General features: G+C 41.2%; 2 protein-coding genes across 4 annotated transcripts; both read left to right on the top strand.

Moving 5' to 3' along the window:
- The first annotated feature begins 18,043 nt into the window (after positions 1–18,043).
- cacna1eb (calcium channel, voltage-dependent, R type, alpha 1E subunit b) lies at positions 18,044–243,291 on the top strand. 3 transcript variants are annotated; one of them, XM_057334281.1, is made up of 47 exons: positions 18,044–18,235; positions 18,453–18,736; positions 39,821–39,926; positions 40,246–40,385; positions 84,505–84,608; positions 84,716–84,874; positions 85,481–85,671; positions 98,520–98,623; positions 98,803–98,918; positions 108,094–108,147; positions 108,582–108,650; positions 112,569–112,778; positions 115,489–115,601; positions 123,605–123,717; positions 123,796–123,927; positions 128,579–128,648; positions 143,698–143,815; positions 143,999–144,066; positions 144,158–144,225; positions 146,930–147,658; positions 148,131–148,366; positions 155,447–155,561; positions 155,732–155,861; positions 156,063–156,122; positions 161,813–161,919; positions 167,453–167,464; positions 167,694–167,790; positions 169,730–169,890; positions 170,082–170,219; positions 178,619–178,820; positions 179,045–179,209; positions 179,370–179,480; positions 179,586–179,666; positions 181,844–181,963; positions 183,017–183,082; positions 187,063–187,154; positions 197,461–197,635; positions 206,788–206,915; positions 209,895–209,991; positions 210,612–210,717; positions 225,843–225,950; positions 233,031–233,131; positions 233,566–233,612; positions 233,797–233,902; positions 239,155–239,236; positions 239,777–239,916; positions 242,082–243,291. In XM_057334281.1, exons 2-47 carry the CDS (start codon positions 18,498–18,500, stop codon positions 242,601–242,603), a joined length of 6,408 nt encoding a protein of 2,135 aa, XP_057190264.1. In that variant the 5' UTR covers positions 18,044–18,235; positions 18,453–18,497; the 3' UTR covers positions 242,604–243,291. The 3 variants fall into 3 exon arrangements, with proteins under 3 accessions (XP_057190264.1, XP_057190263.1, XP_057190265.1); XM_057334280.1 differs by having other exon boundaries at positions 18,044–18,736; XM_057334282.1 differs by lacking the exon at positions 179,045–179,209 and having other exon boundaries at positions 18,044–18,736.
- Positions 243,292–245,489: 2,198 nt separating this feature from the next.
- polr2d (RNA polymerase II subunit D) lies at positions 245,490–250,514 on the top strand. The gene is made up of 2 exons (XM_057334283.1): positions 245,490–245,681; positions 250,314–250,514. The coding sequence occupies exons 1-2, from the start codon at positions 245,612–245,614 to the stop codon at positions 250,496–250,498; spliced, it is 255 nt and encodes an 84-aa protein (XP_057190266.1). The 5' UTR covers positions 245,490–245,611; the 3' UTR covers positions 250,499–250,514.
- The last annotated feature ends 1,593 nt before the right edge of the window (positions 250,515–252,107 follow it).

The following is a 252,107-nucleotide window of genomic DNA, read 5'->3' as shown; positions in this document are numbered from 1 at the left end:
CTTGAAATGAGTTACAGAATTTATAGGAACTCCCCAGAAGGATAAATATCACATACAACTTTTAAGTGAATTTCTTTGATACTTGCGATAAACTGGAAACTTTAAGTAGGAGGGTTCTAATATGTTTAAGCATTCCTTTGTCAAAGAAAATATCTAAATTCTTTCTTACAGACTTGACATGGTTGAGAGTTTGTCTAATATAAGTTTTAGAACATTTCTCACTTTTAAACTCAGTTGGGCCAAGAAAATGCGATAAAAAAAACGTGAACGCGATCTATTCCTTTGCTGACGTTTCCAGTCGACTCGACAGCGCGGTTTGGGAAGTGTCGGTCTTGCCTGCGCTGTTTTCACTCCTCCCCTTACTGCAGCCGCCTACTCTCGTCTTCTTTTCAGGCGAGGCGAGGTGCATCTCAAACAAGCCTAATGTCTATGGTCGGCTGTCCTGAAATTAGGCTTGTTTGAGATGGCCAAATTCTGCGCAGAATCGATCACCGGTGATCAGCGCAAGATGCATGCCGGTTAGAAATGTGTCCGAGTTACGTCCGCCTTGCTCTGATGTCATGCTGACGCGTGCCTGGCCGAAATCCGCAGTGGAACGCAGTTGCTTCCCCCTGACTGCATTAATGAAAAGCACGATGGGAAACGACTTGCTGACGACAATTGGGCGAGAATGTCAGCTGATATCTTTTTTCTTAAGTGTTCCATTAATAAGTCCATTAACTGAAGTCGTTTTTGTGATTTATATATGTAAAAAACACACCTATGTGAAATATATTGTCTTCATAACCACCTTCATGTAAAAGCAGTGGCAATTCAATTGCATCGATTTCATCAGCGATAAAAAGCGCTTTTTATTTTTTTTCAAGTATAACAGAAACAATACAAACAAGATGGTATACAGGGCTGCGTTCAGCCCCGACAAAACGTTGCGAAACGTTTTTTAAACGGAAACGGTGGTGCGGTTGAACACGCTGTTGTGATGACGCAAGAGTTGAACTATGGCAGCTGAGAAGGCCATTCTTTGTGTTCTTTTTGAAGAATTTTCGAAGCCTGGTGAATTCGGTATTAATACGTGTTGAATACTGCAAAGTACATCTCTTCTAATATCTTCAATTGTTGCGTGTACCGAGCTGCAGTGGACACATTTAAACGACTTTACTTGGACCCATTGTGCGAGCTGTCTCTTTAATACCGCGTGGGTTATACACATGTTGATGCTGATTGGGCCGATATTCTTGACACACCCACCAACGCATCTCAAACCCTGTTGCACACCGTTGCAAACCGTTTCCAGGAAACATGTCGTTCAACCCGGAAACCGTAGCAAAACGTTGCGCACCGGTTTGAGTTTGAACATGCCCCAGTACGCTTTTATGATTATGAAAACTCATACTACTTTACTTGTGTAAACTCAAACATTATATTGGCTAAACCAGCACATGACAACAACTAAAGGGTATGCCATTTTTTTTTTGAGAATTCCAATTCCAGTGGTTTTCACAGCCATGGCTGCGCAGTGTTGTGGCATTCTAGCAAACTGAGTGACGTCAGTGGACCGTTCCAAGATGGCGGACACGTCTACGTGTCTGGAGCGCTTAAATGAGGCACCTAGTTATAGAGGGTATGCATGTGTCGTCACTTTCCCACGTGAGCACGCCCAGAGATGGGCACAAATACATCAAAAAGTATTTAGTTACAAATTACAAATATCTACTCATAAAATGTATTTAAATAAAATACAAAATACTGCTGTGAAAAATGTATTTAATTAAAATACAAGTAACTTGTAATTTGAAAATGCAACATTTTTTACAAGCAATCATTTGAAGTGGGAGAGTAACTGTGGAGTTAGATACAAGAAGAAAGACAGAAAAGTTTTCTAAACAGCAGTCTATCAAACACTCCAGCAACACACTACCATACACATGTAGGCCTTCACGTCATTTTAATATTATCATTATTGATTTATTTCATTCTCCCGTGACCCACCCACAATTAATCAGAATGTTATTTTTTGTTACTTGAACCACCTGCCCGCGAGTATAACTGCCATCCGGCATCACTAGACAACACAAGTCACTCTTTAGCTAGCAGATAAATTCCAGCTATTTGCGCTAATCTTTTGTCCTATGACTTTCAGTGAATGATATCTGATAGTAGATTTTACTAGATACTTTACCTTAAATCACTTTGAGCACAAAATCAGTTTCTTTACTTTCTTTACTTACAGTAAATCAAAGTACCGCGAGAGTGATTGAAAAAAGTTGCTTCTGAAACACTCTCACGACACGTTAATGTCATACGCCGATCGGTCTGCGTGCGCAGCCTCTGAATAAGTCAAATGCACTTAATAACAGACAGGTCTGACTCGGTTGAAAAACCAATCAAAACTTCTTATTCAGCTAGTGGGTGGGTTACCCGCGCTTTGACACTCATCCAGATGCGCTATGATCGTCCGTTCATTATTGCTAGCATTTACAGGAACAACATTGCTGTGTTGTCCTTAAATGAAGACAAAATGCCTTGTTTTTAACACAACTGTTTTAGAGTGTATAGCGTTAAAAGCAAACAGCATAGTATGTTTTATAGACAAATGACCAGTGGTGGAAAGTAACGAATTACAAATACTCAAATTACTGTAATTGAGTAGTTTTTTTCAGGAATTGTACTTTTTTTAAGTAGTTTAAAAACAGTGTACTTTTACTTGAGTACATTTTTAGTGCTGTATGGGTACTTTTACTGCGCTATTTTTCCTCACATTGTCGTCGCTACTTTATATGTTTAATCTTCATGTGATTGGCTAAGGAGAATAATCAGTCCCGTCACGTGACCCCGTCCACTCAAATCGCGCATAGAAAACTTGCATCACACAGATTTCAAGACATCTGCCACCAATTAAGTTAAATCATGGAGGAGGAACGTGTGCGGCAGGCAGGGCGCGTATCAAACGGCGGTTTTGCGCACTTGAAAGTCACTACAGGAAAGGGACACAATACGAAGGCTCGTCCGAGATATGCAGAAATATTGAGTTCCTGTATCACTCCGTTCGCCAAGTTTCATCCAAACGGCTATATCACGAGATCAAATCTCTCTCCAAAGTCTCTATCAAGTGCTCTGCCCTTATAAGTGAGTAGGGAACATATGCGATTGGACGCATGCGAAGCAGTTTCGCAAACTGTGCATTACCAGTTATAATATTGTAAATAACGTTCAGTTTCTTGCACAGTTCGATCGACTCGCTTAAATAAGACGTCATTACATCGAAAGAAACCGCAGGAATTACTTTTATGTTGCCTCTATCTGTATTTTGAACTTTCAAAGACATGAACCATGAAAAACCATGGACCACAACTCCAGGTAAAAATCTTTATTGTTCTACCTAAGAAATAATGTCACATACATCTTGGATGGCTTGAGGTTGAATAATTGATCCGCCAGCTCCTCTACAGATATGACTGTTAATGCTCATCCAATGCAATTTAGGTTACAAATGTTTAGCATTTTTTGCATGCAGTATTTGGGGCTTTTATTGATTAATTTCTGCATTGTGGGGCCTAGTACACATGATTGAACAGTGTTGGAAGTGCATGAATGGTTTTAACTGGAAATCTGTGCTCATGATAGACGGACAGAACAACACATTGAATGGTTATTTTCTCTGAGTTGTATCCAGTTATATGCTTTATCAGTAAGGTAAAGATGTGTTTTGTTATAAGTAGCTATTTTCTATATAAATCTCCAAATTTGATTATTAATAATTATTCTTAATTCATTAAATAACACTGCCTAAAAAGTAACGAGTAACTAGTACTCTGAGTAGTTTTTGAGAAGAGTAATTTTTACTTTTACTCAATTACTTTTTTAACACCAGTACTTTTACTTGTAATTGAGTACAATTTCATCAATGTAACAGTACTTGTACTTAAGTACAAATTTCCAGTACTCTTTCCACCCCTGCAAATGACAGGTGTACATCTACATCTTCTCTCAGACAAAAAGATGATTAAACTCATTTCCCTGGAGACAGTCAGGTATGCATGTAGAATCACTTTAAATCTAGCAATCAATGTCTATCTGTTGTTCTACAGCACATCAATAACTTCTAATTTTTTAAAGGTATACTTAAACATGCCTTAAAATATTATCTTCTGAAATATTTTCAGCAATATAAAAGGGATACTTCACCCAATAATGAAAATTCTGTCATCATTTACCCACCCTCAGATTGTTCCAAACCTGTATAAATGTATTGTTCTGCTGAACACACAGGAAGATTTGGTCTCACGACACCGGCGGGGCCGGTGGCGCGAGTGATAGTGGGAATCAGCTGTGCGCACACCGGTCCCGCATGTCTCACGGAGGAGATCGGGAGCATAAGAGGACGAGCGACAGGACTGCTGACGAGAGAGGACCGGGCCCGGACATGTGTTAAGTTTGTATTTATGTTCTTGTGGCCGGCAGTCGACCGTGAGGTGGCTGAGGAGTTCGGACACCGTGGACGAGGGACGTCCGCCAGCGGCTGCCCGAGGCGGTGGTGCTGTAGCAAGTATGCATCGGCTGGGACGGAGAGCTCGCTGCCGTGCTCCTGGGCCGAGGTGGGGTGGCTGCCGTCTGAGAGGGAGCGGAGGAGTCCTTGCCGTTGCCCGTGGGCTGGAGCCTGCTGCCGTCCGCCGTGAAGGAGCAGGAGACGGGAGACTCCCTGCCGGCTGCCCTCAGCCGGAGAAGCTATCGCCGGCCGCCAGGGGGCGGAGGAGCCGTGCTCCTAGGGTTGAGGTGGGGTGGCTGCCGTCTGAGAGGGAGCGGAGGAGTCCTTGCCATTGCCCATGGGCCGGAGCCTGCTGCCGTCCGCCGTGAAGGAGCAGGAGACGGGAGACTCCCTGCCGGCTGCCCTCAGCCGGAGAAGCCATCGCCGGCCGCCAGGGGGCGGAGAAGCCGTGCTCCTAGGGTTGAGGTGGGGTGGCTGCCGTCTGAGAGGGAGCGGAGGAGTCATCGCCGTTGCCCGTGGGCCGGAGCCTGCTGCCGTCCTCCGTGAAGGGGTGGAGCAGGAGACAGGAGACTCGCTGCCGGCTGCCCTCAGCCGGAGGAGCCATCCTACCATTAAAATGGTTGTCATAGGTACCCCAGAACTGTTTGTTTTCCTAAATTCATCAAAATGTTTTCTTTTGTGTTTAACAGAACAAAAAAATTATACAATAATTATTTCTACTATGGTAGGCAATAGTGCCCCAGAAATTTCAGCTGCAAACATTCTTCCAAATATACAGTATATATTTTTGTGTTCAACCAAACAAATAAATTTATGCAGGTTTGGAGCAACTTCAGGGTAATTCATGACAGAATTTTCATTTTTGGATGAACTGTCCCTTTAAACTGATTATCCATGTTAATGAAAATCCTTAATAAAAGCAGAACTCAGGTTATTCCAAACCTGTACAAATATTGTTAGTTTTTTCTCCGTTCTAATGTGTGTTTATTAAAAGTTACGAAGCAGACACACGCACAAAGTAAAACGGTTAGTGCACCAGCAGGAGATAACCAGTCCCTGTTAAAAACACAAACTAATAATATTTCATTATAATTAATAGATGATAGTTGCTGTTTCAATAAACCAGAGAGTCATAATTCGCTAAGGGAGGTCTATAACAACCAACCAGGGTCAGATAAACATCTTGAGACAGCTCAATTTTTAAAGCCAAAAACTCAAATCCCTTTACTGATCTAAAGCACAGTTATCACCCTGGTATGGAATTTATTCCTTACATCAATTCTGATTCCAGCACCCTTTTTTCCACATGGTCACATCTAAACCCACTTCTATAGTGGGTACGCACATAAAAACATGATGCTTTATTGAATTTGTTGAATTGGGACTGGGTAGATTTTCTTGAAAACTTATATTATAAATAAAAAAGGACGAATATGTAAGTTGTAATGATTAAGGAAATTTGGCAACTGAGAAAAGTCCGATTTCTACACACTATTGCGCACCGATTTTTCAACTGTAATCAAGATTGTATGACGTATCCCTAACACACTGAAGCGTCTGTACTATATCAATATGCAAAAATCATCAAAGAAGGTTAGATCCATCACTAAAAAGTGCAGGACTTGAAGACGTGGCATTTCCCTTGAACCTGCTTTTCTGATGGGCAGTCAGAGGCACTCAGATTCAACCACTTCTAAAGAAATGTTGTCTGACGTCACAATGTAAACGAGGACCTGCAACAACTGCACCAACATCCGTGTCCCACATTAACACAAGAAAGCTGACAGAAAGTCAACACAACATTGCACTTGGGTTTGGACCGCAGCAAACGTGCCCAGTCTGAAAAGTGTCAAATAAGCACTTCCCTTCACAAGACTCAGTGGGCCTGCTGCATCTTCCCTTTGTTTTCCTGTGTGAGTGTTGTTTGTTGATATGTCACTGGAGGCACTCTTACAGTATGTTGTTGTATTTCCATTATGCCGTTTTTTGATGTAAATGTATTTAATATTCAACAGATTTAGGCTGTTTCTCTTCTGTTTGTGTCTTTAGTTTGACAAGATGAAAAACAACTCTAGCCTACGTGTTGCCCACACTGAAGTTTCTGAAAAATATAGTGTAGGCGACAAACGTTCAGGGACTCTTTGGTAAAGCAAGGTCAGTCTTCAAGGTCTTTTGAAAGTCTTGAGTGATGACTCAGAGGAAACTTATAAATGACTGGCCCACATATTGGGTGAGCATAATAGAACAAATCATTTGAGAAAGAACTCTCCCAATCCTAATGGTGGCTACAGATTCTGTCTTCAAAAAGTGACACAATTTTCCTACCAAATCCTTTTCTTATAATACTGCTTTGATACATTTATTGTAATGCAGACTGCAGTTAAAACTCAAGCCGGAGGTTGTAAAATCTTACGAAGGTGTTGGAAGTAGTCCAGGCTGCAGCCCTACACACTGTAAAAAATGATGTGCTCAATAAGTTGTTAATGCATGTTTTTCCTTTGACTTAAGTCATTAAAATAATTTAACGAATTTCAACTTAATTTTCTAATTTGTAATAAATTCAACTATATTTTTTCTGTCAGTTAACATAATTTGAATTTGTTAAGTTGAAGTTGAAGTCGAATAGACATAACATTTTAAGTTGTACTGTAACTAACAGGTTGATCGCATGGCTTATGCAGGGGTTTAATTTTGACAGTATTCAACATAGGAGTCTTTTAAACTTAAGAAACAATAAAAAATACAAAAAAAATACATAAAAATACAAGCGGACCGTGTCCCTAATGCCACAAACAAGGCACATCAAGCGGACTATAACTAACTGAACTAAACTTGAACGGCGGAAGAATACTAAGGCGTACAACCATGGGCGGAAGAACACTTCACGTTACACAGTAGTTGAGGTAAGTGAATTTATAGCTTGTTAGGGAAATAATTGTTCATTTTTGGCAGAAGTAACTTGTAAATATAGAAATAAATCTTTTTTTTAAATCTGTGCATTATTTTTTACGAAGATGCGCTTACCCTGTAACTTAAGTAATGTATTTTACAGTATAGTAGTGTCGACGGTGTGTTATGCTGCACTCGCGCAATCACATTCTTTTTAGTCACAGAAAAGTTGACAAACCAAGTTTCTCTGTCTGCTATACATTATTAAAAAGGCCATGTTGATATATTTTAAGTGTATTGTGTCGTTATAAGCCCGCACCCTGCTTTGTGTAGGGCAGTGGTTGAGGCGCATAAAAACCCGCCTCGCGCCCATTATAAGTGGTCTGTCAGTCATCTTGCCGATGAGTTGGTATTCATTACTGACTTAAAACTACTTGCATGTTAAATGTAATATCAGATAACATGTAAGTTAATTGTATTCATTGTTTTATCGACCATGCATCCCAAGCTAGGCTAACATTATTTACCCACCTAAGATATGATTGTGCTTACGAGCTAATCGTTGCCGCGTAAGTTAACTTTACTGGTAACGTTAAAGATGCTGATCTGTTAGCGAGCATATGAAATAAACGTAATATGATTTCTGAGACCTCATTTTAAATGGTCTCTCTGTTAACTTTGTTAGTTTGTGAACATGCGCCTATGAAGTAATAACAGTTTTACGCTCTTTTCTTTGGAAAGCACTAACTTAACTTTCATTCTTGATTTGAATAGTAAGCTTTGTATCGTTTATTTAGTAGGAACATTCACACGCTTAAACTTTGTTAGCTAATGCTCTAAAATTTTCAAAAGTGCTGAAAAGTGGTCACGTGAGAGCGGTGCTTGCCGAAGAGGGATGGCAGGGCACAAAAACATAATTGGGGAGCTACGTAATTCACTTTAGAATAATGAACTTTAGAAGCTAAATGTGACCTTTTTTATAGGCCAGTAGTTGATGTTTTTGTGTGCTTGTCTCACTATTATTTTTACTGGTAAAGTACTAGTGAGTTACCCCATAATAATAAATGTTCTTTTTTTTACAGATTCACATTGTTGACTGCTAGCCTGTGATCATATGAAGTAAGTTGCAACTTCAAACAATATTTTATTTGTTTGTTTAAAAGAGAAACTGTGAGTTTCCATTTTGTGGATTGCACTTTTAGATCTGGGGTAACCCAAAATCATTAATTTTCTTTTTCTTTTTTACAGATTTACACTGCTGACGGCTAGCCTGTGATATATGAAGTGGACTTGTAAACCATTAAGCTCTCGCACAATCGTTTCTCTTTATGTTCTCGTTATCAGTCCTAACTATCTTCATAACAAAACCGGAATGAAGAAACATTCGTCTTTTGCAATGATGTCTTCAAATGTTATCTCAGGTGAAGGACACCACTAATTAATAAGGTGATTTTAATGATGTGTTAATGATCAGTCTAAATGCTGTAAACATTTAAATGCTGCAGAGACCTTCTTTGGCTTTAATATAATTATAATAATTATTATGAATAATTATAACAATTATTAATTTTGAAATCTCAGTGAATCTCATGTGTGGCCATTTGCAATTTCGTTACGGAGATAAAAGATGGGATCGGGGGTTTTCGGCAGTTTTACATCATTTTTAGTTATTTTTCTATGGCATCTGATAGCGGTTGTGTCATGAATCACGGCGGAAGAACCCAAATGCAGGCAGCGTTCAGGGGTAACAAAAAGGGTATTTATTACAAAAACACAAAACAAGGACCCACGGGGGGGTAAAACTATAATCACAGGTAAACAGAAACAAAGACTAACTAAACACTAAACTAACCAAACACTAGACATGAACTGAACTCAACACTTACTGAAATAAGACAGACTATCACCAACAGGAACACAAGCATATGGACTCTGCTACAAGACCAAGAATAGACATGACATGATGAAGCAGAGTCATGACAGAAGCCCCCCCTTAATGAACACCCCCAGGTGACAGACAAGGGTTCATATGGGGCAGTCCAAAGGGGTTGGGACGGGAAGGGACAGTCTTAGTCCCCGGCTGCGCTCGAAGGCGCGGACTCCTGGGGGACTTAGGGGAAGTCCTGGGGGGGACTGCCGACTTGAGCGTCGGCAGGACAAGGCTGGGACCCGGCTGGAAGGCCGGCTGGACCGGGCTTGACGCCGGCTGGAAGGCCAACTGTACAAGGCTTGACGCCGGCTGGAAGGCCGGCTGGACCGGGCTTGATGCCGGCTGGAAGGCCGGCTGGACAGGGCTTGACGCCGGCTGGATCACCGGCTGGGACGCCGGCTGGATCACCGGACTGGATGCCGGCTGGATCACCGGACTGGACGCCGGCTGGATCACCGGACTGGACGCCGGCTGGATCACCGGTCTGGATGCCGGCTGGATCACCGGACTGGACTCTGGACTGGACACCGAACTGGACTGGGCACCGGCTGCTGCACCGGCTGGGATGGAGTCCGCGCTGCCCGCCGCTGCCTCTTTCTCTTCAGCCGAGCCACCCGCCTGGAGGTCGGCTGAAGAAAAGAGGCAAAAGGCATGGCTGGCTCTGGCTGGGACTCCTCGGACATGGACCCCCAGGACTCACGTCTCCCCCGCTTGCCACCAAGGCTGACTGGTGGCGAGGCTGCAGGGGGTGAGGAGAGCGGTGTGGCGATGCCTATAACCCCGATCTGCAGGGTCTGACCCTCCTGTATGGCGGCCAGCGGAGATGGCTGGTTGTGACATGTTGAGACCCTGGACTCCGGTCGGTTCATGACGTACCGCCACACGACATCGAAGTCCAGCGGTCTCAACGACCCCATCTCCCTGATCCCTGAGACCGGCGTTAAAAAGCACCGCCACCTCCTCCTCCCCGAAGACATCCTCCTCTGCGGCATCCAGGAACCTATCAAGATAGTCCTCGATGTCCGCGTTCCCCTGACGAATGCCGCAGAGGAGGCGAGCCTGGTGGGACCGTCTCGTGCCCATGCTGCCTGCTGGGTCTGATGATGGCTCGGTCATTCTGTCATGAATCACGGCGGAAGAACCCAAATGCAGGCAGCGTTCAGGGGTAACAAAAAGGGTATTTATTACAAAAACACAAAACAAGGACCCACGGGGGGGTAAAACCATAATCACAGGTAAACAGAAACAAAGACTAACTAAACACTAAACTAACCAAACACTAGACATGAACTGAACTCAACACTTACTGAAACAAGACAAAATATCACCAACAGGAACACGAGCATATGGAACAGGTAAACACTGGACGAGCACAAGACAAACTGCATACAATGACCGAGCACAGGACAATGAAACATGAGGGTATTATATAGGGAGACAGACAAAGGATAATTAGCAAGGGTCAGGTGTGGGTAATGAAACACTCAGGGAAAGTTAACGAGGAAACGAGATGGCGGGAACAGAGACGCGGACCGGAGAGAGAGAGTATGGAAGGCCGAAAGGTCAACAATCTCCCTCTCCACATAAAACCTAAGGCTTTGTCATGACTCTGCTACTAGACCAAGAATAGACATGACATGATGAAGCAGAGTCATGACAGGTTGGACCTGGAAACGGTATACGCCCATTATGGCGCGTGACGTCAGGCTTAACAAGCGGATTGGATGCCAGGCTTATTAATATACGAATCAGCATTCATGAGGTGCTTGCATTGAATATTTAAATGCTAAAAATGGGCGTGTACAGGGCGGGATATGAGGCTGATTCACGTATGCACACTTGCAGGTGATCTGTGATTTATAAAGCAAATATTGCTTACAGGTGTGCGTACGCACGGTTTTATAAATCTGAATATTTTTCACAGATTTCATTTATCACGTGAGGAGAGTGAGGCGAGCTAACGGAAAAATGATGGCGGAAGATTTGGTTTTAAAGCGAAATCCAAAAGCACCTATTCGATAGGAGTGTGAATCTTCACTGGTTCCACGATTCGATTCGATTCGATTACGATTATTATGTTAACGATTCGATTCCATTCGATTTCACGATGCATGACGATGTGTTGCATCCTCAGTTTTTAAAATTACTGCACATTGCTATATTTTCATCAATGAATGCAAGAAGTCAGATACAGTATATGAACTCCCTTTTTATTTTATTTTGTGCTCCAAGAAAGTATACTTCCTTCGCAAATTTAAGTACACTTCTTATTAGCAAAGAAGACAAACCTGTTCTGTAAACAGCAGACAACAGGAGCATTTAGAACTAATAAACATTAGGAAAAACTGAAAGTGCATAAAACTGTCAAGTAGTGTACTTAAGTACTTATAAACAGTATAGTACAATGTACTTCTTCATAAAATATTTAAATGTTGACAAATGTATAAACATTCAATTAAATTATAAACCAAAATAAACAAAAACATTCTGCAGATATAATATTCGAAATAAAAGCAATTAACAAATGTAAAATAATAGCACAGGGCACTTCCTGAATGTGCCAAACATCACAAACATGAGTCACACTGACAGTAGCCCCCCCGCAGCGCCACCGGGCGTCCTAGGAGGGGGCTCACCTCGTCACCGGTAGAAGTCCCTGACCAGAGACTGGTCCAGGATGTCCTGTGACGATACCCAACTTCTCTCCTCTGTGCCATAACCCTCCCAGTCCACGAAGTACTGCACGCCCCTGCCACGGTGATGAACGTCCAGTAATCTCCTGACCGTATAGGTAGGACAGCCATCCACAAGACGAGGGGGAGGGGGAGTGGGGCGGTTGCTGGCAGGATGAAGAGGGGAGGAAAAAACAGGCTTGACCCTGGATACATGAAAGACCGGGTGGACCCGACCAAGGGGAGGGGGGAAGTCTGAGCCTGACAGCCACTGGATTAACCACCTTGGTGATGCGGTATGGACCAATGAACTTGGGCGCCAGCTGACGAGAAGGCGCTCAGAGAGGCAAATCCTTGGTGGAGAGCCATACCCGCTGACCACACACATAGGTTGGAGGAGGGGATCGGCCGCTGCTTTGGTCCGTCTTTCGGTTCGGGCCAGAACCTCTCTGGCCTTTTCCCAGGTGCGGCGGTAGCGCTGAACGAAAGCAAGAGCAGACGGGACCGCAGCATCAGGTTCCTGTGATGGAAACAGAGGCGGATTATAACCCAACGAGTTTAAAAAGGGGACATACCTGATAAGGCCGAAGGAAGGGAATTGTGGGCGTATTCTACCCACGAGAGTTGAGAGCACCAAGAGGACATGTTGTTAGATGTCAGACAGCGGAGCATTCTAGCAAGATCCTGGTTGGCCCGCTCATATTGCCCGTTGGTCTGGGGGTGAAAACCAAAAGACAGACTCGCAGAGGCCCCGATCTGTCTACACAACTCTTTCCAGAACCGTGATGAAACCACGTCGACCTGCAAGCAATGGAGCCGGAAAACATGATCCACCAACAGTTGGGCGGTTTCCCGGGCGGAGGGGAGCTTGGGTAAGGGAATGAAGTAAAAACCGCCTTGGAGAAGTGATCCACCACCGTGAGAACCACGGTGTTAACCTTAGAGGAGGGGAGCCCTGTGACGAAATCCAGAGCGACATGAGACCAAGGGTGGGAGAGGATGGGAAGGGGGCGGAGCAGACCAGCGGGAGGGCGATTGAGCGTCTTGCATTGAGCGCACGTCGGGCAGGCCAACACAAACTGTCTGACATCGGTGGCAAGGGATGGCCACCAAAAACGTTGACGAATGGCAGTCAGCGTTCCTCGAATTCCTGTATGCCAGACCAGTCTAGATGAGTGACCCCACTGAAAGACATCAGGATGCAACGCAGCCAGCACCGATAACCGGCCCTCTGGACACTCTGCTGGCGTTTGCACCCCTCGTCCAGCCTCTGCTACTCGCCGCTCGATACCCCAGGAGAGAGCCTCGACCACCATCCTCTTAGGAAGAATGGCTTCGGCCGCACACACTCTCTCTGGGACATCGAACTGCCGCGAGAGAGCATCGGGTTTAAGGTTCTTGGACCCAGGCCGGTACAAGAGAGTGAAATCAAATCTGCCAAAGAAGAGTGCCCAGCGGGCCTGGCGTGAGCACAACCTCTTAGCTGAACGGATGTACTCCAAGTTCTTATGGTCCGTCCAGACCAAGAAGGGCTGCGCTGCTCCCTCCAACCAATGACGCCACTCCCCCAAAGCCAGTCTAACCGCTAACAACTCTCGGTTGCCGATGTCGTAGTTACGTTCAGCGTGGTTGAGGCGGTGGGAGTAAAAGGCGCATGGGTGCACCTTCCCAATTGCAGGGGATCGCTGGGATAGAACTGCGCCGACCCCGACGTCCGACGTATTGACCTCAACAATGAATAGGAGGGCAGGATATGGAACAGACAAAACAGGTACAGAGACAAAATGGAACTTTAATGAATCAAAAGCAACCTGAAGGTCATTGTTCCACCTGAACGTCACCTTAGTGGAAGTCAATGCGGTAAGAGGTCTGGCTATAAGGCCGAAGTTCCTGATGAATCGCCGGTAGAAGTTGGCGAAACCCAGGAAGCCATAAATCCACAAGGCAGAAGAGTCACTCGAAACTGGAATAAATCCACAAGGCAGGTGAAACCACTCAAACTACCAGGAATTCGCCTGGTGAATTCCTTCCACCCACAACTGAAAGCAGACTCTGTAGCGTGCATTGCCAGCGGTAGATGGATCGAAGCTGGTAGCCAGGGAGGCGGTCGCTGGGTAGACAGTGGTAAAAAAGAGGCAGACACCCGGGAGTTTTCTAAACTCTGGAGCCAAGACAGGACAAGACTAGGTGAGCAAACACAACAAGATTACTTTAAGCAAGACAAGACAAGACAAGAATCTAACGTTCGGACAGTCAAAAGGGTATAAACTCTAAAGGTCTGACACGGGACAAGTGAAAACACACGGAATATAAAGGGAGGTAAATTAGGCGGAAACAAGGAACCAGCCGGGAAAGGGGAAGACAGTAAGGGGAACCTGGTGAAAAGAGGAAACCCAAATTAATTAATTAATAAGGTAACGAGAGGGGCGGGGTAGAGCACATGGACTCAGAGCACGTGGCGAGCTGTCAAAACAGAGCCACGTGCTTGACACTACAATGACATAGGACAGGACAGACAAAATAGAGAGTGCTAGACCCGAGACCTGACAGGCAAATGTACCCAAAAAATATCTTTGCGTTTGTGCAACAAGCTGCGCATCCGAGAGAGGGTTCAGCATGATGGGAAACATAATCATCCCCACAAGATCCCTTCTTTAACCAGAGATGGTAAATATGTTGGCTTTTCTGGAAACAAAGCTGATAGAGGTGTAAGTAGCGATATGTAACTATAACCAAAGTTGCAGCTATGACAGCCAAGGCCACAAGAACAATATGTACTGGATGCTCCTGTCACCAAAACAAATTAATTGTATGTGCAAACATACTTGGCAATACAGCTCTTTCTGATTCTGATAAAATGTCACAGGCACAGTCAACTTTGAATAGGTATTTCTCAAAATATCGCCACAGAAATGAAAAATCAGTTCGGACATTTCTGTGCGGCTCAGTCCAAAGATCATACGAGCGGAGCTTAGAAAAAATGAAACCACTTTTGTCAAATGAGCAGCGACAGAAACGTTTTTCACATGCTTTGGGGACCCCCAGTCCGAGGTGTTGATGAAGCGTTGGGTCAACTTTGAAAAGTTAGCGACATCATAATTTTTGAACAACAGCGAAAATCGCAATTCTGTTGGGTCACGTGTGTGCGGCTCAGTCCAAAGATCGTCTGATCCGATTTTCATGACAATTGGTCACAATTTCTAGGACTAGTAAAATGCAATACTGTACTTTTCAAGATGGCCGCTATGGTAATGGGCAGAGTCTTAATGTAACTCATGGAATAAGATGAGTGTGAGAAGTAGATGACATGTGCTGAGTAGAATTTCTGTAGATCAATGGGCTCAAAACTTACAGCCGTTTGAAAAGGGAATTTTTGAACTGCTGGTGGCGCTATAGAGTGAGAGCTAGAGCCTGGTCACATGACTACTGAGGATCACCACTACTAGTGTGCCAAATTTCATCATTTTCCTAGGTATGGTTCATAGGGTGTTGACTGTTGCGTGTTATTGCCAGCTCTGACTGCCCCAGTCTAGCGTGTTCTAGTACTGTTATCTTGTCTTAGTCTTAGTTATCTTGTCCTAGTTTTGTTTGTTTCTTCATATTGCTCCAGTGCCTTTTTTGCTTCTCTGTCATCTACTCCTGTGCCCCTCAGTACCCATTGGTGTCTCGGACCTCTGCTCTCTGCACTACCCGACACCACTTCTCCTGCGATCACCCCTGCTGTTCGTATTCTGCCAGCGGGTCGAGCCTTCTCCCCGCTGAGCGTGCTCCTCGGAGGAGCCAGGATTCCTCGTTCGGATTCTTCTGCTGATTCTCACCATGAGTGCCGCCGGGTTGAGCTAGCTCTCCACGGACTCACGTGTTTCCTGTGCTCAAGGCCAGTGTCGCCTGGTGTTTCTGTTGGACTATTCCTAATAAAATCTGCTTCATTCCCCGCATTTGAGTCTCTGAACCGTTTTTGCCTTCCATGGTCATGACAGCAGGGCTGCACTTCAAAGTTTCTCACGTGGAGCTCACGCACAATAACTCATGCGAGTTATTATTATTTATTGATTATGACATTTCATGAAAATAAGGCCAAATGCCCATACCATTAACAAATGGTTTTAATTAATAAACAGGGAATTAATAAAAATAAATATTTGTTTCTTTACTTAATATTGACATTATTAATTATAAACATAATAACAAACATTTCTTTCATCGTGTTTCTATAAATTCTCATTTCTATAATCAATAAGGGTCTAGTTTGCAAAACTGTGCGAATGGATGGTGAAAGCATTTATGTATTTGTGGTACAGTTTTCAAAAATGAATGGTACTATTTACAAAACTGAGGAAAAGGATTGGAAACTCGTGGGTATGGTTTATTAATCTATGGACATGATTTGTTAAACAGAGTGAAAGAATTACACAACTGTGGCCTCGGATCTGAAGTCCTCATAGGCTCTGTAATACGGAGAGGCTGGTTCTTAAGATGGTGTCCACGCCCAAAAAGGTCACGTGTCTGAAACCCATGATTATTTATGGATTAAACTAAATCAGCAGTCTCCCAGTGAGTAAGCCAGTGACAACGGTGTCAAGGAACCAAAACCCCACTGTAGATGTACTACTGTATATGTGTAGAAGAGTGGAGAATAAGAAAACCTTGGGAGAGGCCAGACTCAACCGGGAGAACCAGTTCTCCTCTGGCATATTAAAATAGCACTGCTGCAAATACAGAGAGAATAATTACTGTAAACTGTAAGATTCGACAGAAATAGTTAGCCGGGCTGGTAAGTGAAATAATAATATTATTAAAGTGACAGTTCACCTAAAAATGAAAATTCTGTCGTCATTTACAGGTTGTTTCAAACCTGCACACATTTCTTTGTTCTGATGAACACAGAGAAAGATATTTGGAAGAATGTCAGCAATTTTTAGTTTTGGGACATTATCCACTACCATAGTAGGAAAACATATATATATAGGTATATATATCTATATATAATTTAGGAAAACAAACAGCTCTGGGTCACCTTTGACTAATAGTCGAGAGTTGAGAATCTGTAACCTAAATGGAATGTGACTGGTGACCCTTTAATCGGGGGGGGGGGAGTTTGGTCTGGGAAGTCTGGGGAAATGATGCAGCCTAGTTCAATTATTATTCATTATTCGAAGAGTCAGGAGATGCAAGGGGGCTAAACACTGCCTTACGGCTTGCTCACACAATCTATCTGAACCGTGCCTGAGCATGTTTGACTTCCACAGTCTGTGTCCAGGCGCGGTGCGCTTAACTGGGCCCTGGCCATGTTGAAAAGTTGGGCTCGAGAGCGGAATGCACTAACGATTAGGTGGATTATTCTATATTTATGTTCATGTTTAATCAACCCAGGTATTTTGACTTTATCCATCCCTTATGTTTTTTCATCACCATGTCCATTCTGGGGATCCGAAGAACACAGACTTAATCAGTGTAACAAGTAGCATATCACATGTGTTAACCCAATAAAGCAAGCCATTGTGACAGTTGCTCTGAGGTAAGATAAAGACAAATCATTTTCACATTTTTCTATATTTGTATATATTGTTAATGCTCTTATTATAACCAATCAGATTTCTCATTTTAGTATAATAATATTGGCAATGACCTCAACATCATTCAAAATAGTCGAGAGTGTCCACTGATGTTTACAGCTTGAAAGTAGTTTTAGTCTGTGGGCTGTCAGTTGTTTTTAGCATATATTGTGTCAAAAACATTTAGTTTTCACAGTGCTTTCATTCATATTTCTGTGAAAGGAACATTTTCTATGGTCAACTAATGATCAGGCAGTTTGAATTCATGATTAGGGTTAGCAATTATTGAAGATAAATTCCTCAGTTCTGTGCTATAAATCTGATTCATTTGATCAACTGACAAACAAAATAAGGCACTCTCATGGGCCTTTTGCATTCAAAATGTAAAATACATTTCCATGGTAACCAATATTTCTATGTCCTGATTTCCCAAAGCATGTGTATGAGTGTGTGTGGGTGGGGGCGCACTGGGGCAGAGAGAGAGAGAGAGAGAGAGAAATGGGGGCGGGTAAGTGCGAGAGACAAGCCAATATGTGATGCTAAAGGACCACATTCACCGTTATACATCAGAGTAACAGAGTAACAGGTATTGCAATCTGGACTGCATTATATTGTTCCTCTGAGCAGTGACCGTTTGACTGGCATTCAAAGAAATGGACTGGGTGTTGCCTGAATTCTCTGGTTTATAGCTTGAGGGAAATTGGTAAGGATTTCAAATTCATTTTCATTGTTGGACAATCGAAACAGGATTTCATAATCTTTGCAAAGACAGAATTGTCCACCAGAACAGTGCCCCAAAATGGATCAAATGTTTTGAAAAAGCAGTTCTCTGTTCATCAGGACTTCTTATCGTTTGATTTTATCACAAAAAAGTTTCTTTGCGGAGTATAACAGGCAGACCTTTTGCGATATTTTCCAAGGCGATTTTCTATAAGAAGAATGGAATAGGCTGGCACGCTTCTCTTATGAAAGCGGGACGTGTTTCTTCGGGAGACATGGCTCAATCTGAAGACATGCCTAAAGAGTTGGGCGCCGAGGGGAAAGGAGAGAGCGAGTCTGTAGGGGATATGAAACGGGCTCGGACCATGGCTATGTACAACCCAGTCCCGGCCAAGCACAACTGCCTCACCGTTAACAGGTCTCTCTTTATCTTTGCCGAGAATAACATCTTAAGAAAATATGCAAAGAAGATCATTGAGTGGCCATATCCTTTATTAAGCTTTTTAGTCTTTTATGAATGACACAGTTACAAATGGGCGTTGTTGTAATTATTTGGTGGTTATTTTCTGACTATGACTCGTTTGTGATGTTGTGAGCAAAGTGTTTACTGACATACTGTATTTAAACGATCATTTCATTTCATTTAATAATTACCTGTTGGCAAGGAATCCATTATCAAGTTTGTGCAACTCGGCATAAGATGTACAAGTAGTTTTTATTTTTTCTACAGAAAGATTATCTATCATTTATGAAAGCAACTCTATCATTAGTGTGTGATCGTTTGTATACTGTTAACATTTACAAGACTGTTATTCCTGATTTTTCACGCAACAGTGTAGTACTACTTATAGTGTGTCCAAGAACTTGTGTTTGTGAGCGTTCTACTTAAATACTTTTAGTGTAATCCGTACAAGCACAGGGTTGTGGTTTTACAAGGACGTTAATTATTTTAGAAGGGTTTTACACTGAACATTTGTTTCTAGTCTGAATCTGAGTGATCTTAATTCTGTCCAACCATGGCGTTTCTGTCATGTGATCCAAACGCACATGGACAACACCCAAATATTTAATATTTCATAAAATTCACTCGTGTCTGTGCGTCCCATTGCATGATAATTCATCAGCTGTCCAGGAAAAGCCAAATCATTGATTATATCGCTCACCCGAGCTTGTGTGCAAGGTGAAGTCATCGCCACTGTCATTCCCCTTGAAATCTCTAGTTATAATCATGGAAGTTAGGGTGAAAGTCATGCACAGACTACTCTAAGTCCTGATGAAGTGCGGATCCGTTTCATTCACTCACAAATTGCACCATAGTTCTGAAATCAGTCCAGCTCCTACAGGTAGTCTCGGGTTTGGCACTGTGGTGCATCCTCTGTTCCAAATGACAGATGTTTTATGTCAACTGCACTCGGTTTTAAACTAAGCTGCTAGTGTGAAAGCCATTAAATGAAGAAAACCAATCCTCAGTTTGAGGTCAGGGCTCAATAGTGAGAGGCAAAAGACCATTTCTGCTGCTAGGCTTGTGTAGCATTTATCTCTGCGTGTTAAAAAAACATACTTTTTGATGATTCTACGAAGACACCTATTTCTTTGTAAATAAACCTATTTTGGACCAAACATACACGCATATAAAAGTGATTTTGAGAAAAATGCACGCAATGTTGGTAAATTAGACAAGGCAAGACATGTTAGAAAACAAAAACTCAAATGAATGCACCTAGTGCATGATGGACTATACAGCAGATAATATACTGCTCAGTGGTGTTAAAAAGTCCACATTCGAACTTTTTGACTTTTTTTAAAATGTAAAACGTTATGTTATGTTATGTTATATGTTGTAAACTAATTCTAATGACATAATGCAACATTTGTAGGTCACTCATAAAAAAAGCAATTCTAGTAAGCAAATTTCTCTCCAAAACATTTTAAATCATGCTGGAATAATGACATACTGTAGGTTTGTTCGTGCCAAGCTTCAGTGATTGCTGTAATTAAGGCTAAACAAGACAGTAAATACAAATGTTTGTGTTCTGTTTAATACGTTTTAAATTGGTATATGCGGAAAAATGCACATAATTAATATTTGTATCATTTTGGCTGTTTCTCACCCGGAAGGCTGCATTCTCCAGAGGTCGCATTTGGAGGCTGTATACGTCATAAAAATGTCTTATTTTAGAATATTAACCATTTTCAATTTGACCATTATTCTTAATTAAGCGCAAGTTGTTGTAATATGCTTATGACTTGCAAATGTAATGCTCGGTTAACTGAAATAAACCAGGCTTGATGAAGTATGCAGCCTGCAAAGGCGACTTTCGCAGGTTTCAGCCAATGCACATAGCAGACGAGAAACGATGTTCCAACACATTTGAAAAGTTATTTCAAATTGTTTTGTCCACACCTTTAGTGACGGTGATAGACAATGAGCAACAATAGATTCAGTATTAGTATGGGTTGCTTTTTGTATATGTTTTGTGTCGTTTCTGATGTGGACACGGTGTAATCCTGAAGAGCTCAATTAGCTGGTTCAGGTGTATTTAATTAGGTTTTGATCTGAGCTTTGCAGGACATTCGATTTCCATGAGCAGGGTTGGGCACGTCTGGTATAAATGGATATAAATGGAAATCTAAGTGGAAATTTATGAATGGACATTTCATTGAGCAGTCCATGCATGGGTAATGAACCGGTACTTTTTACTCCCCAAGAAAGAAAATATTTTAACAGCTGCTAATCAACAAACAACAACCATTTATCAGTAAATAAATAAGTCATGCAACTAAAATACAAATTAGATTGCAATTTAATTTGATCCATCTTTGTAAATTCTATCACACAAGATGAGCAAAACTCGCAGTCAACCTTCTCTGAGTGTAGAATATGAGTTGCCATGGTAATCCATGCTGCTATGAGAGATGCAAAAATAAGAAAGCTGAACATTCTAGGTTAGTGCATCAGTTCATTTGATCATAGCTGCTTTTTTGTATTATCCAACAAAATATTTCTGTGGCTATACACTCAAAAAAATGATTTTTTGATGCTGTTCACACAACTTGAACAAATCACTTTCATTTAACACAATTGTATAGGTTTCTAGCTAAAAAAAGAAGCTCTTTGGTTGAACATAATTCAATCATGGACAGTGGTTCAGTCATGTTTTCGTAACATGAAATTAACATGTAGAGAGAACATGAGTGAAGCAAGTAAACCCAACAAGATACTCTTATGCACAACTCCTAAAACAGACGTCACAAAAACTGTTTAAAATGCCAACGCGACAGAATACTCAACTCTATTAGCCTGATAGCAAGCAACCACTAAATCAATGTTAAAACTGATTGATTTGTCATTGTTAATGGCATTGAATTAAAATAACTTTTGCACCCGCAATTCATGTTCACAAAATTAAATTTCATCAAACCATTATTGTGATCAGTGTTTGTTTTAGTTGGGACCTTGATGCTTGACATTGTTAAGTCAGTTCCTCCATTTCTCTTTCAATGCTTGTGAATGTGTTTAATGAAAGCACATGTAAAGCATTAAAAAGTGATGTCACAAGAGGACAGTTATAGTTGTTTGCTTTTATGGTGTGTTATAAAATGAAGAAGCTGCTTTAAATTTAGAGTTTGATGATTGATTGATGTGTTCTGGTCACAAATGCAAAGTTTCTGGGGCAAAATAGGCGAAGGTTTTTTTGACATGTTTAAACATCAACAGTCATCACACAAACCTCAACAATGGTGACAATCATCAAACTAATTCAGATAAACAGATCAACTGCAATGCATGCCGGGAGTCATGAGTGAGATTTGTACTATGATGTTACCCAACATGCATTGCAGCATGACGCTTTCTTTTGTTGATTGTCACCATTGTTGAGATTCATACACTGATTCTTCATGTCTAATTGATTCAGCAGTACAATTTTCCTCTATATTATCACATATTGTTAACAATAACACAACAACCTCATGAACAACATGCCAGTAACTTCACAATGACTACACTGGATCCTGCTGATCCCTCTTATTCTTCGCCGAAACAAATGTAGAACAAAACTATTTCGATAGGCAAATAAAATCTAACAATAAAAGACAAATCAAGAGCCCAACTAAAGCAGACACTGATCACAATAATGGTGATTTGTTCGTCTACATGTTAATTTCATGTTGAGGTTACTTGATTCATTTATGTTCTTGCTACATGTTCATTTCATGTTGAGAAAACATGACTCAAACATGTGGAACCACTGTTCATGATTTAATTATGTTAAACCAAAGAATCATTTTTTTGAGTAGACATTTTACATCCCAATGTTCAGAAAACGATCTTTGCTCTTTTAGAAAAAGTTTTTGAAATCATAAAATATTGTCCTAAATATAGTAAAAGCATTTATGATTATTTTGATTCGATTTGAGTCATTTTATAAAAGTATTTTCTTTTCTCAAGTAGAACTAGTTCGCTGCAATATAAAGAAAGAAATACAGTCTGTACAATTCCAGTCAGGAAAATTCTCTCAACAAGAATCTACCCTGATTTCATACTCACTTTTTTAAATTAAATAAATGATTCTCTTTATTTTTGTGAAATACGGCTTTTTTCAGTTTAAACTGAGCAGCTTCTGTACAGCTTTATTCACAACAGCTTATTATTATGCGTCCATATTTGCCTAATTTCATTCTATAAAGTATGCAAAAATGAATATTTCTGACAACTTAGCATGAAAAAAATAACTGTAAATTATATAAGACTGGGTAATGCATAAGGAAATCATATTTCTTCAAATATCTTTAAGTATGGCTTTGTTTCCTACTGCATCTGTAAGCAGAATCTAACCCTGAATGAACTACTGTATGCAAAGAGTTCGTGTCTGGAGGTCATAGATACACAGAATTTGTCTGGCCCCAAAGCTGATGATGTATTAAAAATCTGAACTCAATAGATCTGCCATAATTCAAGCCCTTGAAACGTCTTGGAAAAGCTCCCCATCACTTTCCTATAGGTACTGCTGCTCTCTAGGGAAATTAAGTAACCAGTAAGCTTCAAATACATTGTGTAAACACAAATAATTCCATCTAAACATACACTGATTATCTCTTCATCACGGCACCTATTAGTGGGTAGGGTATATTAGGCAGCAAGAGAATATTTTGTCCTGAAAGTTGATGAGTAAGAAGCATGAAAGATGGTGAAGCATACAGATTAAAGCAAGTTTGACAAGGATGACTGGGTCAGAGCATCTCCAAAACTGCAGCTCTTGTGGGGTGTTCCCGGTCTGCAGTTGTCAGTGTCTATCAAAAATGGTCCCAGGAAGGAACATTGTTGAAGCGGCGAGAGAGTCATGGGCGGCCAAGGCTCATTGATACACATGTTCACTCCTTCTGGACAGTTGCAGCAGCTTCAGATTACCAGTACACACTGAACCGAGAGCTGTTTCTTTTGGATACGTCTGATTCAGAACCGATGATACTGCGCATACGTGTAATTTTTAAAGCGGATTAAAAGCTTGTAAATCAGATACTTCATCAAACATCAGAGGTGTGATACTATAAAACACATTGGAAATATGTTTAGGACTTTATTACTGCCTTATCACTGTATGCACACCGATCTGCAGCGCTGTTTACGTTTAAGCCACTGCTAGAGCGGTTCTCGTTCTCGAGTCAAGAACTGGTTGCAACAGCTTTCGGATGAGCAGTACACTGAACCAAGAGCTGTTTCTTTCGGACACGTCTGATTGAGAGCCGATGAGCTGATGATAGAGAGCATGTGTGATTCACTGTGAGGCTCTGAACAGTGTGGACAACTGATGCTGTGCTAATGCTACAAGTGCACGTGAACCTATAGGACTTAAATATATGGAGCAATCTGCCGAAACGTAACAATATAAATCATATTGGATCATATAGTGTCTGTAAAATGCTGATGAAGATTGTTTTATTCACTTCATATTTTTAAAACTTAAAATATCATAGTTTGCACATCACTGTGTCTGTATTTGGGTGCTTTAGTTGCAAAACTTGTATGTCAGAAACGTGTCAGATCATGATGATGACGTGTTAACTGACAGAAGTTATGGTTAATGATTTATATATTTGAATGTGCTGAGTGTATTTTTATCCCAGCCGGCCGGGATGATTAACTTGTTACGTTACCATGTTACGTCATGGCGAGGGACGTCATTAGGTCAGGGCATAAAAGAATCAGTGAACCGATTCATTTAAAAGAACTGTGCGAAAGATCCGGTTCGCAGAAAAGAACTGGACTTTCCATCACTACGATTGTGTTAGACTTGAGAAATTGAAATGTCTGCACTCTGGTTTACCTAAAGTGATAGTTCACCCAAAAATGAAAATTCTGTCATAATTTACTCACACTCCTGTCATTTCAAACCTTTATGACTTTTTTCTGAAAAACACAAAAGAAGCTATTTTAAGGAAAGTTGTTAACCGAACAGCAGCGGCAGCTGTCAGGAAACGATGAGGGAACAAGGACAGAGGACCCAGGCGCAGACAGCGGGTAAGGGGTTAACATAAATGTTTAATAATAAAACACAAAACATGAAACAAAACCCATGAGAGGGTAAAACATCTAACAGCAAGGAAATTAACAAGAAGGGAAAACAGGGGCCTAAACAACTACACTAAACTCAACAAGACTAGATACAATACAAGACATAAACTACCATTAACAAAACTAGATACACAGCAATACAGACCGGGGTGGTGACAAGGTACGGACAAGGCAAAATAATCCAGCACTAGACAGAAGACTCAAGGGCATTAAATAGGGAACTAAATCAAGAGGGGAACAGGTGTAGGGCATGAAATCATAACGAGCACTAACGAGGAAACAAGAGGGCGGGAACAGAGACGAGACAGAAGAGAGTATGGCAAGCCAACAGGGCCAGAATGCCTCTCTTCACATAAAACAAGAGGTTCTGTCATGATCCCGCCACTAGACCAAGATAAACACGACATGATGTGGCAGAATCATGACAGAAGCCCCTCCTTAAGGAGCGACAAACAGGACTGGACCGACAGCGACACCGACAAAACCAAGAACAGGGCAACATGATAACTAATATACAAAAACACAAGAGTCCAAGGGGGTAGTCCAGAAAGGGCAAAACAGGGGAACACAATAGTCCACACACGGACTGGATGCCGGCGGGCACGGACTGGATGCCGGCGGACACGGACTGGATGCCAGCTACGTCTGGGCAGCGCTCTCTGGCGGCTTGGCAGGACTGGATGGCCGGCTGCACCGGACTGGATGACCAGCTGCACCGGACTGGATGCCCGGCTGCACCGGACTGGATGCCGGCGGGAATGCTGGCTGGACGGCCGGCGGGGATCTGTGGCGGGAACGGGACACCGTTGGCCTCGACCCTGGAGGGGAACCCGACGACCTCGACCCTGGAGGGGAACCCGACGACCTCGACCCTGGAGGGGAACCCGGTGGCATCGACGCCGGAGGGGAACCCGGTGGCATCGACCCCTCCCGCTACGATCCCTCTGTCTGCTGGGTCCTATTCTGGCTGGATTATTCTGTCAGGAAACGATGAGGGAACAAGGACAGAGGACCCAGGCGCAGACAGCGGGTAAGGGGTTAACATAAATGTCTAATAACAAAACACAAAACATGAAGCAAAACCCATGAGAGGGTAAAACATCAAACAGCAAGGATTTTAACAAGAAGGGAAAACAGGGGCCTAGACAACTACACTAAACTCAACAAGACTAGATACAATACAAGACATAAACTACTAGGGATGTAACGATTCACCGTGAGCCGGTTGAAAATCGGTTATAATGAGTGACGATTCAATTCGGTTGAGGCTTGAACTGAATCGCAATACATTCTTTGAACAGCAGGGGCCGCTATTTTCACTGCAAACGTGGATGCTGATATTTCTTAAATGCAAAAAATCCAAGAAAAGCACAGACAGTATTAGTTTGTTTACATTAAAGAGACTTTTTCTATTATTAATTTGTTATAAAATCGCAGTTTACTTTTGTTATTTGAAATAAAACATTATTTTATTATGCAAAGAAACGTGACACATTTAAGAAATAATGCAAGGGAAGTTGTTCATTTTTAATTTGTTTCAACTTATTTTGTAAAAATAAATCGTGAGTAAATCGTGAAAAAATCGCATTGTGAGAGCAGAATCGTGAATCGCATCGCATCGTGAGCTGAATGAATCGTTACATCCCTATAAACTACCATTAACAAAACTAGATACACAGCACTACAGACCAGGGTGGTGACAAGGTACAGACAAGGCAAAATTATCCAACACAAGACAGAAGACTCAAGGGCATTAAATAGGGAACTAAATCAATAGGGGAACAGGTGTAGGGCATGAAATCATAACGAGCACTAACGATGAAACAAGAGGGCAGGAACATAGACCAGAGAGAGTATGGCAAGCCAACAGGGCCAGAATGCATATCTCCACATAAAACAAGAGGTTCTGTCATGATCCCGCCACTAGACCAAGATAAACACGACATGATGTGGCGGAATCATGACAGCACCCATACACTTCTATTGTATGGACACAAAACCAATGCAAGTAAATGGGTGTCAGCTAACAACATTCTTCAAAATATATGTTTTGTGTTCTGCGGAAGAAAGTCATACAGGTTTGAAATGACAAGATGGTGAGTAAATGATGACAGCATTTTCATTTTGGGTCAACTATCACTTTAAATCCTTTTACAAGACTTGGGATCCCTTCTTAAATTACTTCGTTTAAAGGTTTACCTTGCTCACCTCCAACTGGTAACAATCCATAACTTTCAACTATTAAAAGGCTGTATTCAGAAGGAATATAAAGTTTATTTTTATATTTTATTATTTTTTTCCAAATTTGAATTATTTTGGGCGATTATTTGGGTGAGGGGAAGGTGTGTGGGAGAGATTAATGTGGACAGTTTCCTTTAGTGTACTGTTTTCTCTATGATGTACCATTCTGTACTGTCATTGAAAGTCCACTGATATTATCCCAAGTTGCTTCAGACTTGGTCAGAATAATGTAGAGATTTGACTGATGTGAAATTGTAAAAGGCTTTGTGATATCTTAAACAGTGTTGCCATGGTAATGCCTCAAAATTTGATGTAATATGTTTGTGTTTTTGGAGCTGTTATCATGCTTATAATGTAATGAAATTTAGCACACGACACTCAATTCAATTCAATTTTATTTTATTTATATAGCGCTTTTAACAATGTGCATTGTTCCAAAGCAGCTTTACAGGATAAAAACAGGAAAACACAGAAAAGGTAAAACTCAGCACAGCGCATGGTGTTTATAACACTAATAAATGCAGTCTCCCGGTGATCAAGCCAACATGGCCCTGTGGCGAGGAACCCAAACTCCAATGATAAATAAATGGAGAAAAAAACCTTGGGAGAAACCAGATTCAGCCGGGATGGCCAGATCTCCTCTGACGTGTCACAGCTGCACTCACTGACTTTGATTTGATTGTGTGCAAAAGCTTAGAGATGGGTGAGGCAGGGGACTCTTCAGCGCCCCATTTTGACTAAATTGTTGGAGTTATTTAATCTGCAGTCACAAAATTTGGTACATATGTTGTTCTCCCCCATCCCAACATTTTTCAAAGTTACAGTCAATGGCTCCGCCCCACAGGAAGTCAGCCATTTTGGAATTAAGGTGGATTATTTGACAATTTGACTAGCGACCTCAATGCCAGTGGTTCTCAAACGTGGAACTGTGGACAAGACAGAAAACTGAAAACTCTATATTTTATTTTACATTTTGTGTTTTAAATACAATTTTAAATGTTTAGCATGTGATAGATACTTTAAATACGGAATACATATCAGCCATGTCCAATTTGAATGTAGTAATTATTCTTTATTTATCATTGGTGGATGTAACTCAGTGTGACAGACAGCTCAAACACAGAGCGGGAGCAGACAGATGCTTGTGCGTCTCTCACTCACTCTCTCTCTTCCGATTAGCTGCGTGTAAATTAATCTTATGTATTACTGCACTTGAACCGCTGTTTAAAGCTATTGTTATTGCTGTAAAGAGCTAATTTAACGCGTCTGCATCTACTCGAGGTTAAATCAATGAAGCACACGTTGTGATTTAGTTTTGATGCGCCGCTGCAGTCTCTGTTTGTTATATACAGCTTTTCTTGATGTTTAAATATATGTTTATTTATTTATCTTCTGTGTTAAATATTCTTTCCACATTGTTTGTCTTTAATACAGGTTTGTAGACTTTCTGCATGTCCCCACAAAGCTAATAAATCCCCCATAGGAGTAATTTACAGAGCCCTGTTTAGAGTGCACTACAGACAAGTGTTTTGTGTATTACTGCTGACTAACTTAATAAACATGAGAAAATAACTTGTTCTTTAGTTTGAAAACAGCAAGTAAACAAAAGGTCTTTTCATTATTAATAGTACATTAGAATTGGAGGACGAGGTTTAAAGATAAAGATTCACAGCTCTACTATTTCATTTGAGTGTTTATTCATATGATTTCCTATGGTGGTCAGTAGGTGGTACTTGGAACTAGAGGTCTTCTCGAGTCCAAAGATCTTTACCTGACCCGAAATGACCAGAATCACTTTTACCCGACGTGCATACATTTTTTTTTTAAATGAAGACCCTGACCCAGCGTAAACATTTTTTGAACCAGACTGGACCCGAATGTAAACGTGTTTGACGTATGTGTGTCTGCAGCCCCGCACACCAGCCAAACCATCGGAGATTGGCAGAAACAAATCCTAGTGGCCTGGTAACCAGTTCGGCTCGCTTTTCCGTTAATTTTTTTAAATTACGCATTAGCCTATATTTTGTGTTATTGTAATTTCAGAATTCGTCTTTCAGTTGTAACCAGTGGATATGAAAAACTAAATGGGTCAATAAAAATGAAATGGCAATAAATCATTGCTCCTCTTGTTACAATTGGCAACTCTGGCAAATGGCTCAAATGGTTTAATCCAGTTTTCTTGATCTGGCTCAACGTAAATTAGCCTACCATGCAGCCACACGATGTCGCAAGGGGGGGGTTGGCAACTGAACGCACACACGAGCGACGCACTCTTTATGTACGGGACAGTTCGTGTCTATTTAGCAAAAACGTATTTATTTTAAATTACCTGAGATCCGAAGACACTAATATTATACCAGACCCGTGTCCAAGGCACCCGTGAATCTTTTAGATCCGAACCCGCTCGTGTCTCGGGTCGGACCTCGGGTTTTCGGTTGTAAGTGGACCGGTGAAGACCTCTAAAAACAGTGTAATCCAACACGTTGAGAAATGCAGTTGACACAAACAAGACTTCGCAATGACAGAATGACAGAACCAGGCTTAGACAGAGGTAATGAGCTAAATACACACAGGTGAGAATGATCAGTAGTAAATGAGTCCAGGCAATAGGTTATGGGAAATGTAGTGAACATTGACAGTCCGGGTGAGAGTCCCCTTTTGTGGAGCACGAGGGCACTGCAGCTGACAAACGTTACAAGATGTAGCAACATGACGTATGTCACTCACATCTGACTTTAAAATCGTCCACTTTTATTTACCTAAATCACTCTAGTCTTAATCAGAATAATGTAGAGACATAGCTGATATTAAATTGTGAAAGAATTTGTGAAATCTTAAATAGTATTGCCATGGTAACTGGTCAAACCTTTACACTATATTTGAGCTCTTGGTATTCTTAGAATGTCATGAACTTTGGCGCGCAATAGATCATTAGGCATAGACAACAGCTTTCACAAGAAGGGAAGATAATAAAAATTTCAAATGCCATGGTGATGCAGTTTATGGCAAAAAAGTGAAGCAGGAAGTGTCTCATATCTACAGTATAAATTAATTGATTTGGATCAGACTTCAACACTTAAATGCACATGCCCACCGTGCATTGTTCTGAGAGCCACCATGTAGAGATGGTACAGTGCTGCTGGGGCCATCATTGTTGAGATATCCTTAATACGTGTTGCCATGGAAATGTGTAAAACCTTAATACCTTAGTTAGTAAGTTAGTTAGTAAGACTTTAGTCCTCGGCGCCCTCCCAGAATATTTTAGATGTGTCTCTATGTAAAACACCCCATTCGACTCATCCACTGGTTAGTGTGTTAATTGGGGAGACTAATTACCATACCAATTAACATTCGGAGTGGGGACTGATGCATTGGATCAGGTGTTTAATATAGAGAGACATTTAAAACATTCTGGGTGGGCAGACCTGAGGACTGGAGTTGGAACACGGCTGTATTTAGAATGTTATGAGGCTCTTAGTATTCTTAAATTGTAATGAAATTTGACATACACAACAATTCCTTATTCCTAGACAGTAAAAAGCACAGACAATGACGTAGAGAAGAAGAAACTAAATTGCAAGCAGATTTTTGAAATCTCAAATGTTGTCACCATAGCGTTGCAATAAGTTTATGGCAGAAAAAAAGGAAACAGGAAGAGTCCCATATCTACAGCATGCAATGGGTCATTTGGATTAAAACTTTAGCGATTAAACACACGTGCATTGTTTTCTGAACACCACCATGTAGTTGTGGCACAGTGGTGCTCCGCCATCACTGCTTGCAGCTATATTTTCAATTTTTTCTCAGAGAAGGAGAAAGAGGGTAACACACAGGTCGAAGACTGTAGGTGACAGCCTGTTTCAAGTGACAGCCCTGTGCTCGCGGCACTGCATTTGTGCCACGGATACTGTTTTGCGAGATCATTGACCACAAATGCACCCTTGCCAGGATGTTTTTCACTTGGAACTTGATGTTCTGCATGTTTGCATTGCACATGCGTGGTGTGTTTATGCACTAAAAAAATTATTCTGATGCTAAAGAGTCAACTGTACAAATTGTAAGATAACTATTGGTGGGATCCAGTGTGTAACAATCATTGATATGCACTAATAATACCTTCCCTTTCAGGACTTTATAATCTGCTATTCTGTGTAATACACACACAATATTCTGACACAACATACTTCTGTGAGACGTCCTTTAACGTCTTGCTTACAGTACAAATGTTCTTCAAACCAACTTGTTTCATTATTTAACTCAGGCTCTAGTTGATAAGGCAGAACTGACGCTATTGTTATTATGATTCATGTAACCGGGTCTGAGCATATGACATAACATGGAAAATGGTGGGCGAATTTAGGTTCTTTTCTGCGAACCGGATCTTTCGGACAGTTCTTTGAAATGAACCGGTTCAAACGACCGGTTCATCTATTCTTTTACGCCCTGACGTAATGACGTCACTTGCCATGATGTAACGCGTCAAGTCTATGATCCCGGCCGGCTGGGATGAAAATACACTCAGCACATTCAAATATATAAATCAGTAATCATAATTTGTGTCAGTTAACACATCATCATCATGATCCGACACGTTTCTTACATATACGTTTTTTCAACTAAAGCACTCAAATACAGTACAGTCATACGTTAGCTCCACGTGCAAACTATGATATTTTAAGTCTTAAAGACATGATGTGAATAAAACAATCTTCATCAGCGTTTTACAGAAATTATATGATCCATGCCTAATCCAATATTATGTATTATGTTATTAAATAAACTGATTGCTCCATATATTGAAGATCTCGGTTCACGCGCGCACTTAGCATTAGAATACCATCAGTTGTCCACACTGTTCAGTAGCCTCACGGTCAATCACACATGCTCACTATCATCAGATCATCGGCGCTCAATCAGATGGGTCTGAAAGAAACAGCTCTCGGTTCAGTGTACTGCTGATCTGAAGCTGCTGCAACCGCTCAGTATCAGCTGCTCGTTCTCATTAGTTCTCTCTTCACCCTATTTCAGTTCACTTCTGTTGGAGTAGCTGAATAATTAAGTGGTTTATTTTGAGTCAGAGGGACTGTCAGACATGCCAGAAAGTGAGTAATTCAAGTAATTGTGATTAAGTGCTCAGTGGAGACACAAATTGTTTAGAAGGATTCAGTCAGATTTGGTGAACCGCATCGACAGGTTCACTGAAAATAACGGTTTCAAAACTGGCCATCCCTAGGTGGGCACAGCAAAATGGTCCTGGTGTCTTCAGGGCGGAGCCATAAGTGGTCTGCAAAGGCAGCAGGGCGGACAGTAATTGTGTCCAGGGAGGAGCAAGAGACCTGGGGCCTTATTTATAACTGTTGTGTACACACAAAACACATGTTACGATTAGCACAGGCACAGAGGTGAGGATCCAAATGCAGTTTATTAAAAGGGGTAATCCTAGGTATAATCTAAAAACATGTACAGGTCAAACACAGATGATCAGTCCAAACAATACAAAAACAGCTGTTACTAAAACTAATACCAAGAAATGAATGAGTGAGTAAACCGGGTTATATAGGCTTTCCGGTGGCTCAGTGGTTAGAGCACGGCACTAGCAACGCCAAGGTCATGGGTTCGATCCCAGGTATTTCACATACTTAAAATCAAATGTATAGTGCAATACAATGCGAGTCGCTTTCAAGCATCTGCCAAATGCGTAATGTAATGATTAACGAGTCCAACGCAAAGGCTTAGTCTGGGAGAAGTGGAGAGTGCTCTCTTGTGGAGCACAAGGGCACTCTGGCTGGTGACTGTTACAACATGCCCTCATAGAGGACTTCGCTACTTCCTACGCCAAAGAAGAACCTGATGGGAAAATGCGTGCACCTGCACATAAATTCTGACCCATGCTTACGGACATTTAATAGACAAGGGGAATTGGTGACACAGATGGGGAGGTGGTGAACTGAAGTCAGATTGCTGCCTCTAAGTATTGATGCCTCACACACATTAATTTCACTCCATATCATACGTTAGATCCACGTTATCATGAAGATTAATCCAGCAGTGTTATTTGCGCTTTTACCGAGTTAAATTTTTTTTCCTAAGTAATAAGAATAATTTTAAACTGTTTTCTATTTTATACACACATTTGATTCAATATTTCACTCTTATTAATGGAGTTAAGCAATCAAGTTACATCTAAAGGTTAAACAAAAGTATAGATATACTTCTAGTGCATGCACTGCTTTTAAACACTTTCCTGTGGCATTTTGCACATTTTAATGTTTTAATTACAGCGAGGAGTGCGAGGTGCATAGTAATTCCTCTTAAACAAATTGCAGAACTTGTGTTCTAATAATTATTTAATGTACATAAAACATTTCTAGCGAGAATCCGGTGGCGGAGCGTTCCATTGGCTCATATCTTACACATGCCTCGTACCGTCACGTGAATAGATATATGCGTTTGTAAATGATGCAGATTATATTATGCATAGTTAAACTAGATGTTGTAGGCTCCATATATGGTTATGTCGGGGAGTAGATGGGGTGGTGATACATGTACGCACAGTCTGAGGGAATTATGCACAGGTTCTGGCGTACGCATGGTTTTATAAATCCGAAAAAGTTCCCGAAAATCTTCCTTTTGTGCGTGCGTCCTTAAATTTAAGGATGAAATCGACGCAAAGTTTTATAAATGAGACCCCAGGGCACTGGGGAGTTTAGGGAGCACAGGGAGCTCAAGAATGGCCACCTTGCTAGTGTCAGGGATTACGACCTCGCCCACCTTTGAAACCATTGAAATTAGGGTCATCAGATCAGGCACAACTGTGCACAAAAGGAGGGGGCTAGGAACAAGGGTAGGACATGTCAGTCCAAGAGAGCCTCAGTCCTTCAGAGTTTAGCCCCAAATCAAACACACCTGAGTAAACTAATCAGCATTTTGAGGATATCTAAGTCTGTTTCTCAATATGCAGTCTTTAGTGGTCTTGCGTCCTTGTGTTCTTGCTCTACGACATCATCAACCATCAAAGTCTGGTTCCAATACTCAAGAACACAAGTACAGAGAACACATGAAAGTACCCGGATGTGTTTTTGATATCAAGGATGCATCGAATGCAGACTTGCACATGCCAAAGCTGCTTGAAGTCCCAGATGTCATTGCGGCTCTCTAGGACTGATGTTTCAGACCACTGGTCTAGAAGTATCCAAGCATTTGAGAGAGGGCATACACTAAATTCAGGGGCTTCAGCACAGCAACGTAGAATGCTTTGTGTGTGCATTTCAAATGCCAAGAGGATGATCAGCTGCAATGGATAATGAAGGACAAAACAGTCATAATTACAATGGATATTTCATCACGAAAATTAACCAAGGTTTTACAATAGTGAAAGTGTATTAACCATAGTTTTGATTACAATTTGTGTAATAAAGCAATTGCCCCCATGAAGCCATGGTTTACAGTGGTTTTATAACAGCTAAGGGGAGTTGTTAGGCACCATCCCAAGCAGAGTTTCTTGGGAGGTTATTCCATATACAGTATGTAGCAAGGTTTCATAAAAAAAACGGCAAATAAAATGTAATTATATGAATACAGTATCAAATATAATTGCCTTGCCAAATAATGTGGTTCCTCAGAAACACTACATTTGGCCTTGCCTTCCACCACGCCGAGAACGGTAAGCCTAGCAATGACCGATAAGGTTGAAGGGTCTGCAGAGCAGTGTAAAAGTTTTGTTTGCCAAATGGAGATCTTTTTGAGCCATCAACAAGATCAATTTGACTCAGACGAGAAGAAGTGTGCTTTTCTGATGTCTCTACTCACTGGTAAAGCTATAAATTGTTCCGTATATCATTCAACTATGACGAGATGTGTTTGAATATCCTGTAGGGGCAAGGATCGTTCTGCGTGGTTAGAATGATGTTGCCTTAAAAGCAGTGTTTCGATGAAGTCTGAAGAGAACTGTACCTTTTCGGAATATGTGTCCATAGCCATTAAGATAGACAATCTGTTGAGAAATGCCTAGCCAGCTTACTCAGATCACATCCAAGTCAACAACCCATTTAACTAGGCTTTCCCAATCTTACTGAAGAGGAAAGAACTCCCAGAAAGCAACTAAATTTGTGCTTGTACTCTGGAGAAACAGGCCACCACAGTATGGAATGCCCTCACAAGGTTCAGCGAACCACCAAAACTTTGCATCGCTTGAGTGTTGAACAATTTTCTCTGCCTACTAAATCACTTACTCTCTCTGTGCAGAACACATGTTGGACTATTTCAGATTTTCACCTCTGGTTCCTGCCGCCCTAAAACAGCTTTGAGAAGCCAAAGTCTAAACCAAGCTTGTTCTTTGAAATTTATACAATCTTATCAGGATTTGCGAAGGGGACGAATGGAAAACGGGCTTTCTCACTACTAGGGGCCATTATGAATATCTAATCATGCCCTTTGGCATTGCCAATGCCCCCGCAGTGTTTCAGTCTGTTATCAATGAAATATTCTGTGACCTCCTGAACCAGTGTGTAATCGACTTACATTGATGACATTCTGATGACAAGTCTGATTCAGAACATATTCACCACGTTAAAACTGTGCTGTCTTATCTTGGGTTACAAAATCAACTACCAGGGAGTAACGCTAAAATTCAAGCAGTCATGGACTGACCTTAACCCACTACTATCGACGAATAGAGATTTCTTGGTTTTGATATTTTCTACAGTTGATTAATTTAAAATTACAGCCTGGTCACTATTAAGATGGAAACCAACCAAACTCAAGTGGACCGAAGATGAGACCGGAGCTTTCTCCCAACTCAAGGAGAGTTTTACCTTAAAACACCCTAATCCAAACCTTCCCTTCGTAGTAGAGGTCAATGCATCCAGCGTAGGAGCTGTACTTTTTCAATGTCACAGACAGCCAGGCAAACTCAACCCATGTGTCTTCTATTGGGCAATAATAAACTGTTATCCATAACAGCTGCCATCGAGGAATGGAGGCACTGGCTAGAGGATGCAGTTTACCCCTTTCGAGTCATCACAGATCATAAGAACTTGGAGTACATTAAGCCTGCTGGTCTCTGTTCTTCACCAGATTCCAGTCCTCCATCGCGTATCGTCCAGGCAGAAAAAACAGTAAGGCCTACACTTTATCCCCTATGATCCTCCCACCACAGATCTCAACCCAGAACCCATTATTCCCTCTTCTGTCATTGTGGCTCCCATCACCTGGCATATCATGGATGAGATACGACAAGGCCAAGAACAAGAACTACCGTCTGTCAATTGTCGAACATTATGTACCCGGTTGCTTCGTCAGAGGGTTATGCAGTGGGTGCACACATTTACATTACATTTAGTAATTTAGCAGATGCTTTTATCCAAAGTGACTTACAAATGAGATAAACAATAGAAGCAGCAGAAGGACAACAAAATGCATAAATGCAGTAAAAAAAGTGAGTACACCCCTAAGTGAAAATGTCCATGAAAAGTAATGTTTTATATAACTTAATAATTGTCATTTTTATCTAATTTTATTAGAACTTTTAATATGTCAAACTCAAAGTCACTTTGGTTAAGCCACTTAAAGGTACGGTAGGCCTACACGTGTGTGTAAAAGATCAGGATGGCACCACCTCCGCCTCATTTTGAGCCAGGAAAAACCCTGTGTATGTTTTCAAATATGGAAAAAAACCCTGTCATTGAATTTCTTTTCACAAGTCATTTTAATAAATTTGATTGTGACATCTCACATGAGGCTTTGACTTGCTAGTAAACATTTATTCCACTTTGTATAAAATATCGATATACATATCGGATATCGCCTTTCATCAAAAAAATACAGAGATATGAATTTTGGTCAATATCGCCCAGCCCTAACACCAACTTCTCCCCATTCACACCTGAGACCTTGTAACACTAAAGAATCACATGACACCGGGGAGGGAAAATTGCTAATTGGGCCCAATTTGGACATTTTCACTTAGGGGTGTACTCACTTTTGTTGCCAGCGGTTTAGACATTAATGGCTGTGTGTTGAGTTATTTTGAGGGGGCAGCAAATTTACACTGTTATACAAGCTGTACACTCACTACTTTACATTGTAGCAAAGTGTCATTTCTTCAGTGTTGTCACATGAAAAGATATGATAAAATATTTACAAAAATGTGAGGGGTGTACTCACTTCTGTGAGATACTGTATATATATAAATACATATGTGGAAAAGAGCAATGGTCCGTGCACTGAGCCTTGACGTACCCCAGTAGTGAGATGTTGAGGCTCAGAGACCTCACCCCTCTAGGATACACTAAAAGACCTACCTGAGAGGTCAGACTTAAACCATTGGAGCGCAATTCCGGAGACTCCGGAGTCTCCGGAATTACGCTCCAATGGAGGATATGCTGATTTGTGGTGTCAAAAGCAGCAGACAGATCCAGTAGGATGAGTACATATGATTTTGAACGGCTCATTGAACGACCGATTTTGACATCCAGATTGGTTTCTGTCCAGGAGGTTATTCTGTGTAAGGAAGGAGGAGAGTTGCTTAAGGGGTGCTTAAGGGGTGGTGTCCTAGACAGGGCTTAAATGTCAGAGGTGTCTTGATCTAAAACAACTTGCACTGGCATATCTTAAAATATATCAATTTGTCTCAACATGCACACAGTATTTTTTTCCCTGTTCGGGAAACCGCCCCTAAGAGTCTTAGCAATGTATGGGAGAAGAGATGCTGGCCTGTAGTTTTCTAGAAGTACAGGAATAAGTGTAGGTTTCTTTAGTGTGAGTGTATACAGGCTGTATTAAAAGCTGTGCGAAATGTACCAGCGATGAGAGAAGAGTTAACGGGTTCATGTGGAGGCAGTGTAGAGAAACGACTGCTGCTGGCTGTAGTTTTATTCACAATAAAACAAAGCAAAATCATCAGCGGTTAAAGCTGACAAAGGTGGGGAGCAGGCAGACAAAGAAGAGTGGAGAAGTTTTTAAAAAGGTTTTAAAAAGAGTAGGAAGGTCAGGTGAGTTGTTGATTTTACAGTAGTAGAATAGTGTTCTTGCAGTGGAGACATCATTGGAGAATGAAGAGAGGAGAGACTGATAAAGACTAAGGTCTTTTTATTTGCTCTCAGCAGCCCTTAGCCTGGAGCGATGCTCACGGATAACCAGGGACGGATAACCTGATAATCAGCGGGTGTGTGCACAGGCGGTTCTAGATAGGAGTGGGCATAAGCTGTCTAAGCAGCATGTTAGAGTGAAGTAGTAGCACTGTTTAAATCCAGTAATGAGAGCTGATTAGGGGGAGGGAGCGTGGATGAAACCACAGAGGATAAGCTTGAGGGGAAAGAGTGAGTGTAGGTAATGCCTAAAGGTGACCAGTGGGGAAGCGTGCGTTGTGTCTAGGGAAGTCAGGTTGAGGTCAGTTAAGCAGTCCAGTTCCTCCACCCCTTCCTGCTGTGCGAGGGACGTGTGTGAAAATGTAATTATTGGAGAGGGCAGCTGATGTGGCATTGTCATCTGGTTTGATCCAGGTTTCAGTAAGGGCTAGAAGATTAAGATCAGAATGATTAGCAATAGCTAATGAAATCTGCTGGTTTACAACATATTGGCAATTCCATAAGTAAATTTACGCATTTGGCAGACGCTTTTATCCAAAGAGACTTACATTACACTTGTTTCTGAGTATGAGCAATCCCTGGGATCGAACCCATGACTTTGGCATTGCTAACACCATGCTCTAACCACTGAGCTACAGGAAAGCTGATGAATGATGAAGTTGTGGACATGGAAAGAGAGCGCAGTTGCCTACAACGTGAGACGTGATTTACGAGTTGTAGTGACCGATTGGATTTACAGACACATAGTCAATAGTAAAGAACAGGAAAGTTAAAAAGAAAAATTGAAAAGTTGAATAATTCAAGTGCAATACTCAAGTGCCTTGTCGGTGTCCTTGCTCGTTGGAGTCACACAAGTATACTCTGCAGACTTGCTGCTACACTGCCTATTGACTGGACTGAGTGCACTTTTTTATTACTGTACCTGGCTTTGGACATGCCTTACCATTTCACACAACAAACGCGTGAAACTAGCACAACACTGAACGAGAACAAACACGACTTCAACACGTGACATGACAGTAGTAAACAAAACCGTGTTTCCTAGCAACAACACTGCGCTTAACGTAATTAGACAAGAATCGAATACAGAAAAAGTGTGGATTTGCATCGGTTGCGCATTAAGCACTGTATCCATTTTAAAATCTTCTTGATTATATAGAAGGCCCTGAATGGCTTAGCTCCTCAGTATCTGACTGAGCTCCTATCACATTACAGTCCTTCACTGCACATTCACTGCAGTCTCAGAATTCTGGACAGATGATTATACCTTGAATTTCAAAATTAAGCATGTAAGGTCGATTCTCATTTAGTGCTTATTTGGTGTTCTGCAGTCATGGCTGCTGAGGTAGGGTGAAATAACTTTGTTCTCATATCTCTAGTCTCAAATCATAGAGCGAGCCATGTTCCTTATACTTAGAGCACCCAGAAATTCACATATAAATATATGTAGCAACATCAGTAAGAACATTTTGGAAAGTGTAAGTATAAGCGGGTGTGTAAGACACGAAGAGCATACTGAATTAAATTCTAGTTAGGACCGACAGCCAAAGAAATGAGCAAGAATGTTCAAGAATGGCTGGAAGTTAATAAATGGAAAGTGTTGAATTATCTTTTGTCCTCATGTACCCAACAAAAATAATATTTACCTTGACCCTTCTGCTATTACTCCATTTGAGTATATGATCTTGGCCACCATTATAGCCAACTGCATTGTCTTAGCCCTGGAACAGCATCTTCCCGGTGAGGACAAGACACCAATGTCAAAACGGCTGGTAAGAAAAAGGCTTAATCATAAAACATATACATAACAGACATTTTTAACATAATTATATGTATAATGTATGAGGAAGAATGCTATGTATAACTTTATATACAGTAATACAACAATAGAAATGCGTGTGTGTTATTTGATTGTTCGAGTCTGTTTAGTTTACAGATATGTTGAAACACACAAATCAGCTATAAAAATTCAAATTGATTGATTGATTAATGACAATGAAATTCGACATTTAGCCCTTTGTAGCTGCATATGATATGAAAATCATCCATATTCAAATTAGCTAATTATTTCTTTATCATTGGCTCCATTAGGAGAAGACAGAGCCCTATTTCATTGGAATCTTCTGTTTTGAGGCTGGTATCAAGCTGGTGGCACTTGGTTTTGTTTTCCATAAGGGCTCCTATCTCAGAAATGGCTGGAATGTAATGGACTTCATTGTTGTGTTAAGTGGGTAAGTGAGTGTGAATTCTTTCCTTGATTTAGTTTAAATCATTTTGAATAGACTGATCTGCACCTTTTTTATTTTAAAGATTTTTTACTGAAAATGACGTTGGCCGCTAGCTGTCACAGCACTGCAATGGAAGAAAACACATGCAAATAGAAAAAACACCAGCAAATACAGAGAGCATCTTCATTAGTTTGGGGACGCGCGTCATTTCAATGTGTTCACATTGAAGAATTTAAAAAAGTAAAAGTTAAAGGCTATTACTCTTCGAAGGGAGTAGGGCATAGAGATGAGCCCGTCTGAATGGAACTGTCACGTGTAGTGGGTATAATAGCACACGACAACGGAGTAGAATCCAAAAAGGGTATCTTTAAAAAATCCACAGGAGTACAAAACAGAACCACACAAAACCATAAACAATAGCCGACAAAGGATAACACAGGGTTTAAAAACACGGGGAAACATAATCAAGGGAAACAGAAACAGGTGTGAACTAATTAACTACAAAGGAAACAGATGAGGGAACACAGGCAAAACAAGAACAAAGAACTAAACCAAAACAGAACAGAACTGTGACAGCTCGGCCCCTCCAGAACGGCGCGTCCTCGCACTGACAAGGACAGTCCGACAGAGGAGGGTGGGCGTTCTGGAGGGTCAAAAACAAAAATGAGTCCGGTCATAAGCCCATGGGGGCGTGGAGGGTGAGAGGAGCCAGGGGAAAGCCAGGAGCAGGAGAAGCTTGATGCTGGTCCAGAGACCAGCCAGAGTGGCGGCCCAAGGTGAATCGAGGCCTTCGGAGGCAGCATTTCAAGCCCGGAATGCATCAAGGCACGTCCGAATACAATGTTTGCTTTACTTTCTGTCTCCTGAGATAGTTTCATCTGATCGATTTTTGAAGGCAGCATAGATGTATCCTTCACTGCCTTCAATGTCCCACAGTGCTATCTGTGTGCGCGTGTAACGAAGGTGATTGGTCGAACAGGATCAAGCTTGAAAGAAAAATAAAATGGCGGCCAAGAAGCCGGTTGGAGCACAGTTTTGCAGATATTTAAGTTTATTTTTTACTTTCAATAACTTTTGATTGCATTTCTAGCAAAAAATGAGTATTGAGGTTTTTAAATATGTGATTAGTAATTGCAAAGATGCTCTCTGTTTAGGATTCAAATAGAATTATGTTACGCTGCCTATAATCAGAATCAGAATCAGAATCAGAAGAGCTTTATTGCCAAGTGTGCTTGCACACACAAGGAATTTTCTTTGGTGTTGGAAGCTTCTAGTACAGACATTTAACACAATGACAATACAATATAATACGATTTACAGTCTAAAATATTCTAAATTGTGCATATATAAAATAAAGACTATTTTACAGAAAATGGGGGATAATAACATATAAGAGACATTGTACAGGGTAGTATATAGTAGAATAATGTAACTCCTTATATGCACGTTCACTTGTGCAAATGGATAATTTAGTAAGTAGAGGTAGTGTTATATACATGTATACATAAGATGTAGATATAATAAGGCACAGTAGTGCACACTATAGGAGTAGTGGAAGTGGAATATTGCTCTTAAGGAGCAGTTATCTGTTTAGGAGGGAGATTGCCTGGGGGAAGAAGCTGCTTCTGTGTCTGGAAGTCCTGGTGTTTGGTGCTCTAAAGCGCCGGCCAGAGGGCAGCAGATCAAAGAGTTTGTGTGCTGGGTGTGTGGAGTCAATGATGATTTTTCTTGCCCTGTTTTTCACTCTGGAATCGTACAGGTCCTGAAGTGTGGGCAGAGGAGCACCAATAATTTTCTCAGCACTACGAACTGTCCGTTGTAGTCTTCGTAGGTCTGATTTGGTGGCCGAGCCATACCAAACAGTAATTGAAGTGCACAGAACAGATTCGATGACCACTGAGTAGAACTGGGTCAGTAGCTCCTGTGGTAGGTTGAACTTCCTCAATTGACGGAGGAAGTATAACCTCTGCTGGGCCTTCTTTACAATGGAGTCTATGTGGGACTCCCACTTCAGGTCCTGAGAGATGGTGGAGCCCAGGAACCTGAATGACTCCACAGTATCCACAGTGCTGTCCAGGATGGTGAGGGGAGGAAGTGATGGAGGGTTCCTTCTGAAATCCACTATCATCTCCACTGTCTTGAATGCATTCAGCTCTAGGTTGTTTTGACTACACCAGGCAGCCAGCTGAGCAACCTCCTTTCTGTAGGCAGATTCATCACCATCTTGAATAAGGCCAATGACTGTGGTGTCATCTGCAAACTTCAGGAGTTTGACAGAAGGGTCTGTAGAGGTGCATTCGTTTGTGTAGAGTGAATATAGCAGTGGAGAAAGAACACATCCTTGAGGAGCTCCGGTGCTGATGGTACATGTGCTGGATTTAAATTTTCCCAACCTCACTAGCTGCTGCCTGTTCGACAGGAAGTTAATAATCCACTGACAGGTAGAGGTTGGCACAGAGAGCTGGGTAAGCTTGGGCAGGAGGAGGTCTGGGATTATGGTGTTGAAGGCCGAGCTGAAGTCTACAAACAGGATCCTGACGTAAGTCCCTGGTCTGTCTAGGTGTTGTAGGATGTAATGCAGTCCCATGTTTACTGCATCGTCCACAGACCTGTTTGCTCGGTAAGCAAACTGGAGGGGATCAAGAAGTGGTCTGGTGATGTCCTTCAGGTGGGCCAGTACAAGTCTCTCAAATGACTTCATGACCACAGATGTTAAAGCAACAGGCCTGTAGTCATTAAGTCCAGATATTTTGGGTTTCTTCTGTACAGGGATGATGGTGGAGCGTTTGAAGCATGAAGGGACTTCACACTGCTCCAAAGATCTGTTAAAAATATTAGTGAAGATGGGCGACAGCTGCTCCGCACAGACTTTCAGGCAGGAGGGTGAGACATTGTCTGGGCCTGGTGCTTTTCTGATCTTTTGTTTGCGGAAAAGCTGGCAAACATCCTCTTCGCAGATCTTAAGTGCAGGTTGAATGTCAAGAGGAGGTGTTAATGGTATAGCAGAGATAGGGTCAGGGCGGGTGTGAAGGGTGAGACTCTGCATTTCAAAACGACAATAGAAGTCGTTCAGGTCGTCAGCCAGTCGTTGATTACCCATAGACTGAGGGGATGATGGCTTGTAGTTGGTAATGTCTTTCAGGCCTTTCCACACTGATGCAGGGTCGTTGGCTGAAAACTGGTTCTTCAGCTTTTCAGAGTAGCTTCTCTTAGCTGCTCTTATCTCCTTTGTCAGTGTGTTTTTGGCCTGATTATACAAGACTTTGTCCCCACTTCTGTAAGCATCTTCTTTGGCCTGACGAAGCTGTCTCAGTTTCATTGTATATAAAGCCTGTCTGAATCCGTTTCTCAGAGTTGCCTTCATGTGCCTCCTAAGTCATTGCCTGATTGGGTAGCAAGGCAACAAGTCAGCTGAATAAGCTTTCGGACGCAGCCTAAATGTGGAGAGCAGTGGGTCCCCAGGAACAGGTATGGGAACCACTGGTCTAGGCAACAGCAGCCACTTCTGTTTTGTGTTAGTATGTCCCAGTGCATGCATACTGTTTTGCTACGCACAAAAAGAATAATTTTCCATAACAAAAACAGTACATACTTTAAGGGCATAGTATAAGTAGGCGAATTGGGACGCAGGATAAGTCTCCCACTACCATGTATATAAGTTGGTTGTCAGGCTCTTTATCTTCTGAAACTGAAAACAGTAGAACGCACTTATGAGATCTTTATTGTGTTTTTGTGGTGTTCTTTAACAGGTGTTCAATCTGACTTATGTGATTTTTGTCACATTCATAATGGTTAGTTATTTTTACTATTTTTTATTTTAACACATTATTTTTATTCATCTCTATTCTCACAAAACGATCAGATTTTTTCCTGTTTCTATAAAGTCCCTCCTTCCAATACGCTCTGATTGGTCAAGTTGGGATTTTTCGTCCCTTCTCATATTCGTGAGTTTCAGCTTTACAGTCAAATTGACTGGTCAAATGCTCAGAGCTTCAGTGGAGAATGTCCCACCTTACCAGGGGCATGTAACAGCATGTCCAGGATTTTATAAATGGGGACAAGAGCACAATGAGGGGTGGCAATCCCTAAACATATAGATTAGATTAGATTCAACTTTATTGTCATTGCACATGTACAAGTACAAGGCAACGAAATGTGACCTCTGCATTTAACCCATCCAGAGAGTAGTGAACACACGCACAGCAAGTGGTGAAAACACGTACCCCCGGAGCAGTGGGCAGCTATCACTGCAGCGCCCGGGGAGCAAGTAGGGGTCAGGTGCCTTGCTCAAGGGGCACCTCAGTTGTTACCCGCCGGCCCTGAGAATCCAACCTGCAACCTTCTGGTCACGAGTCCGACTCTCTAACCATTAGGCCACAACTGCTCTAGTATAAATCTTCATTTTTTGCAGTTGCATTGTCAGAATTAGGAATATTATAGACTTTGAGTCTGGTTAAGATAATTTTCTGATCAGAAAAAATGGGTAAAATCTTTTACCTTTAGCTTGTTTTTGCCTACATTTAAAATGCAGATGGTTTAGATGATGATGATGGTGACTTTAAACATTAGGAAAGGATTACATTGTTTGTGAGAAGACGCATCCCCTAAGATGACTTGTATGGGGGTTTATTAACTTTTGTAGATTTCTACATATACAGTACTGTTTCAATCAATGTATTTGTATAGTGTTTTTCTTGTATACATGTTTTAAAGCAGTTTTACAAAGGTCACAGTGCCTCAAAAGCTCTCCAGTAAACAAGTCATAGACTATGTGAAATTATACATTATAATCCTTCTCTCTGATCTGTTTCCCAGCACAACTCAACCCAAACTTGTGCTAATATTGTTGTTTCTGAAAAACAACTCCAGAAACTTGATACAATTAACACTAACAGTTGTACTAACAGTTTTATAAAGTGAATATGATCTGAAGTCCTGATACAAAATTATTATGTATGTTCCAGGCTACATCATATGCATAAAAATAGACAGAATATGTATAAAGAAAAAGTATGAACATATACACAAACATGCGGACAGAGGAAATAGCTGTATATTGTATATATAGTATATATAATATAATGTATATAGACAGACGGATCTAGAGGTCAGATTGACAGGTGTAGTCTTCTGTCACGAAACATTTTCTTGATGAGCAAACTGACCTAAGAAAATAAGTCTTGTTTTTAGTCAGAAAATATGAAATTTCAGCGAATTTGTGCTTAAAACAAGCAAAAAAATCTGCCAATGGGGTAAGAAAAATAATCTTGAATTGAGTGACTGAGAAAAAGGTAAACCTTAATTCAAGATTCATCACCAGATGCAACACACCCTTCCCCACTGGTCGCATTCCGACGCAACCTACGCACACTTTCTCCCTCCCGCTTATCCTCAGAGGTCTCCTCCATGCTCCCTCCCCCTGAACAGCTCTCTCTACTGATTACAAACAGTGCCACCGACACTCTATGCTCCACTCTAACATCCTGCTTGGACAGTTTATGCCCTCTTACATCTAGACCAGCCCACGCTAGCACATCTGCCCCCTGGTTATCCGATGTTCTCAGAGAGCATCGCGCCAAGCTCAGATCTGCTGAGAGGAAGCTGCGAAAATCAAATGATCCTGCTGACATCTGTCTCTATCAGTCTCTCCTCTCTTCTTTCTCCGCTGATGTCACCTCTGCCAAAACTCAGTACTACCACTCAAAAATCGACAGCTTGCCTGACCCTCGTACCCTCTTCAAAACCTTATTTGCTCTTCTTTGCCCGCCTACCCCCCACCTTCATCGGACTTAATGGCAAACAATTTTGCATCTTTCTTTGTAGAGAAAACTACAATCATCAGCAGTCAGTTCACTGCGCCACCGCCTGAACATGCACAAAGTCCCGAAGCCTGCTCGCTCCCCTCTTTCTCTCTCCTGTCTGAAGCTGACGTTTCCAAGGTCATTACATCTAACCACCCGACTACCTGCCCACTAGATCCTGTTCCAACCCATCTACTTAAGGCCATCTCTCCATCGGTTGTCCCCGCTCTGACCCATATCATCAACTCTTCTCTCACCACTGGTACATTTCCCTCGGCTTTTAAGGAGGCCTGTATAACCCTGCTACTGAAGGATCCCACCCTTGATCCTGCACTGCTAGGAAACTACAGACCAGTGTCTCTCATAAAAACCCTTGAGCGTGTGGTAGCTGACCTCTTGGACTGCAACCAGTCTGGTTTCAAAAGCAGTCATTCCACTGAGACTGCACTGCTCTCTGTCATCGAAGCCCTGAGACTGGTAAGGGCGGCCTCTAAATCATCTGTACTTATCCTACTGGATCTGTCTGCTGCCTTTGACACCGTTAACCACCACATCCTCCTGTCGACCCTCAAGACTATGGGTGTCTGTGGAGCAGCGCTACAGTGGTTCTGGTTATTCAGAGTATCCTGGAGAGGTGAGGTCTCTGAGTCCCAGCATCTCAGTACAGGGGTACACCAGAGCTTGGTTCTTGGACTGCTGCTCTTCTCCATATACGCCACGTTCCTAGGCTCTGTCATTCGGAAACATGGCTTTTCCTATCACTGCTATGCAGATGACACACAGCTCCACCTGTCATTTCAGCCTAATGATCCGACGGTTTCTGAGCGCATCTCGGCATGCCTGAATGACATATCACTCTGGATGAAGGACCATCACCTGCAGCTGAACCTTGCAAAAACTGAACTGCTCGTGATCCCAGCCGACCAGAAAACTCAGCACGACCTTTCCATCCAACTAAGTTCATCAACCATTACTCCTTCCAGAACGGCCAGAAACCTGGGAGTGGTAATTGATGATCAGCTGAACTTTACTGATCATGTTGCCAGCACCACCCGGTCCTGTAGATTCATCCTCTACAATATTAGGAGAATTAGACCTTTCCTGTCTGAGCATGCTACTAAAGTTCTTGTCCTGTCCAGACTGGACTATTGCGATGCTCTACTGGCTGGTCTTCCAGCTTGTACGGCCAGACCTCTTCAGATGATTCAGAATGCAGCGGCAAGAGTGGTCTTCAACGAGCCGAAGAGAGCACACGTCACTCCTCTCTTCGTTAGGTTGCACTGGCTCCCTATAGTCGCTCGCATCCAATTCAAATCTCTGCTCTTGGCCTACAAATCCTCCACTGGTTCGGCACCCCCATATCTTCACTCGTTAATTCAGACTTATGTACCCGTCTGATCCCTGCACTCTGAAATCGAACAGTGTCTTGTGGTGCCGTCCCACAAAGGGAAATAATCACTCATCAGCGGTTTCTGTAGCGGTCTTTAAGAATCGGCTAAAAAAACATCTCTTCCGTCAACATCTGACCCATTTGCGTAAACGTTGACAGCCCTAAATAAAATCTTGAATAATTATCTAGATCGCGTATGCCACCAACAAATGCGACCTCTGGAGGACGCAGACTTCGAAATGAGATGCAGCTAGCTTGTGTCAAAGCACGCAGCCTCAAAAGTCCAAGAAGCGAACTGAAATGAGACGGTCTAGCATTGCGTCACCTGCTGCTCCTGTTGCCTGGTGACAACAGCGGGACACAGCAGAGACGTTTCTGACTTTTTTAAGCAAATAGGGAGCCAGAAAAATGATGATGTAGATTAAAACAGCCCAACAGAAATGTACAGTAAAACACAATAATGCACCATAAATGTTAATGAACAACATCATATATAATATTAAAACACTGACAGTGACCATTTTTGCGAATTACATACTTTTATTTAACTAAAGTTTACAAAGGTTATTTAAAAATTTCCAGCCGTTACCGGCGCACAATGAATCTCGGGATAGCCGAGGCTGTGAAGGATACATTCGTTCTATCCTTAAAAACCTGTGGAATTTTGGTCGCATTTTGAGACTGCATTTAAAGCGATCTTCGAATCGGGACAGCCTTACCAGCCTCAGTCGCTCTGCTGCTGTGATGCAATCGGTCTTAAAATGCAGCCTTCAGAGGACGCAGCCCCGAATTGGGACACAGCTATAGGCGTTTTTGACTTAACACAGCGCTGCGCAAACTGATCGAAGTATAACCACGAAGTCCCGCGAGAGCCGTTCTTATGAACTCTTCTCAAATCACTTTTGCGATATTTTATATGTTCGACGCACAAATTCGAACACACTCACTAAGGTAAGGCAAGTAAATTACCTTATCCAGATATCATTTAATTATTCATAAGTGATTGACCTGCTTGTGATGAAAACGTAACAATTAAGAATGTTTCATTGGGAGCAGCTTTTTCAGCTTCTGTTCCTATTGGTGTAGATGCATGAAATATATGTAAACAAGATAGAAACAAAAAATGACATATACGAACATGCAATTCATAAACTTTATGTACTTTTCACTTCATTGTTTTTTTTTAGTTTTCAGATGTGTTATTTATCTCTTCAAAATTGTATATCTGTTACACTGGAAACATTTATGGTTCTGTTATAGATGCAAATCTGATTGTTAACTATACATTATTTAACTAGAAGGACTCCAAACATAAGACATTACTTGTTTACGGATTTTTGATTTGTTGTGTGTGTTCTATATTGGGTTGGGGGGGGCGCCAAAACTGATCTCGCATACCCAGCAAATGTGCAGTTTCACCCCTGATGGCAGCTGTCAATGTACACTCGTATTTGCCGCGAACAATTCATCAAAGGTAATCTCATGTAAAAACTGGATATATCGATAATTGTATTTTTAGCTATAAATCATATTTACGAAATTTTCTTGCCTAAATTTTGTTATCAAGGACGAGGCAACCAATTGACCCTTCGCAAAGCCCGCCCCATTTTTGCTATGTCCAACATCAACCAAAATGCTCTCACTGCACTAAAAAATATTTATCGTGAAATCATCATTTCTGGAAAAAAAATGATGTGTACTTCTGCCAAAAGCAATTCGATAGTCTGCAATATGCATTTGAAGTACATTATATATTCAGGATGTGATGTGACTCTGAATATGGTAAACAAACTATAATAATAATAATAATAATAATAATTGTTAACTAAAGTTCTGGAATGCAGTGTTAGACGTAATAAATAAACTGAAAATGCAATGATTTGCAAATCTTTTTGCACCTTTATTTGACCATTATATAATACTAATGCCCGGTTTTACAGACAATGCTTAAGACTAGTCCCAGACCAAACTGAAAGTTTGAGCAGTCTTAACATAATATATTGCTCTGACATGTCATAAAACATGTCATTGCCATTGTTCTGTCTCAAGATGCACACCAGTGAATATTTTATCTAAAGCATTTTAATTAAAGCAATTTAAATATCCTAATTTAACTAAGGCATAGTCCTGGTTTAAGATTAGCCTTGTCTGTGAAACCGGGCCTAAGAGTATTAAACTTTTGTTTTCCGACTGAACTTTATTGATATTTATTATAATATAATATAATGTAATACAATACAATAGAATATTAGTATTAATATAATCCTGGTGGTAGTATAAAGTGAGGGATTCTCCACAAAATATATGTAAACATCACAGAAGTGGAGCTTTGAAAGGAATCTGATGATTTTTAGTGACGAAAATACAGCGGCAGGTGCCGTAATGGATCAAAAGTGCACAAAACTTGTACTTGATGTTCATAACTGAGTTTTCATTTCATGGCTTGAAACAGAAGGAAGATTCACCGGCTTGTATCGTGTCTCTGAAGAGCTCAATGTAAGCAGCTGCCAGCCACCCTACTAGGTCACGTGACTGAAAACTATGGATAGAGATGACAGAACGTCTAGATCACATGACGATTCCAGTTTCAGTACCTGAAATCCAGGCACAGCTTTTCAACGTGTTTTTCAACGTGTTTTAACTTTAGGGAATAAGAGAACAAAGTTTTATTAATGTAACAAAATAAAGAGCATGGCAATACAGTGCAAGGCAATAAACAAAATAAATGAAGCATACAATCAGTATAGGAAGCATGTGTATTGTACTACAAAAGATAATTAACTAAAATAGTAGATATAAAACTAAAATAAAATAAAAAATTTACAGGAGGTAAACCTTATATAATGAGCTTAGAGACAGTATTAGTGGCTTCGCTAATAAATAAAGTACAAAGAGAATCATAGGATATTTTTCAATCAATAAAAAAGTCACTTTTAACGTCTCATCCACCTTAATTTACCCCGAGTACCAAATCAGAAATAATACATTCATAATCAATTTAATACATTTGTTATAAGCTCCAAAATTAAGCATCTAAGATATTTATTTCCTAAATTTCTTCTGGTTAACCACCATAGTACGATGCATTGTTAAAAACAATAGTAACTTTGTCGCTCATCTGTCGTTTGAACCATGTTGGTTCAACAATATAGTTGATGCCGTCACATAGGTGGTGGAGTAATTCCGTCTTTTAATTGACCTGTTCAGGGGTGCATTTCCCAAAAGCATCATTAGCCAACTATGGTCGCAAATTCCGTCGTACCAGCATAGTTCAAGGATTTAAGTGTTTCCCAAAACCATCGTTCCAACAATCATTCGCAAGCAGCATCGCAAAGTACGTGGTTGGAACTACAGGTCTACAGCTGTGGTTAGAAGCATCATTCCTTATTATTATGACATGAAGACTTACATGCACCAAGCTTTTGATCAAAGTAAGCAAGCAACACGCAGTGCATTCCATATCCATCATTCTAGATATATACATTACACATTCAATTTTACATCTTTTAGTTTGTCAAGAAAATAGAAGCGCTGTTGTTTGAACAGTATGCATGCGCATGGCCACGCAGGTCTAGGACCCCGGGGAATCCCTGGGCAGAATGACGTAGGAGGACACTTAAAAATGAATTAAATATCCTGAAATAAAACAACAGATAACAAAATAGAATAACAAAAGTAGTCCTTAAAAGCAATGTATGTTATTTACAGCAAGAATTTGACATTAATTCGATGTGTGGCGTCATCAACTAGATTGTTGAACCAACTTGGTTCAAACTATTCATCTCTTTCGGGAAACAGTCGTAAGTACAACGTTAATTTCCCCAACGATGCATCGTACTATGGTGGTTAACCAGTGAGTTATGTCGGGACACGCACCCCAGATTGATTTAATGTCATATTATTGCTCTAAATAACGTACACTGCATCTGAAAACAATTTTTATTGTCGTATTTTTACTCTCTGGAAAATATGGTGATATTATTCCAATTGGCCAGTCAAAACACAGACATATGACTTAGTTTGACTTACCATGTGCAGTTCATGTCCGGCATCTTTTAGCGCTGGGACCGCTTCATCTATCAGTTTCAAACGATCTCCAAATCCAGCGTTATATCCACAGTTTATATAACATTCATCACCCAAATGCAGTGAACAAACAAACACACCTCAACTTCTCTCACTATCACAAGAGTAACGAGCTGCAGCTGCAGGCCCACAGCGCAGCCAATTTTGATAAGCGGGTCTTCCTTGCTCGTCGGTTGGTGCGATGGCGGGCTCTTCCTTTCGCCTTGCCGTGCTTTTCCGGGAGAGTGGCCCAATAAAAGGAATAGGATCCCCGTTGCGAAACAGGGATCCAGACTTATAAAAAACTTTCAGAAACAAGTTGGAGTGCTGTAGGAGAGTATCAAGCACAGAAATTCTACGTCATGCATCCAACTCGTTTTTTAACAAGTTGACCATGTTAAGCATGAGAAGCCAGCACGTTCAGTGTAAAGAAGTCAGAATGAAAGACATAGCATGTTACCCGATCTTTAAGAAACACTGGTGTACAGTAATTATTCTCTCTGTATTTGCAGCAGTGCTATTTTAATATGCCAGAGGAGAACTGGCTCTCCCGGTTGAGTCTGGCCTCTCCCAGGGTTTTTTTCTCCACTCTTACATACATATACTGTATGTTCAGTTATCTTCCCCACGGATTCTGGGAGTTACTCCACACACCTGCGTGTACGTATGCGCTCGTTACCTTGTTCGCTCCATGATGCGATTGCTGCCTGCATGCTAGCCCAGTGCTAACGGGACACGAGTGTTCAGATGCTGGCATCTGTAAACAACAATGCTGGTACTGCTCGCTCGCAAGATCGCAGTATTACGTCCCAATTTGGCAAACAGCATGTCATGCTAGAATTCGCACAAAATGGCTGTATATATATATCGTTCTGTGAAGTTAAACCAATCATCTCGTGTGACGCAATTAATTTAGTTGTTCTGTTCAGTCGCTTTTATCAGCTCGAATTTCAATGTCATTTTGCTGATACTGTTAATATTTTTGTTTTCGTATATGGAAGCATTCATATTAACTGCAGGAGCAGAAGTCGGGTGAGTACAATCTCTCTATTTTTGAAAACTGTTCACTTCACACCGCCATTGCTGCACTCGAGCGTGAGATGTCGCTTGACAGCACGGGCGCACTTTTCTCAGCGTCTGTACTGCTCAGTGAGCGGCAGTGGGCCAACCATAAGCTTACTTGAGAATAGTAAATATAAACGGCGCTTCCAAGAGTGACCGCTGGTGAACTAAAACCTGTCAGTGTCATTTATTCAGCTTGCATAAGTTTTCTACATAGCGTGCCATTCCCACTCACGTCTTGCTCAGATATAACAACTGCTTGAGATAATTTAAGTAAATGTAAACAGCGGAATGTATCAGTATACTATATCTGACCAGTGCTTTAAGCGCAAGATCTCCTTTGTCTCTTGTCTGCACAACCCGAACACAACTGCATCACGTTTATTACCCCTGACATAAATAATAACTCTGTGAATGTAAACCGTGTTTGACACATACAGATGTGCACGGCAATTTGAAGATTTAACAGCATTTTATTGCATACTTGAGAACGTTTGGGTGACGGTGACATGCTCACTCTCCGCGTCTCTCTCTGCTCGCGCATAGAGTAATGCATTATGCACACGCTGGTTGCACTCCATCTGCATAGCCCATGTACCACCTACACAAGAATTACATTTGACCTAGTCTCAGCATCAGACTTCACCCCCACGAATCGTCGTTTAAATGTCTGACGCATTTGGCAATTTGTCCCGGAAACACTTCAGCTAACTCAAAGTGGTTGAATTTAACAAGGCTTCTGGGTGACATTTGTGTTGCGGACCGCCTCGAAACAACACAAAGCCATCCAACTAAATAAAAAGCGTTGCGTCCATAACAGTGACAATGAGAAATCATCACGATCGACTAAACGCTGGATTCTTAAAAGTATGCAAGGTTCATGACATAAACTCGTAATGGTTGTTGTAAACTTTTGAAACCTTAGTGTGGAGAGGTGTGCTGGTTTGAGTGAACGCTGTGCGTGTATGTCTGCCGCTGCTCTCCGGTTTTTATTTATTTTTATATATTTATATAATTCTATGTCTAAACTAGTTTTAAACAAGCTAAGTCTCACTTATCCAATTTTATTATATTTTCGTTGAGTGGCCGATGGATTGCGCTTGATTGAAGTTGCCTCTGAGGAAAACTCTGCGTTTTTTTCAAGACTAACAAGGCACTTGGCTACTTTGAGGAGTGAAGGATTGGATGTGTACTGTCGATTTTCGTCGGATTTGTTTTCGTGCTCGGCACCTGCTTGAGCGGATGAATCGCCGCAGCCTATCTCACCGTGGAGTTGCAGATGTGGTGAGAGTTCCTACGTCTTCGCCATAAAACATCTTTAAGGACTACGCATGGCCATATGGATTAGCATTATAAACCATCAATGGATTTGTATCAGTTTCGGAACCTGGTGGGTGTTCCCTGCGGGGCAATTGTATTATGACTGTGTCACTGTTTGGTGGCTGGAATTTATTGACTGTGTTGGGGGTGTTCATCACTTGGAATAGTGTCCGTTACCCCTTTAATATGTCTTCACCACTGGCTGGTAGCAGTGTGTTAGTCAACTATTCTGCTTCAGAACTCAAGCGTTTAAACTGTCGACAAGGGTTTCGCCTGACGCCAAGCACTTATTTGCGTTGCGTTGAGTTGGGAATTCATCGTCGTTCGAGATATGTTCACCGGGGTTCACGGTAAAGTTGTCCAGCTCCTACTGGCAGTCCTGGATCGATACCTGTTTTATGGCCCACAACGCGTCGGAAAACAATCACAGTGTGGTGCAAATTTGGATTTTCTTGGTTCCTTATCCAAGACTGTTTTTCATGACCCCTCTTTACAGGAAAAGAACGTGATGCCACTTAAAATGGCCTTGATAAATGCCAGATCGGTTACAAATAAAACTTTTCTGTTGAATGAGTTTTTCTCAGCAAATAACTTGGATTTTCTGTTCATTACTGAAACTTGGCTTTCACCAGAGGATCGTGTTTCTCTGTCTGAACTCTGCCCTATGAACTGCAATTATCTCAGTTGCCCTAGAACTTTTAGTCGGGGTGGGGGGGTTGCTGTGATTTCTAAGAATAGGTTTTCATGCAGGCCTTCTCCTGTAGATGTTTATTCCAGTTTTGAGGCTTTAGTTTGTGAAGTAGATTTATCTGAACCTTTGCTTTGCGCCTTGATTTATAGAGCGCCAAAATCCAATAAGGACTTTTAACAGAGTTCTCAGATTTTTTTATCTATTTTGGCTATAAAAGCGGTGATTTCAATGTACATGTGTGCTGTCCGCAAAAGCCACTTGTAAGAGAGTTTACTCAACTTTTAGATTCCTTCAGCCTTACACAATTTATTTCTCGTCCCACACATGTGCAGGGCCACACACTTGACCTTGTTATGTCATCAGGTTTTCCTATAACAAACATTGAGGTACGTGATGCTAGGCTGTCTGATCACCTGCCAATAATATTTGAATGTTCTATTGTGGTTTTAAAACACGAGAGCAGGCCTTCTACATATCTGTCTAGAGTTATTAACTCTTCTACTGCTGTACAGTTTACAAAGGTTTTTTCAGAACTTCCTGCAGGTGTCACGGCACAGTTTTCTGATGTGGATGGTTTGGTTGATAGTTTTAATATATCATGCACTGGGATTTTAAATGAAATTGCCCCCCTCAAGGTCAGGAAGCAAAAATCCAGGAAACAGCCTTGGTTTAATAGAGAAGCTCGTGTTCTAAGGAAAGAGTGTAGAAGGGCAGAAAGAAAATGGAAAAAGGACAAATTACAAATCTCTTATCAGTTATTGCAAAATTCTTTGGTTAAATTTCAAGAGACAGTTGCCCTTGAAAAGGTCTAAATATTTTTCTAACCTGATTTCTCAAAATTCTCATTCTCCAAAGTTTTTGTTTTCTACCATAAATTCTGTATTACATCCTCCTCCTGGGATCGGTATTGGTCATAGCCCGGAGCTGTGTGAGAAGTTTTGCAGCTTTTTCATAAACAAAATTGCTTGGATTTATAACAATCTGTGATTTAATACATCTCAGAAGGTTTGGTATTTACCTATGAATCCTGCTAAATTTTCACATTTTCAACCTATTTCGCACTGCGAGTTGTTGAACATAGTGTCCAGTTTAAGATCAACCACTTGCTCTCTTGACGTTATGTCAACCTCGCTATTAAAGGAAGTGTTGGAGGCAATTGCTCCGAATATTATTTCCGTTGTCAATAGTTCCTTACAGACAAGGTTAGTTCCATCTTATTTTAAACATGCAGTGGTTCATCCGCTGCTTAAGAAAGTAAATCTAGATCCAGCTGATTTGAACAATTATAGACCTATTTCGAAATTGCCATTCTTATCGAAAGTATTGGAGAAAGTTGTATTAAATCAGTTATTTCCTTATTTAATTGAGAATAATATATTGGATCCCTTTCAGTCAGGCTTTAGATCTAAGCATAGCACTGAATCGGCCTTGTGAAGAGTGATAAACGACTTGTTATTATTTGTGGATTCTGGAAATTGTGCAGTCTTGGTACTGTTGGACTTAAGTGCGGCATTCGATACAGTAGTTCACGGCATTCTTTTAAACAGGTTAATATCTGAATATCTGTGATTCAGCCTTAGAGTGGTTTGAATCCTATTTTACTGCGAGGAGTTTCTCTGTCGAGTTAGGTCAGTCTCATTCATCACCTGTTTTGGTTACTGGTGGGTTACCGCAGGGCTCCATCTTGGGTCCAATTTTGTTTGCTTTATATATGCTCCCTCTTCGTTACATTTTTGAGTTTCACAAGGTCCCATATCACATTTATGCGGATGATACCCAATTGTAGATGTCAATTAAACCTGGGTCCAAGTCCTTATTCGGCTTGCTTGCTTGCGTAAACGACATCAAAAGCTGGATGGGTGATAAGTTTCTTCAGTTAAATGAGAACAAGACTGAAGTCATTTTATTTGGCTCCCCTCATTTGGTCAACGCCCTGTCCTCTAGTTTAGGACCCTTGCAAGCAAATATCCGTACTCATGTAAAGAACTTGGGTGTTGTTTTCGATTCAGAGTTAAAATTCAACAAGCAAATAAACTCTGTTGTGAGTGCTAGTTTTTTCCCACTTAGGGGTTTACGTAAACTGAAATCTTTTCTATCTTTTGGTGATTTAGAGACAGTTATTCATGCCTTCATTTCTACAAGGCTTGATTATTGTAATGCTCTGTATGCTGGTGTCAACCAGTTTTCCCTATCACGTTTACAACTGGTTCAAAATGCTGCAGCATTTAATGGGGAAAAAGAAGCGGGAGCATATCACCCCTATTTTAGTACATCTGCATTGGCTACCAGTTAAATTTAGAATTGAGTACAAGGTTTTAACTTTTGTATTTAAAGCCTTGCATGGTGTGGCTCCTGTTTATATTTCAGACCTTATTTGTCCATATTGACCTCGGAGATCTCTTAGATCTTCCTCTGAAAATCTATTAACTGTCCCTTTGTCTCATTTGAAATCTAAAGGTGATAGAGCATTTTCTGTTTTTGCCCCTAAGCTGTGGAACTCGTTACCTCAATCTGTTAGGTTTCCATCTTCCTTATCTGGATTTAAATCATCATTGAAAACGTATCTCTTTTCTCAGGCCTTTTCATAGTTGTTGGATATGTTGGTCTTAGTGAGTGAATTTTTTCGTTTCTGTTTTTACCTGGTTTAATGTTGTTTCTTTTAAATTTTTGTTTCCCTGTATTTTTATTTTATCATTATAGTATGTTACATATAGTATGTGAAGCACTTTGGTTAGCATTTAATGTTATTAAAGGTGCTATATAAATAAAAATGACCTTGACCTTGACCTTAGTGAACGCACAACGGTCTGTTACTGCAGTGACATTTCTACGCTCATAAACATTTTGCCATGCAAAACATCATTGCACTCCTGTCAGTCATACGGCCTCTCGGGCGGTCCCTTGCCAGAACAGCGTACAAAGTTCCCAGATCTTCTTACGACCAAAAAAGAGACAACCTTTGATCAAACCCCTGCTCCTGCCCTCACGAGAAAGGGCCTCTGGTCGCCAGGCTGCAGTAGCAGGCCCTCGGCAAGCCCGGGCTGCACCTCAGATTCAATTAAAATAAATTAAATTTTATTTATATAGCGCTTTTCACAATTTGAATCATTCCAAAGCAGCTTTAAAGTAGAAAATAAGAAAAACTGAAAAACACAGAAAAGGTAAAACACAGCACAGTGCATGGTGTTTATAGAACAAGCAAGATCATTCCATTGAGTGTAGTAGCTCTGTAGACACCACTATCTACGTGTCTACGTATCAACGTTAGCACTTTCTACATGGAAATTAAAATCTCAGACAATCAATACTTTATCAACGTCAACCAAAAGGTCCGATAAGAAGTCTGCCAACTCCTTCAGAAAATCAGTGTAGGGTCCAGGGGGTCTATACACAGTAGCCAATGCAAGAAAAGCAATGGTTTTACTTTTGTTTGGAACAATTATATTCAATGCAAGCACTTAAAATGATTTAAATTCATGCTCTGTTCTCTGAGTTACAGTAAGAAAGTCTCTAAAGATTGTTGTGACACCACCGTTGCTTCCATCTCGTGCTCTGCCACAGCAAACACCACTACTCAAGAAGCCTGTATCGCCGCAGCGACCGCCCCAGGGGCCCGCGCTTCTATCTCTCTCTGCTCCCTTCACTCCCTCAGGAGCCTTTCTATCCATTTCCCACTGCAACTGCAGTACAAGCTCCCCCAGGAGCTCAACCCTCTCCTCAGAGGGCAGAACAACATCTCTCCCATTCGCTCCCACGGAGCCCTACCCGCACTCAGCACTACCGCAGTAGTGTCGCTCCCGCAGGATCCTTTTCCAGACTCCGCATGGCCGCAGTAGTGCCTCGCTCCACATCTTCCTTCCTCACTGCCACAGCAGTGCTCCCTTACGTAATTACGTAAGTGTAATTACCAAAGTTTTAACGTAAGAAGGATAGATGGGAGTGTCAAGGGTCCAGGGGTGAACGGGGGAACTGCCGGCTGCAATTCCGGCTGGAATGCCTGCTGGGCTGCCGGCAGGAACGCTGGCTGGAGAACTGGCTGAAATGCCAGCTGGACCGGACTGGACTCCGGCACTGCTGCCGGACTGGGACCCCTTCTTATGCTTCTTCCTTTTACTGTGACCTACAGCGCTTATGGAAGGCTGCAGGGATGCGGTGGGGGCGTGGCCAGCTCCGCACTAGAGGAGTCCGATGCCGTCCCCCAGGACTCCCTCTGCTCTCTCTTGCCCCGTAGACTGGTAGGAGGGGCAGGACCAGCGGAGCTTGAGGTGGGAGGGGCTGAGTCCCCCAGGGTGACGGTGGCCAGGATGCGGCCCCCTGGCATGGTAGCCAGCGGGAGGGATGCCCAGGATGGTGCTGTGGACTCAGGGTCGTCCCGGCCAGCCAAAATCCAGAGCAGGTTGTCGAACCTGGGGGGGACCTAGCATTGGGGAGAGGGGTTCGGTGAGGCCGCCATTAAAGATGAAGCCGAGTTCCTCCTCACCGAACACCCAATCTGCTGCCGCGTCCAGGAACTCGTCGGCAAAGTCCATTATGCTTCCACGGCTCCCCTGGCTGGTCCCGAAAAGGTGGTGGGTTAGGCAGGATTGCTGGGAGCCGGCCATGCTGTCTGCTGGGTTCGGTCTTTTGGCTGGTTCGTTCTGTCACGGCGTGTGTACAGAACCCAGATGCAGACAGTAAAGGGTTAAAAAACAAAGACTTTTATTAATAACAAAAAAACCCACGAGGGGGCAAACAGAAAATAAACCAAGAACCAAGGGTAGGTCAAATCAGTAAAACAAACACTTCCCGCTAGGGGGCAAAACAATAACAAAAACTGACACTTAACAAGGCTTACTGAATGTCAAAGACTAGGCAGGAATGAGACAGACAAGGTCAGGGAATGAATCAAAACGAACCAGCACTGCTCGAGAAATAAGAGGGCCTTAAGTAGGGGAAACTAACAAGGGTTAATTACAAGAGGCAGATGTGGGGAATGAAACACTGATGGGAAACTAAACGAGGGGGCGGGGTCAGGAGACGGGACAAGCGAGCGCATGGTCAAACAATGACAAAGATAACAAAGGTAACATCTATTATTTTTTCTAACATTCTCTATGTTAGGCCTGGAAGACCTATCGCTTCATACAGTTATGTGACCACGATAATATTGAGACAATTTTGCTATCGCGATAACACAATCGATAATATTGTTACATCCCTAATTTTCTGGTATCTTCACAAAAATCATGCAAGTTCTCTAGAATCTTTGCTTTTTCAGCATTTCTGTATACTTGACTGATGTCCAGCAGGAACTGTATGATGTTGAGATTCATCTGTTTACATTGAGGACAATCAAGAGACTCATACACAACTATTACAATCATAGCCGCGGGAAGTGGGGGTGCTACGGGGGCTGCAGCACCCCCTGGCGTCGAGCGAATGAAAAACTGAAACGGTGTGAAAGATACATAAATAATGGCAGAGACTATTTGCACCATGTCCGCCCACCAATATGTGATTGGAATAGAGAATATGTAAGAACGACTTCATTTTGAACAATGATTCCAGTGGCGTAAGGTGTGAAGTCTGTATAGTGTGACACAGGAGGCCGGGGTTCTAATCAAACTCTCGCATTTGTTTTCAATAAAATTTTTATTCATAAAGTTTAGGGTAAAGTAACGTTATCTGCCACTATTTATAAGTATCAATAGCATCTAACTACTTTTTTTTATTTAATCCAAAGAAAATACAGCTATTTTCGGTTAGAGTAAAAAGCATTGCTGCCTTGGGCGGGCTATTTGTAACATTACTCTGTAAATAGACACTCCGTAAATGAAATGTTTTATCAAAAATAAATATAATACATTTTATTAATGCGTCTATTCACTAAAATCATTTGAAAACATTAATAACGTCACTGTTTTTGTTTTCATAACGTTACTGCTACAATGACAACACAAGTGTCTTATGACGTCACGGCGTTAGTGAAGGTCAAGTGTCATGAGCGGTCTTGTCCAAATGGCACAAAAACGAATTTCGGACTTTTTCACCTCATGCAGGACTTCAGCAGCGTCAACCCAGAAAGAAATGCCACTTTCGGAGTTTTGCAAGCAGGCCAGCAGAAATGTGAGACAGTTATTTCTTGATTTGAGATTGTGGCTAGGTCAGAATGTGTAATGTTATGGGTTGATTTCTGTGCTGTTGCCGTGCAGCACTCAGTTGTGTTTAATCGCGTGACCGGTTTTTGTTTGGGTGGTTAAGCTGCCGCCAAGCAGCTAGTTTTCGTACAACAGATTGTGCTTTGGCTATAGGCGTACATATAACATACATGCGTTTATATGTTTGTTTTTATGCTGCATCCTATAATCACACTGGGATCTTCTTTATTCTCGGCAGCAACTAATTTTTGCCTCCGTTATTTATTAACATTAAACTTAAGCGGCTCGCCCATGGCAGTCATAACACAGTAATAAAAAGAAAAATGACAGCACCCACTCCTCAAAATACGTTCCCGCGGCTATGATTACAATAGATCGAAACATTCAGTGATGCTCATGAAGGCAACACCATTCTTTTAAAGTCAGGTGGGTGTTAACCTCTGGAAACGGTTTTTGGTGTTAATTGACTTGACTTGGTAACACTTTATAATAACTTTCATTAATAAATCATTAACAAACATTATATAATGCTTAACAAATCATTAGTTAATTATGTTCACATAGCTAGAAATATGAGATAATGTGCTTGTTAATGTTAATGTTTAAGTAGTTTTACTAAGATGTAAGTACGTTGCCCAAAACATGAAACTGGGAGAAGGATCTAAGTGCAGCTAATGTCTTTAATAAATCCAAACTTGAACAATAATGCATGACATGACATGACACTTGGGACCGAAAACATGACAAAGCAACTCATATTACATTCATACAATAACCGACACGTGACACATGAAACACCGTGGTATATAAACACACAAGGACTACAGACTAATAAGGCACACCTGAAGACAATGAAACAAACCAATCGGAACAATAAACTAGAAAGATCTACAATAACCATAAAACAACAACACAAACCAAACTTGTGACATAAGCATTATCTAATGATAAACAGATCATGTAAACTGAAATGCTTACAAATGTCATAAAAACTTCAATTAATTTGATTGTGCACTTTTTAAAAACTCTTTTAATGATTTTGACATGGTTTACAATGATTAAAAACGTCATTTATAAATGATTAAGAAACAGTATATAATGCTTAACAGATCATTAGTTAATATTTACATATGTCATTAAATTTCAATTCATATGCTCATGCACTTTTTAAAAATCTACAAAAGATTTTAACAGAAATTATACAATGAGTTTATTTTATATAATTTATATGTACTGAAAAAAATTAACATTTATGAATGTTGTTAAAAACTTCACAAACTATTCATTTAACATATTATTCATTAATTCATAAATACAGTGCGTAAAGGTCAAATATTTCTTTGTTGTTTGTTGTGTAGACCTCTAATATTGTGACATTTTAGCAAATCATTTAGTAATTATTTGTTCATGTTTTTGCAGTACTCAATCTAAAGTGGAAACTATTGATCAATTGTAATTGTTTATAAACATTTACTAATCATTAGTAACTTTATGAGTAATCATCTTGATTGTAAATATGTGTCCCAAATGACCTGAATTTACCCTATTACACAAATCATGTATTAATAATTTGTTGATGTTTTTGCAGTACCTGATCTAAAGTTGACTATTCTTCATTTGTGTGAATGTTTATAAATGTTTACTAATCATTTAGAACCTTTACGGGCATTGGATTTTTACAACATTTGTGTAAAGGGTGGTTAGATACATTTAATGCTTGCTAAACACATAACACTCGTTGTCATTTGGGTGCAAGGCATGTTTTAAAGTGAAGTGACCTATGAGTCAGATATGGTGACCCATACCCGAAATGTGACGTCTGCATTTAACCCATCCAGAGAGTAGTGAACACACGCACAGCAAGTGGTGACCACACGTACCCCCGGAGCAGTGGGCAGCTATCACTGCAGCGCCCGGGGAGCAAATTGCTCAAGGGCACCTCAGTCGTTACCTGCCGGCCCTGGTAATCCAACCGGCAACCTTCTGGTCACGAATCCGACTGACATTAGGCCACGACTGCCCTTAAATGTTTTCCTCAACATTTACATTAGCATACAATTGTGTACAATTAAATAGAATATTCCTTCAATCATACAGCAACCAGAGAAAATGAATCAACATTTAACAACAAACAGTAATCAAATCATAGTCATCAAATTGACCCCTGTACACTGCTGACCCCTTAACCAATCCTTAAACCTACACATACCACTAAACCTGTCCCTAACCGTAGCCATATCAGACTCAATAGCAGCAAAAGTGTTGTACAATAACAAAAGCTTTCAATCATTGTATAACGTCTGTTAAAATCTTTTGCAGGTTTTCAAGATGTGTATTATCATATGAATTAAACGTTTTATGACATTTTAAACTACATTAAATAATGATCTGTTAATCATTATGTAATGTTTTTTAAGTTTATTGGTAAATATTAGCAAACACATTATCTCACGTTTCTAACTATTTGAATATATAGTAACTAATGATTTGTTAAGCATTATATCATGTTTGTTAAAGATTTATTCATAAAAGTTATTATATTATAAAGTGTTACTCGTGACTTTAAATGAACCGTGTTGCCTTCATGAGCATCACTGAATGTTTCGATAGTTGTGTATGAGTCTCAATGTAAACAGATGAATCTCAACATCATACAGTTCCTGCTGTATACAGAAATGCTGAAAAAGCAAAGATTCTGAAGGACCTGCATGATTTATCTGAAGATCAGTGGACAGTCTAATGACTCAGGACAAACAAGAAACCCTTAAACAACTATGACTAAACATCAACACTGTCATTGACTGTTCAGGTAACATCATACAATATCAATTATCAGGGGGATGTCAACTTTTGACCTGGGATACTTTGAGAAATTCTGTCATTATTCTTTGGTGTGAACTTTGTCAACATTTCATTCGTAAAATAACTTGTTCAAGGCAGGACTTAATTAAAAATGAACCTTAATTCTCAAAACTCCTCTTATTTTTTCCCAAATGTTCAACATTTTCCAGATTCTGCGAGGGGGGTGTAAACTTTTGACTTTATCTGTATATGATAAGGTATATGCAGTGTTTCCCCTAGGTCTACAGCTGGGGGGCAGACAGACAGCGACACAAACACTTGAATCATGGTGTTCATGTCTCTCTTTTAATGACAGCAGTCAGTTTAACAACTGCACAATTATTTGAACCAGGGCCGTGCACAGACATTTTGAGGGGCAGTGGCTGAAACCAAATAAAGGAGCGCTTAGAGTTGGGTCAGGAGAGGACAGCACACGCTCTTAGAAATTCCTTCTTATCACACTATAGCACTGGGGTGCCCAAGCTCTAGATTATGTACTGTATAGGTCTACTATTAATATGGTACTAATAATAACACTTTTCTTGTTATGTAAATGTATTGTAATTTAAGAAGTTTTAAATATTTTTACAGAAAACAAGAGAATAATGCTTAGGAAGAAGGCCAATTTTTACTTTGTTGCTGTGCTAATGCCAGTCTCTTCTTGCTCATTTTGATTAAAGTAATGGTAAACAGAACTAATTGGAAAGTATATTAAGTAGTAATTAAATCTACAGTAAGTTACTGGCAAACCTGCTGCAAAAACTACAGCAAAGTTTTACAGTGCAGCTTGAGGTGGAGAATGTCAAAGATGTGATCTCCAGGTGAGATGACTTGACTTGACTAGAACTAGATTATTACTCGACAAGAAATGTAGCTGAAAACTAGACTGGACAAGACACAAGAGAATTAGCACGCCCATCAATGCCGCTTCACTCTGCTGGTGGAAGTTCAGCTGTGTTTGTTTGTTCACTGCATTTGGGTGATGAATGTTATAGAAACGCTGGATATAACGCTGGGTTTGGAGATCGTTTGAAACTGATAAAGATGCAGGACATGAACCGAACGCAGTAAATCAAACTAAATTATACTGTTTTTTGTTGACAATCGTCTTGTACGTGCATAATGTAAACAACACAAACTTATAGTGAATCAGTGCGATGATGTATTGCGTGCTAATGCTGTAGTTCCGACCCCTGCTCCAGGCGCTCGTCTTTTTCCAGAAAAAAATCTTACATCTGTATCGGTCTTTTATACATTTGATCAAACTAAATACTCAATACTGTATAGGTACTCAAGATTAATATGAGATTGGCAGAAACTGCACGTGTTACCTTATGTTAACAAGAGGAAACACCTTTGCTCCGAACACAAATGAAATGAAATATGGCAGCACATGTATGATGGCAAAGTTTTACATTTTTCAAGTGTTATTTTTTAATATTTATGTTTCTGTAATGTTATTATTTTAGCATGTCTGTGAAGATCCATAATCATTTTGTCTTCTTACAAAAGTGATATTAATGATAAGAATTATAAAAATATATATTTTACAGAAACGTTGAATTTGTCTGTTCCACTTTTTCCAATATTAAATCTAGATTTTTTTAAATGACATTTCAAACTGAAACAAGTCTGGTTATCCCTGCTACATATCTGACACACTTTTGGCCACCACACTCCTGACCTCTTTTTAAACAACGAAAGTAAGTCAGACTTAAAGCAATCACATGTTTTATTTCACTCATCTGGGAACTAAAACTAGGCCAGTAGGCCATTGCTTGTGGCTTTCATTTGATCTGAAATTAATGAATAGCTGCAAGTGAATCTGCTGGGACAGAGCCAATTTGATATTTTGTCCTTCACATGTCTACTGGGAACATGTGGAGAAACTTTGCATTTCATGTGATAAAACAAATATGAGCATTATAAAGATTGAATGACAGCTCACACACATATCTTGTCTTACTGCTTTATGTATCTCAGGCCACCTGAGCTCCGCATCCATTAAAAAAACTGAACCTGAGCGACGAGACCGCATGCAATGCAGCGACCGGACGTGATGCATTTCAGTGTATTCCAATCAAACCAGTGTGTGCGACACACATTAATGCTTTTTGTGTAACTAAAAATTTGTGACGGTTGTCTATTAGTGACTATTGTAGTGAATATTCATTATTCATTTCAAATTGTTTAATATTTTTAATATTGTCTCCATATATTCCCTCCAAAAGTATTTACAGTTTTTGGCATATGCATAGCTGTTTTATTGTTTGAATTGATTTATGCATTTTACCATGGCAAATACTGAGTGATTGAAAGCTCTTACGCTGCTGTACTGGAATAAGCTCCTCTCTCATGTTGGCATGGGTTTACGATTAAACCGAAATTCATTACAGGAGGCGAATTCCGGCAGTCGTGCTTGAATGTCGTATGCAGTGAAAAGGCAGCTTTACAAACTACAATTTTAAAATGTTAAAAGCTTTGGGCTTGAATAAACAAAACTGTAATAAACAAATGCACCTTTAAAACTGCATGCCCAGAGTTACGAGAGGTCAATCATTTTACTTACACATCTAAAAAGTCGTGAAAGCACACAGGTTGAAAGGACTGCATGTTCATCATTGTATGTAGTTTTAAATTAGTCTTAGCTCTTAAAGATCTTGTCATTCTTGTGATGTTGTCATTTTCCATTTTCATTAGCGCATCATCTAAACCAGTGGTTTTCAGACCGGTCTTGGAAGACCCCTATACTGCACATTTTGTATGCCTCATCTGAGTGTAGCAGTGTCACTAAAGCAGTAGTTCTCAAACTGGGGGCCGTGGCCCCTGGGGGGGGCCCCGAGATGGATCCAGGGGGCCAAAGATTTTGTGGCATTTTATGAAGTATAGAAATTGATCATAGATTTTATGCAATCAAACATCAGAAAAATAAGACCACCAGACAAAAGAATTGATGTTTCAGCATTGTATAACCGAATATGTTTTTATTTAAATAAAAATGTTACATTTAAGATTATAAGTCTTTATTTGGGGGGGCCGCAAAGCGATGCACTCTACACAAAGGGGGCCTTACAACGAAAAAGTCTGAGAACCACTGCACTAAAGCATTCCAAATAAAGCTTTTTTTTAGTATTTGACTAGGGGAAACTGACAATTCCTTTCAAAAGGCTCAGAGAGCAGGTATTTTACAGTGTGATCTGATGTTCAGGACAACGTTTTATATACTGTAGTATCTGAAATATAATATATATATTTGCCACAGCTATGGTGGTGATTCACCAGTAAGTGTTATCCCCTCCCCCAGAACTGCCTCTTAGAGCTCAGTTCTGTGTGTAGGTGTGCATGTGTGGGTGAGGCCATATTCATTTCATGTTTGCATTTCAGTTTTTACAGTGGCTGGTACAAAGAACCTGAATGAACAAATAATTGATCGTTTTTGTAAAATTTCACTGATTCAAATTGATGCAATATGAAATAGGAATGTGGAAACGGGGCGGTTTCCTGGACAGGGATTAGCTAAAATCAGGACTAGACCTTAGTGAAATTAAAATATTTAAGTCGGTTTTAAAAACAGACTTTACAAAATGGGGGAAACTACCTTTACGTTTATTTGTTGCAGAATTACATTGTCATTTTTTTTATGAAATAATCAGAATCAGAAGAGCTTTATTGCCAAGTGTGCTTGCACACACAAGGAATTTTCTTTGGTGTTGGAAGCTTCTAGTACAGACATTCAACACAATGACAATACAATATAATAAGATTTACAGTCTAAAAGATTCTAAATTGTGCATATATAAAATAAAAGACTATTGTACAGAAAATGAGGGATAATAACATATAAGGGACATTGTACAGGGTAGTATATAGTAGAATATACATATTAACGTCTTGGTTACGGATGTAACCTCGGTTCCCTGATGGAGGGAACAATCTCTGCGGAGCGACGTTGACTGGCCTGGGTGAGTCAGAAGAACACGCTAACGCGAAATTATGACCTTTCAGTGGAGAGGAAGGGGGACCCAGAGCTTTCCACAAAAAGTTGGGAAGCACCCTAACGCCGGCCGTCACGGGCGGAGGCCTAATTCTCTAAATGGCGAGAAGCCGCCCGGCACCGTATGGGCCACTGGGTAAGCATTATTCCCCCTGGGGGAAAAACGCTGCAGAGGCCACTACCTTCCGTAGGGAGGAATTAGTGGAGACACCACATGGTCTCACCATCAGGGGAGAACTCATGGGAGGAAAGTGCGGACTGCAGGAATTAACCGCAAGGTGGGAGTCCACCTGGGGAGGTCATGGGTTGCCAAGGTGGGAACCATTCATGAGGATACATCAGACGGAACAGCCCACGGAGGGGGTGTTACCACGTCTGGAGCACTAGGTCCGGTTAGAGCTATGTGGGATAACTCAACTGTTCCCCGGCCTAAGGGGGCAGGGCTGCTCTGCCCAGCCTGTCCCCTGGAAGGGTGCTTAGTGATGGATGGAATGCCTGTTCTTTACCCGAGGGGAAAGAAGTGAGGCTGGATCGCCACTGCTCCCCCCGAAGGGGGAAGGGCTTCGTCTCTGTTTGGAGACAGCTCTCCCCTTCTGCTGACCTCCAAAACAGACAAAGAGCTGCTCAGAGCTTCTGAAGCCCTGCGTGCGGTCCAAGTAGAGGCGCAGTGCGCGTACTGGACACAACACGGAAGGGGTTGGGTCTTCCTCCCCGGTGGGGAGCGCCTGCAAGTTCACCACCTGGTCCCGGAAGGGAGTGGTGGGAACCTTGGGCACGTAGCCGGGCCGTGGTCTCAGGATAACGTGAGAGTCTCCAGGCCCGAATTCTAGGCAACCCGAGGACACAGAGAATGCTTGTAGGTTCCCTACCCTCTTGAAGGAGGCGAGCGCTACCAGGAGGGCCGTCTTTATCGACAGTCGAGAAAGATCGGCCTCTCCTAGGGGCTCGAAGGGGGGCCTCTGGAGGCCCTTCATGACCACTTCGAGGTCCCAAGAGGGTACGGGGCGCGGGCGAGGCGGATTCAACCGTCTCGCGCCCCTCAGGAACCTGGTGACCAGGTCGTGCTGCCCTAGAGACTTACCAGCAACTGGGTCGTGATGTGCGGCTATAGCGGCAACATACACTTTCAGCGTGGAAAGGGAGAGGTTCTTCTCAAGTCTCTCCTGGAGAAAGGACAGTACGTACCTGATCGAGCATCTCTGCGGGTCTTCTCCGTGAGAAGAGCACCAAGACGAGAAGATGCGCCACTTGAAGGCATACAGTCTCCTAGTGGCCGGGGCCCTAGCCTGTGTGAGGGTCTCTACCACCACCGCCGGGGGTAGGTCGCTCAGGATCTCCTCGTCCCATCCAGGGGCCAGACATGGGGGCTCCAGAGGTCTGGCCTGGGATGCCAAAACGTGCCCTTCCCCTGAGAAAGGAGGTCCTTCCTCAAGGGAATCGGCCAGGGGGGAGTTGTTGTCAGGCTCACCAGCTCTGAGAACCAAGTCCGGTTGGGCCAATAGGGCGCAACTAGTAGCACTTGATGCTCCTCTTCCCTGACCTTGCACAGGGTCTGTGCAATGAGGCTCACTGGGGGGAAGGCGTACTTCCTCTTGTCCCGCGGCCAGCTGTGCGCAAGGGCATCCGTACCGAGGGGACCGTCGGACAGGGAGTACCAAAGCGGACAATGGGTGGAGTCCGGAGAGGCAAACAGGCCCACCTGCGCCCGGCCGAACTGCTCCCATATGAGCTGAACCGCGTGAGGGTGGAGTCGCCACTCTCCATGAGGTGAACACTGACGAGAGAGCCGGTCCGCTGTCTGGTTCAGGTCGCCCGGGATGTGTATGGCTCGCAGGGAGCTGATCACCTGCTGACTCCACAGGAGGAGGCGTCGGGCGAGTCGTGTTAGCTGCCGTGAACGAATGCCACCCTGGTGGTTGATATACGCCACGGCAGCTGTGCTGTCCGACCGGACCAGCATGTGTCTGCCCTGCACGAAGGGTTGGAACCTCTACAGCGCAAGTAGCACATTCCACAACTCTAGGCAGTTGATATGCCATCGCAGGCGGGGGCCCGTCCACCGCCCCGCTACTGCGTGCCCGTTGCACACAGCACCCCAGCCCTGAAGGGAGGCATCTGTCATTACCACGACGTGCCTTGATACCTGCCCTAGGGGGACCCCCTCCCGTAGGAAGGCCATAGACGACCAAGGGGTCAGGGTGCGCCGGCAGAAGGGCGTGATGACCATACGCCTGCTGCCGGTGTGCCACGCTCTCCAAGGAACCCGACTCTGTAGCCAGTGTTGGAGCGGTCGCATGTGCATCAACCCGAGGGGGACCACCCCCGCCGAGGATGCCATGTGCCCCAGGAGCCTCTGAAATTGTTTCAGGGTGACCGCTGGCTGCCTGAAATTCTTCAGGCAGCGTAACACTGACCTGGCATGCTCTGTAGTCAGTCGTGCTGTCATGGAGACAGAGTCGAGTTCCATACCGAGAAAGGAGATGCTCTGCGCGGGGGAGAGCTTGCTCTTTTCCCAGTTGACCTGTAGCCCCAACCGATCTAGGTGCCGGAGCACCAGGTCCCTGTGTGTACACAACAGATCTCGCGAGTGAGCCCAGACGAGCCAGTCGTCGAGATAGTTGAGTACCCGCACACCTTCTTCCCTGAGGGGAAGAAGGGCGGCCTCCATGACCTTCGTAAAGACACGTGGAGACAGGGACAGACCGAAGGGGAGGACCCTGTACTGATATGACCGTCCCTCGAACGCGAACCGTAGGAACGGCCGGTGTCGAGGGAGGATCGAGACATGAAAGTACGCATCCTTCAGGTCGATTGCCATGAACCAGTCCTGACGCCTGACGGACGCCAGGATGCGCTTCTGTGTGACTATCCTGAAAGGCAGCTTGTGTAGGTGCCTGTTCAGAACACGCAGATCCAAGATAGGGCGCATCCCCCCGCCTTTCTTGGGGACAATGAAGTACGGGCTGTAGAACCCGCTGAATATCTCGGCCGGTGGGACGGGCTCGATCGCTCCCTTCACCAGAAGGGAGGCGACCTCTGCCCGAAGTACGGGGGCATCCCTGCCTCTGACTGAGGTAAAAAGGACGCCCCGGAACTTGGGCGGACGTTTCGCAAACTGAATCGCGTAGCCAAGACGGATCGTCTTCCTCAGCCAACCTGACAGTCTGGGAAGCTGAGACCAGGCACCCAGAAACTGTGACAGGGGGACTAGAGGTTTGATTTGCTTCATCGCCCCCCCGGAGGGTGGTTCGATGGCTAGCAGTACGGATTCCTTGCCGGGGGAGGACCCCCGGGGAGGAGATCGGCTCTGCTGTCTTTCCTGCCTGGCGATTGTCCGGCTCGACGCACTGTCTGTCTGAGAGTGCTGAAGGCCGGTGTTTATACTCGACATTGTGCTTCGCCATGACGCAACGTCGAGTTGCCGTCCACCGTCGACCAGAGGGTGTGAACGGCTGTGAAAACCCAGAGAGAAGGGAAACTCTTTTCATGAGGAAGTGGGTGCTGGCCCCCCAGGGGGGACCAGCTGATGGTAGGATGGGGCAGGAACCGTCCCTATCCGACCAGGCGATGTGGTGGCTGGAATCGGGCCCGATGGTAGTCTCAATCTCCCTGGGGTCTCTCTGTCAGGGCCGCTTCTGCTTCCGCGACGGCTGCTGATGGGGAGGCGGTTTCCTCTTTGACGTCCTTTTCCGGGAGGCAGCCTGAGAAGGGGGCACTGGAGCCGGATCCGGAGTCGAAGAGGGCCGAGGCTGCCGGGAAGGAGACGCCGCTCGGGATCTCGAATGCCTGACGGCGGCCGAGTCACGGCGGGGCAGGATGTGCCTGATAGCCTCCGTCTGCTTCTTCACCGTTGAGAACTGCTGAGAGAAATCCTCAACGGTGTCACCAAACAGCCCTCCCTGCGAGATGGGGGCGTCGAGAAAGCGAACCTTCTCGGCGTCCCGCATCTGCGCAAGGTTGAGCCAGAGGTGCCTCTCTTGGACCACCATGGTGGACATCGCCCGACCCAAGGCCCGTGCCGTCACCTTAGTCGCCCGTAGAGCGAGATCGGTGGCGGTACGGAGTTCCTGCATAACCGATGGGTCGGTCTTGCCCTCGTGGAGCTCCTTCAACGCCTTGGCCTGGTGGACCTGCAGGATGGCCATGGCGTGAAGGGAAGAGGCGGCCTGACCCGCAGCCGTGTAAGCCTTCGACACCAGCGATGCCGAAAACTTACACGCCTTGGATGGGAGCCTACGCCGAGCCCTCCAGGTGGCCGCTGTCTGCGGGCATAGGTGCACCATGACAGCACGCTCCACCTGGGGGATCTCGACATAGCCCCTGGCCGCCCCACCATCGAGGGAAGTAAGGGCGACTGAGCCTTTCTGATTGGAACGAGCCATGAGGGGCGCGTTCCAAGTCTTACTCAGCTCCTCATGCACCTCCGGGAAATACGGGACCGGCGCTGGGCGCGGCTTGGAGCCGCGCTCAGACCCCAGGTACCACGTATCCAACCGCGAGCGCTGGGGTAAAGGCGGTGCTGTGCACTGCAGCCCAATGCTCGCGGTGGCCCGGAAGAGCATGGTTGACATCTCAACGTCCGCTTCTTCCTGGGCTCGACCACCCGGGGGAGGGAGCTCCGAGGAATCGTCGGGGTCGGATGCCAAGAGGTCGCCCTCCGATGCTACGATCGACATCTCATCTTCGTCATGCACTTCCGAGTACGAGACGGAGGAACAAGACGGGGTAGGACCGTCTTTTGAGAGATGGTCACACGAGCGAGACGGGGCGTGAATGGTCCGTGAGCCTGTGGCTGGCGGACTAACGTTCACAGTGATCCCCATATCACCCCCGGTGTTAACCGAAACGGGTGGCAAAGCCATAGTCACTGCTGTCACGGATCGGGTAACAGACGAGGTGGTGGCTTTACCCATAAAGAATATAGCCACCCGTGACCGCAACATCTGGATCGGCATCTTCCCGCAGTGCGGGCAAGATGTATCCACGAAGGCTGCCTCAGCGTGCTGGAGACCCAAACACCTGAGACAGACATCGTGTCCATCCCCTTCCTCAATGAGCGCGCCGCACCCAAGAGAACAGCGGGACATGCCATGCTGGAGAAATTTACTCTTTTGGAAAATGGAAATATTGCTCGGACACTTCTGGAACTGCCGAGACGCCCAGGGGAAAGTCGCTGCAGGAAGGGACCGTCCGCTGCACCACGTCGTAGATTCCAGCAGAATACCAGCGAAGATCTGGAAGACCAGCGAAGATCTGGAGTTGTTCATCAGATGCGTAGGCTCTGAAGAACAAAAGGTGAATGAATGAGCACGCCGGCTTCCCTCTTATACCCGGACATCCGGGGAGGAGCCCGGCATGCAAATTTCATTCGCCAATTTTCATTGGCCTTTTCTAAATTCTCAGAAGATGATAGGTTCTCAAGACAAACCCCATTCTGTCGGTTCTACACAACGTCGAGAGACCGACAGAAAGGGAACAGATTGTATGTACACTTGTGCAAATGGATAATTTAGTAAGTAGAGGTAGTGTTATATACATGTATACATAAGATGTAGATATAATAAGGCACTATAGTGCACACTATAGGAGTAGTGGAAGTGGAATATTGCTCTTAAGGAGCAGTTATGTGTTTAGGAGGGAGATTGACTGGGGGAAGAAGCTGCTTCTGTGTCTGGAAGTCTTGGTGTTTGGTGCTCTAAAGCGCCGGCCAGAGGGCAGCAGATCAAAAGTTTGTGTGCTGGGTGTGTGGAGTCAATGATGATGTTTCTTGCCCTGTTTTTCACTCTGGAATCGTACAGGTCCTGAAGTGTGGGCAGAGGAGCACCAATAATCTTCTCATTCTTCTGTATCATATCTTGTAGTGGCCAAAACCCTAACATTACCAAAGCTTTAAACACTGTGTGTCCATTTTCTATGGACTTTTCAAGACAAATGACATAGAATCATTACACTGTGTATTAAAAGCAATCGTTGACGTGACCTTTATAAAACAGAAAATAAAACCTGCTCCCCCATGTATATTGCAGATACTGATTGTAGAACAGGATGGACGAGCTGCAGTTCTGGAGGCTTCAGAAAGATTCACAACCTTGAATTTTCACACCATTTACACCCCCGAGCAATGCTTTCATCACTCACTCTAACTCACTCGTTCCACTGCTGCGCTCTCTTTCCTCTTATACACTCTAATTCATATTCTTCACATTTGTTTTTCAATATAAACAATTGTCGTAGTGCTTACACATATATTTTGTCTTGAGGTGTAATGGTATGAACATTTTACATCACAGTAATAGTGAACAAGAATATCACGGTTATATGTATTATCATGATAATACTGTGCTGGAAATGTCTAAAAAGTACTGATACTAAGTTTTATATTGATGTGACTTGTTAAAAGCATCTTTTGCTTTCATGAACATCAAATAAGTAAAAATTACATTACAGGGTATCTGCAGGTTTCTGAAAGTTAAGATTTAAGACTTTTTAAGACCTTTCTAACACTGTGCAGAATGAAATTTAAGACCAATTTCATAGCAACAAATGTGCACTTCCCCATTGCTAAAGCTCAAACTTTTCTCCATGTGGTAATGTCCAGTCCACTCACCTAATGAACCCCCCGCGAACGTGTTATTCGTTAGTTGGTTCCACCTATTTTGCTCTACGTGACAAATAGACGTACATGATTTTAAAACGAAAATAAAATCTTTACGGTGTCGGTTCAACTGCATTTCTAAGACCTTGGAAATGCAGAATTAAGACATTTTAATGCTAATTAAGGTACTAATTAAGGACTGAATAGGTTGATGTTTTTAAAATTCATATTTTTTAACCAATATTAACCATGTTTGCATTATTTATTGCAATGTGAAAACTTTCTTTCCAAGCATTGATATTACTAGGTAGGTGGTCAGGGTACTGGGAGTCTCACAAACAGCTAAAAGCCCCACATATTCCACTGCATTATGCTCGTGCATCTCATCTTTGGCTAATAGGCCCAGTAGGCGTGATAGGGGATCTGCAATGTTGTGTGTTTCAGGTGAATCACCTGGAAATCGTAGGGCTGTAATCTCAAGACCCATCTTTCGATTCGTTCACATGATTTTGAGCAAGGGCTGTAAATTGCTTCCAATGCTTTATAGTTTGTGACCAGATCAAACTTCCGACCATACAAATATGGGTGCAAGCGTTCACATGCCCACACCAGTGCAAGCGCTCCCCGCTCTGTTTGTGAATACCTCTGTTCACACTCCGTCAAGCTCCTTCTTACACAGCAGACAGAAACCATTCCTCCTCCATTCCTCTTTGATCCTGCACTAGTACTGCTCCAATGCCCTTTGGTCCAGCATCAGCAATGACTTTTGTTGGTGCGTCCTTGTCAAAAAATGCCAGTGTTGTGGCTTCAGCCAGCTTATCTTTGAGAATTTTGAAAGCTTTCTTTTGCTCAGTCCCGAAATGAAATGTGGCATATTTTCTGTAAGTCTGTGCAGAGGTTCTGAGATCTTGTAAACTGAAGTATGAAGTATGAAACTGCTACTATAACCAGCTAGACCAAGAAAACTCTGCACCTCTGTGGCATTTTCGGGCTCTCTTGCCTCATCAACTGCTCTCACTCTCTCTGTCGTCGGGTCTATGCCCTTCTCTGACAGCAGCATAAACCATAAACATAAAACACCAGTTTGTCCATGTTAAACTGGCACTTCTCTGCATTTGGAGTCAAGCCACAGCTCTCCAGTCTCTTTAGTACTGCGTGCATTCTCTTCTCGTGAGTCAGGTGCATGGATGATGATGTCATCTGTTCACTTTCTGTCGGTCTCTCGACGTTGTGTCGAGCCGACAGATGGGGTTCGTCCCTGAGAACCAATCGCTTCCGACTTCTTAGAAAAGGACAATGAAATTGGCGAATGAAATTTGCATGCCGGACTCCGCCCCCGGATATCCGGGTATAAAAGGGAGACGGCGTGCCTCATTCATTCACCTTTTGTTCTTCGGAGCCTTCGCTCATGATCAACAGACTTCTCTACAAGATAGCAACTACAAGACTGCCGGTTCTACGACGTGGTGCAGCGGACTGTCCCTTCCTGCGGCGACTTCCCCTGGGCGATCTCGGTTCCAGAAGTGATCGAGTTTTTTCTCTAAAAGAGCAAATTTCTCCAGCGTGGCATGTCCCGCTGTTCTTGTCGGTGCAACACACTCATCGAGGAAAGGGATGGACACGATGTCTGCTTCCAGTACGCTGGGGCAGATGTTGTGGATACATCCTGCCCGCATTGCGGGCGGTTGATGATTCAGACGTTGCATCATGGGTGGCTGTGTTCCCACGGGACTCAGCCACCACCTCGTCTGCTTCCCATTCCGTGACAGCAGTGGCTATGGCCCTGCCGTCCACTATGGCGAGCAGCGAGGGTGATATGAGGATTACTGTGAGCGCTAATCCGTCAGCCACCGGCTCGCGGACTGTTCACACCTCGTCTCGCTCGTCTGAGCGTTCCCCATGAGACGGTCCCACCGTCTTGTTCCTCAACCACGTATTCGGAAACGGTGCGTGATGATGAGATGTCCATTGCAGCATCGGAGGGCGACTTACTGGCATCGGACTCCGACGATTCCCTCCCTCGGGGGGTCGAGCCCAGGAAGAAGCGGACGTCGAAATGTCAGCCATGCTTCCCAGACCGCCGGCATTGGGTTGCAGTGCACTGCACTGCACTGCGTCTCCCAACGCTCGTGGCTGGATACATGGTTCCTCGGGTTTGAGAGCGGCTCCAAGCCGTACTCGCCCCCAGTGCCGTGTTTTCCCGGAAGTGCATGAGGAACTTAGTACCACCTGGAACTCCCCCTTCGGCGCGTGCACGTCAACTAGTTCCATCGCCCTTTCTTCCCTCGATGGTGGGCCAGCTAGAGGATACGTCGATGTCCCCCAGGGGCTCGACCTAGACTCCCGTCCAAAGCATGTAGGTTTTCGGCATCCTAGGTGTCAAGAGCTTACGCTGCTGCGGGCCAAGCTGTCCCCTCTCTCCACGCTATGGCCATCCTGCAGGTTAGGCCAAGGCGTTGAGAGAGCTCCACGAGGGTAAGACCGAGCCAGTGCTTATGCAGGAACTCCGCGCCATCACCGGCCTCACTCTACGGGCGACCAAGGTGACCGCGCGGGCCCTCGGTCGGGTGATGTCCACACTTGTGGTCCAGAAGAGACACCTCTGGCTGAACCTTGCACAGATAAGTGATGCTGAGAAAGTCCGCTTTCTCGACGCACCGATCTCGCAAGGGGGGGCTGTTTTGTGATACTGTTGAGCCGCAGTTCTTGACAGTAAAGAAGCAGACAGAGGATATCAGGCATATCCTCCCCCGCCGCGACTCGGCCGCCCTCTGGCTGTCCTAAGCACTCTCAATCGATGGTGCGTTGTGCTACATCATAAAACAGCAGAGCCGATCTCCTCTCCGGGGACCCCCACGGCGAGGAATCCGCACTGCCAGCCATCGAACCACCCCCCGGGAGGTCGATGAAGCAGAACGTGCCCCTAGCCTCCCTGTCTCGGTCCCTGGGAGCCTGACAAGAGCTTCCCAAACCGTCACGTTGACTATGGGATACAATCCGTCTCGGCTACATGGTCCAACTCCACAGACGCCCGCCCAAGTGTCGGGGCATCCTCTCAAACCTCAGTCAGAGGCAAGGATGCTCCCGTGCTTCGGGTCGAGGTCACCACCCCTCTGGAGAGGAAGCGATCGTGCTCGCCCCTCTAGCCGAGATGTTCAATGGGTTTTACAGCCCATACTTCATCGTCCCGGAAAAAGGGGGGTTGCTAGATCGATTGGGACTACAGGTCAACCGAGAAAAGAGCAAGCTCTCCCCTGTGCAGAGCACCCTCTTCCTTGGTATGGAACTCAACTCTGTCTCCATTACAGCGCAACTGACTACAGAACGCGCTCAGTCAGTGTTGAACTGCCTGGAACATTTCAAGCAGTCAGCGGTCCCCCTGAATTTCTGAGGTTCCTGGGCACATGGCATCCTCGACGGTGGTGATACCCCTCGGGTTGATGCACATGAGACCGCTCCAACACTGGCTACAGAGTCGAGTTCCCTGGAGAGCGTGGCACACGGGCAGCAGGCGGATGGTGATTACACCTCTCTGCCGATGCACCCTAACCCCTTGGTCTTCAATGACCTTTCTACGGACGGGGGTCCCTCTCAGGCAGGTCAAGGAGGCACGTCGTGGTGATGACAGATGCCTCCCTGCAGGGTTGGGGTGCCGTGTGCAACGGGCACGCAGTGTTGGGGCGATGGACGGGCCCCCGCCTGCGCAGGCATATCAACTGTTGTTGGATGTGCTACTTGCACTGAAGGGGCTACTACCTCTCGTGCAGGACAAGCACGTGCTGGTCCGGTCGGACAGCACAACTGCCATAGCGTATTTCAGCCAGGGTGGCGTTCGCTCACGGCAGCTAACATGACTCGCCCGACGCCTCCTCCTGTGGAGTCCGCAGGTGAGCAGATCCCTGCGAGCCACACATATCCCAGGCAACCGGAACCAGACAGCCGATGTGCTCTCTCGTCAGTTGACGCCTTGCGGAGAGTGGCGACTCCACCCCCGCGCAGTCCAGCTCATTGGGCACAGTTCTGGCGGGCTCAGGTAGACCTGTTCGCCTCCCTGGACACCACCCATTGCCCGCTAGGGTACTCCCGTCTGAGGCCCCCCTCGGCACGGATGCTCTAGCACACAGCTGGCCGTGGGACAAGCGGAAGTACGCCTTCCCCCCAGTGAGCCTCATTGCACAGAACCTGTGCAAGGTCAGGGAAGAGGAGCATCAAGTGTACTAGTTGCACCATACTGGCCCAACCGGACTTGGTTCTCGGAGCTAATGCTCTTAACGACATTTCCCCCTTGCCGATTCCCCTGACGAAGGACCTGCTTTCCCAGGGGAAGGGCACGTTATGGCATCCCAGGCCAGACCTCTGGAACCTCCATGTCTGGCCCCTGGACAGGACGAGGAGATTCTGAGTGGCCTACCCCCTGCGGCGGTTAAGACCATCACTCTGGCTAGGGCCCTGGCCACTAGGCAGCTATACGCCTGTAAGTGGTGCCTCTTCTCGTCCTGGTGCTCTTCTCACCGAGAAGACCCGCGGAGTTGCTCGGTCGGGTACGAGCTGTCCCGTCCTCAAGAGAGACTGGGGAGTAACCTCTCCCCCTCCACACTGGGAATGTATGTAGCCGCTACGGCCGCTCATCATGACCCAAGTGCTGGGTAGCCTCTGGGACAGCACGGCCTGGTCATTAGGTTCCTAAGGGGCGCGAGAGGGTGACCACCTTTCCGCGCTCCGTACCCTCTTGCGACCTAGGTGGCGGGCCCCAAGAGGCCCCGCCCCCTTCGAGCCTCTCGGGATTGCTGCTCTTTCTCAGTCTTGATAAAGACGGTTTTCCGCATGGCGCTCACCTACAAGAGGGTAGGGGATCTGCAAGCACCCTCCGTGTCCACAGATTGCCTAGAACTCGGGGCCGGGATTCTCACGTTATCTTGAGACCCTGCCCCGGCTACGTGCCTAAAGTTCCCACCACTCTCCCGAGAGACCAGGTGGTGAACCTGCAGGTGCTCCCCACCGGGGAGGAAGACCCAACCTATCCGTGCTGTGTCCAGTACGCGCACGGCGCCTCTACTTGGACCACACGCAGAGCCCAGAAGCTCTGAGCAGCTCTTTGTCTGTTTCGGAGGTCAGCAGGAGGGCTGTCTCCAAACAGGGGCTGGCGCACTGGGATCGTGGATGCCCTCGTTGGGGCATACCAATCTCTTTTCCTGCCCGTTGGGGGTGAGGCTCACCCCTCGTGGCTGGCTCAGGGCGCCTCCCTGGCAGACATCTGCGGAGCTGTGGGTTGGGCTATGCCCAACAACTCCGTGAGGTTCTAATACCTACGCGCGGAACCGGTGTCAGTCCACATCCTGGCAAGGTGTGGGACCGGCAGCCGGTAGGGCATACGCCTGCGGATGCCCTTCCCCCTCCGGGGGGAGCAGTGGCGATCCCGCCTCACTTCTTTCCCCTCGGGTAAAGAACAGGCATTCCATCCATCACTAAGCACCCTTCCAGGGGACAGGCTGGGCAGAGCAGCCCTGCCCCTTTAGGCCGGGGAACAGTTGAGTTATCTCCCACATAGCTCTAACCGGACCTAGTGCTCCAGACGTGGTAACCCCCCCTCCGTGGGCTGTTCCGTCTGATGTATCCTCATGAATGGTTCCCACCTTGGCAACCCATGACCTCCCCAGGTGGACTCCCACCTTGCGGTTAACTCCTGCAGTCCGCACATTCTTCCCATGAGTTCTCCCCTGATGGTGAGACCATGTGGTGTCTCCACTAATTCCTCCCTACGGTAGGTAGTGGCCTCTGCAGCGTTTTTCCCCCCGGGGGGAATCATGCTTACCCAGTGGCCCGTACGGTGCCGGGCGGCTTCTCGCCATTTAGAGAATCAGGCCTCCGCCCGTGACGGCCGGCGTTAGGGGGCTTCCCAACTTTTTGTGGAAAGCTCTGGGTCCCCCTTCCTCTCCACTGGAAGGTCATAATTTCGCGCTAGCGTGTTCGTCTGACTCGCCCAGGCCAGTCAACGTCGCTCCGCAGAGATTGTGACGCGGCTCAGTGCTGTGGCGTTTTCCATAGGAACCCCATTCTGTCGGTTCGACACAACGTCGAGAGACCGACAGAAAGGGAACGTCTTGGTTACGGATGTAACCTCGGTTCCCTGATGGAGGGAACGAGACGTTGTGTCCCTCATGCCACAACACTGGCCGCCCACCCCAGCGGTCGGGGGAGGATGCTTTAGGCTCCTCAGACCAAAGGTGAATGAATGAGCACGCCGGCTTCCCTCTTATACCCAGACATCCGGGGAGGAGCCCGGCATGCAAATTTCATTCGCCAATTTTCATTGGCCTTTTCTAAATACTCAGAAGATGATAGGTTCTCAAGACAAACCCCATTCTGTCGGTTCGACACAACGTCTCGTTCCCTCCATCAGGGAACCGAGGTTACATCGGTAACCAAGACGTTCCCTGATGGAGGGAACGAGACGTTGTGTCCTACTTGCCACAACATGTGCTGCCCACTGCAACAGTCATGAGAGGTCTCAGGCTCCTCAGAACTAAGGTGAATGAATGAGGCACGCCGTCTCCCTTTTATACCCGGATATCGGGGGACGGAGTCTGGCATGCAAATTTCATTCGCCAATTTCATTCGCCTTTTCTAAGAAGTCGGAAGCGATTGGTTCTCAGGGACGAACCCCATCTGTCGGCTCGACACAACGTCGAGAGACCGACAGAAAGGGAACTGAGGTTACATCCGTAACCAAGACGATATGTTCTCTACTCCTTTGATGCCAGCTAGAACAGATGCTGTTTTGTGCTTGTACTGCTCACTGGCTGACAAAACTCCAAACACCAGTTTTTTGAAGCTGTGTATACCATTATGGACAGCAAAGGTTGTGGTGTCTCTTGATTCTGGGGTCAACTCGAGCTGGTGAAATCCCTATTTTAGGTCAAGTTTGCTGAATACGATTGACCCATTCATTCCTTGCAACAGTTCATCGACTGTGGGAATGGGAAATTATTGCAGTGTTTGCTGTCTCATGTCCAAAAACATCCTTATTTCTCAATTTGCTTTGGGCACAATGACAACGGGGTTTACCCAAGGGGTTGCTCCATTGACTTTCTCCATGATGTCCATGTGAGGCAGCTCATAATTTTTTTTCTCAACAGCCTCTCTTAGGTGGAATGGAACACGTTTAAGGGGCTGTGCAACTGGTGTCACTTTGCTGTCTATATGCAGGCTGATTTGTTTTGTGTTCAGTTTGCCTACTCCACAGAACAACTTGGGGTACTGATGTCGGATCATGGACTTCACATCACTGACCACTGCAACATTAGCACCGATCCTAAGCACTCCTAGTTTAACTTCTGTGGCTTTTCCGAGCAGTGACCCTCCTCGTCTGCAAATAACTGTGAACTCAGCTTTTATACTGCGTTTTCCGAATCCAACGTCACAACAGAAAACTCCTTTCACTGGCAGGGATTCACTTGATTTGGTCTGTTTTGACCGAGCTACACTTGGTTTTCCTTTCTGTCAACATTTCCCACATTCTTTCATCCACTATGTTGCTTGTTGCACCAGAGTCAATTAACATTCATTCATCAACTGAGAATGTTATTTTGTCCATGTTGCTCTTTTCACTGACAGCAAAGTCAAACTCCTGATTTTCCTCATCTGACTCTTTTTACTATGTGTCTTGATCATTCCTTTGTTTTACACATCTTTGCAAAATGATCTCTTCCATTGCACTTTCTGCATAATTTTCCATGTGCGGGACATTTGTAGTCTGTTGACCCTCCTGTATCAGGGTGTCAGGATTGTGTGCACAGGAAGAGAACCCACATGCAGGCAGCGGTTAAGGGGTTAAAGAAATACTAATTTATTAAACACAAAACAAAGACCCACGATGGGGGTAAAACAAGAAAACAGGATAATACAAACTCAACAGAACATAGATTAACTGAAACTGGACTAAACTAGAACACACTTGACATTAACTATAACCAAACTGTCACAATAGGGTAGGGGAAGAACCCAGATACAGGCAGCAGTAACGGGGTAACACAAAATATTTATTAAAAGGTAAAACAAAAACCCACGAGGGGGGGAACAAACACTATAACAAAAAGACTTCTCAAAGGGTAAACAAAAACTTCCCACTAGGGGGCAAAACAGGAACTTAAGCAAAAATAAACCAAACTAGGCAGGGATGAGGCAAGGCAGGAACGGTTAAACACGAACACGGTACAATGAATCACTGAACATAGAACAACGTACGAGCAACAATGAACAGTGAACCGACACGGGACAGAAAGAACAGAGGCTTTAAATAGGGGAACACTAACGAGGGATGATTATACAGGGAGGGTGATGGGCAGGTGACAGGGATCAAACACCAAGGGGAAGCTAACGAGGGAACGAGAGGGCAGGGCTACGAGACGAGACTGGAGAGAATGCATATACACGGTGTACAAGTAAACAAGCTAAAGAACGAGCACAGGACAGCAGACACAAGGGCATTAAATAGGGAGACTAACAAAGGATAACTAACAATGGGCAGGTGTGGGTAATGAGACACAGGTGGGAAGCTAAATGAGAGAACGAGAGGGGTGGGGCCAAAGACGAGACAGGAGAGAACGCATGTTATGCCGTGACCGACAATAATATGTTTCTCTCCACACAAAACATGATGTTCTGTCATGATCCTGCCACCAGACCAAGAAAGACATGACATGAAGAGGCAGAACCATGACACAGGGAGTGTGGAGAAAATATCCTGCACGTCTGTGTTGAATCAGGTGTATCATTAATCAGAATCCACCCCTTCCCGTTGGCAAAGAGTTCAAAAGCATTTAACCATCTTGTCCACCTAAAGTGGCTGGATCGCTGTAACAGTCAAACTTTGGAACGGAGCTGTCCATCTTTAACGCGCGCTGCCTATCTCAGCTAAACTGGCAGGTTATTTCGGATTAAACCACACAGACCCCCGATTGAATGTCTCATCTCTCTTTACTGCTTTCTTTGCGTGCGTGATGACATCCGCAACGTTATCTCAATACACAACAAAATGAACAAAACCAACATTTCATGATGCGCCTCTGTTTTACTGTTGCTAACTTCGGCTGACGCTGGACAGTATTTACCGTTAGTTCTTAAAGCGATAAGTGGGTACGGTTTAATGATAATTAAAATATGACATGATAAAACTAACTAACCGGTAAACGTCACATCCCTATTTTTTCACTGTTATACATATTTCACCGCTGTGTTTCATTTGCTGTGCTGGGAACAACTGAAGTCAGTTACATTACTTTATATGGGGCTATTTATTGTCACTTTCATTGTGGCTCATCTTTACTGACAGTCATTATGTAGCAGTTTACACTAAAAGTAAGGTGTCTGGAAAGAGTTTGGTAGTGATATCTATGATCCACGTGGTTGCCTAATGAATCCAGTGTTTTCCACTGGCTAGGTAGTGTTTGAGTTTCAAAGGTGACATATTTAACAGTCTTGAACCTAATGTACAGGGGAATGCAGATCTAATGAGGCACCAACAGGTTGCTCACAATCTGGAACATGCAGATGACGCCCTGAATTTTTTTTTGGAAGTTTCTGTTTTTGTATCTTGTAGCATAGGACCAAGAACTCAGAATGTGGTTCCTAGGCCTTGTGACAAGGGGGTGCTCATTCAACATTTTCAATTTTTATCTTGGTCCAATGAATTGTTGTGATCTAGAGTATAATTTTATGCCTTTCAGGTGAGAATATTGCAATTTGGTGCCATTCCTTTCTAATGTTGTGATTGTCTGAAGTAAGAGGTGGCAAACTATCAAAAATGATCTCAATTATATGAGGAGATGACAACCTTTGCATTTCTTTGAGTGGAAAAACTTCAAATATTTAACAACACGGTATCTGAGAGTCAGTCACTCTTGCATGATTAGGTAATGCCAAAAAATATCTCAGGCTATCCGTTTCAAGGTACATCAACAAATACGAAAAAAAGCAAAGTGAACTTTTGCACTTACTAGAGGCATGATCCAAGAGGCACTTAACAATGCTCACCCAAAGTGCTGTCAGTTCGCCGAAATTTTGACGTTTTCTTATTAAACACATTGTTATCACTTGGTGAAAAATCCCCTTAACGCTACGAGAGAGGAAGTGACCTATCTGGCTGAGATTCTGTGTCATCGTCCTGTGTGCATCTACCATATTGTGTTATTTTCTTTTTCTGTGCATGTGTTTGTTACTGTCTGCAGGATTCTGGCAACAGCTGGATCTCATATGAATATTCCAGTGGATTTGAGAACGCTAAGGGCTGTGCGTGTGCTAAGACCGCTTAAACTAGTTTCGGGTATTCCCAGTAAGTAACCAATCGCATTCCCTGAGCAAAGCATTAAAGGTTCAATGTGCAGCCACTTACATGCAAAAGTAGTTTCTACGGTATTAATCCATTTGATATCTCTTCAGGTTTACAGATAGTTCTCAAGTCTATTATGAAAGCCATGGTGCCGCTGCTACAGATTGGTCTTCTTCTCTTCTTCGCCATTCTGATGTTTGCGATCATCGGCCTGGAGTTTTATAGTGGGAAACTACATCACACTTGTGTCTCCTTACCAGATATCCTTGGTAGGGAACATTCACGTGTTCTTTTAATCAGATTTAACAGGCACTGTACATATGAAGGCAGTAAAAGCAATCCAGTTGTAAAATATGTGAATGTGGAACATATCTGTGTTAAGAATTTCGCTGATAATGGGTTAAAAGGACACTTTGGCAAAGAATGAATAGTATGTCATGAATTCGTTCCACAACCGTAAGACCTCCATTCATCATAGGAGCAGAAATAAAGATGCCAGAGCTTTCTGACTTCCCCATAGACAGTCACATTTATTCATTTGCATTAATCTACAATTTGTATTATGCAGCTCATGCTTTTAAGAATTTACAATAAACATATTATTGCAATACCCATTGCAGATCAAATAAATAAACAAACAATGCTTTCTATTTAAGTTTGTTTATTTGGCCAATACATTACACTTACAATATGAGTGTAGGGAAGCAGAATATATACTGTATATACATATACAGTATATTATAAATTGGTACGTCCCTTATGAAATATTACTGAAGCGTACCACTGTATACAATCTGTATTTTAGTTGCGTAACATCTATACTCATTATATGGTGTACACATCGTTTAATATTTCTTGCACCCTGTTTGTTTTAGATAATGAGACAGTGGACTCATCCGAGGTTGAGTTTGCGTGTGGAGTGAGGCGGTGTCCGGATAAATACAACTGTAGTGGCACATGGATTGGGCCCAATGATGGCATCACTCAGTTTGATAACATCCTGTTTGCTGTTCTCACAGTATTTCAGTGTATCACCATGGAGGGATGGACTGCTGTCCTGTACAATGTGAGTTATTATTATTATTTACTTTAAAACAATCCGTTCCAGTCCATAGCTGCCCAGAGGCCCTGTCCTAATGGCACTCTAAAGCTAACATAAGCTATTAGGGCTAGTACACAAACGTGTGTCTTGCCCACACATTATTGTATTATAATGTGACTGAAGCGATATATGTATAATAAGGGCAATTCCAGCGTTATGGACGTGACATTTTGCGTGGACGTGACATAAAAATGCTCAGAGAATGAATTTGTTACGATTATATTGAACCATCTGTTTATATTTTACTGAACCCTTGTTGATAGAGTCTAAACATCAAAAAATGTCACTCTATGAAAAAAATGTATATTTAAGAAAAGGGAAATAAACATGCGTTATGGATGTGACAAAAAAAGGACGCGGTTTTTGGGAGACAATAAACTTTGTAGGATTTCTATAAAATAAAATGCACAATCCTGAAGCAATAATACCCAATGAATGGAGAAGGGATGCCTCTTTATAGCACATAAAATAGTTACTTTATATTCATTTTCATGTGTCCATTTATGAGGAATATGTAGCGTTATGGATGTGACAATCCTGAAAATGGCACTTACCTGACTATGAAAAATCATGCACTAAAAATAAAACAAATGCTTTACAAATTTGAAGAGAGATCTCACATGGGTATATGAACCACCAAATGTTAAAATCTGTACTGTTAACATAGTAAAAACCGCTGGTAAAAACTTAATTTTTTCGTGGTAAGGTTGACATTTTCACGGAATTGCCCATATGTGTAAGTGATATATCATCATTGTTGGGTGATTTGTAAAGTAGAGGTTAAGCTAGTAAGATTAGGTCTGTCAGTCTCTGGTATCTTCAGGAAAATAAGATTTGAACATGGGAACAAAACAAACTAATATTAGCATGCAAGCCATTCACATACAGTTGGGGACAAACATATTAGCCTCCTTGGAAATATGAGTAAAGAATGCTGTGAAAACAAATCTGCATTGTTTCTCCTTTGGATTTTTTTGAATTTTTTAAGTAAAAGATCAAATGTTTTACTGACGTAAAACAACTGAAAGTGTGTTGGGGATCACATTGTAAAATAAATGTTTTTCTCTAATACACACTGGCCACAATTATTAGCCCCCCTTCAAACAGAAAAACTGCTCTGAGTCTTCTCTTATAATGTCTGATGAGGTTGAAGAATTTCTCCAGATCCTTCAAATGTTGGTGCTCCCTGTTCTTCAGTCTATCCCACTCATTCTCTATAGGGTTCAGATCAGGGGACTGGGATGACTGTGGCAGGATCTTGATTTAGTCATTCTGTGTTGATTTTGAAGTTTGTTTTGAACCAATGTGCTGATGGAAGACCTACCACCCATCATAAGATTTCTAGCAGAGCAAGTCAGGTTCAGATTTTTTTTATCTTTTGGTATTTAATATCATCCATGATGCCATGTATCTCAACAAGATATCCAGAGCCTCTGGTATAAAAGTAGATCCACAACAATGAATATCTGGCGGTATATTTAACTGTGGATCAGTCTTTTATCCCTGTGTGTACCACATTTTTTTTTGCTGCACATCAGAACTATTGTTACGGGATACACACGGGAGGAGGACAACAGGTAGGTTTGCACACACACAGTTTATTCCAGGTAGACAATCACAAGCAAGCTTCCATGGGAAACAAGCACTGGGAAGTAATCCACAATTATGTTATACATCCACAGGATAAACATCCACAGTGTCACACCTCGTTTGTTTTAAAGCCGTACTCTGAGGGGTTCAACAGATGTTTTACATGTACTGATTAAAGGATTCTTCACAGAACAGATAATCTTTAATCCTTGTATCATTCATTCATTAGTTTATTATGATTTAAAATTGAAATTCAAAAAATGAGAAAAACACGAAACAGCTGACGAAAACATGAATCATGCCGCAATCTTCTCAAACTCTTCTAAACTCTTCAAAACACTAGGGTCATGATTATTATTAGTCATTAACTATGTTTTTGTTGTATTGTTTTATGTGCAAGGCTAGTTGAAGCAGGCTACACAAATCACTTTTCTTACGGTCGGTGAATATAGGCTAAACTACAATGACAGAGAATTGGGAGAAAATAAATACATGTTTGAAATAAATGAATAAAATGTCATGACAGGATTTTAAATAACACACTTTTAGTCAATGATTGGGAGGCTTGGATACTTTATTGAATATATCATGATCATACGTAATAAATCATTATTCATGATGATGTACCCATCTTAGTTAATGTTTGAATTAGGATGTTGTTCTTTCATGAAGTCATGAATGGAAGACTTTGAACAGGTTACGTCCTGATAATTCATGAGGTATTAATGCGTCAAGTAATGTTTAGTCCATGCATGAATGTATGCCTGAATTCATGATCATTCATGTACCCTTACCGTAAAGTGTTATGTCATGAAATATGTGGTGGAGAACCCAAATGCAGGCAGGCAGTGATTAAGGGGTTAACACAAAAGACTTTATTTTAACAAACACAAAACAAGGACCCGCGATGGGGTAAAACAGCAACAAGAAATAATAAACAAGCACAGATCGATGACTGACTAAACACTAGACTGAATAAACACTTGACAAACTAAACTAAACTAAACACTTACTAAGACGATGACACAGCTACAACAGGAACAGGAACAGAAACAGAAACAGGCAATAATGCTAACGCTGGACGAGAACAAAACAACTGAAGACAGCACATAGCACACGCAATGACCGACACAGGACAATGAAACATGAGGGTATTATATAGGGAAGACAGACAAAGGATAACGACACGGGGCAGGTGTGGGTAATTAAACACTCAGGGAAAGATAACGAGGAAACGAGATGGCGGGAACAGTGACGAGACACTGGAGAGAACGTATATTATTGTCAAAAGGACAACAGTATGTTTCTCTCCACACATAACCAAAGACTTTGTCATGGCTCTGCTACAGGACCAAGAAAAACATGACTAAATGAAGCAGAGCCATGACAGTGTTACCAATAAACCTATGCAACTCGTGCCATAGATATTTCAAGCATACAATATATACAAACCAAAATGGCAAGGCTAGGTACTACAATTGCGTTGCAGTCCTGTGTGCGAGCGTGCAGCCGCTGGAGCCGCACACAAGGCAGTTGTCATGGACGTCAGGAAATAGAACCCAAGAGCAGGCGGCAGGTCCAAAACTCAAAACTTTATTTACAAAACAAAAGACCCATGATGGGGTAAACGAGAACTGAACAAAGATGAGCTTGAAAACAAATACTTCCCACGAGGGGGAAAAAAACAGGAGAAAACAGGATAAACAAAACTAGACACTTTTCAGGAACTTCGACAAGAGTAGGAGTACATGAATTTGGACATGAGGTAAGTATGGTCAAACTAAGCAAGGCAAAGTAACCAAACAAAGCAAAACAAAACTGCACAGGACAGCAAACACAAGAGCATTAAATAGGGGAACGAACAAGGGGAAATTAACAATAGGCAGGTGTGGGGAAGCTAAACAAGGAAACGAGCAGAGGTGGGTAGAGTAGCCAAAATCTTTACTCAAGTAAAAGTACAAGTAACTTGAGAAATTGTTACTCAAGTAAAAGTAAAAGTCACTATGTTAAAATTTACTTGAGTAAAAGTAAAAAAGTATGCAATGAAAAAACTACTCAAGTAGCTAGTTACTTAGTTACTTTGTATCTGATTATATAGGCCTACTACATAAAATTAATATTAACGCCAATATTTTAATATTACATTTTAATCAATATTTTTAATTATCATAAGCAGATATCTTTGCAATATACTAGAGAGACTAAAGAATAGACAAACACAGAAGAGACAAGCATTTCTGTAAATTTCATCTAGTCCTGATGTCAATGTAGTTTACACAACTTATTTAGAATAATAGACCATGTCAAACTAAAGCATGAACTAAACTCAGAGCATTTCCTAAGATGATCTAGAACATCTGCAGTGCTCTCTTAAATGAAATACACATTTTTGAACAAAGCTCATGTTTTCTCGTGTTGTGTCACGTGTGTGTTGTGAAACGCTCTTACTTGTAAACAAACAGTAAACAGTGAACCACACGCCCATCAACAAGTTTTCTTCCTTCTGTTCTTCAAATGTATATTTCTGCAAGCCCACGTCTCTGTGTCTGACAGGTAACGCGCATGTTGCTGTGTCTGACGAACAGGTCGCGCGGGTGCGCGCATATGGCGGGCATTTATCATTGCTGGCAAACAATATGACACATTTGCAGTTTTGATTGTATAGATATAGATTAATATCCACTTCATCCAACGCTCTTTGTGTTCTGCGTGTTCTTAAGTTTCGCGCTACGAGGAGTGAGTAATCCTGCTTCAGATGATTCAGATCGTGCTGCGAACTGAACAAATCATTTGAACTGATTCATTAGCCTATTCAATGGTTTTGCCCATTGTTCAATTAATGCTTTCAAAAGAATCGACTCAAAAGAATGATCACTCGGGAATGCCCGTAAAAGAGACGACACCTTGAAATAAACAACGCGTTTTAAAAAGCATATTTTAAAATGAAGGAACAAGGAACGTCACGCAATGTAAGTTATGTAACGAAGTAAAAGTACAGATTTTCTATTAGAAATTTACTCAAGTAAGAGTAAAAGTCACACTTTTAATTTTACTTAAAAAGTACATATTTTCCAAAATGTTACTCAAGTAAATGTAACGAAGTAAATGTAGCGCGTTACTACCCACCTCTGCATATATGAGCGTTGAACATTGCACATGTCAAACCCATGAAAGAAAGTTCACTTCAAGTAAAATGCGTCATAAGATTCTTGTATAACTATATGACTTCTTCTCAACACAAATAAGATATTTGAAAAGTAACAACCTTGCCTAGACTTCAGATGTCATACTTAGTTAAAGCGCTTTTTTACAATTTTCATTGTTACAAAGCAGCTGTACATGAGACATATTGACTATAAGCAAAACATTTAAAGTTGAACCTGAAAAACAAGAAAAAGGTTGAAAACACAGAAGACAGACATACCCACATACAAAACACTCCACACACACAAAGCACACAACAACACACAGACACAACACACACACACGGACGCGCAACACACAACAACACCACACACACACACACACACACACACACACAGACACACACACACACACACACACACACGTACGTACACAGACAAGTACGCACACACACACACGCTCAGTGAGAGCACACATTTAGGATAAAGGAGAGAGAAGCACAGGTCAAATATAACAGATAATAAATTCCTATATGCAATATTAATTAAGTAAAACTTTAAGATTCTAAAGCAGCCCCCCCGGTCAGGCAGATAGTGCAAAAACAGTATGCAAACGGTGGCGAGGAACCCAAAACTCTAATCGAGAAAAAAAACCTCAGGAGAACCCAGGCCCAACCAGGGGATTCCAGTTCCCCTCTGGCAAAAGCTGCTGCCTCTGCACAAGCTCCAGAGAACTTGCACAACAAGGCTAAATAAAATAAATAAACTTAATAATAAAATAAATTATAGTTTAAGATTATCATTAATAATCTAATAGCATTTGAAGTTTTGTGGTGAAGACATGTCAAGAGACCGCGTCCTTCTTTATCCAGCTCTATCATCTCAGCTCTTGTCAGGTCCCCACTTCCCATTCTCCGCTCTACCATCAGGTCAGGCCATGAACTGCATCCTGCTCGCTGTGGTAACCTTGGAACAATGAGACAAGACTGGCTGAGAGTAGAGTACTGTTCTGCACTCTTTGATGCAACAAGTACATCAGTTGTGTTTTTGGTTCCGGTTGATCTAACTAATGCAGCCTAAACCCTCAGAGGATTTATATTATGGAAGAGTAGTGTATGCAAGATTAAAAAGATGCGTCTTTAGTCTAGATTTAAACTGACAGAGTGTGTCTGCCTCCCGGACAGTGCAGGGAAGACTATTCCAAAGTTTAGGCGCTAGATAGGAAAAGGATCTACCACCTGCACTTGATTTTGAAATTCTAGGTATTACCAACTGACAGGACGCCTGAGAGCGTAATGCACGTGAAGGACTGTAATACAAAAGGAGTTCATTCAAGTACTGAGGAGCTAAACCATGTAGGGCTTTATAGGTAATAAGCAAGATTTTAAAGTTAACGCGATGCTTTATAGGTAACCAGTGCAAGGTTGACAGAACCGGGCTAATATGTTCATACTTTTTTGTACGTGTAAGAACTCGAGCTGCCGCGTTTTGGACCAATTGGAGTTTTTGTAATAAGCCTGCAGGGCAACCACCTAACAGTGCATTACAGTAGTCTAGTCTTGATGTCATGAATGCATGAATTAACTTCTCTGCATCTGACATTGACAGCATATGACGTAGTTTAGATATATTCTTAAAATGGAAAAACGCAATTTTACAGGTGTTGGCGACGTGGCTCTCAAATGACAGATTACTATCGAATAGAACGCCAAGATTCTTTGCTGACGACGAGGGTTTTATGGAACATCCGTCAATAGTTAAACAGTATTCTTGGTTGTTACTTATAGCAGTTTTCGGTCCAATAAGTAACACTTCCGTTTTGTCCGAGTTCAGTAATAAAAAGTTGTTAATCATCCAGTTTTTTTTTTTCTGACAAGACCAGAAAAGCATGACAAGGTGAGGCAGGATCATGACAGCAGCACATCCTTTTGATGTATCAATTAGAATCAATTTTAATGAAACACAAGACCTACACTATAAACCTCATATGTGTTTTAATATTTCTGTTGTGCTCTGGTTTTCAGGCAGTCATCTAATAGAAGTTTTTGTGTGAACATTAATGTAGGCATTTGCCAAAGGCAATGCATTATTATTTCCTAAAAAAATCGTCATTTTTTTAAACTTACTGGGTGACCAAGCCATGAGAGCCCTAAAACTCTGCCATATACCCAATTGATGCGAGGCGTAAGAGAATATATGTGTACACAGTAGAAAGCCATGTCTAGGCAGGCTATAGGCTCGGCCCCGTTACGGTTTGTGTCGAAGCATTTGTTAGTCTGGGTGTTTGTTGGGAAATAAATTGAATTTAGTTGCATTAAACGCATTAAGAATCCGAACAACTGCAGCAGAGGAGGACTATTATTCTACCGCGCCGAACTGAAGAAGAGCTAAAGGCGGCACGGTTTGATCTTCAGCTGACCAATCAGAAGAATGGGGAGTTTCATTCTCGCCCACATGTAGAGATCCAATATTCAAGCTGTTTATTCATTTTTCAGTGCATACATACAACTGAAAAGAAAAAAAACTATGTATAAACCATAAATCGAATCAAATGCACTTTGTCCCTTAGATAAGTCAATGGATGGTAATAAACTTATCGTTCAATGTGCAGTTTTTATGATGAATTGAAGCAAGAAGAGTGATGAGGGATGAGATGAGTTTTAATCCACAAAACTATTTGAGTGCGATACAATGATAGTAGTCCTATAATCCACAGCATAAAAGAGAGAGTGTAGTCACTGTCGTTCGGTGGGCCGTTGTCCTCACACTGAGTTGGATTAGTTTTGCTACCTCGTAGCCAATATTCCCATATACAGAGGATGATTTGGAATGAATCCAGTCAGTAGCATCACGATCAACAAACCCTATCCTTAAAGTAATTAAATAAATAAAGTAGTAAAATCCTTTCTTAAAAGAAAGTAAATGGCTGACATTAGTAACCTCGTTTTACAAACATCTTGACAAGTAATTAAGTAAAACCATACTCAGTATTGAGCAGCAACTTAAGGAGTTCTCAACAAAGGATTTTAGATGAGCAAGTAGGTAGCGCAAGCTCAACCATTGCGTTTCCCTCTACCAAACAAAACGTCTCGGTTACGACTGTAACCTCCATTCCCTGATGGAGGGAGCGAGACGTTGTGTTGAGAACCTATCATCTCCGAGAGGAATTTTAAAATGCTAACGGGCTTGGCGAATGGCACACTCACGCCAGTCCCCGCCCGTGCATACGGGTATAAAAGGGAGATGGCAGCGGCCATTCACTCATCTTTTGGGCTGAGGAACCTGAGAGGCATCTCCCGGTTGCTGCATGGGTCGGCGAAACGCTGTGGAATGAAGACACAACGTCTCATTCCCTCCATCAGGGAACGGAAGTTACAGTCGGAACCAAGACGTTCCCCTTCAGTCGGTCTCTCGACGTTGTGTTCAGAGACAAACTGGGGACCTATCTTTACACGCCATGACGCTGAGCCATATCACGACCTCCAGCGGCGCGACACTGACTAGACTAGCGAGTCACAAGTGAGCGCTACTGCGAGATGTAATCTTCCAGTGGGATCAGTACTGAGTAGCATACCCTGAGAGGCTCGTACCGACGGCCATCACCGACGGTGGCGTTCGACTCTATTAGCGAGAAGCCTACCTGGTGCCGTAAGAACACTGGGGAAACATTGCTCTCCGCTTGAAGAATGTGTTACGGAGGCCACATCCTACCACAAGAGGAGGTTACATGTGGAGACACCAACATGGTCTCACCAGTGGGGAGAACAACATGCGAGAAAATTGCTCCACCCAGGTGGAGTAACCACCAGAGGGGAGGTCACAGGTTCACTGACAGGGGAAACAAGAGTGAGGAATTCATCATACGGGACGACCCTGCAGGGGAGTCACTACGTATGGGGTAACAGTCCGAGTATAGGGGTCCACCTGAGCAGGGCTGACTCTACCAATACCGTTCTGCCCAGTCTATAACCCTAATTGCCAATGCTTAGTGATGGATGGAATGCCTGTACTTCACCCTAAGGGGGGAAGTAGGGAGGCTGAAATAGCGCGCTAGACTCGCCTGGAGAGGGCAGAATGCGCTTTCGCTGGCGTACGCCCAATCCAGTTGTCGACCTTACATGCCGGCAGCGTGTAAGACACGGGCTGACACTGGTTCCACGCAGAGGTACTGGGCATAGCCCAACCCGCAGCACTACATATGTCTGCCAGAGAGGCGCCCTGAGCCAGTGCCCACGAGGAGCCATACCCCGAGTGGGCTCTCACTGCAAGTGGGCACAGGTGATCTCGGGACCGGTATGCCAATGTAATGGCATCCACGATCCAGTGCGCCAATCTCAGTTTGGAGATCTCCCCTGGTGCTGTCCCCCAAAACAGACAAAGAGCTGCTCAGAGCTTTTAAGGCTCTGCGTGCGGTCCAAATAGAGGCGCTGTGCACGTAGGTTGGGTCTTCCTCCCCAGAGGGGAGCGCCTGCAGGTTCACCACCTGGTCCAGAAAGGGAGTGGTGGAAACCTTGGGCACGTAACCTGGCCAGGGTCTCAGGATAACGTGAGAACTACCGGGCCCAAATTCTAGGCACCCATGGGACACGGAGAATGCTCGGAGGTCCCCCACCCTCTTGATAGAAGCGAGCACCATCAAGAGTGCTGTCTTCATCGTTAGATGAGGGAGACTGGCGTCTCTGAGGGGCTCGAAAGGGGCAGTACAAAGGCCCTGTAAGACCACATTAAGGTCCCAAGAGGGTACGGAGCGCGGTCGTGGTGGATTCACCCTTATCACGCCCCTAAGCAACCTGGTGACCAGGTCATGTTGGCCGAGAGACTTACCCTCCACAAAATCGTGATGAGCGGCAATAGCGGCAAAGATAGGTGGTCAGGTCGCGGCGTGGCAGGATCTGCTTGATCGCCTCAGTCTGCTTCTGCACCGCGGAGAATTGTTGTGACACATCCTCCATGGTGTCACCAAACAGCCCAGCTTGCGAGATGAGAGCATCCAGAAGGCGGGCCTTCTGGGTGTCGCCCATTTGTGCAAGATTGAAATTGAGACCTGAAGGACCTGAAGGACCGCCATAGCGTGGAGGGTGGAAGCGGCCTTTCCTGCAGCGTTGTAAGCCTTCGACACGACTGTTGAAGAAAGCTTACAAGCCTTGGACGGAAGTCTAGGCCGACCCCTCCAGGTGGCAGCTGTCTGCGGGCACAGGTGCACCGCGACTGCAGGCTCCACCTGGGGTATGTCGACATAGCCTTTGGCCGCCCCACCATCCAGGGAAGTAACACCTCCCGAGCCTGCTAGCGGGAACGCGCCGAGAACGGTGCATTCCAGGACTTAGTGAGCTCCTCATTCACTTCCGGGAAGAATGGCACTGGGACGGTGCGTGGCTTTTGACCACGCTCCGACCCCAGAAACCATGAATCCATCGTGGCTGCCTGGGCAAGCATGGCTGACATCTCAGCATCGGTCTCATCTTGAGCTTGGCGGGAACTCGGAGAGGTCTTCAACATCTGATGCCAAGAGGTAGCTGTCTGATGCTATGACAGAGAGTTCGTCCTCATCCCTCTGTCGAGTCTGCCCGCTATGGGATGGTCCACCGCTGCACATCGGGGACGAGCCAGGTGAGCGTGCTGGAGTATGGGTGGTCCGCGAAGCCGAAGCTGATGTAGCGACATCCATAGGTACCCCCAAATCACCCCCGCTGCTCACCGAAGCGGCAGTCGAACTCGCCTGGGAAGCAGACAGGGTGGCAGCAGCGCTCACAAAGAACGTGCCAGCCATAACCGCAACACCTTGATCGCCATGTTTTCACACACCGAACATGCCGGATCAACAAATCCTGCCTCAGCATGCTTGACCACCAAGCATGTGACGCACGAGTCATGCCCGTCTGACTCAGGGATGAGTCTGTCACACCCAAGGACACAGCTGCGAGACATGCTCGCAACTGCGAGAAATTTGCTTTTTTAAGTCTGTAGCTCGCTGCCGAGACTAGGGGAAGTCCGCTCTCAGGAGGGAGAAGTCCGCTGCTCTGCATCGTAAATCCAGCAGTCGACGAATCGAAGAGTCTTGACTTGTAATGCTTGACATAAGCCATGCAGGTTCTGAAGAACAAAGGATGAGTGAATGGCCGCCGCCATCTCCCTTTTATACCGGTATGTGCGGGGACTGGCGTACGTGTGCCATTCACCAAGACCATTGGGGTTTTAAAATTCCTCTCGGAGATGATAGGTTCTCAAGACCAAACTCCAGTCTGTCTCCGACTGAAGGGGAACTATCTTGCTCTCACAGAGTAAGGCGTGAGGTGTGCATATAAAGAGGCCATGTAATGAGTCTGTTACAGTACCCAAATCCCCCCCCCCCCCACACACACAGGACGACGAGGACGGCCGCGGAGTCGAGGGGCAGGACAGATGGGGTGGCTAGCATGAAGTAGATCAGGTTCGAGAATTTCACAGCAGGCCACCCACGAGCGTGCTTCTGGGCCATACCCCTCCCAGTCTACAGGCGGTTTCACATTAGCACTTTTGGTGCGCACCCGGATTCAATTATGTCAGAGTTCGGTTCGTTTGGGTGATGTGAACGCTGTCTTCCGAACAGCGTGAAATGTGTGCTTGTGTGTGTGTTTCACTCACTTTTATGACGAGCGTGACTGACGTGCTCCAAGCAGAGAACTGTAGCCTATAGGCTATCTCATTTTCTGTTCGCCTTCAGCGTTCTTAAGAGCATTTGCAGTACATTCACAGATGAAAGTGCCGCCACTGTAATCAATCTGGGGAATGCATTTTCATTTTAATTTTGCAACTTAAAATGTTAAAACATATTGTGGCAAGGGGGGCGTGGTCTAGCGAGGTATGCAACGGGAGAGAGAGCCGGGAGACGAGCGGTGAGTAAATGGGACACGTGCAAACGATCAACACCTGTATCTAATTCCAGTAAGGACTCGGAGAGAGCGGATAAAAAGAGGAAAAGCCGCATACACAAGAGAGAGACACACGGACAGACACGGGTGGTTGCAGAGAGGATCTAACCCAGGAAGCCGAGACTTCAGAGGACTTTAACTCGGCCGGGGAGAGGCTTGGAACGCTGTGGAAGTGTCCGTCGTATTTTGTGTTGAGTGACTATAAGTTTGTGTGTAATGTGAATAAAAGCCCGTGTCTGTCACGCTAACCTCGTCCTCTTCCTTGCCCACGACTCTACATTTGCTAGACATATATTTATAGTACATTAAGTCTAGTGTAGGAACTGACAAATGTAAATGACATTATTGAATTTTGCACCTAATATTGGTATTTTAATTGTCTATTTAAGTACATAATGCATTGTCATTTTACATACTGCATTTTTAATTTGAAAATTGCTACCAATATGCTTCCACACACGCAAGTATAATGCAAGTCTTTTTTTGCAATTAATAAGGATTTAAACAACAAATAAACATTTGGTTTATGTTAAATTCAATGTTGTGTTCATATTCATGTTCTTGTATACTTGAAACGTTTGCTAACGTACTGCATTACTGATTGCACGACAGAACCACAACATAAGACAAATGCAAAAAAGTAATAATAATCATAGCCGTATCCGAGATGCAATTGCGAACAGACTGGGTGGGAAGCAGAACACGTAGAGCTATACAATAGAATTGGGATAGAGTCATAATCCTATGGATTGGCTTTCAGAAGCTCCCAAAAACAAACAAGGGGACAGGGCAGTCTAGGGAAATCCAGTGGTGATGGAGACCAGGGCAAAGCCAATGGCCAGGGAGGAGCTGGTGGTAGATGATGCAGGGTGGAGCTCGAGACCAGTCACCCTTCTTGGTAATGGCAGGAAACACAAGGCAGCAATCCTACGCATTATCTCACACCGGTTTCTAGTTTTAGTTTTATCATCAGGTGTATCTATACTTACAATGATGCTGCTAAATAAAATTTTTGAAAATGTGTATAACATGTTGAAGCATTATGTTTGATGTTTTGTAATTAGAATTTACAGATTGTCAAGGGTAGTAAAATTATATGTATAAACCTTATTGAGCAGACCATATAACTGTATCGTCCTTTGTGTTGATTCTTACATTCTCTCCTCAGACCAATGATGCTCTGGGACCCACGTGGAATTGGATGTACTTTATCCCTCTCATCATTATTGGCTCATTCTTTGTGCTCAACCTTGTTTTAGGTGTCCTCTCTGGGTATGAAATTTACAGAAGTTCATTTTTAATATGTGATTATCAGTGTAACTATTAATTATGTTCAGGTTGGCAAAACTCTAAACATTTACTTTCAGTAATTAATTTTTTGATCTATTATTAAAATGTTGTGTAAATGTCCTCACCAGTAATGACATAAGTTATTTAAAATATGTCTACAGGGAATTTGCTAAAGAGAGAGAGCGTGTGGAGAACAGACGTGCATTCATGAAGCTTAGACGGCAGCAACAGGCTGAGAGAGAACTCAATGGCTACCGTGCCTGGATAGACAGAGCAGGTAAATTGATTAAATTACATAGGGGGTAAGATGAGCCAGTAGGTAAGTTGAACCACCCACTGCATCTCAGCTACTTTTGTTGCCATTTGATCATACATTTTGTAATAGCCCGTTATTTCTCCCAGAATGTGAAAAGTTGCAGCACATGGTAGAATTGGACAGCATCAAATCCTTTGATGGTTTTGGCTTGTCAATCTCAAATATTAGCATATTAGATGTAATGGCTGATACATCAAAGCAAATTTAACCAGGTCTAAAAATATTCATGATGCATGTTGGTGAACTAACATATACAGTATAACCATGAAAATCAGTTGGCTAAATATTAGCCGGAATTTGTAATACAAAATTTCCAAAATGGCAGCTATGGGGCAAAATGAGCCAAATGCTGTGGGTTAAATTGAGCCAGCGTTGACAATGAAGTTAACATCAATTTCAAAATTTTAAACCTGTATCATTTCAATGTAAAATGACATAACTGTTTATCATGTTTACTATACCGAGTTTATGCACATTGTACGCCAAAGTACACTTATAACCTTCCCAGACTTTGCACTGGTCAAATTAATAAGTAAAAAGGGGACTTGTGACTTGCCAGTAAATGGGTTGATTGTTAATTGATATTGTTGTACTCGAAGTCCATTAAAATGCATCAACAACGAGATAGTCATCATATATTCAAAAATATTCATAGCACATCATCACCCAACATAGAAAATGACCCAAATTACACCAGTGTCCACATGTAGCAGTTAGACAAGCCACAAGAAAAGTAAATCAATAAAGTCCTACAAGCTGTATGTGGAGATGAGAGTAGCCACAGCCGTTGCAATGATAATACAAGTTCTGTCCATGTCAATATATTCCCAGTAGGTTGCCAATGGAGTAAACCTCCAAAGAAAACTTGTAATCCTACTTCCAGCTATTGAAGTTCATCCTCATAATCCATAAAGTGTAGATTTCGACAATATACTCTTCTGAGGTCAGGTACAAAGTGACTCAGGCATAGTACAATCATTCCCACACATAAAATCCCTTACAAGAAAGCATTAAATAAACAAACATAAGCAAAATAATCTTTCATAACAAATAACGTTAAAGTCTGCAAAGACATTACATGCAGCAAACCAGCCAAAGATATGAACATTAGACTTACATTTGAACAGCAAACACCACGTTTCTCAAATGGGATTGAAGCAGCAAACCAAACTCTGCCATGTGGCAGCATCAGAACTCTTTTCTTTCTACTCCTTTATGTAGCCTTAAACTTCCGGTACACATTCACAAACAATAGAGTGCCTGTAGATTATTTCTGATAACAAGCAAAAGAAACCGAGAAGAACTGTTACTTGGCCGTTCTATGAACCGTTTCATTGGACACACGCACATGGACTGCAATTAACTTCCGGTCTGTGTTTGGCTAGTGTCTCATAATATAACTACTTTTTTATTTAATTGATGTTAATATTAATTAGTATTATTATTTTATTGTATAATAATTGTATTAAAAAAACGTTTTTTTATTTTGTTGTATATTAATTTTATTAAATAAATAATTTGTTGAATGGGTCCTGTACTTTGGTTTCATTTAAAGAAAGCGTGTGGTACATTGAAATCTATCGGTTGACCTTGGTATCACATAATTCAAAATATTAGAGAGACAAGTTTAGTCAAGTAAGGCTTCTCGGCTTCTTTTGCTTGTTATCAGAAATAATCTACAGGCAATCTATTGTTTGTGAATGTGTACCGGAAGTTAACTGCAGCCTACAAACGCGCTCATGCGTAGTAACGTTTGTTTATGTTGTCATTTTGAAACCATCGATATCCCCAGCTAACAATGTTTGGTTCCCAGAACGTTCCACTAACGTTAGTTTTTGGTTCCCAGAACGTTATTTTCCAAGGTTCGTTTTTGGTTCTCCAGGAAAGTTTTCTTTTTTCTGGTTCCCCTAACGTTATAGAAACCATGAAACTAACGTTTTATTTCTGTAAAGATAACCAAAAACAAACCTTAAAAAAACTTTCTGGGAACCAGAAACTAACGTTATGGGAACGTTCCCAGAACGTTAGCGTAAAATATATTTCTCGGATATTGTTTGGCCTCACTACACGTCAGTAATGAATACATGCTGTGTTTTTATCTATCGCTTGTCCCACACAATATGGAGGATGAAATCAATGCATTAGATTATTCTTTTAGCCTAATAATTCCTTTTCTATTAATGAAGTAGCCTAATTTTCGATTTAAACAGCACAGTATATCATTTCTAATAAAACCACACTGTGTGTAGGCCTACCTCAACATCAGACATTATAGATATCGAAATAAAATAACCAATGACTTCAACACAATATTTAAAGCAGATTTTTATTGACAGAAGAATAAACATTTAATTAGCTTCAGGCTAACAATATTCTTGTCTCACCACAGAAGTATAGCGCGGCTCTGTCTTTAGATATAACAATCAAAAGCCCTGAGTTTCAGTCCTTTCATCATGGTCTGTTGATTTAGATGTGTCAAATCAATCGAAAATCACGAAAATATAAGTCTACTCTCAAATCTGTACGGTTTTAAATAAAAAGTTACATAAATAAACCTTAGTCAGTGAGGTAAAACGAAATGACCGTTAATTTTTAAATGACGGGAGTGCGCGGCAGAGCGGAGAATGCACGTGCTCGAGTGCACACACACATACAGACAACCACACTAAAGAAATACACATGATATATATGATTGTATTTTCATTTAGCTTAACTAGTTTATTATTTTCAGCCATTAAAGGGCACATTTATTAATTTCATTTGGTCATTATAACGTGTTAATGTGATCTTATAATTTCTGTATTGCACATCTCACTGACGTTTACCAGTTTTGACTATTTTTACCATTAAAAAAGAACCAAAAAAGATCCATCAGGTAACGTTATTTTCTGGTTATTTTCTAGTTTCAAAAAATTAACCAATAAATACCCATCAGGGAACGTTATTTTCTGGTTGCAAAAAAATAACCAATAAAGAACCATCAGGGAACATTATTTTCTGGTTATTTTCTGGTTGCAAAATAATAACCAAAAAAGAACCATCAGGGAATGTTATTTTCTGGTTGCAAAGAAATTACCAAAAAATAACCATCAGGGAACATTATTTTCTGGTTATTTAAAAAAAACAGCCTGTAACGTTCTGGGAACGTTATTTTCTGGTTGCAAAAAAACCCCCCTGAAAAGAACGTTCTTAGAACGTTATTTTAGTCGGTGACTAAAATAACGTTATTAAAATAACGTGACTAAAATAACGTTATAACGACCAAATGAAATATTTTTGGTTCCCAAAAAATAACCAAAACGGAACCAAAAACTAACGTTAGGGGAACGTTCTGTGTTTGCTGGGTCTTTCCAACTGTAGTCAGTAATGGCCTAACATGTTTGGCATTGAAAATCACTTTAATGCCAAAAATCTACAAAAAGAGAAATAGAGAGAGCAGAAATTCATTATTATTAAGAAGCCATATTTTATAACAATATGTCATAGATGTGTTCTTATAATTTAGATTGATAGGAAACATCCTGAAATCAGATTAAATACTTTAATGCACTTATACCCCACTCTCCCCTATTATAGCTCAGGGTGGTGTCCCACTATTTTCGCTGACTCGAAAATGGGATTTTGGTTGGAAATGCCTAACACAGTCTCTCAGGAATTTGTGACAGTCACAACATTAAATCTATTGATTCGTGTTCATGGACACATATTTCCCCTTTTTTCATGTCACTCAGCACAACTTTCAATCTAAGGGGTAAGGGGTGGCTTATAGCCATTTCATAAAATATGTATGACTTTCCCTTATATCATGTCATAAATATATTTGCTGTATATACACCTGAGGTATGTGGATTGAAAGTCGTGCTAAGTGAACCAAAAAAAGTAGGGAAGTCGTGTCTATGAACAGGATTCGATTCTATACTGCCGTGAGACTTCATGACGAAATCTTATTCCCTTCTGTCAAAGGCCAGATAGAAGAATTCTGGCTTTGTTTGATTACACACTTTTAAACTTGATATTTTTTTAACACTGAAAAATGTTTGAGGGTTAAAGAAGAGTCCAGTATTTCCAATAACTGATTTACAAACTTTAAGCGTTTACTTTAGTTGTCGTGTAATTTTCATTTCTATTCTATGCTCTTGTTAAGCCCTGTGTTATGCGTGCATAATTTAAACCTTGACATGGCTGGATACAGCGATAATCCTGTTACATGAGACGGAGAATCAGTTCTGGCTGAGTTTGAAAAACAATTAACATACACTCAATATAATGTTGTCTACAAATCTTCTTTAAACTTTAAGGTCCGGTTTCACAGACACGGCTTAGCTTGAACCAGAACTATGCCTTAGTTGAATTAAGATATTTATGTTGCGTTTATAAAAATGCCTTAGAACACATCAATGGTGTGCATCTTGAGACAAAACAATGGCACTGATATATTTTAAGATATTTCTGGGCAAGTTATATTCAGTTGAGACAGGTCAAATATTCATTTTAGTCTGAGTCTAGCCTTAAGCCTTGTCTGTGAAACACTGGCTGAAAACCAAAACCCCATAAGTGACAAAAAAATGAGAGAGAGAAAATGCGTAAAGAGTAATGCATCAGGTCTCAGTAATGCACCTGGGTCAGATTCTGATTGATAACCATATGTTCCTCTCCATTAAAATTCTCATGAAAGGACAGCCCTGATGTTTATAAGAGAAACCACCACTCATGTTTACATTTGACCAAATTGTGTGCATCCTAAAGCTTTGGGTATGAAGATTATACAAATTGCAGGTTAAAGTTGTTATTTTAACTCCAACGTCCTACCTTCAGTGAAACACAAAGTAAGAGCTTTTCTGGCCAAACTTTGTTTTAAGGCCCAGTTCTCACTATTAACAAACCATTAACAACGACTTTTGGATTTTATTTACATTGGAACTGACAATAATCAAAAGTTAAAAAAAACCCCAAAAAGGACATAATGCTAGCATCGGTTATGTTTGATTCAGGTTACATATACATGAATTTATCATTAGGCACTATTAGTTTGACCTTGCTGAATAATTTCATCTAGGCAGGCGAAGTTTTGCTGTCTTTGCCTAGGTTCAGTGAAGGACCGAGATTTGACTGTGTACAACACCTACACTACTCTTTTCACATTTCACCCTCCACCCACACAACACTCAGGTAAACACGAGTATATGAAGCTTTCCGGGCTCCCACGCAGTGAAGGGTCAGAAAAAGGTGACACTGACTCACTGACAGGAGTGTTGGCAAATGTGCCTGTCTGTGTTCAGAACAGATGATGTGTTCCAAAGTACAACAGCTCACTTTCAAGGCCTACAGACTGCATCTTTCTTACTAATGTGGCCTGTTTTCAATAGCTTTGTTTTCTGTTTAATACATTTTATTGATGATCGACTTATTAAATTAAAAAAAATAATGTGAGCCTTTCTGTGAAAACCAGGCTAAACTCTCAAAATCGAATTATGAGATAACGAGGGTTCGGCCAACAGCTCATATACTGTATGTGTCTGAAGTATGTGCACTGACCACTGTGCCACAGCTCCGACCAAGGTTATATTTGAGTGTTTTTTATTACATTATGTGGGTTGATTTTATGTTGAAAAGAAAAACAACACTGTAACACTTTACATTAAAGTTCCCTTCATAAAGCATTAATAAATGTGTTCACTAATGATTAATAAATCATTTATAAATGCATTATAAAGCTGCATAATAAAAAGGGGGATTCTAACGAAATACCTGCCAAATAGTGAGCCATTTTTAACTCACATGTTATAAATGCTTAAGAAGTGTATTTATTCATTATTTATTTGACTCGAATGCAGATTCATTATTATCTTGACGTTGTTTGCAAAATAGGCTGTCAGATGGGAGACTGTGGGGTGCTATGTTGGTTTTGCTTATTATTGTATATTTCATCTTATGTCCCTTCTCAAACCATGTTGCTTACCTAATCCCATTCCGAATGTCTTACGGTGCCCTCCAGAATGCCTTCAGATCATGATGCTTATCCAAAGCAGTTTTTTCTTGCTAACCAAAATAAACTCATCAAACTTTTGATCACTTTTGAACACTAAATGCACAAAGGTTGTTGTAAACGTGTTTGTTTACAGTGTTTTATTAATGATTCAATTACTTCCAATAGTTCATCAAAACCAGAAGACATTTATTTATTATTTATTGTAGAAACAGAACGCTTGCTCACAAGGCTACATCTCTGATGTGAATCATATATTGAGAACTATTGACGGCCCATGAAAAAGCACTGTAAAGAAAAGTGGATGCCTGGGAAGTATTCACGTTTAATAAACATTTATAACAAGTGAGTTAAAAATGGCTCACTATTTGGCAGGTATTTCGTTAGAATCCCTTTTTATTTACGCAGTTATAACTGCTTTATAATGCATTTGTAAATGACTTATTAATCATTAATGAACACATTTACAAATGCTTTATAAAGGGAACCTTAACGTAAAGTGTTACCAAAAACACTTTAGCTGGATCAAAAAAAGACTGGGTCACATATTTTCTTTTGTGTTGTTTATTGACTAATGGGCTGTTGAAACTATGACAATAACTATAACTACATTAATGTCTACAAGAATGGTTGCTTTATGTTTTTAAAGACAAGCGTCTTTACTCGAAATAATACAACTGCAAAGGCTTGATGCCCTCTTTAAAGGACGAAGGTGCGCTTTTGGTCGGAATGCTGTAAAGCATGTATCTTGCCAGCTTACTTAAAATTGTAATACATATGTATTATATCAATAAGTATTATATTCAAACACAACAATTCCCAGGTGCTTCCGCCTCGAATTCGAAAAACCTGAATCACAATCAGCAATAACCATACAACTTTCAGAAGTCGGCCAGAGACAATTGAAAAAAATAGTTCTGAAAGCGATCCCATTGATATCTACATTTATATTCAGTCGTTTAGCACAGTAGTTCTCAAACTGGGGGTCCCCGAGATGTATCCAGGGGGCCACAGATTTTGTGGCATTTTATGAAATATAGAAATTGATCATAGATTTTATGCAATCAAACATCAGAAAAATAAGAGCACCAGACAAAAGAATTGCTGTTTCAGCATTGTATAACCGAATATGTTTTTGTTTAAATAAAAATGTTACATTTAAGATTATAAGTCTTTATTTGGGGGCCCGCAAAGCGATGCACTCTACACAAAGGGGGCCTTACAACGAAAAAGTTTGAGAACCACTGGTTTAGCAGATGCTTTTATCCAAAGAGACTTACAAAGGAGGCAGAATAATAGAAGTAATCAGTGCAACAAAAGGGCAACAATGCGTAAGTGCTATAAAACTGATCTTAGTTAATCAACACAGAACACAAAGCTATATAAGCACATATACTTTTTCAGGATGGAAAAAGTGTAAAAGAAATAGAAAAAGGTGTCTCTATCTTTAGGTGATTCTTCAAAATGGCTAAAGATTTCACTGATCTTGTAGAGACAAGCAGATCGTTCCTTCATCAAAAGTGATTTTGTAGCTTTTTTGGATGGCACCACAAGACGCTCTGGAGGGCACATACATCTGAATTAGTGCGTGTAGGCCAGGCAGGAGAGCAATACAGTAGTACAGTCTTGAGAGGACTAGAGATTGTACCAGGACTTGCATAGCTCGCTCTGATAGGAAAGGTGTAATTTTCCTCATGTTATACAAGACAATTCTACATGACCAGGTATTGCTAGCAACATGATCAGTGAAGGTTAGCTGATCATCAATTATGGGTGGATGGGGATGGGACCTAGCAGTCAGGACGGTTAGAAAGTATGAGCTTATAAACTTCAACTTGAGATAGGAGAGAAAAAGAGGGGAGTGTGTGTCGGAAGTTTGGACGTGTTCGTTGGGAGGCAGTGTAGATAACTGATGGCTGATGGCTGTAGTTTTATTCACAAAGAATAAAGCAAAATCATTAGCCGTTAAAGCTGATGAAGGTCGGGGGCAGTCGTACAAAGCAGAGTGGAGAAGGTTTTTGAAAAGAGTAGTAATAATTAGTAGTAATAAGTAGTAATATTGAGTTTTTGCAGTGGAGACATCATTGGAGAATGAAGAGAGGAGAGAAAAAGGTCCGAGGGGTCTTTTGATTTGAGCAACTTTCTCTCAGCAGCCCTTAGCCTGGAACGATGCTCACAGATAATCAGGGAGCGGAGGGGGTTCCACGGGATGGTCTAGATGTGAGTGGGCATAAGCTGTCTAAGCAGGATGTTAGTTTGGAGAATAGAGTGTCAGAAGCACTGTTAGCATCCAGTAATGAGAGCTGTTAGGGGTAGGGAGCGTGGATGAAACCACAGAGGATACGTGTGAGGGAAAGAGTGAACGTAGGTTACGTCTAAAGGTGACCTGTGGAGAAGTGTGTGTTCTGCCTGGTAAAGTCAGGTTGAGGTCGAAAGTGATAAGAAAATGGTGTGATGTGTGCAGCGGGGTGACTTGGGTATGGTGAGTGAAGCAGTAGCATGTGTATATCAGATCTAATTAGTTACCTGCGTGTAATGACAGATGGGATTTGCAGACACAAGAGTGAAGAATAGGAAGGTTGAGTCATGCAGGTTGCTGGTCTTTACACTCTTTTGTCTTCACACACTGAGTGCTGACCACGAGGCTATATGCTTTCTCCGACTATATACCTGCCTGATTCAGGTAATTTAATTCAGCAGGACGCGCCTAGCAAGAATCGAATACACTCACTTTTCCTACTGACTGGACTGAGTGCACTGTTTAATACTTTAGCTGGCTTTGGACATGCCTTAGAATAACACACAACAAACGAGTGAAACTAGCACGACACTGGATGAGAACAAACGCAACTTCAACATGTGACATGACAGTAGTAAGTACAACACTGCGCTAAACTTAATAAGACAAGAATCAAACACACTTATGGGCTTCTTCTGCTAAGCAGCTTTTCCTATATTATCATCTTTATAGTTATGGTGTGAACTCTACTATTCGCTTAAATGTTGAAGTATTACTAAAACGTATAGTCCGTAGTGTAAATGGCCCTTAAAAGTTAATTACGTTACTATATGTTCTTCCAATATTTTAACACGTTTACTATTAGTATGCCTTGATATATTAAGTTATTAATTTTCTTTTTCTTTTTTAAGAGGAAGTAATGCTTGCAGAGGAGAACAAGAATTCTGGGAGATCGGCATTAGATGGTATGTCTAATTTCATTTTAAGAAAGTTGCAAAGAAATAAATGTTTTTTTTTTTGGATGTGTTTTTACAGGATGTACGTTTGAAATTTACCATATTTATTACCATATACCTTTGACACCATATACCATATTACAATAGATTCACAGAATGACAAACAGGCAGGATACATGCCTGACAGAGTTTCATAGAAATCCTCTGAACATTAGTTATCTTTATAGCAATTCAGCATATAAAATGTATTAATTGAATAAAGGAAAAACATGTACAGTGTTATGTGTTAACTCCTTTTGCTTTCAGTTCTATTTTCAAGTTACATTTGTACATATTTAATCCTTTCATTTTTACTGCTGGGAGGCTAATAGCAGCTGCAGTACAATATTTGTGTCCAAAAAATAACATTTAGAAGGCAAACAAGTGGTGTTTTTTATTTTTAGTGTTAAAACGGGCCACTAGCAAGAAAAATGCCAGGCGTCGAGGACCAGGAGAGGAAATCTCAACAGTTGGTGAGTGATTTACAAATGATTTTTTTTTATTTAAGACCTGTTTTGCTTTGCATATTTTTTTATGTTTGAGACAGGTTTCATCTTGTAACCATCAATGATCTAAACAGAAACTGGGATATAAATACACAGAGAGCCAAACTAGACACAGATTGGGGGTCTGGGTGGAGGGTGTGAAGCTGGGGAAGGACAGGGAACGGGGGAAGTCAGCAGAAGGAAATACCTAGGTGGAGCAAAGCGAGGGAGAAACTAAAGTGAGCCACTGGTAGGACTTTTAGGTAGTGACGGTGGCTTTATGTCGTTTCAAGCCCTTTGAACTGATATTCGATCAGGGCACCAATTTCAGAGGTGGGAATCAAGAACACCAAACTGCTTTCTCTGCCCTTGAGCCAGTAATCAAATAACAATTCAGTGAACACAGTATCTCCTTCCAGTTTAACCCCCACATGCACGTCATTTTGGAGGGACCTGGTAGCGGGAAATCCGCTCCATCAAAGCCTGTCTCCAAGTTGTACTTAAAGATCAAGTTGTGTCCGTGTCTTCTGTTCTTGTAGTGGTGATACTTCAGGGGATACTTCATTCTAAACCATTTGGTTGTGTGTCTTCATAGATATCAGACACAGACACCAGTACTTGGCAAGAGACAGTGGCAACATAGCCGAAGTATTGCGAACCAATTTCGGAAACCGTTATATCAGAACTACTTGCCAACTCTACAACCTCGTCCTAAATGGAGCCAATCTACACCCAACCTATCAGTGGGACAAGTAGTTAAGGTTATGGACTCTCAATTACCAAAGAGCCGTTGGCCTGTAGGCAAAGTGACTCGAGTGGTTCCTAGCAGTTATGGAACTGTTAGAGTAGCAGAAGTAACGATTGGGGACCGCATCTATAGTTGCCCTGTTTCTAAACTCATTGTACTCCCACATATACCAAATGATTAGTGGTATATAACGTTATACACCAGTGTATTTTATTGGTTTCTAATTTGTTGCACAAATAAGGGTTGCGGCTGTATAAAACCCCCTGCTGGTTTACGGGTGACGTCATATGTGGGCGGAGTCACGAACAGGTTCAGTATAGTTCTAGAATGTACTGTCACAGCAGACGAGGCAGCTCATTGTCGTGATTCTGCCTCATCTTGTCATGTCTTTCCTGATCTTGTGGCAGAATCACGGCAGGATCCCTTGTTATATGTGGAGAGAGACGTTTTGGCCCTGTCACCTGCCTGTCACCCTCCCTGTGTTATCATCCCTCGTTTGTATTCCCCTATTTAAAGCCTCTGTTTTTCCTGTCCTGTGTCAGTTCAATGTTTCCTGTATGTGGTTTAAACGTTCCTTGTTCATGGTCAGTGTTCTCGTAATCATCGTATTCCTGCCTTGTCTTGCCCTACCTTGCCTTGCCCTACCTTGACTGTTTTGTGAGTTGGTTTTGTTTATGATATTTAGTTCTCGTTTTGCCCCCTTGTGGGAAGTTTTTGTTTATCCTTTGAGAAGTCTTTTGGTTATAATGTATTGTCACCCCATTGTGGGTTTTTGTTCTGTTTTTGTGTAGAATAAAACCTTTTTGTTAACACCTCACCACTGCTGCCTGCATCTGGGTTCTTCCCCGCCGCAATACTTGACACTCATGCTGTTTGTTCTAAAGTGTGCGTCATTGAGACTGTTTACATCTGATAATCTAAAATTGTAACGTGAGTGTTGTATCACTGTTTAAGTGCTTTGATATTAGCGAACACAATGTTTATTTGTGTATTTACTGATGGACACATATGATGCTAAACGTGGGCAAATACACGCCTACTTAATTTGTTCCACTATTGTAATCTACATTTGGTGGAATATTATTGATACCTGTTGTATGTATTTGCTGTTAGATGAATTTATTAGTCTTTAAACACACATAAGTAACATTTTGTCATGGTCCTGCCCTCTTGTTTCTGAATTTCTAGTCGTGTGGCAGGATCGGGACAGAGCCCTTAGGTTTTATGTGAGAAAGCCATGAGTTGTTTATGTTTTGACATCTCATGTGCTTTCTCGTGTCTTGTCTTTGGCCCCGCCCCTCTCGTTTCATGTACTGCTTCCCTGCCATGTCTAATGTTTCCCACCTGCCCTGTGTCATTACCCTTCGTTTGTCTTCCCTTTAAAATGCCCTCATGTTTCATTGTCTTGTGGCTCGGTCATTGTTTAAGATGTCTTTGGTTGCGTTCTGTGGTCCCTTGGATTACCTTGCCTGTCTGTGAGACGTTGTGTCATGTGAGTTTTAGTTTATTCTTGTCCTGCTGTTTTTGTGTTCCCCTCGTGGAAAGTTTTTGGTTCGAGTTTATGTATATATATTAGTCTGGTCCTCGTTACCCCCTCCTGGGTTTTTGTTTTGTTCTTTGTTTATATTAAAAAATTTGTGTTAACCCCTTCATCCCTGCCTGCAATTGGGTTCTTCCTCACCAATCTTGACACATTTCTAATGTTAAATATGTCTAATTTGATCTAACGTGATGACTTGTGTTAGACTTATTTGAGCCATTGCTGGAGTGTTGGCTCCGCCTTATGGAAGCATATTGTTAGCAAATTTCACTTTGAAATACAATAGGTAAAATGGCAATGCAGTATTTAAAATGAAAACGCATTTATGTATTCAAATATATATTTAAAACGCTGTTTTGAGGTGTTGGAAAAACGTACAGCTGCAGAGCTGATAAAAGCGCTAAATCGCATGCACAACACGTTTTCATCATAAACATATTCAGTAAATGCATTAAAGGTATATTTCAGCATATGTAATATGTTAAGTGAACTTATTATTTATTGTCATTATTTGTTGTATTACAGAAACCACACTCACCGAAACACACCCTAAGAATGTACATCTATTGAGGATCATTGTTAAATGACTGGAACCAAGTTTCAAGTTTATTTACTGGAATAAATCAGAGACTTTGAGCTATAGCTGTCGTGGAATTCCTATTCTTGCATCATACTATAACCTTCTGATCGAGGTTGGGGACAAGTGTTGACAGACCAGTATTCTGTGCACACACATCTAGAACATTAGTCATCCCATTCCTCTTTAAAGCATTGGAAGGAATGCTGATGTCGTTAATAAGTGCTGTCAGAGTGTAAAATTTACATTTTGCTATAAATAAACAGTAAGAATCCATTGAGCAGCTTCAGTCCCAATTCGTGCAAAGTGTCATGGGGTGTAGGAAATAGGTGGCTATCATTTGTTTCTGGCATTTTAACCAGATGTTATCCAGTTATATATTACTCTTCAGTATTTGTGAAATGTACTGTACTTTAGCAATAGTATCTGTATTAGTAAATGTCTGTAAATGGTAAGACATAAAATGAATAATAAATTAATGCAAGTTCAACTACTGTATATAAATTATTGAAATGGGTTAATAGACTTACAAAAGAGGTTACACCGAGGCACGGTAGTTACTATGATATGCAATTTTTTTCAAAACAATTTAAAAATACACCGGCCGCAACAACAACAAAAAAACGCACCGGTGGACACGGGGCCTTACGCCCATTCACACTGCCAGCGATTGGCAGCGACATGATCTCATTTATTTCAACGGCAGCTTAGCGACAGTGGCCGTTGGCGACAGGAAATAGGCGCTACTAGCGACGTGAAAAAGTTGAGAATTGATGAGTGACTTTCGGGAGCGTCTATCAATAGGAGTAAAGCAGCGGAGCTCACGTCATCCGTCTCCCGTAAGTTACTAAAGTGTTCGTTTATAACTGTTACTAGGGGTGTAAAGATACACTCAGCTCACGATTTGGCACATATCTCGATGCTGGATTCACAATGATTTTGTTTTCATTTTGGTTCTGTTAATTTCATTTTTCAGTTGTAATGTGTGCTTTTGTCAAACCATCTTGTGAAACTATTGATAATGTGTTTTGTATGTGTCAGGTGGTCCCAGACCAAGAGTCGGTATACGAACTGCAAGACGAGGGCCTGCCGCTTACTTGCGCCGAAAGGAACGCATGCTGCGGATCTCTATTCGCCGTATGGTGAAAACAGACAGCTTCTATTGGATAGTCCTTAGCCTGGTTGCACTCAACACCATCTGTGTTTCTATTGTTCATCACAATCAACCAGAATGGCTCACTATTATTCAGTGTAAGTGCACAAAATATTTTATCATTAGTAAGGGTTGTTATAGGACAAACTACATTTTGCTATAAAAATTAGGATCAGAAATTTTAGCCCAGGTCCAGAGCTTATAGACGTTTCCCTTAGGGTAAGGGGAAGATATTTCAGCATTTTTTTTAAACAATATCCATGGTATTTTATATATTGCTTCAATTTTGCACAGGTACAGTTACACAAATGGTACATTGGACTTTTAAGAGTCCATGTTTAATTGACTCTCCTCAAATGTCCTCAAACAAACCTAACACAATGTTTTATTTATTTTCGTGTGAATAAATATGTTGTTTGAAATTTATATTTGCCTATAGGGTAAGTCTAACACTGTTTTAACGGAGACAAGACGTGTAGGCTTACTTTTCTGTGTTGTGCGTTTAACAAGAAATAAAGTACACTTGTCATTTAAAAACACATGCTATAATAACAACCCAACAACACAGAGAATACGGCTTACTTCAATGGATTACTTGGTTATGGATTGTGACTGTACCTGATCTAATTTTTTTAAGATGAATGAAATGCTTGAATTCTTCCACAAACAAGATTTCGATTTGTGTCCAAACAACAGCTTGTGCAGTTATGTGCAGAGACTCGCATTTAAAGGAGTAGTTCACTTTAAAATAAAATAAAAACATGATATTCACTCACACACGTCATCTAACGAAACGATTGGTCATTTTCCATGAAAACTAAAAAATATATACTTTTTAAACATAAATATATGGCTTGCTCTGCCTAGGAGTGCCTCCATGTAGCCCATCCTATTTTTTGTAGTTCTATTGTTTATAACAGCGGTTACCAGACCTGTTCTGTGGGACCCACTTCTCTGCACATTTTGTATGTCTCCCTTAAAGGAGCAATGTGGAGATTTTAGCGCCATCTAGCGGTGAGATTGAGAAATTGGAACCAACGGCTCACCCCCGCTCTTTCAAAGCACGATGGTGGCTTTACAGAACTAAGACGTCTTCGCGTTATCGTTTCTTTGCTGAAGGAGATAATGCATTTATGAAACACGCTCTGTAGAGCAGTTTGTCCGTTTAGGGATACTGTATAAACAACATAGCGAATTCCATGCAAGGGGAATTCGCCCCTGTGTATTTGACAGTCTTTGTTTGAATTAATTGGTTCCCTGTTTCTTTGTTCATGTGTTCTTTTGTGTCTTTGTTTGATTTATTAAGTTTAAACTGCTTTTGGATCCACTTCCATGTCTGGTTTAAATCATAACAAATACAACCTAGATTTGTCATTTATTTACTTCAACATTTACTGTCAAAATTGTGACCACAATATTTATCGTAATAAAATAAAAGACAACAAAATGAAATGTTCAAAGCCACAATACAATGTAGGCTTCTAAAAAAAAATGTTTCAAATAAAACAAATAAGCAAGTATTAAAGCTATTATTCTTGTCTTGTCTTAATAATAGTCTTGACTATAAGATGGCTACAAATAGCCGATCTGAATACGCACAGGCTACGCAGAGAACATGTCAAAAAAATGAAACCAGGCACATTTTAATTATTGTTGACTTTGCTTACATGATGGAATATCATACATCATAGAAGTTATTTTGGCTAAAACAGCATACATTATTTGGTTACAAAATAACCAAATTTAAGATTATTTTGGCTAGAAGTGGGTTATTAATAGCCGGACTATATCTCGTTTATAGTTATAGAGATTGTGAAATGACGGCTATTGCTTGCTGGGTCATTTGTGTGAATTCCTACGATCTCATTTGTATGGTTTATTATGATTTGACTTTTTCCCCTGTGACGTTAGGTTAGGCTGAGCCTTTATCGTTGCTTTGCCATCTCGTAAAATGCGTTCGTTTTAGCAAAAATTGCCTTTGCGCCTGTGATTTTAAGGTTTGTCACAAACTTCCGTGAGACTGCCTGACATATTAAGCTGTTTATTTATATTCTTTCTTTACTTACACCTTAAAGATGTGAGAGTAAACATATATTTCAGTGATTTCCGATCGATTTGGAGCGCTATAAATGAACGGACTCTAATGTTTGTGAGTGTAACCCGAAGAAGCTTTTGACTGTTGTATGGACATCCCGCTTAACTTACTGTATGTGGTAAGACAAGAATAATGCATGATGTCATTGAATTTCTACATTTTTTAAGCACACGTGCCAAATTGTAAGTTTTAAACGCTTATATCTTCGAAATGGGAATTTTGTCAGTGTGGGATCATATCAGTTTATTGTAATAAAAGGAAAAAAACTTTAATTTTGATTTCACTGGGGCTTTTAAAAAAATGGCGTTAACAATGTGCCTGAATATGGTCTGGTCCAGGTATGTCTTTGGACGTTGTTGGGACATGGTGATTACCTCCTATGTTATGTTGTCACAACGAACATGGGAATCACAAAGTTACGTTACTGGGACATTATTTGGTACGTTGCTGTAACGAAAATGGTACCTTGTCACAACATAACTGTGTTAACTGGGAAATGAGACCAAGCGAAATACTGTGGATGGGTTTAATGAGCAAAAAATATCAATTTTAGCTTAACTTTAAACTTTCTGTATGAATGAGGACAGATGTTGTTGGGGATTGTTGTTTATATGTAATGCTGCCTCTGTATTGCTTCTAGGGTTTTTATATTTAAAAGAAAATGTATTCAGTTCAAATTTTTCAGTCTTTATTTTTACTATTATTAATTTCAGACTATGCAGAATTTGTGTTTCTTGGACTATTTCTTGCTGAGATGTTTCTGAAAATGTATGGCCTTGGTTTTCGTCTCTACTTCCATTCATCCTTCAACTGCTTTGATTGTGGGGTAAGTATATCCTATTCACTTTCACTCATTTAGTATTAAAACAAATTCAGTTTTTAACTAACAGAAATAATGATAAGCCACTGGTTACTTCAGTATAGTTTGCTTTCATTTTGATAATTTTTATGCTGCCCTAGTATGCAGACAGTATGATAATAATGTTAGGGGTGTTATTTATTTATCTGTTTCATTCTTAATGCCATTCCGGCATCTAAGGCTATATTCATGGCGAGAACTAGTCAATCTATCCAAAAGTCTGTTTTTCCACCGAGCCACTGTGTATTAGGGGTATAACGTCACACAAAATTCACATTGGGCCTCATTCATGAAACATTCGAGTAAATTCTAAGTGATTTCCGCGTAAAAGGGAGCTTCCCGAAAACTATCCTCCGGATTCACAAATACTTCGTAAACGTCAGATTTGATAGTAAAATGTGTGTATCAATCATTCGTAAATAGATTTCACAATTAGCATAATCCCCGCCTATGAATTACAGCTACGCAAATTACCAATCTAGGAATGCTGTGGAATCTCTGGACTCCATTCTCAGGTTTGGCACGTTTTATACCATAAATGCATACGAGACCAATAGCCTAACAATAAATTAATAAAGGAATGTGTCCTCACGAAGCGTTTTTACCTGTCTGAAATAATGCCGGGTGCTCTTCGGAAAATGACCAGCTGGTGGCGCATGAGAGAGTTTTCTTCCAGAGACATGTTGGTTGCTATGATTCACGGAATATTCACGGCAGCAACATGTTACGGGTATTTTCTTTTGAAGAATGTTTCTGAATCTAAAAATGCAGTAACCAGCAATAATAATTATTCCATTGTTGTGTTGTACAAGTGTAATGGTTGGTCAATGTAGTGTTTGTCCCGCCTCTCCTCCACTGTGACTGGACAGCTGTGTAAAAAGGGACAGTGACGAGGTCTGCGTTTACCCAAAGTTAAAGAGTAAAAAACGAAAAAAAATGACAGGGCAAAGGAACTCGTAAAATATTATTATGATACATGGTGCATCTAAATGCAGTGTCATTAGTTTGTCTAAAATAATACTTGTATGTTTGTTTTACGCACCATACATGGTGGGGAGGAGGTGTAAATTTATTTCGTACCAACTAAGATTTTGAAAATACGAACATTTTCATGAATTTTTAAATTTACGTCAGAACGACTTTACGAATGATTTACACAAAAATTAGCATAAAAAAGAGGTAGGACTATACTGACTGTCCCATGGCCGGGCATTTTATAGCCCTCCCCTCCAGGCCCAACTTACAACAAACCAATCAAAAAGGAAGGGCAAAATAAAGCCCCACCCTACATCTAATTTCAGAAGCCGTTTCACTAGGATATACGTCACGATACGGAAAAGAAGTGAATCGCAACTTCCGTTTCATGGTGACTTTAAAGTCTCTCCACTTATTTGAAATGTTACGGCGGGCCAGGTAAAGATGATTGGTGGGCCGCGAGTTGACTAGCCCTGCACTACGCCGTAGGCAAAGCGCTGGTTTCCGCTAGAAGTCAGTAGCTGCATTTCCATAACCCTTAAAAATGTGCAAACTGAAATAGCGCATTGAAAATACGCCCAATGGAAGCACGTCAATTGAACAAAAACTCCCATACAAGACGGCAACACGATGGATGACACGGGGCTAATTTTTGAAGTAGAAAAATACAAAGTGCTGTATGACCCCCAGGACTGTTTAAATAAAGACCTGAATGCGAAAGAAAAGGCATGGGAGGCAGTTTCATCGGCCACTGGAATGGATGGTAAGTTATTTTGTAACTCTTTTCATAGGCTAGGCTAATAAAACTTCACGTAAGCATCAAGTGTTTTGAAGTACCATCCTATAATATCAAAACTACAGACAAAATATCATTGAAATAGTACGTTCTTTTCAGCTATTGTGTTTAGTCCAGAAAAGGTTTATAATTTTATTTTATTGTCCAACACTTAATCAAATTCATGTTTTTTAATCTGGATACACCACGGAAGTTTACAGGGCATGCTGTTGTATACATACAGTATCCCACAGAAGTGAGTACACCCCTCACATTTTTGTAAATATTTTATTATAACTTTTCATGTGACAACACTGAAGAAATGACACTTTTCTACAATGTAAAGTAGTGAGTGTACAGCTTGTATAACAGTGTAAATTTGCTGTCCCCTCAAAATAACTCAACACACAGCCATTAATGTCTAAACCGCTTGCAACAAAAGTGAGTACACCCCTAAGTGAAAATGTCCAAATCGGGCCCAAAGTGTCAATATTTTGTGTGTCACCATTATTTTCCAGCACTGCCTTAACCCTCTTGGACATAGAGTTCACCAGAGCTTCACAGGTTGCCACTGGAGTCCTCTTCCACTCCTCCATGACGACATCATGGCGCTGGTGGATGTTAGAGACCTTGCACTCCTCCACCTTCCGTTTGAGGATGCCCCACAGATGCTCTATAGGGTTTAGGTCTGGAGACATGCTTGGCCAGTCCATCACCTTTACCCTCAGCTTCTTTTGTGGTCGTTATCATGTTGGAATACTGCCCTGCGGCCCAGTCTCCAAAGGGAGGGGTCATGCTCTGCTTCAGTATGTCACAGTCCATGTTGGCATTCATGGTTCCCTCAATGAACTGTAGCTCCCCAGTGCCGGCAGCACTCATGCAGCCCCAGACCATGACACTCCACCACCATGCTTGACTGTAGGCAAGACACACTTGTCTTTGTACTCCTCACCTGGTTGCCGCCACACATGCTTAACACCATCTGAACCAAATAAGTTTATCTTGGTCTCATCAGACCACAGGACATGGTTCCAGTAATCCATGTCCTTAGTCTGCTTGTCTTCAGCAAACTGTTTGCAGGCCTTATAGTGCATCATCTTTAGAAGAGGCTTCCTTCTGGGACGACAGCCATGCAGACCAATTTGATGCAGTGTGCGGCGTATGGTCTGAGCCCTGACAGGCTGACCCCCCACCCCTTCAACCTCTGCAGAAATGCTGGCAGCACTCATACGTCTATTTCCCAAAGACAACCTCTGGATATGACACTGAGCACGTGCACTCAACTTCTTTGGTCGACCATGGCGAGGCCTGTTCTGAGTGGACCCTGTCCTGTTAAACTGCTGTATGGTATGGCCCACATGCTGCAGCTCAGTTTCAGGGTCTTGGCAATCTTCTTATAGCCTAGGCCATCTTTATGTAGAGCAACAATTCTTTTTTTCAGATCCTCAGAGAGTTCTTTGCTATTAGGTGCCTTGTTGAACTTCCAGTGACCAGTATGAGAGAGTGAGAGCGATAACACCAAATTTAACACACCTGCTCCCCATTCACACCTGAGACCTTGTAACACTAAAGAATCACATGACACCGGGAAGCGAAAATGGCTAATTCGGTCCAATTTGGACATTTTCACTCAGGGGTGTACTCACTTTTGTTGACAGCGGTTTAGACATTAATGGCTGTGTCGAGTTATTTGTAGGGGACAGCAAATGTACACTGTTATACAAGCTGTACACTCACTACTTTACATTGTAGCAAAGTGTCATTTCTTCAGTGTTGTCACGTGAAAAGATATAATAAAATATTTACAAAAATGTGAGGGGTGTACTCACTTCTGTGAGATACTGTATGTGTGTATCTATGTATGTTTGTTTGTTTGTTTATTAAGAAATGTGACAAGTGTTACAGTTTGTATTAGTTTATTCACTTTTACACCACTAGTCTCTTCAAGTAAGTAAAGATATTTACAATTTACAAACTTCACACATTAAAAACAGTATTCTACACATATCTAAAGAAGGTCCATGTTAAGCCCTAGATCATCTGGTCTTGCCAGGACACACAGCCTTCGGGGGGGCTGAAAAATCTGCAAAGCTTCTCCCACACATCATAGGCTTCTGTGCATCCCTTATTTCCACCCATGTTTCTTACATCTTACAGCACTTCCCCTCTTTCTTCTGCTTCATCTAGCCATCTTTGGTTTCCTGAAGGATTTATTAGGTAATTGTGCAGGATGCATGCTGCAGTGACAACAAGGCTTGAGATTCATCCTAGTATGGAGTACTCTCCATCTGGATGACAGAATGCCAAAGGCACACTCAACACCATTCTTGCCCGAGGTAGTCTATAGTTGAAGACTCTTCTCCAATGTTGGATACGATTTCCAGGAAATGGCCTCATCAAATGTGTATTCAGGGGAAATGCAGCATCTCCTACCATGGTGTATGGCATTGGACCCTGCGCACCTGACCCTGGCAAAGGGCAGTCTGCAGGCACAGACAAACTTTTGTTCTCCATTCCTCTTCCAATTGCTGAACCACTGTACACTCCTCCATCACTTGTTCTTCCAAAGTCACCAACTTGTACATATGTACAACTATAGTCAGCATCGGCTAGGGCTAGGAGAACAATGGAGAATGTCCTTTTGTAGTTAAAGTACAAGCTCCCTGAGTGTGCTGGTGACACTATGGTAATGTGTCACAATATTTAGCTGCTATTTCTCCTCACATTTCCTCATTTGATTTTGGAAACTGTGATGCCATCAATCTCTTCTCAATGGCTCTGCAGGTCATGTGTACAGATTCAGCCACGGTGCTTGTCCCTAGTCTGTACTGGAAGGCTAGGCAGCTAAAGCTCTCCCAAGTTCCAAGAAATATTTTAAAGACAAAATGGTTAATTAGCGTGCTGACAAAATGTTATATGCTCTCTTAATAAGTAAGTAAACTGTAAGTTGCTTGGAATAAAAGCGTCTACCAAATGAATGAATGTAAATGTAATTATTTGTGAAGTGAAATTTATAGATGTTTATTGAAATACACACATTATTTTTACAGGTAATGAATGCAAGCGGTGATGGAGAGCACTGATTAAACCGGTCCTTCGCTCCCCTCATTTCTCCCGTCTCCTCCCCCGTCGCCCCAGAGACCCCCCCCCACCCCGATCGTTGACGGCTCTCCCGCCTTCAGGGTCAGGAGGGTGCTCGACTCCAGGCGACGTGGGCGAGGTTTCCAGTTTCTGGTTGATTGGGAGGGGTACAGTCCAGAGGAGAGATGCTGGATTCCGGCCCGGGACATCCTGCACCGCTCGCTCATCGAGGCTTTTCACCACCGCCACTCCCCCACCTCCTCGAGTGCTCCTGGAGGCGCTTCTGGGGGAGGGGGTACTGTCAGGACCCGGGTTTGATCTTTCCTTCTCTCCCTCTTTCTTTTTGTTTTGGCTCGGCTGTCACTTTCACGTGTGCCCTCGCACAGCTGCTCTCACTCTCCGCTCATTTTCTATTAGCTCCTGTCTTCACTCTCCTCGTTATGTTCCTCCCTTTATATAATCCACTGTCGTGTCTCTCTTTGCCAATGTGTTTTGGATTAATGGCTTTTTGCCTTGTATTCAGGTCTTTTTGAGTTGTGTCTTTCTCGTTGGATTTACCCCTTCTTTTGTCCTGAAAGAGTGCTGGTTGTCTGGCTGGAGTAGTCGCCGCCGCATCTTCCCTGATGCTCGGTTGCTTCAGTTTTCTGCTACCCGGTTCTTCTTTTGCCTAACCCCATTGGATGTTGATTGCACCTCGCTGACCCTTGCCCGTCCGACTCAGTCTCTGCTCTGCCCCTCTGGTTTACGCCTCGATGACCCCTGCCTGCCTGACTACGCCTCCGTCTAGCCCTAGCACGGACTTTGTGTTTGTTTTTTCCCTTGTTTAATAAATTCTCTATTCTTCACCGTTCTGACAAAAATGTTGCGCGACTATCACTTTTATTTTACAAGCTTGCATTATAAGTGTTTAGTCAAACTATTTTCATCCTAGCATGTGAAGTGTAATTTGAGGTGAAGTGTAATTTGAGATACAGTGCAACAGTGGTAGGCCTGATCACTGACAACGATGAGACGGCCTACAGAGAAGAGGTGCATGCTCTGACACGCTGGTGCCAGGAAAACCACCTCTCACTCAACATTAACAAAACCAAGGAGCTGGTGGTGGATTTCAGGAGACAGAAGAGAGAACACACCCCCATCATCATCGACGAGACACCTGTGGAGCGGGTCAGCAGCTTTAAGTTTCTAGGAGTGCACATCTCTGAAGACCTCACATGGGCTGCTCACACAGATGCAGTGCTGAAGAAGGCACAACAACGCCTCTTTTTCCTCAGGCGCCTGAGGAAATTTGGAATGAGTCCCCACATCCTCCACTCATTCTACACCTTCACTCTGGAAAGCATCCTGTCGGGCTGCATCACTGCCTGGTATGGAATCAGCAACAGCAGAAATAGAAAAGATCTACAAAGGGTAGTGCGAACTGCCCGCCACACTGTAGGAGGTGAGCTTCCCTCCAGGACATCTACGCCAGGCGGTGCATGAGGAAAGCCCGGACAATCACCAGTGACTCCAGCCACCCAAGCCATGGACTGTTCTCTCTGCTGCCCTCAGGCAGACGGTTACACAGTATCCGATCACGCAAAAGCCCACTGAGGGACATCTTTTTCCCTCAGACTACCAGGCTGCTGAACACTCGCACAGCACACCTCTCTGTCTATACCATTCACCATGCACTTTAACTCCACCACCACCACAGCTTTTACCAACTGGACTTCAATGCAGCATGCACTGCACTTTAACACAATAATACTCTGACAACATCATTGTGGATTATGTGTATTATGTTGTATATTTAGTATATTATTGTGTATAGTATAGTAGTGTATAGACAACATCATTGTGGATTATGTTGTATATTTAGTATATTATTGTGTATAGTAGTGTATGTACTGTATATGAAAGTATACTGTTATTATTGTTAAATGTGTATTGTAAACGTGTATGCTATTTGTTAAATGTGCCAATTGTATTCTGCACTGTCTGGAGCACGCTCCCAAGCTTTTCACTCACCACGGCACACGTGCTGTTGGTGATGTGACAATAAAAGTGATTTGATTTGATTTGAAATGAAACATTTACACTGTGTAATAATTATTTTTCTATTGTCTATTATGCAACATGTCTTGACCACCCCCCTTACCTAAGTGTTTCTGTCAAAACACAGCAAGTGGTTGCCATAGTTACACTATAGAACAAGTTGCTGACAAAATTAACAGTACAAGGGAAAAAAGACGACACTAAGACGCTAAAGATATTACTTTAGATTAATAAGCAAAAAAAAAAACACCCTCTAAATCCGCTATAACACAATAAAACGTAAAGGAAAGGGTAAATACATACTGACAGCCTTAAGGTTTTCTTTCTTAAGCTGGTCATGTGCTGGTTCCTCACCAGCTTAAACCAGCTCAGGACCAGTACACGACCAGCTTAAACCAGCATCAAAACATACATAACACAGTTTACGATGTTTTTTTCAACAGGGTTGGTAGTGCGAGTGAGAGTTTGATAGTGTGTGTGAATGAGTTTGGTAGTGTGTGTGTGTGTGTGTGGACTTGGTTTTTATATGTCAGTGGGGACCTAAACCTGAATACACACCAACTCATGGGGACCGGTGTCACTGTGGCGACCAAAATTGAGGTCCTCATGGGCACAAAAGCTTATAAATTGTACAGAACTTTAATTCATATAACAATATAAATGATAAAAAAAGTGTTCTATGATCTTTAGGTTTAGGGTATAGAATATACAGTTTGTACAGTATAAAAAACATTACGCCTATGGACTGTCCCCACGGCGATAATAAAACATACATGTGTGCGTGTGCATGCGTGCGTGCGTGCGTGTGTTGCTAGAGAGCCCCCCAAGAAAGCTTCAGAGGATGTTCTTGCACTATTTAAGTATACATTCCACCTGTACCCAAACCTTTTATTTATTCATTTTTAAATGTGGGTCTCTAAACATGATAAAGTATAAAAAAATTGTATTTTATTTTGCAATACCAGAATTCCAAAGTTCAAAGAAATTAATTAATTCATAAATTGTGTGACTCAAATATTTACTGCAAAGAATACCTGATCAAATAATATATTGGACAACTGTTTTAATAATTATGTCACGTTATGTTATGTGCTTTCTGCAGGTGATTGTAGGTAGTATTTTTGAAGTGATTTGGGGATTCTTCAGGCCTGGAGTGTCTTTTGGCATCAGTGTCCTGAGAGCTTTACGACTACTGCGAATCTTTAAGATAACCAAGTAAGGATAAGATATTCAGTGAGGGTAAAAACATGCAACAATGTACAAACATGTTCATCGTTTTTTCTTCTTTATTAGATATTGGTCATCCTTGCGAAACTTGGTGGTGTCCCTAATGAGCTCCATGAAATCTATCATCAGTTTGCTCTTCCTCCTGTTCCTGTTTATTGTAGTCTTTGCTTTACTTGGCATGCAGCTGTTTGGTGGCAGGTGAGACAGTGATACTTCATTAATCTTTAACTTTCCACATTGCTCTTAAACATTAAATATATGAATCGTCTTCAACCCATTAATAAATATATTTATAGATTATTACATCACATTTTAAAAATAGATTCAATTTCTTGGTGTCTGATAAATTTAGGCCTACGGTATTTTCAGTGTCTTATAAATTGTTAAAGGAGTAGTTCACCTTCAAAATGAAAATTCTGTCATCATTTACACGCCCTCTTGTCATTTCAAAACCTGTGTGACTTTCTTTCTTCTGCAGAACACAAAAGAAGATATTTTGAAACTCTTTGGTAACTGCAGGTTTAAGAATGCTGCCCCTTTAAAGCTGCAGTCCGGAAGTTTGGCCTCTTTGTTGCCATCTCAGTTTGAAACAAAATTGCGTCTGTTACACGTCTGCTAATGATCTGGAAAACATCTTCTGTATAAAAGAGATGTATTGCAGATGAGCAAACTATGTATAGCAGATGTCTTGCAGATGGACAAATTTCACCCAGTTTCACAGACAAGGCTTAGCTTAAGCCAGGACTATGCCTTAGTTGAATTAGGATATTTAAGTCGCTTTTATAAAAATGCCTCAGTAAAAAACATTACTGGTGTGCATGTTGAGACAAAGCAATGGCAATGGTATATTTTAAGGTATGTCAGTGCACGTTATTTTCAGTTAAGACAACTCAAACTTTCATTTTAGTAGGGACTAGTCTTAAACCTTGTCTCTGAAACCGGGCAGTAGTGTGCAATCAGGTTATATATATATAAAACATGTCATCTGAACACATACAATATTTGAGGCTTTTTTATGACTTAAAGAAACAAAGAAATTACAAAATACATCACAATAGTGACGTCTTACCTGTTAATGCAATCTTTTCAGATGTAGGAGCTAACTACAGTGATTCCCCAGATGATTGCTTCTTAACACAGCCATCTAGATGATGATGATTCTAAGGGGCTGTGTCCACCGAGGCGCATTTACACGGCTGAAAACGGCAGGAGCTCGGCTGAAAACGCCCGCTGCAGGCGCAGCGTTCTGCCCAAAGTTGAGCATTTTTCAACTCTGGGCGCCCAGTCGAACGCCGGCGCTGATCGTGGGAAAAACGCATAGCACCAGCGCTGAGCGGAAAAAAAACGTCAACTGATGGCTTTTTTTAAAAGCGCGGCGTTACCGTTGAAAACAATTGAAAAAACACGCCGGTCGCAGGCGTAAACGCCTCGGTGGACACACGGCTTAAGCTACTTTTATAAGAATGAACAAAACTCTGTCACGCAGTGCCGCTGCAGCACCATCCAAACACACATGATAAATTAGCCGGTTCCTTCTCCTTTGTGTTTACGGACGTGATGTAATTACACAAAGAGGATCTCCCCCAAATTCAAATTTCCTGCATGGGCCGACCCGACAGCGCAAATTATAAATCATTATTATAAGCTTACCATTATGAATCAAGGTAAGATAAGACAATAGTTTTGAACACTGATCTGTCTGTGTATTTACTCAATAATTGATTTCGAATCATTTTTACCCCAAAATTATCACGGATTGTAGCTTTAAAGCTGCCGCTCGATGCGGATCTGACACGTTTCCCATTTTCACAACTCTATACGTTCATTTAAGACATTCTTTAAAGGTATGGAATTTAGTGACATCTAACGGTGAGCTCTCGAATTGCAACCAACAGCTCACTTTACTGCTCCCCTCCCTTTCGAAGCACTACAGTGGCTGACACAGTACTAAGATGTCGTCACGTTTTTCGCTTCTTGGCCGAAGGAGAAAACGTATTTAAAAAGCGTGTTCTGTAGAGCAGTTTGTCCATTTCTGTCAATAGATCCTCCAAAAAATTCTACATTGGACCTTTAACTTGTAAAAGTCTGTGCTTACAAAGACACTCGACAAAATGGGCTTTATGGCATAATACTGTGTGTTTTTTTTTTCATTCAAGAACTATAAAATGCATGTGCGCTGTCTGTGGAAGTTCCCTTTCTGTCTGTCCTAGACATTAGGGGTTTGTCCTTTGGAACCCAACAGCCTCTGTTCTTTGTTGAAAAGGCCTATGAGAATTGGCTAATTAATTTTGCATACCATGCTGGATATCCTGGTATAAAAGGAAGTTGGTATGCTTCATTTATTCAGACTTGTTCTTCGGAACCGTCACCTCTAATTCTTCTACTGTAGACCATATCTTACAAAGCTTCTCCCTACTTGATCTACTCCACAATCAGCAGTGTTTCGCCTCATTTCCGTTCTGCAGTGGCCGTGCATCCCCTGGGCACTTTGTCAGGTTTAGTCACAATTGCTCCAAGAGCAATTTCCATTCTGAGCTCTTACAGTGTGGCGGACAGTTTTTTAATGTCTGTTCGCCCTGCGACCCCTTTATCTTTTCTTCAGATGGATACGAATGGTGTATGGAGTGCTTGGGTTTCGAGCATGCCCAGAAATCATTTGTGGATGGGTTATGCACTCATGCATGCCCATGCATACTTTTCAAACGTGGGTGGCTTGCTTTATGGGGGCGATGCAGGGGCAGCTACGGGAGATAATCCACCAGCCCACCACCATGCCCAGAAAGATCTAGGCTGGATGATTGGTTTCTCACGGCGCATTTTTGCCTGCAAACCGCTGTCACCTGGAGGAACCGACCAAGGTTTCTCAACAAAGCCTCTAAGTTATCCACGTCTTTGATGGCGCACAGTGCTGCTGGACAGGCCTTTTCCACCCTACATGCTATGGCGATCCTTCAACTACATCAAGCTATGGCTTTGAAGGAAATGCACAAGGGTGGTTCTGATCCATGGCGAAGGAAAAAACTATATGCAGCTAAAGATTCACAGTCAGGGAAACTAAGGAAATGGCGCAAGCCCTGGTGACGACAATGTCCATATTGGTGGTCCAGGAGCATCACTAGTGGCTCAACCTTGTGGAGGTGAAGGACTCAGAGAAAATGCGTTTTCTCGACACTCCCATCTCCCAAGGTGAGTTGTTTGGTGACTCCGTTATGGACTTTGCACAGCAGTTTTCAACAATGAAGACACATCTTGCCTGAACGAGATAACATCTACAGACCGCAGAGGGCATGTTCTCAGCCTGCTTCTCACCAAACACGGCCTTCTGCGGCGGCTCTCCACCTTCTCTGCAACATCAGCCAAAAGGAGCATGGCAGAGAAGACCTGCGCACAGGAGGTCACACCCACCTGCCCATCAGAGCACCCTGACAAACCCTCTGAAGGCTTCGAGCTGCTCATGGAGAGAAACGCACTGTCGGACATCAGGGAACAAGGTGAGTGTTTTTATTCCCTCTCACCTCACCAAGCTCACCTACAGGGGTCCTGGTACCAACATTGTCAACGAAAGAGCAGTTATCCTTCCCCCTGAGGCAACCACTGCACATTTATTCGGACCGCACAGAGAGCTTTAGATGCTCAGAACAGCTTTTTGTCTGCTTTGGGGGACATCAGAAGGGAAAGGCTCCAAACTCTCGCATTGGATTATGGATGACATTGTTCTGACATTTTCCGTGAATACTTGACAAGGTAAATATTGACTTCTCAAAAAAAAAACTAACTAACCCTTTCTCTCAACAGGTATTGTTCCTGCTTTGTGAAAACAAGTAACTTTGTATAAGCAATTGTCTCCTTATGACAAATCAAAATTATTTGTACAAAATTTTCTGCTAAATGCTAAAAGCAACAGTTTCAATATGCTCTTAAATGGTTTAAAATGATTTGCATGAATAAGAGTGTGCTAGTACAATGTAACACTATCCAAAGGCAGACAGAAAAATGGATGCTGCGGTAACTGTATTAAATATTTTTTAACATGTTATTCTGAAAAGAATGAATCGCATGCGTTAACACGTGATTGTTGACAGCCCATACTCCATTACTCGTGAAATGGGTCACTATTCAATGCAATTCGCCAAGCTGGGAAGAGCCAGGACATCTTTCAAAATGACTCAAATTGTGTTAGGCTGAAGAAAGAAAGTTACACACACCTAGGATGGCATGAGGGTAAATATATCATGAATTGAAAATGATCAATCAGCGGTCTGAGTAGTGCCGCATGAAGTTGAACAAGCCCAATGACTTTGAAGGCAGAGTTTAAAGCATGAAGGCAGCTCCACGAGATGAATTCAGACAGGCTTCATAGGTAGTGTAACATAATTTTTATTTAAATTATACATCGAGACAGCTTTGGCAATAGCCATCAACATACTGAAAAACTACTATTTTTTGCTAGAAATGCAATCAAATGTTATTGAAAGTGAACATTAAACTTAAATTTGTTCTAAATTGTGCTCTAACCGGTTTCTCAGCAGCCATTTTATTTTTTCATGCTCAACCAATCACCTTCCTCGTGCAAACACACACGAGTCTAGTCCTTTTGGTACCAGACTACTGTGCTAGGTACCCCAACAAAAGGGTCCTAAAAAAGTAGTACAACAGTGCGGTTTGCTTTTTTGGTACCATTTACAACTTCTGACAATGGAAATGTAAATAATTGCATACCATACTTTACTGTACTGGTGGAAACGAGACATAAAATGTATGTTCTGTAAAATGCTTTTTTTACGGTGCAGTGAAATTCAAATAGATCTGTAGCAAAAGTAATTGCCACTGCTTTTTTTCTTCTCCACAGGTTCATCTTTGAAGACTTTACTCCTGCAAATTTTGACACCTTTCCAGCCTCCATCATGACTGTCTTTCAGGTTTGGAACTCTAGATCTTTTGAATCACTAAAACGTCTGCATTACTTCAATAGTCTTTTATGCTGTAAACATTTGGAAACACCTTTAAAACAACCAATTGTTAAAAATAAGTTTTGTCCACTGATGCTGGAGAACTGTGCCCACACACCTGAGAAAGGGGAAGGGTGAGAAAGTAATTTGTCAGCTGGGCAGGGACCAGCAGTTACTCTAGGTAACAAAGAAAGCATCTTTATACAAATGAAAAACGCCTCCATCCAACCTAAAATTGCTTTTAAAATCTGCCCAACAAAAAAATTTATAACGTACAATTCAACTATACAATCTCTCACCATTTACTTATCTCTCGTCTCTCTGATGTGAGTATTTCTGGGACAGCTCTTTCCTGTTTCTCTTCTTATCTCCATGACAGACAATTTTACATCTCAGTGCAGAATTCTAGATCTCCCACTGCCCCCCTGAAGCAAGGAGTCCCCAAGGATCTGTGATTGGGCCACTGTTATTTATCATATATATATATATATATATATATATATATATATTACCACTGGGTCAGATTTTACAACGCCATGGCCTTAGCTATCATTTTTATGCTGACGACATTCAGATCTACACAACTTGTAGGCCATCTTTTGACCACCAAATTGACAAGATTTCTGACTGCGTGGAAGAAATAAAAGTATGGCTCAACTCTAATTCTCAATATGGACAAGACAGAGATAATTATTATTGGTCCCCTGTCACTTACTTCCAAAATTCCTTCCGACTGTGCCTGTAACTGTCAGGAATCACGTAGAGAGAACCCAATTGCAGGCAGCAGCGGTGAAGAGGTTAACAAAGAGGATTTACTGAACATAAAAGACCCACAATGGGGTTTAAACAAGAAAACAGGATAACATGATAAGCAGACAGGACGTAGACTAACTAACACTAGACTAAACAACACTTGACATAAACTAAACTAAACACTTACTAGACTTAACTTGACTTGACTTGATTTGGATAATCCACAGTGAAATATGAATCGTAATCCAGCGCGAACAAGAATACATGCACAGAAGCACAGACGTACAAGCACAACAGGCAAGCACAACGAACGAGCACAAGACAATAGACACGAGGGCTTCTTAAAGGGAACCAAATCAAGAAGGGACAGGTGCGTGGCATGAAATCATTAACAATTACTAATGAGGAAACGAGAAGGTGGGAACCGAGACGAGACCGGAGAGAGAGTAAGGAACGCCAAAAGGGTCAAAATGTCTCTCTCCACATTAAACAAGGGATCCTGCCATGACTCTGCCACAAGATCAAGAAAGACATGGCAAGATGAGGCAGAATCATGACAGAACCCCCGCCTTAAGGAGCAACATCCTGACGCTCCTCAAGGTGACTTACAGAACCAGACAGACTGAGACAGTGACAGGAACCAGCAAAACATAGTGAACAAGATCAGGGGCAGACAGGCAAACATAACATTGGGGTTGGGTTGGCATAATAAAAATAACAAAACAGGGGGGGGGAGTGGGAACCACAAAGTCCATGGGTGGAAGTCCACATGGGTTGGGACAAGGGGGAACAGTCTTAGTCCGTGGGGGCGCTTGAGAGCGCGGAGTCCCGGGGGACTTGGTAGGGGAAGTCCTGGGGGGAACTGCTGGCCGTATGGCCGGACTGGACAAGGTCTGTGAGACCGGCTGTAAGGCCGGCGGTACAATGCTGGGGACCGGCTGGAAGGCCGGCTGGACACTGCTGGGGACCGGCTGGAAGGCCGGCTGGGGACCGGCTGAGTCACCGGCTGGGAGGCCGGCCGAGTCGCCGGCTGGTTGGCTGAGTCACGAGCTGCTGGACCGGACTGGATACCGGCTGGACTGGCGGCTGAATCGCCGGCTGGAAGGCCGACTGAGTCTCCGGCAGGGACGCCGGCTGAGTCACCGGCTGGAAGGCCGGCTGAGTCGCCGGCCCGTGAAAAGGGGTACCTGAGACCTGCGTTGAAGAGCACCGCCACCTCCTCTTCCCCGAAGACCACCTCCTCTGCGGCGTCCAGGAACCTGTCTACATAGTCCCAAAAGTCTCCGTTCCCCTGGCGAACACCGCAGAGGAGCCGAAACTGAGGCTTTTAGGCATCCTTATAATTAGGTTAAAAAAGTCACGCAATGACAAGAAATTATATTGATCATGCAACCAAATACAGATTAAAACTCAAGTAACGAGTAGTAGAAAATACAGGTATTTACTGTATGTTAAAAGTGAAAGTAAAAAATCGTCAGAAACATAAATAGTGAAGTGAAGTACTGATACCAGAAAAATCTTCTTAATTACAGTAACGAAGTATGGTCAATTTTGTCAATAATGTTAATGGTAGTTCAGTTGTAAGGTCCGGTTACGAGCGTGACTCTAAAACAGGTAGTAGTATTGGCTCCTTTGTTCTTAAGTACATGTCAAAGCCCATACTACTTTACTTTTACTTGAGTAAAAAGTACAGTAGCTGCTTGCGCAGAGCAAACAACATAATCAAGGACTTCCTACCATCAAAAATGAGATGCAGGGCCATCCGGACTAGAACCACCAGGTTCAGAAAGAAAGAAAGGGTTCAGAAACGACGAGAAATATTTCACAATGAATCACTTTAATAACAAATACCAGGAGATAAACAGGAACCAAGCACAATCACAACGACAAATGTAAAACAACAGTGTGACAAAACAGAAGACAAAGACAATGAACAAAGGAACAGGATGAGTATAACTAGAGTCCAGTTGATGAGGCTGATGGCGAACAGGTGAGGGTGATTACGGACGTAGGACAGGAAAGGAAATGTGGAGAATCATGGGAACTGAAGTCCGTGGGGAAAACTCGAGACACATGCAGGGGAAAACACCAAGGATTTAGTCAAAACCAACAAGTAATATAATGAGTGTGTTTACAAGATTCACTCTTAACTTAAAACAACACACTTAAACACTAAAAGTCTGTAACAAACATTAAGTCCAGGACTTCCGGGCGGTAAGATAAATAATAATAATAAAAATATGTTTATTTTTATAGCGCCTTTCAAGAACCCAAGGTCACTTTACAAAGTAATACAAGCAATTGGCAGACATAATACACCAAACAATCAGAGGGAACAATCATACAAACAAGTGTTGACAACAAGAAACTACAGTTAATTAACAATAAAAGGTCTCGCAATCATATGGTGAAAGTTGATGAAAGGGGAAGCATAGAGTTAGAAGAGTTATTTAGAGAACAGAGTAAATAGATGAGTTTTAAGTTGAGACTTAAAGGTCTGGAGAGAGGAGGCAGCACGAACATTATGGGGCAGCTTATTCCATAGCTTAGGGCCTATAATACAGAAGGCTCTGCCACCCACCGTAGAGAGTTTATACTTGGGCACAACAAGCAAGTTATCATTGCTAGATCTGAGAGTCCGTGCAGGAACATATGGTGACACTAACTCAACTAGATATTGAGGTGCTAGGCCATTATGGGCCTTATAAACTAAAACTAAGAGTTTGAACTGAATACGTTTGGGCACAGGAAGCCAGTGAAGTTGGTGAAGGATGGGAGTGATATGCGCAGATTTTTTATTAAATGTAAGAACTCGAGCAGCAGAGTTTTGCACCATTTTGAGACGATTAATAACTTTGGCAGGTAAGCCGCTATATAAGGTTTTACAGTAGTCCAATCTCGAGGTTATAAAAGCATGGATAATAGTTTCTGTATCTGCTAAATTAAGTGTTGGACGTATACGAACAATATTTCGCAGTTGATAAAAGCATGATTTAACTTTCTGACCAATGTGTGAATCAAAGCATAATGCAGAGTCAAACAACACTCCCAAATTTCGCACAGTTGTTGAGGGCCTAATCTGGACACCTTCGATATCTATGAAGAAGTCATGCTGGGAGGAGCTCTGTGATTTAGGGCCAACCAGCAGGATTTCGGTTTTGTCTGCATTTAGTTGTAGAAAGTTATCTGACATCCAGGTTTTAAGTTCTTGAAGACAGAAAACAATAGAAGGGGGTGGGCAAACTGAGCTTGGTTGAACTGTAAAATAGATTTGAATATCATCAGCGTAACTATGAAAATTGAGACCATGACGTCTGATGATCTGACCCAATGGCAACACATAAATGAGAAATAAAAGAGGACCAAGTACGGAACCTTGGGGTACACCACGGGAAATAGTGACAGTGCAAGATCGATTCTTATCTATCCTAACAAATTGCTGTCTATCCGATAGATAAGATGTTAGCCACTGAAGAACAACACCATTGATACCTATAGCAGATAGTCGAGAAAGAAGTACAGAGTGGCAAACAGTATCAAAAGCTGCACTCAGATCAAGGAGAACCAGGATACTGCGGGCACCTGAATCAGAAACCTTAAGGAGATCATTAACCACTTTTAAAAGTGCTGTTTCTGTACTGTAAGATGAAAAGGTAGTCATATGCTGTTTATGCTCTCACATTATTTTATTTTTCTTACTCTAAAGCCATATTCACACGGGATTAGTATTACCTGGGGACCTCTAGTCATTTGTAATAATTGCAGAGGTTGTCTGATCTTAATCCCTTGCGAATTGGCCATGTCTGTAATTTGTAAAGTAAAAATTCCCCCGCAAATTACCTACCATATTTTGACGAACACCGAGGTCCTGTGATATTATTAGTCCCGTGCGACCCGGCATCTCTGTGATTTGTCGGGCTCATATATCATTTTTCAAGGTTTTATACACCGGTTGCGAATAATGGAGGCTGTGTTGAAGTGTTTTGATATCATTTCGGGTGCTGGGTCATATCCATACTAGGGATGTGCGAGACTAATCGACTAGTCGTTTAAACGGTAAGGTCCTACTAGTCGACATTGAAAACACCAGTCGATTACGTGAGAAAATTACACAAAATGTTATAATTTAAATGACTTCCATTTTAATGTTTTGTTTAAAAAAACGTTTAAATCACTTACTAAAACAATATGTTTGATAAAATAATTATTAATAGTCTTTAAAAGTGTATCAGGAACGAAATGTTTTAATTTTAGGTCAGATCTAGCATGCGTTTCCATTGTGCCAATTGCAGCATGCTCAGAAATGACCACTTGAAAGTTGTGGGGCTGTTTTGAAGGAGCAAAACGGGTAGGTTTTACGCAAACTATATCATATCAAAGTGGCAAAACAATAATTTCACTGAGCCATGCGTAACCATACTGTATCATTTTCTTTTTGGCGCGATGCGGAAAATGCAGACGGAAGCGCGGAATGCAGGCACAAAACGAAAAAGTAGATAATAATCTAAAGCTACACACAGTTATGTTAACAATTACTTAAAAATAATTATCAATATTTTCATATTTAAAATGCATGATAGACAGATTGACTTTATTTGATGGCAGAATGAGCTGTAAATGCGGTGAATGCATCTTGAGCACACTCAATAAAACTGAGATGAGAATGTCTCAGCTTCTAGATTCACAGAACTTTGAAATTTCTTTGATTATAATGTTTATCACAAAAAAGTACTTGAATAAACATGATCGCTTAGCACTGTTATGTGTGTGCCCATGCAGAGTTTGCGCAGATTCCTCAGACGGAGTTATTGTTCACAAACATTGTGCCAACTTTCATCCGAGCATAACGCTTGCATTTCATCAACAAGAACATGTAAAATAATATTAACATCACATGCGGACTCAAGTGTTTAGCCTTTGTATTTTCTATATATTAGCTAATTTATGTAGTATGCTTTATTACCGGCTTTTTCATTCACTCTGCGCGAGATCAAATGTGTTCTGTACTTTTTGTCCATTGCTTTCTATTCGCTTTTTTTGTTTACACACGTTGCTCTTCTTTATAAATAATAAAAACATGATATAATGTAGGCTATCTTGTTGATATGCTATAGGCCTACACTAATTATAACTTGTAGGCTAGTTAAATTGCGACATAATTAAAAAGCAATCTTTTTTCAATCAACATCATTTAAATAAACAAATAATGAAACATTCGTTTTTAAGCTTTAATTAATTGTTGTTAAATATTTTAAGTTTCATGACTTCAGTGTAGTAGACACACTTTTACTAAAATTTTATATAAAAGTTCAATTAAATTATAGTAATCAAATTAAAGTCCGAAAAAACAGACTTGAAGGAGAAAATAAAATGGATTTTGAATAGGCTACATATTTTAAGCCCAGGCACAGACCAGCCAAAGCAAACAAATGCTCATGGCGTCAATTCTTGCAGCCGCTAAAACGATCCAGTCAGGGTTGGCTCATATGCAAATGCAGAAATATTAATGATCATAACGTTAAGGAAGTGGAACACATATGACTGTTTTAGCTACATTAAATATTGGATATGAACAGTTTGATTAATAGCCTACTTTCTTTAGTCTTTAAAATGTATCACACGAGGTCCCCAGATAATACTAATCCCATGCGAATAGGGCTTAAAATATGTTTAAGAACACTTTGATACTTTTGGTGTAAGTGAAGTAATAATATAAGCACAATTATTTTAAATTCGTTCACTTTAGTGTAGGCATTTCATTAAATATTCCACTCGCATTAATGGGATTAAGCACTCCAATTACATCTAAAAATTAAACAAAAAGTATAGATATATTTCTAATGGATGTGCTGCTTTCCACTTGTTTTCTTTCTAACAAATTTTAATGTTTGATTGTAATCATAATGCAAAATTTGGTACTTATCTAAACAAAAGTATCTAAATGTTGACAAAAAGTTGATTTTTTTTATATTGTCTAAATGTACATTCAAATCCACAAATCCAAAGTCATATCTGAACAAGTAGGGAATTCACAAACTACTCTATAAAGAGCTATACTGGAACGTAGTGGTTATTCCATTACACCAGAGGTGGGGAACCTTGATCCTGGAGGGCCACTGTCCTGCAGAGTTTAGCTCCAACCAGCTCACACACACACCTGTCGTGAAGTTTCTAGTAATCCTGAAGACTTTAATGAGCTGGTTCAGGTGTGTTTGATTAGGTTGGAGATAAACACTGCAGGACAGTGGCCCTCCAGGATCAAGGTTCCCCACCCCTGCATTACACGTTCTTGCTTTTTTACAACCAGAAGGCTCTAATCAATTTTTTTCTAAAAATGGATTTTAATAGCCTAGTCTCAGTTTTAACCTAAATAATGCATTTATTGAAAATTACAAAAATATATATATGACAAAGTCGTTTATTGTTTTCAGTGGGTAAAATTTGGTAATAATTATTACATAAATATTATTTAGTACCATCAAATTCTCAAAAAATGAACAGACAGGACGTTGCCTTTTACGTCGTTTGGGTTGCTTTGTTGAGCGAAGTTGCACTGGGAACATCATATTTCACACACTTTAAACATTTTATTTTATTTTAGGATTAGTCAAACGAACCGTTCGGTTTGTAATGCGTTCCGAACCGAAAGCCTCGTACCGAACGATTCATTACGAATATGCGTATCGTTACAGCCCTATGACTGTCATATCATGACATTCCCACGTGTTATGTATGGAAGCACATGGCCATTGTTTGTTATGATGGCCATGTGTTCTCCTGTCGTGTCTTGACCCCGCCCCCTCGTTTCCTTGTCTAGCTTCCGGCCTGTAGTTATCCCTTTCACCTGCCTAGTGTAATTATCCCTTGTTAGTTCCCTTGTGTTTGCTGTCCTGTGCTATAATGTTTTGTTTGATTGTTTTGCTTAGTCTTGACCATACTTACCTCGTGTCCTGATTCAAGTACTCCTAGTCTTGTCTATGTTCCTGAAAAGTGTCAAGTTTAGTTCATCCTGTTTTCTCTTGGTTTTGCCCCCTCTTGGGAAGTCTTTGTTTTCAAGTTCATCTTTGTTCAGTTCTCGTTTTACCCAATCGTGGTTCTTTTGTTTTGTTAAATAAAGTTTGAGTTTTATACTCAAACTTGAGTTTAATATTATACAGACTATAAATTCCTCTATGTAATAATAAATAAAATAAGCAGAATGTTACATTTTAAAGTTATATTAATAAATATGAAAACTTTAAATTCTAAAGCTGATGTCAGCAGCCGCCCCGGTCAGGCAAACAGTGCAAAACAGTTTGCAAACGGTGGCAAGAAGCCCAAAACTCCAATGGAGAAAAAAAAACTTGGGAGAACCCAAGACCAACTAGGGCAAAAACTGCAGCATCTCTACAAGCTCGACAGCACTTGCACAACTAGGCTAAATAAAAATCTAGGCTAAATCTCTCTCCACTGGCTACCGGTTGAAGCCCGTATCAGATTCAAGTCACTAATGCTTGCCTATAGGACTATCACTGGATCTGCACTGACATACTTTCACACCCTCCTACACTGCGTTCAGCAAACCATCGGCGTCTTGTATTGCCTTCTCAAAAGGGCAGTAAATCGCTTTCCCGCTCATTCTCCTTCACAACTCCTTCCTGGTGGAACATTTTTCCTAACTCGGTCCGGTCAACCACATCTCTCAAAGAACTACTTAAAACCCATCTCTTCTATGAATACTTGACAGACAAATGAAAAAGAAAAAAACTACCCTCTCTCTTTCTCTCAACAGGTGGTGGTGTAGCTTTTGTTGAAACTAGTAACTTTGTATTAGCACCTATTGTATTATTGCTCCTGTATGACATATCGCTTATTGCTCCCTGAACTCTCTGTAAGTCGCTTTGGATAAAAGCGTCTGCTAAATGACTAAATGTAAATTTAAATAAAAAAATAAATAAACATAGTAATACGGTAGAGAATAGGTTTAATATTATCTGGGCATGGACTGCATCCTGCTCGCTCTGGTAGCCTCAGAACAATGAGAAAAGAGTAGAGTACTGTTCTACACTCTTTGATGCAACAAGTACATCAGTTGTTGTTGGAAGTGTTCCTGGTTCCGGGTGATCTAACTAATGCAGCCTAAACCCTCAGATGATTTGTATTATGGAAGTGTAGTGTATGCAAGATTAAAAAGATGCGTCTTTAGTCTAGATTTAAACTGACAGAGTGTGTCTGCCTCCCGGACAGTGCAGGGAAGACTATTCCAAAGATTAGGCACTAGATAGGAAGAGGATCTACCACCTGCACTTGATTTTGAAATTCTAGATATTACCAACTGACAGGACGCCTGAGAGCGTAATACACGTGAAGGACTGTAATACAAGAGGAGTTCACTCAAGTACTGAGAAGCTAAACCATGTAGGGCTTTATAGGTAATCAGTAAGATTTTAAAGTTAATGCGTTGTTAAATAGGTAACCACTGCAATGTTGACAGAACCGGGCTAATATGCTCATACTTTTTAGTTTGTGTAAGAACTCGAGCTGCTGCGTTTTGAACTAGCTGGAGTTTTTGTAAGCCTGCAGGGCAACCACATAATAGTGCGTTACAATAATCTAGTCTTGGCGTCATGAATGCATGAATTAGCTTCTCTGCATCTGATAGTGACAGCAGATGACGTAGTTTAGATATATTCTTAAGATATGGAACGTTGGAAAACGATATGGAAAAACGCAGTTTTACAGGTGTTGGTGACATGGCTCTCAAATGACAGATTGCTATCGAATAGAATGCCAAGATTCTTAGCTGACGACGAGGGTTTCATGGAACATCCATCAATAGATAGGCAGTATTCTTGGTTGTTACGTATGGTGGTTTTCGGTCCAATAAGTAACACTTCTGTTTTGTCCGAGTTCAGTAAAAAAAGTTGTTATTAATCCAGTTTTTTATATTGACTGTACATTTTATTATTCTGTTGAACTGTTGTGTTTCGTGACGCATCGAGGAAATATAAAGTTGCGTATCATCAGCATAGCAGTGAAAGCAAACTTTTTTATATCTCCTAGAGGTAGTTTGTATAGTGCAAAGATCAGAGGTCCTAAAACTGAACCCTGTGGTACACCTCAATGTGGACACATCATTGTTTATTGGTGCAAATTGAAAACGGTCATATAAGTCAGATTTAAACCGTTTCAAAGCTATTCCATTTATGCTGGCATAATTTTCAAGTCTATGTAGGAGTGTGGTGTGGTCAATGGTGTCGAATGTAGCACTAACGTCTAGCAGCTTCAATTACGAGATACAACCATGGTCAGATGCCAAAAGCAGATCATTTGTAACTCTGATCAAAGTAGTCTCTGAACTGCGATGTGCTCTAAATCCAGACTGGAATTCTTCATTGATGTCTTTCCTTTGGAGGAAGGAACATAATTGAGTTGGAATTACTTTTTCAAGTATTTTCAAGAAATAAAAGTAGATTCAAAATAGGTCTGTAGTTAACTAGTTCTCTAGGGTCAAGTTTTTTTTTACAAGGGGCCTTATAACAGCCACTTTATATGCTTTAGGCACATGTCCTAATGTCAGAGATGAGTTAATAATACTAAGAAGAGGATCTATAATTTCTGGGAGCATCTCTTTCAGTAGATTTGTAGGTATAGGGTCTAGCATGCATGTTGTTGATTTAGATGATCTAATGATTTTAGACAGTTCATCATGATCTACGGTATAAAATAATTGCAATTGCTGATTGTTTGATCCGCTAGTGTAGCCTCTGGTTGCAGAGTTATAATATTTTTCTCTTATATCATCACTTTTATTTGTGAAGTAGTTCATAAATTCATCACTGCTATGCTGATATCCAAAATCAGAATTTATTAATTTTTTGTTGATTTAGCCACTGTGTTAAATAAAAATCTAGGGTTGTGCTGGTTTTCTTCTATTAGTGATGAAAAGTAGGCGGATCTAGATGTTTTTAGGGCTCTCCTGTATTTTCGAATACTATCCTTCCATGCTTTACGAAATACCTCTAATTTGTTTTTCTTATAGCTGCGCTTCATTTTTCGGGCTACTTTCTTTAGAGCCTGAGTGTGTTCATTATACCACAGTGTTGGACTGCTATCTTTAATCTTCTTTAAGCGCAGAGGAGCGACTCTGTGTAGTGTTGTGGAGGAGATGGAGTTAAAATTTTCGGTGGTAATGTCAAGATCTTCTACGTTATTACTAATTGAGACAATACAGGCAGATTATCGAGAAACTGATCTTTGGTATTTTAGTGGAAGTTATTGTTCTCCAATATTTGTAAAAAGGAGTTTGATTTGCAGCGATAGGCAAGTGAAGCAAACACAATACCAGAAAATGATCTGAGATGTCTTCACTCTGCTGAAGAATTTTAACGTTGTGCACATTTACTGTAAGACAGTATTAAATCTAAAGTATGATTACGAAGGTGAGTGGGTCCTGACACATGTTGACTAATGCCCATGGAGTTAAGAGTGTCTTTGAAAGCCATTCCTAAGGCATCTGTATCATTATCTAAATGGATGTTAAAGTCACCAACGACAAGGAGTCTATCTGCGGCCAGTACTAGTTCTGATAAGAACCCACCAAATTCTTTAATGAAATCTGTAAAGTGCTGCGACACCTCCCCCTCTTCCCTTTAGAAGAGGCTCATGTTTATAATAATAATCTTGGGGGACAGATTCATTTAAAGCAATATAATCATCTGGTTTTAGCCATGTTTCTGTCAAACAGAGCATGTCTATTTTATGATCTGTTATCATATCGTTAACAAAAAGTGCTTTATTAGAGAGAGATCTAATATTTAGCAATCCAAGCCGCAACAGTTGATTATCTATATTTTGTTCGTGTTTAATTTTTTTAACATTTATTAAATTACTTTTAAGAGGTTTCCGCAATATTTTATGTTTGCTGGTCAGGGGGACAGACACAGTCTCTATTTTGTGATGTTTTGGAGACGGGAGTATCGCATGTTGTGGATTTTGTGTATTCTGCGACGTGAGACGGCAAGCAGACAGTTGGTTAAGCCATTCTGTATGCTCCCTGACCTGGGCCCCAGTGAGTCGAGTTTTAGCATTAAGACTATGTACCATATTTCTAGACAGGAGGGAAGCCCCAACCCAGGAGGGATGGAGACCATCTCGTTTCAACAGGTCAGGTCTGCCCTCAAAACTCTTCCAGTTATTTATAAAAACTATATCATTCTGCAGGCACCACCTAGACAACCAGCCATTTAGTGATGATAATCTGCTATAAATCTCATCACCACGATAAGCACGAAGGGGGCCAGAGAATATTACAGCAAGCACACACACCTCTTTAATATTATCTTTTGTGATCTCTGATTGCCGGAGTCGAACATCGTTTGTGTCGTCGTGGAAAATAGTTTTATTAAATTTACGATTACCTTTAGCCAGCACATTTAAATTTGATTTGATGTTCTAGCTCCCGGTTAACATTGGACTATGGTGGCTGGTGCCTTTATGTTAACGTTCCGTACAATAGAATCACCAATAACTATGGCACTTTCAGCAGGTTTCTCAGTCAGTGCGTCACTGAGTGGAGCAAACCTGTTTGAGACTGTGAGTGATGTTTTTACCTGGGACTACGTCATCTCACAGTCACAAAGTTTCCCTGCTGCGGGGGATCTTCAACCGGAACCGAACTGTGCGCGCTAACGTTACTTGCATCCAAAGTGTTTTCTATGGCCCTTACACTCTTACTATCCTCAGATAAAGATTGGATGCGAGACTCTAATTCTAAGATCTTCTCTGTCAGACTAACAATTTCCCTGTATTTATCGCATGTAAAACCCTCACCGCTGACAGAGAAGGCTAAGCTAAACATATGACATGAGGTGCAAGTAACAATAATAGGAGTAACGTTGACTAACCATGTTCCATACACTTTTTGCCTTTCACAGCACACCAGCGGCCCCTACTGAGTTGTTGAGAGCCAGACAAGCAAGTTTGTGTGATCATTCTCTGAGGGAATGTCTATTGTACAGTTTAAACTTTGATTGATGTCTCTTGGACCAATAGTTTTTAAGAAAAGTGGTTAAAAGTACCTCCTTCACATGTGTACGGAAGATAATAAGGGTTTACGTATTACGTTACGTTAGTATTCCGTACAGGCTTACAATAATGTTCCGTACAGAGTGCATAACTTGATTTCTGTCGGGACCACTGTCGTCAATTATTTAACGATAGCATATATTTAGTTTGGCGGAATGAAACTGTTCTGGCCAAACTCTCTGCCCGTCCATGCAGCCTTGCATGGACATAGCAGGAGCGCAGCGATACATGTCCCCCCACCTGGGGAACCAGAACAGTTCCTGATGCGAAACAGGATTAAATTAAAAGATCCGAAGATACAGGCAGATAAGGAGGAGATGGGGTTGGAGGTGGGTTTTAGGTGCAATAGGATTAAGCAGCTGATAAGGAGCAAAGAAATGCAACTTAAATAGGATGCAGTCTGGTGTGTGTTGTATGACTATTGGTTAACATTGATTAGCTGCACCTGATGTGATCAGCTGATGCAAGCTGAACTCACGTGACCTGCCAGAACTAACGCTACGCTTGATTTCAACTGCGAAAATTGACATTTAACTGATCAAATGTGAGCTATTTAGTTGTTAACTTCAAATGGTTGCTTATAAAATTGCCTATATCCACATAGTTTAGTAATTAACTGTTATATAACTTGAAAAGTTGGCAATAAAAACATCACAATCAATTGAGTTACAATTAATGTTTAATTTGGTAAAACATGACAATTTATGAATATAACATAAACATAAACACTGGATGCAGAATGATGGGCAAACGTGCTGCCTGTCTCAGCCTGTCTCGCCCAAAATTTACGTTTATTAAAATTATTAAACAAAAGCTTAAATATTTAACGATTTGTGATCACATATTATTCATTTTATAAAGACTGTAGCACTGCTAGAAGCATAAATTAAATAGAAATGCTAGTTTCTGCAGTTGCAAGTATAAGCTCGCCCACCGTCCATTTTCAAGCGCAGTCGACGCACTGAGCAAACCCACTGAAATATCAGGGAGGGTCTCTGTCTTGGTCGGGGTGAAAGAGGTAGAAATAAGGATGACATATATATATATATAGTATATGTTTATTCAGCTATCAGCTACCAGGTTGCTCGATGAATCATAGTATATACGCTTAAAAAGAGAAACAGGTAGCACACAAGACAAACTAGAAGGCAAGCTGATGTTCCAAAGTATAAACAGAAAGCAAGCTAATACGCTAATGCTATGCTAACGACGCTGAGTTAACTATCAAGTTTGGTTGGATTTTCAAGTAAATAACAAGGACCGGTTTGTGGTATCAGATAAATTAGCGATGACAGTGATAAGTAACAAATATAAAATACATTAATATTAAAATCAAGTGCAAGTGCAAGGATACATAACAAACCGCAGACAGCGAAGCAGACAGTGTCTGACATATTTTTTAAATAATCTTTAGTGACCACTGACTAGCAAAGCTATAAATGCAGAGATTAATAATAATTCTAGAATACCTGGTCTATTTTCACATTCCTTAACATGTTCTTCAGACTCTGACATGCCTGTTTGTACTGGAAACTTGGATTAAATTGTGCACACACAATGTTGTAAACAATCTACAAAAAAAGTAGTTTGTAATCTCATTACATTTTTTTTTTCATATTTTCTAACAGTGGCATTCAGGGTTGATAAATCCTTTAGGGATTATCAGCATAGTTGTGAAATATACTATATACATATCAATGTTGATGACTTTTGAAATACATCTTTTCTAAGACAAAAAGTGCCAGACCTTTTGTATGATTTTAAACATCATTTTGTTTAAATAAAAACAGGTTAAAAGCAGCATATGAGATTGGTGACATGCTATTTTTTTGTTTTAATAGTTTTGATTGATCTTATATACTGTATATTAAATATATTAAATAACTTCCAATAGAGTAATATTAAAGAATCAGTAGTTTTGGTTGGTGGTTACTATTGTGTTTACTATTTTAAATGATTGTTTGCTCCTTAACTAGTAATGTTTATATACATATATCTGTAATAACTGGAGACAGACAACAATAGCGGAGACACCCGGAAAACTCTTTACTTCAACTCCGCACATACACATCACAGCCAACATGGAACAGGACTTTCTTCAAGGAACACTACATACCTAGACTTGAAACATCTCTTAAAGAAAAACCATATCAAATCACTATAACAATATCTGTTGGATTTTTTCAAATTTCTTAATTAGATTCTTACCGGAGAAGACTGGAATGAGGTGATGTACAATGGGATACGCTCCCAAGGAGGAGTACAGTATGGAATGTGGTCATCAATCTACTTTATTGTTCTGACCTTGTTTGGGAACTGTATCCTTTTTTAGTGCCCTTTGTTTTAGATGATTTTGTGCAAATGGTTTATGTGCAAGATATATGTTGCTATACCATGTGTTTGGTTTTCTTTTTTTTTTTTACAGTTACTTTAGCTCATGTTCATATTCAATTGTGAAATCATCTATTCAAACAGTACATTCTTAACAGTGCTGTGAACAGACACATTGCTCAATGTATTTTTGGCTATCGCTGTGGATAATCTAGCTAATGCACAGGAACTAACTAAAGTAAGACATATTTCATAAATACATTATGAATTTTATGCTAGATCATTGGTAATGCTATAAAATGTATATTAACAGTGTGTTTTTGTGTTAGGAGGAGGAAGAAGAGGAGGAAGAGTTCTTTAATCAGCGTTATAAAAGCAGAGAGTTTGGTCTCTCTGAGTAAGTTTTTTGTCCTATATGGCTTATTTTAAGTACATGTGCCTCATTTGAAATGAATAAGCAGATCAGGAAGCTTTGAGAAACTCGTATTACAGTAACCTTTTTTTAATTATCAACCATAGAGACCATTTTGACTTGAGACGTGCTTTAAATATGCTTTTAAAACATTATGCCACTATGCTAGTACAATGCTAGTTTATAAACCCATCAAAACACATTGACGGAAGTTTCATATATGATTGTGCCATTTGTCTGTCGTGTCTTTTTATCAGTTGGTTCAGGTCAAATTTTAAAGGAAAGAACACAACGATTTAACTGAAATTAATAAGAGGTATATTTAAATTTTAATGATAGAGTTTTGTCCAACTTTTCAGGCTGTAGGGGAATGTGTTTTATTGAAGATTATATTTGTTTCAAGCTATTAGAAAGAAGTTGAATTAAAGTTGCAAAAAGCTAGATACTGGACTTCAGGTTAGATTTGATGACAATACATGGTAATAACAAACTCAGATGTTTTCCATTCCAAATGTGCAATGTTTGGTACAAAATTAAAATTTACATTTTATAATACAATTTACATTTACCATTTCCTACACTAGTTGTAGTGCTGAACAAAGTTCTGCTGGGGTGAGTTCACCGGGCCAACAGTGGTGCTGCCGTAAGTCCAGGTGTCTGAGTCCAGGTGACCCAATTTGCATGTTTATGGCCTCATGGCAAAATTGCATACAGTATATTAGTCCAGGTTATTGTGTAAAGAGTATGATGCCTGCTTTGTTTACACAACATACATAAACAAAGAGGAAATTAAAACAGGATCAGTTTGATACTAAATATGACAGGATTAAGTTGTGATTCATTCAAATGTTTGAACACAAACAGAACTAAATCAATCAATCACATATTTACTGGTTACAGGTAAATTAGACTGGCAAGGGAGCCAACATACAGCAGGGATATTTACATACAGTACATCTACAGACAAGGACAGTTCTAGACATTAAGAGAAAACTGCATTCTTTCTGCATGATGGGATGTTTCTCTCATGTTCTCTGGTTTCTTCTGGTGCCACCGGGTTATCTCAATATGGGGAATGGCTTCGGTCTGCCCACAGAGTCCCCTTTTGAAGATGGGTTTGAAAGTCGTAAACTGTCCTGTTAACGTCCGAGGAGAGATAACTCCTGAAACAATGGTTTAATCTGCCAGAACTTTGGAGCTGAGTGTCACGGTCCTACCTTCTTGGTCATGATTTTCTAGTCGTGTGGCAGGATGGGGACAGATCCCTTATGTTTTATGTGAGAAAGTCATGGGTTGTTTACGTTTTTACATCCCATGTGCATTCTCGTCTCTCATCATTGGTCCCGCCCCTCTCGTTTCATGTATTGCTTCCTTCCCGTGTCTCATGTTCCCCACCTGCCCTCGTTAATTATCCTTTGTTTGTCCTCCCTATTTAATGCCCTCATGTTTCATTGTCCTGTGCTCTTTCGTTGTGTTTGTATACGTGTCCGCCTGTATTGTGCTCTCCATTAGATTACCTTGCCTGTTTTTTGAGACGTTGTGTCGTGGTATATTTTTGTTTATCCTTGTCCTGCTGTTTTGTGTTCCCCTCGTGGAAAGTTTTTTGGTTTCAGTTTATATATATTAGTCTTGTCCTCGTTACCCCCTCGTGGGTGTTTTGTTTGTTCTTATTAAAGTCTTTTGTGTTAACCCCTTCATCTCTGTCTGCACTTGGGTTCTGTCCACCACCGTCGTGACACTGAGGTTCTGGTGGCCCCATGCTGTCTCTGGACCCTGTCTCTTAGAGTGGGGCTATTTTGACATCATTTGATAAAATGATGTTTACATTGTAATGGGTGTCAGAGCTAAAGTTGTTTAGGTTGATGAGAACTATACATGCACCAAGTTTTGAACATGGGCGTACATAAACAGTATGTGTGATCGATGCACCAAGATCAGATTTGAGGGAAATGTTTACAGTTCATGTGAAGTTTAAGGTTACAGGCGGGGTAAGGGGCTTGTACACCATTTGTTACTGACCTATCATTTCCCTCTGATTTTGGGGTGGGTATAGACTTTTTCTACAAAGTGTGTTGCCCCAAATACATCTCTCACTTGGCAAAATCAGTTGGAGCCCACAACTACATGGTGATTCTCAGAAAACAACCCACATTGGGCACGTGAATTTATCATTCGATATTTAAAAAATCTGTAAATTTTAGCGTTTCTTAGAACTTTTTAGCTCTCTCTGTGACCTCTGAGTCAGTTTGAGTACAGTCTTGCAATATCAATTGTTTCATTCGCCTAATCTACACTAATGGTTTATTTTTAATGAATTATTTATTTGACTTCAAGGACATCAAAAGAATAAACATTGTAAGTAAAATGTGTTCATTTTATCTCGTCCATGCATCGTCCATCTCATTAACATGTGCAAATGATCAGTTTTCCTCTGTAGTTTTTGTACACTTTAAACCTTGTCTTGTTTCATATGTACATATACAGCACCACAAACTGTATGTATATATAGATATACATATAAATAGATCTTATTTATATATCTTTTTTTGATGTTCTCTTGAATGCTATTATTTAGCATGATTTGATGACCATTGTTTTTTATTTGAGTCATTTTTCTCAAACCTTGTAAACCATGATTGTGCATGCTGGAGGTGGTATGCCTCCACTGAGATGTGTCCTGTTTATGCAGGAGGAGAAGGAGGCCATACTTGTACAGGAAACGTGCTATCCACCGAGGCCGACCATCTCCTGCAGAGGCAGAAGAGGAATCTGCTGAAAAGCAAAGCGAAGAACTGCCTATTAATGCTTTTGCTGGTCGCCGTGAGAGACGCAAAAAGATAAACACATCTGTGTGGGAGCAACGGACAAACCAGCTGCGGAAGCGACGGCAGATGGCCAGCCGTGAGGTCCTGTTTGTCAGTCCCACAGAGGACCAGCTGGACACTCCAGTGAGCGATCATCACCAGCACCATTGCTTGTCCACTGAAACCAGCCCTTTGCACTTGCCAGAATCACCAATGTCAGTGGTAATGCCTCTACCAGAACCGCCCATGTCCATCACCATCCCTCTGCCTGAACCTCCAGAGTCTGAGCCGGTGGCCTTGATGGGACCTGGACATGAGGACAAGCCAAGTATAAATAATCATTCCAATACAGAAAGAAGGCATCGCGTAGCAAGGAAGTTTCGGGCTGCTGCTGCTGTTGGTGTGGTGGAGGGTAGAAGACCTAAACGCCACAGACATAGAGAGGCCAAAATAGAGGCTAAAAACACAGATAATCACCAGCAGTCTGGCTACAGCGAGAAACAGGGCGATGAGTATAAAAATGAGGAAACACAGTCCAAAAACATTCTGCACATCGATGAAACTGAAATAATCATGTCTGCCAAGCAAACTGAGAATCTGGAAGAACGGCGACAGTAAGAAAGCTATCATGTCTAATTTAAACTTCTGAATAATGAATGCAGTTTCTTTGACTCAAGTAGAACAGAATTTATTTAAAAAATAACCTGAATTCATATTTTAGATTTCTCGATTAGAAGCGTATATACACTATTTTGTGAATGCTATAAGCATATTTGGGGTTGGCCAAAAAACACATATATATACTTCACGTGCCAACAATGCATTAATACATAGATGCCATGTGTCAATAAACGAAAAAATAATAAATCAATTACAAAAAGATGGCTAATTAATAAATAGATGGCTTTTTTATGAACATTTCAATTCTTCCATATGAAAATTCCCATCCCTAAAGCATATGTATAGGCTATAATACACAAAATAAATTAAACATGAAGTGATTTTAGGCTGTAAATAATTTAGGTCAAATACTTTTCGCCTTTTTTAGCCAGATCAAACATTCACACAGTTTTATTTGTGTTTTAGTGAGTTTGTTGGTGATGGGTCTGAGGTTTCCCAAGCATCTTGTCTTCAGAAGCTACAGTGTATAAATACTGAAATGGAGGATCAAGCAGAAAGACATGAATTTAAATACATTTTAGGGGAAGTCTCGGACATTGACAAAAATGCTAGCTACTTAAATCAAGAGGAGTATAAAACCAGGGCCAGCATAAAACGAGAGACATCATCCCAGCCTTTACTGGAAATGGCACCAATCACAGGTATGTCATTTTGTTTGTCTGTTTATTCACAGTGTTCTTACTGCTATATAAATATATAGTGTCTCTTGACACCAAAATGTTTTTGGACTGTTAATATCCAAATATGTCTAATAAGTCACAGTAATGCATCTTTATCATACAACGATAGGGTAGTCCAAGGATTACCGAAGTACAGACACAAGAGCAAACCAAAAGATACAATTTGAACAAATATTAGGCGAAAACAGAGAACATGATTAATAAATAGGTAGTATATATAATCACACATTGTTTGAAGCACAAAAGAAACTACGAGCATGGCATGTAATGTGTTAAATAAAAGTCAAGTACCTAAAAATCACATAACTGGTACTTCGTGTGTTAGCTGGGAAGGATTTACATAAAGGTATGATATTCACTGTACTTACACACACACACACACACACACACACACACACACACACACTAATATCCAGTATATAGATGTGTAGTGTGTGTGTGTGTATATATAGTGTGTGTGTGTGTGCGTGCGTGCATATGTATGTACACATGTATTAGGGCTGTCAATTTAACATGACTTAGACTTACATTTAGTCATTTAGCAAAGATTTACAGTACTAATGAGGCATAACAATGGAAGCAATCCGTGCATCAAAAGGGCAACAATGCATAAGTGCTATAGAACTGGTCTCAGTTAGCCAAACACAGTGCACAAAGAGCTCAGTTCTATTCACGATAAAGGACAGCTAAACCTCTGCAACACAATGCACAGCAATGTAAACGTATGTACAGAAACATTTTGTTGCTGCAGTCGACCAGGGACTATTTATTCCATCGGAAGGATGGCCATTAGTGATTTTACTTCATGAGAGGCAAAGAAGGGGTTGCAGGCACGACGCGAAGCGGGAAAAACCCTTCAGACATGATTTATTCACGATACGACACAGCCTCCCCTAAGTTACCTTGTTTGGTTACTTAGGCACACTTTAATGCTCCTTACCTGATCAAATGTATTAACGTTACTGGATGATCGGTCAGCGCGTCAATGACGCTCCTGTGGCGGCAGCTGCCTCGTTTTAAATGTGAGCGGTAGACAGATCAGTCAAGTTCAGAAACATGGCAGAATATGCCTACACGCAGGTTACTGTGCACGCCATCACCGAATTAATGCTAATTGGATAAAACAGTATCACCTAGCCTAGCACACCAAAGTAACAAGTAGAGAGGATGCGGTAGATAAAAGTTCACACATAAAAGTTAGCCTATTGTCAATTGTCATATTAAAAAATACAAATGTGACGCCAAATATAACGTTACTGTTGCGAATCACTGCTGTTGTTCATTCACTTGTCCGAGTGAAAATAAATTAATGCTTGTGGAAAAACATTGTCGAATACTTAAATGTCGCAAAGAACAACCTGTCTGAAAATACTACGACCTAAAGACATTGTCGCTGCAAAACAGTTCTAAATTACAGTAACATGGGCCCTAACATTAGCTAAACATATATGAATGAGAAATAATAAAAATAGCGATAATATAAAACATTTAGAAGACAATTAACGTTAACTTTAAAACATACCTGCTTGTGTGGATGATACCGCTCCCTCAGAAACCATCCCGCAAATGGCGGGCTTCTCGCGCATGCGCATTGACGAATACTTCGATATATAACACAAGAGTAATTCTCTGTCTAGAAAATATCAAACTAAATAAAACAAAAATACTGTAAATTGCCATTCACTTGTTTGAGAATTTTTTTTAAAGTACTTAGAAAAATATTGCGAAATGACACCAACTTGGATTGTTCAATTGTGCTTCTAAAGATTATTAAGAAACTTAAATAAATTCTACAACGTTTTTTATATTGTTATAAATATTTGAGTAATCAGTGTAAATGTAACAAAGATTAAATTTTAGTATTTACTTATTTTAATGAAATACCGCTTTAGTTTTTACCCAACATTTTCAAGTTCACACATCAACTGACTTTTTTTTATGTAGAAAGACTTTAGTTTTTTAAAGAAAATGTACTACCCCAAAAATCCTTTTTTTAGACAGTTCCTAAGATTTGCCCAGCTGAGCCTTAATGTACTCCAAATCTACCCTTAGTCTAAACATTTGCAGATGAGGTTAACCGGAGTCCCTAAATTAATCATATTATTATATTATAGTCATTATATAATTTTAAATAATTTTTAGTTTTGTATTATTTTATATACCACATTATAAACACACATGTATGTCAAATGGCTATCCTGATTTTGCCAAGTGGTTGATGTCATTAGGGTAACATCATGTTGACCCTGGGACAACATTTAAATCAACCAATCAGATTTCAGAAATATGTTTGCAGTTTATTTTAGGTTTAATCTTCCAACCAGGATTAGGTGCTTCTAGACCATTGTTTTTAGGGGTAAGTTATGGTTAGGGTTGAGGTTTGGTGTGGGTTAAGGTTTTATTTATAAAAATATTGTCCTTAGGTCAACAAAATATGTTGCCCTGAGGACATCAACCACTTGGCAAAATCAGGTCGAGCATGTCAAATACACTACATTATCAACACAATCACATATCATTGTCTTGGAATTATAGTGTTCTATCTGACATTTTTATTTTATCATAGATATTCACATTTTCTGTAACAAGGTATTTACATTATGCGATTTTGGGACTTTTTATCTGCAAAGTCAAATGGAATGCTGGTTATCTCAAAACTTCTCAAAATGCAGATAGAGCCTTATAATTCCAAGGTGACAATATGTCAGCATGGTATCGCCTTCATTTTTTGGTACAGGTAAAACAATAACATTAGGCTATAAGTATTACATTTCTCCCCAATCAATGAAATTCAAGAGCTTAGAATCAACCAAAATCACAATAAAATTCATATCTGCCTGAAAAGTGACAACTCGTTTTCCTCCTAAAGACAGTTGAAAATACCCACAACAGGTAACAGCAGATAGGCTGTTTTGTCTCAGGTGGAGGATGAGCAATGTCAACTCTTTACCTAGATACAAGAAAAATGTATCACGAGAGCTGTTTAACTGTGTATATAATAATTAAGAAGTATATTTTATTCATCTTAAAAGCAAGAAATGCACATTTATATGGTATTAATTGTGTGCCACGTACAGTAGCGAACCATCAGGGCCCTCTGTGATGACCTAAACTATCATAAAAAATAATATTTAAAAGCTTTAAAATATTACTTTCAATAAAAGTCAGCCGATTTTCCCCATAAGATATGTATATTTGACTTCCTGGATCGATGCAGACTCTATCCACGTGAGATTTCCAAGTTTCACAAGAGTAATTCAAGATTACGGAGCAGTCTCAGTTCTGCAATGTCATAAATTGTCTGCGCAGCCTGCGCATGCTGCAAGAAGTCGAACGTGTGCTTACGTCGGGAGCCTTCAATGGGACTTTCCCCCATCTGGGGGATTGTTCACCAGTAATCTCGTAAAGCGTTAGAAGCACCTGAAACTATTCAAGATGGCGCCGCGGATGGCTGCCTCGGTTTGGAGTGCTCTAGTACTTATGTCTTTTTTGTTTGTTTTTCCTGTTTTAAGCTACTCTTCTTTAATCACTTTTACCAGGGACGAATTGCTTAACATTAAGCAATGCCCTTCTATCAATCTTTTCCCTAATTTTGAAAATTCAGACGTCTTACTGGACATTTTACTCGGAGGAGCGGCAGCTCTGTACAAACGCTCTAAAAGACGCAAGCGGGGAAAGCGAGTGGGTGCGCTCGTCAGACTCCGACGACGCGGATTTAGGACCCCGCTGCCGAGTATACACCTGGCGAATGTCCGCTCCCTTACCAACAAAACGGACGAAATACTCTTACTCACCAGGACAAACAAAGATTTTTCCAACTCCGCTGCGCTGTGTTTCACAGAAACATGGCTCAATGACACCATACCGGACAGCGCGTTACATCTGCCGGGTTTTCAGCTGTTCAGAGCGGATCGCATTGCCGAGTCAACAGGGAAGACACGTGGTGGTGGATTATGTTTTTATATAAACGAAGGTTGGTGCAGAGATATAACAACACTGAAGAAGATGTGCTTTTCGTACTTAGAAGCGTTCTCTATCAACTGCAAACCTTTTTATTCGCCACGCGAGTTTTCCTCATTTATTCTCGTGAATGTTTACATTCCTCCACATGCTTGTGCGAGCGCGGCGCTGCAACAGCTGGCGGATTACATCACTGACACGGAGCAGCAACACCCGGATTCTCTTATTATTATTATTGGGGACTTTAACAGAGCAAACCTCTCCCGTGAGCTGCCAAAATACAGGCAGCATATCACATGCCCCACCAGAGACAGCAACATTCTGGATCACTGTTACACCACAATACGGGATGCATACCACTCTGTTCCCAGAGCAGCTCTGGGTCTCTCTGATCATTGCCTGGTTCATCTTCTTCCGACCTACAGACAGAAGCTTAAATCTGCCAAGCCTGTAGCAAGAACAGCAAAGAGATGGAGCAGCGAAACAGAGCGGGCCTTACAAGCCTGTTTCGACTGCACGGATTGGAGTGTCTTTGAAGCTGCAGCCACTGATCTGGATGAGTTAACTGACACAGTGACATCCTACATCAGCTTCTGTGAGGACATGTGTATTCCCACCAGGACTCGCTTAACATACAACAATGACAAACCATGGTTTACAATGAAACTGAGACAGCTTCGTCAGGCCAAAGAAGATGCTTACAGAAGTGGGGACAAAGTCTTGTATAATCAGGCCAAAAACACACTGACAAAGGAGATAAGAGCAGCTAAGAGAAGCTACTCTGAAAAGCTGAAGAACCAGTTTTCAGCCAACGACCCTGCATCAGTGTGGAAAGGCCTGAAAGACATTACCAACTACAAGCCATCATCCCCTCAGTCTATGGGTAATCAACGACTGGCTGACGACCTGAACGACTTCTATTGTCGTTTTGAAATGCAGAGTCTCACCCTTCACACCCGCCCTGACCCTATCTCTGCTATACCATTAACACCTCCTCTTGACATTCAACCTGCACTTAAGATCTGCGAAGAGGATGTTTGCCAGCTTTTCCGCAAACAAAAGATCAGAAAAGCACCAGGCCCAGACAATGTCTCACCCTCCTGCCTGAAAGTCTGTGCGGAGCAGCTGTCGCCCATCTTCACTAATATTTTTAACAGATCTTTGGAGCAGTGTGAAGTCCCTTCATGCTTCAAACGCTCCACCATCATCCCTGTACAGAAGAAACCCAAAATATCTGGACTTAATGACTACAGGCCTGTTGCTTTAACATCTGTGGTCATGAAGTCATTTGAGAGACTTGTACTGGCCCACCTGAAGGACATCACCAGACCACTTCTTGATCCCCTCCAGTTTGCTTACCGAGCAAACAGGTCTGTGGACGATGCAGTAAACATGGGACTGCATTACATCCTACAACACCTAGACAGACCAGGGACTTACGTCAGGATCCTGTTTGTAGACTTCAGCTCGGCCTTCAACACCATAATCCCAGACCTCCTCCTGCCCAAGCTTACCCAGCTCTCTGTGCCAACCTCTACCTGTCAGTGGATTATTAACTTCCTGTCGAACAGGCAGCAGCTAGTGAGGTTGGGAAAATTTAAATCCAGCACATGTACCATCAGCACCGGAGCTCCTCAAGGATGTGTTCTTTCTCCACTGCTATATTCACTCTACACAAACGAATGCACCTCTACAGACCCTTCTGTCAAACTCCTGAAGTTTGCAGATGACACCACAGTCATTGGCCTTATTCAAGACGGTGATGAATCTGCCTACAGAAAGGAGGTTGCTCAGCTGGCTGCCTGGTGTAGTCAAAACAACCTAGAGCTGAATGCATTCAAGACAGTGGAGATGATAGTGGATTTCAGAAGGAACCCTCCATCACTTCCTCCCCTCACCATCCTGGACAGCACTGTGGATACTGTGGAGTCATTCAGGTTCCTGGGCTCCACCATCTCTCAGGACCTGAAGTGGGAGTCCCACATAGACTCCATTGTAAAGAAGGCCCAGCAGAGGTTATACTTCCTCCGTCAATTGAGGAAGTTCAACCTACCACAGGAGCTACTGACCCAGTTCTACTCAGTGGTCATCGAATCTGTTCTGTGCACTTCAATTACTGTTTGGTATGGCTCGGCCACCAAATCAGACCTACGAAGACTACAACGGACAGTTCGTAGTGCTGAGAAAATTATTGGTGCTCCTCTGCCCACACTTCAGGACCTGTACGATTCCAGAGTGAAAAACAGGGCAAGAAAAATCATCATTGACTCCACACACCCAGCACACAAACTCTTTGATCTGCTGCCCTCTGGCCGGCGCTTTAGAGCACCAAACACCAGGACTTCCAGACACAGAAGCAGCTTCTTCCCCCAGGCAATCTCCCTCCTAAACAGATAACTGCTCCTTAAGAGCAATATTCCACTTCCACTACTCCTATAGTGTGCACTATAGTGCCTTATTATATCTACATCTTATGTATACATGTATATAACACTACCTCTACTTACTAAATTATCCATTTGCACAAGTGTACATACAATCTGTTAATATGTTTATTCTACTATATACTACCCTGTACAATGTCTCTTATATGTTATTATCCCCCATTTTCTGTAAAATAGTCTTTATTTTATATATGCACAATTTAGAATCTTTTAGACTGTAAATCGTATTATATTGTATTGTCATTGTGTTGAATGTCTGTACTAGAAGCTTCCAACACCAAAGAAAATTCCTTGTGTGTGCAAGCACACTTGGCAATAAAGCTCTTCTGATTCTGATTCTGAAACAGCTTCGCCAACCGCCAAACTTAAAAAAAAAACATTCAAAACGCAAAGCACTAACCGCCTGTGGATAAACTTTGTTTTCAAGTCTCAGAAAAAAAGAGAAAAGCTGATAAACGTTGTTCAAAACAACAGGATGAAGATCTGTTTGGTTACTGACATTCTTCCAAATATCTTTCTCTATCTATCACTTTAAATGGATTGACGTGGTGGAGAATGCAAAGTCAGCAGACAGGAATAACACACTATGAAATCTAACAAATTTTGCTAATAACAAAGTATTGTTTTTTTTATTTAGTTAGTTTCAAGGACGTGGAAGCTGCTGCTGATGATAATGGGAATGTGGGTGAACAATCGACTGCCCCCAAATCTGACACACCAGACAGCATGTTCATTTTTAAAAGCAAAAATCCGTAAGTTGTAATATGAGATTTACACCTACCTTGGTATACAAGTATAAAGTATAAATTGCAAAAAGGTTAATTTTAGGTATTGTTATTACAACAGTTTCTCATTTTTGAGCATGTTATGTAAAACAGAATAAACCTAACATCTAACCTCTCTTTTTTTACTGGAACTGAAGTATTCGAAAGATCTGCCACTATGCGGTGACCCTGCGATACTTTGAGATGACCATTCTCCTGGTGATTGTGGCCAGTAGCATTGCACTGGCTGCTGAAGACCCCGTGAGCACCAATTCAGAGAGAAACAAAGTAAACTATTGGACACTTTAACATCAGTTTATATTGTGAAAAGCTATACATGTGACAATAGAAATGTACAAATTTGTCACCATTATCTCTTTTAATGAATGTAACTAAATATATTTACTATGAGCAGCTGAACTGTTTTATCAGTCCTGTTTTGTGAAACAAAAATGCAAAGTAATAGGTTTGTTTGCTGTATGTTTGCAGGTTCTACGCTATTTTGATTATGTTTTCACTGGGGTCTTTACCTTCGAAATGATTATAAAGGTATGCTTTGTTACTTCATTTCTTATTACTTATATTTCAATAATCAGTATAATTGTTGTGTGCAATATTAACAGTTTTGCTAACCCTTCTGAAGATTTTACAAAAAAGTCATATTCTTCTTTACATCAAACAAACATCAGGATGCAGAGTGTACTTTGAGCCCACTAAGCAAAAGTGGCATTAATAATTTTCTTGCTTGCAATGTAAAGGTTACCTTAGATATCCATTGGAACAATGCACATGCTATTAGCCTTTCTATGATGATTATTATTTTGGGGGGAATATCAGCATATACAGTATAGGGGTTGGACATTATCACGAGCTACAGTATGTTTCCATCCAAAGTTACGAATTTAACTTATGCACAATATTGGAATATCACATAAAACATTTGCTAATAAAGCACTGTTTGCATCCAGTGGGCCAAAGAGAACAGAATCAGTATAGAGGGTATGCATTCACCTCACTTTCTGTGGGATTATGCCGGAACAAGCCCCCTTGATTGGCCAAACACTCCGTGAAACGGCTCCTTTCAATAGGAGAAACAAAGAACAGGCAATTATTTGCTGAAATTAAAAGCAGTTGGACTCGAAGTTGGACTCGACCGTGATCTTTACAACTTGTATAGGAACCACGTGTCCTTGGACACTGAAATGTTGCGCGGAATTGACATTTATCCTGATATTTATTTTCTACCTGATTTCAACGGCGGGGGAACTACACAATGCAAAGCCGTAAGTAAACATTTTCTACTCGAGGAAAACACAACTCTGTTTACAAGACGGGCTATTTGCACTCGGTGTAATATATTAGGAGATCCTTTGGGGTGCTTTGCCTGGGCTAAGCAGTTTTCTGACAGGGCTATAGCCCCAGCAAGTCCCCCCCAGCGCCGCCACTGATTCAGTCTTTCTGCCACTCAGTGGGCATGACTCGCTTGACTTCCGTGTGTGGTGACGTCACATGCATACCCTCTATAGAACTTCCTAATGAACTGATGGCAAACATCGCTATCACAAATATGATCCCTATCACCATCACTATCTCAAATATTACAAGCACAGTGGAAGTTTCTCCAATAGGGGAACCCTATGTTGTTGTTATTTTAATTCAATTCAATTCAATTTTATTTATATAGCGCTTTTCACAATGTGCATTGTTCCAAAGCAGCTTTACAGGAGAAAATAAGATAAAACTGAAAAACACAAAAAAGGTCAAACACAGCACAGCGCATGGTGTTTATAGAACAATCAAGATTATTCTAGTAAATAATATCTAATAAATGCAGTCTCCCGGTGGTTTATTTAGCATATTTTGCATTAAGTGAAAGCTTGGCTGAAAAGATGTGTCTTTAGTCTAGATTTAAATTGGGAGAGTGTGTCTGACCCTCGAATAGTATCGGAGAGGCTATTCCAGAGTTTAGGTGCTACGTATGAGAAAGCTCCGCCCCCTTTGGCGGATTTAGTTATTCTAGGTGTTATCAAAAGTCTGGAGTTTTGAGATCTTAGAGAGCGTGATGGGTTGTAGTGTGGTAGAAGCTCTGTTATGTAGGTAGGGGCTAAAGCGTTTAAGGCTTTATAAGTAATTAAAAGAACTTTAAAGTCAATACGACACTTAATGGGTAACCAGTGAAGGGTTGATAACATTGGGGTTATGTGATCGTATTTTCTGGACCTGGTTAGAACTCTGGCAGCTGCGTTCTGAACTAACTGTAGTTTGTTTATTGATGCTGCAGGACAACCACTAAGCAGTGCATTACAGTAGTCAAGTCTTGAGGTCACATATGCATGAATGAGCTTCTCTGCGTCAGCCACACATAAAATATTTCGTAATTTGGCAACATTTCTAAGGTGGAAGAAGGCTGTTTTTGTGACATTTGAGATGTGATTTTTAAATGACAGGTTGCTGTCTAATATAACGCCGAGGTCTTTAACTGTATTTGTTGGAGTAACAGTGCAGCCTTCAACTTGCAGGTTATAATCCGAAATATTCTGCTCACGTGTCTTTGGTCCGATAAGTAATATTTCTGTTTTATTAGAATTTAAAAGAAGGAAATTACAAGTCATCCAATGTTTTATATCTTCGATGCACTCTGCCAATTTGGATAGCTGGAAGGAATAAATAATAGGCTATAATAAATTACTTCTGCCTCACAGTGCAGACTAAACAAAATTAACATGGGTTTTAGAAGCAGATGCCTGCTGTTTATGAATACAGCTAATTCACACTCATACAAGAGAGGCCAACAAACTAGAGCATCCTATATTCACATTGCTCCAACAAAAGCCAAAAAGAGTTTCACATTGATCTAACAAACGCACTATTAATTAGCATTAAAGGGGTCACATGACACGGCTAAAACAAATAATATGGTTTGTTTTAGATGTAATTCAATGTGTATACTGGATTTATGATTCATAAATGCTGTATTTTCCTCTCTGAAAAGAGTAGATTTTTGACAAAGCTCATGGCTCTGTAAAGCGAGGTGTGCTGTGATTGGCCAGTTCACCAGTGCGTAGTGATTGGTGGAATACTGCAAGCGTGTGAGGGAAATGTAACGCCTCTTACCATATTTGGAACATCAGGTTCCTCTTCAATTGTACTGACAGGTACGCCCACCTTACTCGCGTATACATTTGGGCGGTCTTAGTCCAATCAGACCACCTACTGACATAGATTTCTGGGGGTGTGGTTACACGAGGCGTTTCAGGCAGGTCTGGGTGCTTTTGTTCCCACACAAGACACAGAAAAACACGTATTTGCGCCATATGACCTCTTTAAGACTTATGGGACGTAAGACTGAACCACTTTCAAAACAGATTTTGGCCAAAGCATTTCAGAACAACATTCTAATGAGATCGGACCGCTGGTTAGTTATACTGTCCAATGAGACAAAGTCACATGACTTTTTGATGCGCATCAAGGAATTTATTTATTAAATGTTTCCATGATAGTTTTTGCACATTTATTCTTATCTTAGCTTAAAAACCAAGTTTTTATGCTTATCTTGGTGTTTCTATCCAGTGTTTTTAATGTGATTTCCTAAAATGCACATACATATAGGAGAGTTGAAACATAATAGCTATTGTGTACATTAATATAATTTGTGTGGGCAGTGCTTGAAGTGGGCTGGTGCGCACTGGTATGCAGTACTGGCACTTCTCTATTTTAATATTTAGTCTACCTTCACTTTTTCTTGCGCACCAGCACTTCTCACATTGTTGCCTGTACTTTGCTGCTCCGAATCAAAGTGTCATTGTATGGGTGAATAATAGTTATGACATCACACTACAGGGTGGTAGCACTTAACCTGCGTTCCAGACAACTGGGATCTCAGATATTCCCACTTACTTCCCAAAAATAAATATCTGGAATGGTACTCGAAGTCTGACATGGGACCTCTGAACTCTCAGATCGATCAACCCCGACCTAAAGGAGATGCGTCATTTTAAAGTCCTGGTGAAATTAAAAATAACAATTCCTATTTTTAATGGAATATTGCAGTGTTTGTTATAAATAGCTTATCAGTGTGTGTCATTCACTTTTTACAATTCATGTGCCCTCATAATCTTTAATCAAAATCTGAAAATGCACTTCCGCCCTCTAGTGGCTATCCGTTTTAGATGACGTCAGTTAGATGGCTTGGGAAGGGCAGAGCAGAGCCGTTAAGTCCTCCCCTTTAACTGTCAGTCTGCTGCTAGTTTTATTTTAAAATGCAATGCCTATTTTTATACATTCAATCGAATCTCAATGGAAAACACAAGGCACACCCACTGTTTTCTATTCCGTTGCACTTGGAAATGCGTCAGAATACAGAAGTAAAAACGATCGCAACTTCCGGTTCACTTTAAGTCACACCCAAGATGCTTTCAGTGAGATTAGCTGAGAGCTTCCCGATGTCAAAACAGGGTTTACGGAATAACAGCCAATCATATTACAGAGGTTAAGCAGAATTTCAGCCAATTAAATAGAAGACAAAACCTTACTGCCTATGGAGGACAATAAGAGTCATGGGAAAAGTAATAAAGCATTTCATTGTTTAATAACTAGTTCTACAATAAAATAGGCATTAATACATTTGTTCACAACTTCAAAAAACAACACAACACACTCAATAAGTACATAATTTTAAACTGCATTAATAAATTCCTAAATAAAAAGTGGAATTTCAAAATGTATTTGAAGCGATTTAAAAAGTGGAATAAATAATTGGATTTACAAATTAAACTATGAATACGGGTTTTAATCAGTTATTTAAAAGGCGATTCCTTTTACCATTTGCATTACTTTTCGCGTGAATCCATGGGCATTTTTGCAAAAAGCACTGTCAATTTAACTGCGTGTAAGCAGTTCAGCAAAAATAGACTCGGCGCCAAAACAATCGTAGCGTAGCACTGCTGTTTCCACGTTTTAAAATAGTAACTTGTCAGTCTTTCAGACAAATGGTACTACTTTACACTGGAGACTGTATGTGGGTCATTCTACAGAATTGGTGCAAAATCAGAGTTGGAAACATCTATACATTTTTTTTCCCAGAATTATTTTATGTATGCAAATTGTATAAAATCAAAGGTACACATTTCTAGTATTTGTGCAGTTAATTTTCATATTGTAATTTCGGAAAGTTTTGAAAAATTCTTCCTCTCCCCAAATTTTGTCCCTACCGAAACACAATAATATATAATCCAATAAGAAGAATTATACATACATATTAAGATTTTGTTTAAATCTACTTTTTAAATATATTTTTATGTAAAAGGCATACAATTGATCATACCGATTTAAAAGTTAAGGATTCATTAGTTTATATATACATTGAACCAAACACTATCATAACATTTTAGTTTATAATTTAATTTAATTTATTTTTGACAAAACATCTCATGTTTCGGTTGTGATACACATTTTCAGCAGTGATCAGTCTATCAACATTTTATGTTAACACAAATAACTAACTATGTTGCACATACGCAGCCAGCACATATAGCAGACACACATGTGACAGTAAATATCTAATAGAAAACCTACAGCTCACATACTATATCACTGCTAAAACATACAAAAATACTAATGATTTGCATAACTGTACAGAGTTTTGTTTATTACCCCAAAAAAAGGATTAATTGTCCCTTTTTCTCACTACCGAAACAATTTTGTCACTACCGAAACAATGATACCCGGTGACACGTTTCAGTCGTGGCTGTTTTGGTAGTGACAATTTTTGAATACTTTTGACCCTAGCTCAAACATGCTAATCAGCACATGGTAAGCAAGCACAGTTCTGAACAGATGTACAGGTGCACACATAAAAAATAAATTTTATGAAATAACACCCAAAAAAGTTTGCTTAATTGTAGAACATATTGGTAGTGACGTTCCTTAAAGTTACACACAGATTTTCAGACAAATTTACTTCAAAATGATAAGACCGATCTACTCACCATGTAGCTATTAGAAAGAGGGACACATTATGTAGGGGTGTGGCTAAAATCAGTCTCAGCCAATGGGGTAAAACATACACTGTTTGATGATGAAAGATGACAGAGGATCTTAGTAAACAACTAAGATTTGAATACTTCAATGCTTTTTAAATGTGTTTTTTATGTGGGACAGCAGTTTTGCACAAATTCTGTAGAATGGTCCATAAATGATAGCAGGTGATACAATGTTGTTGTTTTTTTGTAATTTTACAGATGATTGACCAGGGCCTTATTCTTCATGATGGATCTTATTTCCGGGACATGTGGAACATTCTAGACTTCATTGTTGTTGTTGGGGCTCTAATTGCTTTTGCACTGACGTAAGTAGCTGAAATTAGATCCATTTGACATCCATTTGTTGTTTGTGGACAGTTTACCCAATTACAGAAATAATATGTTAGTCCTATTATCAATATTGAAGGGGTAAAGACATGAGAAATTAAATTTCTCTTGAGTTTTGTTATACATACAAGACTTTTGGTATCATTAAAACATCCTGTAAGTTTTATGGTTCATAAAATTCAAATTTAATGTCATCATCCTTAAAATCCTGATATTGCTGGATTTTTGGTGCCATACAGGCAAATTAATTTTGTTCAGATGTTTACAATCACAACAAGATTGTAATAACGGTAAGATTTTGATTTCAGCCAAAAGCTGTGCTTTTTTCGGCTGTAGAAAACAGACGTCTTTGCACATCCTTCTGAAGGATCCCGAAAATTTTAATTTGTTTATTTTTTATAAATGTCCTATGGAGCCAGAATTACAACAAAATTATATCAATTTAAATGGTGAAAATCTGAACTATAGACAAGTGTAATTTAACAAAATTGAATATTACATTTTATATAGGTTCAAATTTTGTTAACTTGAATCCAATTAGATATTTACGACAATGAAATTGTTTTAGGGGTGTAATGGTATGTGTATTCGTACCGAACTGTCACGGGTAACATAATATATATTATTCTAAATATAGTCATCATTCCTATGCCCTACTCCCTCCGAAGGGCTGAGCCCTTAGTGTTTAGAGTGAACAGGACATTTGCGTGCCATTATGGCCCTGTCCCAAATGGAGCACTCCGGTCTTGTGGACCTCCTCCGAGTCCACACTTGGTGACGTCAGGAAGTGCAGACCTATAGGGCACTAGGCACGAGTCCACAAGGGAACGTGGGAGTGCAATTTGGGACAGGATTGAGGTCATCACACCGGAAAGAGCAAGCGGTGCTTTCTAATCACTCTCGCGGTACTTTGTTGTCATTCGCTGATCAGTCTGCGCAGCGCCGCGTGAAGTCGATCGCACTTGTTGTCTCATTGTTGTTATTTGGGAGAATTGGGACAGGAGCTGCCTGTTTTTATAGTTCTGTATTTCATATGTTGATATGCCACCCGAGAATTATACAATAGATACTTATGTTTGTAATGCATTCATTTGGCATGAAGTAAATGCAACTGCTTATGTAGGCCTATATTTATTTATTTGTATACACTATACTTAATTTGCATAATGTGTTCTTAATATGCATATATGTTGTTATTTAATATCTCTCTGTAATACAGAAGCTGTGTTGTTCAGCTTTACAGAGCCCAGAGACAACTATATATAAATCTACAACAAAACATGGCTTATTACCTTAAGTAAGAAAATGCACTGCATTAAAAGTTTTTATTCTTGAATAGCTGGCTTAATAGAAAATAAATAAGCAATAATGTGAATAAGAAATTAATTTTGAAATTTATCAAAACTAATGTATCCGTCATGTTTATACGTATATGTCTGACATCCACGACACTCCTCCCATCCATTCTGTGATTGGGCGTTTGCAAGGACTTCTGGGTAGTAAGTTGTGTGGAGCCTGCTGCAGTGCGGGCTTCGCCGAAGACCGCATCAATGGCACAAAGGGGTCGCTGATGAGCACACTTCAGAGCGTAAAAATGACAAATGGGACACCCTACGGACTCGTAGTCTTGGCGAGCATGCGCAATTTAAGTCCACGAGACCGCAAGTCCACATGAAGTGCGCCATTTGGGACAGGGCCTATGTAGACGTTTGGAATGCACTTGGCAAAGGGAGCGACGTAATTTCCTCATTATCTTCAGCTGGCATGTTCCCATGAAAATTTTGTTTATTACAAAATGTGACCCTGCTTGTGAAAACCCTGACTGTTTGCAAATAAACAATACATTTCATATTTTAAAAGGTTTTTAAAATATGCTACATAATATATAAACACACATATATACAGGTATACTGTATATATATATATATATAACTTTTTTAAATATGAAATGTATTGTTTATTTGCAAACAGTCAGGTTTTATGCTTAAGTTATGCCATTAAAACAGCCCTGCCATTGTGACCCTGTGAAAACCCAGGCTAAAGTCTCATACTCTAATTAATTAGTATATAACAAGCATCAAATATTAATTTCAACAATTAATTTCACTAAGATTTCAATCTTTAAAATGGCATTATTCAGTCAATATTGAAGATATTGTTGTTCTATTTTCACAGAATATTCTGTTGGATGATTTTATGTAGAAAACAGTAAAACAAACTTTTCCGGGTTTTCACAAGCAGGGTCACATGTGGTAATAAATAACATTCTAATTGGGATTTTTTTAAAAGATAGAAGTAGTTCTGGTATGAATTGCTTGGAAGGGCTAATTTAGTAAGTAAATTTGTTTTCAGTTGATGAGAGCATATTAATTGTTACATTTGTTGTTTGTTTTTTGTCAGTGTTTTTTTTATTTACAAATATAAATGTTTTATGTATTTACAAATATTATGATTATATATTTTTTTATTGTCAGACTGCTAATGAGAGGGCATTCCCATAGCCACAGAGCCTACAATACAGAGCCCTGACGCTGCTTTGCACAGCGGAGTAGAATGAGTGCCTTACTGTGGAAAGAGTGAGCTGCAAATGTGTCTGCTTCTAAACAGAAACGAGTGAGAGTATGCGTGATCTAAAACATCAAAAAATGTGCATTGTATTCTGTATTTAGTTCTCTGATGCAGGATATTTTTACTCGCTATCACAAACAGGTATTATTTTTCGTTCCCATTGGTAAATGCTTGCGTGTATGTTATGAATGTACTTCTCCTGGGAAAAGTGAACCCGTAAGAGGCAACATCGTAAGAAAAGTACGACACGTACCAGTGACATTATTTGAAACCGGGCTGTTCTGTATGGTGGAACATTGATTCAGGCACGGCTGAACCACAGCTGCCAAAGCCTTCACCGTCACACGCGTTCGCATAGCTTCCAGACAGTGGCGTACTGCAAATCTGTGAAAACCGCTTTTTATGGTGATTTGTAGATGTTTCGTCAGAGCTGACAATAGAAACTGAAAATATATAAATGAAAATGGCTTTGTTGTTGTAAATATAATCTATATGCTAATTAGAATACCCTCACGGTTGTCTTTAAAATCTCAAAAGGTAAGAGTTTTTTTACATATATTCGGTGGTGTTTCTTAGCCAATAATGAATTTTGATATAATGTTGATCAGGTCTAACTGCCTTACTTTACCGATTTTTAGCTTTCATTATTAGAAAATCCAGAGTGCTTTTACATACATTGCAAAATGTTTACTTACACAGACACGTAACATAGAAGTATGCCTATAATATTTGTTAATGCCGTTTAACACATTACAAGCTTACATAAGAACGAGGTGCTTGTTACACAAATAATGTTTGTGTAACAAATGGACACATTACTCTTATTGTCACGAACTGCTCGGAGACTTGACAGGTGCGGACCTAAATGCAGCTTTATTAAAGGAGATCAGGTACAAACAGGCAATAAATTCAAGGCAGGCAGCAAACAATCAGAAACGGGGTCACAGGCAATGGTCGAGGCAGGCAGCAAAGGTTCACAAAAGACAGCAGTACAGTCCAAGGTCCAAAACACAGGGTAATCCAATACAAACAAGAATGCTCAGAAATGCAGTAGACACTAAACAAGACTTCCCAATGACAGAGTAATTGAACCAGGCTTATATAGACAGAGGTTATTACAAACAGGTGAGAATGATCAGTGTTCAATGAGTCCGGCCAATGGGTTATGGGAAATGTAGTGTGCAATGACAGTCCGTGTGATGAGGGGAGTGCCCTCTAGTGGATTTGAGAGGGCACTCCAGCTGGTGACTGTGACATAGCCCCCCCTCTAAGGGCGGATTCCAGATGCCCCCAAAAAGTCCTGGAGGGCGGTGGAAAGGAGGCGGAACTGGGGGAGGGTTGGCGGGCCAGGCCCATGAAGGGGAACAGGACCTGGGACGTGGAGCAGAGGTGTACCTGGGGCGTGGTGTAGAGGGGCAGGCTTGTCAGGCGGCCAGGGAGGCGCAGGCTGGTCAGGAGGCGCAGGCTGGTCAGGAGGCGCAAGCTGGTCAGGAGGTGCGGGAGGCGCAGGCTGGTCAGGAGGCCAGGGAGGCGCAGGCAGAGCTGGAAGCCATGGAGGCGCTGGCAGGGCTGGAAACCTGGGCGTGGCAAGCAGGCCTGGAAACCTGGGCGTGGTGGGCAGGTAGGCAGGGATCTCAGGAAGATCACAGGAGTATATCTTGGACGAGGCAGGGAACTCAGAAGCGTCCATCCCGGACGAGGCAGGGAACTCAGAAGCGTCCATCCCGGATGAGGCAGGGAACTCAGAAGTGTCCATCCAGGATGAGGCAGGGAACTCTATGAATGAAAATTAAATTAATGAAAATTAATATTTATTTACTAGCTCAAGTTTAGGAAATTACATAAAAAGTTGGCAGTGACTATGGCTGAGAGAACTATGTGCTATCATAAGCAGTACAGTTTAATGCAGTGCAGTTGTTAAAAAAAAATGAAACAACTTTGTTTGGACTTGGCTGTGACACCAGAAAATATTGTTTTTTTAGATGAAATCTGCTTTGATAAAATATTTCCATACCGTGCATGCAACCATGATAATAACGTTTATGTTTGTTAAGTGTGTTGAAGATACTTATATGTTTACCTTCCCCAGTATTGTTGCACTGTAGGTATAATGGTTTAAGCGAGGGAAGTTTGTGTAGTGCATTGTGTTGCATACTTCTTTTCCGCGATTATCAGTGTAAATGAATACTGATAACAAAGTAAATTGTTAAAACTTCAACTTAAGACCAATACTGGGGCATGACAGAGTGCCGCCGCAAACTGACATGGAGCAGCCTCGGACGGTGTTCCGTCAATTTATGCTACCCATAGAATTTTGCTACCCTCGTGTTGTGATTGGGTTGGGGGAGGGGTAATTTAGGTGTAAGGGTTGGGGGAGGGGTTAGTCCTTTTTTGTATGGAGTGTAGCATAATTTGACACGGTAGCATACAACAGCACCGGGCCATTTGAAACTATTCTAAATATTCATTTACCCAGGCTTAAAAAAAAGCTACCCGTAAATAGGTACATTTGCAATGGGGCCCATCAAAGGGGCGGGGCCCCCACTCACCGCGGGGGCTGCAGGGGTGTCCCGTACATCACTGCTTCCAAAACTGTGTACAACCATCACAATAATTGCACAAAAACCAGTAAACTGACAAGCGCAAACAATAGTAAATCCATTTAGTGTCTGAAATGGATACTTCAATAAAACATATGCAGTAAGGTCAGCTGCAAAAACCAGAGTGTCCACGCTATTTTTTTACAGCGTGTCTTAAGTAAATCCCGATAGTAGAATTTTACAAGCAAAAGAGACGTTTGTGCAAAATCTGGAGTTTTGAACTTGTTGCTTCAGGGCACAAGTTTTGTGAATGCTTTACTCATTCTTAAGATGCCCATGTGTTTTTTCTCTTTAATGCTTCTTTCTCTGTTCTTGTTTTGTATCGTGTTTCTGTGGCTGTCAGGAATTTAATGGGGTAAGAGCAGATCCTTCTCACTTCCATTTTATTGCCACTTATTTTTGCGTGTATGTGTGTACTAATATACTCATTTCAGTGTTAGGTTTGCATTAGCTAACTAAAATCTAAATCATTCATTAATAGATATTCTGTAATTGATTTTGAGGCGATTTATTAAAGAGCCAGTATAAGTGTTTTATTTTTGTCACTTTCACATCAGACTTATGTGAGTTTTGTCAAATCGCAGAAACAACAAAGGCAGAGACATCAAGACCATCAAGTCTTTACGAGTCCTCAGAGTTCTTCGTCCCCTCAAGACCATCAAAAGACTCCCAAAGCTCAAGGTACAAGCTCTTGCTATAGAATTTTTAGATGCTCTGAAAATTTGAATGTAACCTTTTTAGCACTACGTTTACATGTATGGCATTAGTAGATGCTTTTATCCACAGCGAATTACAAAAGTGAGGAAAAATAAAGCCAAAATAATAAGGGGGAATAACGTGTATGAGATGTGCTGAAATACAAAGTTTTAGTAATTGTCAGAACCTGTTTTGAAATATACCTGTATATATACGGATAAACTGCTCTACAGACAGTGTTTCATAAATACATTGTATCCTTCGGCAAAGAAACGAAAACGCAGCGACATCTTAGTTCTGTGCAGCCACCGTAGTGCTTCGAAAGGGAGGGGGAGGGGTGGAGTGAGCCGTTAATTTAACCTCATCCCTAGATGTCGCTAAAATCTCCACATTGCTTCTTTAATAAAAACCTAAAGGTAAATGTAATGTGAGACCCAGGCAAGGCAGCGGATCCACATGTAGTTTAATAATTAAAACAAAGTAACAAAACAAAACAGTAACCACAAACCACCAATGAAACAGACCTGAGAACAAGAAGCATCAAAACCAAAAAACGACTGACAACTGAAACACAAGAGCTGTGTCCAAATTCGTCCCCTATCTCCTATGTAGTGTACTTTATCGGGTGTCTGCCATGTTGTATTCATTCCCTACAACTCACTCCTTACATTTGTTCACAATTTTTTACCCACATGGCACTCTGATTTTGCCGATAATAATTATTATTTTGTGGGATTTCTTGAGTCTTTGGTATTTGCGAGCGCTTTATGCTTCATGAATGAGACCGATTGTGCACACGTGTGTAATCAGTAGTCTCAGCCTCAGACGTCACGCCCACGGACCGTTGTCTGAACGCGCGGAAGTGTTTGAAAGTCTATCAAAGTAAAAATCAAACGCTTCTGTGTGGATCTGTGTAAGCGCTCGGTAGAGAGTGTGACGCAATGATCATTTCACGCGCTTCCAGGTTTGGTTGCGCAAGCGCTCGGTAAGTAGCCATTCAAAGACATATCCGATGACCTTAGAAACACAATAGCCAATCAGAGGTCTTTCATGATCTGTTCAACAGCGCTCAAAATGGTAGCGGGAAATGCAAGTATCGTCACATTTAGTACCGAAGTTTGGTATCGTGACAACACTAGTCTGATGCACATGGCACACTTTTCTGGAAACACTCGTTTCATCAAAGTTGTCATATGATTGGTTGAATTTTACAGGATTTCCGGGAAATGTGCATGTTGCATTCTTTGACGGTCCGTCTGGAAACAACACGAAGCCGTTGGATTGAAGAAGTTAACTGTCGTGTTTACATCGGTTGCAATAAGAATTCATCACGATCGACTAAACGTTTAATTGTTAAAAGCATGCGTAGATCCCAGCATGAATTTGTAATCATTGTTGCTCCGGTTACCATTTGACCCGTTGGGAATGTACACCGTCTGTTACTGCGGGGACATTTCCACGCCTCTAAACATGACGCGGCACAAAACAAAAAGTGATTGGTTGCTTTACCTGTCAGACATATGGCCTCTTGGGTGTGATGTCTAATTAAAATGGACTGCTCATGTTTGTGCCTTGTGTACTGATCACTACAAACTAATAGTTAGGGTTAGGGTTAGGGTTAGTTTTTGAGAGACTTTGTGTGTTCTTTGGGTATATTGATGCATAGAAATAGGAATTTCCTGTCTGTTTCCACACATGATCAGTTCAGTGGTAAGCTACTCAGAATGACAAACATTTGTAAGAATTGTATAAATGTGTGCGTTGCTTGTGTCTGTACGCTGTACGTTGCAACCATTTGAAACTTACCGATGAAGCAAAACTACAGGTAAACCGCACAGACCTCTACTGTTGTCATAGTTGACTGCACTGTTGTGTATAATATATTAAAGTGTTAGGTCTATTGCTTTTTTCTTTTTGATTGCAGGCTGTGTTCGATTGTGTGGTCACATCCCTAAAGAACGTCCTTAACATTCTCATTGTCTACAAACTCTTCATGTTTATTTTCGCTGTCATTGCGGTGCAGCTTTTTAAAGGAAAGTTTTTTTACTGTACCGATGGCTCCATGGGCACTCAGAAGGAATGTCAGTAAGTGCAAGTACAAATCTGAGTCATATAAACATATGAAAACGAACATTTGAAATGTAATGACTAAACCAAAAAACTGTCCTGTTTACTGTCACTTTGGGAATTTTATACCAGTGCACAGCACAGTGATATATATACAGTATATGTTTATATATATATATTTTCAATAATATTTATAATGTGTTTTGTAGGGGCTACTACATTGACTATGGGAGAGACAGAAAGGAGGTGAAGAGGAGGGAGTGGAGGAGACATGAGTTCCACTATGATAATGTTCTTTGGGCTCTTTTAACACTCTTCACCGTGTCTACAGGCGAGGGCTGGCCACAGTATGTTTATTTATGTCTATATTACAGTGCATTATATTAGGAATTCAATAGTTTGATTTCACCTACATATAGTACTTTTTATCATGTTTTGCATGTAAGCTGTTAATAATTTTATCTGACACAGTGTTTTATCTGATGTGGCCTGACTCTGAGGGTATCACCCCCCCATCCCCCGAGGAATGAGCCTCTCCTAAACAGCTAATGACATTCAAATTGTGCTATGAATAACCTCAATATTTACATATATCTTAATATGTAATCTGAGTGTCTCTGAGTGAATAAGTGCCGCGGTTTTGTGTACTTCACATGTGATGCTTGTGGAGTTTTCAGCATCTGCATCTCACTCTATAGGGACGCGAACACATAAACTGCATCTCCAGCGCTGCTCTGAGAGTTACTTCACCAGCCTTTCACCGTTTCTTTTGAGAAAAGCTGCTGTCAAACATGCACTGAAAAGGACTTTTCTAAAGCTTTGGAAACAAAACCAACGGTTCTAAAAAAAAAAAATATTACAGTAAAAAGACCAATATTATGCATTTTGCTTCATTCTTCTCTGCTGGCATTACTAAGCAATGGGGTAAACAGCTGCTGCCTTGATGATGCAAACAAACCACAATTTGGAGCCACATAAAATATTATGAACGCAGTCCAGCTGGGGCATGGGGAGGAGGAAGCGACTGAACAAGGGTTTGGACCAGGCAATCTACCCAAGTATAAAAGCACCCCAACGGTGAAACGTGGGTCAGTCGTGGCCTAATGGTTAGAGAGTTGGACTCGTGACCAGAAGGTTGCTGGTTGCCGGACCAGAAGGTTGCCGGTTCGATTCCCAGGGCCGGCGGGTAACGACTGAGGTGCCCTTGAGCAAGGCACCTTACCCCCACCTGCTCCCCGGGCGCTGCAGTGATAGCTGCCCACTGCTCCGGGTGTATGTGTGGTCATCACCACTTGCTGTGCGTGTGTCTCTGGATGTGTTAAATGCAGAGGTCACATTTCGGGTATGGGTCACCATATCTGACTAATAGGTCACTTTCACTTCACTTTCACTATGACATGAAAAAAAAAGCTATAGTATACTATATTATTATTTATTTTAATAAATTAAAATGAATGTGCTTGTAATATTATACAATAATAGTAATTAAATGTAAACCATTTGCGGTGGCATTTACGCGAACATATAATGTCTGCCAAATTTCAAATGGAAAAGCAAAATCTATTTGCAATTGAATTAACTCTGTTTTACATGTTACTACCCTGCCATATTTAAAGCGCAACAGCAATTCCCCATACGCTATTTCACTTCCTCTGGCGGCGAATAGTAAGCCTGACAAAACTCAAATCAAATCATTTGGTTGCCTCTGATTTGTACAGAAACATGTCAATCAATGGCGGGGGTGGGCTTATGCAATTGTTTGTATCGGAAGGTGACGTCATTCACCATCGCAGTGGTAGCAGTCAGTCAGCGACACTGGTTGTGGCTACAAGGGAGATCCATAATCAAACCATACAAAAGAAAGAAGCAAAATTATACTGTCACTGAAACATACTGTTCAAGGGTCATAAGATCGCAAAATGACTAATACCTCAGTTACCGTGTAGCAGTAATCGATACAATTGATGAACACTATGTAGTGACCATACTAACGAATTTACTCAAAAAAAAATAAAAAAAAAAACTCAGACCCACTAAGGCACTAGACCACGAGGTAACTGGTCCCCCAGAAAGCAGCAGCGTGGCTCAGAGGGCAAATAGTGGAAGGGGAAGACACATTCACTGGCTGCGCTAACCAGACCCATTTTAAGACACAATGGGGTGGTTTCCAGTACTGGGCTTAAGACAAATCTTAGACTAAAATAAATGTTAGATCTGTCTAACTTTAAAACAGTGTGCGCTGGCACATCTTAAAATACATCACTGACATTGTTTTGTCTTAAAATTCACAAAAGTGAAAAAAGTTTTTTGTAAGATATGTTTGCAAAAACTACTCAAATCTTTTAATTTAACGAAGACCTAGCCCTGACTTAATTTAAACCCTGACCGGGAAACAGCCCCGATAAGTATTAAGAATCTCAATTTAAAAACATGCAGTTCGGATTATCTAACTCGGACCGAGCAATTTACCTACCCGATATGATGTAATACCCCACGAGCACAAATCAAAACTTGTACGAGCACTTGTTTTAGCTGGTACTCCGTCTTAAGGCGTGGGTATACTTGACACTACTGTAACGGGTAGACTCGAGAAACAGACAGTTAACAGATGTACGAAACAGATGTATTTATTGAACAGGTATGAGAATAGACAATGGCAGGTGAGTAAAGTTCATTGGACAGACTTGGTTGGCTAAACTGATGATACTGACTGAATGTCTCTACTGCAGGGTAGCGGTGATTCCAGGAGCTGGTTTCAGATGGAGATGCACCAGAGCACGGGCTGGACAGACACAGGAACACACAAGGGAGACTAAAGAGATCGTGGAGGTAGGTGCAGGTATTCAGGTAAGTCCTTATTCCACAAGGGAGACCAGGTGGTGATGGAACTGTAATTCTTGATGAAGCGTCAATAGAAGTTTGCGAACCCAATAAATCTTTGGAGCTCATTGATGGTGGTCAAAATGGGCCAGGATTGGATGGATTCCACCTTCCTCTCGTACATCTGGACTCCTTGAGAGATGAATTTGTAGCTTAGAAACTTGAAATTCGACTGGTGGAAGGTACACTTCTCTGCCTTCAGGTACAGCTGGTGTGCATGGAGCCATTGCAGAAAAGCCCAGAAAACCTCATTCATGTAGCCTTGGAATATGGAGGAGGCATTGACCAGTCCATAGGGCATCACGAGGTATTCATAATGGTCGGTGAGGATGATGAAAGCAGTTTTCCACTCGTCTCCCTTACGTATTTGAATGAGGTTATAGGCGCTTCTGAGGTCCAGCTTGGTGAAGATACGTGCTCCGCACGGGGGGTTGGGAGTGATGGACAGATGTAGCCTTGTTGAAGAGCCTCTTCAATATACTTCTCCATGGCCGTCTGTTCAGGAATGGACAGCAAGTATATTTTCCTTTGGGGCACTGGCTCTGTGTGCAGCTGACCGACTTGAATCTTGATGGTACCCACGTATTAACGAACTTCCAGTTATGGATTGGACTTTGTACCCACTGTCAATAAGTGTTGGAAGAGGCTAATGGAGATGAAGTTGCCGGCAGACCCAGAGTCGAGGATAGCATTGACTACAACAGTAGTGAGCGGTTGTGAAGTAACAGGAGAAGTTGAAACCACACTCACAGCAGGACATGGAGGACGAATGGGACATACAACCCTGCATGCATGTAGCCACTCGAATGGAGAGCTGAATGAAGCGCTTAAGCCCAATGGTGTCATCCTAGGCGGAGGGGTGCAACCACAGAGAGGGCTCGAGTCCTTGCCTGCATGTGGTTAACAGCGAGCGCATGTTCCATCGCCGACGACCGCTAGAGTGCGAAAACTAAGAGCATAATCCTGTATTTACCTTGCTTTAGCTGGTGAAGTTGCTCTCTGACTAAAACAAATCTCCTACCGGGCATCCGAAAACTTCACAGAAATGAGCAACAAAGTTGAGTGGCTGGTCCATTCTGCTGCCACAGCGATTCTTCCCACTGAAACACTCGACTTGGACAGAACACAGAAGATTTTAGCTCTCTCTGTTGGAAACCGACACGGTTGCATCTCTAGGGCGAGCAAACATTGCAAAAGGAATCTGCTGCAATCGTCTGCCGAGCCAGAGTAGGGCCCTGGGTTGACCATGGGACTGGCAGTGTAGACAAGTGCAGAGGAAACGGTGACTGGTGTTGCTTGAGTTGCCGGGGTGAGAAGAATCCACTAGCTCCTGGAAGGGGTCCACAACTGTTTAGCTCATGATGGTATGGTCTGGTCTTCTGTAACGGGAAGTAGACTCGAGACACAAATGAGTAAGAACCAAAAGGGTGTATATATTGAACAGGAATAGAGAATAGACAATGGCAGGTGAGTAAAGTTTAATGGACAGACTTGTATGTGTAAACTGATGATGTCTCTACTGCAGGGTAGCGTTGATTCCAGGAGCTGGTTTTGGATGGAGATGCACCAGAGCACTGGCTGTACAGACATAGGAATACACGAGGGAGACGAAGGAGATTGTGGAGGTAAGTGCTGGCATTCAGGTAAGTAATTCCGCAAAAGACTGAGTCCTTGTTTCACAAGGGAGACCAGACAATGTGACTGTGGTGGCTGCATGCTCTTATAGTGCATCAGTGATAAGTTAGTTTCTACAAAACTACGACTTACATGAGCACCCCTTGCACCCAGTGTGTGGTTACAGACACACAAGTCCTCGTGATGAAGTTAAATGAACGGAAAAGTTTGTTGGTCATACCGCCATCATGTCGACTTAATGGATTAAGACAGCTTTGCTACAAGAGAGTGTGGTGGTGAATGAAGTCCGCAAAGCTTGAGAAGATGAAGATACTAACTGCATCTCAATTCGAAGGCTGCAGCTGCAGAGGTTTATTATTTCAGGTTTTATTTTAGAAATGCAAACAATTACATTTCAAGGTAAGAATGAAACTACAATGATTATTTCATAGAAGAAAAAAGTGTTAATTTTATAATGTTTTTTTATTGAAATGAGACAACCTTGATGACGTATGCGGTTGACAAATGTATCTTACAGAGGACATAGCCTTCGAATTGAGATGCAGCTACTGTTTCGGAATGCACAATCTATTGGGAAGAATGGTCGACCCTTCACGGACTATGCGTGGATGTGCATGTGGACGTATTGTGCTACACCAGCTGATATACAGTACCTCACAGAAGTGAGTACACCTCTCACATTTTAGGTAATATTTTATTATATCTTTTAATGTGACAACACTGAATAAATGACACTTTGTAAAGTAGTGAGTGTACAGCTTGTATAACAGTGTAAATTTGCTGTCCTCTCAAAATAACTCAACACACAGCCATTAATGTCTAAACCAACAAAAGTGAGTACACCCCTAAGTGAAAATGTGGGCCCAAACTGGGCCCAAAGTATCAATATTTTGTGTGGACACCATTATTTTCCAGCACTGCCTTAACCCTCTTGGGCATGGAGTTCACCAGAGCTTCACAGGTTGCCACTGGAGTCCTCTTCCACTTCTCCATGACGACATCGCGGAGCTGGTGGATGTTAGAGACCTTGCGCTCCTCCACCTTCCGTTTGAGGATGCCCCACAGATGCTCAATAGGGTTCAGTGTTTGGGTGTGTTTGGGGTCGTTATCATGTTGGAATACTGCCCTGCGGCCCAGTCTCTGAAGGGAGGGGATCATGCTCTACATCAGTATGTCACAGTACATGTTGGCATTCATGGTTCCCTGAACCAATGAACTGTAGCTCCCCAGTGCCGGCAGCACTCATGCAGCCCCAGACCATGACACGCCCACCACCATGCTTGACTGTAGGCAATTCACACTTGTCTTTGTACTTCTCACCTGGTTGCCGCCACACACGCTCGACACAATCTGAACCAAATAAGTGTATTTGGTCTCATCACCCCACAGGACATGGTTCCAGTAATCCATGTCCTTAGTCTGCTTGTCTTCAGAAAACTGTTTGCGGGCTTTCTTGTGCATCATCTTTAGAAGAGGCTTCCTTCTGGGACGACAGCCATGCAGACCAATTTGATGCAGTGTGCGGCGTATGGTCTGAGCACTGACAGGCTGACCCCCCACCCCTTAAACCTCTGCAGCAATGCTGGCAGCACTCATGCGTCTATTTCCAAAAGACAACCTCTGGATATGACACTGAGCACGTGCACTCAACTTCTTTGGTCGACCATGGCGAGGCCTGTTCCGAGTGGAACCTGTCCTGGTAAACCAATGTACCAGGGCCACCGTCTGCAGCTCAGTTTCAGGGTCTTGGCAATCTTCTTATAGCCTAGGCCATCTTTATGTAGAGCAACAATTCTTTTTTTCAGATCCTCAGAGAGTTCTTTGCTATTAGGTGCCATGTTGAACTTCCAGTGACCAGTATGAGAGAGTGAGAGCGATAACACCAAATTTAACACACCTGCTCCCCATTCACACCTGAGACCTTGTAACACTAACGAATCACTTGACACCGGGGAGGGAAAATTGCTACTGGGCCCAATTTGGACATTTTCACTTAGGGGTGTACTCACTTTTGTTGCCAGCGTTTTAGACATTAATGGCCGTGTGTTGAGTTATTTTGAGGGGACAGCAAATTTACACTGTTATACAAGCTGTACACTCACTACTTTACATTGTAGCAAAGTGTCATTTCTTCAGTGTTGTCACATGAAAAGATATTATCAAATATTTACTAAAATGTGAGGGGTGTACTCACTTCTGTGAGATACTGTATGTCTACATTTGTAAGGGATTGAAATCTAGCTAAAACAAGTAATTTTACTCTAATAAAGTTGATTAGATAAAATTTAACGTAACGTAACGTAACATAACATCATAATGTAATATTAGTGTTAATATAATCCTGGCGTTTTTCGGGGATTAAAATACAGCGGCGGGTACTGCATATGAATCTCAAGTGCCCAGAACTTGTAGTTTGTGTTCATATTCAAGTTTTCTTCTGTTGAGATGTGGTTTTAATATTTGTTTTTTGAAACTAAAGGAAAATTGACTGGCTTGTGCTGTGTCTTTATGGAGAGCTCAATGTAAGCAGCCACTTTCTTGCTTGCCAGCCCCCCTAGTAGGTCATGCGACTGAAAACTGTAGTTTGGTAGTGTTAAAGAGTACATTCCTCGAGATCATAAAAAATACATTTCATGAAGTGTTTAATTTTGCCGTGTTTGAATGTAAGCAATCTGCCAAGTTGTAAATCCGAAGGTGAACGAATAACAAAGTTATTAGCTTATAAAAAAGGTAATCGACTCTGAATCACGCGAACAAGCCATGACCTGTCCGAATCTTTAACCACAATGTACCTACGTCACTAGAAAAATCCCCGCCTACTGACTGCGAAAACTTAACTCTCTCCTCCCCAAACACTGTACTAGCTCGTTCGTGACGTGTGCATCATGTCTAAGAGAAGCTGTGTTCTATGTAGTGAAACTAAGTCAGTCTTATTTTCACTACCAAAGGAAGAACTTCTGAGGAAAAAATGGTTACTATTTATTTTTCAAACGACACCAAAGGAGTATAAACCGAACGTTTTACTTTGCGCGCGTCATTTTACCGAAGATTGCTTCATCAATCTTGGCGCCTTTACTGCAGGATACATTAAACGTCTTTCCTTAAAAGATGTTGCAATACCAACTTTATTTGGACCTGTAAGCTCCACCGAATCACAACCTGTAAGTGTGACTCTTTATTTTTGTCTTTACTTAAAATTAAATTTGTGTGACGTTATCTCATGTCTGTGTTTAGCTAACGTTACCGTTATTTTTGGGGTTGTTACTGTTTGTTTACCTAACGTTAGCTATAAACTCGTTGCGCTAATGTAAGTGTTCAACCATATTAACTCGCAAAGTCTTTATTTCAAGAACTGCGTGGTGTACTATAGTTATAATAACATCTGAAGATACGAACACCGTACACTGTATGCCGTGATAACTAACTGTTACAAGAGAAGTGTCTAAAACAGTCCTTTTTCTTACTGGCATCTGTATAAGGATTAAAGAATGATTCGTCAGACTCGGGCTCGAACTGGTAAGGTAAAATCGACGCCATCTCTCTCTATACACTGTTAATATCCAACCACCTGCAAACCGTAATACAGCAGTAATGATAGGCGGTCCATTTGCGACACATGCTGAACGCGTTTGACCAATCACAGCAGACTAGAGCATTTGACCAATCACAGCAGACTAGACCATCTGACCAATCACAGCAGACTACACTATCTGACCAATCAGATCAGACTACGCTGGCGGAAAGGCGGAGATTACACAGATGAATCGCGGAACGAATCATTTGAGAGTCAGTCAAGAAGTAAGGTAATAAAAACTGCTTATTATTACGAAATAATAGTATTTTTACATCATGTATGTACATAAACTTGTTGTCGGACACTCCATAAACCAAAATAAGCCCTTAAAAATATTGAGGAATGTACTCTTTAAAGCAAGGGGAGAACAGTATAAAAGAGGATAGGATTTTATTTCTATTATATTTCTACGGAAGTGTGAATTACATGGAAGTCAAACAACTCAATTGTATTTTTTACCACAATTCTTTTTTATAGAAAAGAAGAAAAAAAAACGGCATACACAACTGTGTATCTGTATGAACTGACTGGCATAATAAACTATTTTGTTCGCAATTGTCATTTTAGAAACTTAGCTTACATAGCTTTTTGCTAGCAACACAAAGTTTATTCAAAAATGATTCATTATATGTTGGTTCCTTTGCCTGTTTTCTACAGAGTTCTTCAACACTCAGTGGATGTAACTGAAGAAGACCATGGCCCAAGTAGAGGAAACCGCATGGAGATGTCAATTTTCTATGTTGTTTACTTTGTGGTTTTTCCCTTTTTCTTTGTCAACATCTTTGTTGCTCTCATCATCATCACATTCCAGGAGCAGGGCGACAAGATGATGGAGGAATGCAATCTGGAGAAAAATGAGGTCAGTATTTCTGACAAATAGAAATAATGCAGTAGACTACATTCGACATCTTGGCTTTTCTTTCTCTTTTGTTTTAACTGCATATATCTAGCGTTGATTTGCTGCCCTTTTACACTTTCATTTTACTTTTATGCCCCATGATGAAATAAATATGCTGCTTTGTGGACTAATCTGCAGTAGTAACCTGCTCAGTGTTTTGCATCTTTCTTTTTTCACACTTACAGCGGGCTTGCATAGATTTTGTTATTAGTGCCAAGCCTCTAACAAGATACATGCCTCAGAACAGACAGACACTCCAGTACCGATTATGGCACTTTGTGGTGTCACCATCATTCGAGTACACAGTTTTGGTCATGATTGCACTTAACACAGTGGTGCTTATGATGAAGGTAAAACTCCTTAATAGACAATGAGAAATTCTGAAATGTAAAGCTCCTTAATTGTAAGAATGTTCTTTTGATTTTTTATGATTATGGCAATGGACAGCATTTTTGTGACTAATTGATGTTTCTGTATGTATGCCTCAATATTTGATCATTCTGTTTTCAGTACCACTCGGCCCCAGCTACTTATGACACAGTGTTAAAGCACCTCAACACAGCATTCACTGTGCTATTCTCTCTTGAATGCATCTTAAAAATAATGGCTTTTGGGGTTATGGTAAGTATAGCAAGATTGCAATCATGCTAATGAGTGTCCTGCTGAGGAGAAGGCAGCTGAATTGAATAACTTGTTTTCTTTTTTGTCACTCCTGTCATCCCATAGAACTACTTCCGTGACACATGGAACATATTTGATTTTATCACCGTACTTGGCAGCATCACTGAAATTGTTGTAGATTTACAGGTGGGAATATGTAATATCAATTGCTGTTGGGCGGAAATGTCTCAATTCCGACTGTAATCTCTGTTTCCCGATGGAGGAAGCGAGACGTTGTATCAATCTGAAAGTATTTACAGTTTGAATTTGAGAACCTATTATCTCTGATCATAATATAAAAGGCTAGTTAACTTGGTGAATAGAATATCCACACCATTCTCCACATGCCATAAAAGGAATGGCCATTCGCTTAGCTTTTGTTCTGAGGAACCTGGGAAGTACAGTATGTCATAGGCACAGCAGGGGATTGAGCAGAGTTGTGGAATGAGGGACACAACATTTGTTCCCTGCATCAGGGAATGTTCCCATTCTGTCAGTCTCTAAGACAGAAGGTCCTTCATCAGAGGAATCTGCAGGGGTGGGAGGGGACCAAGTCTGTTTGGGCCAATAAGGCACAACTAGCAGGACTTGATGCTCCGCCTCCCTGACCTTGCACAGTACCTTGTGCAGTGAGGCTCATTGGGGGAAGGCGTACTTCCACTTGTCCTGCGGCCAGCTGTGCACGAGAGTATGCGGTTTCTGGGAGACAAACAGGTCCACTTGTGCCTGCCTGTACCGATGCCAAATTAGCTGGACTGCACAGAGTGTAACCTGTCATGTGAGTGCATCGGCTGTCGGTTTCAGGTCCCCCGGGATGTGTGTGATTTACAGAAAATTCACTACCTGCTGACTTCATAGGAGGAGGCGTGGGAGGGCTGTGACATTCGCCATGAGCATATGCCACCTTGATGGTTTATGTATGCCACAGCGTCCATGCTGTCCGTAGAGACCAGCACATGCCTCGAAACCTACCTGAGTGGAAACCCTGCATGCAGGAAGCCTATGTCTGACCAAGGTGTTAGGGAGCGAGCGTGCAGGGGTTTCCTGCCACAGCCATGTTCGACCTCTCCATGTGGCGGTGGTCTGTTGGCATAATGAATCCTTTAGCCTTCCCACTATCGAGGGAAGTCAGTGGGAGAGGCCCTACTGATGAGAATGTGCCAAGAACAGGGCATTTCATAACTTTGTGAGCAAAGTTTCATAACTTTGTGACTTTCGGGAAAAACTTCACCGGGGTGGTGCTCGGCTTAGCGTTGTGCTCCATACCCAGATACCATGCATCCAGCCATGAACATTGGGAAGACAGCGGTGCCGTGCATTACAATACAACAATTGCGGCGGCCTGGGAAAGCATGGCTCAGCATCGGCCTCATCCTGAGCTCAACAAACCGAAGGCAGGAGCTCAGGAGATTTTTCCGAATCTAAAAGTAGCAAATTGCTCTCCGATGCAGCAACAGCGAATTCATGCTCATCACGCTCTGAGAGCATGACTGAGAGCCTGGGTGGGAAGCACTTGTGGTGGCTACTGTTTTCTGGAAAAAAATAGACAGCCGTGACCGCAACACTTTGATCTCCATATTCTCGCAATGAGAACATCCCGGATCAATGAAAGCTGCCTCAGCATGCTGGAGCCCCAAAGTGAACCATGTCTGAAAGACAAATGCAGAGTGTGGAGACAGAATTAAACTTGCTCTCTTAGATACTTTGCTCGCTGCCGAAATGTGCAGGGAAATGTAACTTGCTGAAGAAGGGTCATCTCGTAAATCCAGTAGGTAAACTTCACTGAGGTGGAGAAAATTGCTTAGCTTTCCAGTGACTGAGAACCCAGCTGGGAAGCAAAAAGCTAAATGAATGAAGCAAAAAGCTGAACAAAGGCTGAATGAATGCGCATGTCATCTTACTTTTATACTCGCGCCATGCCATACATCCTTTTATGTTTGCCGGTGGGTTTTGCTAAATTCAACCAAAGAAAAGTATTAAAAAGAGCTTGTCAACTTCGACAACAGCATGTTCAATTATTTAAATGAATAGTCCTGGTTTCTCAGTCAAGACTTAAGCCTAGTCCCAGACTAAAATGAATGTTTGAGCTGTCTCAACTGAAAACAATTTGCACTGACATATCCTTATCTAAGCCCTGCCTGAAGAAGTGCTTTTGGGGATATTTGGTTTTCGCCCAACAGCGGAGTTATGTGTTTTTTCTGTACTAAATATAAAACTAATATGAATATAAACAGTATATTAGAGGTAATATTGTTTAAATCCTCTGTTTGATCACTATTTTTACCCTCATCTCACTTAACCACGAAGTTTATTTTTCTGTACAGTCGTTGAACACCATCAATATGAGTTTCCTGAAACTGTTCAGAGCAGCTAGACTCATTAAGCTGTTGCGGCAAGGCTACACAATACGAATTTTGCTGTGGACATTTGTTCAATCTTTTAAGGTACATTTTTTTTGCACTAAATGCCTAACTACTCATGCAATATCATTTTATTTTACAGTCATATTTGCTTTATTATATGGCTGTAAAAACAATAAATATTCATAAACAATATACAGTATCTCACAGAAGTGAGTACACGTACACCCCTCACATTTTTGTAAATATTTTATGTCTTTTCATGTGACAACACTGAAGAAATGACACTTTGCTACAATGTAAAGTAGTGAGTGTACAGTTTGTATAACAGTGTAAATTTGCTGTCCCCTCAAAATAACTCAACACACAGCCATTAATGTCTAAACCGCTGGCAACAAAAGTGAGTACACCCCTAAGTGAAAATGTCCAAATTGGGCCCAAAGTGTCAATATTTTGTGTGTCACCATTATTTTCCAGCACTGCCTTAACCCTCTTGGGCATGGAGTTCACCAGAGCTTCACAGGTTGCCACTGGAGTCCTCTTCCATGATGACATCACGGAGCTGGTGGATGTTAGAGACCTTGCGCTCCTCCACCTTCCGTTTGAGGATGCCCCACAGATGCTCTATAGGGTTTAGATCTTCACCTTTACCCTCAGCTTCTTTAGCAAGGCAGTGGTCGTCTTGGAGGTGTGTTTGGGGTTGTTATCATGTTGGAATACTGCCCTGTGGCCCAGTCTCCATGAGAGGGGATCATGCTCTGCTTCAGGATGTCACAGTACATGTTGGCATTCATGGTTCCCTCAATGAACTGTAGCTCCCCAGTGCCGGCAGCACTCATGCAGCCCCAGACCATGACACTCCACCACCATGCTTGACTGTAGGCAATTCACACTTGTCTTTGTACTCTTCACCTGTTTATCTTGGTCTCATAAGACCACAGGACATGGTTCCAGTAGTCCATGTCCTTAGTCTGCTTGTCTTTCTTGTGCATCATCTTTAGAAGATGCTTCCTTCTGTGACGACAGCCATGCAGACCATTTTGATGCAGTGTGCAGCAATTTCACTTAGGGGTGTACTCACTTTTCTGTGAGATACTATAGATTCATAACATGCTGTTTAATATTTTTTTCTTTCAGGCCCTTCCATATGTTTGTCTTCTTATCGCCATGCTGTTCTTTATTTATGCCATTATTGGCATGCAGGTAAGACTTGAATTATTACAATAATTATGATTTAACAGCAAAGAAGTATAAGTAGCAGTGATCCTGAATGCATGAAAACCAGTCGTATTTACACAAGATTAATGTGATGTATTGTGTTAGCATGTGTTAATTTTTTTGCAAATTTTGCAATTAACTGCAGTTAAATAAAACTATCTTTATATCTTAAATTAATGTGAGATATTCTTTTTTTATTTATTAAATAAACAGATTATTTTTTATTAACTTTTTGTTCAATTTTTTTTGCATTTTTAGATTTAAAAAAAAATATTGTTCTGTACAATTTATAAGCTTTTTTTGCCTATGGGGACCTCAATTTTGGTCCCCACAGTGACACGAGTCCCAATTGGTTGTCCCAACTGGGATATAAAAACAAGAACACACACACTCACAGTGTGTGGATTCATTTGCAGTTAATAGTAATGAGGATTTTGGTTTGCGACAAGCAGAGCGGGACGAGATCCGTGAGGGAGCGGCGTGAGGCCGGTGACACGAGTCATAATGAGCATCAGCTTGTGATATTCCATCTCTCTATATATCAAGAAAAAGTGACACTACATAGAATTATGAGGGAGAGAACCACCAACCATATTTATAGTAACCGGAGTTTTATGAAGTTCTCAAAGAAAATCAGTAAACCATAATTTGCTTTTACCAGATTATAATTAAGCATAACAAGCAAAGAAGACATGAGATAGATACATCACAACTTGAGATGAAGCAACAAAGCAGTGATGGTAACATTATTGACTCAAAGTCCAATAAACATTGTCCAAAATGTTCTTTAGTGTCCTCATGCGTTGTACTTACCGTAGATGAAGAGGATGGTGATGATATCCTGTCCAATTAATCTCAATGTCGTGATCAAACAATCAATTTCCACCATGTGCTCCAAAACAGTTCAATGGATGATAGAAGGTGCTGTATTAATCTCAGCATTACCCCTTTAATCCATATCCTTGCAATATGGTATATTAGCAGTAGGGAACAACTGCCTACACCAAAGAGTCCTTCTAAATTAAATACATAAACTGACTGTTAACATGCTAACAAACACGCACCACAGAGCAAACAGCAGAAATACAATTCATACATGAAGTCAGCTATAAGAAAACAAGGAACCAAACCAAGCATAGAAAGACACTTACATAGATTGATCTTGAAACCCAAGAAAAGGTTTCTCAATCCGGACTCCATATTGTTTGTAGGTAGCATGTGAAGAGACCATGCTTCTTCCTATCCAAGCCATCCCTTCCTCTACTCCTTTACTCGCTTATAAACTAGGGAAGTTATCACTATAGAGCCCCCAGAGGATGGTAGTGGAACTACAGCCTACTAAAATCCACAGTAACCACGGCAGTGAACTGTTACAAGCTGCGCATTGCACTGGTCTCGCATCTCTCATGGAGGAGCCCCTGAAGCATAAAAGGAGGAGCGACAGCAGTGAAGGACGAAACTCTCGGTGCAATGCACAGCTGACACTCATTATCACTCGCGTCACCGGCCTCGCGCCGCTCCCTCACGGCCCTCGTCCCGCTCTGCTTGTCACAAACCAAAATCCTTGTATATTATATTCATTCATTACACACAGACTGATATATTTCAAATCTTTATTTCTTTTAATTTTGATGATTATAACTGACAGCTAATGAAAATCCCAAATTCAGTATCTCAGAAAATTAGAATATTACTTAAGACCAATACAAAGAAAGGATTTTTAGAAATCTTGGCCAACTGAAAAGTATGAACATGAAAAGTATGAGCATGTACAGCACTCAATACTTAGTTGGGGCTCCTTTTGCCTGAATTACTGCAGCAATGCGGCGTGGCATGGAGTGGATCAGTCTGTGGCACTGCTCAGGTGTTATGAGAGCCCAGGTTGCTCTGATAGTGGCCTTCAGCTCTTCTGCATTATTGGGTCTGGCATATCGCTTCTTCCTCTTCACAATACCCCATAGATTTTCTATGGGGTTACGGTCAGGCGAGTTTGCTGGCCAATTAAGAACAGGGATTCCATGGTCCTTAAACCAGGTACTGGTAGCTTTGGCACTGTGTGCAGGTGCCAAGTCCTGTTGGAAAATGAAATCTGCATCTCCATAAAGTTGGTCAGCAGCAGGAAGCATGAAGTGCTCTAAAACTTCCTGGTATACGGCTGCGTTGACCTTGGACCTCAGAAAACACAGTGGACCAACACCAGCAGATGACATGGCACCCCAAACCATCACTGACTGTGGAAACTTTACACTGGACCTCAAGCAACGTGGATTCTGTGCCTCTCCTCTCTTCCTCCAGACTCTGGGACCCTGATTTCCAAAGGAAATGCAAAATTTACTTTCATCAGAGAACATAACTTTGGACCACTCAGCAGCAGTCCAGTCCTTTTTGGCTTTAGCCCAGGCGAGACGCTTCTGATGCTCCCTGCTGCTGACCAACTTTATGGAGATGCAGATTTCATTTTCCAACAGGACTTGGCACCCGCACACAGTGCCAAAGCTACCAGTACCTGGTTTAAGGACCATGGTATCCCTGTTCTTAATTGGCCAGCAAACTCGCCTGACCGTAACCCCATAGAAAATCTATGGGGTATTGTGAAGAGGTAGATGCGATATGCCAGACCCAACAATGCAGAAGAGCTGAAGGCACTATCAGAGCAACCTGGGCTCTCATAACACCTGAGCAGTGCCACAGACTGATCCACTCCATGCCACGCCGCATTGCTGCAGTAATTCAGGCAAAAGGAGCCCCAACTAAGTATTGAGTGCTGTACATGCTCATACTTTTCATGTTCATACTTTTCAGGTGGCCAAGATTTCTAAAAATCCTTTCTTTGTATTGGTCTTAAGTAATATTCTAATTTTCTGAGATACTGAATTTGGGATTTTCATTAGTTGTCAGTTATAATCATCAAATTAAAAGAAATAAACATATGAAATATATCAGTCTGTGTGTAATGAATGAATATAATATACAAGTTTCACTTTTTGAATGGAATTAGTCAAATAAATCAACTTTTTTATGATATTCTAATTATATGACCAGCACCTGTATATACAGTACTATAGCATTCTATCCCTTTAGGAAATAAATATTATACTTTATTATTTACTATAGGAAGGTTTAAAAACACTACCATATCTAGTAACTGTATAGTATTTTTCATATGGACGAATGCATAAATTGTATAGTAAAAATCAGAAAACACAGATTTCAGAAAAAACTGACTTTTGGGGAAAAATAAACTGAAATAGATTGTGTCTTAACTTCTCTTATTTCTGCTGCATCCACCATGCATTCTCTTCTTTAAATGTTTGAAAATTACGATTTTTTAGATTGAAAGTTATTCGTGTATTCATGTGTCATACTGTTAGTACAAGTTCATAGAAATTTCAGTTCAGTTCAGTTAGATATTGTTGATGGTGTTGATTGTAATTTTTTGTTGATATTAGTTTTGAAAATGTTGAAATTGAAATTTTGAATGATGTCTTTTTGGCAATAGTTTCAGTTATACCTTATAGCCTCCAGTGCTACATAAAATAATGTTTTTTGGGGGGTGCCTGCCCTGTAATGTCACAATAAAATGAATAATAATTATGTTACGTAGAAAGTTAGCGTTTGAAAGTTGCTGCTGAGTTTTGCACTTCTTTTGAAGCAGACAGCAAAGCAGTTAACATTAACATGATTTGTGTAAGAAAGCTTCAGACATGGGCCACATGTTATGGCAAAACTTATTATGGTACATGGCATAAGTAGAATTTTGCACGTTTCATTATTTTGACCTGCTAAAATTTGTGTCTGCTTGCATCTGAATGCTGTTATAGAAGTTCCCCTCGTTCTGTGTCCACTTATATTTATGATAATTTCTTTAAGGTACATAACACATCATATCCATTACTGGACAATTGACAGGTAAAATACTGTGTGTGGACTACAAAGTACATCTAACACCATGTCTTATTCTTTAGGTATTTGGAAATATTAAATTAAAAGCTGAAAGCCACATTAATCAGCACAACAATTTCAAGACATTCTTTGGTGCCTTGATGCTGCTTTTTAGGTAAGATCGCTGAAATCACCAAAACAACATAATCCCTTGATTATTAAGACTGTTATGATACCTGGATTAATTACTTTGTTTTGTTATAGTTGTTTGACACACTTGTTTGTCCTGTGATTGACAGCCCCCTTATGTCCTAAACATTTCTTGCTTTTCAAGCATAATTTCCATATTTTCATCTGTTCAACTTTTGGCTACATTGTCTCATTGTATCTTGATACATTGCCCTAATAATAGCTAAGTGGTTTTTACTTCTGAATATAATAATCAAAGAAAAAACAGGATGATATTAAGAACCAAATCCAAAATAGGAACAAAACACGAACAATATCCATGACACACAGCAACATTACCAGACAATAAACAAAATACAAAAAGTGTTTCTAAAAGACAGATGAGGGATTAATCATGGATAACATGACAAAATTGTGAACAAAATTAGGGAGGGTCCCCAGGACTACAACTAGACAAAAAGCAAAGACAAGTAGACAATTCCAGTGTCATAATGAAGGCTAAAATGTCTCAGTAAAATAAACTTCTTTTAATATTCTCAGAGCACAACCATTTCTTGGACCTATTATTTCTACATAGTCGAACTCTATAAAGCTTTCCTGGTGGCAGTAATTGATACATTGGAAATAAGACACTCACTATTCACTGTGCACTCTTAAAAACCAATGACTCAAAGATTTAATTCATGTTTATTCTCTCACACCCAGAGTTTTCTGAGGAATTTTAACAGCATTGTCAGAGTATTTAATGAAATAGTTGTTCTTGTTCATGCACAAACAATAATTAGTATATAAAAAGGCTGGACAGAAAAGACATGAGCTAGCTCAAAACTAGCATGACTGCACATATTTGTAATCAAATCCTCCCCTAAAACTCTTCCCAAATACTGTAGTTGTGAATGATGAGTGTGTCTGTCGCTAATTGCAGTTCCCTTTCAGTTTCGTTGTGTTGAGAGACAGACTGGGGTTTGATCTTGAGAACCTATCATCTCCGAGAGGAATTTAAAACGCCAATGAACTTGGCGAATGGTGCGCCAGTCTCCGCCCCGTGCATACGGGTATAAAAGGAGATGGCGGCGTATGGAGCGAACATTGTGCCTAAACTTAACAAACAAATCCAGCATTTTGCAAACAAACGCAACAAACCGTGCAGATTTTCTCACAAGTGCATGTGCAACTTCCTCTTACAAAACAGCAGGTGGTGCTATTGGGAATTTGACACTAGTTTCTATAGGAAGAAGCCATGAACATTACCTTGCGTGCCACCCTTGCCAGTGCCAGAAACTGAATTAATTTCATTCATTAAGTTTCATTCAGTTAGTCTCATGAAATTTATTGAAACTGTTAATAATAATCAGTTGCTGTTCTTAATAATAAATAATGAATTATGCATTGGTTTTAATATACAAATAACGTACAACAAACTGGATGCATTTGCAATGTTGTCACCCCTTCCACCCCATCTCATTCTCTCGTTCTTGTTTCCCAACTGTTTACGTTCACAAAGCACACTACTTTTACAAGTATACTTTCTTATAAGGGAATTTTGACATCATTTTGTGTTTATATCAGGGCCGGCTCTAGGCATGGGCAGGGGTGGGCTGAATCCCCCTAAACTTCTGTCTTGCCCACCCAATGAGAATCAAAAAATAACATCAAAAATTGTTGTATTTTCTATTGGCTGAAAGCAACGTCACTCTTCACTTCACTGCTCTGGCTTTAGTTTGTAACAGAGAAGCATGCTACATGCTACAGGTGGAAGCAAAATACTGTGCAAAGGAATTTTAGACACACTGCACATATGTAAAATTAAGCATGTAAATTCAATTGTGCAGTAACATCAGATTCATTTATTCGTTTTAGCGTTCTTATTTTGTGCTGTTAACAAACATATTTGCTTGCAATATATAGGCTAGATTTTAACCTATTGACTTTCAGTAATGACTGAAAGTTCCATCTTCCGAAGCTCCCGCTTCAGAAATAAATCTGTTTCTCTCCATCTCAAACACCCCAATTCACGCTGCAGGTGGTAGCGAAACAATGTGCGAAATAGTTTAGTTTAGGCGCGATGCGCGCTCACGATACCACATAAAAAACAGCAGACACGATGTAAAGTTCATTGTGCAGTGTAATAAGATTAATTCATTCAATTCACTAAACGAAATTAAACAGAAATCAGTGATCTTTTGTAGGCTTCTATTTATGTCCAGTTTACATAACCGCTTTATTTAATGTGTAAAACATCAATGAAATTACTATAAAAATTAATCCACAATTACTATATAAAAGGCAATAATCAACAATAATTATTTTTTGTTTTTTTTTCTTCTGTGATGAATACCTGTTTGTTATATTTATAACATCATAAATCATTTAAATCCTGCATGTATTGCAGTCATATACTGCAGTGTTTGTTGAATTCCAACAAAAGCAAACCTCATGAGTGACTGAGAGCATGATAATAAACTAATCTTAAAAAATCTGGGTTATTTCACAAAACTTTTTTTTTACTTTTTCTAACGTGTACAAACATTAGTTTTGTGTCGCTTAAAACTAAATATGAACTTGTTTTTTGCAGTGTTTCTGTTTTAAAAATACAGATCATCTTTTCTGTTGTTTTGACCTGTTTTCTCCAGTTCATTTTCTCCAAATAAATAAAAAGAAATTATATGAAATTTGGGAGAAATGTTGTCAGAAATTCACAGAAATAAATAAAAATGATAATTTTACCAAAACACATTCTTATCAGAAAAAGGAAAATACTTATGAAATGGACTCTTAATTTTGTCTGCAGCTATACTGTCTGTGTGGTTGGGGTATATGCCCAGCCAGGATATCTGTTAGTCCACCCTTCTGCACCTGGCAGGAACCGAGCCTGGTTAATATGTCCATTTTTTGTAAGATTTTAGTATTTGGCTCTTTCTGAGATGCGACTCGGTTTTTAGTGATTTTTCTGCATGAAAGTTGCATTGATACATATGTTTGACTTTTATCCATAGCAACTCATAGATAAAAAGTATTTAACATTATGCCTAAACACTATGGCATTAAAGTAGAGAGTTTTCTAGGTTAGAAAAAGATGGAAAAGCAAATAAATCGTTCTTGGCAGTTGTTTCAGTCAGTCGTCTACATTGTTTGGTTGTCATATGCCTATTTAGGTTTAAAATGAATGCTGCTTTTTTTTGGCTATTTCAAGCTAATTGGGCAATTTTTGTAATAAAATAAACCAGCACAAAAAAAAACAGTAATATAAATGTAAGTCAAACAATTGAACTATCTGCTGTTTTGGGAGAAGTTGCATAACTGAGAAAATCTACACGGTCACATTTGTGAGAAAATCTGCAAGTTAACATTTGTGAGAAAATCAAGCTGAGAGAATCTCATAAAAAGGTGAGACTTAAACACAGTACATTTATATGTTACACCTTTGCATTTTCTCTCGAATTGCATTATGTATTTGTAAAACGCATTTCTGTTTGTTTCAGAGTTTATTTCGTTTGCATAAAAGGTTGCATTTGTTTGGAAAATGCTGGATTTGTTTGTTAAGTTTAAGCACAATTTTCGCTCCATAGCGCCATCCATTCATTCATGTTTTGTTCTTCGGAACCTGCATGACTACATGTCAAGTGAATTCGTCTCTGAGACATCTGCTGAACTACTGCTGGACTTAAGAAGCCGGCAGCGGAACTTCCCCCTTCTTCAAGTGGAATTCCCTTGGGGTGTTTTGGCAGCGAGCCACAGAGTACTGAAAGAGAAAATTTCTCGCAGCTGTGTTCTTGGGTGTGACAGACTCATCCCTGAGTCAGATGGGCACAACACCTGCGTCGCATGTTTGGGGCTCAAGCATGCAGAGGCGGGGTTTGTCGATACGACATGTTCCATCTGTGAGAATATGTCGATTAGGGTGTTGTGACTGGCGACGTTCTTTCTGAATATTGCCGCAACCCCATCTGCTTCTCGAGCATCAACTGCCACTTCAGCGAGCTCGACCGCTTCGACGAGCAGTGGGGGTGATTTGGGGATTCCCATAGATTTCGCTCCGTCAGCTTCGGCTTTGCGGACCACCCATGCCCCGGCATGCTCACCTGGCTCATCCCCAATGGGCGGCGGTAGACCGTCCCATAGCAGGCAGATTCGACAGAGGGATAAGGACGAACTCTCTGTCATTGTATCGGACAGCTACCTCCTGGCATCAAATGCGGAAGACCCCTTGGTGTTCCCGCCCCTGGGCGGTCGAGCCCAAGACGAGGTTGACGCTGAGATGTCGGCAATGCTTTCCCGGGAAGAATGGAACGGGGGCGGAGCATGGCTTTTCACCACGCCCCGACCCCAAGAACCACGAATCCAGCCGCGAGCGTTACGGGGAGGGCGCTGTAGCGCACTGCAACCCGATGCTTGTGGCTGGATTCGTGGTTCTTGGGGTCGGGGCATGGTGAAAAGCCACGCTCCGCACCGGTTGCATTCTTCCTGGAGGTGCATGCGGAGCTCACGAGGTCGGGGAACGCGCCGTTCTCGGTCTGTTTCCGTCCAACGGGCTCAGCTGCTGTTACATTCCTGGACGGCCGGGCAGCTAAGGGCTATGTTGAAGTCCCCCAGGTGGAACGTGCAGTCACGGTACACCTGTGCCCGCAGACAGCTGCCACCTGGAGGGGTCGACCAAGGCTTCCTTCCAAGGCTTGTAAGCTCTCTCGGCTATGCGATCCAGTTCGCCAGACACCCACCCAGGTTTCGGGGCATTCTCCACACCTAAGTCCTACGGGAGAACGCTCACGTACTTCGGGCCGAGGTCACCGACCATTCTGGCGAAGGCTGCAATAGAGGCCGTCCCTCTGGACGAGATGTCTTCCGGGTTTTACAGCCCTTGTAAGCACGGGTTTTACAAATTGTAAGCACAGGTGGACCTGTTTGCCTCCTCGGGCTCCACCCATTGCCAGCTTTGGTACTCCCGGTCCGAGGCCCCCTCGGCACGGATGCCCTAGCACACGGCAAGCCACGGGACAAGCGGAAGTACGCCTTCCCCCCAGTGACCCTCCTTGCACAAGTCCTCTGCAAGGTCAGGGAAGAGGGACATCAAGTGTTATTAGTTGCGTCTTACTGGCCCAACTAGACTTTGTTCTCAGACCTGGTGGCTCTGACGACAATCCCCCAATGGCTGATTCCCCTGATGAAGGACCTTCTGTTGCAGGGGAAGGGCACGGTGTGGCACCCCAGGCCAGACCTCTGGAATCTCCATGTCTGGCCTCTGGACGGGACGAGGAGATTCTGAGTGGCTTACTGCTGACGGTCGCTGAGACTGCCCTGCAAGCTAAAGCCCCCACCACTAGGCATTTATATGCCTTGAAGTGGCGCCTCTTCTCGTCCTGGTGTTCTTCCCGAGGGGAAGACCCACGGAGATGCCCGATCGAGTCTGTGTTGTCCTTTCTGCAAGAGAGACTCAAGAGCCATCTCTCCCCGTCCACGCTGAAAGTGTATGTAGCCGCGATTGCCGCTCATCACGATCTCGTGGAGGGTAAGTCTTTGGGGCAACACAACCTGGTCATCAGGTTCCTTAGGGGCGCGAGGAGGATGAATCCACCTCGACCACGCTCCGTACCCTCTTGGGACCTTAATGTGGTCCTTGGAATGGCGCCTTTCGAGCCCCTGAGAGATGCCAGTCTTCCTCACCTCACGATGAAGACGGCACTCTTGGTTTGCGCTCATCTACATCAAGAGGGTAGGGGACCTCCAGGCATTCTCCATGTCCCACGAGTGCCTAGAGTTCGGGCCGGCTGATTCTCACATGATCTTGAGACCCCGGCTAGGCTACCTGCCCGAGGTTCCCACCACTCTCTTTCGGGACCAGGTGGTGAGCCTGCAGACGCTCCCCTCTGGGGAGGAAGACCCAACCTCTACCGTGTTGTGTCCAGTACGCACCTTGCACCTCTACTTGGACCATACGCAGAGCTTCAGGAGCACAAGGGGAGGGCTGTCTCCAAACAGAGAGTGGTGCACTGGATCGTGGATGCCATTACTTTGGCAGACATTTGTAGTGCTGCGGGTTGGGCTATGCCCAGTACCTTCGCAAGATTTTACAATCTCTGCATGGAACCGTGTGTCTTACACGCTACCAGCAGGTGAGACTGGCGGCTGGGTGGATGTACGCCTGCGAAAGCGCCTTCTCCCCTCTTCTCAGGTATGCTACTAGTTACAGATTCCACTGGAAGATTACGTCTCGTGGTAGCACTCACTTGTGACTCGCTAGTCCAGTCAGTGTCGCTCCGCTTGAGCTCGTGATACGGCTCAGCACTGTGGCGTGTTGTATAGGACCCTAGTCTGTCTTTCAACACAATGTCTAGAGACCGACTGAAAGGGAACGTCTCGGTTACGACTGTGTTCCCTGATGGAGGGAACGAGACGTTGTGTCTTCCTGCCACAACGCTTCGCCGGCCCGCTGCAGCGACCGGGAGATGTCTCTCATATTCCTTAGCCCAAAAAGATGAATGAATGGACGCCACCATCTCCTTTTATACCCGTATGCACGGGCGGAGACTGGCGTGCGTGCACTATTCGAGTTGTAAAACAAATCAGGGGGGATGGTGGATTGGATTTAACGTTTAGGGACAGATCATTTGTGCTGATGACAGCGCATATGATGGAAGACCAACGGTGTACCCTTTTGATTATTGTTTAAGCACAAGATAATTATTATATTATATTATTCTAAAACAACATGCATGCTATTGATATATTACGTATCAGATACTCCTGTCATTGATCTTGACCAAGGCACCTCAGAATTGGAGTTGGTCCACAGGCTGGCATGGCTACCACTGCTCCTACATAGTTAGGGTAAATACAGAGGACACATTTTCCCACTGGGTGCAAGTGCAACTTCATACTCATGGTACCTATAAATCTATTGGGAATTCATCTATTTTTTAATCAAATAAGAGGGCAGTCACCTAGCCCATATTCAATTAGAGAAATGTTTACTATTCCAGTAACAGGGTTTCCCCCAGAAAATGTGTTCGTTTTGTTAGTCTTTAATTTCATGCAAGGAAAAGTAATGGCTAGTAATGGCTTTCCTTGCTCTTGCCATGTATATGTTGTAGAATGTTTAGAACGATGATAGATAGCGCGATGACATTCCACCAGATGCCGCTGATCGGACAAGACAGAGTAACACGGCGGATAACGCTCATAAAAAAAAGGTTTTTTTTTCTACTTAGGCTAGATAAGGAGGCAGGCGTGTGTTGCTTAGGCGACCGCTGTAAAGTGCTGTGGGAAACCCTGCAGTAAGATATATATTCAGGAGAAACAGAAACCAAATCTAACATTAACTTTGTGAATGTAAAGTCTAACCTGATGTTAGCTAGCTAGCTGGCGTTAGCTAACAAGAAAAAAAGCTCCAAGCTAACTAACATCGTTAACTGTGTTGTCATCGCCTCTGTCCAGAGATTCCGCCTTTGGTGACATATCAAAAGTATTCCTGACTCTTGACTTACCGTCAGTGCTACTTCTTGCCCTCTTAAAGCCGAAGTAACTCAGGTCAAGCTGTCCATGTCGCTTGGCCATGATGCTGAAATCACCTGCACCTGCGCTGCTATGTCGCTGACTGATGTGACGTCAATTTAAAACAAATTGTCGTGTCATTATGTGCACATTCCCCTCGTCCACAGTATTTTAGCCTATTCAATATTCGGAAAAACTAAATGTTGAAATAGTGGTAAATTACCACTGGTAATATTTACACATTCATTGATAAAATAACAGGGGATGGGAAGGGGGGATGGCCGTTTTAGAAGGGGGATGATTTTGATCATCTTTAATTCAAAGGGGGATGCCATCCCCCCTCAACTCGAGTACTGCGTGCGTGTGCCATTTGCCAAGTTCATTGGCATTTTAAATTCCTCTCTGAGATGATAGGCTCTCAAGATCACAACGTCTCAAAGGTTACATTCGTAACCAAAACGTTTTACTATCTCGTGCTGGACTGACCGAAAACATCCAACTTCTGCTGACATCAGGGACATCAATTTGATGTTGTTATTGTTGTGTCATTTAATATGATATTCCATACGATATCACATATCACCTATATATAATATCCTTATTATTTATAAAAAGTTTATGTTCACATAATAAAATAACTTTATAATTGTTCCTTTTGAAATTTTAGATTTTTTTTAAAGTTCTAGTAAAAATTTAGAGGGTAATACATTAATGTGTATTTAATGTCGAGCTGTCAATAATTAACTGACACTGATGTAAATTACAGTACATTTTTAAATTGCACAGATTAACATCAACAAAAATCAGACGTAAAAACCCATTGCAACAAACTTTGATGGCTCGGAGCAAGGATTTCAAGTTCATTTAAAACAGCCACAAGACTGACCAAAGTACTGTACATTAGAATGGAAATCTAAAACCACATAAACAGTAATAAAACCAGAGGAAAAACAGAACAGCATACAGAAAACGCAGTAATAGGAATAAAAATACATAATAAAAAATGGAAGAAAAGTGGATTATTGGTAGGCCAGATCAAACAAATATGTTTTAAAGAGTACATTCCTCGAGATCATAAAAAATACATTTCATGAAGTGTTTAATTTTGCCGTGTTTGAATGTAAGCAATCTGCCAAGTTGTAAATCCGAAGGTGAACGAATAACAAAGTTATTAGCTTATAAAAAAGGTAATCGACTCTGAATCACGCGAACAAGCCATGACCTGTCCGAATCTTTAACCACAATGTACCTACGTCACTAGAAAAATCCCCGCCTACTGACTGCGAAAACTTAACTCTCTCCTCCCCAAACACTGTACTAGCTCGTTCGTGACGTGTGCATCATGTCTAAGAGAAGCTGTGTTCTATGTAGTGAAACTAAGTCAGTCTTATTTTCACTACCAAAGGAAGAACTTCTGAGGAAAAAATGGTTACTATTTATTTTTCAAACGACACCAAAGGAGTATAAACCGAACGTTTTACTTTGCGCGCGTCATTTTACCGAAGATTGCTTCATCAATCTTGGCGCCTTTACTGCAGGATACATTAAACGTCTTTCCTTAAAAGATGTTGCAATACCAACTTTATTTGGACCTGTAAGCTCCACCGAATCACAACCTGTAAGTGTGACTCTTTATTTTTGTCTTTACTTAAAATTAAATTTGTGTGACGTTATCTCATGTCTGTGTTTAGCTAACGTTACCGTTATTTTTGGGGTTGTTACTGTTTGTTTACCTAACGTTAGCTATAAACTCGTTGCGCTAATGTAAGTGTTCAACCATATTAACTCGCAAAGTCTTTATTTCAAGAACTGCGTGGTGTACTATAGTTATAATAACATCTGAAGATACGAACACCGTACACTGTATGCCGTGATAACTAACTGTTACAAGAGAAGTGTCTAAAACAGTCCTTTTTCTTACTGGCATCTGTATAAGGATTAAAGAATGATTCGTCAGACTCGGGCTCGAACTGGTAAGGTAAAATCGACGCCATCTCTCTCTATACACTGTTAATATCCAACCACCTGCAAACCGTAATACAGCAGTAATGATAGGCGGTCCATTTGCGACACATGCTGAACGCGTTTGACCAATCACAGCAGACTAGACCATTTGACCAATCACAGCAGACTAGACCATCTGACCAATCACAGCAGACTACACTATCTGACCAATCAGATCAGACTACGCTGGCGGAAAGGCGGAGATTACACAGATGAATCGCGGAACGAATCATTTGAGAGTCAGTCAAGAAGTAAGGTAATAAAAACTGCTTATTATTACGAAATAATAGTATTTTTACATCATGTATGTACATAAACTTGTTGTCGGACACTCCATAAACCAAAATAAGCCCTTAAAAATATTGAGGAATGTACTCTTTAAACGAGATTTAAAAGTGAAAAGAGAGGGTAGAAATGTGTGGGTTACCATGTTCAAAGAGGCTGGCAGGCTTCTCACACCTCAAAATCAGGTGCAAGTTGAACCCCTGGGGCGTAAGAGCCGCCCAAAATTGCCCCGTAGAGATACCGTGATGGGGAGAATGCTCATGAAACAGGGATTGTTTTTCCTACTATAGTAGAATGTTTGAGTGGTTTAGTTGATATATTCCTTAGAACAGTGTTACAATACAGTATTATGAGAGATTTGAAAGCAAGAATATTTTCTCAAATTCTCAAATCACTCTTGCAATACTGTGATGTCAGCCAATAGGTCTGTACGGCCTGGAGTTTCATGTAGGGATCTGAAACCTTATGGGAAAGGGGACTAGAATTTAGGATATATATTTCTTTGTTTCTTGCAGAAGTGCCACAGGAGAGTCGTGGCAGGAGATCATGCTCTCATGTCTCAGTGGGAAGGAGTGTGAGCCGGACCCTTCTATAGCGCCACCTTTCACCTCGCCAGATCATCAGGGTGGTTGTGGGACTGATTTTGCCTATTTCTACTTTGTTTCCTTCATCTTTTTCAGCTCATTTTTGGTAAGCCCAAAACATTTTTCGAATCTTAACATTTGTGTATTATACTGTATAATATTTAATATGGTAGTATATTTGTAACAGACTGGGTATAGACGCAAGTTTAGAATCTTTCTGCAAGAACTTGAAAAAAATCTATAAGGCCAACAATCCAAAACTGTCACGGTCCTACCTTCTTGTTTATGAATTTCTAGTCGTGTGGCAGGATCGGGACAGAGCCCTTAGGTTTTATGTGAGAAAACCATGAGTTGTTTGTTTTTACTTCTCATGTGTTTTCTCGTGTCTCGTCATTGGCCCCGCCCCTCTCGTTTCATGTATTGCTTCCCTTCCGTGTCTAATGTTTCCCACCTGCCCTCACTCGTTATCCTTCGTTTGTCTTACCTATAAATGCCCTCATGTTTCTTTGTCTTGTGCTCGTGTATTGTACTATGTATGTGTACCCTGGATGTACTGTGTTTTGCTTGTCGAGTGTTCCTGTCCCTAGCCGTGCCCGTGTTCTTTGAGTGTTGTGTTTTACCCTTGTCGTGTGTTGATTTAAGACGTTTGGTCGTGTCCTTTAGTTTAGTTTTTACTGTTCTTGCTTTCGTTTTGCCCCCTCGTGGGAAGTCTTTTGTTGTGTGTTAATCTCTCAGTTCTGTTTTCCCCATCGAGGGTGTTTTGTTTTGTGTTTTTGTTATTAAAGTCTTGTTTCATTAACCCCTTCACTGCCTGCCTGCATTTGGGTTCTTCCGCCACGCTCAACATGAGAAAAACAATAGGCACAGAGTTGTAACAATGAACAGGCAATAATCCAGTAACGTGATATCAATCCATGAAAAACCAAGACAAAAGGGTAATCCAACAGTAATCCAGTCAGTGTTGCTAACTATTTTTAATGAGAAGCTAAAAAACTGCTTGGAGATTTGTTAAATGTTGCTAGATGACACCATGAACTACTTTAAAACATCTGTATTTCAAAATGTCAATTAAGGCCCCTGAAGTGTCTAATTAGTAGTAAGAAAGTCTACACTAAATTGGAAACACTGAATCCAATAGAACCAACAATGCTCATGACATGGGTTAACAATGGTAGATTATGGTAAACTGTCAAAAAAGCGGATGAATTTGGCAATAATTTGCCCAGTATGCATGAATGAACATGGGCTGCGTTTAAGTCCTTCCTTCACTAACTTTCCTCCGTCACTGAGATGTAAATCCTTGCATGCATTGCATTATTGCCCACTACTAGTGGAACCCTTGCAATGGTTTACATTAAACGTCCTAAACCCTTAATCATAATCCTTATATATGGTTAATGTTAAATTAGCCTATACAAGAACTTTTGTCGCAATATAGGTTATTTTGAACATTTTCTGTATTATGTGTTTTATGTAGTATGTTTCATGCGTGCATTTTATGTGTTTTAGGCTTCTGTCACTTTTGCTGTAATTGACCCTTCGCAAAGCCCCCCCTTTGCTATGTCCGACATCAGCCAAAGCGCTCCCACTGCATTAAAGAATATTTATCGTGAAAAAATCATTTCTGTAAAAAATGATGTGTACTTTCAGCCAAAAGCAATAATGTCTGCAACATGCATTTGAAGTATAAATTCAGGATGTGAAAGTGACTAAAGTAAACAAAATAAAGATCGAAGCTATAGACTACAGATCATAAAACTGAAAGCATTGCATCACCTTGCGATCGAGAATCACTACATTGTAGAGCAACACTGTTCCTGTAAAGCTACGTAGCTTTTTATTCACTATTCACATTATGAAAACGTTTAATCTTATGTATTTATAATGTCACATTCACTAAGTCAACCTAACTAGCGTTAGTTAACTACTTTAACAGTAGCCTACGTCCACAGTGTGCTTGCTGTAACGACATAGCGTGTGGTTAACGCCATTGGTTTCTGACACGTTTAAGCAACGGGTGAAACTGTGATTGTGACCATGAAGATCAAATTTGACCTCCTGTAAAATTCTGGCAGTGTTGATGAGATGCAGTCCTTCAGTGCAGCCCATATGACAGTCCATGAGGTAGAACTCCATCTGCCATCCCCACACCTGATTGTCATTACCCTGGACTCCAGTTGCCTGTTTAATTACCGTGTGGATTACACTTGCCTGTGGATACTTTCCTGTTACCTTTTGTCTACAGGGATTTTACTTACCTGTGGATTCTTATCTGTTGCCTGTTGTCTCTGTGGATTATATTTACCTGTGGAGACTCACCTGTTACATGTTTGATGTTTGGACTTGCTCACCTGTTCATACCTGCATCCCTTATTAAAACATATTGTTGTACTTCTACATCTGTCTGGTCTCACGGTCATTGTGACAGAATACCAGATCAAAGATATGATTGGGCTAACACGAAGGGGCACCGGACCCTTACATCCTCAACCATCTCTGCCAGGGCATTCGTTCACTGGAGATGTATGAGGAGGAGTTCATGGGTTATGTCCATCGGGTGAGTTGGAGCGATGCCATCCTAAATGACTGTTTACTTATGGGACTGGGTGACAATCAGTCAATAATAGTTATGATTCCTGATGTTTATGAATTGTGTCTAGTTAACTCTATTAATCAAAGTCCTCAAAGTAAATGGCTCCAGTTTCTGTGTAGGAGAAGCAGACGAGGACTCCCGTGCTGTCATTCCAGTTCCAACCCGCACTAAACGGAGAGCTTGCCACAAGCCCAGGACCAGATCCTCCACATCCTCAAGGGCCAACAACACATGCCAGCGATTTTCTCCTGAACTGCCCCTCATGTCCGCTCCAAGCCAGTCCACTCTAGAGCTTCCACACAAGTTCACTCCAGAACACACATTCTGCTAGATACTCAGGGATTTCGGGCCCTCTTCCTTGTACACCACGGAGTGGCTACTAACCCTGAGTCAGCTCCAGAGTTTTCATTAGAGTCCGCCCCAACATATGCTCACATGCCTGAGCACAGCCAGGAGCCCGCTCTCACTTCAGAGTCTAGTGCAGTGCCTACTCATGTCCCAGGGCCTAGCCGCTGATCCGATCTCATCAAAATGCCCAGCCAAGTGTCTGCTCTTACGCCAGAGCTCAGCCCTAAGCCTACTCTCAGCCCAGAACTGTGTCTAGTTAACGCTTCAATCTGTCTTGATGCCACGGAGACCACCTGGAAAGCGACATCAGAGCCTCTTACCCCAGAGCAAGCGGTTCAAGTTCAGAAATACATAAGAAGCTTAATTTACAATTCAGTTCATCAGAAGATGGAGAGTGAGAGACTCACAAGCGTCTGTCTGCTCCCGCTTTGTGTTTGAGCTGCCGGTCACACCTTTTTTTCTTTCACAATTTCCTGTTGTGTCACGTACCACCAGGGGTCTCTTCACGTACCATTAGTGGTACTTGTGCCACAGTTTGAGAACCACTGTTATAAGCATTTTAATCAATTTTGTTATATCTTTTGACCACAAGGGGCCCAAAATTTTGTATGTGCTCTCAGAGTGAGGTCCCGATTAGGGATGCACCGAAACGAAAATTCTTGGCCGAAGCCGAACATGATGTGAAACACTTGGCCGAAGGCCGAATAATACCGAACACCGAACATGGTTTTTTGCATTTCTTCTATTTATTAAGCTATTTTTTTCACTATTGCACAAACTGAATAGTCAAAATGTGCTTTTTATAATTTGTCTTGCTTTTCAATACAATACAACTTAATATAAAATTGAGCAAAACAAAGTAAATTCAAACAAAAATTGAGCTCTCTCCCTTCATGAATAGCCTATATTAATTAGGCCTATAACTGACTGCTAAAAGAATGTAATGTAAGTTACTCTGTACCTCTACAACAAAACACTTCATTAAAAACTGTCATTCCACATTAGGCCTATAAGATAAAAACACGAATAAACTAAAACTGTTGGATTATTATAGGCTACATTGCAAAATGATTTGAGAAAAAAAAAACATCCAATGCAAGCAATTCTGACTGATGCTGACTGACAACCATTTCAGTTCACGTCTCTCCTCCAAACTCCGCCCACAAAAGCTGACTGTTCTCTCAGAAGGTGCACAGAAGATACTTTGACAAGTTGTTTAGTACATGGAACTGTGTGCACGCGACCACTGTATGATGTCAAAGGATGTCGCGAGCGGCGGGGCTACTGTCAGACAGCCCAATTCCGTCTGAAGTAAAGTTACTGGTCGGTAAAGATGCTTTCATTCAGAAATTTACTTCCGTGTGGCAAGTCCCGTGCTGTGTCTTTCTCTGACACTTTAAAATGCTCCACACACACGCGCACACACACGCACACACACACTGCCAAAATGTTTGCGGCAGTAATAAAGCGCACGCGTGTCTCTCTCTCTCTCTCTCTCTCTCTCTCTCTCTCTCTCTCTCTCTCTCTCTCTCTCTCTGCGCTGGTTGCTGCTTGATCGTATCACGAGTCATGTTCGGTAAAATTTATTCGACCATTTCACACATTCGGCCGAACACCAAACTTGCGTTTTTTGCTATTTTCGGCCGAACATTTTCGGTGGCCGAACATTCGGTGCATACCTAGTCCCGATGACCCATACCAAGTTTTTTAGCAATATGCAAATGCATTTGTAAACTGGCCAATGCCAACAATGGCCGACATTGGAAAACTGGATATCATTTGACTTTGCATGCCACCCTGATTTTTGAGCAAACCGTTCAGAAGTTATAAGCAAAAATAGGCATTTTTGTAACTCCAGACCACTAGGTGGCACTGCACCGAAACACAGCATGTTGCATCAAGTCGGGCTTGTGATGACTCACTTTTGTGTAGATGCTCCAATGTTCAAATCCATTTAGGCATGCTCTTTGTCGAATTTGTTGATGCTGTATACAAAAACAGTTTGACCAATCAACACAAATTCCATTTTGCCTGGAGTGTCTCTTAATGCTACGTGCTAAATTTTGAGCAAATCGGACAAACGCTCTAGGAGGATTTTGTTGTTTTTCAGAGTTCGAAATGGCTGAAAAAATTAATGACGAAAAATGATGTCATAGGGTGCATTCGAATTGACATTAGTTTCTAGGACATACGGTTCAAAAGTTATGAGCCAAAATGTAAGTAAATGTTTGAACTGTTGGTGGAGCTAGAGGGTTTGAGTTAGAGGCTCCAAACTGGCAATGGTGAAACTTCAGACTGTCCTTTAACTGTGTCCAAAATGTCATAAGTTTCCTATGTATGGTTCTATGGGCTGCCATAGACTTCAATGGCAAAATAATTATAATAAGAAAACTAAAGAAAATAACCCTTCGGGGCTTGACACGCATTTCGTAAATACATTATCTTCTTCTGCAAAGAAGTGAAAAGGTGATAATAAAATAATAACAATAAGTTTACATTTATATAGGGCCTTTCCCAAGCTCAAGGTCGCTTCACAATGACAATGGCAATAGACATATAGACAAAACATACAGACATAATTATTCAGGTGCTAAGTTACTACATGTGCGATTGCAGTTGCATACCACATCAGCAGTGCTAGCAGTCATGACAGAAAACACAAATCAATACACGTGCGAATGCGTATCATGGGCATCATGCGTATCATGGGCATCAGGCGTGATGACATCTTAATTATGTGTCATCTGCCGTATTGCTTCGAAAGGGAGGGGGCAGGGTGAAGTGAGCCATTGGTTGCATTATATTTACATTCATGCATTTGGCAGACGCTTCTATCCCAAGTGACTTACATTTCATTATACTATACATTTGTTTCTGAGTATGTGCAATCCCTGGGATCGAACCATTACCTTGGCATTGCTAGCGCCATGATCTAACCACTGAGCTACAGGAAAACAATTCGCAACCTCACTGCTAGATGCTGCTAAATTTATTACGGTTACGTGCTGGGCAATGTAAAACAGGGAGCTGATCCAAATGCACTATAATCCTTTTAATAAAGCCCACAGAGTAACTTAACATCCAGCCGAGAGGGCTGGAGGCAGAGCAGGAAGCGGAGGCCAGGGCGGAGCTGAAGGCAGAGCAGGAGGCGGAGTCGGCTTAACTGAAGGTTGCAGCCACGGAGGAGTCAGCCGAGCTGAAGGCAGGGACTAGAGCAGAGCCAGAGGCAGAGCTGAAGCAACTGGAGGCAGCAGAGCACAAGGCGAGGACCAGAGAAGAGCCAGAGGCGGAGCTGATGGAACTGGAGGTGGCGGCCATGGTGGTGGAGGCAGAGCAGAGGGCAGCGACCAGAGCAGAGCAGGCTGAGTTGGTGGAGTGGACTGTCCAGCAGGTGGCGCAGATAGTGGTCTGGGTGGAGCCCCTGGTGGCTTAAGTGGGTCCGGCTGGATCTGTGGCCAGAGTGGAGCAACTGGACTTGGACCTGAAAAGAAGTCTTGGATTGGACTTGGCTCAGGAACTAACTTGTGGACTGGACTTGGCTCTTGGAACGGGCCCTTGGACTTGAATAGACTCAGGAGCGGACTCTTGGGCTTGACTAGACTAAGGAACGGACTCTTGGGCTTGACTTCACTCTGGAACCGATTCTTGGGCTTGACTGGGCTCAGGAATGGACACTTGGGCTCGACTGGGCTCAGAAACAGGCTCTTGGACTGCAGCAACCTTTGGGGAGACTGAGGAACAGAGCGTAAACCACATACAACACAGACCTGTAGCCACCACAGGAAGCACAGTGGACAGGGGACACACCTTTACAATTCTCACTGCAGGAAGCCTTGGGATGCCAGCTGCTTTCACCGACCTCGAAGGTGGGTCTGCCTAGCTGAAAGCCAGCCTCAAACGCCTAGGGGAAGCCTTTACGTTCTTGCATGCAACACTCATGACGACTGGGAGCTCAGGTTTGGTGTCCAATACGACTGGAAGCTCTGGAGTGTCGTCCATGACACCTTTTTTCAACTTTTCCCTTGCCCAAGCAGCTGTGCCAACATGCTTCAAATCCACTTCCATTGAGCCAGTGCCGAAACACTCCTCACCAAAGTGCCTGAATGACTACAGCTCTGTAGCACTCAAATCTATTGTCATGGAGTGCCTCGAGTGACTGGTCCTGGCACACCTCAAGAAATGCCCGTTCCTTTACTCCCTCTTCACCCACGACTGCAGGCCTGAATATGGAATCAACTCCATCATCAAGTTTGTAGATGACACCATGGTGATCGGCCTCATCAGTGACAACGATAAGACGCCTGGTTGCATAGTGTGCTGACAGTCATGAGTCTGCAGAGAGTGAAACACTTATACCACTACTTCTCCATTCTCCTCTAATCAATTCTCATTTACATCATCCCTATACAATGTTTCATCCTTAACCACAGCTCCAAGGCCATGCACATCTCCTCATTTTAATAACACAAGACATAATTCATTGCTACATGAAAGAGATCAATCAAAACTCTGTACCAGGCAACAATCTCACACTTGTGTTAGTAAAAGTAAATGCATTCATATTCTTAAATTAGTTTGCGTAAGCATCAAAGATAAACAAAATACAATACACACTGACCAAATATTTCTACAAACGTAATTGATTAATTTCTGTTTTATAAATCTACACAGTAAAAATGGACCACCCGTTAGTGAAAACCCTAGTAGACACTGGTTCATGAGTTCACCTTTAGATCAAAACCACCTAGTGGCTTAACATTGGGAGTTTTAAAATGTTCTGAAACTGTAACAAAGCCTTGTTTGCTAAAAACCACGTGGCCTGGCCAGTTTGATACATCATCTAAAGCACTGATTCAAAACAAATCCATCACTATGGATTATCTTGTTTTTTTTTAATGCCGTTTCGATTTTCCCTTTCATTTTTATATACTCTCTATTTATGAACCTTCTCTTTTTTGAGTCAGTTTTTGGTATTATTTTAAGGCTTTCCTTGTTAATAGGAAATTAAAACTTATTCCTTGTAATTTTTTTGCTTTGGTGGATTTTTCCTTTTTGTTTTTGTTAATAACATTTTGCAGAGATTTACTCTGTCTGCCTTCCTTTGTGGGTTCACCATCTGCCTAGTGGCTCATTGTGTTAAGAGGTCATCTCTCACACCATCTCTTAGACCTGAGTTCAAGGGCCTTGATTCCACTTTAGATCATCTACTATCTGAACTCTTCCATACTGTATTTAATACAATGGAATGCCCAATAAAGTTGTTTTGATGAACATTTTTTTCTGTTTTCATACATGAAAAAAGAATACAATAGTGACTACATGCGACACATTAATACCAGCAGTCACTTCCACTGAATTGCTAAAATCTAGATTTTTTAATAGCAACATTGTCTGACAAAATCACCATACACCTTTGTTAAAGAGCAGATATGTTTGTTGAAGGGGTGGTTTCCCATACAGGGCTTCACTGTGCGTACACACCGCCAGCTACTCTGTCATTTGCATAAAGTTGAGCAAATCTCAACTTTGTCGCGTCGGTAGACACGTCCACTTCCATTCGCCAACGGTCACTGTCGCTTGTGTCGCCGGAAGTCGTCAGCTCTCCATTGAAATGAATGACATGAAGTCGCTTTGTCACTAGGTGTCGCTGGCGGTGTGAACGCACAGTAAGGCTAGTCCAAGACTAAAACAACATTAAAGCAGTCTAAACTGAAAACAACTTGCACTGACATATCTTAAATGCATCAGTATCATTGTTTGTCTCAAAACCCACAAAATTAATATTTTTTTGTAAAGTATGTTTGTAAAAACTGCTTAAGTGTCCTATTTTAACTAAGGCCTATCCTGACTTTATCTAATCCCTGTCCAGGAAATCGCCCCAAAGAGTGCTATATACTTATTGTCTCTGGCAGCGCACAGCCTCCATCTAGATAAAATATGTGCATATTTACAAATATTCAGATGTTCATGCTCATATGTCCAGTAAGTAGGGGTTCCAACAAAGATAAAAACTGATGTTCATATGTGGTATTTCTATTTAAAGAAAAAGTCCAGAATCTGCCAGTTTGTACCAACTACATTATTATAGTATTCCATTTATATGCTCAAATGTGCATTGACCACACACAGCCTTTGTTATGTTTGCTTTCTATATTTGTAATTATAATGTATGACACTTTGAACCATAGAGACCTCATGGACTATTTGTGATTTTACAATATTATTTTGTTATGCGCAGAACATGCAGAATAAACTAGTCCTTCCCCTTTTTGGTATTCACATTTTATCTTGGCATATTCTTTTATTTTTATCATAAGATGCTGAACCTGTTTGTGGCTGTAATTATGGACAACTTCGAGTACTTGACTCGGGACTCCTCCATTCTTGGCCCTCATCATCTGGACGAGTTTGTGCGCATCTGGGGGGAATATGACCGAGCAGCATGGTAGGCACATACAGATCACGCTAACATTGAAATGCAAGTTATAATGTTGTTTACAGTGATAAGTTTCCTTGCGGCAATATGCAGATCTTTACTGGGAACCAAATCTCATTAAAGACCACAATCATGTTTTTATGAAATTTCTCCTGATTTACGAATTCATACACATGTGCAGTATTGAGCTGTTCGTTTTTGCACTTAAAGCCAAAGACGGCAACTATCAGTAACCACTCTTGTATCTACTAAACCAGCAACTCTGTAAACTCCTTATTGTTTCCACTTTAATATATGACCTGATATTGATATAACGTAACATTTTCTTCTGAACTAGCTCTCTCACTTCTATAATTTTCTGAAACCATTAAAACAGTTTCTTTCAATCAATGTTCTGGATTCTTGGAAAATCTTGTTGAACCCAGTAGGCCCAATCATGCCTGAATGGTGGACATTTCAAGTGACAGAGTAGTAACTGTAACTCAAAGACTGAAAAGAATCACTTAAAAATCACCTGTCCTTGTCCTCTTTGACCTATGTATTGCCTTTGTCACAACAAACCATTAGATTCTCTTATCAGCCCTTTATGAACTGAGCATCACTCTTCGGTAACACTTTAGAATACTGTTCCATACTTAATAGGTAGTTCTGCAGGAACTAATAACTGATAAGGAAGAGTGATTAACTGATCAGTAGGTAATAGCATACCCAAGTTTAGGGTAAGTAACCATGAGCTACTTATTACTTATTTAATATTCATTATTAACTACTAAATGCTGGATGCCTCTAAGTTCTAAAACAGAAAAACTGAATATTCCAGAATCAGTTCCTCAAAATAAATGTCTTAAAATAATTTAAAACGGTTCGGGGGGCAACATGAAAATATCATTTTTTTATTATTATTTCTCTCTAGTCCTTTTAAAGTTGAGAATTCATGAAGTCCTTTCACTTGAAAATTATTGAATTCCATATTGCTGTTGTTACGTGTTCCTTGTCCTGTGAACTGTTAGTTTGTATTTGATTTCCTGTTTGCTGTGCCTTTTGAGTAGTGTTTCGTAGTTCTTTTGTTCATTGGTTCCTTTGCCCAGGTGTATCGTGTCAGCTTGTTATGCTGCGTTCAAGACACCTCGGAAGTTTGGATTTACTTACATTAAAAGTATTTAGTAACATTAAAACATTACAAGTATCTGTTAACATTAAAAGAGCACCGTTCCATAAATTATTTCCAGGTTAAAGTGGGAATTATCTAATTTTCGAGAGGATGTGAAGGCAGCATTAACCCTCACTATTACGCGGCACTCTGGAATACTTGATTCTGATTGGCCAGTTACTACATTCCAAGGTGTGATATTCCCAGATAACAACCGCTCACAACTAATAACACATGGTAACCTGGATGCTGCAAACATTTTGACAGGCACAGTTTAATTTTACACAAAAAATAAATATGTCCTTTAATAACACCTATGACAATATACACTGACCAAAATTATAAACACTTTTGTTTTTGCCCCCATTTTTCATGAGCTGAACTCAAAGACGTTTTCTATGTACACAAAAGGCCTATTTCTCTCAAATATTGTTCACAAATCTGTCTAAATCTGTGTTAGTGAGCACTTCTCCTTTGCCATGATAATCCATCCACCTCACAGGTGTGGCATATCAAGATGCTGATTAGACAGCATGATTATTGCACAGGTGTGCCTTAGGCTGGCCACAATAAAAGGCCACTCTAAAATGTGCAGTTTTATCACACAGCACAATGCCACAGATGTCGCAAGTTTTGAGGGAGCGTGCAATTGGCATGCTGACTGCAGGAATGTCCACCAGAGCTGTTGCCCGTGAATTGAATGTTCATTTCTCTACCATAAGCCGTCTCCAAAGGCGTTTCAGAGAATTTGGCAGTACATCCAACCGGCCTCACAATCTCACAACCGGCCGCAGACCACGTGTAACCACACCAGCCCAGGACCTCCACATCCAGCATCTTCACCTCCAAGATCGTCTGAGATTTTATTGATGGCATTATGAATGCACAGAGATACCGTGACGAGCTCCTGAGGCCCATTGTTGTGCCATTCATCCACAACCATCACCTCATGTTGCAGCATGATAATGGACGGCCCCATGTTGCAAGGATCTGTACACAATTCCTGGAAGCTGAAAACATCCCAGTTCTTGCATGGCCAGCATACTCACCGGACATGTCACCCATTGAGCATGTTTGGGATGCTCTGGATCGGCGTAAACGACAACGTGTTCCAGTTCCTGCCAATATCCAGCAACTTCGCACAGCCATTGAAGAGGAGTGGACCAACATTCCACAGGCCACAATCAACAACCTGATCAACTCTATGCGAAGGAGATGTGTTGTACTGCGTGAGGCAAATGGTGGTTACACCAGATATTTTTTTTTTTTTGTTCCCCCCAATACAGTAAAACTGCACATTTTAGAGTGGCCTTTTATTGTGGCCAGCCTAAGGCACACCTGTGCAATAATCATGCTGTCTAATCATCATCTTGATATGCCACACCTGTAAAACACCTGTTTATAATTGTGGTCAGTGTATTTACAAATGATTCAACCAAATGGCCTGTTCCTGGCATCTGAACGTCATGTTTTACCTTAAAGTAAACAGGTTTTCCTCGCAGAAGGTCTGCATTTGTTAACACATTCCAGTGTTCTACACTTCATATTTTAAGTTGAATGAGTGCATCATCCAGGTACTCAAAGTGCACTTCTTTTTGGGGAATTTTTAATGTGAACGCACAACTCACACAATTTATACTACAAAATTGTGTAGAATTATGCATACGTGCACAATTTGGGATGCACCATAGTGTTTCTCTGTCCTGTTGATTGTGTTTCTTGTTAGTTTGTATTTTTTTGTTTTCTCATTCCTGCCCATGTTCTTTTGCTTTTCGGATTTTATTAATAATAAAATTTGCCTGGTTACCTCAATCGTGACAGATGTTTTTATCCTTCAGTGGCCGTATTCACTACACTGCTATGTATGAGATGCTAACTCACATGTCTCCACCTCTTGGACTGGGAAAGAAATGTCCTGCCAAAATTGCTTACAAGGTAGGAAAAGGTTTATCTGTTTTGTATTGTAATTGTTCATTGGATTGTAATTCTATCCTTATCAACATATTTATATTTGATTTATCATTAAGTATTACAAGTCAGGTTTGTTTCTGTAGTGCTTTTTTACGGTTTACTTTGCATTGTTTCAAAGCAGCTGTAAAAAACATGCTGTTAAGCAAACAACTAGGGCTGTCAAACGATCAATCACGATTAATCGCATCCAGAATAAAAGTTTGTGTTTACATAACCTATGTCTATGCACTGTGCATATTAATTTTGTATTTATAAATACAAACATATACACAAGTATACATATTTAGGAAATATTTACATGTATTTATTTATATTTACCAATAATTTGAAATTATATATAAATGTTTATTAATATTTAGATTTTTCTTAAATATATGCATGGATGTGTATGTGTTAATATATACAACATTATTATGCACAGTACACAGATATATATTATGTAAACACAAACTTTTATTCTGGATGCGATTAATCTTTTGACAGCCCTACAAACAACGTTTTATTTTCCATCATTATTGTGTCATTGAAAAGCCTGGCCACTTTGATAATGAATAGTTGCTTTCGTGTTGTTCTTACATTTGCAGAGACTGGTGTTGATGAATATGCCAGTGGATGAGGACATGACAGTTCACTTTACATCTACACTCATGTCTTTAATCCGAACAGCACTGGAGGTCAAAATTGCTAGAGGTTAGATCTGTGCTTCATCACATAAAAGCTAAAATTCTGTCATTTACTTATCATCATGTCCTCAAAAACTTGTATGAGTTTGTTTTTCATTCTTAAAGATGTTTCGAAAGCATGCATTGGCAGATCTTTTGCCTATAACAAAAAAAAGTTGTTTAAGCTCAAAATGAGGCGGTATACAAACACGCACGTGTAGGCCTAGCATACATTTAAAGGGCTTAACCAAACACTTTACATATTAAAACATAAAAATTAGTTGTTATATAAGAGTTATATAAAACATTACTTTTATTCAACCAATCTGAAATGTTTTAAATCAAATTAGGGTGTCCTTGACTAAAGATTTACGTAGTCTAATCAGAATTGTCACGTCTTGCCTATAGTTGACTGATAGTCAAATATCGCACGTGCGCGTGTGTGTTTGTGCGTGTGTGCATGTGGTTACGACACCAGGCGGTTAACAAGGGTACAGCGCAATGTGCAGCGCAACATTGATGCACCAAAAAACAATCAAACATTTATTTACAGAATTAGTTTAGAACAGAATATACCTTTATAATAAATAAAAATATGAAATAAGCCGGATTCGACTCGCAATGTGCCAAAAAATATGTGTTTAGGTAAAATGTCCGAAATGCAGGGGAACATATATTCAAAACACAAGCCACAAATAGTCAAATTAATGGACATTTTCCTTAAACCTCACGTAACAATGCTGTGCCATACAATACTAGACCAGATCTTGGCTTAAAACTATTTTTAAAACTACTTGATAATAGTGAATTATTTTTTACAAACGGGAAAACAGCACATTCATTACCAATGAACTACCATTGAGTTACCACTTGTAAAGGAGGAATGCAATAAAGCATCTTACCATTTAAACAGTCAAGGCCCTTTGTCCTGCGCACTCTTTCTCCGTCCTTTTTTCTTTCTTTCTCGCTTGCTTTCATTGCAGAGAATGACAAGTCTGATAACTAATATTTTTAGCGGTGAAGTGCATGCCCATCTAACCATTCAAAATCTAAATCTAAAAAAAAAAAAAAAATCTGCTACGCCACTGCTCATCTAACCAAAATGACATGATCCCCATTGAATAACACCTCTGCCAAGATTCCACTGTGAGATTGGTAGTCGAATCAGGCTCCTCCTGTCGAAGCATCGAATCTTCAACTATTCGGGGCCACCCCTAAATCATATAAAGCTTTTTTCCTTTTCAATCCTGGTTTCAGGATTTGTGCACTTGAAGAGGCCAAACGAGCTAGTTTTGGCACCCAGCAGACAGACCTTGCCTTCTTGAGTTTGTTCAGTCCGTTGACATCCCCCACTTTTACACCAGTGCCCCAGCACACCTCAGTGTAGAAGAGGGAACTGGCTACCACATACTGGTAGAATGTAGAGCATTTTTTTGCACACATTGAAGGACTTCGGTCTCCGCAAAAAGTAGACTTTGGCTCTTTCTGTTAATTGGCTCTTTTTGTTAATTGCCTCCCATGTTATTTGACCAGTTGAGTATATCGTCAATGTGGACCCCCCATGTATTTGTTAGAGTCCACGATCTCCTCATCGCAATCGCTAATACAGACAGGGATGGGTTGTGTTGTTTTTCTCTTGAATTCAATTACCCTTTCTTTAGTTATTGATACATTTAGGCAGCAATTATACTTCTGCGTTTTCCTTTAAAAATGCATAATTCTTGCTACGGTTACGCCTGGCGTTTACACTACTCCCGAGTTTTTGACCCCCGAAAATGGAGACTTTTGGAAACGCTGCAGAGCCTGATTTAGTTTGAAAACTCCGGGGTTGCATTTCTGTGTAAACGGACAAAAAAGTAGACTTTAGAATACACAGGCGTGGTTGCCCACATTCGCTTACTGGTTTGGTCGTCTGTATCATTGCGTTTGCTTCCCTGATTTGTTAAGCCTCTGTCATATGAGCCATCACGCTACCTGAAGGCGACAATGACCAGCCTCGCAACAACCGTGTAAACAACAGGCTTGTTTAACTTGAAGCTGCGCTGCGTACACGGATCGACATGGTGACATTACAGCAACGCGCGAGAGAATCCAGAGCCGTATGCTTTTAATTAGCTCACTCAGTACTGCGATGTCATCAGTCTGCGTGGCACAGAATGCAATCAAACAAGTTTAATTACATGGATTACCTTATCTAACGTTATCCACACGAAAACGTCCTTGCTTTTCCTCGCCACCATGTTCATTTTGTACTGGTCGGTCTGTGACTAGTAACCAACTGTCATCAACAACCAAATTATGTACTGTATGCCCATACAACTGTTTACATTTATGTGCAAGTATTTGTCTTCGCTCTTCAGTTTTCAAATGTTTAGTTTTGCAAGGAATACAGTATATTAATATTATCACCCTGGGGTGAGAGTTGTTTTAAAAGAGTAGAGCTTTTTGTCGAATGCCTTAAAATTCTTATTGATTATTTGATTACTTTATTTACGAACCCCACTTTTAAAATACTCGTTGGGGGTGAGCAACTTTAAAAGGACATGCGAGAGAGAAGAGCCAGTTAACTTTTTACTAGGGCTTCACAGCTCACGTATCACATTAATCAACCGCATTAAAGAAATACAATAGGAAATTAAATGCACTATTCAAGAAGTAAAAGTAATCGAAGAAAAAAATAACAAATTCAGATCAATATAACATCAATTGAGATCAACACAAAAGCAATGCCATCGGTCTCTCATCAGCTGTAGCTGGGCAAAAAGACACAGACCGGCAGAGCATCTCAACAAGTCTGGGTCATGGAAGAAAGCTTACAGTGACCATTACGGTCACACAGCTAAACAGCAGGCAGTAGCAGTACGAGATCAGAGAAAACTCTGCGTCCATGCTCTTCCCTTTTATTTCACCTGAAGCGGCATAAATGAACAAGCAGCAGGAGCACAGGGGTGGAACCCAACCTCAAGAGGAGAGAGAAAACCACATCAATACCAACAAAAATAATTACAAAACACAAGGCACCACTTAGGCCGTAACATCGTGGTGACAGATTCCTTCCTTATCCTTAATACTATAGATGACCTGTGCAGTGGATCAACAACATAGTAAATCTGCCAGGTATTTATTAGGTTTACTGGCAATGTTCTAGATATGTGTGGTAATAATGCTTGTGTGTCAACACTTGTCCTCAACCTTGATCAGAAGGTTTTAGTATGATTCAAGAATGAAAAGACCGCTATAGCCCAGTATCTAATTAATTCCAGTAAATCCACATGCAATTTTGTCATTTATAGCAATGATTCTCAGTAAATGTACATTCTTTGTATGTGTGTGGTTTCTGTAATACTACAAATAATTGCAATAAATAATAAACATGAAACTTATTACATTCACGACTAATATACTGAAATACACATGCATACCAATGCAACTAACAAAGGACTGAAACATAAGTAAGTTGAGGTGAATTAATCCAGCAAAACATTAAATACTTCTAACAACAGAATCAGAATCAGAAGAGCTTCACTGCCAAGTGTGCTTGCACACACAAGGAATTTTCTTTGGTGTTGGAAGTTTCTAGTACAGACATTCAACACAAAGACAATACAAATATAATAAGATTTACAGTCTAAAAGATTCTAAAATATGCATATATAAAATGAAAGACTATTGTACAGAAAATGGGGGATAATAACATATAAGAGACTGTATCGGTCCTGTCTGCCCCCTTGTGTTCCCCTGCCAGCTTTCCCCATGTTTTCACCCCATGGACTCATATTCACTGAACCTTTAACAGTCACGGACTACACTCCCCATAATCCTTTGCACCAGTTCGTCTCCATCTTTGATTACACCCGCACCTGAGACTCATGATTGCACCCACACCTGATCTTCATTCCCTGGACTCTTTATATTCCTTGTGTTTTGTTCTGTACAGTGTCAGGTCTAGTTGTACTATGTTTGTTGTAGCGCAGACTACTTTGTATTCCGTGGAGGTTACATGTTGTTTCTTGGATCGTTTACCTGTGGATGTTACCTGTTGTCTCTTGGATTTACTCACCTGTCTTTTGGTCACCTATTCCCTGCAATAAACTTCCACCAGTTCCCTGTGTGGCATCGTCTGCTCATGTGAAAGTAATGAGTCCGGGCAATGGTTTATGGGTAATATATGATATGACAGTCCAAGTGATGAGGGGAGTGCCCTTTAGTGGATTTGAGAGGGCACTCCAGCTGGTGACTGTGACAGAGACATTGTACAGTGTAGTATATTGTAGAAACACAATAACCCATGTATATAAGTCAAATTAAACCTAAATAACACGTGGCTATTTAAAGGTGAATGTACTAATCTAACAACAAAATATTTTGATGGGCAGAGAAACAAGACAGGCACAGAACTTCGATATAAGGCCCCGGAGGGTGATTTATTACAAGGCTTTGCCAAGTGAACCGTGAGAGAATTGTGAGGAATTAGCTCTGTCCGTTCAGGTGGTGAGTCTTTGTCGTGAATCCTCCAGGGGTGTGAGTAGAAGTGCTCTTGGAGAGTGGTGAAGAGTTAGGCAAATGTCAAAGTGCTTTACATAAAGTGATTGACAAAAAGAAATAAGACAAATCATTTGCATTTTAAAGATACAAGATCACAAATACAACTTTAGATTTTAAGAAACAATGAAACCGCAATAAAATTGATTAAAAATGTGAGTGTATATATGAAAAAGAAATTAGAAATAGAAATGCAGTTGATGTATACCAGTACAGTGCTCAGGTTGTAAATGCACAGCTAAACAATTTATCTGGATTTAAAAGTAGCTACTGTTGACTAGCAACGGTGAACGTCTGATGTCTTCTGGAAGCAGATTCCAGCTACGGGTGGCGTAATGGCTAAACGCTGACTCGCCTTGTTTTGAGTAAAACCTTGTTATCTCTAACTGACTTGCTCCTAATAATCTGAGAAGTCTGTTTGGTTTATATTCAATAAGCATATCTGAAATGTATTTAGGTCCTAGACCATTGAGCTATAAGGACCTGAGGATTGGAGTGATATGCTCAGATTGTTTGGTTCTGGTCAGAGTCCTGGCAGCAGCGTTCTGTATAAGCTTCAGCTGTCTGGTGGTCTTTTTGGGAAGACCTGTAAGGAGTCCATTACAGTAATCCACCCTGCTGGTGATGAAAGCATGAACTAGTTTCTCTAAATCTTGCTTTGAGACAAAACATCTGATTCTGGCTATGTTTCTGAGATGGTAGTACGATGATTTGCTTATTGCTTTGACATGACTGCTGAAACTAAGGTCAGACTCTAAAATGACACCAAGATGTTTTACCTTACTTTGTGTCTTTAGACCTCTTAAGTCAAGGTATGTGTTTACCTTGTTAGTTTCATCCTTGTTACCAAATACAATGACTTCAGTTTTGTTTTTATTTAACGGAAGGAAGTTTTACACATCCAGCTGTTAATTTCATCAATGCACTGGCAAAGAGAGTCAATAGGCCTGTCGTCATTGGGTGAGAGGGCTAGGTAGATCTGAGTGTCATCTGCATAGCTGTGGTAGGCAATTTGGTACTTTTTCATTATTTGGCCAAGTCGGAGCATATACAAATTGAAGAGGAGCGGAGCAAGAATTTAGCCCTGTGGAACACCACAAGTCATGGGTGTCCATCAGATTCATGGTTGCCTATGTTCACATAGTAACCTCTCCCTTTAAGGTATGACCCGAACCATTTAAGTACCAACCCAGAAAGCCCTACCCAGTTTTTCAGCCTACCGTGTCAAAGGCACCACTGAGATCTAGTAATACCAGAACTGATATTTTGCCTGAATCAGAATTCAATCGAATATCATTTATTATCTTTATGAGCACTTTCTCTGTGCTGTGATGCTGACGGAAACCAGACTGATAATTGTCCAGGTAGCCATTTGAGTTCAAGAATTTGGTCAGCTGATTGAAGACAACCTTTTCAATGATCTTGCCTATAAAGGGAAGATTTGATATTGGTCTGTAGTTAGACAGTAAGGTTTTGTCTAGATTGCTCTTTTTTAGTAGAGGTTTGACAACTGCAGCTTTTAGGGACTCTGGGAAAGTTCCTGAGAGCAGTGAGGTATTTACTATTTTTAGGAGATTTGCTTCTAAACAGTTAAACACTCTTTTGAAAAAGGATGTGGGAAGTGTGTCAAGGCTGCATGTTGAGGCTTTAAGATGCTGTACCGTTTCCTCCAAGGTTTAGTGATCAATTGTCTGAAATTCAGACAGAGTTACTAATTTCTGATGTACTGAAGTCAGACTGACCCGACTGCCGCATGGAGCTTTGCTGATTTCCATTCTGATATTATTGATCTCAAGCAAAAAATTTGCAAACTCATTGCATTTGTCATCAGACAGCATTTCCCTGGGAGCTTGACTCGGGGGATTTGTTAGTCTCTCTACAGTTGCAAAAAGAGTGCGAGTGTTATTTATGTTGCAGTTTATAATGTTAAAGAAAAAGTCTAGCTTTACCCAAGTCAACATTGAAGGCACGCAGACTGTCTTTATAGATGTTATAGTGAACTTCAAGCTTTGTTTTTCGCCACATACGCTTAGCTTTTCTGCATGTTCTTTTCATGCTTTGTACTGCTGGTGTGTTTCTCCAGGGTGCTTTACGCCTGCCAGTTATCGCCTCGACCTTTACTGGAGCAGTGGCATCAATAGCATTTTTAACTTTTGCATTAAAGCTATCGAGGAGAACATCCATAGAGTCTGCAGATATACTTGATGACAAAAACATAGCATTCATAAATAGCTCACTGGTGTTCTCATTTATGAATCTCTTTTTTTACGGAGACGGGTCTATCTTCAGTGGCAGGACTGATTGATATATCAAAGAAAATACAGAAATGATCAGACAGGACCACATCTCTAATAATAGTGGATGAAATGTTTAGGCCTTTGCTAATGAGCAGATCCAGAGTGTGTCCATGATTGTGTGTGGGACCGTGCACATGCTGGATCAGATCAAAAGTGTTGAAAACATTTAAGAGTTCATTTGCAGTGTTGTCTTCTGTCTTGTCTACATGAATATTAAAATCTCCAGCAATAACAAAGCAGTCAGATTCTGAGGAAATAGCTGATAGCTGTTCTGAAAAGTCATCAGCATAGACTGGGGAGTATTTGGGAGGTCTGTAAATAATTGTAAACCGAGTGTGTGGTGCACCTTTTAAAGCAATACTCAAGTATTCACAGGACAGGTAGTCACAGAGTAACACTTGCTTGCATTGAAAGAGATCTTTAAATAGAGCAGCTATTCCTCCACCTCTCCTAATAGCTCTGCAGACATTTATCAAAGTAAAGTTTGGGGGGACAGATTCATTGGGGATTGTAGCACTACAGCTATCATCTAACCAAGTTTCATTTAGAAACATGAAATCCAGTTTGTTACTGGTGATGAGGTCATTGACCAAAAAGGATTTGTTTTTTAGTGAATGGATGTTAAAAAGTGCTAATTTCATAATAACAGTTTTTTTTGTTTTTTACCCCTGTCATTCTCAGAGTGATGTCTAATAGGCAGTAGATTAGATAGGCCCTTTCCAGTCGTATGGCAAACCTTAGTTTTTTGCTTACTTATCAGGACAGATATAGGGAAAACTAAAGGAACACTGGGTTCCCACTTGTTCTGTAAATATTTGAGATTGTTGCTGTTATCATAGTGGGGACCCAATTCATATCAGTTACCAGTGCTCTTTGCAGTCCTGTTTAGTCCACCTCCAGCAGAAGGGGGTTTGTGTGATCCCTGGCGTTGTGGCAGAGGCCGGAGAGCTCTTTCAGAGGGAACGAGTTGGCTAGGTTGACCTAGAGGCTTTGGTGGTTGTGGGGCCCGTCGTTTTTTTAGTTGAAACTTGTGGACTCGCGACAATAGAGTGGGAGAGTTTTGTTCCAGCAAACACTAGTTCCTCCATTTTCTCTGAGAAGCTCAAAAGAGATGATGTAGGAGAGAGGGAGAGAGTGTGTAGTGAGAGGGGCTGTGAGTCTGGTGTTTCTGAAGGCTGAAGTATGTTGTTTTGGCTCTCCCGGTTGTTATCCACAGAAACGTCCTTGGGCGTTGAGTCTTCATCATCGTCCAACTTATGTGATGTCACTGGGCAGGGTACAACCTGAGTGGTGTTATCCAAATGTCCATCCGACTGCTGAGGTGGGTCACTGAGGCCAGGTGTATGTGTGCCATTCAGGAGTGGGCTGGCACACTCTGCTGATGGGTGAAGGAGGGAGAAGAGGATATTGTCCTTTAGCACTCTTGAACCAAGTTTGTTTGGGTGGAGGCCATCTGTTGTAAAAAGTTGTCTTTGACTCCAAAAGAGATTGGTTGTCAATGAAGTTCAGACCTCTCATGTTGCAGGTTTTTTGCAGCCATGTATTCAGACTGACTAGCAGAGAGAACATATCTGTTCCCCGAGCTGGGAGAGGTCCACTGATGAATGACTGAACTTTCAGTTTTCCAAGAATTTCAAAGAGTTCATTAATATCCCTTTTTAGGAACTCTGACTGCTCTTCTCGAATATCATTTTTCCCCACATGTATGACAATCCGATTTACAGACTTATGTTGTGTCAGGATGTTGGACAGTTCCTTGCTTACATCAGCAATCATTGCTTGAGGGAAATAGTATGTAAGTACAGCCCTGCTACGAAGGTTTCTGATAATAGAGTCCCCCACTATCAGAGTATTGGGCTCGGCTGCTTTCTGAGCAGAGTGCCATTGCCTTTGTCTGCCAGCTGCAGTGTCCACTTTTGATTTTTGCCTGACCACATTTGGGGATTCTTCACCCATATTTATTAGTGCCTCAAATCTATTTTCAAGATGTACAGGGGGTAGAATACCAACATTGTCTAGTTGAGTCTTAGCCATATCTGGGATAGATGAAGCTAATGCAGCAATTTGTGAAACTCTTGACAGTCTAATATTACGAGCACCTTTAGGTCTTGTGCCCTGTTTCTGCCAACGGTTTGAGTCCTTAGTTTGCATCTGTACAGGTTTGTCTGAGCTCACTATAATCTGTTGAGAAGTACTGGGTTCACAGAACTCACCGGCTATATGCTGAGGAGGTCCACGGCGATGTTCGGTTGTGTGTTCCTGCAGGGACGGCAGTATCGAAAGTAACTTTGTTTCGAGAACTGCAATCTTTTGTAGAAGTTTGTGGCATTTTGAGCAGTAGGTGGTTGTTGATCCAAAAGAAGGCATTTTCACACCAGTTTGAGTGTGGGCAGCTGAGTTATCCTTAAGAATTTAAATTGTCGGCAGTAAGCTGGTAGACCACTATCCTAAAAAAAATCCTGGTTGCTGAGTATTCCAAAAGTTTTGAAGTATTTCCCAGAGTCTTTGGTTTTAGTGCCTAATTGTTTAGTCTGAGCACTGTACTGAACTGCTGGTGTTTAAATAAGATAAAGCATAAAAGCAGAAGCGCAAAGCACAGAGCGCTAGTAAATGCATCCGAAAAGTAGCAAAGCCGGAAGCAAAAAGTACCTGCTGATCGTTAGCCGCTGGTCTCTGTAAAGGGAGAAATAGCAACACATTAGTCATCAGCAACTAGCGGAGAACAAGCTCACCCTTCCTACTTCTTCTTCCGCTTATATGGGGTAAGCTTGATGGGGAGCAGGTGCCAACGATCGGCAGGTGCGGCGGCTTGATTGCGCCGTTTCCTTGGCAACGCTGATTTGCCATTGGCATGCTCGCCACAATATATACAAGTTGTGTACCACAAATCATTTGGTGTCTCTGGGAGTAAAATGAGTTTAGAAACAGGGCAACTATAGATGCAGTCTCCAATAGTGTCACGCCCTATTGCTGGCGCCTCGGTTCGCCACCTGAGGGCGCCATGCTACTCTGTGTTCTTCCTCAGATACAGCTTGATCAGATTTCCCATTCCCAGGTCCCTTCAAGTTGAGGTGTTCTCCCTCCCTCTGTTCACTCAATTTTTGTCTGATTCCTGGCTCAAGGGCAGAGAATGCAGCTTGAAGTTCTTGGTTCCCACCTTAAATTAGTGCTGAGCAATAAAGCGACGTAAATCCACGTGAAAGGAGTTGATACACATATTATGCAGAAGATCTAGGCGAATACAACTTGTGGTTAGACACTTAAAAATTATTCCCTAGCGTTTTTCATGTCTTCTGCCTACAGTAAATGGTCCGAAGCAATCAACTCCAGTTTACCAAAAAGCAGCCTGGTAGAGGCAAAACCGAACAGCTGGGAAATCAACCATTTTGGAGTTGACTTGATTACTGTGTCATTCTTCTGCATTCTTTGCACTTATGTTGATACTTTGTTATGGCTTGCCTGCCACAGAGAATCCAATATGTTTTCCAATTCTGTCAAGACACGTCCAGGCCCAGGGTAAAGGAGCCGATTATCATAGTACTGTATTATGGGTTTAGTTATTCGGTGATCGGGCTCAAGTACAATGGGACAAAGTACAATGTCCAGTTTTCGTGCCTAATGAAGGTGACAGTCTACTCAAATTAATCATGTTGTTTGATTAAATTGAGGTGACAAGTGGTAAGTACCTTTCATGTTTAAGTGCATGGACCTCGTTTGGGAAACTGTCATGTTGGTCATTGGTGGTGCAGCCCCCACATGCCCAGACTGGTTAAGTGTCTGCCCATGTTGAAACTGCTCTAAAGCTGATAGAGATGATGGGGTAATAGCAACAAGAACGCATAAGAATGATTTTCTTGTCTCCTCATCTGTTGATAATGTGTGCTGTGTTGGCCAGTTTTCAGGTTGTTGGTGCAGAAAGTGAGGGCCCTGATTCCACTGACAATACCTGAGAGAGTTCATAGAGAGATTTCCCTCTTGTGATATCAGCTGCAGGGTTTAGTTCTGAGTCCAAATATTTACATCTGAACTTGTCAATGATTATCTCGGCAATCTGTGTGCCAACAAACATCTTGTAATGACAGGATTGAGGCCACGTTTACATGACAGTGGTGCAGTCAAAAAACATTTTTTTAACATATACACGACAACGTTTAAAATTTCTTTTGCGTTTTTCCACAGATTCGCATAAAACGGCTGAAAATTCTATATTATGTAGGCCAGGCCGGTAGATGGCGCTGTTACCTTGTTAGTAAACAGTACTTGTAGGGAAGTGACGATTGGCGCTTTGTGGGCGGGAGCTCCTTCGCTAAAGTGTTGCTCTTCCCCGTCATTCATAGGGATATAAGCCTGCGCACAGACATAACAAACAAGCATTATTGCAAAAGCAGAAGAGTAATTTGGTCTGGATGAGGTTGGATTGTTACCACAATTAACTTTGGAATACAATGCGGCAATGCAGCGCACTGCTCCTATCCAATACTTTATGTCCACATTGATGCAAGATGATTGAGTACCAGATGATGCCATAATCCCTTTTTAAAGCATTTCTTGTTATTCGGTGTTTATTTAATCTATGTACACTTTACCTGCCCTTGTTCCAGCCCTTGTTCACTTCAGCTATGGGAGCAGATTGTTAACTGTGTTTTATAGTTTATTTTATGTAAATATTTAAAGGGTATATAACTAGGGATTTTTAAGGTCCTACTTTGGTTTATGGAGTGTCCAACGACAAGTTTATGTACATAGGTGTAAAAACACGATTATGTCGTAATAAAATGTAGTTGCTCTTACCTTACTTCTTGACTGACTCTCAAATGATTCGTTCCGCAATTCATCTGTCTAATCCCCTCCTTTCCGCTAGCCTAGTCTGATGTGATTGGTCAGCAGGTCTAGTCTGCTGGGATTGGTCTACCGCAAATGAGGCTCACAAGCTACAGTGTTTGGGGGAGAAGAGTTAAGTTTTCACGGGCAGTCCTAGCAAAACGTAGGCGGGGACTATATGTAGTGACAAATCCACAGCGGTTCACGAATCAGACTGGGGACAACTCGTTTGCGTGATTCAGAGTCCATTCCCTTTTTTCCAAGCCAATAACTTTGTTATTCATTTACCTTCGGCTTTACAACTTGGCAGATTGCTTACGCTCGACCTGATTTTGCCAAGTGGTTGATCTCCTCAGGACAACATATTTTATTGACCCAAGGACAACATTTTTATAAATAAAACCTAAACCCACACCAAACCCCAACCCTAACCATAACTTACCCCTAAAATCAGAGGGAAATGATAAGTGAAAACAATGGTCTAGAAGCACCTAATGCTGGTTGGAAGATAAAACTTAAAATAAACTGTAAACTTATTTCTGAAATCTGATTGGTTGATTTAAATGTTGTCCCAGGGTCAACATGATGTTGTCCTAAGGATATCAACCACAAAACAGGATAGCCGATTGCTTACTTTCAAACATGGCAACATTACACAGTGCATGAAATGTAATTTTCATGATCTCATGTTATGTACTCTTTAAAGTTTGACAATCTCCACAGTTATGCAAAGGTGTTATATTGTTTAAAACAATGTAGCTCTTTGTGTTGTTTATTGATTTTTAACCATTTTTGTCAAGACTTCTTGCACATATAAATCACTACCTTGCTATTTTCTCGTAACAAACAATGCTTGTTATATTGTGCACATTGACAATCTATTTAAATACTTGCACTAAAACCCATTGAACACTGGGAGGCTGGCAATAGTGGTCGAATTCTACGGCTTCCCATACACAACATTCATCTATATTCTCAATCCTGATCAGACAATAATTTATGTCCATTGTCCTCCTAAGGGAAGCAAACCTTGCTTTGAGCTGACCAAATGTACGCTCGATTACCACCGAGGCTCTGCACAGAAAAAAATCTAAAATATGTTTCTTGAGGAGTAGAGCCACCATTTGCATATTCTTTCATCAGGAAAGGCAGTAACGGGTAAGAAAATTGGTATAGGCTCCTCGTCATCCACAATTGTCTTCTCCAGTGCAGGAATTTTTCCGGTTTTAAAAAAACTTATTCAACTTAGAATTGGCAAAGACGCATGCGTAATAAACACTACCAGGCCATTTATGACAACATCCATAAATCTTGATTTGTAGTCACACACAGCTTGCACATTGAGAGTATATTTACCCTTCCTGTTCAGGTAATCCATCGAGTTGACAGTCGGTCGATATGGGTCCCGTCAACGGCTCCTAAACATTGAGGCATACTGTCAGGGATGTGTTCGGGGAAGAACCCAATTGCAGTCAGCGGTAGCGATAGAACATAAACTTTACTAATAATCACACAAAACAAAAAACCCCACAATGGGGTAAAACGCACACTAAACCATACAAATTTCAAAAACAAGACTTCCCACAAGGGGGCAAAAAACAAGGGAACAGGATAACTAAACTTACACACACACACAACCAAAGACAGAACTAGGGAGACACGGCATCAAGACAAGGTAATCCAAATTGTATGTATCAGCAAACATAAGACAAGGTCACAAGCAACGAAGCAAATAGTACAAAATGAGCACAGGACTGAAGACACAAGGGCATAATATAGGGTAACTAACAAGAGAGAAAACAATGGGCAGGTGTGGGTAATGAAACACAGGAGGGAAGCTAAACGAGAGAACGAGAAGGGGCGGGGCCATAGACGAGACCGGAGAGAGCGCATGTTATGTCATGATCACATTAACATGTCTCTCTCTCTCCACACAAAACAAGAGGTTCTGTCATGATTCTGCCACTAAATCAAGAAAAGCAAGACCAGATGGGGCAGAACCATGACACATACAGTACCATGTGCAAATCCGGACAATAGCTTGTGGGTCTTAGGCACAGTGAATGGCAGTTTTATGTATTTCGGTCTATGGTGGACACAGATGTCTCACTGTGTTTGCCTGACAAGAACAGACCCAGTTGACCGTGACAATCTGAAACCATTTGCGTTTTTTTATCACTTACGTAGTACAACGTGCACGCCACATTTTTAAGGACTCCGACTAGGGATCTCATGTTTGTCTGTTCGCCCTCTAAGTAAGGATGAAGTTTTTCCCTCAGGGCAATGACAGAGGCTTTAGACATACAAAAGTTTTCCCTCCATTGGAGCTAGTCAACAATGCCCATGACAAAGTTTTCCCACCAAATGCTTGTTCTCCCATTTCTGATCCAAAAAGTCCTTTTAAAGACATTTCATTGGCGCTGATGTTTATTTAGAATTTGCCGTGTGTATATGATGCGTCTATGCTGTTGGTTGCAATATTGGTGAAGTAAATTCATACTTTGCTGAAGAAGCATTAGCAAACTCTTTCACAACAACACTATGATGTACGCCATTGTTGTGTATGTTTGTTCTCGCTTGCCTTTAAAATCGACATGGTATGCACATGTCTACATACCTAACACATACTACGCCTGCGCATGATGTCAGTTTTCAATGATTCCCGTATTGAGTGTTTACATGAAAACGTTAACAGTGGGCTTCAAAGTGCAAGTTTTTGAAAATGCCATTTTCAATAATATGTGTTTTCAGTCCACAAAATGCCGTTGTTATATAAACTAACAGGCATAACACATCAAAAGTTTCCATAGAACAAAGTAAATTTTAATTTAAATAGGTCATACATGTAATGCTAGTTCAACTACTGTATATAGCATAAATTGTATTGATAGATGTAAGGAATCAAAATGTCACTTAAAAATATTAACACGTAGCTAAGGCAAGGTTATGCACTAAACTAGGGAACGTTCAAGCTCAAACTGGTGCGAAACGTTTTGAACGGCACGTCTCCTGGTAAAGGTGTGCAACGGTTTGAGATACATTTTCTCTTGATTGATGGGTGTGTTAAGAATGTCAGCCCAATGTATATAACCCACGCGGTATTAAAGAGACAGCTCGCAAAATGGGTCCAAGTAAAGTCGTTTACAAATGTACACTTAAAGCACTCCTACTTGCAATCATGTTGAGTGCATTTTAGGAAACGCTAACAAACATTCACAAAATCGCTGGTAGAAAATGCTCTTATAGCCTATACAGCCCTGGTCGTATAGGTGGCGAGCTATGTTTCCAGGCAAATTATTCCTTCAAATAATTTTTTTTCTGCATCCAACAGTAGCAGTGGTACAGGAACTAGCCCATCTAAAAACTGCAGTCAGTGCTAGCATCTACAGTGCTACACAATTAGAAATGTGTCTTTTTTATTGTATATTTTCTCACTTTGTTTTGGTTTACATGTCTGTACGTAAAACTACATTTTAAGAATGTCTATTTTTAGGTGGCGAGGACCGGGTTCAGTTAGACAGTGAACTGCAAAAGGAAATAAGTGTTACATGGCCACACCTATCCCAAAAAACTTTGGATCTGCTGGTACCAATCAATAAAGGTAATGTTCAGGTCCCATGGACCATCAGTTTGTTTGTTTTATGTGCTGTGTTACATTTTATTTGGTGTCTCTTCCATGTTCTATTGTGCTCTCTTCTCCGTTCTCTCTTGCTCAATTACTTAGATAACTTGGTTAGCTTCTTGTGCTGTCAATCCCAATTATAGTTGATGTAATTTCCTGCTACTACGAATCATTTGCTACCACCACATTTTTAAGCTGGCTGAGAAAATTGTAAATTGATCTCATTAATCTCCTTGTGTTGCTTTGCTTTTGTATGTCATTCTGTGGCGTTTACCTCTGTTAGTAGTCACTTGTTATCTCAGGACTCTGAACTGCTTCAAGGAAAAACAGAAATGGAAATGAACAACATTTTAGTAGAAACCTAAACAAAACCATGTTTAATTGTTCTATGGATATTTTTAAGTTCCATGTAATGTTGTTTTATTGTTTCATTTGATTTTAGTTTGACAGTCTCTTTAAGTGATTCTGTCGCGATCACTAGTTGGAGTGACTTGCAGATCCACAAGAGGGCACTCTCTCCATCACCTGGACTGCCATTACACACTACACTTCCCAGTTAATACATTGTTGGACTCATCAAGTTGATCACTATCACCTGTGTCTTGTTAACCGGTCCCACTCTGTGTATTTTAACCCTGTTTATATGTATGTGTTACATCTGTATTTCTGAGTTGGATTACCTAGTGAAGGTGAAATGAAGCTTTGCGAAGCATTGAGGCTTTCCCCTCAAGTGTATCATAAAAGGGTTCGTTGCTCGAAGCTTTTCGTAACGGTGCACACTAGCGCCATCTTGTGGTCAAAGGGTGGAAAAGCTGTCTTGTGTCCATTTATATTTTTAATGTTTCATATAATACACTTCGCAGCAATAACAACAACAAAAGTGTGTGCGTGTGTGTGCGCGTGTGCGTGGCACTTAGGCCTAGTCCATGACTAAATTTAAAAAGAATCAATAAATGGAACAAAACAACTTTTTTATGAACATGTTTCGATCAGCATATGCAGTTGTTCACATCAACTTTTGTCTTAGTCCAGTAAGTTCATAAGCGAGGCTCATGTAGACATACATGACAAAATAAAATTATTGTATAACTGTGACTTGACTATGAACTGGAAACATGACATTTTATTTTGTGGGTAATAGAAAAATCTAAAGATTTCTATTAAGGAACAGGACGTGTTCAACAGTGCGAGGGTATTTCTTAATTATTTCCTACTTTTGCTGCCTTTGGGATATTCTTCCACACGTGACAGTTGTAGTCCCATGAGTAAATAACTATAAAATAATATTATGTTAGACTGTGCTCTTTTGTGTTGTCATTATGCGTGTTTAAGCATTATAGGTGCATGTGCGCATTTGCGTGCAACTTTGTATACTTTAACCACTTCCAAGGATAGTGGGGGTCTCGAGTCACTGGTACTGTTATTTTGGGGGTCGTGGGCTGAAAAATTTGGGAACCCCCGCTCTAAATAACTGCCAGTAATCCCCTCCAAAAATAGTAAATGGTTTAGTCTAAAATTCCGACGCTAGTTTGTTAACAATCAGAGTTGCGGTGGCAGATGAACTTTGCGATAAAGTTATAGAGCTGAAAATGTCTCTGTTACGACTGTAACCTCCGTTCCCTGATGGAGGGAATGAGACGTTGTGTTGAGAGACAGACTGGGGTTTGACTCTACCAGTACCGAACTTGGTTCCAACAAACCTCTCCGCCCGGTTTGTTACCATAATTTCCAATGCTTAGTGATGGATGGAATGTCTGTACTTCACCCTAAGAGGGGAAGTAGGGAGGCAAAAAAAGCGTGCTAGACTCGCCTGGAGAGGGGAGAAGGCACTTTCGCAGGCGTACGCCCAACGCAGTTGCCGACTTTACACACTGGTAGCAGACAAAGAGCTGCTCAGAGCTTTTAAAGCTCTGCGTGCGGTCCAAGTAGAGGCGCAGTGTGCGTACTGGACACAACACGTTGGAGGTTGGGTCTTCCTCCCCAGAGGGGAGCGCCTGCAGGTTCACCGCCTGGTCCCGGAAGGGAGTGGTGGGAACCTTGGGCACGTAACCGGGCCGGGGTCTCAGGATAACGTGAGAACTACCGGGCCCGAATTCTAGGCACCTATGGGACATGGAAAATGTCTGGAGGTCCCCCACCCTCTTGATAGAAGCGAGCGCCGTCAAGAGTGCCGTCTTCATCGTCAGATGAGGAAGACTGGCGTCTCTGAGGGGCTCGAAAGGGGCCGTACCAAGGTCCTGTAAGACCACATTAAGGTCCCATGAGGGCACGGAGCGCGGTCGAAGTGGATTCACCTTCTCGCGCCCCTAAGGAACCTGGTGACCAGGTCATGTTGGCCAAGAGACTTACCCTCCACCAGATCGTGATGAGCGGCAATAGCGGCAACATACACTTTCAACGTTGCTCTCTAGTCTCTCTTGTAGGAAGGCCAACGCTGACCCGATCGGGCAATTCAATTGATTTATGACCGTGCCTGTCAGCATTTGAGACCCGCGTTCGGGGATCTTCTGTCCGGTTCGCGTTACAGGAGTTTCCATGAGAAATAACAAAATGACCCAGCACCCGAAATAATATCAAAACACTTCAACACAGCCTCCATTTGCGCTATTTGTGTCTGTTTATGTTCTTATTTGTTTCGTGTCATATCATCTGCCATGTTATCTGTGTTTATTATGCGCTACTGATGTACAGTGAAGATTCTCACCGCTGCACTGTCACAGGCCGCAGTTGAGCAGTGCTGAATCACAACTCACACAAAGAAATATCTCCGCACATCACCTGCAGTAGCAATTACAAACTGAGATGGCGACAAAGAGGCCAATCCTACGGACTGCCGCTTTAAAGGATCTGCCTGTGAGATAAGAGTCAAACTAGTTGAGTGCAGTTCCAGAGATGCCCAGTTCAGAGAGAGTGGGCAGCAGGATCTGGTGGTTCACATTGTCAAATGCATTTACATTTACATTTAGTCATTTAGCAGATGCTTTTATCCGAAGCGACTTACAGATGAGGGAAACAATGGAAGCAATTGGAACAATATAAGGACAACAAAAAGCATAAATGCAATAAAACTGGTCTCATATAGCCTACCACAGTATACAAAGCAAAGTTTTTTTTATGCAGCAGAGAGATCAAGTAGAATAAGGACAGATGACAAGGATTTAGCCCTTGCCTGCCGTGGGTTTTCGACGACAGACAGTAGAGTAGTCTCCATAGAATGTAATTTCTTTAAGCCTGATTGTTGACAGTCCAGAAAGTTGTGCTGTGAGAGATAGGCAGAGAGTTGGTTAAAAACTACCCTTTCGAGGCCCTTGGAAAGGAAAGGCAAGAGTGAGATTGGTCTGTAGTTGCTGACCACTGAGGGGTCGAGTGTTGGTTTCTTGAGTAAAGGTGTTACCAGTGCTTGTTTAAATGAGGTGGGGACATTGCCAATGGTGATGGAGGTGTTCATAATGTGTACGAGTTGAGGCAGAAGAGACGGAGAGATAGCCTGTAGGAGGTGGGAAGGGATCGGGTCGAGGGGACAAGTAGTAGGCCAGGTGGAAAGGAGAATTTTGGAGACAGCAGTCTCCGGAAGGGGAGAGAAAGAAGGGAGTTGAGGATAGCAAGGAGTAAGAGAGAGATTAGGGATGTGTTGAGCAGAGAATTGCCTGCTGATGGTCTCGACTTTATCAGTGAAGAAGTTGGCAAAGTCATCAGCAGTCAGCGAGGTCTTGGCAGGAGTTGGAGGGGGACAGGGAAGAGAGGAGAAGGTTGACACGGATTAGATGCAGTTTGGATTTTGTTTTGAAAGTACTTTGTTTTGGCTGCAGATATATCAGTAGCAAAGAAGTTAAGAAGATGTTGATACTTGAAGAGATCAGCAGGGTCTTTAGACTTGCGCCACTTCCTCTCCGCAGCCCTTAGCTTGGTCCGATGGTCGTGAAGAGTCTCAGTAAGCCAGGGGCAAGAGGGTGTAGCACGTGCAGGTCTAGAGGTAAGAGGGCAGACACTGTCAAGACAGGATGTTAAGGTTGTACAGAGACTATCAGTAGCTTCCTCAATGTTGAGAGATGAGTACAGGGTTGTGGTGGGTAAGGAGGAAGTTACCATGGAAAAAAAGCAGGTGGGAGAGAGGAAACGAAGATTAAGATGGAAACAAACAGGGTTAGGGTTGGAGGTGAGATAACAGGGAGTGTTACAGTGAACTTTATAAAGAAATGGTCAGAGACATGCAGGGGAGTAACTTGAATATTAATAGCGCTGCAGTTATGAGTCAGAACAAGATCTAGCTGTTGTCCTCCTCTGTGGGTGGGAGGGGTGTTGGCCCTGTGAAGGTCAAACGAGGAGAGGATAGCTAAGGGCGCTTTCTCACCTTTAGTTCGGTTCATTTGGTCCGGACCAATTTAAAAAAATGATACATTGCAGCATTTTTCAGCGGTGTTGGTTCCTGTTCACACAACAATGATTGCTTTGGTCCGAACCAGTTGAAACGAACCAAAATGCAGTCACGTGACAACCTCCACATCACTCGTTGGCGAGAACGTATTTCCTAAACTGCTTTTTCAAACTAAATAAACTCACCGTCAACATCGCGTGTCAGATGTGGTAACGTTAGCCCGGTCAACTGTGCTAGCATCAGTCGCATCATTGTTAGCGGTGATGGAAAAAATTCACCAAATTTCTATGAGGCTGCGCACCTCCTCACAACTCCAAGTTTGTCCGCAGGCCGCCATGCTATTTTTACATGCTATGTTTACACAACTTGTCCTCCATCCCATAATGCACAGCGCAGCTGACTACGGCAGCTGGTTTGGGTCAAGAAAGTGCTGTACTTCTTGCATTTGGTAAGTTTGAGGTCGGTTCGCGTTCTCACCACAAACGAACCGCTCCAGGGTTCGCTTGAAAGCGAACCTTTTCAAAGAGGTCTCGGTATGCTTATTTGGTCCGCTTTTGGTGCGCACTCGAGTGCGATTGCTGCATTCACACCTGCCCAAACGAACCGCACCAAGAAGAAAAATGAACTCTAGTGCGATTCAACCGTACTAAATGAGTCAGGTGAGAAAGCACTCTAAGAAGTTGGCTGCTTGTGGTTTGTCTAGGTGGATGTTGAAGTCGTCTAGCATTACCAGTGGAGTGCTGTCTTCAGGGATAGAGGACAGCAGCGTGTCAAGCCCTTCTAAGAAGTTTCCCAGTTAACCTGGAGGGGAATAGATGACAACACAATGTATTTTTGATGGATAAGTAATGGTGATTGCATGGTATTCGAATGAGGAGTTGCTGCAAGGAAGAGACAGAGGAGTGAATTTTCAGGTGTTAGAAACAAGCAAACCTCTTCCACCTGTGAGTGTGGGTGAAGTTGAAGTTCGTGGAGAGGGCGGATGGAGTATCAGTGTCCTCTTTACAGATCCATGTTTCAGTCAGTGCCAGATAGGGATGGGCGATTTTATATCGTTTGTGATATACCGGTAGAAGATAGAATTAATGTAATTATTTCTTTACTACAACCTTTTGAAGTCGAATATCACCATTATATTTTATATTTACAAAAATACTGTAGGTATATTTTAGGAGCCTGTTTGATTTGGGGTACATTTTAATTTTTGATTAATGTTTATGTTTCTGAGGCTCTAGACTACATGCAGCTACTCTCACTTGTTGCAAAAAACAGCAGTGGATGGTGTTATAGTTAATATCGTTATCTCTACAAATACCAGAAAATATTGTGATAGAGTTTTAGGGCCATATCGCCCATCCCTAGAGCCAGAATATTGAGATTAGACTGACTGGCGAAGGCCGGGATGAAGTCTCCCTTGTTGACAGATTACTGGCAGTTCCAGAGCCCTACATCCAGACATGCAGACTGTGAATGGCCAGTGCAGAGTGACTGAAGATGGTGCTGATTTCTTCGCTGTGTACGTTTGTAAGTGCGTCTACAGTGGACAGTCTGAATGTACTGGAAACACATGTTAGTAGTAAAAAAAGGCAGTAAGGGGAAGAAAAAAACAAATAAAAGCTTAGCGTGGCATGCCCTGTCAGTGTCAATGCTCGGTGGAGTTGTGCAGGTAGAGTCTCAGGTCTTTACCTCGTCTGTCTTTGCACGTGGAGGGCTGCACATGAGGGCTGCCGCTTCAAAAATCAGTGCTAATATAATACAGGCTCCCTGATTGCTTAATAGGTCAGTGATTGTTTCACAGCTGAGCCCACATACTCTAAATTTCAGCTCAAGGCTTCAAAGTGACTAAAAGTGCTAGGTGAAAAGTAACTCAAGCTAGATGGCTAGGTGCTAACAACAGCTACTTAACAGGTCAAGTCAAGTCAAGCTTTATTTATAAAGCACTTTTTAGAACAGCAAGTGTTTACCAAAGCGCTGTACAAGCATAAGCAATACAATATAAGAAAATAAAAAAGACGAACTATTAAAAAGTTTGCAAGTAAGATAAGATAAAATAGAATAAAATGAAATAAAAATTGCAGTTCTCACACTGAGTTAAACGCCAAGGTATAAAAATAGGTTTTTAAACTGGACTTAAAAATGATTTGGGCCTTTCTAACATGTAAAGGCAGATTATTGCAAAGTTTAGGCCCCGCCACTGCAAATGCACGGTCACCCCTATTCTTGACAATTAACAGTGAAAGGTCGGCGGACCTAAGTAACAAACAACAATTTACCTTAAAAGCAGTGCAGGAAGTTCAATAGTCCTTTGCTAACAAACAGCTACTAGTCCAGTTCAAGCAAACACAGCAAGCTCACTACAGCTACAGCTAGCAGTAGCTAGGCAGACAAAATGCTTCTGTAATGCACTCCCAACTTTTCCCAACTTTAAATAAATAGGCTAGCCATTTACATGCCTAATACATTTGGTTGTTAGACTGTACAGGGAGACAAGGGTACAAAAACAGTGAATGATAGGTTAAAGTTGTCATTATCATTAACATTTGACAATGTCCAATTAATTCAATGGAATGTTTGGGCAAACCTTGATGGCAGCATGGTGGTTTTAATGATATGATGTCATGAGCAACCCAGTTCTGAAAGAACAATAATTCAGAGGTGTGTGTTTGTTGTGTGTGTATCTTCAGACACGGACATGACTGTTGGAAAGATCTATGCTTCGATGATGATCATGGATTACTTTAAGCAGAGCAAAGCCAAGAAGTTGAGGCAACAGGTTGAGGCACAGGTATGCTAACATGACTCTATTATTACACCGTGTCTACACCAGACATGGCCGGCGCGACGCGACATGACATGACACAGGGCTTGTTCTAATGGGATTGCCGTGTCGTACCGCATCCAGTGTGGACAACATTTAAAATTGGGTTCTAGTGCGTTCTATTGTCGCATCGTGCCGCATCCGGTGCAGACACAGTGTTAGTGTTCAGGGTGTGTTTGTATGGTTAATATTTTATTTAGACATGTATTTTAAACATATAATTAGGATAGCATTATTATTCCCAGATTTTCCCAGAGTCCTATTGGGAATGAGAATTAAATGTGACCAAATTTTCTCTATTAATGTGAAATGTTTTTTGTGTGTGTGTATATTTGTGTGTTACATTACTGCTTTGCCTTTCTAATATGAGTTTTTACAATCACTTCTTTGCTTTGGTACAGAGAAGTCCCAACCTGCCTCTGTTATCTCATAGTGCTGGATCAGCCCTGTGAGTCTCATGCGCTGCTGTACACTCTCATAACAGCACTCAACGCACTCTATTATAGACTAAATGATTGTACTATAGTATTTGCTCTATATTGGACTGTACACATTACTCTACACATATGTGCAGCATACTTTCACATTGTCTTTACGTTTTTTTGCCATAATTTTGTGATTGTATGTTTTAGGACCAGTGGAGGGTTTGTGGCTTTGAGCCCAATATCACCACAGGAGCTCTTACTGCAGCCCATGAGCCATCGCACTGACAGCAGTGAAGACAACGACGTCTCGCAGGTACCAAAAAATTCATTTAGATTCATTTGACTGGAATCTGGAATCTGTAAAAAAGACATGTATTATTCCCTTTAAGTCATTATAGAATCAGAGGTGTTTGAGGTCATCTGTATGCTAGTATATTCCTAAACCTCAAATATATATATTTTTTGGTGATATAAACCGTCACATACCGACGAAACAATAAGGAAACTGGATCTGAATGGTGATTTAATGAATCAAAAATTTACCTTATTTCATACATAAAACTGAATTAATGAACATGAAGCATAGCATAAACAACACATAACACGAAATCGACAGGGAGCACTGGGTATAGTCTAGGGGTGTGCAGCCGAGCCGATATTTGTATCTGTATCTGTAAAAATCTCAAAATTATTTGTATTGGTATTTGTATTCGGATGGAACCGGAAGTGAGTGGGGCCTACACCGGAAGTTCGTCAAATTACACAAAAAGTGAATTTTAATTGCAATTCTGTTCAATTTGAATTTCATTTAACAAATATGCCTTGTAACAAAAAAAGGTTTTTATAATAATTATTTTTTATTATATTATTAATATTAGTATTATTAATATAATATATCCATATTATTATTTTTATATATTCTGTTTAAAGCAATAATAAAGGATATAGTAATTTAAGTCCTAACATGAGATGACCTAAACAATGGTAAAAAAATTTAACTTTCAAATATTATAAAATATTATATATTATATATAAATATTATCATAGTTTAGGTCATCTCATGTTAGGACTTAAATTCCTTTATACTTTATTATTGTATTAAATAGAATCGGAAACACAGCATGGTGCCTCAGGTCAGGCTTTTGATGCGCACCAAGTTTCATGTAATTATCTCCATATAATTATCCAGTATATGTAATTGTCACGGTTTCCTTCTGTTTCTCCCCGTGTTTTCCCCCGGACTACATTACCCACGCTCCTCCACGCTCCCGCACCTGTTTCGTGTCTGTAATCCCCACACCTGCCCGTCTTCAGACTCATCAGCCAAGGACTATTTATACTCATTCTGTTTGCCCATCGTTGTCCGGTATTGTTAATGTATGTGAACAAATGAAGTGACCTATTAGTCAGATATGGTGACCCATACCCGAAATGTGACCTCTGCATTTATGCACTTATGCTCCTGGAGCTCCTCCGTGAGAGATGCGAGACCGGTGTAACGCACAGCTGACACTCATTATCACTCGCGCCACCGGCCTCGCGTCGTTCCCTCACGGCTCTCGTCCCGCCTCCCTCGTCACAGTTGACAATCAGGACGATCAGGTCTCAGATTCGAGCAGGCGATTGGTTTGTCACAATCGATCTCAAGGACGCATACTTTCACATAGAGATCTTGCCACAACACAGGAGGTTCCTGAGGTTCGCTTTCGGGGGCAAAGCTTACCAGTATCGGGGACTTCCATTCCTTGTCACCTTGTCAGCCTTGTCACCACGCACGTACACAAAATGCATGGATGCAGCTCTGGCTCCTCTGCGACTCCAGGGCATCTGCATTTTAAAACACATAGACAACTGGCTGATTTTGGCCCAGTCACGGGAGCTAGCGCTTCGACATCGGGATGTCGTCCTAGCTCATCTCAAAATGCTAGGATTGAGTCTCAACACCACGAAAAGCATTCTCTCTCCTGCGCAGAAGACAGCATATTTTGGAGTTGTATGGGACTCGGTCACGATGCGGGCACAGTTATCCCTTGCATGTGTCGAATCCATTCAAAACACCCTAAGAAACATCAGGCTAGGCCAGAAAGTTACAAATCATCACTTTCAAAGAGTTCTAGGTCTCATGGCGGCAGCTTCCACAGTGATACCTTTGGGCCTTCTGCATATGAGGCCGTTTCAGATGTGGCTCAGAGCCAAGGGGTTTCATCCAAGGGCCAACCCCCAGAGGCATATAAGGGTGACGCGCCAGGGGCTTTGCACCCTTTATATGTGGTTCAGACCTCGGTTTCTGACTCTAGGTCCCACTCTCGGTCCGTGTTGTCATCGCAAGATGCTAACGACAGACTCCTCCCTCAAGGGTTGGGGTGCGGTCTTAGATGGCCGGCCAGCCCAAGGGATCTGGAGAGGTCATATTCTCGATTGGCACATCAATTGCCTCGAAATGATGGCTGTAATGTCAGGCCCTGAAATACTTCCTCCGGCAGTTACGAGACTACCATTTCCTAGTGCGGGTGGACAACACTTCAGTAGTCTCGTATATAAATCACCAGGGCGGGCTGCGGTCGCGCCACCTGAACAAACTGGCCCAGCAGATCCTGCCCAAACAATGCCATGTCTCTCTCTACACTAAAAACATGGGTCTGTCATGATCCTGCCACTAGACTAGAAAATCATGACCAAAGGAGGCAGAATCATGACACTGCCAAAGCAGTTTAATGATTGGGACAAATGGATCTCAAGATTCATTTGGGAGGGTAAAATGCCAAGAATTCAATTTAAAATACTTCAGCTGCCTAAATAGAAAGGTGGTAGATCACTGCCATGCCTCTCAGACTATTTCAAAGCAGCCCAGCTAAGGCCTCTAGCATGTTTCTGTAATTCAGAATGCCCACGAAGTGAAAGGACTTGGAGACTTCACAGCTACATATACCGTTGCGGTCAGTACTGGGTAGCAAATCCTTATACGAACAGTTTTATAAAAGTTGAAATCAGTTTTAAACTGTTTTAAAGTTTTAAAATCTGGTTTCAAGAATGTAAATAACCACTAATTGAGAAACAATCTAGACCAGTGATTCTCAAAGTGTGGTACATGTACCACTAGTGGTACTGGAAGAGACCCCTGGTGGAAATTAAAAACCATATATTAATTTACATTTGTGTTTTAAATACAATTTCAAATATTTAATACATGATAGATAAATATGGAATACATCTTAGCCTATGTGCAATTTTAATATAGTTGTATGAATTATTGTTTATTTAGCCTATCATTGTTATCATATAACTCAAGCGCGTGACAGGCAGCTCAAACAGAGCGGGAGCAGAGAGGCGCTTGTGAGTCTCTTACTCTCTTCCGATGAGCTGCGTGTGAATTAAGCTTCTTTTATATCTGCACGTAAACCGCTGTTTAAAGCTGTTGTTATTGCTGTAAAGCACTAATTCAACGCGTCTGCATCTACTGGAGGTTAAATCAATGAAGTGCGCATTGCGATTTAGTTTTGATGTGCCACTTTGACGAGCTGCTACAGTGAAGTGCGATTCTCTGTTATATACAGCTGTTCTTTTGATTTTTAAGTATACGTAAATATTCTTTCCACATTGTTTGTCTTTAATACAGGTTTGTAGTCTTTCTGCAAGTCCCCACAAAGTTAATAAATTCCCCATAATAGTCATTTACAGAGCCCTACAGAAAAGTGTTTTGTGTCCACCATTACTGCTGACTAACTCGAAAAACATTGAAAAAACATGTTCTTTACTTTGAAAATAGCTGGTATATAAAAAAGTGTTTGTATTATCAATATTATATTAGAATTGGAGGACGAGGTGTAAAGATAAAGATTCACAGCAAGATTAATATGAGTGTTTATTCATATGATTTTCTGTGGTGGTCATTAGGTGGTATTTGGAACATCTAATTTTATTAAAGGCGGTACTTGATCTGAACAGTTTGAGAACCACTGATCTAGAATATTAAGATGGGTTGCCTTTGATCTAGATTTTAAACCAACAAAGACTGATGGGAGGTTCTGCCTCTGGTATAGAAGTGGCATCACATCCTTTAGTTTAAGTTCATCAAAATGAGATCTAGATAGTTTCCAGGAGATTTCAGATAAATATGGTCTTGAAAAATCCGAATTTTTTTTAGGTATTTACAGACTAGGACCTATTTTAATAAAGAAATAAGATACACTGTGAAACTTGACACCAATTTAATTGATATATTTCTTGATCAGTACAAGAATAAGGACATCGGACACCTTGTATCAAAACTATATTTTGCTGCCCAATCTCTTAAAAAGTAATCAACAGACAAGGTTAGATTAAAATTGGAGAAAGAATCTTGTCTAACTATATCGGAAGAAGACTGGCTGAATATGTGTAAGATACAGGCTAGTTCTACAAGCTCGGGCAACTGCAGAGATTTTTGCTGGCAAAAACTTATTCGACACTTTGTAACCCCCAAGTTAAAATCTTCCCAGTCGGGGGAAAAGGGTAAAGGTATATGATGGAGAAAGTGTGAGGAATAGTTGGTAGATCACTTTCATGTATTCTGGAGCTGCCCGGCCATTCAGTTAATTGGCAGGATGTTATACAAATAATACGAAATGTTTTTGGTGATGGAATTGACTGCTCATTTATGACATTTTATTTGGGTAATTTAGCAACGTACTCAATGAAAGAGGACAAATACCTTATGAAGATATTGTTAGCAGCTAGCAAGAAAGCTGTAACAAGAAAGTGGTTACAGCCTGACCCCCAACAAAGAAGGAATGGCTGGATATTGTATTCAGTATTCAAAGTATGAAGTGTATGTCCTTTTCACTAAATCTACGTTTGGACAAATATTTTCAATTTTGGGAGGAATGTCATCAAGGACGCATGACGCGTGATGACCATTGTATTACCTGACATGTTTTTTTATGTCAACAAGATCTGTGTAAAAATGTATAGGTGACCAAATGACAGTTCTGTATTTGTTTGATTTGTTTGTATATCTTGTTATTGTATAAAAACTTTGTATGTATCATCACTGGCACAGTTTGTTCGTCTCACACAAGTTTGGCGAGAGCGCTATCTAATGGTCAAAAGTTTTAAGCACTCATAATGTGTTCTAATTGCTTTTGTCTATGTTTTGTAAATCTGCTTGTCAAAAACTCATCTTCGGAAAGGTCCACATATATTTCCGTTTGTGCCATTGAAGGGCTTGACCCCGGAATTGCTGCTTGCAGCTATATTGTTGCTTTTGTTATTATAATTAAAAATAGTATTTTACATATGCTATTTTAATGCCTAAAGATAAGTTTTAACTAATAAAATGATCAAATGCAGTGGGACTTTGAAAAAATCTCTGGAACGAGAATGTCCATCCTTAAACACCACTAGCAATAGCTTCTTTAGGCAGTGATGTAAATTAAAGGCTCTTTTATTTTAAAAAAATAAATACATTTTGATAAGGCCTATCCTAGTTTTCTGCTCCAATAAGAAACTATTTGATAAGATAAAAAATCAGAAAGATGATTGAATGGTTTTCTCTTGCTGATATTGTTCGTTTCTGCTAATGCGTAGGTTGATGAATCAGGGTTAAATGGCCATTGGGGAGAAGATGAACATGCATTCAGAACAAGACACAAGAGCTACAAAGCTGCAGGTCTGTAATTGTCTGTCCCTTTAGAGAAGACTGTTGAATGTTTTAATGCTATGAGAAATGCTGAGTCCATGAAACATCCATAGTGTAACCAATATTAACACAGTATATATAAACATTCATCAGATCAGAATCCATCAGACAAGATTAGATACAGAGCTTTATGTTATGTGGATATTATGGATTTAGCCATGTGGATATTGACAGTAATCACAACTGTATGCAAAAAATGCTTCTGACTTCACTCCTGTTACATTTCTTGGAGATTCTTAACTTCACCCTAACCAAACATAAGAGACAAGATTGCAGCAAAAAATTGTTTGTCGATGTTAAACGTGAGAATGGGACAAAATAAGTCAGGAAAGTGCTTGGAAGCCCAGTGCTTGTCCTACACCAAATAGCAGAAGATCTTACTGAAGTAGTGACTGACCTGAGTTTGAGTTCTCTCTCAAAGCTTCCTAATCCCATACCTAGCTCTTCTTTCCTCTCACTTGCTGTGTTTTCCTGTTCAATAAATTACATCATCTGCTTCACATTTGACAGTTTCCCGCTCAGGCCAGTCACAGTACATGGAAAAGGTGCGGGGACGACCAAAAGAACAGCGGCTTCTACTGTCCCCAGAGAACTCTAAATCTTGCTCGCGCTCTCCCAGTGAGGAGAGGATGCATGGTGTCACTAGACAGGTAAACAAACAGCTCAAACGATGCTTTTTATGAAGGTGCTTTCACATGACTCACATCAGTGACCTCCACATAGAGGGGGGCGTGACCTGGCCACTTGAGTCACTGCGCTTTTTGAAATGATAAGGAACAAAATCATTTTTAAAAGCTATTTGGAAAATTAATTTGGTGAATTCTAATTAAAGAGCAGAAGTTAAAGAATACATATCGCTTTCCTGCGGCTCAGTGGTTAGAGCACGGTAGCAATGCCAAGGTCAAGGGTTCGATCCCAGGGGACTGCACATAGTCAGAAACAAATGTATAACACAATGCAATGTAAGTCGCTTTGGATAAAAGCGTCTGCCAAATGCAGAAATGTACAAAATATACATTATGTGGGGCCCTATAAAATCTGTTTTATTTTTGTTTGTTTTCTGCTTTGTAAGAAAAATCTTTTTGTGGATTTGTTTAGTAATGCAATTTTAATAAGCAAATTTAGTAATCTAGTAAAAGCAAACATTTTAAAAACAATTACAGGCTTACATTTATAATATGAAAAATGAATTCATTATTGTTAAATTCTTTTTAAATTCTTCTTTATTGAGTTCAATTTAAACGAAGTTAAGTTTAGGCACATTTTATCCCATGCCTAAAGCCTAAAGACTGCCATTAACTTACGCAGAACATGAGTCTGCATGTAGATAGAAAAATATGCATTGCTCGGGTGAAAGTCGCTTCTTTTCTGTCAAGTCAGGATGTAGAGAAATACACTCCATCATCTGCGCGGACTCAACAGGGCCAGGTTTACTGAATTTTTTTGAATTTTTGATTTAATCATTTTGATCAAAGATGACATTACATTATTTTTTCATCTTAGAACTTTCAACATATTTTTCTTTATCTGCCTTTCATGCATTGAATTTTAAATACTAGTTAAAATACCAGGGTGATGTCAGGGTACTATAATAAAACAATTTAATTGGCTATAACAAATCAGAGTCTTTTTTTTTAAGTTTGTATTCGTGTATTATTGGCTAACACGTACATTTACGAATTTTGACATTGTGGGGAAAGTTTAATCAACTTGGCTGTTCAAGTTTTATTAACCTACTGTTTTCAGTTTTTTTCTAGTGACGAGTTGCTAGAACTCACATTAGCAACCAAATCCGATGTTATTTGGTCAAATGTGGTTAGTACAAAATAACCTGTGGTTGTCTGATAGCGTCGTGGGCAGTGCTTTGACGTGTGGCGTGGTTGCACATAGGGCGACCCGGGTTCGATTCCCGTCTCGTGGTCCTTTCCCGAACTCACTCCCTTCTCTCTCTCCCACTTTGCTTCCTGTCCCCGCTCTCACTTAACTGTACATATAAAGCAAAAATGCCAAAAAAACCCATAAATGTGATCTCTTTCCCTCTCTCTGTCTCGGCAAGTTCAGTATGAATGTGCATTCTCACATAGCTTATTGCTTAACTGAAACCAATGCGTAAAGCAAGATGTAAAGTTAAAGTAGTGTTGTGTAGCGTTAAAAGTGTCTGCACTAACTGTACAAGAAAACTATCGTGCAGGTGTAAATGAAATAAAGCCCGCACCGCTGGCCAATGCAGGTTTGAAAGGAAAGAGCCACACCTGTAATTCTGTGTGCATGCTAGAAAGTGAGGAACTACACCTGCCAATCTGATCTCTAGAGATCCGCCTGTCACAGCCGACTGCACATTTGTGTATATATTCATACTTATAGTGTCTATTTTTATGCATATGATGTAGCCTGGAAGATCACGTTCACTTTCAAAACTGTTAACAAAACAATGAGAACCATTGAACTACTAAGTAATATCAAGTTTCTGATTTGTCTTTCAGAAACAACAATATAAATTAGCAGTTTGGATGGAATTGTGCTGGAAAAACAGATCTGAGAGAAGGATTATAATGTATAATTTGGCATTGTTCACATGATGGTTTTGAATTATTATGTGAGGTGAGCGAGGTGGGTCCCCCCAATAAAACGTAGTAATTCTGTACACGACCCTTGCTGCAGATCACATCACAGGTCATTTTCCAAGATAGCAGAAAACAGTAAAGAGTAAAAAATTGGTGTAACAGTGGAAAACAGTGTAGGTCACCGAGTCGTGTGAAAGGACCTCAAATATTTGGTTACTTGGACGATTGTGATAAATGTCGTCTCTTTTCAGGGCAACAGCTCAGAAAGCCCTGTTCCCTCCACCTCGGAATCCAGCACCCCAAGTGGTAAGCGGCGTCTTTCCCAAACCTCCACCTGCTCACGTCCTCATATTTCTTACTCGCCCTTAGTGTGCCAGACGCAGTCTTCATCACAAGCTCATGAGGATGATGATGACCCAACCATCCAGCAGATGTTAGTCTGCTGTGGTACTTCTGTGTGGGATAACAGTGCTGAAGACCAGGACATAAGTGTAAGACAGCAGGAGAGCCATCATTTCGAAATGGATGAGTCCTTTCTTGCCCTACAAGAGGAAGAGCACAGTCCCGATACTTCAACGCCGATGGAAACTCTCACGTTTGAGGCTGCGGTGGCCACCAGCCTTGGCCGTGCTAACACCATCAGTGCGTCAATGCGCACAAGGTCACGGAGGGGCTGGCAGGTGCCCAACGGACACTTCCGGAAAAGATTGGCTCAGAGTGTATCCATCGCTGGCGGTGAAGCCCTCAGTGATACAGAAGATGACAAATACTAGATTTATTAGTATACACATATCTAGGACACTGAGGTGGACACTAATCTCCATAGACAGAGGAGCAATATTTAACAGGGGTTTTATTGACATATGGGCATATTCTGTGTATGTAATGAAATGAGTCGGGATTAGGTATCAAAAGTCTTAAATTTGCTCTTTTTTTATTTACTCATTTGGAAAGCACACATATGGGGCCCTGCTTTATTACCTGTTGAGGAAGTGATGTTAATGGTTTTGTTAATGTCTTATCATGATTTTACCTTAATTCCATTGTGTGGTTAATTTCGGCACTGAAAGGTGCTAATAATGCAAATTCTACTGTTTGGAAATGTTCCTTAATTTGATTGAATTACTGTTAGTAAATAGGCAGTACAATCTATTGATAAATGACATTTAATATTTTAGAAAAACCCGAAATGTTCTTTTTCCCAAATATGAAGTGGCGACTTGTTTTACAATTAAACTTGACTTTCATAGGTTAGTTCATACAAACTTAAACGATGGCTTAAACAGAATAGAAGGGAAAAGACGTTAGGATTGAGGCTTCAATTATGCTACAGTAAACGTCTACTTTGAAATGTGTTTACCTGAATTTCTATTGTGAACTCTTATAAAGACTCCACCTAATTCAGGAAATGTCCAATCAATTCAGGAAATGTTAAAAAATAAAATATTCCTTCTTTGAAAACATCAAAGGGTGATATTTCTTTTAATAAAACCAATATAATGTGTTTTCCTAATTACATAAAAACACAACTGACTCTTGTGCATAGCACTGCATATGTGGATTGGCCACAACCTGAAATATCTTATTGATTTATTTTATTATGATGTTTGTTTAACAATCAAATGTTGGTGAAGGATAAGCCAAGAAATCGCAACTGGCGACCATCCAAAATGACTTGTTTTACAACTGGAATCAGCTGGACTTTTCCCCGCACGCTCAACGCTAGCGATCTGCTCTCCGTTGTCGGGTGTCTTTACAAAAACACTGCGTGCACTCAATGGGTCTCATTCATGAAACACGAGCAAAACGAATTCTTGTGTAAATCGTTCGTAAAGTCGTTCTGGCGTAAATTTTCGGATTCATGAAAATGTTCGTATTTTCAAAATGTTAGTTGGTACGAAAGAAATGTACATCAGCTCCATACCACGTGTAAATAGTGCGTAAAACCGATGACACTGCGTTTTGATGCACTATGCATCATAATAATATTTCACGCGTTCTTTTGCCCTGTCTTTAATCATTTTTTACTTTTTTAACTTTGGGTAAAACGCAGAGCTGCACAGCCGTCCAATCAGAATGGAGGAGAGGCGGGACAAACACTACATTGACCAACCAATCTTCACAACAGTCGAGAAGTTAATATTAATGGTTACCGCATTTTCATAGTAAGTAATATTCTTCGATATAAGATACAAGTAACAAGTAGGCTAACTGTTCTAAATCACAGCAACAAACGCATCTCCGGAATAACGCGCAGTGCCTCCAAAGCGTTCTCAAGCGCCACCAGCTGGTCGTTTTCATAAGAGCACCAGATATTATTATTTTAGCTGGCTAAAAACGCTTTGGTGGACACAGTTTAATAGATTATTTTTTTGGTAAACATAGCCTATTAGTATCTTATGCATTTATGCAATATAATGTAGCCAAAGCAGAGAATTAAGTCCAGAGGATTCCAGCATTCCTAGATACGTAATTTGCGTATCTGTAATTCATAGGCGGGGATTATGCTAATTGTGAATGAGCGCGCATGCGCGCCTTGTTCACGAATGATTGCAATTCATTAACATACACACATTTTACTACGAAATCTGACGTTGACGAAGTATTTGTGAATCCGGAGGAAAGTTTTCGGGCAGGTCTGTTTTACGCGCAAATTACTCGGAATTTACTCATATTTACGAATGTTTCATGAATGAGACCCATTGGACTGACATTTGGAGCTGCAATATTGCGGCTGTTTATCAGTACAGTGAGGCGCTGTATTTATCGACTGTTCAGGCGAATGTTGTTTCTGTTGCATCCAAGTACTTTTAATTTCCTAATTAAATTTCGTTTCGCTAAATTAACGTGGCGTACATCACTGTACTGTTTTTAAGGTGTGCAGTTGAATCAGCGTTTAACTGTACACAGCGAGTTCGCCAGTAACCTCACATCATAATCAGAACGACTCGCAAACGATGACTCCTTTGAACCGATTCATTCAAACCGAATATAAGAGATCAGCGAATCACGTAAAAGTCAATGAGCCACAGGATGTGAGTGAGTTTTGCTCATTTAGTAAGACTGTTAATTCAGTTGGCTATGTTGTGCTGAAAGGTTAGTTGAAAAAGATAGAAACGTTATTTAAAATCAAATACAGCCTAAGCTTTTTGTTTGTTTGAATACATTTAATATTTACAATTTTTTTAACTTAATATATATTGTCATTTTTAGAACTTTTATAGCCTACGTTGTTTGTAAAGTGCCACTTAAAGGGACGGTAGGCCTACACAAAATCTGCATGGCACCACCATCACCTAATTTTGAGGCAGGAAAAACCCTGCATAACTGAAAGCACGTGATTTAAAAATGTAAGTTAATGTTATGTGGCTCTTAAGAAAACAAGTTGGAGCCAAAGGCTCTTTAACTGATTTTTTTTGTCTAGAGCCCTGCAGTGATTAACAAAACCAGCAAATTTCCCCAGCTGTCAATAAATTGTTAAGCAGTCTTTCAGAATGCTCCTAATGACATAGGTGCGTAGTGTATGCATTAGTACAGTAAGTGTGGCGGAGCTCATGGGGTGTCGATCTTTACTGCGTCTCCGCGGGAAGTCGAGAACTGCAAATACTTCACACTCCATGCTCTAGGTGGCGGAAAAGCACCAAAAGCTTTGCCCAACCGCCACAAAACAAAAGAAGAAGAAGAAGGTCTCGCTTTTGTGTGAGGTGTAGTTATACGGATAATTTATAGTGACTTAAAGTCGTTGATTTGGATTTATTTTACTTACAGTTTAGCGTGTGTCATGGCGTCTGGAGGAGCAGCGCAAGTGGGTGATGTGGAGGAAGACGCGTCACAGCTCATGTTTCCTAAAGGTGACAATATTTAGCATCACATGCGCTTTATCATCATAAAATGTAACTCTTTCCCTTCACATCATTGCTGGACGATATACATAATACACGCCATTATACATAATGCACACCAATGCTGTTTTATTAAGAAGTTCTGATTACAGTTTAAGATCTCAGAGACTTGGTTTGTTTCAGAGTTTTGGTTATATGTTTATTATTGTTGTTGTTTTTTACATTTATTTGATGTATAAACTGTGAGCTATACTACTTATCTTCTTACAAAAACATAATGTCAGTTTCCTGTCAAATTAAAGTCTAATCGGGTTTTACCTTGGTCAATAACACATACAGTAAGTGAAGACCGAGATATAGCTATTGTGTTAGCAATAATATATTGTAATTAGGGCTGTGTATTGGCAAGTGCCTCCTCTTACGATACATATCACGATAGATGGGTCACGATATAATATTTAGCTATGTATTTCGATACGATACACATTTGCGATATATTGCAATACTTTAAATAGAAAATGTCAAAAGTAGAGCTAGAAATACAACATGCTGTGCACCAGCGGGGGTTTTCTGTGAGGATAAGTGTAAAAACATCCCTTACCTCTGCAGAGTGGCCATGATGTGTGATGCATGGACCTTTAGATCAGAGTTTTGGCTTCTCAAACTGTGGGTCGCGCCCCTCAAGTGGGTAGCACAGGGGAATAAGGCGGCTCACGCAAGTCACTTGGCTGTTGTGGTGCATTACAGTTAAAACACTGAACATGGGCAGTATTAAACCTCTGGTTCATCCGTGCTGTAAATGTGCTGGTGTCACATCCGTGAAACTCAATACATGTTATTGTTACTTTTCTTAATAAACTCTATGTCTAATGCACTGCAGTAGCCAAGTGACTTGTGTCATGACTTGAGAAGCTACAAACATCATTATTTTATGTAACTCATTACTCCATGACTTCTTTTGAAAACCAAAGCACACCCACACGTCATCTCTGATAGCTTCAAGCGTTCTTATGTTTTTCACCATGCTCGCTTCCACTTACTTTTGGTCGTATGTATATGACATTAGGGCTGCAGCTATCGATTCTTTTACTAATCGAGTATTCTACAGATTTTTCCATCGATTAATCGGGTATTCGGATAATAAGTACTTTTTCTTTATTAAAAAGCAATACTAAATATACAAGAGAAAATAAGACAGGTCTCTTAAAATGAACAACTAATTTGTTTCCTTTTTAGAACAATTAGTTTTTATTGCTGAAATAGCATACATTAATATCTGTGAAAACTAAACCCATTTAGTACATTCCATTGCCATATTAAATTAAAAAATGCGATATAATACAAATATATATATAATAAAACTTGTATAAAAAAGAAAGAATAATTTCAAAGGTAAACAACTAACTTCAGCTTATGCATGATGCATTTAGTTTATATAAATTAGTTTTAGTTTCTTTTTTAACTATTAAATAGTAATGTATAGCCTATGACTTTTATTTTGGCAGGTTGTCGGAAGACGATTATTTTTTAGTGCTTTAGCTTCACTCAGTAAAATGTTCGTGAAATAAACTCTCAGAGCAACTCTGGAGGTGAAGTTCATGTCCTCATTCAGCGCAGACGCAGACAAATTTATGAGCATCACGCGTGTAGCACGTTAAACTGTGCAGTTCGTTCACTCAGACACGCAGAACAGTCAGATGACATGTGTAAATAACAGGATTTGGCATCCACTAGTCCGCATCTAGTTTGATGGACTCAATGCAGCCGGAAAACAAGTTTCGCTCGCAAAATAGACTAAAACTAAGTAAAATAGCAGTTCACCATTTCAATAAGCTATCACTTATTCATCAGCATGAGCCATACGTGTGAGCGTGTGAACAGACTCAAATGCGTGTGTCTCACGGTGAATGCGTGAGACTTGAGAGCCCTGTAACATGAATAGAGTTTAGCGGGCTGTGCGTCAGTAATAACGGTCCGTGGGGAAACGCAGCGCTCCGTGTGTACTGTAGTTAAATGGATTAAACAAAGCTTCGAGGCAACAAAAATTGCCTCGATGATTTTTTGTATTCGAATTACTCGAGGAATCGTTTCAGCCCCAGTGATGATGTGTTGTGTGCTCGTGCTGTAGTTCCATCCCACTCTCCCGACTAGTCCCACCTATAGCCAGAGGTGGGTAGTAACGCGCTACATTTACTTCGTTACATTTACTTGAGTAACATTTTGGAAAATATGTACTTTTTAAGTAAAATTAAAAGTGTGTACTTTTACTCTTACTTGAGTAAATTTCTAATAGAAAATCTGTACTTTTACTTCGTTACATAACTTACATTGCGTGACGTTCCTTCGTTCCTTCATTTTAAAATATGCTTTTTAAAACGCGTTGTTTATTTCAAGGTTGTCGTCTCTTTTTACGGGCATTCCCGAGTGATCGATTCTTTTGAGTCGATTCTTTTGAAAGCATTAATTGAACAATGGGCAAAACCACTTGAATAGGCTAATGAATCAGTTCAAATGATTTGTTCAGTTCGCAGCACGATCTGAATCATCTGAAGCAGGATTACTCACTCCTCGTAGGGCGAAATTTAAGAAGACGCAGAACACAAAGAGCGTTGGATGAAGTGGATATTAATCTATATCTATACAATCAAAACTGCAAATGTGTCATTGTTTGCCAGCAATGATAAATGCCCGCCATATGCGCGCACCCGCGCGACCTGTTCGTCAGACACAGCAACATGCGCGTTACCTGTCAGACACAGATACGTGGGCTTGCAGAAATATACATTTGAAGAACAGAAGGAAGAAAACGTGTTGATGGGCGGATGATTCACTGTTTACTGTTTGTTTACCAGAGGTGGACAGTAACGAAGTAAATTTGCCTGAGTACTGTACTTAAGTACACTTTTTGAGTATCTGTACTTTACTTGAGTATTATTTTTTCTGAGTACTTGTACTTTAACTTCACTACATTTGAAAGACAAATATCATACTTTTTACTCCACTACATTTATAAAAAGGTCCAAAAGTAGAAAATGGTTTCTATGCAGCGGGGTTTCCTGTGTGCACAATTTATCTGGCTTGCGATCTGCCAGGACCTTTTACTGTTGCCAAGTATTTCAGTTTTTCTAAGCTCGCGGTTTTCCGGCAAGCTTTGAATGGCCATTTGGCAGATTTTTTTAACGCAAATCTGGCAACTCTGGGATCTTCCCCGCTAAACTAATGTAAACGTAGGCGCTGCTACACCATTGATAGCACTCTAAAAAGACAAATAGAACATTAAAAGACGAAAAAGGCACATGTTAAAGTGTGGTGTAATCATCTGTGGGTTACGATCAGTCAAAGATCGTAGAAACATTGTCATGAAAATGATCGGCATAACGGCTAAACGGTAAATAAGCATCACATACACCTTGAGCTACACGTGCGTGTTAACTTCTGATCTGCTGCTATATCATTTAAAGCGATTTGGAGAATGAATGATGTTTTTACTGAAGTAACTATAGTTGAAGTATTCCTGTTGAAATAAAAACAATAGAACCCTGCCCAAAATACAACATAAAATGTAATGGATTTAATGGTTATAATGGGAATTGTACTATGGATACTTGTTGTCTACTTGTATGTGATGGATTCTATTGGTGGGATGGTAAATCCTATTGGAATAAAACCCAAAACACACTACAAAGAGGAATTTAATTTAAAAATCTCATTCTAATTCAAAAATTCATTTTTTTTTTCAGCAGGGATGGTATTTGCAGTAAAACCACAGTATCCACAAATTTACCATTTTCTATATATAGGAACCATACTCCAATTAATAATCTTTAGTAAAACCACAGCAACTAAACATACCATAGTTTCATTATACTAGCTATAGTTTATGTTTGTAGTTAAATTATGGTAATACAAATGGTAATAAATCCAACAAACACATGGCTTCTACACTTTACTATTTACAAGAACCTTACTACTTACTGGTAAATTGCTGCTAAAACTGGTAAAGGGAATATACAAAATAAAAGAACACTGCTCATAAATACATATAGGCCTAGGGGGCTAATGAGGATAATTAGGCTAAATGATCATACAGGATTATATCTAAACTAAACATATATGTGCTAAACATATAAAGCTCTTAAAGGAGTTGCTCACTGCAAAATTTGCCCCAATTGACTTTCCATAGTAGGAATAAAAATAACTATGGAAAGTCAATGGGGGCAAATTTTGAAGTGAACTACTCCTTTAATACAACTGATACTGTGAGCTACTCGGTGTATTCAGTAGGTTGCTTCAGAGGCATAAGGTATACGACAATAAAACAATGCACAACTGACATAAAGGAAATTTACTTTTAATACTTGAGTACTTTTAAAAGCACGTACTTCTGTACTTTTACTTAAGTAAGAATCTGTCTTTACAACTTTTACTTTTAGTGGAGTAATATTTGACCAGTAGTATCTGTACTTTCACTCAAGTAAGGAAGTTGTGTACTTCATCCACCTCTGATTGTAATGAAACAAAATAAATATATTTTTATGTTTTATATATTTATAACCGTTGTATAACATGCATGTAATGCAGTACTACTAATAGCAAGAGTAGAGTATTAGTAGATTTTCATTAAGGTTGTCTTTATTACAGAGTTTGAAAATTCAGAGACTTTGCTGAACTCAGAAGTTCACATGTTGCTGGAGCATCGAAAGCAGCAGAACGAAAGTGCAGAGGACGAGCAGGAGCTGTCGGAGGTCTTCATGAAGACCCTGAACTATACCGCCCGATTCAGTCGCTTCAAAAATAGAGAGACCATCGCTAGTGTTCGCAGGTAAACACCTTTCAAGCTTGACATGTGTCATTAACTCATTCTGAAAGTTTCCAAAGCCATTTACAGTTGGGTCATTCTGGAAACTCCCCTGCTTAAAATGTATATCTTCACCATTTTGGTGCTTCCTTCACATCATCTTATTAGTCCTCTGGTTAAGTTGACATGGAATGACCCAAAACTGTCCTTAGAATGTTCACAATTTCACAGAAAGTTTTTAGATTAATTTAGCTAAAAATGGTTTGTCAGTGGAGACTGAGATATATATCCCGGGGGGGGGGTTTGGGGGTGTGTGGGGGGGTGGTTGGGCGGTTGCGGTCTCTATATTTTCTTTGCGGCGGAGGTCCGGACAATACATTATTAATAAATAATATTTAATCAGTTCAGCCCAGTCGAATATGTTTATAAAAAGTTAACATCTTATGTATTATCAGGCCATTTATTTCATATTCTGATAGCCACAGTATGTGTGAAACGTCTCGGTTACGTTTGTAACCTCGGTTCCCTGCTGGAGCGAACGAGACGTTGTGTCGAACCGACAGATGTGGTTCGTCCCTGAGAACCAATCGTTTCCGACTACTTAGAAAAGGCTAATGAAAATTGGCGAATGAAATTTGCATGCCAGACTCCGCCCCGGAAATCCGGGTATAAAAGGGAGACGGCGTGCATCATTCACTCACCTTAGTTCTGTGGAGCCTGAGACCTCTCACGACTGCTGCAGAGGACAGCACGTGTTGTGGCAAGACGACACAACGTCTCGTTCCCTCCATCAGGGAACCGAGGTTACAAACGTAACCGAGACGTTCCCTTTCTGTCGGTCTCTCGACGTTGTGTCAAACCGACAGATGGGGTTCCAATGGAAAACGCCATAACACTGTGCCCTGTCACAATCTCAATTACTGAAAACTACTAAACTAACCTCAAATTCCTTAATTAAGCCACATGCATCTTCTCCCAGATAGTCAACGAGGCATCGAATGACAACCTCACGTTTTCGGTGAATGGAGATTCCACTCTGTAAAACAGAAGATATTTCAATAACTACTAAATCCATCAAGTAGACAAATATATTCTTTAAGAATAGCATGTTTTGCAGTGTATAAAATGCGGCATTTGTGGAGTGATTTAACGCAGATGCATGAAAAATTTATAAATAAAAATACCTGATGTAGAATACTCAGTTGTGCCCGGAGTCGCTCTCCTAAAGCACCCTTCTTCACTTGGAACAATGACAGCAGTTTGGGGGAATAAAGGTCCAACATCGACATGAACTTTGGCTCAAGATTCATTGTAGTGATCCTCTGAAACTCTGCACTGATCTTAAAGATGAGAAGAGAAACAACAAGTCAGCAAAAGCTATGTTCATTTAATTGCAACAAAAACTTAAATCCATATTGAGATGAACAGGATTGAAGACTGTTGCATAAAACTTTAAATTGGATGCAACACTGACAAAAACTGACGTTTTACTAGCTAAAATCATTCCATTTACTTACTTGAGAGACATTAAACAAGGTAGGCCATCTGTCCTTTATGTCTTTGATGCTCATCTGCAGACTGATGACATCATGCCTTCATGCCTTCTATGTGCAAAAGTTCTGCACATCAAGTCCTTG

The sequence above is a fragment of the Triplophysa rosa genome, linkage group LG5 (genome assembly GCF_024868665.1).
Source record: "Triplophysa rosa linkage group LG5, Trosa_1v2, whole genome shotgun sequence".
Classification (NCBI taxonomy): domain Eukaryota; kingdom Metazoa; phylum Chordata; class Actinopteri; order Cypriniformes; family Nemacheilidae; genus Triplophysa; species Triplophysa rosa.
Note: the sequence above shows the minus strand (reverse complement) of the source record. Positions and strands in the feature narration are given on the sequence as shown.

What these genes read in the sequence shown, in the direction of transcription:
- cacna1eb (XM_057334281.1), top strand. Translation starts at nt 18,498, where the DNA reads ATGAAAGCGGGACGTGTTTCTTCGGGAGACATGGCTCAATCTGAAGAC. An exon ending in GCAATCTGGAGAAAAATGAG is followed by an intron (nt 178,821 to 179,044) that starts GTCAGTATTTCT and finishes TCACACTTACAG; the next exon opens with CGGGCTTGCATAGATTTTGT. An exon ending in CAAGAGCTACAAAGCTGCAG is followed by an intron (nt 239,237 to 239,776) that starts GTCTGTAATTGT and finishes CACATTTGACAG; the next exon opens with TTTCCCGCTCAGGCCAGTCA.
- polr2d (XM_057334283.1), top strand. Translation starts at nt 245,612, where the DNA reads ATGGCGTCTGGAGGAGCAGCGCAAGTGGGTGATGTGGAGGAAGACGCG. An exon ending in ACAGCTCATGTTTCCTAAAG is followed by an intron (nt 245,682 to 250,313) that starts GTGACAATATTT and finishes TCTTTATTACAG; the next exon opens with AGTTTGAAAATTCAGAGACT.